The sequence below is a fragment of the Fringilla coelebs genome (assembly GCF_963513975.1).
Source record: "Fringilla coelebs genome assembly, chromosome: 18".
NCBI lineage: Eukaryota > Metazoa > Chordata > Aves > Passeriformes > Fringillidae > Fringilla > Fringilla coelebs.
Window position 1 is genome coordinate 3,568,370 of NC_140044.1, and position 288,358 is coordinate 3,856,727.

General features: G+C 41.5%; 4 protein-coding genes across 5 annotated transcripts; 2 read left to right on the plus strand and 2 right to left on the minus strand.

Moving 5' to 3' along the window:
* Positions 1-30,368: 30,368 nt before the first annotated feature.
* PHACTR3 (phosphatase and actin regulator 3) lies at positions 30,369-130,017 on the plus strand (the record flags this gene model as incomplete). The annotated part of the gene is made up of 13 exons (XM_084217808.1): positions 30,369-30,471; positions 82,604-82,765; positions 83,616-83,693; positions 87,726-87,908; positions 92,319-92,522; positions 96,215-96,479; positions 97,432-97,679; positions 101,236-101,389; positions 121,712-121,767; positions 125,706-125,767; positions 126,606-126,746; positions 127,965-128,041; positions 129,439-130,017. The coding sequence occupies 13 exons, from the start codon at positions 30,369-30,371 to the stop codon at positions 129,452-129,454; spliced, it is 1,749 nt and encodes a 582-aa protein (XP_084073934.1). The 3' UTR covers positions 129,455-130,017.
* Positions 130,018-131,121: 1,104 nt separating this feature from the next.
* SYCP2 (synaptonemal complex protein 2) lies at positions 131,122-155,723 on the minus strand. Its single transcript, XM_084217744.1, has 47 exons — positions 155,593-155,723; positions 154,798-154,842; positions 154,047-154,187; positions 153,668-153,800; positions 152,403-152,530; positions 151,814-151,838; positions 151,134-151,219; positions 150,217-150,305; positions 149,646-149,680; positions 148,893-149,035; positions 148,762-148,814; positions 148,504-148,549; positions 148,220-148,315; positions 147,795-147,849; positions 147,090-147,238; positions 146,207-146,281; positions 145,603-145,761; positions 144,795-144,894; positions 144,108-144,226; positions 143,370-143,462; positions 143,179-143,239; positions 143,027-143,084; positions 142,689-142,825; positions 142,285-142,382; positions 141,935-142,053; positions 141,667-141,697; positions 141,335-141,399; positions 141,174-141,231; positions 140,462-140,517; positions 139,877-139,925; positions 139,586-139,760; positions 139,136-139,203; positions 138,581-138,760; positions 137,657-137,840; positions 136,995-137,242; positions 136,709-136,879; positions 136,421-136,585; positions 135,951-136,041; positions 135,273-135,434; positions 134,859-134,986; positions 134,572-134,666; positions 134,391-134,490; positions 133,912-133,970; positions 133,517-133,595; positions 133,054-133,110; positions 132,627-132,728; positions 131,122-131,489 (listed from the first exon to the last, which is right to left on the minus strand). The coding sequence occupies exons 2-46, from the start codon at positions 154,819-154,821 to the stop codon at positions 132,660-132,662; spliced, it is 4,512 nt and encodes a 1,503-aa protein (XP_084073870.1). The 5' UTR covers positions 154,822-154,842; positions 155,593-155,723; the 3' UTR covers positions 131,122-131,489; positions 132,627-132,659.
* A 2,283-nt stretch (positions 155,724-158,006) lies between these two features.
* Positions 158,007-162,411, minus strand: PPP1R3D (protein phosphatase 1 regulatory subunit 3D). The gene is made up of 2 exons (XM_084217907.1): positions 162,316-162,411; positions 158,007-162,189 (listed from the first exon to the last, which is right to left on the minus strand). Exon 2 carries the CDS (start codon positions 162,181-162,183, stop codon positions 161,266-161,268), a length of 918 nt encoding a protein of 305 aa, XP_084074033.1. The 5' UTR covers positions 162,184-162,189; positions 162,316-162,411; the 3' UTR covers positions 158,007-161,265.
* Positions 162,412-164,074: 1,663 nt separating this feature from the next.
* FAM217B (family with sequence similarity 217 member B) lies at positions 164,075-171,417 on the plus strand. 2 transcript variants are annotated; one of them, XM_084217733.1, is made up of 4 exons: positions 164,075-164,322; positions 165,477-165,582; positions 165,668-165,753; positions 166,145-171,417. In XM_084217733.1, the coding sequence occupies exons 1-4, from the start codon at positions 164,222-164,224 to the stop codon at positions 167,583-167,585; spliced, it is 1,734 nt and encodes a 577-aa protein (XP_084073859.1). In that variant the 5' UTR covers positions 164,075-164,221; the 3' UTR covers positions 167,586-171,417. The 2 variants fall into 2 exon arrangements, with proteins under 2 accessions (XP_084073859.1, XP_084073860.1); XM_084217734.1 differs by having other exon boundaries at positions 164,156-164,317.
* Positions 171,418-288,358: the final 116,941 nt, after the last annotated feature.

Genomic DNA, 288,358 nt, shown 5'->3' on the forward strand with positions numbered 1-288,358 from the left:
GAACTTTTCTTTTCTTCAGAACTGGTTCCAAGGCAGAAGCTAAGAAGGATTTTATTTCTGTTCTTGAGTCTCTTGCTTCAAGGGTCACAAAACAATCAGATAGCAAAGTATAATTACCAGATGAGAAAAAATAAACAACAAATAATTTCATTATGACTGGATTCATACCATTGACTTCAGAGAGATTACTCATGAGCACAAGTAAATGTAAATAAGATTACAAAGCCAGATTGGAAACACGCAGTTTTCTGACTGGGCTGTAATCCTGGCATAGTAAAATTCAGACACCAAAATACAAATTTACCATGTAGTCCAATGCAAAATCCAAACCACTGCAGGTCAGCAGCTCTGTGCAGTGCAAGGCTTCTTGCTCTCTTCTTCCCTGAGAAGAAAACCTACTTCAAGTCACATTTTCATTACTGCAGCTGGGGAGAATGAACAGAGCAAAGGGCAATTTCTGAGCCTCCTGAAATTAAGCTGATGTAAAATGAATGGGAAACAGAAAATCATAAAATTGGACAAAGATATGATGTATATACATTTATATTTTGGAGCTCCAGGCCCCCTCTCTGAAATCTCAGCTCTCCCTCAACCCTTAATTTTATTTCCAAACTTTAAAAAGCAGCAGAACACCTTGCTTGACACTGAAAACTTTTCAGCTCTGTAAGTAAATTTCAGTATAAGATTTTCTTCAGATTGTAAAAAGAAGGGAGAAAAGAGCAGAGCCCCACCCTAGAACAAATCACTTCCTTGGCCATTACCTTGATTACCAAGGTCTGGATTAATTTGGGAACGTAGCGGAGCAAGAAGAACTTTGGGTATTCTCAGTTAAGCCTGAGAGCATCTGAATGCCAATAACAACAGCTCATGATAGACCTTTTCTGGCTTAGTCTGGCTTTTCCTCTGTCTGTGTTACAGACTGTAATTGCTGACTTTTTCACAGTAAGGCCACCACTGATCCTTATTTTTCAGCATTCCTGGAACTGTGTATCAACACACTGAAGACTTCTGCAAGCTTGAGTGTTACAGACAAGAATGTCTGCTAATGAATTTACATTTGTTCACAGTTCTTCAGCCCAAAAGGTATATCTAATCAAACACTATAGACTATTTTCTCCTTCTCTGAATACAACTCTCCATTCTCTGTGTGTGGAGTTTAAAAATCATTCCTAGAAACATTTTTAATAAGAAACCCAATAGTCTTGCATAACTATGAGGTCCTTCCTAATTCTTTACCATTTTACCATGGTAACACGCTGAAGTTGTGTAGAATATTCAAAAACATTTGTTTTTAAATGCCAACATAATATGTAAGATTGGCAAAAGATAACCATGTATTTTACCAAAATTATGGAAAAAAATTCTCAGGAATTCTTATGAAAGAATTTCTCACTGGCTAAGGAATAAACAAACTCATCTCTCCTTTTGGGCAGTGAGCCCGCAGTGGTCATGTCCCCCAAATAACTCAGTGCGCTCATTTCAGTTATTCACCTCTTTATGGCCTCAGAATGGAAGGCTTAACACTAAAGATGACAAATATATCAAAGATCATGAGGGCTTTGAACAAATGTGTACCAGGGTGCTTAAAATCGCATGCAAGCAGCCCCTTCTCTTGCTGGCTTTGCTTTGTCCAGTTATGAAATGCATTTTGTTCCACAAAGTCTGGAATTCTCCTCACTGATGGGTTCACCCCAAGGATAAACATGTATAAAACAAATATAAATAAACTCAGTCCAAAACCAGCAAAGGATTTTTTGCTGAGGACTGAACTTCTTACCAGAGAGAGAGAAAACTGCATTTTGGGAGCAAATGGAAAAATTAGAGGGGTTTTGTTTGTAGGGGTTTGTGTTTGGTTCTTCTTTTTTTTAAAAGAATGAAACACATGGACAAAGGGTTTCAACCACTTTTCAGCTCCTATAAATCTTCTGCTGGCTTGTATTTAAAAAATCAATATTTTTTCATGCATTTTTACAGCTCTTACAGTAAGATCCTAATTGCTTCAGAAGTATTGGTTTATGTTAATTTCTAAATAGATGAAGAGCGGATGCAATTAACACTTAGCAATTTTACCTAGTTAGCATCAACTGCATTACAATACTACTCAGGACTGTATATTTTGTAATCATTATTCTCCTGCTGGAGAACATTGGGGAGGTTATTTCACAGTTACTCCAGCCAAAATGGGAATGCTGATATGACAACGTGACAAAACACTTTGAGACCTATGTAGGACATAACTTCTTATTGGTGGGTCCTTTTATTTATTAAGGGTGGATTGAAGTTACATTAGCTGTACCTCAGACTAAAAAGCTATTTATCATATAAAAGATAATTATTCTCTTGTTTCTTGTGTGTATTCTTTGAAGTGATCCACTTGCTATTTCATTGTCAAATGACTTTTAAAATACTTAATGCACAGAGCCTGGACTCCATCTGTTAATAAACAGATTGGAGTTTCAGTTGTAAAAGCAAATATTAATATCCTATTAGCTTCAATTTTCCTGTTATTTCTAGTGCTTTAATATTCTTAATACAGCCCATAAAATGAAGAAAACTAAACACACACTAAACTTCATGGCCTTTGCACTAAAACCCCACATCCATTAGAAACAGCCTCTTTGCCTGAGTTTGAGAAAGCCATAACTCTAAAGATGATTTTGATTAGAGAGACTTGAAAGTAAAACAACTGTCTCAATGCTTGCACATTTTCTTGGCACAGCCCATAACACCAGAGCTGATATCCACAGGCTGGGCAGGGAAGGAACAAAGTCATTGTGCACATGACAAACTCTGGTTTTGCTGCTCCATCACCAGTAGCATGCCACGCTTGATGAATATTTGGCCCCAGTTATGGGGAATATCTTTTTCCAGCCGCTACTGACCTGCACCCCTCAACACTGATTTTACTGAGATGCAAATGCTGAGAGAGGACTGAGAGGGAATTTCAGAACTGCAGGAGCAGCTCAAGGACAGGCTGGGCACTGTTTGGCTGAGCAGCAGCTCTGCAGAGCAGTTTTGGTCCCAGTGGAACTGGGGGCAGCAGGAAGCCCTCTCACAGGGGCAAAGGACAGCTGCACCAGGGAAACCATTGCTCCCCTCTCATGGCACACTTGAGGCTCCTCTGGTTCTGGAATAGCATCTCCAGGCTTGGAACACCCATGAGGAGCCAGAGATCCTGAACCCAGCCAGGGCAGCAGAGGCCACCACACGGGGAGGGAACTGGAGCACACCAAGGCCCTGGAAGTGGCTTCAGGCAGCCTGGGACAAGGGAGGCTGAGGAACGATTGGCATCTTTCCCTGCCTGAAGTGGGATACAGAGAGAAGCTGGAGCTAAACTCCTTTTTTATAGGTCCATGAGGAAAGGACAGGACAAAGGTCACAGTAATGGAAATTTTGATTGGTTTCATGAAAAAAAAAAGTTCAGAAGTACAATGATTAAGCACTGAAGCAAGTTGCTCAGGAGACTGGAATCTCCATCTTCAGAGATTTTTGAATCATGACTGGACACAGTCCCGAGTAACCTGATTTAACTTACAAGAGGGCCCTGCTTTGAGCAGGAAGATCAAGGCCTGGATAACCTCCACAAATCCCTTCCAGCCTAAATGTTTTTAGGGTTCTGTGATTTCTAAAGAGAGATTAGATTTAAATTAAAAAAATATATACAAGAGATCCTTGAAATGCAATCGTAACATTGCTGCTTTTACATTTCAGACAACTAATGAGAGCCAATTAAAACACAGAGCCCTTCACTCTATGTGAACTTAGACTGACCAAGCATACTTCTTTATAGGTAAATAATCACCAAAATCCTTTCAAAACACAGTGTATTTTAAGAATAAGAAACTACAGGTCACCTCTTAACCTTTCCTTTACATAACTGATACTATTTTTTCAAAGCATTGGCTTATTGTCGTTTTAGGGATGGAGGATATTCTTGCAGTTCTATGTAGAGGTGGCAGCATTGTTTCAGCACAACAGATGCTGCTAGGATGGACAAACACTGATGTTCTTGGCCACATGCAAACAGCATTTATAATCTGGGCATAAAGAGAAGAGTATATTCCATTTCTTACCACCAGGACAAGAGAACTACTGCAAACACCAGGCATGCAGATTGTGTTGTGGATTCACTCTCCCTCTTTTATTTTGCACTAACAATGGAAAAATTGGATTGCAATTATTAGAAAACCTGCAGAACATTTATTTTCTTTATTCTTCCACGTGAGTTTTCAGGGCTAAAGGGCACAATGCATAAATAGAGAAAGCCCTACATGAGAGCAGAAGGCATCAGTGTTCTAGATTTCTTCATAATTAAAACTGACCTAAGTTCAGTCTCTGAGAGCAAATGCAGAGGATATTTTTTTCTTAACGTGCTAATGTGTCACTGTTTTCCACAGAAACTCTTAATTTGTCTAAAAGCCAAACTCGTTACTCATCAGTCCATTTACAATGTTTACATTCATCAGGTCAACGACTTGCTGAGACTGAGCCACACAAAGCTCATTAGTTCAACAGGTTTATTTTCATTACACTTTGGTTCCTAAACTGAAGTGTTTTCTCTGCATGAGGTAAGTAGCTGTGGTTAGGTAATCAGAATTTAAAGGGTTATTGCTGGTATGTAACACAGGAAATCAGTGAGATTTGGATGGTAACTGTGCCAAAAAACACTGCTAAAAGCACTGCTAATACAGATGTTTCTCCATTCCAGGACACCACAGTAACATGGTCATTTAGCACATGGTGTAGGAGGACATACATAATACTGAAAACTTTCTGTACCATTCGTCATAACCAAAAGACTGAAACAAAACAAAAACTCCTATTAAAAAAAAATGAAAATTAGTTCAACTTCACAGATAAACTTTTCCAGATAATTGTTCTGCAGGATATATAAACATGGTTAAGTGTCCCATGCTTTGAGAGAGTCACTAAATGTTAGTGTCAGTTTATTCCTGGACTGCTTTCCTACTGCCCAGATGGAAGCAAGGGAGCAGCACAGAAAAGAACACTGAGATGCCCTTCACAAAGCCACTGCCACCTCTCACTTCACAAAAGCCTCAAAGGCCGAACAAACTGGGGAAATCCCACTGTGTGAGCAGAGAAGGGGGAAAACACTCAACAGTAGAGAACACAGCAGGGAATGTCAGAGCTAAACAATGGAGCATTGGGAAGGCAAAGGAAGATAGATCATATTGTTAACTCAAAACAACCACAACACTGATAACATTCTTCATTAGAAGGAACTCATTGCCAGTCACTGTTGTAAAGTTTAAATATAAAAGAATGAAACAAACTCGAAGCTGCTTTTCAAAGTTACCCAATTCTGCCGTCCATACACATCACAAACAACCTTTGATTTTTCTGTCCAACTTCAGCCAAATGAATAAAGTGCTAGAGAAATCTTTTTTAATGTTAGTTTATAAAGGTTTGCAGAACTGATTATAGGTGCCAGAAACTGGTGCTGTCCTGGCCTGAAGTGGAACACTACAATATCTGCAGCTCAGCGAGACTGAAAGCAGTGTGGAATGCACGAGCGGTGAGTGCCTATTGCCCAACTGTTGGTTTGGGAATTTGAGAGGGAGTTGTGGATAGAGGGGGGATATTTTGTGGGTAAGCAAAGAAAACAGGAGGGGTTTGGTCACTGAAGCAAAAGGCTTTTAATAATGAGAGGTCAGAGACTGGGTAATGCCAAGAGTGCAGTTATGGGAATGGAGTGCAATTCTGCAAGACACTGGGCTGCAGCAATGCTGCTGTTCTGGGAGCAATTCACTGCTCGTGTTCACCCTCTGTGATGTGAGCTGCAGACTGAGCAAATGCCACCAGGGCAAGGAAAATCAGCTCTGCAGCAGGAGGTCTAATGCACAGAACTGGAGATGCCATAAAGAAATGAAGGCCACTGATTGATAAGGCCTTTCAGATCTCAGAGTGCAACTTTAGCAAAGAAATTCTGAGTTTTACAAAGAAGGTTTATTACTGTGCATGGCCCATTAAATTAAATCTTACCCTTTCCAATTTAGGTAAGACATCTGTATTTTCTTGCTTTACATTATGCAGGTTTGTAATTTGTGGGTTCTTTTTGTTGTTTGTCTTGCTTTTTAAAACAGACACTAAGGCCAGGCCTAGGCATTGAGAACAGAGATCCAAACAGTTCTGCATTTGCCAGTAAACAAAAAAACCCCCCAACTTATGCTGGATGCCCAATTTAGACAATGAAACACCCAACACTGAGAAGTAAGCAGAGTAATTGAAATGCTGTCATATCATTCATCACAAGGACATTAACCTTTCAACTAGAGGATTCACCTTGGCAATACTCTGCAGCCCCCCCAGGCTTTTCTGTGTACATGTAGGGGGTATTCTTTGATCTTTTCCTCAGTTCTATAGGAATGGCAATAGCCAACTAGCATTTTATGACTGAGTCACACCATTAAACCCAAGATAATGCTAGCAACATATTCCCCCTTGCATTATTGCTTTTAATACTATTTCTCATCTCTACCTTCTCTGATTCACTTCTATTGTTCATCTTTGTCTCCCCAGAAGAAAGTGAATTGCATTTTACCAGTGAGGAAAATGAGGTTTTTGGGAAATACTTGTGTTGATGGTAATGAGAACACTGGAATAAGATTCAACATAGATAAACTTCCTTTTTGAAGCTGCTTACTTATTTCTCAGTGCATATGGAAAAAAATCACCTCACAAAAGGGATGTGAGAACACAGGATATTTGCCACCTTCACTTCTTTCTAAAGACAAGAATAAAATCTTTAGCAGGCAAAGCAATATTAAGATAGAATCAAGAAGAGTTCTTTTGCCATGAGTGATAACAGCAGAAAATACAGAAACCTTTGATTTACAGGGAATGGATGAGTGGCCCCAGTCAGCCTGTGTGGTTGAAAGATGTGTTGGGGGAAAAGACTCCCGACAATTTCAATTCACTGTGTCCAAACATGCTGCAGCTCATTTGGCACCAAGGTTGTTTAACTGCCTTCAGCAATTTGGGGTCCTAATTTCTGTTCATTATCAGATCCATCACACATCCATCTGATTTCCTAGGCTACATATTAGGAACAAGCATTTCTAAATATTTTGTCAGCTTGTAGTGCAACTGGCATGGAGACAGTTTGGCTTTTCATTTCTCCCGTCTTAGTCTTAAGAGGGAGGATAGACTGAACAGGTCAGTAGATGTTTGCATTTTTTTTCTTACAGCACTTCTGTACTGAACCATAATTAGTTTACTGTAAAATTATATTTTATCCAAAACAACTACCACAAATGAAGCTTGGACTGCGGAAAGATGCCATTGCACACAAAGCCTTAATAAATACTGAATTATATATTATTGTATAGCGTGAACCAAATATAAAGGCAGCAACCCAGCCCCAAGAATAAGAGCTAGGGAAAACAATCTCTAACAGCTGTGCACAGCAACATAAAAAAAGAGTTGCTCAATTTCATGATTTAAAGTTGACCCTCCTGTGTTTTTGTTCTATGGGACCTGAACCCAAAAACCCTCTCTGTTTGCATATTTAGATCCTGTGACTGTGCCACAAAGATCAACTAAGCCAACATTACTTACCAGGATGTCATTTTCCCAAAAAAAGAAAAAAAAAAAGTAGTTACATAAGTATAGGATTTATGAGAAACTGATGCAAGGCAAAGATGTTTATTTAAATATCACAGCATGAGGTCTCAGCCTGTCAGCTACACATGGAACAGGACTAAATTCCATCCAAGGAACAGCTCATAGGGTTTTGCTGTCTTTCTAAAAAGGAGCAGAGCTGCAGATGATTGAGCAGATATTTTAAACAAGTCAAAAGCAGCAGCTGGAAAACAAGATAATTAATAAAACAGGTAAGAGCACACACTGTTCTGGTGAAGCACCAGTAATCACAGCACAGTGCACCAGGGTCTGCCATAACAAAAAGCAAGCTCCACTGGGATATATTTAGCAATAGTTTGCACTTGTCCTTACATTATTACTGAATAAACGAGAAGCACTCAAAGGCAGCAGTGCTTGTCTGGTGGCTTAAGGAAACCCCATCAACTTTAGATGCACAATTAGTAGCCAGGAATGTTGAGTAAACTTGTAACTTCCACCATGAAAGAAATTTGAATCAGCAGAATCATCCCTCTTGGAGACAGGACACTCACAAACCCACATTCAAGAAAAAAAAAAAACAACCTAACAAATTCAGCATGAGAAATACAGTTTCAAAAAAAAAAAAAATCATCTAAATATTTTAAATAACTCCCCCCGCCAAGAATAAAAGCAGATAGAAATTGCTCTGGTTCCAAGTAACTGCATGTGCCAGTCCTAATTCTGCTGGAAAGATAAGGGCATTCCATAAAGTCCTCTTAAAGGTAGGGCAAGTGCTATCAGGGAGCACAAAACCCCAACATCCCCATCCTAAAGGTGCCAGGCCAAGCAAACTTATCTGGTTTGGAATGCCTGGCAGGGCACCAGCAGGGCCTTCACTCAGGATGGGTTATTTGCTCTCATTTCCATTTCAGAAGCAGGATTATGGAATAGTTACATTGCTCTGGCCAAGAAGCCACAAATACTGAAAATCTACAATTTTTAGCACCCTGTGAGCCAACCAGGCAGGTTTCACTAATGATCTGTCAAAGTGAGCTGGAATTGGTAAAACTATTGCTTCATCTAGACAGAATTTTTCAAATAAAATCCCAGTCTTTGATTTAGACATTTCCAAGCTATCTACCCAGAATATCACAATCCTGCTTCCAACTCCCCAATAGAAAGGTTTCTGCAGTTTCCCATCAGCTCCCACTGAGCTGGGTTCCCAGTGAGAACTCAACTGGCCCAAAGAAACGGCACTGATACATTCACACATTCCAGATCCAAACCCAAATGTTACTTACAGGCAGGAAGTATTTCCTCCAGTGTCACAAAACAGAAGATGGCATCTCCTCACAAATGGGAACAGAAACTCTACAGAGGAATTTCCCAGTCGTCACCCTCAGCCCATTCTCTAATTTTGCCCACTTTGAGTGCTGTGCTCTGCCAGATGTTTGCTGCCTCCCTCACCTGTGAGGCTTCACTTGCATTTCAGAGACAACACCTTCCACCTGGAACAGGAACCCTCCAAAATTCCCAGCTGCCTTGCTCTCCATATTCCAGTCTGTCCTAAGGGTCTCATCATCTACTCTCCAAATCTAAACTCATCTCATGAGAGGAGATACCTGGCATAATATAGAAATTCCCTTGCCAATTCAGAAGCAATCTTCTTTCGGTTTACCATTCTCTACCCAGCAGCCTCTTAATTTTTAGATTTTTTTTTTGTTTTGAGGGTTCTTTCTTTGCTTTTATTTTCCCCATTCTTTAGCCAAATGAGTATGACTTTATTTAAAAGGTCATCCTGGAAGACTGTGCCCAATTAAAAAAAAAAAAATCAAATAAATCTTTAAAGAGTACAGTTCAGTCTTTCATATCTAGGGGTGATGGTTGAGAAAATCTTAAGGTAAGTTCCTGATATCCAGTATAAATTTGAATCTTCAGGTGTTCACATATTACTTTTGCCTGTCTCCTGAATCCAAAGTCCACAATCATGGCCCAGCATTCACACGTACCCACGGCTTACAGATAAATGTTGCCAGTGATTTTAAGATAAGACAGATTCTGACACACCCAGAGAGGACAAAACTTGGCTTTTTAATCTTTTGAGTTGAATAACTGTTCTTGGATGCTCCCTAAAAGTAAGGAATGCATGTTATAAAACCAATATTCTCACACAAGATCCATCCTGGTCCTCTGTAGCCCAGTGATGCAGCTGATTTTATCACCAGCCTCTTAAAAAAGCAAGAGGAAAAACCTCCCAAAGTGAGGCTCAGGTATGTTACTCCCAGTTCATGTTACTATCCCCTTTATACAGGCTTGCTTGTCAGAGGGAGCAGTGATTAAAGCACAAGAAGCAGCATGCTGGGCACGAAGCCCTTTCTCGGCTCGTTAAGGTGCTGCTGACATTGGTCTTTTAGCCCGTTGCCTCCGGGCTCCCCAGTCAGCCTCTCTCCCCCATCTCTCCCAGCACTAACTGGTCACACCAGTAACAGCATGTTTGAACCACTCTGCTGAGGTTTAATTATTGCATTTGATGACACCTGCATGATACAACTTCACACTGTTATGAAATATTAATTACTTTCTGTACTGTAGCATGTAATATATTCAAGGGCAAAAAATAATGCAGTTACTGGCTTTATAATTTTTTTTAACCAAGAATTTTAGATATTTTACCCATTATCAATAAATATGTCAAAAGATTCTGTGTTTCTTCTGAAAAAACATGCATTTTACCCCATAGCCCCTTTATCTCTTTGACTAAAGGGAAGTCCCATTATTACTTGAACAATATTTCTCTTTCACTGTCACCTTCTGCCACTCAAGGCAAAAGGACAGAACTCCTACTATTGTCTCACACAGAGAAAAATAATTTTTCTCTTATATAGGCACTATTCCTTTACCCCACATGCTCTGTCCATTCTCTCCAGAATGATTGTTATCTTATGTCCCTTCCCTGGAGAGCTGATAAATGAGAAATGATAAGAGATAGAGTTTTTGCTTTATGGAAGGAGATGTGCAATAATTTTCATTTTGTTAAAAAAAAGAAAAAATAGAGAAGAAAGTCTATGGTCTTAAGAGGAGACTATATCATACAAATGATTTCAGACAGCACCACTCCTGGCAAATATTTAAATCAGTATTGCAGGAGATTTGTTGTATGAATACAACACACATTTCAAGGCTAACTTTTAAGCTCAGCTGTTTACATTTCCTAGATTACTTTAATTAGGGACAGCCAACATGTCCAGGCTCAGCTACAAAGAGGGAACATTGCAGAACATGTAACATGCAAAGTGTTCCCTGAGGACACGGGGAAACCAGGATGAACTTCAGGCAGTGGCTCCAGCAGGGCCAGAATTTCAGGGCTCTCTTTGCAGCAGCTCAGCCTTCACTTCTTTCTCATTCACATAGAGGAGATCCAGCATCACACCAAATCATGGGAATCCTGATTGACTTTCTTCCTCTACAAACCAGAGGGAAGAGAATCCCCGAAGTGATGCACGCAATGTGCCCTGTTCCCCTGGCTCCCCTGTTTGGTGGGAGGAGTAGGAAAGCACAAACGGAGCCTCCTGGGTGAGTCTGCAGGAACCTGAACCTCAGAGATTCATGGAAATAATCTCAAAAGTAATTAAGACCAATCAATGATACTTACTGCAAATAAAGACCTCTCCATCCCTACCTAAAAGTGAAGAGGGAACACCCTTTTGAAAAATTTAACTACTAACACAATGAAAAAGAAGTATTTGCCAGTGCACTCGTACATATATGCATTTAAATAAGAAGACTATACAGTAATTGCCTCAAAATGAAGCATGTTTAATGTTCCAAGACTGAAAGGGAAAGAGCAGATTCACACCACACATTTGGGGATGGATCATTAGCCAGTACAGATCACTGCAGTATCACAATTCAAGAATTATTTTGATGCATTTTTTCTCCTCCAAGGCATTTATTTCTAAGATAAAGCAGATGAGCCACTGACAGGTGTACCTGGGAGGAAGTATCCAGAATATTTTCCTTGAGGGTTAAGATCCAATCTATATGGCTTTCATAGCCAGAAAAAAGAGAAAAAAAAAAAAAAAAAAAAAGAAAGAAGTCGCACTGGAGCACACATGAAAAATGTTGTGCTCTGAAAAAAAGAAAAAAAGATGCAGTGAAGTGGCTTAGGGTAGGCTGGAACGAAGCAGAATAACATTGCAAGTATAGAACTGAATAATAAATGAGAAAAAGGGCTGGGCAACTAAACCGAGGTTAAATAACCCACTTGGAATAATTCTTTAGTAATTCCCGTCATTTTGCCAAATTTAAAGTAATAGACAAAATGTTACTGACTTATCTTACTTTTCCAAGTGGGGAAAACATAATCCTACCACTAATTCCAGTACTATATTAAAAAAGTCTTGTTTCATTCAAAAATAATTAAGAACATCACCATTAATCTTGATATGGATTTTATTTTGTAGTTATTTTTCCTATAAGAATGAAAACCAAAAATATTTTCTTTCAAAACAAGAATTTAAATTTGGAAGGAGCAGACTGATTTTGAAACAAAAGCAGTTTAAAAGACTTAAAACCTTTGTAAAACAGATTTTCCATTCTTTTCCAAAGTGGATTAGTAATATCCTTGGAGACATGCAACAACTCCAGCCAGAGGCAAGCCATGTTGGAACACAGAGAGCAGACATTAAAAAGGAATGTTGCCATCCCACTTCAAATAGAAAGTTTTTCACAGTGAGAATTTTATTGTTTTAAGAAGAACATATAGAGACAGATGAGAACTATGAGGAACTAGACCTTACCAGCTGGGTAAGGGAATCTCATGGAACAAGCAAGAAAATACATCTTAAACAAAAAATACACTAAGAGAAGCAAGAACTTTAATAAACATTTTTTCTAAAAAATTCCCATCTAAGCTAAGGGTGGTAACCAAGTTCATAACCTTGACAACAGCAATTTAAAAAACAAGCTAAAATGCTGGTTTTGCTGTACAGTAAAATTAAATTAAAAAGTGATGAACAGAAGCCCTCCTCAGACAGTAATCTAAACAGTTTGTGGAGCTAAATGAAATGCCATGGTTATGTTGTCTAGACCAATAACCCCTTGCTGGCTTGTAACTCCATTCTATTTGAGACATTATCAAAGGTTTTCCAAATTAGTGTATTTTTTCAAACTTAATAATTACTTCCATTGCCTATAAACAGTACGGACTGCAGGAGATTTAATTATTAGTTGCCCTCAAAAGACAAACTAATTTAGGGATAACTTCTGCTGCTGTCTCAGTCATAGCAATGAAGACTTGATAACGTTGACAGGAACAAATATAAGGCTGGATTAAATGAAAAAAACAAAATATCCCATTTTTTTTCTTTTAACTTTAAGAGAAAATACCACAGTTTCTTTGGCAAAGAGACACCTTTTAGCAGTAAAAAATCAGATTCTCTCTCCAAACTCTGCTTCTGAACAGGCCGGTTGATTTCTGGGCAGTCAACCTTACTAAGCCAGAGCTTCCAAATTACAAAAAAGCACTGAAAATTTATAATAGAAAATAAAATTTCCTAAAGGAGCTGCACACATGGTAGCAGAAGGAAAAACTCTCCTTTTTGTGTTTTAAATCTTGCCCCAGTTATTTACAAGCATATAATTATTAATTTTCATTTGGTACAAATGGAAACCAAACCCAAACGAACAAAATAAACTTCAAATGGAACAAACAACCCACAAAGACAGTAAGCATTTAGGTGCTTAATCATGCAGAGAATCAAAAGGCAAGCACAAAACCACCAACCACAATGAAGTGAAAACATATTAAAAAAATAACTATACCTCAGAATCTCTTCCAAGCTTTGTGTGGAGCTTAGCTGGGCCTCACATCAACTCCCCCTGGAGCTGGGCTGCAGGGAAACGCTCTGTGGCAGGCACCAGCTAAACCTGGGGCCAGCAGAGCCATCTCTGCTGCTCAGGCAGGTTTTGGATTGGTCATTAAATCTTTCAGAGCTTTCTCCCAATGTGTTTCCAAGCTGGCTTTGCAGGACACTCTCTTCATCTGCTCCTCCTGTATTTTACACCAGCACCGTGTGCCAGGGGCTTGGTGGGAAGGTTTAATTGCTGGCCCCCGGTGCCACTGGAACCAAATCACTGAGCTGATCACAGAAGGAACGCAGCTGGTCCCATTCACAGGGCAGCTAACAAGCACTGGGATGGCTCCTCATCTAAAATCAGTGGCAAATAATCTTAACCCTGCCTTAAATTTAAGATTTCAGAACTTTCAGCATTTGGTGAAGCATTTCGATAGAACAATGGCATTCCTACTTCTATTTTCACAGGGATCACCCCAAACCCTTCACACAGTGACAACAGTTTCTAGCTTGGTGTAGAATTACTGCATTGAGATTATGATAAAGAAACTACTTGTGCTCCCTTGCCCTGCCTCAAGAATTAGGAGCAGCCCCACCATGGCTTAAATAAAACCTCTCCCTGCCAGCTTGGTTTTCTGCCACAGGTCTGCCAGCTCCTCACCGTTTACATGTGCACAATCCTCTTGCCAGGAGGGCTTTCAGTACAGGAGCATCATCTCCTGTCTGAGACACCAAAACAGGCCCTGCAAAGGACTGTCCCACCTCCCCTGGACCAGATTCCTGCAGAACCTGGGGGGCAACTTTTGTCACTGAGGAAGGGCTCCAAGCCTACTGGGGGCAGTGGCCAGGAGGCAGAAAAAAGGATAACCAACCTCTTCTTTCCCCCAGTTTCCTTCAGCACCCCAATTTACTCAGGTTGCCCCAGCAAGCTCCACCCTCCAGGATAATAAATTGTGCCCTCAGGCTTTGGATTGCAAAATTCACTTTTGCCTGACAGGTGAAATTGTTTTCTTGCTGCTCCACTAGAATGAGCACAAACAACAATGCCACTGTTTCGCCATGATACTCTTGAAAAATAGCAATAAATCTACTCGGTACATAGGATGTGGATGAAAAAACTGGGAGAAAAAAGAAAATGCAGGAACTAGGTTTTCTGTGAGATCCCTGGGTAAGCTGAAAATTTACATGTCTTTAAAATCAAGCCAGGCAATCAAGGAAGATTTATGCTTGTAGAAACGCCTTAGAAGTTTTCACCGATTTCCTGTTTTGCAGCTTCTCCGTTTTACAGAAATTAACCAATTAAGATCAGTTCAGAACAGAGTTCAGGCTCTGCCACTGAGCTCCTCAGGAACATAACCTTTTTTTCCTCCTGGAAAAGGCAGGGAGAAAGTTGTGTAGACCCAGCAGGGTACGATATGTTAGGCCAAGCAATCAGCGGTCAGGTGTACCATGAAATCTGAGCTGGTTGACAGTTTTATCCTGCTGAAAACATATTTTCTTCCCTTTCTATGTAAACTGAAAGGATTAAAATGATTAGCTAGAAACCAGGACACGTTATTTCACACAGAGGAAAAGATAACTTATTGCTGGTGGGACTATGCTGCATTTCCGTGGTATCCAAACCATACCTGATTACTTTAGATTTTATCTTCATTCACTTATCCTCATAATGTTTACTTGGTGCAGAAGAATATTTTAATGTAGCAGCAAATTTTGAAAGTGCCAGGCATGGAACTTGTGTGCAAAAGACACATTTCCATGGAGCAGACATGGGAGTGTTCCTGCTCCTGCTAATTCCCAGACCTCAAGGCTATAGAGCCCTGCCAGGCTCCAGGCCAGGGCCACTGAAGGGCAGTGGATTCCCCCTTGATATAAACAGAGATGATCCTGGGATCTTTCATTAACATTTTGTCCAGAAATTCACCCAAATGGCAGCACCAAACCACCAAAAGCTCTCTGAGGACATGAATAAAGGCACAGAGGTTGCTGGGCGCATGTGGCTGCACCAATTCCTGCACCAGGATGTTTTGCAAGCCTGCCTGGCATTTTAGCAGTTGGAGAAATAAGCACCAAATTTTATACAAAGCCTTGAATATTCAGCTTTCATACAAAATTTGAACCTCGAATGCTGAGGTCATGGTTTACACCTGTACTTATCTGTAAAGAGTGTCTGTGCCTGGGTTAGAATGAGCAGAAGGTATTCAGTCTACAAATATGCTTCATAAAAGGATTCTCAGATTTTAAATAATGCATTTTTTTCTCTTGAATGGAGAAACTGAATGTGCAGTTCTATGACACTGCTACATCAATTAACCCCCAGTTTCAGCCAAAAGAGCTAATCTTCACCTTCTGAAATAGAATAGAATGAGATAATAAAGTTCAGTTCACTGAATTATTGAAGAATCTGCACTCATTTGAGGAAATTATGTGAGGGGAAAAAATATTTTTTGAAGTGCTATTGAAACTAGTGTTTAGAAAAATTGCCTTCAGGAGTAAATTGGCACAGCAATTTATGGCAAAAAAAAAAAAATGAGGGTCTGTAATGTAAGTAAACTGGAAACAGTTTTGATTTCTGATCTTCCCATTCCCACAGCCTTAGTTTAAAAAAAACCCAAGCCCATAAATAAGCCAACATACTGTGCTGTTTTGATTCCTAATCCTTGGTCAAATAATTTATATCATATGTAAAATAAGAAGTATTACACTTTTATCTGGAGATCTTACACTACTCAACAGAGCTATTAAAAACATTATTTCTTCATTATGCCCACAAAAAAGATGCAGAGGATTGGAATACACAAAGAAATTTCTGCAGGGCAAGCAAGGGGATAAGCTGAAGAGCTCCAGTTATTTCATGAGAAACAGATACATGCACATCCTCATCCTAAAAAGCTGTTATTTCAAAAGGGGATAAATTCTTGTCTTACCTCAGGAGGTGGACTATCTTGTCCTGGGGTAAGAATGCATTTCAACTTCACACAATAGTTTGAACTATTTGTGGCCTGGAATAAATAACTTGTTTAGGTGTCCCTGACCAAAGAGAGTTATCCCAGCTCAGTGACAAAGCCAGGACAGATCTGTGTATCCACTCTGGAAGAGCTGAGGGTGCTCACCTGGAGAAGAGAAGGTTCCAGAGGGACCTCAGAGCCCCCTCCAGGGCCTAAAGGGGCTCCAGGAGAGCTGGAGAGGGACTGGGGCCAGGAATGCAGGGACAGGACACAGGGCATGGCTTCCCACTGCCATAGGGCAGGGATGGATGGGAGATTGGAAGGAGTTCCTCCCTCTGAGGGTGGTGAGGCCCTGGAGCAGGTTGCCCAGAGAAGCAAAGTTCTGAGCACAATTTTTATTCCTTTGGTGTTCAGGCACCTCATACCTGAGAGAGAACAAAAGTGCAACTCAAAGCAAAGCTCTTGGTCCAGGTACTGGGAAAAGCAAACAGCCACTGGTCATTCCTAAGTGAAAAAAATCCCTGTCCCAAAGAGCATTTTCCCAAGTGCATTGTGGAAACCATTTGTGTCAGCTTTGAAGACGAAAAATTCAATACTTGCAAGGAAAGTGATGCTGTAGCAGATACACAGAGCTGAGGGTAACAGCTGGACTGATCAGCTGCCCTCAGCTGCAATATGGAATTCCCAGCACCATTAGTGTTTGGTTAAAAATTCCACATCAAAAAGAGGAGAGGACTATCCAGTTTTAATATTTCCATCCTTTATAATATATACGGGCAGATATCTTTCTGTAGAGGTTTTGTTTGGCCTTTTAGTTTTACTTGTTTACTTCAGGACATGTCCAAACATCTCATGTAAAGCAAGAAAGAGAGTTCTAAAATCTTAATTGCCAGTTTGCTGGTAGATATTGCCTGATTGCAAGAAGTAAATGAGAAAACTAGATGAAAAAACAGGGAGAAAAAAACCCCAACTTTTTTTAATGTACTGTAACTTTCATATCTTAACCTACCCACAGAAGTTGGAAAAAGCTCCCATTTGAAAAGCACTCATTTGAAAAATCTACTTCAGCTAACATGTGCTTTTCTTGGGGAAAAATAAATAAAAAAAATTTAAATAAGATATCTGAGCTAAGGGAAACAGTTTGCTGACCCATGTCTTGGGGCCTTTTTTTTTTTTTTTGCCAGTAAAGATGCTGTTTTAAGGTTATAATTAGAGCTGATTTGAAAGAAGCAGTGAAAAGAAACGTGTTGGTAATTTGACTAAATTAACTCCCGTTTTGATGAAAGCCAGCCACTTTGAGTAACATCATCTACAGGCATTATAAAGTCAGTGGCATTTAGTTCTTAATTTTAAATTCCTCATGCTTCTGATTGTAGTAATTCTCTTGACACAGCAGCCATTCAGTGTAACATTACACCAGGAGGCACAAAAAAGTGGCTTCTCTAACTTGTCACGCCAGTTTTGCAGTTCAAGCTCTTCTCAAATGCTGCTTTTTGGCAACTCATATTGTGCAATGATTATGAAAGAGGCATTTTAGAGTTTCTAAAGGGTACTCCACAAAGGCAGCTGACTCCCTCATTCCTACAGTGCCTCAGTAATTATTTCTCATCCTACAGGGCTTCCAGAATGTAATTTTACTATCAGGATTAATCAAGGAGAATGATTCATGCTTAGTGGAAAGCAAGGTAAGCTCAACACAACATTAGGGCTGAAAAATGCAAAGTCTTACACTGAACTCACAACAGGATGAAGCTTTAACAACTGGCTCATGTAGACTGTTCTCTCTGCTGTCACTTCCAAAAATACAGCTCTATTCCAAGAGTGACAAAATAACAAATGGTTCCACACCTGCTTCATTTCAGTGATGGTACAGAAATGGGTGCTTTGGCTCATTTTCCTAAAGTGATGTAACACAAAGGGATGTGAAAAGGAAGGAAGGGAATGGAGAAACTACAACTTTTAATTTTGTTTCTGGATCCACAAAAATTTAAGGCTCAGATCATCTCTCTTTTGGGACATAGGATTATTTGTACTACTCTTTCCTTATAGCATCAGCTCTAATAAATATAACTTAAAGTGACACTTCAGAGCAGCTCAATGCCTTTTTTACTGGGCTCATAAGGGACTGGCACCTCCTTGTGTGGCTGGAGATCACTCTTTTCTTAGGGAGAGACCTGCAAGGAAGCATCTACATATTTATGATTTTTTTAAATTTTTTTTTTTTTTTGTGCTAGAAGAAAGCCAGCAAAATTTTTCAGGTAGCTCTGACAGATCAGAGTGCCTTGATCACACACCACCACACTGTCCCTGGGTTTCTCCTCCTCAGAGAAACAAAATCACCTTTGCAGACCATTCAACAGACCCTTCTGGGAAGACTGGATTTACTTTCACCTAGACCATGAAAATTTCCTCAGGACTGAGGACAACACCAGACAGCAGTTTAAAACTCCAGTGCCCTGAAGGAAAATATATAAGCATATTTTTCAAGGCCAATTAAGGCTTTGGCTCAGAGCATTTGGCAGAAGGAGAAGAGTAAACATTTTATGACATGCCTTTGCACGGATGGTGCTATGAGGAGTTCATGTATTCACTAACAAGGTCCCTCTGAGGGATTTTTGACTTTGTGAGAGGGACAGGGGAATCAGAGAGTGGAGGGAATGCAGATTGCACTCAAAGCTGTTTTATCATCCCTCCTGGGGGCAGCGTGTTCAGTAGCATGTTTTCAGAGAAAAAAAAAATTCCTTTTGTGGTAATTGATTTTAAAACAGGAATTCAAGCAGTTTCTTTGCAGGATGCCTCCAGCTCCTCAGCTCTGCACAGACTGATGCTTATCTCTGACAGCAGAAAATGAGAACAGCTATTTCCAGACCTTGAAACAAAATCAGGGCATTTGGGATTTGAGGAGCTACTGCAGTTCCTGTAAGGACTTTTGGAGGCAATTCCTGGAAAGAGTTTAGACCCAAGATTTCCTGGAAAACCTGGGAAAATTCTTAGGAAGGGCCTACATCTAGGATGGGAAATTCCTTGAACAGCACAAGAACTACTTCAGGTTCTAGATCCAGGAATCTCTGTAAAAAGTGAGAAAAGGTCAAGAAATGTTGTAGGTCCAGAAACTCTAAAATTAGTCTCTGTCCAGGAATTCCTGGAATGACCACACTTGCAAAGCCCAGGAAAACTAGAAAAATTTAGATCAATTAATTCCCAGAAAGTGAGAAGAAATTCTTTGAAAATTTCTCAGTACACTAAATCATAACAGAGGTATCAATCTAGAGATTCCTGGGAAGGATCTTGGTCCAGGATATCCAGGAGAACTCCTAAAAAATCCCAAATACTCCTAAAAAGCTTATAGACATCAGAATTTTTAAAAATACCATATCTTGAATGTTGTTTATTCCAAGTTGCTTAAACAAATTGTCTGAGTAGCTTTTACATTTCATCACTTGATTTAAAGCCAGTAACACTTTCCATATGGTCAAATCACTTCCCAGCTGAGCACTCTGGTACTGGAAAGGTGAATGGGATTGGAGTCCCTCTTATGAAGTTTCTTCATTATTTGTGAAGAAGAACTACAAGAAAAGCTTCAAACAAACCCAACAAATGTACAGTGACACCTGTGAGTTATTATTTTAGGCAGTTTGGTTCAACTGTCAGAGAAGCAACGTGGGCTATGTCACCAAGTACTTCAAACCAATCCTGCTAATTAGGATTTGAAGTTTAACACTGATATAAACAGATTGGCAAACTAATTTTGGGATCTGCAGCTCAAGGGAGGTTTTTTCCTAGGTCTATTTAGGATGATGTGATAAATACCACTGTTATGAGAGGGGTCTCTCACATCACCACATATTCCATTTGCACAGTTGGCCCAACATTGAATTTCACCAGAATCCAGTTTATTTCCCTCCAGCTCCTCTGACTCGATAATGCTGAGAGAAAAAATTCACTGCAGCAGACAAGTGGCTCTGCCCCTCAGCACCACTTTCTGCAGGAAGGAAGGAAACACCATTCTGTGACAATTCTTTTGCTGACCACAGCTGCACTCACCACTCACTGGAAGTACAGCTGCAGACCTGGGGAGGAAAACTTTGGAATTCTGGGCTCCTCATTATCTTCTGTGAATGTGTTTTCTTCACAGGCACTGCCAAGTTTTAAGCTACAACCTTCTGCTCATGAAATAAGCTGAAAGATACCAATGAGATTTCAATGAGAAAGTCCTCCCAAAAAACCCACAGGAGCTTTAAAAGGGCAAAGTGTAAACATTAAAGGTCCAGCTGATTTCAGAAGGATGTTTGAAAAGAGAAAAGAAAGTCTCAAGGCACACATACTTCAAAAGAAAATAATGCAATTTTTTTTCTGGGGGGATATGAGAGATAGGCCACGAGATACAAAAAAATGCAGTGCCAGTCAGATAAGTAAAGATCAAATATTTGGATCAGGAGAGACTAACAGGTTAATTCACACAGCATTTTCCCTTTAAATCACCATTGCTCTGAGTTTATGTATTTTACATAGAGACAATCCATTTATTGTTTGCTGATTTGAGAATGATTTGAGGCAGAAGTTTTTTCTAAGGATAAGCTAAAGCAGAACTAGATTCTCCCAAGGTTATCTGTGCAGCAGGCAGCAAAGCATCATCATTCAGCCTTACAGTAAAAATAGTCTGTACATTAAATACTACAGGGGACCCAGTGAAACCCTACTGAGGGAGAATTACATGTTGATGAAAAAAGCACCATGAATAATAATTGTCTAAAGCAAAATGCCAGAGGTGCTAAAATCTTGGTTTAATAGCCTCTATTTTGTACAGAACACAATAGGACTCTTCAGAAATGTGAAAAAAAAAAAGCCTTTCACACTGTAGCTCACCACGCCCTGCTTTGGAAAAGAGACAATCCCGTAGTGCTCTCTAGTGGCTGCCAGTCAAAAAACCTCGGCAGGCTGCACTGCCAAGTTTAAAAATACACGGAATTACCAAAATATTCGGTTGCCCCCGTAGTCAGCCATGACTGCCCAGGGAGAGAGCAATCAGTGTTGGCATCAGTGCTCTGCACTGCCCGGGCTTGCTCTTCCTGCAGGACTCAATTCCACAACAGAACTGCAAATATTGATGTGCCTGAAGTTACATAGAACAAATTTAACACATTTGATGATGATGATGAAGTGTAAGAGGTGTCTCACAAATTGGTATCGAAATGTGGCACCTTTTGGCTCTCTCACAAACTCCAGCTGGGCCTGATTTTTTCTTGAGCCTACAAATGGAAAAGGGAAATACATTCCCTTCTGTTTGATCTGGACTTTGCAGCTGAGACAGCCACGTTGCAAAATGGGTGCCTATTCTGGGCTGTTAAAACTCTCTCACTGTGCTTAAAACACAACTCATAAACCAAGGCTGAGCCATCAGTCCTGTATAAAACCATCTGAGCAGAGACAATTATCCTCTGCCCACAGTTAGTGACACATTTCATAACCATTGTCAGGCTGCACTGCTCTTGGAAATTGTCTTATTACTAATAAATTATACATTGATATTTATTACTTCAGGTGCCTAAATAAAGCCTAGATGTCAAAATTACCCTTTCAGATAATAAATTAATTCCTAGGGTTGGCATACCAAGAATTTCTGGTCCAAGAGCGTTTCCTCAGTGGATTCTCTCAGCTCCACCAGACATTTATTCAGCTAAATAAAGAACAAATTGCTGAGTGTAAAACCACTACCAAGGGTTTGCAGGATCATCCATTAGCTCCAGGATTTCCTTGACAGCACAAAGGATTGCAGGCTGCCAATTATAATTAAATAGAGCTCCCTATGGTCTTAAGGAGAGCTCCTCATTGCCCTGGATAGGAAAATGCAGGTTAAAACACAAGAGTAATAGAAAATGGATCTAAACCTGGTCCCAACAACTGCAATTTTCAGAACTGGAAATATCTCTGTAAACAGCATGTAGATGACACTTGCCCTGGGTAGAATGCACAGGCTGTGACATTCCTGTGGTGTCAGCTGAACTTCTACCCAGGAAATCCGGTCAGAGCCCATGGAATGAGAATTTCACAAGCACATACTGCACCTTCAGCTGCTCACACAGAACACCCTTACAAATGGAGACACAGATTGGTTTTGACACCTTTGGTTTGTAGTGCATTAATAAACAGAATTTTTGCAACAGCCACGAAGCCAAGGGAGAAAGAAGCCTAAATGTAAAAATAATTCATGACTTCTGAATGATTTGGAAGAAGTAAACCTACTTGCATCTTCTTGACTGATCTAATTGGATTAATTCCCACTTTCTAGAAGAGGGGAAAAAAAATCAGCAAAAAAACCTGTTTACTAGTTCATTAAGCAAGGGTATAATTACCTAATTACAAATACCACGGGTCATACAATCCTTAGCTGCATGAATCTCCCTCTCCATACACAGGCTTACAACTGACAAGCTCAGCAGTCATTCATGTACACAAGGAATTGCATATTTAGCAAAAATTTATGTTCCCATCTCTGTATTTCACATCAGGTTAGAATAAAACATTTTTAGACTACATATTAATAACAATAATTTAAAAAAAATCTAGTTTGGCAACTGAACCTTAAAACTTGAAGGATTTGGTCTTGCAGAATTATTTGTAGGAGAGCGAGGTTTAAATTTGCTATCTGGTCCACAGACTATATTAAACTGATGTTGGGAATTCCTTTGCAAAGCATTTTTTTGTGTCTAGACCTAAAAGGATACATTTGTATAACAACAAGAGGCACATTTCAGGGACAAATGAAAACAAAGGGACTCTTTGTGGGAACCACCTGATTTTTGACTTGACTGAAAGAATTTACCAGGCAAAGTCTGCACTTTACTGGTTGGATAAAGATGTTAAAGGATTTATTTTCAAAACAGTTGAGATCTGAGCTGCAGGGTCTGGAGGTGTTTCTCTCATTAGAGTCTAGGCTAGCTGGAAGCAAGGCTGCCAAAGAGAGTTTTTTACAACAGAACAGCACAGAAAATTCCATGATTCCATTTTTCTCACCTTGCTTATGGCAGCGTCTATCTCCAGCCTTGAAATCATGGAATAGAAGATCCACCTAATTCTGTCCTGGGCTAACTTTGCAGGTTAAAAGTTTGCTCTGAGGGCTGATCCTAGAAAAACAACCACTGCATCTGTCCATGAAGGGAGCTGTGATGGAGCTGCTGAGCAGCCTGGCCTTCCCAAGCTCACAGCAAGATGGCATTAAAAGAGCACACTGAGCTGCAGCCCCGAGGGGAGGGGATGGCCCAACCTCCTGCTGCCACGGCAACGTCCAGAGCTGTCAAAACCCCATATTTAAAAAGTAAACCAAGTTAGCTGGGTTTTGCTGAGGAATGGTTTCTCAGATGACTCACTGCATCTGCAAAGGAGCAAAGCACAACCTCCCCAGCAGTGATCTTGCTGCACATCCACATTCTGCCTAAATGAGGATGCAAAGTACTGCCTAATCCCTTCAGCTCTGAGGAAGCAGTAACTTCACTGTGTAGGAATGGTATGAAGTCCTAGTCTTCCTTAAAATTCAACTAGAAATTCTAAAAATTTATTGGTAGTTGTTCTGCTTCCCCTCTCAAGTCTTGCTTGAGTTGGTGAGCAGGAAATTGAATAGATGGAACCAGCCCAAAGATGAATCTATCCCAGCCAGATATAAACAAACCCAACCCATAGGAGCACTCAGAGAGGAATGGAGGGGCAGCATAAAGTCACCACAGTTCTTCTGCCTGGGAAAGCTCAAACCCTGAGCTTTAAATCAGTTCTCACACTGCAGCTCCCTGAGAGTGGGACCTGGAAGGGCTGGCTGTGACTTCGGGGCTCTCATGCAATGCACAGCTTCAGTCTCAGAACAGAAACTGCTCTGCTATCCTGGACCTTGCTCACTGGGAGTTCAATCAGTTTGAGCTTTCATTCTCTTGCCTTCAGCTGCTGATCAGCTGTAGACTTCCTGTATTTTCTTCCATGAATTGAAGCCCAGCTGAGGTTGTAGCTTCTGAGAGATGCTCATAAATCCTGATTATTATGGTCTCCACTGGATTTCAGGTCCCAAAGAACTGCAAGCTGTAACCTACTGAAGGAAGCTCTGCCACTTGTTTCATGTCTCACTGACCCCTAAAGTATTTTAGCTCTCCAACAGCTGAATTTCTTGTGTATTGGGGTCTGAGTGTGAAATACCAGCAGAAGTCCTGCATTACACAAGAAATGAAGCGACAATAACAAAATGCCATTGAAGTAAGTGTTGAAAGGTACTAACATGAGTGGAATCAGGATTTTGTCCTGCACTCTACATCAAAGACTCATCAGCTCTCATCTAATTAGCACAGAGCACCACTTTTCCCTTTCCACTTCTGACAACTGAATGATTTTCACTGTTGGAATTAATTTGAAAAATGTATACGTCAAAATTATTCCAGATTTGGCAACAAGATGAGATCTGAATCAGAATGTACTGTCTGAATACAATACATAATAAGAAGAAATGACATCTCTGATCAGGCTACAAGATATCCAAACTTATCTCCGAGGCAAAAATGAGCTGCTCTGCTTCTAAAATACAAAGACTTGCAATGCAGAAGCAAATCAGAGGTTCTTCTTTTTCAGAGGTATTTTGTTTCCAAATGGAATTTCAGTGCTCCAAATAGTTATTTAAAAAGTCTGGGATCTTACACTGTATTCTTTTATATTTACAACCAACACCAGTTTCTTGGAGCTATTTTTACTATCCTGAGTTGTTAGAACCTGCAGGACTGAAGTTACAAATGTAACAAGAAACAGTTCACTGGGTTTTTCTGTATTAATTCAAAGAGCTTACAGGGTCTCAATTACACCAAAAATGGCTTTCAGAGCCTCCAAATATTTGCAGTTTTTTTGTAGTTTTAGGTATTTGAGATAGTGGAATACTTTGAGGATGAAGTGAGAACAAGGAACTTCCAGCCATGTGCCTGCTTAAGAACACAATGCCTGTAAAAAACCAAGATATTCCATAGACAAGAATATTAATTCCCCAAAACGTGGGCAGGGAGCAGATTTGGTCCTGCAAGGGAATTTATATGTACACCCTTCTCCTCAGATATCCTGAGGGGCTAATGGGGACAAAGCAGAGAGGATGATGAGATTCATCCCTTCAAACAACATTTATGTGGCACATCAGCTGGAACCTCGCTGGCTTGGACAGCACCTCAGGAGCCCCCCAGAGCCCCCCACAGCCTTTTCCCTGCTCCTCCTGCACAATGACAGCTCAGCTGATCCTGCAGCTCTCTGCTGGCCTTAGCATGTTGCAGACACGAGTTCACTCCCCACACATGGGTCTGTTGCTGTTATAAGCTGCATAATTTGAAATAAGAGTAGATGTTCCCCTTCCCATCATCCCAGCATAGAAGGATGTGAGTAGAGCTGGGTGTCAGGGCAGGGAGTTGAGCTCAGGGTCCTCCTTTACATTTTTCCCAGCCTTTTTTCCCTGTTCCTTCACCTGTAAAATGGGAGTGAGCACTGGAGCTTGGAAGGAAAGCAAACATGAAAATCAGATGGGCCATTGCCAGAACAGCTCCTGAGTATCAGAAATTCTCAATGTGCCCATGAGGCCCCCAATAAACAAGCCCTTGATGCTTATTCATTTTTTATTTGCCTTCTGTAGTAGTGCTTTGGAGAAGATGTTTCATGCCTTTGTACTTACAAAGTTGTGACTGCCGACTGATATTTTATCTCTTCTTGGTGACATGCATTTATGGTCTTGACAAACAAAGGCTCAAAATAGGCTCTGTGTCCTCTTTACAAAGAAAGCATCTGAGGGGAAAAATCCCCCAACAAAGTAAATAGAGACAAGAGCTTTTTGAGCATGGGAATGCTCATCTCTGTTATGGTGAGCACGCTGAGCTACAACAAGCTGGCATAAAAATCTTAAAAACTAGGTTAAGACTCACAAGAAGCAGAACAAATGCTTTCTGTTGCTGCATCTAAGAAAACTGCTCCTAGTAAGGCTATTTGTGCCTTGGTCATCAGAACAATTTGAACATGAAAGCTGATTCTGTCAATCCAAATGTACCCTGAATTCATTTTTCTAAATAACAACACAAAGCCCCCACATCAGTGGTGCTCAGAGATCACATGTAGGCTTCAGATTAAGCAAAATGAGGTTGTTTAATATTCTGCTGATTCAAGAAAAACAGCACTGACATGACTCACCTCTTTTCTTTCTCCCCAGAGAATCATTCCTTTCTAACACAAGTTTGGATTTCTCTTTATATAACCAGCTCATACAACAGGCATTAAGCTGTCAGAGAGAAAACAAACTAATCAAATCATCCATACCATTTATATAGTTCCATTAAAAAAAAATCAAGGAAAGTCATATCAAATTGACATGCATTGCTTTGGCTGTGAACTATGCATCAAAATAAATAAATTATAAAAGATTTTATTTTCCTTTCTGTGTTTCTTCTGTGGATATTTAATTTCAAGAAGTGTTTTCCTGCAACTGAATGGATGCCAATTGCAGAGATATTTGCTACATAGCTAGAAAAATTTCATCATAACTTTTCATCATAAATATAAAAGGCTAGAAATCCTCTGAGAGATAACTAAACAGATCAGATCATTGAACTCTGGGAAAATGCTGAAAACTTGTTTACCACAAGACTCCTATAGTGAGAAAATAAACCAAACAAAAGGGGAGTCATGTTTCTACTAATAGCCATTCTGATCCTGCAAACAGTTTTGTTTGTGACTCCTGCAGAATCATATGAAGTAGTAAATGGAAAATTGAGGACAAGTTTTCAGGTGCTTTGTACCCACAGGCAGAACTGGGTTTATTTTCATTCCAATTTCAGAGAGATTTATAAATCAATATACTTGGAATATATTAGTTAGTGCCTGCCTCCATCAGCTTTATTTACCTCTGTGGAAAGGCTCCATTCCTGTTTGGTGTTGGTCTTTCAACACCAAGACAAGACCTTGCCTCACATTGATTCTTCCCTCTCTAAAGCCCTGCCCCAGAAGGAATGCAGAGCCTGTTTTAAGGTGAGGAAGCAGGAAGTGCCATAGATGCATCATCATCACCTCTGCCATTGGAAAGTAAAAGACATGCAGACAACCCTACTTTTAACCCAAGAGACATTATTTAGCAACCTAAGTTTGAATAATTCAACAGAATTCTTTTTTTTTTGGTACCTCCTCTCCCAACCATGATGATGGTTCATTTTGGAAAGAACAAGGTCCAGGGGCAGCTCCATCAGCTGGCACAAAGCACACCAGGGATTTGTCCCCAGACTGAGCCTCTTGATGCTTGGTTTGACAGGGATGAGAGAAAATGCACTTTAAATGAAAACAAGGCAGATTCCAGCCCTGTTTGACTGTTTTGTACCAGGCAATATTTTAAATCCAAAGGAATCCTATAAAATGTCCTTTACAAAGGCAACCAGTATGGGAGCTGGTTAAAAATACATCCCTCTCATCCTGTGTGCTTCTACAGCTACTAAAGATGTCTTGGAGATATTTTCTTGGGTTGAAAATATTTTAATATATTCGGTCTTATACAAATGCTTAAATCTGATATGAAACTTCTCAACCCTACATTTTAAACATGAAATCAGTATCATTCTTCATCTCAGAAGGCAGCTATTGATTAGTCCAAACAGACTTTCACAGAATTCACTAGAAACCATCATCATTTTCTAGCATGACCTAAAAGCTATATAGAGAAAAACCATTTAGAACTTGCTACTTCCTCTCCTTTTAGGACTAAAAATAGATTTGGCTCATTATCTCACTTGGCACCTTAATGTATTCCATGGCACAGCTTAGATTAAACCTCCACATGCTGCTTTTTCCTTAGGATCTACCTTATACACCCCCAGAAGGGGCAGTGCTCATTGAACCAGAAACTCTTTGACATTTTACTTTAAACCCTTTTTTGGGTTCTGTTCTCAGGACAATATTCTCTGTGGGATGGAGCAGCTCACCCCAGCCATGGGTGGATGTCACCCCAACAGCCACACTTGGGTCTCCCTCAAATAGAATCTTGGATGAATTTTCTCATCAAGCTCTACTGTTAAATCCATGCCCACAGACTTTTTTCTTTCCCCCAAAGATCAGTAGGATAATTGACTTTCAGGGACACACAGCCCAAAAGTGACTCCCAAATTAAATGTATACACATTTAACTTTGAAATTCCTGCTTACAGAAAAACTGCAAGCACGTCTTAGTGTGACAGAGGTGATAAATTTGAGTTAAATCCCCCCGAAACACCACAAAGACATAACCCAATGTAACTGCTTTGTTTGCCTCTGCTTTCAGAAATGGCCAAACCCCATTTTCATTATTTAAGAGTAGCAAAATGTTTTCCACATATTAATGTAAAAATAGAGCCAGGCTCTTCTCAGTGCCAAGTAATAGATTTAGAGGCAGTGGTGAAAAACTGATGCTTAGAAAGTTCCACCTGAACATGAGGAAGAACTTTGCTGTGCAGGTGAGGCTGTGGAGTTTCCCTCCTCTGGAAATATTCCAGACCTGTCTGGACCCAATGCAGTGCTCTCTATTCTGGGATGATCCTACCTGAGCAGGGAGGGGAGGTTGGACCAGGTAACACCACTGTGGTTCCTTCCAACCTCAACCTGTGCTTCTGTGTATGGGAATTAAGGACGGCATTGATGGGAAACTGTCTGATAAAGGCTCATCCCTAAAATTTTGCAAACTTGCACCTGTCTCACAACAGGAACTTAGCTGCATGTATATCCACTGCTCTTGAGTCAGAAAGAAATCTACTTGTAGGTGGGTGTATTCCCCAGCACTGATTCCACGCAGAGACAAAAGAAGAGTTTAAGGCAGACACGAGATGAGAACCTCCACAATCCCAGCAAGTGCTGAGCGAGCATTCCACAGGACTTTACTGGGAGAGTGATTGAAAAGCATCCTTGTTTTTTACACGTCAAAACTTCAAGAAGACCTGACCTGCATCACTGGCTACAGACCAGCAGCACCTCTGCCGCCACCCTGCGCTGCACGGGAGGAGAAAAAAAAAAAAATCCATAAAAGCAGTTATTCCTTTTATTCCTTTTAAACAAATCCCCAAACCAAACTGCTCAGCCGAGTCGGAACATCCCGTTCCTGCGGAGTCCCCGTGCGGCACCTTAGCCACTAGGCCCCCGCCCCAGCTCCGGGGGCGCGGAGCGGTTCTCCGCTCGTCCTGCCGAGGGAACCCCCGCGGGACACCTCTCCCGAGGGACACCCTCCCCCGCGGGACACCTCTCCCGAGGGACACCCTCCCCCGCGGGACACCTCTCCCGCCGGCTCCGGGGCGAGGCGAGCGGCGGACACCGAGCCCCGCGGCTGCCCGGAGCCGGGGGGTCGCGTCGATCCCTCCCGCGGGGCAAAGCGCCCGGACGGACGGGACGAGCCCCGGGACGGCTCCGGGGACACGGGCGGGTCCCGCGCAGCGAGGGCGGGGCGGGCGGTGCCTCCCCGCGGCCGTGACGCGCTCGGGCGGGGCGGTCCCCGCGCACCTGCGGAGCCCCCGCCTTTGTGCAGTGCAGGTGCGGCGCCCACCCCACCCCCGTGACGTCAGGCGGGCGCTCGCGGGGCACCATGGGAGAATCCCAATGTTTTCCAACGGATGCGCTCAGCAGCGCGGCGGCTTGAGGCGACTCCGGCAGCGGCGCTCGGGGGGGCGTCCCGGGAGGGGGCGGCGGCGGCGGGGGGCCGGGCCGGCGGCCCGCGCCCCGGCTCTTCCCCACCCCGCCAGGCGGCATGGCCCACCCCCCTGAGGCGCCCGGAGCTGCCCCCTGAGCGCCCGGAGCCGGCGGAGCGCCGCGCCGCAGCCGTGCCGACGGCGCCGGGGAAGATGCTGCCGCGGCTGGTCCTGCCCGGCTGACGCCCCGCCGCCGCCGCCGCCGCCGCCGCACCCCCGTCCCCATTGTCCCCCGGCCGCCTCCGGCTCCATGAGCGCCTCCTCCTCCCTCTTCCTCTGAGCTTCCCGCCCTCCACCTCATGGCTGCATCGGAAGAAGGGACCGGCTGCTTTCTCCCGCGAGGCAGGTCGCAGAGTGACCCCAGCATCCTCACCGACCCCGTGGGCCCCGGGGAGCATCCAGGTAACCGCCCCGCTCTCGCCGGCGGCTCTCTGGGAGCATCCGCCAGTTTGTAGGGAGCCCGTCCGCCACGGGCGGGCAGGAATTGGGAACACATTTCCTGCAGTAAGCGCCGAAATGGTGCAGCGGCTGAGCTGCACACGGGATCGGAGCGAGCGCGTCCCGCGGCTTTGGCAGCGCCGCTTTGCCCGCCCGCCGAGCGAGCGCGGGGGGCGCGTCCCGGCCGGGGCTCCCGGGGCCGCCGGCAGCGCTCGACCCCCGCTCCCGCAGAGCTCATTGATGACTTTGTGGGGAGGGGGAAATGACCGCTAATAAAGCAGGCTGTTTGCATGGGATCGCCATGGAGACAAGGGAAGCAGAGTCATAATTAAACGCTTTCTGCCCACAAGAAGGTAATTTTCACTTCATAGGGAGAAGCGTAATCTCCTTGTGAAGTGTGGGCACAGAGGGTGGTGCTGAGGGGACACAGCCCAGTCGTTAGTGTATAAATAGAATATTGTGATTAGATTTTTTTTTTTTTTAAACAATGGCAAATGGTGTTTTCGTCTTCACTTTGAGGAGTAATTCTAAATGTCTGTTGGTGGTGACTCAGTAATTTCAGGTCGTCAGAATCTAAGCAGTGTTGAGACCTTTAGAAAAAAAAAAAGAAACAAATAGCTACATCACTTTGATGTGATGTGATTGCACGGAAAGGCACAACAACAAGCTGCAAGCAAAGGGTAAAAGCCACTTTACTCTCAGTTTCCATGAATAGATGGTGGTCACACAAGAGCTGTCAGGTTTCTTTATGAGAAAAGAAGTAATCAAAACAGCGTAAAGACAATGAATGGGGTGTTGCTCATCACTACCCACTGCTGATTCCTAAGGCTAGAGACGGGTTTAGGTTTTGGGTCAGGCACTATCAGCCGGCAGGAGACAGTCCCTGGATGCAATTTCAGGTTGAACTTTGCTCCCCTTTCTCAGATTACTGAGTAAATAAAATATTCCAGGCCCTATTCATACACCTGCTGTATTGCTTCCTTCCGAGCCAATGAGGATATTAATATTTGTATCTAATTTAAGTTCTTCTATTTATTTGCCTTATCAAGCAATTGTGAGCACACTGGTCTGGAGTGAAGCACAAATTAAATTAAGGCAAACAGTGGATGATTTATCCCTGATTACCAACTGTTCTGATACCCTAAGTGAAGGGAACAAAGGACTCTTCTAACATGAACTGCTCGACTCACTCCCAAAGGGGCAATCTTGGCTGAAAGAGGAATGTGTGTTTCTGCCATTTGATTTCTGAAAGCAGAAGTGACTAATGAAAGGAAGGCGTGTGCAACCCCAGTTTTAATTCCTCTAGATTGTTTTCTGCTAATTAATTCTTTTGGCCTTCATGAGATACACAACAAAGAAAGTACACAACATGTCCGACAAACAGACAAAGATATAAACATTATTGTGCTTTTGTTAGGAGAAGGAACTGTCAATACTAAGGAGCATTTTTCCCCCTAATACAGACTCCATCAGATAAACCAGTGTCCCATTGCATGGCAGAAGCTCTACTAAAATGCAAGAGAAGGTGTCTTGTATGTATTCTGTTATTCATGCAGTATGTGGAGAGAAACAAAAGGTGTTAAATACATCTGGCTTTCGTCCGGGTAGGCATGAATAGTCAGTGGCAGGATTAGCATGTTTGGTAAGATGTTTGGGTTTTAAATTTGTTCATCAAATAGTATTGAACATCTGTATGCTTCTAGATGATAATAAAATGAACCTAAATTGTTTATTTTAGATAAAATTTTACCCTACAGTGTTGTGAGTAATCATTATGAGCAATTTCATACATTTGGCTATTGAAAAATATGGAATACAATTTATATTATTTTAAGAATTATGAATGCTAGTTTATATTATTTTGCTGTTCTGGAAAATAATTTTATCATTATCATTATACCAACATAATCATCTATGGACTCAAAGTCAAAAGACAGTCTTAGGAATGGGAAATGATATGTCCAAAGTTTGTGTTTACATCCCAACCTGGCTTGCAGACAAACCATGTAGAGAAGTGTGAACATGTAAGATTCTTCCTTAATCTAAAAATTCAATTGTTATTTTCATTTAAGTTACATGTTTAAATTACAAACAAACAGACCAAAATTATACCAAAATGTGGGTATAATAGGATGTGGGATCCCTACAAAAACCATTCCTGCTTTTACCTAGCTTTTGAGTGATGCCATGTCCCATCTTGTTTTGGAGCAGTTTTTTGGCTGTATGATGTGGTCAGGGATTATTCTGCACCAACTCATTTGGCTGTGCCTAATGAGGAAACTCTTGCTTGGGTGAAATGTCAAAGGGAGTTTCCTCACATGACAGCAGAGCTGAAGTTTGTTTGTTTGTTTGTGAGGTTTTTGTTGTGTTTTGTTCATTTTTAAAGAGGACTTTGTTTTCATCCAGCCAGAGCATGGGATAACTCAGTAACTGGCTGATTCAAGTACCATAGATGCTGATTTTTGAGAAGTCCTGCACACTCATAGTCCTGACTAATGCCAGCAGAAGCTGCAATTATTCCAAGCTTTGAACAATAAAGGCTTCATGATAAAGCCTCTTATCTAGGTTGCTTTTCCTCACAAAGCATTGACTGTAGAAATGAAAAGCTATTTTATAACCTTGATTTAGAAGAGCTGTAATCTTTACAGACTACAGTGAATTTTGTCACGTGTAGAAAACTTAGAAAATTACCACATGCCACTACAATCTTACAAATATTCCTATAATAAGACAGATAAACAAGATGTTCAGTAAACTAAACTAGGGACAGTTAATAGCTATTTATTCCAAAACAGAGATACAAATGCACTGATTTAGATCCTTCATGTGCAACTTTAATTAAAACAGCAGCTCCTTATGGTGATCAGAAAAGATGTCACAGTCATGGTCTAAGAAGAAAAGATAGACTTTAGTTCAGGCTCTGCTGACAAAAAGATGATTTTCTCCAGCATTTAAATAGTGCATAGAGGTCCTATTAGTAATGCAGAAATACTGGAAATAGTGTTCCTTTGCTTTAATTGGATCAGTTATTTATTTTCTCCTTTAAGATAAAATAATGAATTTCAGCCCATATTTAAGTGAACTATTTTATGGCCACTGAGCAGTATTTTATGAGAATTACTGTAGTACAGCAAACACTGGGCTTCATGTTTGAGTCTGTTTAAATTCACTGTCACACTGAGTGAGCAAGTCTTGCAATAGGAGAATGTCCTTAGTTTGGGAAGCAGACATCAAAATACTCATGTCTTGCTTAACTATAGACTGTCTCTAGGCCAGGCTGTTGTTAAGAAAGTGAATTTCATCTCATTCATTCTAGGATTCCTAGAATGATTTGGGTTGGAAGGGCCCTTCCAGATCATCTGGTTCCAGCTCCCTGCCACAGGCATGGCACCTTCCTAACCTGATTAGATCAGGTTGCTCCAAGCCCCATCCAACCTGGCCTTGAATACTTCCAGGGATGTCAGGAATCTCCTTATCTTAAATGTCTTTCCCCTCCTCCAGCTTTCCAGATAAGGATCAAGAAAGAAAGGAGAGTCTAAAGAGAACAGATTTCAGTATCACCATCTAATTGAGAGACAGTTGCAGGAAGCCAAAATATTGCTCTCATTATATCCTTCCAGCAGTCACAGGGCAGAGGGAAGATTGACAATCTCATTTGATTTGTATCAAAAAAGGGAGGGGTGCACAGACTGGAGAAGAACACACCATGTCAAAACTCTGTATCACTTGAGGAGATAGAGACAACCATGACAATGTGTGAAAATGTCACCCCCCTCCCCCCCTTAATTTTGGGATAATCCATTTGAATTTGTATAAGTGCCCATCGATGCCATCACGTTTTGCTCTCTGTGCTGCTGCCTTTCCTTCCTGGCACCACACAATTAAAACTTTTCAGGATGGGCATTGCTGAGCTCTCCAGCAGACCTTGCCAGTGGTCCACCATGTGTTCCTTGTCCTCCAGTGAAGGATCTGTGTTGAGGCAGGGAGCTGTTGTGCTGCAGGCAGTGGTGTTAGGTGTTGTTAACAGCTTTGTCATCATAATTTCTCACTGCTTGGTGAAGGGGGGGCTCCTCAGCCTCTCCTCTGGTGTGGTGTGCTTCAAGACCTGACAAGTTAAAGCTACTGCAGGGTAGCTGTTCAAGAGATACGTGATTATGTCTTCACCAGACACTAATTCCCTTTTTATTTCTATTGATACCATGTGTCATCATCAGCACTATGCTCTGAATTAACTCCAGGGGAGAACAACTCCATAAGACTTAAAAGGTCCTCCATTACTGTTTCTAGTTTTCATAATTCAAAAGTTCTGTAGTAGGCAGCATTCTTGTTAGTATTCTTCTAGGATGCTAAGAAGAGATGCTGAGATGAGAATTGAACTGTTATGTTCCTTTTACATCATCTTTGGGCTGAAGGCTGAGCTGAAACCCAGCAGGGCCTCCCAGGCAGTGTGGGGAAGGACATCAGCCATCCAAGTAACAGCCAGGGAAAGTTCTCATGCAATAAACAGCAGGTGTAGGAATACTCTCTAATATGGCTTTTTCTTTCTTGCCTTCTGTTTTGAAGCTGTGACCTCCCCTGGATGGACTGTGCCACTCCGTATCTGTCATTGTCTTCTCTTAACATTTTTGGCTTGATTTAGCATCTAAAGATTTTATTTGACTCCTGTTTCTGCTGTATTGGTTCCTTGGACAAGTTTGCTCAGTCTGAGTGTTGAGCAGTGCTAGGGAGCCTGTGAGCCACTGGAAAGCTGTGCTGCCCCCTTAACCAGGACACTGGTCACCTCAGAGATGTTGGAAGCTTCTGGCAGGGGATGTTTGGAAACTCAAAGGCAGATCGAAAGTGAAGTGTGGTAGGTTTGGGCTGCAGGGGCTGGCATGGAGCAAAGGGAAGGCAAAGACAATCAAGAATTCAGCTGGAGTGCACACAGATTGGTGCCAGCTCTCTGAATCTGCTCGAGTCATTCTTGCTGCAAATCTATTCATGCCAGGCCCATAATTCAGAAAACCTTCTAAGTGTGTGCTTAACTTGTAAAATTGATGGCAGAGGGAGGACAGAGAGATGCTGTGGGTGCCCTGCCTGTCAGCTGTGCTGCTCCATCCTCTACAGTCGTTTACATCACCACAACTTAATCAGGGACTTAAAGGCTTATCTGTGCTGTCTTTAGTTGTTGCATGAATTTTCAAATTTGATCCTAATGCTTGAGCCAAGACACCTTTAAAAAGTTATTTGGGTTTTGTTTTGTTTTGTTTTTTCACCAGAAAGATTTTGGTTTCCATTTCATCTTTCTCTATCAACAAGTCTGTTCTGTTAACAGAGTTTATTTTGCCTACATTATATTTCTTCTGAAATAGAATTTTACCAGGCCTCCTATATCCTTTCCTTTATTAATTTATGGACAAAATTATCTAATCAGTGCTTTTGCTCCAGTCTATAACTGAACCCTAAGTTTTATTTGTATGAAACTTAGTGATATTCTCTCACTCAGAAGTTCCTATTCCTAACCAAAGGGCTCCTTGCAGAAAGTTACTATTCCACACCTCATGGGGGCTGTACTCAGGAATACTCAGTACTGACTAGAAACATGCAGTTAATATCCCATTTTCCTTTCCATTGAAATCCAAATTGAATCCTGTAAAGCTTCCCAGAACATTTGCTATTTGTGTGAATGTAGAGTTAGAGTTTTTTCTGACATAGCACCTGAAAAATCATCACCATATTGCCAAGTACTACAATGGGAGTTTTATTTTAAGAAATGGTCTACTGTGCTTTTGAGAAGGCCTTTTTGTTTCTCATCAAATTGCCAGTCCCTTCTTGGTAGGATCTAACTGGACCCCAAGTCCCTGTGATGCAGAGAAACTCCACTGGAAGCACAAATCTCCCTTTTTTTCTGTGTCCTGCAGCAGAGAATCCCCTCTTTCCCCAGCAGCCCTTATCCTGGCACCTGACTCATCTCCCCTATGGCAGGTCTGCTCCAGCACTTTCCAGCAGGGGAGAAGGATCTCTCCATCTCTGGAGAAGGAGGATGGGCACTGTGTGCTGGGGAAGCTGCAGAGGTGGCACTTCCTGGGTGTGGATTCTCTCACTCCAAATGCGTAATTTTGGTCCTGCACATATAATTTGTGTCAGTGCTGGGGTATCATTACATTGCTCAACATGATGCACACTTAACACAAACTGCTTTTTGCTGTTGCTTGAGTATTTTACTTACTGATACTCAGTTTATTTTGGGAATCAAGAGCTTGGTAAAGTTATGTTTTAATGCTACTTTTGCAGGAATTAAATGAGGTCAGTTAATAAGTATGCTGTTCATGCCGAGGGTAGGATTTAGGCTTTTCCAGGGTTTGAGTGTTCCCAGTGTTTGGAGATTTGTATTTAGCCAAACTTTAGAGTTCTGTAAAGGAAATACAGAGCTTTGATGGGGAAAAAAGTGTTTTAAAGTTGTCTTTTCTTCTAAATCCCAAGTTGGCAGGTAGTCTGAATGCTGCTGAAAAGACACTTAAACCGTTAAAACCTCTTTATGCAAGAAGTGGAAATACTGATTATACACCATCAAAATCTAGACTGGATTTATGAGAATGAGGTCATCATATTGGAAATACCTGGTGGTTTTTTTATGTTTATCTTTGTCTCTTTAATTCAGGCCTTCTTTTTTATGTTTACCTTTGTCTCTAATTCAGGCTTTCTTCAAAAATAAAAGTAAACCCCAGATTTGATTGCATATCTTAAGCAAAAGAACTCAGACCTAATTTACACACCTAATAACTTGTGCACACAAGTAGATGCTTCTCTGTGCAAATAGCAGAAACTCCTGTCTGTTAAATTATAAAAGATCTTCTTCACACTTTAGCTATGAATGAAGGTGGTTGAAGATTATTCATTCAGTTAATGTTTGCACCACACTTTGAGAATGGAATGAGTTACATAATGCTGGGAGTCATGTTTATCTGGAAATGTAACTATATTTTAGTGAGTAGTTAAGTAAGAGTGTTAATTTTTCCCAAAATCTTTAGTTTGGGAATTCTCTTTCAAGATTGCCCAAGTTGTGCTGTAATGAATGGGCTACACAATTTATTTATTTATAAAATGGGGTTTTAAAATCAAATTTATGTCTTTGTATTTTTAAAATTTAATACTTAGAATTAATTGCCCTTGCTTCTCTAAGCAGGTCAAATCTATAAATACCAAGAGTAAGTAAAACTAAATATGATACCTTGATTTTACTTCAAAATGTAGCCAGTTTGGATGATAATACAATGGATGCTTTGTGCCCATTAAATTCCATGCTTTTGTTTGAAATTCAAGTTGATTTATGGCCTAACTACACACAATTTATACATGCCCCAGAGGGGACCTCATACAGCGACGTGAGGCAGGTCAATAGCTCCGTGCTTGAGCCTGCATGAATATTTCAGTGAGACGATCTGAATCAAAGAGGTCTTCTCTTGCTTTCTGTAGTTCACTGATATTCTGGGTCAGGAATGTGGACCTGTGGTTTCAGCTGAAGGAAGGCTTGTCCTTGTGCATAAAGCACTTCAGAATTGTTCTTATAATGAAGAGACAGTTTGTGTGTTAATTTCCTTAATCTAATTTTTAACATCCTCGAACTGTTCAGCTGCTGCATAACCAGCAAGTGGACATAGATCACTGCATTACATCAAACCAGTGAAGCCTTCACTGTTTTCTGAGGGCTGCTCCATCCCTCAGGCCACACAGCCTTCCCTGTGCCTTGTCCATATTGATTTGCTGGGAATGGCTGTCACTTCTCATTCAGTTGCTCTGAGAACTCTGCATCTCATCTCTCAAACAGCCTGCACCAAGACTTGGGCTTTTATCCTTAAAAGATCATAAGAAATTCTGCCCTGGTTTAGGACTGAGGTGTGTCCAGCCTAGGACTGTGCTCTTGATGGGGGCTGGAAGCTCAGGACAGGCTGGGAGCAAAGGAAAGGGTGGCTGGAAGAACACAGATAAATTCCACATGAAATCCTCAGGGTCAGTCTCCTGTGCTGCCTTCAGATAACAGCCACAGGGGTTGGTGCTTTGGGCAGCTTTGCTCATCATCTTGAAGCAGCCCTGCTGTCTTGGGGAGCTCAGACAGAACCTGAGTGGAAATCAGCCTCCAAGAGAGTTTCTTGGCTCTTGCAAGTTCATTTGTAGTTGTTCCATCATGAATGAGATGGATCTGTGTGGAATATTTAACTAGAGCGAACGTGATCGTGTATGCAACACTGACTTAATTGGGTTTCTCTGAAGTTTATGCTTTGCAGATGGGACTTCTGTAATTTTGTAAGCTCTGCATTTAGGATAGAATAAAAAAATGTAATTTCTTTTTTTTTTTTTTAATTTTAACAGCTCTGTAGACTGCGTAGCAGCTTTCTGGGATTGCAGAGGTTTCAAGGAGAAAAAACATCCTATTTTCAGATACAGCACTTCAACTTAACTTCAGCTTAAATCTTTCCTTCCATGACAGTTGCTCATTTGACTTTGCTCAATGTTACAGTGACTGGAAGGAGAGAATATGTACTCACATTAGACTACCAACTATACAGAGATAGCTCTAGAAGAAGGAAAATGGAGTCTTAGACTCATACAAATTCTCCACTTGTCCAACAGAAGTTTTAAATGCCTTGTTTCTTGTTTGACTCAGGAAAATTAATGGAAAAATCAGAACTGAGATAAACTGTGAGTATCACTTGAGATTTCACAGGAGATACTTAACTGCAGAGAACTTAATAACACATCTTCCTGCAAGGGAGGAACGAGTGAGCTCCTGCCACCTGGGAATGCCCTGCATTTAGGAACAAAACAGAGGTTCCTGAGAATGTGCTATTTTACTGTAAACTGCTGATGCCAATTCAGGATGGAATGGCGTGACACAAAAACTGTGTATCCTCACTAAACCCTTGATTCCGTTTGATTTATAGTGGGAGCAAATATCAGCCACTGCCCCAGGCTGGTGCCTTGAACCCTTGCAGCAGTGGTGAACATAACAGATGACATGATCAGATGTGGATTTTCTTAAGGCAAACATAGGGAATGTGAACTACAGCTGTCAGGATGGATAGCAGAGAGACTTCTTAGTGTTACGGTGTACATTTGCTGCTGCAATTCAACCAGAAGGATAAACTGAAAGGAAGCCAACTAAAAGATCATTTTAACATGTAGAAGTACAAAAGTGTGTCCTTCAAAAATCCAGAATATTGGGCATGAATGAAAATGTTTTAATAAGGAGCCCTAACTAATAGAAATTTACCCTGTATCTCTCTTTTTAGTCCAAGGAGGTATCACTGAAGGGCAGCACAGCCCGGTTTGGAAGAATGGCATTCCTTCTGTCTCACTGGGTTGGTGCTTCCTTACATTCTCTTGTTCTCACGTGACAGGGTAGAGCTTTGTTGCAACTCTTTTTACTTCTCAGTCTGTTTTCTCTACAGTTTTTTACCTTTCTGCCATCCAGTGTGAGTTCATTCTAGTAGCTAGCTCTCCTGCCTTAGCAAATTCAGCAGCTCCTGTTCCAGAGGCCTTTCTCCCAAATGGAGAAATAGAATGGGTGTTACTGCTGTACCAGCAGAGAAGCCAGCCAAGCCTGCCTCCCTCCAGATCCAGCATTTTCAGTCCTCAGTGTGATCTTAAACTGCTAAAAATCCCATTTGTGACTGAGGCCTTCAGTTTGGCTCCTCTGTTGTCTAATGAAGAGTCAGACTGGGCGAACCCTCTTCCCTTAAGGGCCTCCCAGCAGCAGCCCTCCTGTGGGTGCTTTGGTGTGGAACCAAACCTGACCTCACACCCAGGCTCTGCCTACAGGCAGCACTTTCCAGGGTCACTGGTGCCATTTTTCATCAACTCCATCCTTGGCTGAAGGTTGCCAGTGAGCTCCAAAGTCATTGTGGGTGGCAGAAGATGAAGGGGTTAAAGAACCCTTGTTTGTGAAAGAAGAACCCAGGAGCAAAAAAGCAGGAGAAGCTGTTTTCAATAACTTGTTCCATTTATATTTTTCTCACTCTTGCTCTCACAACAAAACTTCTAGGCTTTATTCCAACACATCAAGGGTCTCTAGTTCTACCAAGCTTTTTTAAAAAAGCTGCACTATGACCTGGGGCATTACTCATCTCTCTTATTTGGGAGATGATATTTTATATAATCAGCTATTTGTGTCCTGCACCTGCAGAAAATCTATTCTGCTTTGCGTCCTGGAATTTAATTTTCATTGATATTTCTACTTTTTTAGGATTTTAGACATATTTTGCAATAACTTTTAAAAAAACCCAACGGTAAAAAAAACCCAACCTCTCCAACTCAAACACTTGGCACTGCAATGAGCTTATGAATTTTCAGATCATGATTTGCTTGGCTGCTCTAATGAAATAATTATAAAAGAGTTAAATTACTGAATATACTTTTAGTGGCTTAGACATCATAAAATAGCAGCAGAGAAATAAACCCAAACTTTCTGAATATAAAGTATGGGATGGTGTTTTCCCTCTATCCAAAAGGACAGATCTCTCAGAAGGAGGATACACTTCATATATATTTTAAAATTTATTTTCTCATTCTATTAAAAGAAATGGAAAGCTAATTCTGGTGGGTTTATTTAATTAGTTTTTAATTCTAATTCCCCTCCCTCTCTCAAGAAATTCCCCTGCAATTTGCCAGCAGAGCATTGCAGAAATCTTTTTTAGATCTTGGTAGCTGCTATAAAGTTGTCTGGGAACAAAATCTACTTTTCAACAGATTAATCTAAATGTACATATCCAAGTAGGGAAAAAGTGGCAGTAGCTTTAAAGCTAACTTTCATTTTAAGTACTTTTTTCAAGAAAGAGGAGAACTTTGGGTATTACGTCATGGTTTTTCAGAAATACTAATTTTTTAAACACAAGGAAACTTCTTTTCCTGCTTTACAATAATAATCTGATTTTTAATCAGATACTGCCTGTTAAACTGAAATCACAGAGACTTAGAAATATCTTTTCTGACAGAAGGGGACAAGACTAAGCATATCAGAGCCGACGGGAATCGTGCAGTTTAGAGATTTTGTTGTTATAGATCATAATATTCTCATAATACAAGAGAGATTACAGAAATATGGCATAGTCTTATTTTGTCTGACATTGTAAAGAAAGAAAGACTTAAAGGATTAGTCTTGGTAACTTAGCTGTTCCTTTGCAATGCATTGTGATATAATAGGAAATAATGCAGTGCAGATCCTGAACATGAAATAAAGCCTCTGGTCAGAATCTCGTTAATGCCAGAAATGATTTAAAGCCAGCCAACAGCCCCAGTTTTCTGTCCCAGAAATGACAACACAAGATGTGATGCCTCTTATTCTAATGCTGGATAAGAGCACATCATGCATGTGATTAAGATATGATTGAACACGACTAATTCCTCAAGATTCACTTCTCTCCATTGTTAGAAACCCAAGGAGAGCACAAGAGAGCTGGCTTAGATTTTAGATGGAAGCTGCTACTTTGACAAGGAATCAAACTGCTTCCTTCTCCAGTGTCTGTCAGAGAGATGGGCCGGGGAAGCAAAGTTAAACGTTTTTCACTCAAGTGAGCTGAGCACCTCATTTACACATTCATGGGACACATCACTCACTGTGCTAACAAATCACCGTAATGAAGCATTTGCACACCCACACACATTGATACTCACGCTGTTGCTCAGCTTGCACCTGCAGTGGTAGTGAATAGAAGTGTAATTACATCTGGAGCTGTTGAAAGCAGGGCTGCAGGCAAGGTCTGTATAGCTGGAGTAAGTGGCTGCCTTTTCCCTTCACTTTGCTGGGCTCGGCAGCTTTTGGGAAGCTGTTTTATCGCATCAATCCTGCTTTTCTGTTATAACAGCTCTGAAAAGCTTTTCCAAGGAGCCCTACAGGTGTTGGCTTTGAGTCATGAACGTGTTGGGTGACTGCTCCAAGGGCTCATGTCTCTTGCAGCATCAGAGCACTGAGAGTCCCTCAGCTGATAACACTGGCACACTCTGATAAGCTCAGAGCAAGGGCAAGGGCTAGAGAGCCAAAGCTCAGGCATGCTCAGGTCTTGCAAGTAAAGGAATTTGTGAAGAAGCGGTCAAAAAACTGGTGCTGCAAGATTATCCTGATAATAACAGCTGTTAGATACTGAAACCTGCAAAATTCGTCATGGCAGTGCTGATTTCCTGCCTTACAGTTCAAGTCAGATCTTACAGTCCCTCGACACCAGAAATCAGCAATCCCATCTTCAGGAGGACCACTGAGATCCTTCCACTTCATTAAACATCCAAGACATGTTCCAAACTTTAGATTCATGTCTATTGCTGTGAAATTTTTAATTATACCTTCTAAAGTCCAAATCTTTGTTCCCCGATTTCTTTTGGAACATCCACCTGTGCACAAACCAAAACCATTGCTAGCTCTGATGTTTTGTAATCTCCAGAAAAAGCAGAGATTCCATTGCAGGCATTTCACCATTGCAGCAAGCCTGACTGACCCAGTGCTCCTGCTCTCATCTTGTCATTTGGGTGGCTTTCAGAAGCTATGACTTCAAAGTAAAAATAGTCTGTCTGGAGTGGTTTTAAGAAACTGTTTTATTTCATCCATTTTCTGCCCAACATGCACTCTGCCTTCTGAGATGTGAAGAAGGCTTTATCTATTCCACTGTCATCTAAGTCTGCTTGAGGTGAGAGCCTGGTTATTGAGGATGTTTTTTGTGACAGATGAGTTATTTACAGCAATTGTATCCCAAAGATGTAGAAAATATCATTTTCATAAATTGTCAGCAGCTTTGGGATCCCAAGTATCACATCCAAATCAGCAAATTCCAAGTAGCTCAGGAATCAGATTCCAATAACACTGATTTCTGAATAGCAATTGTATTTATTTTTAGGGTCTTGTCTAAAATTTGACAGTTTTAATGGATTTTTGCTGGGCATTTCACATCTGTGTTTGCTACCACTGACCGTCAGTTTGTTGGGCTGAGGATAATGGGAACTCACAGTTGCACATCTAAACCAATGCATCACTGTAAAACTATTTGCACAATTTAAATGCCTGGACACTAAACTGTGATTCCCTTTTAGATCCTGTGCTATCATATAATCCATATCCATTGAAAATTGATTTGACGTGCACAATCACTGTTTAATTGTCACACCTCCTAAGGAGGCTATTTAATAGAAGTGAAAATAATAGCCTAGGACAAGTGTATGGTTTTCTCTAATAAGCAAGTTATTCTGATTACCCTGCCCTAATAGCATAATTGCATTCTGGATGTTCTCTCCTCAGCAATAACTCTGGTAATTACAGTCTATGTGTGGTCCAGGTCCTGGCAGGGGGCAAGGAGGTGGGATTTGGGGATTTGCTGTTGTTGATGCTCTTGTTCAAATCTGAATTTTAAAAATATGTGCCCAGATTTTTCTGCACTGCAGCTATGGTCAGGCTCTAGAATAATCTCCAGGCTGAGAGAGAGTAGTTATCAGGTTTTAATTTTTCATTTTTCACCATTGTTGCTGAAAAAAAATATAAAACAATTGCAGCTTTCATTGGTGGAGGGAATTGAGAAAAGGAGAGGTAAGGAGGGGATGGCAGCTATCACCTGTTTGCCTTTGTATTTTGTGTGTTTTCCTGTCAACATATTGTGTGGAAAGCACAACCCAAGGGTATCTGGATTTCTGACATTTTCTTTCTCCATGGCTCATGCCACTACAAATCCATCAGGCCTGCAGCCACATCTCACAGTAGCCTGGAGAGAGCTTACAAGAGGCCAACCTCGAGCACCAATTCTGCCCCTAATATCCATATAGAAGAGGTTGCTCAAACTTCAGCTATATTTAGAACTGAATTTCAGCTGATGCAATACCACTATAAGAGCTCTTTTTCCCAGAAAATGTAGAGCCAAATATTAAGGCATTTAGTCATGAAAAGAGATGAGAACAAAGCTTTTAGATCCAAGAGGATTTAAGTGTGGAACAGTCCTGTAGGAGTGCTTGGACTAATGTACTCTGGTAGTCCTTAAGAAGTGCTACAGAACCATCCTCATTTTCCAAAAATGAATTTACAAAATAACATTTACAGCTGTAATATTCCAGTCCTTCTCTCCTTGAAAAAGACTCCAGAAAACCCAACCCCACCCAGTTTGGTCGCCTAAAAAAGAGAGAAGTCAGGCAATTATGTATGTCTGTAACCAAGTTATTGCTAATGGGTTTATGCAGAAAATGTTCAAATACTCAAATTACAGCATAAAAAAAGTGTTGAACAGCCCTAGCAGAACAGCCAAGGTTTGACAGGGCCCTAATAACCCACCCTGATGGTGTAGCTGAGTCCTGATGGGAGGAACAATTTCACTGCTGTTGCATGGGGAATTCTTGTTCTGTAAACAACAACCTCAGTTCTCCTGGGAATGCTGCAGTCACTTCAGAAAATAATACAGCTTGCAATTTGTTAGTTTGTGGTATGCACTTTGTTTACTAAACAAGAAGAAATTTAGTGAAATGGCTTGGGGTTTGAAATGGGATTTTTCAGCTATTCATAATTTTGAAGCTGATTTAACCATTCACCTGGAATTGTGATGCAGAGCAAGTAATTGCACAAGTTAATGGCAATTACAATAACTAACAGGCATAATGAAGTGTTTTGCATATGCACTCATGGGATTTTTGTGCATGCAAATCATTTGTAGATTTTGTACAAAGTTTCTTCATTGTATGTAAAAGAACTCTTTTATATGTTGTTGCCATGCCTATTTTATCTAGCACAGGATATTAAATTAGACATTCAAAGAATTCAAGCACACAGCTATCACTGATATGTGTGTTACAATTGACTGACTGCTTAACCAGGTTGCATGAATAATGCTTATTTTTTAATCAAAGGTTGATTCTTATGTGTGTGCTTAGTTCTCTGGTAGATCAAGGGCTGTATTTTTTACTAGAAATACAAAAATTTTAACTGAACTTTGAGAAAATCTCTTTGGGGATTTTCTTGAGAATCTACCAGTGGAAGAACTTTACGAGAATTGATAGCACAGAGGCCAGAATCTCCAGACTGCTCTTCTTCCTTTGGTTTTGTTTTATTACTTCAATGTTTCTTTTTTATTTTTTTGAAACTGAAAAAGTCATGCTACTACAAATCATTAAGGTTATTCACTTTTACTTGCTCCTGGTTTCTCCACACCCAGTTCCTTTCCAGGTGACCCAAGCAGCGTCCTCCAAGAGCCCAGGCTCCTTGCTTGGTAGAGTAAGGGTTTTTCTTTGTACATCTTTGCTTTTGGAAAATTATGATGAGATTAGCCCTGAGCTCTCTGCATAACCAATTTCATCGTGAAATGGAAAAAAAAGAAATGGGAAAGAATCCCTAAAGTTAGGGAACCAGCTTGCACAGGAGGACAATCCAGAAGGCTGTAGCTCTATCAGTGGAATGGTTTGGCAGTTCTGTTATGCAGCCCAGACTTCTTCCAGGGAGCAGAATGACTCAGTGCAGAGGAGACAGAGCTAATGATGGCTGAAGAGTCCTAATGATGCGTGTTGTGTACAAACAAAGTACAAATCCATTATATTCTGCCTGCATTTTATTAATTGGTCATTCATTACCCAATGCACTGTCAATTAAGTGGCTCTAAAGAAATTCATGGTATCCTCCTGTTCCTTTTCTTCATAATAAATATGTCAGTCTCTGATTAAATGCCTGAGTGGTTAGAACATGTTTAGAGGATATGACATTGTCTACCTCTTCACAGTATGACCCAAGGCTCTGATGACACAATTAAGGCATGCTCCAGCAGACAGAGCAGCTCCCCACAGTGAGCTTCCTCAGTGGGCTCGTCCAAAGTCATAAGGGTTATGATTCAACCTAAAATCAGTCTCCAGGAGTGTCTCAATGTACACCCTGCAGGAGAGTCTCAGTGTGCTTATGGCTCAGAACTCACAGTCTCAGCCTGTGCTGAAGTGAAGCTCAAAGTGAAACCCAGGAACAGCCACCCATGCTTAATAAAACCACCAATCCTTATTTCAGAGCATTTGAAACAGATAATGTTGAAATTCTGACAAGCAAGGTACCGAATAGTCATGTTAGTCTGGGAACACAGTCAAATGGTTCAATCTATTCTAATTTGTCTAGTTTCTCCTAAAAATTATAGTGGTCTCTCCCATTTAACAAAATTAGGCAGCATCTGTACAAAGCAAGGTTTGAATAGCCAAGCATATGTTTTGCACACATGCTAATAAACTTAATTAAGAGTTGCACTCGGTGACAGAGTGAACTGACATAAGGTATTGGACTAGGGCTGAGCAGTGCCACTTGTGTTTGGCTGCTGAGTGCAGACAATACACATTTCAAACACTGCAGAAATAAGCCAGCACGTACAGGCTGGTGATGGTGACAGGAAAACTGTGACACAATCAAGAGAATATGCAGATAGAAAGTATGGAGGTGCAAATACATTACTCATCAGGAACTATTTGCTCAGCTATAATGGATGTCATTGCATCTGACTAAATCAGTAAGGGCTGTGAAAGCAAATTTGGGTCATGCTACTACCTTAATTAGTAACTACCAATCTTACTAAGCTTATTGCCTTCTCAACCAGTCAAAAACCCCCAGACTTTTGCCTCCAGTTCCCCAGATGATTTGCAATAACTTTCAGATTGCATTTTATTTAACTGATTCTGACCTGAAACATGAACAGGTTTTGTCCTTCTCAAAAAATAGAGAAGTAGCTAAAAATGGGAATTGGAGAGAAAGTCCTTGCTTCTTTTTATAGTCACAGTTTGAATTTCATGCATGGCAGTAGCTCTAAGGCACTGAAGATATTAGATCACTTTTAGTTCTACCTATTATATGAGCTGCTTTAGAAGAGAGGAAAACCTACTCAAATATATTTAAAGATAAAAGCAAAACATGAAACACAGCATTTTGAACACATGCGGGCGTCTGCATCAATGGCATTCACGAGGCAAGTGCATTCTGCAACAATCACACAGAGCCTGGATTCACAGCCCAAACCATTACATAAACACTGGCAGCTTTAGTGGATGTGGCTGTTTCATCTCCAGTGTAGCACTGGGAGGTGGCAGTGACACGTCCTGGCCACTTCCTTTGTCACTGATTCACGCCAGTCCCAACAAACATGCCAAGGGTGGCTTTACACCCAAACTGGGGGACAGACCCTCGGTCCCTGCACTGGGACTGGTACCAAACATACTCAGCCCCTGAGATCTCTGGATTTCCAACTGGCAGAAGATGATTCTCCAGTGGAATTGGGAGAGTTAACTCAAGCTGGGGAACTGGAGTATTCCCTCTCCTTATCTTTCGCTTTCTCCCACATACACCCCCATTATCTTTAAAATGTTTTTACTGCTTCTACTGGGCAGAGGAGGAGAAGAGAGGCAGGGTAGGGTTTTGTTAGAGTAATTACCTTGTTCTCTCCATTTTAGTCAAGAGGGTAGGCTTATGTATCCTAACATTTGGGAAAGCAATCTTGAATGCTGTTGGAGAACCAGCCTGGAAAAGTCATCCAGATGTGTATAATGAAACATAAACTAAATGGGGTGCATAAAAATCTCTGTGGTATTGCCTTAGCAGAGGGCCATTCGTTCTTAGAACACAGTCATGAGTATTGGATCCTCACCTGAGGTTGCAAGCACTGCCATGTGCTGCCCTTTCTGTGCAGGTCTGGGGGAGTTGGACGTCCTCCTGCAAATAATGCTTGTTAGAACAAGCTCCTGGGCAGTGGGAAATACCCATGAAAGAGTTGTGTGGCTGCTTGTTTTTCCATATACTGGAGGTGAAAGGTTTCCTTAATGAAGAGATACAGAGACTACCTGGGATTTTGTCTGTATTGTGCACCTTTTTCTATTATGTTTGTCCTTCCTTTTCTTTCAAAGGGATTTGGGGGAGCTTGGTCCTTTGCAGTGCTTTGAACACAGTGAGTAAGGGGAGTGTGGAATTTAAACTTTGGGAGGACCTGTGAAAGTCAACAGGAGATGGGCTTAGAAATAAGCCCTGAGTGTTAACATTCTACTACAAGGACTGCTTGTAATCCAGTATGGTATTCAATTTCTTCTTATGCTTTCATAACCAGGGGTTTATTGGTTGTACATATTTTACAACCCATGAAATACTGGCAAGTACTTTTAGCCAAAGGTATTTTTGATTCCAGATGCTCCCAGAGGATTTGAATTGGCCTTTTCCTCTGGTCTGGTTCAACCTCTGGGCTGACTCAGCACAGTAATGATGTTTTCCTAAGATACATCCTTTACCTAAGTGACGCATTTGTGAGACAAGAAAGGGAAATGTACAGGGACTCTAGTGAAGATCAAAAGAATCCATATCTTAAATTTCATCTTTCATTACTACTATGTGAGAATAGAAAAATGCTTTTTCTCCATCCTCTGCATGACATGAATTTTTAGACACAAAGCCCTTCATTTTGTAGTAGAAAGATGCTAAAGCAGGTTTCTTGTTAAAAACTACTGTTCACTCTGTTTTTCTAATACAAGAACATCCGTGTTTTCCTGAGCAGAAGTTACGTGCTGAAGTAATAACTGAAAAGATCTTTCTGTTTCATTGAATGAAACAGCTGAACTTCCATCTACATCAAAGGATCTCTTTCTGTACTCCTGGCCATTTTAATGGTTTTCTCTAGTAAATCTGAAGGCTGGAAGAGCAGTTGTCATGGGAACTGGCAACAGATGACTCAAGAAAACAAAATTAAATGTTGGCTTGATGTCAACAGCTAATCTAGTGCCCTGCCAACTGCAATCACAGCTAACATGAGCCTTGCCCAGCAAGCTGTGATTTGAAAGGAGTTGCAGCCAAAGATAGAGTTTCTCACCCCATGAACAGGAGAACATTTTAAAAACTTAAACTAATGAGGGGACCCAAGAACTTTGGAAACAGTGAAACTTAGAAAACATGGTTTTTAATTGCTGAGTTAGAGCCTTTACAGCCATAAATCAGAGTTTCTTCTTTGACATCAGAATTGTGATGTCAAATTAATTACCATTTCAAGATCTGTCTTAGCATTTTCAGAATCCATATGATTGATTTATGCTGGGACAGAGTCCAAAAATTGTTTCAAATTGTGGTGTTAGTGCATCTGTTATCTAGAAAATCCAATTCCTATTCTATAATCTATTTTGCAAAGGAACGTCTTTAAGTATATAATTTTTAGACATGGAATTTAAAGACTTTTTTCTAAGAAATCATATGTAGCTTCTTTTGTTTGTCATCAGTAGAAATTAAGGCCTAAAGGGCTGCATTGAGGACCGTAATTCAGAGAATATATAAAAAATTGTCTTTTATATCCAGTGATGGAAAATACAGTCTTGGTTAAGAACAATCTGCTAATACTTGGCTCCTCCTAGTGACTGTTAATTTAGCCCATATGGAGTGTAACAGAAAATAGAACAGTCTTGAAATAAAATAAGAGCGTGTTTAGAGCTTGTTTACATAAACAAGCCTATGAAAATCCATGCAGGTTCATTTACGAAAGTACAGTGGATTAATTAACTATTAAAATCTGTGTGGACACTCATGTTGAGAATTAAAGTGAGCTCAATTTAATTTAGCTTTATTCTGTTCCAAAGTAAATGAACCTAAATTGAATTAAGATTACTTTAATTCTAGGAGAAAGTATTCATGCAAATAGACTGTGGTTTAATTAAGCTACTTCCAAGCACGTGCACTTAGGTAAATTGGATTAGATTTTGTAAGCATTTCCATGTAAAAAAGCCTGTAGGATTCATGGAAAGGACAATTTTTGGGCTGAAATGTCTTTGTGTGCAGTGATGTATCAGTCTGGCCACTTAAGTAAACATGCAGTGATTGATTTTTCTCTTTGTTCTGGGATCTCCCATGTGCATTTTTGCCATGTTCTCTCTAGTCTGTACACATTCCAGGTAACTTAATCAGGAAGATTTTCTAACCTTACTGCAGTTGGGGTTTTATAAAGTATATACCAAAATTGTCTACACCCACAACACTTGGAAGTTGTGGAAATTTTAGACTCCCAGGCCAGCTTTGTTGTTCAGTAGTAAATTGTCAAAGAACTTGTTCAGAACCCACGACAACCTCTTCACTAAATATGAAAGCTCTCATTAGCTTGATACATAATTAATCCAGTAGGACCTCATTTGCCTTTTTACATGTCTAAAATGTATTAAGATGCCTTCTGAATGAGCATGTCGCACACATCTAGATCAGCTTAAGTCAGGAATAGATTAACCTCAATCTACCCAATGCATCTCCAGGTTTTCCATACTTGGAGGGAATAAAAATTAGCTAAACCTACGCAGAACCAGTCTCTAGATCCATCCATCCACTGAAGGGACTGAAAATGTGTGTCTGTCTCAGTCTGCATGCATGGGGCACACATTTTGGGGGATGTAGCTGAGGAGCAGACAAGAAGTGGAGGGAGCAGTAGGTTTTTCAGGGGGCAGTGCCCTGCCCTGGTGGGTGAGCCTGTCCAGGACATGGCTCACATGCCAAAACCCCTCATTTGTGGCTGGCCTATCATGAAGCCAAGAGGGAGTTGTGCTACAATATTATGTCTTTGGAGATTGTTCAATTTATGATCTTTGTTCAAGCCTCTGCCTAAAGGCACAATTGAGCCCATATATTGTACATAAAGGGTTCAAAGAAAGTTACATGCAAGTGCAAGTGCTCGATTCATCTGGCTTTTCTTCCACTGCAGCTGCATTGTGCACGACTGAAAGTAAATTGTGTTACAAATAGTGATAACAATGTTTTATCTCACATCTATTTGCATTATATTCCTCGTTGAGTGGCCTATAAAGAATGCAGAATGAATAAAATGAGAGAATGCAGTTAATGAATAAAATATAAGGTCTAGATTTAAAAAAAACCCCTCTATTTCTGTTCAACAAGTGTTGAGATTTCTGTGTGGTTTCGATGGGAGTTCTGACTTTTTAGAGCATCAAGAGCCTTTTCTATTGGCTGTGCATAGTCCTGAGCTGACCTTGGTGCTGAACACTGGTGTGGCCCTCCCTGGTCCACATTCCCCCATCCCTGGAGCTCCCAGGGTGAGAGATAGCTGTGAGTTTATATAAATAACATGTTGGGATATCTTACTCTTATTAGCTGATTAATGTAGAGCCAGTCTCAAATTCTTACAGCAATTTTGGAGGGAGGCTGATGAAGAGAAGCCCAAAAACAACACTCCATGAAAGCATTACCAGACAGGAAAATCAACAATTCCTGACATGCTGATTTGGATCTGGGGATATGGATAAAAACTTTATTCCCTTTTAATCCTGCAAGGAATGGAAAATGTGGTTCTAAGGCCTGTTCCACCTACACTGTCCTCATGTTCAGTTGTTTCATGATTTATCCCATCTAGGAAGGACAGTCAGTGTTTTCAGCACTGACTAGAAACAAGCTATGTACTTTTATGCAGTGCAGAAAGTGCCTTCTCACTGATTATTCTCTGGAAAGACCATCACAACTTCAAGTGAAAAGGAAGGAGAGATTGTGAGGAATGCTCATAGAATGTGGGAAGTGATAAGAGAAAATCCTACAGGGATTGCTGTTGAGTGCTACTGCTTTTTCACATCACTCTTTTCACTTTATTTTATGTTGGCTGATGAAAAAGTGGTCATCCCTGTTTCAAATTATATGCTCTGTGTGACAAATGTTAGAAATTTCAATAATCTTATTTTAACAAGTGAGAAGAGAATTACATATTGTGTGTAATATTAGGTAATGTCTGTAAAGCTTCCCTTAAAAATTTATTTAGTGCTCAAACTAGGAATTTCAACTGCAAATAGATTAATTCATCCCAAGGAGTGTTGCTGGTTATCAACAACTGTTTCACTTTTGTGGGTTTTTTTGTACAAAATGAACCTGATTTACTGTTTCTTGCTTTACCAAAGTTACTCTTGCACTCTAGAGGATTGGATAATTTACAGGCTTTTGAGCTTTTTTAGCTTTGGCCAAGTGGAATTTTCTACTGTGCTTCAGTGTTTCTGCCTGAAGGTCAAAAACATATATTTGGGGCATCTGTAGAAATATTGGTAAATAATTGATGGATGTGGACGTGTATTTTATTTGTGGGGGTTACATAAGCAGATCACAGGATCACAGACTGATTCAGGCTGGCAGGGATCACAGAAGATCATCCAGTCCAATACAAAGGTTCTTTGCAAGGAAGAGTTTCTAGTTTCTCAGAGGATGCTGTGGTTGAGAAATAAACTGAATGGTGAAGTTCTATCTTGTTACTGCAGAAACAAGGGTACAGCCTGATGATATTCCTTTGTTCTGTCATATACCTTAAGAAGAGCTGTTATTCCTGTAGAAATCAGTGTTGGTGAAATAAAAACCCCAGTCCTGGGTCTTTCACTGCTTTTGGAGTAGTACTTAGGTGTAATCAGTTCAGGGTCCCATTATCCATCCCTCACTCCCAGGGCAGTGCTTTGCCCTGTGGCTAATCACACAATGGTCAACAGCAATAGAACTGATTTAGTGACCTGAGGAATCCTGGCAGGATCTGTAATTTGCATTAATTACACCTTGATCCTCACTCTGGAAATAGCTGTACCTGCTGTCAGGGGGGCTCAGAAACTGCCTCAGTGCCTCTTCACCTGCTGATAATATTTCCCATCCACTGTATTCATTTACAGGAGTACAAACATGTATTGATAGAAAGCTCTCAAGTCCTGACCCTGGTGCATTTGGAACGATGCATTTAATCATTCATCACCTGCACTGATAAATCCAGGCTTAATGATTTTAATCATAGCTCAGCATTGCACTGAGTGGATTCTGTTTGGAAAGCTCTGTGTTGGAATAATCACCTGAGAGCTCTGCAAAGCAGATATGGCACTGCTGACTCCCCTTGGCCACGTTATGCCCAGACTCTTGCCTGGGCAGCAGCTTTTTATCCCTGACATCCCAACATTAGGTAATTTCTTGCCTTTGCCCTCACAGGAGCTCTACAAACCCACTGACAAGAGACAGAAATACCAACAGAAAACAGATTTAAATGCTCAGCCCTTCACCATTTCAGTGTTTCCCCCTTACAATAATTTCTGGGCTTGGACAGGGTTTTATACAACTCAGTTGCATAACAACCTTTCAGTGAACCATTAAATTGCTTACACATACAACAAATTTCTGTGACAGATGATGAAAATAAAAATTGAAAAAAGGCCTTCTTGAGAAAACGAAAGGAACATATTGCCACATTTAAAACCCCAAAATATCCTAATTAAGATGGAGCAAGACACACAGTGATATTAGTATGTGAATTTTCTAGCTTTTAAGTATAATTGTTTGGACATTATAAAGATACTTCCAGGAATATATTGGAATCTCTGGTCTCTCTTTTTCTACTAAATGTAACATTAATTTCAAATCAGCAAAGGTTACAAATGTTAATTACTGCAGTAGTAACAAAGTACTCCAAACATGTTAAGTGTATTCAATTGCAAAAGACTTTAAAATAAGAGAGATTTCTTTGGGATCATGACAACAAGAGAACAAATGCCTCATTCTACAGTATTTCTAAATCTAATCTTAAAGTTTTTGCTTTAAAGAGTAGCTGTTTCCAATTTTTATGAGTGTGCCTCTTCTATAGGTATTCATTAAGTCTAATAGAAAAAAAGTCTCAAAACTGTATCCAGACAAAATTTATGAGTATTTAAGAAATACTGAATATTGTAGGCCTAATTTCACCTAATTTAAAACCTGTTAAGAAGGATTCCTCAAATGTCAATTTTTCTTCATTGTGAGTGTCTCTGAGAGTCTTCTGATTCTATTTGAAGAGTTCTAAAATTAGCACTGAGCATTCTGATACACAGACAGATTTTTCTCATTATCATTTTTTATCAGAAAACAGTAATCAAAAGAAATAGAAAATCCACCTTGGATTTTCAAGAGGTGACCTGCCCCATTTGCACCCAGTGACCCCTTCCTCAGTGAGGAAACAAGATTTTCAATAACCACGTATGCTCTGTGTGCCAGGTTTGTGCTCTGTCAACTGCCCAAGCCATTACCTGGGAACTTTGACAATTTAATCTCTTTTTACTGGAAGACTTTTAAAGAAGATGCACAGTAAGGTATTGGAAGATGGAATGTTGGCCAGCTTCAGTGAAAGGAGTCACAATTTATTACCAGCAAAGACTGTCTTATGTTTTAGCTACAATCCAAAGATCTATGAATCTCATAAATAAATGAATGTCTTCTAACACAGAAATACATTGGCAGCTGAAATGTAAACTATTATCCAAAGCTATTGCTACATGCACAGAATTTTACATGAGACATTTGGGATGCTTTATGAAATTCATGTATTTGAAGCATGCTTGCTAAGAAAATCTTGACTAAAACTTAGTTCCCCCAAAGAAGTGGAGAATTCCATTCCATGGAGAATGCAAAGTGTATGAATGAAGCGGAGATTCTAAAAGAGATACTTTAAAAGGGCCTGTATTCACTGTAGAGATGATTTATTCCTGCAGTGTAAGTACCCAGAGGTGCTTCATATCTGGAAGTGTAAAAATGAGAGTTCTGAGTGCAAAAAGAGAAGATTAGGTCTGAGTCCTGTTAAGGAGGCAAAATTTTATTTATGGCATTGAAAAATCTGAAGTTAAGCTGTTCTAGGCTTTTGGGGAATTTTGCCCATCAGCAAGAGTACAAAGCATCAGCTTCCTCAAGATGCTTATTCATTTGTTTTCCTGTATCCAAAGTTTCCTTGGCTGCTGCTGTGGCTGTGACACAGCTCCTGCATTGGGTAACTTCTCTAGGCCTGATGATTCATAGCAACTTCTGCACCAGGATAGATTTGTTTATTTTTCACTTGCATTTAAGAAGCTTTTCCCAGATTTTCAAACTTGCGTGCTTAAATTTCAAGTATTTAAAAGCTTAGCAAACATGGGTTTAAAACTCAAAGAGGCCTGTTTGGCATAAGGCATCTCCATGACAAATGAATCCTATTAACCTTGTAAAGATGAAGTTTTTGAATTTAAGCACATGTTTGGGGACTTTGCTTTAAGACTCTTTAATTTTTAATAGAGAATTTGCCTAATATTTTTATTTACATTTGAAGTTAGGTCTTTGTTTGTCATAGCTTTTTCCATAACTTCAGTAAGCAGAAGGGAATTGTTTTGTGCACAGAATGGTGAGGGATGGACATTGTATTTTTTTAAATTAAGTGCCACTGAAGTTAATTAAAAGACTCCCAATGATAATAAGTTGTTGAAACAGGACTTCATTAAACTTATTCCCTAAAGTATCCCTTAGGGAATAAAAAATGGGCTGTCCACTGAAGTCCTATTTATGACTGAAAACTCTGTTTTACATATGTTCATTGAATTAAACCAAATAAATTTTATATTACCCTCATGATTAGTGCACTTTTTTTCAGAAGAAGCAATTTACCTGAGCTGCAGTGGATCCTTTAGTCACTGCCTTAACTATTCTGGAAAATAAACGTGGGTGGTTGTAGATGATGCATAAGAAGACTCAATAAGAGAAAAAACTGTTAATATCTATTTCCTGGGGGAAAAAAAAAGACTGTGATTTACTTTAAATTTATGAGATTTTATTGAAAATGTGTTTAGATTTTCTCCCTGGGTTTTGGAAGTTCTCTAGTCTATGCTCAGGGCTCCAAAGTGAAATTGTTTGCCAGACTCTTTCAGGAATTGCAGGATTTAATATCTACAGAAACAGACAGTGCTCAGTTTACTTGAAAAATATTTTCTTTAAGAAAAGAATAAAATTGACTTTGGAACATGGGTTTAATTTCCAGCATTTCAATGTACTACAGATGTAATAAAATAGTGCTCATTAGTAAAAACAAGGTATTATTGAGAAGTCAGTGAGATTTCAACAAAGAGCTGTGAATATTGATTAAAGTGTACAAGAATTCCTGTACCAGTGGTTTTTGGCCAGTTCTGTACGGACACCTTGCAAGCAAAGACCTTCTAAACCACTTTGTTTTTCACTTGGATCTCATTTTCTGCATCATTGGCACAGAATACTTGCCCAGAACAGTCATTGTGGTTTTAAGTCTGCTGTTGTCTTCGTGCAGGAAAGCCAGCATTTTTAAATATAGATGGTAATAATATGTTCTCACTGACAAAATAATGTAGAAAACCATTCTGAAATATGGCTCTCTGGAAGCTGAGAGCAATGCAGCTGTTCACTGAGTCCTCTCCTGTTTCTTTTAAATCCAGAGCATCTGCCTTCCCAAACACTTCAACATTAAGTCTCCCTAATGAAGGCATTTAGGATTGCAGGAAGGAAGGACTGTTTTCCTGCATTCTGGGAACTATCACTAAGGCTGGGTGGGGAATAATATGAAATGTAAATATTCTAGAAAAAAAAAGTAAGGGAAGAGGCCAGAACAGGCTTTCACAACTGTAATTTGGGCTGGAATCTTTTCAAGCAGTGTTGGAGCAGTTTGCTGACAGTGCTACAAGACAAAATTGTCTTGGGAGAAAGGAATCACAGATTTGATGTGGTAGCTGACCGAAAGTTTCACTGGGGTTGGAGGCATTTTAATGGCCAGAACATCCCCACTGTGTTTGTTTCTGGTGTTACACCAAGTCTAGAGCTCTGCTCCAGAATTTCCAGTGAAATGTACTGGATAAACAGAGATTTTCTGCTGCGGGAGAGAAAAAGAGAAACTTTTGCAACAAAGAGAAGTTGAATTGCAGATTTTCCTCTGGTTCTGCATTTAGAGAGCTGAGCCCAGTTCTCAGCATTCCGTGGGCTTGCACTGTTGCACACAGTCACCATTAATGATCCCAGTGCCTGTCAGTGCAGACATGCTTTTTGTGGTTAAAGCAGGAAATGCATTCATCTGTTTTACATAATATACACAGACCTGGAGAGAGCCCAAAGGGTCCATCCTCGTGTTTCTGTGCAACTTGAAAGAGAAAGTGAAGGAGTTTCAAGGGAGAGCAGTAACAGAGGAAGGAAATAACCTTTTTTTTCCTCGGATTGAGCTGCTGCCTTCTGTGTGCTCCGAGCAACAGCAGCTCTTGGAGGTGAGTAGCAAGGGATAAAAGAAATGAATAGAAAGATGGATAAATATTTCCTTCCTGCTATAGATGCCTTGTTTTCCTTAACTGATCTGTTTGCTGGGAGTTTTAGCTGAGGTGAGTGGGCATTGAAGCTTCGGATGTTTTAAATGTATTTCTGGGGTTCTGTATTGAGGGAATGCTGTGGGCTTTTAACATGAAGGAATTAGGATTTCTTGGATCTTTTGCTTGTGATAAAATATGCAAGAATGTGTTATTTCTGTGATCATTAGGAATAGAAGAAAAAATTCCATTGGCTCTCTTTTACCTAAGGAAGCAGGATTCTTCTTTCATACTTTGGGCTCTAAAAATCCTCCGTTCCATAACCAGGAATGTTTTCCTCCCAAACTGGGAGCTGGGGATGGTGCTGGCAGATCAATTGCATAACTGTTACACGTGCTGATTTCAGGATCAATAGATACACTTTTCCAGTAGGGAGAGGGATTTATGTCTGCAGTTATGTTGCAGAGAAGCTGGAGGGAATGGTGGCAGGAAACAAGGAATTTTTCTTACTGCAAGTGCCATAGTAGTTTTGAGTTTAGGATGTGTTGGATAGCTCGTTTCTTTCTTCTTGGCACTGATGAGAAAAAGAGTTTTGCTAAAAAAAATCCTACAGTGCAAGAAAATTTCTGTCTGTGAAACCTCTAAATCTGGTCAGGTAATCTAACAGTTGTCCAGCAAGCCTCTGATTGCATTTTGCTGTATTATGAAGATGCAGAATGTTTTTATGTTTCCTGGTACTTTAGATATTGATGCATATTAATTTTCAAACAACAGTTGAAAAAATCAGGAAAGAAATGTATTCTTTCTAGAACATGAACTTTTTCAGTCATGTATATAAACCAACATATAGGAGCACTCGGGAGATTTTTATTGGTTTTCTCCCTGTAAATTTGGATCTGCATCATGATTAAAGTGCCTGGTGAAATTAAATTCACATACTTAAAAAGAAGCCATCAATTCCCTTCCTCTCTCACTCTTCCTACACATTATTCATCTGGTATGTGAAAAGCTGTTCTGTGGCTTCCACATAAAAGCAAAGGGAAAAGAAAGCCAGGGATGATTTTGTTAAATAACGATTATTTTCGGGATCCTTCTAAAGCACAAAACAAAATGTTCTCCAGATACTGTGAAAATATATATGTAATTTCAGATAATCACATGTTGTATACCAGAAAGCTGCTATGTTAAAAGCACATTGTGAAGATTTTAACAGCAGACACTAAAAACTTAGGAAGTGCCAGAATTATGGTTGCCTCTGCAATCTTCAGTTGGTTTCTTGTGCATGTGCATTGCGATGCAGCCTTAAAGTGCACATCACAAACATTTTTCTCCAGTAATCTGTGAGGGCAGAAGTTATTAATATATTGAGAAGCTTTTATGTAGTGCCTGTCATTGCAGTACCTGCTGCACAAAAGCTCTGAGCAGTGTGGGGCTGGAGTGTCCACCTCACAGATTTGAGGGGTGTGCAGAGCAGCAGAGAGAGATTTGAAGATGCTGATTTTGACTGCCTCACTTGAGACATGTACCTCTGATTTTCCAGACCCATTAAATAAGGCAGCTCTTTGCATGCTTAGAGAATAATGTCTTACTAAATTCTATTGTGGATTCTCAACAACCTGAAGATTTACATGTCAGCTGTGCTGTGAAGATGAGCACCTTGTTTAAATGATTTGCTTTTTCTCCCCAGCAGTCTGGCGGGAGAAAGAACCCAGATCTCCAGGGCCTTCTCCATTGTCCTTTTTCCACAGTTCCCTGACCCATCCACAACTTTTGCAGCCAAGCCATCATACAATTTCTCAGGGAATGACTGTAGAATATTGCATAAGACTATGTAGCTAACAGCAGGCATGTGAGAGCTCTAGTAAAGACTTCAGAATATCAATTCAAACAGCCCCAGACCTTCTGCCACAGAGTTCAACACCAGGGTTTTGTCAGCAGAGCTGCTGCAGGGAGTTACAGGTGGTAACTGACCCAAAGGTGGAGGCTTCACCAGCCCCCATCAGGTATTTCCCAAGAGAGAAAGTGTCTGAAATATTTGGTTCCATTTGAGCCTCTGGAGGACAGTGTGCTGTGAATTCAACTTGTTTCATTTCCTTCAGATCTCTCCAGCTGAATTTTGTCTTTCTTGATATTTTCTTCCTTTCTTTTGTATTTCCAATCCTACACTTTACCATTCCAAGGCATGATTTTATTTCTCCTAATTCTAAGTCTGGGACAGAGTTTTAGGACATGCTTTGAAGGCCAAGCCAATCAAGAAGTTGCTCTGCCTTAAGCTATTTCTTTCCCTTCCCACTTGTAGTCCATCATCCTGCACTCAGCTCCTTGTCCTCAGTTTTGCCCACTCAGTGGTTTTGAGGCAATACTGGGAAATGTAGCATTGAAATAACCCAGGTTACTTCTTTAAAGAAGAAGTTAAATAATGCACATTAAAGAGTTAAGGAGATTTTCAGTGTTTCTTTCTAAAGTGAGCCTAGAAAGAATGTTTTAATCTCCATTGAAATGAACAGTATGTTTTTTTTTGCCATTGGATTTTCAGTATTAGTCAATAGATTGAATCTGTAATGTATAAATTCTAGTAGTGGTAGTCTTCATAGCATAATAATCTATAATGGCTGTGCTGTAATAAGCAATAAGTGTTGGACATAAGAGCATGCTATGAGTGCTGTATGATTATTGATATTATGAGTGGCTAAATTATACTTGATTGATTTATGGAGCTCAAATCTTGTCCACCACCAAGCCCTTGTTTCTGCTGGAAATCTGGCACTATTTTGCAATTATAAAGCAGCCCTGAGCTAACAGAATGTGATTTGTGCAGCTTTTAATGGGTTGAAAAGGAGCTGATTTACAGTAGAGCTCATGGGGTAGCATTATGGTATTTATTTCAATATGGTCTTAGTAAAAAGTGTCCAGTACAACTTCAGACTTGTGTGACTGGGGCACTTTCCCTCGCTCTCCTGGTGGTGTTTGAGGTGAACAGACCTCAAATGAGATCAAGTAAAGGATTTCCAGTTCTGCGTTACTGTTTTCCTGCTCTGTGGTTTTGACCTGAACACTCAACAGACTCGTGTGGTAAAGAGAGAGTGGAGCACAAAGCTGTTGGGAGGAAGAAATCTGCTTACCTGGGGAAATGGGAATGTTTTCCTTAATGAATGGCCATCAAATGAAATCTGATTAAGCACAGGAGTTACAAAAATCCCAAAGGCCTGTGTGGTGAACAGAATCAGATTGCTGTTTGATTTTTAGCAGTCACTTAACCTTTGCATTGCAGTTTGATTTTTCTGTTTCTAATCTCAGAAAGGGATGTCTAGGAGAGGTAACTTTGCATGGTAGGATATTTTCCATCCTTTTTGGCGCTTTACAATAGAGGCTCTCACTAAAACAGCTGTAGGAAACCTTAGTGAATAGTGAAACTTCCTAAAATAAATTAGATGAATGACTGATCTGATTTACACATTTCCTACTGTGACCAGAGAACTTTCACATTGTTTCCAAGCATTGAAAAAAAATTATATTTAAACATAATTTTTTAAAGATTATGGATTTTTTCATGGCACAAGAATTTTTGTTAATATTTCTAGTGTTTATGAAAGCACTTTCCTTTGATTTATATTGTTTAACTTATTTTGTACTGGAGAGTCCTGTGGCAGATCCTCAGTTGATATAATCAGTAATAGATCAACTGATTTCATAAGAGCTGGAACAATTTATAGCACTGATAGTGGATCTGCCCTTGAAAAATTATATTCCAAAGTGCTTAGTTGTCTGTGGTAGGAAAAGATTTTGTGGTTAGAAAACTGGAGTAAGGAAAGGATATGTTCTTTATTCACTTCTTCAAAACTTCAGAAAATTCATTAAAATCTGTGCCATGCTCTGTCTTGTAAAGCTGGGTTAACCTCCTTTAGAATATTTAAATTGCAATCTCTTCAAAAATACAGTCTTGTTTATCAATTATTTTCTTGGTTGTTTTTCCATCTTATTTTTTTGATTGGTTATATGGCTCCAAAAATACTCTAAACCTGCCCTGCAGCTTTTATAACAACAGTTTTTGCATTCTAAGTTGCAAAAAATCCCGAAAAATTCTTATTTGGCAGGACTGTAGAGCCCATCACTGTGGGGGAGCCTGAGCAATTTACAAATAGGAGCTGGTTTGCTGTGAGCAGTGATCACACAATAATCATGTTATGACAGAGATCTAAAACAAGAATGAAGATGTCAGAGCTACCTAGCAGCAAATGTAAATTTAATCTTAAGATAAAAGGATATCAAATATACTCAAGTGGCTTTTTGCCAGAGATGCTAATTAGAAAAAGCTGGATTATGCAAAGCCATTTGTTCCAAATGGCTCTTCAGGGATCAGGTTAAGGAGGAGTTTCCCCTGTGTGGTTTGGTCTTGTTTACAGAGGTTGTTAATATTTGCAAAACCATCTCAGTGAACAGAAACATGTCAAGTGAATAAAAGAGACTTAAATGGGACTTTGGAATTTTCAATATTCAGTGAAAAAAAAGATTATAAGGAAAAGCTGTAAATTGCAGATAGTATCAGCGGTAGAAGGTTCCCCTCGTACAGCCTGGATCCTTTGCCCTTCAAGACAAGAGGGATGAATTATTTTGGACACAGTAAACAACCCAACAGCAGTTTTAAGACCTAAAGAAATGAATTCTGAATTTCATCTCGAGTGGTGCTCAGGGCTCAGTTCAAAGGGGTTGAAGGAGTAAGAGCCAAAATACAGTCTTATTTTTGGGGGGATAAGAGGCCCAGTGCATTCAGGTGCTTAATTTCTAGGAAAGGGCCCATGTAAAAATGGGGTGATCAGGAAAAAAAGAAAATACTAAAATAAACAGTCCAGAAAGCAAGATGCCTAGAAGATGACTTTAAGTTGATAAAAACATACTGTGTTTGAAACCCAGGTGAAAACTATGCCCATAACTCAAGACAAAACTGTCATAAAACACAATAAATGGCAGTAGAAAAATTAAGGAGATGCTGCAGGGAGAAGTTTGGTCTTCAAAAATTAAAGTTTGCCAGGATGGATGGAGTAGGATCACCTCAGAAACTCTGGGCATAATTCTCCTTCCCCCTTCTGAGCACTGAAATGGTGCTCCTGTCACAGGGGAAGGATCCTCCTGCCAAAGCCACTGCCAGGAATGTCCTCTCTATTAAACACTCATCCTTCCATTATCCCAAGACTTCAGAGGACATTGCAAGTGGTAATCATACCTTTCAAAGTAAATTAAATTCCTTGTATCCCTTTTACTCAAAGAGGATAAATGAAACCCAGAGGGAAAGGAAAGGTTGCTCAAGGCCGCCAGGCAAGTCAGTGGTAGGGCTGTACAAAGAAAAAAATCAACAGATCTTCCAGGTTTGGGGTATCTTGACTCATGCACAAGACATTCTTTATGAAAAGTCACACAAGAAATGTAAATATTATCCAATTTATCAATATCTGCCTGAAAAATACCACACTGAAGCATAAATACCATAAAACTTGGGTTGAATCCTGAGCTGACAACAGTGCCTGCGTGAGAAGCTCTGTAAAATAATATCTAATTAATCATGAATTTGCTATTGTGCAGCCAGTGGAAATGTATCAGTTTATAAATAGTGTACATAGATCTCCCTGGCTGGATGACAGGATTACTGCTGTGAAATTTTTGCAAATCTTTGAAATCCTGAAAAAGGAGGCATCATCAGGCAGCAGAGAAAGGGATGACAAAGAGAGGAGGAGCCTGGGAAGAGGCAGAAATACAAGACAGGCCCTGTTAGCAGAAAGCTGAATTTAAACCTGCAAATACAGGTTTAAAAACTGCAAACGTGATGCTCCATTATTTAAATATGTGGTAGTACAATCCCTCCTCTGACTGTGCTGCCTTCAAAGATGTTTCAGTTTTAATAGATTATGTGACATTTAAAAATCCAAGTGTGGAGAGAGTTGCTGATATATTTAGACTGGGGAGCTTCATTTTGGTCATCTCTGCCTCCAGCTTCCTCTTAAAACATTTAATGGACCTTCATTCCTCTTGGCTTCTCTGAAGTGGGGACTTTAATTTATTTATGCTGATGAGGAACTTTTCAATATCCTCTTCCCCTCCTGTCATTACAGAGAAGAGAGCAACCATTTTTAAAGGAAACTGTTTTTTATCTAGAACATGCAAAATTAAAAAGATACGGGAAAATGCAGCATAATTCAGGCTCACAGCACTCTTGAGACCTAGTTAAAGAATACCTGTTAATGGATTAATTTTTCATGCTCCACATATGCACAGAAATATATTTCAGGGACTATATAGCCTAAAATATAAAATCAATTTAAGAAGTAATGTGATGAAATGGTAGAAGCTGATGAAAGCACTGATTTATTTGAATATCCCATGATTTGTTAATTGTACAGCAAATTCCTGACCCTCGTGCAGTGGTTGAAGAGGAGAATGCCACACGTGACTGATCTGACACTTACTGGAATATTTAATTCAGCCAGCCCTCTCTCAACCTTCTGTTTCTGGTTAATCTATTTTATAGAATTTGGTTACCAAGTATCCCTTTAAAACTGAAGCAAAGGTTAGGATTATTACACATGAAGGATGGGTCTCTCCAATCTGCCTTCCATTGAGGCTGCTTGTGCTAACTTTGTGCACCAAATTCCTTCAGATTTATTCCCTGGTCTTTCCTTGTTCTTTAATTCTTTCTATAAAAAGTTCATCTCCCTCCCCCAAAAATCTCAAGATTTTCTTAGCAGTCATGTAACTTAAATTAAACCATGGGCTATTCAGCCCTTATGACTCACTTTACCAAGCTCTGCTGAATAACCATGTGGGCCAGAAAATTTAATTTATTTCTATTGTCTATCTGCAAAATCTATTAATGCTTTTCAAGAAGAAATAAGCTCTGTCACTCACACAAAACTGAGCTATCAGACCCTGATGTTATTTTTGCAGCACTATATTTTTTGCCAAAATTAGATCTCATTCTCTTGCAAGATTATCCAGACATGATCACCAGGCACCACTTCCTCAGCAGCATTTGGGAAGATGGACAAACACATCCAAGTATCAAGATTTCAGAATGTAAATTTCTGACTTTCACTTTTGGGGAATAAGCCTTGAAAATTTGATCCACATGAACTCTGCTGGTTCAAAAACCAGATGGCCAAGGAGATCCATCCCTTTCTCTTGCCCCCCTCCCACTGGTAAAATAAAAAAAGGGGAGGGGGGTATGCAATTTTCAAAGGGATGTAATTCACACCCCTGGCAATGGTAATAAAGCCAAAGGACTGTTTCTCTCCCTGTGTCTGCAAGTCAAAAATCTCCCTTGTTTTCAGGGCCAGACAAATAAAACTGAGCCTATTTTATGGCACAAGCACAGTGCCCTATGGAGACTTTCCCTGGTGTGTTACACCTGCACTGCTGCTGGAAGTCAGCTAAAAACACTGCCCAAATTAGAGAAAAGCAGCAGGATCCTCTCACCTCTCCCTTTACTCCAGATAATGAGAACTTTTCCCAGTTTTTCTTTTTCTTTTTTTTTTCTCATCTGGAAGATGAAAGATAGGTGATAATTCCTTTTCAATATAGGATTTAACAATCATCTGAAAGGTGATAAATGCAATAATCCAGAGAAATTAGCACAGTGAAACCCAATTAAAATGGGAGAGAACTGCGGTGTTCTGCAAATCCAGAGGAGGCAATTTATGCCAAATGACACATCAGATTATTTTCTTCTGGGCATAAAATTGCACAGCAGCTTCCGAAGTACCACTATCAATGCCAGTTACTGTTATTTGCACATGTATCAAGACACAAATATATCTTCCATATATATCATTCCATAACTGCTGAAACACTGTCTGATGCCTACCCTACTGGGCTCCATTTTTTGTGAGTAGTTAATGATTCCTTATTCAGAATTCATAATAGAAAGCAACACCCCCCTGAATGACTTTTAGATTTTTTTGGACCATCTAAAGATAGAGGGCTACTACAGAAAATTGCCCACAGTTCATCTGTATCCTGGTCTACAGAGTTCTCACTTCTCTCTCAGGTGGGAATGGAGCTGGATTCATAAGTAAACCATGAAACAGCTCTTCCCCCACTCTGAAAGACAGAGCCCAGTTTGAGAGGGGGGAAAATCCCAGGAAATTTGCATTAAACATTGCTGAAGATTCAAAATAGCATTTCAAAGATGCTTGTGAAATCCTTGGAATGAAATATTGAACAGGGGTTTAAAAATACTGAACTCTGGTTATTCAAAGTAAGCAGCATAGAAAGAAAACTGGTGTTGTAAGAAGAGAAAAGAACTGTTTACTTTTCATATTTCTGCTCATTAAAAATGTGATTAAATTGATAAGGAGAGATAAGGAGATAAGGAGACCAGGTTTCATGTATCTCACAGAAGAAAGCCAATCAGCATCAGATTTGACTTCAAACTAAATTCCCCTGTAGCTGTGCATCCTGGTAGAGCTTGGTTTTATTAAATGTCCTGCTAGAAATGGTTACTTTGCTGTGTTTGTAAGAAGTAACTGCTGGTGCCACCCATCTTTGCCTCAACCCTCATTAGCCCCTGCTCTCATTTTCTACAAAGAGTAATCTATTTTGGGAAGAATCATGGCAAGAGTTCTGCTGGTGCAGCAAGGTCTGGCTGTGGAGGTTGTGAGCCCTGTGAAGTTTTCCTCTGTTTGCACAGAATGCCAGGGCATGGTGTCCAGGAGGGGATGATGAACTGAGCCCACAGGAAGGTGTGGACTGGCAATCCCTGCCTCTGCTTGTGCAGCTGAGTGGATCCACATCAGATCAGCCCAAACCCACAGCCATTATGTGATTCATACCTCCAGCTGTGGCAGCTATATCTCAAATTAGGTCTAAATATGCACATCCTTCGTGTACAGCTGCACGCTGCAATCATTGAAAATATTTTTCGGTGGCAGTCAGTACAGTCATTCTGCACAGTACTCAGGTTTGGTAAAATAATCCAAAACAGTTACATTGTTCATTTGTGCACCCTCAGACCTCACAAACTCTGAATTCTACCATGTTCAGAGCTAGATAAGGTACCATATCACAGGACAGCTCTGGGGAACTTCCCCAGTCTGTGACCATTCAGAAATTGCTGGGCTCTAGGATTTAGCTCAAGAAGCTGACAGGCAGAGTTCTGGAGCAACATTCAGAGATGAAGTTTCTCTTTCCAGCACTGGATCAACCTGACTCAGGTCTCACTACACATTTTAGCTTTCTTCCTCTGTAAAGCACTTGGGTATATAATTACAAAACAGGATTATGTAAGACTCAGCTGTTATGTTGAAGTAACAACTGGAAAACATGACACTAATACATGATACTAAGCTACTTCATGTGGGCTTTTTATTCTTAATGACTGTAGAGTGCCCAGGTTAATTTGTAGAACAAGATGTCAAGGACCACTTTAATTTAAAATTTGTGTCTTCAAGCCCCAAATGGCTTTGCAGTTGCCATGATAAAATTTATTTACTGAGTGCCAAAGAGCATTATGGAAGAAGAGAGCTGTTTTCTTCTTAAATGGTCAAAACATAAGTTAAACCTGCCTTTAGGCTAGCTCAGCATAGCCTGAAGCCACCCTGGAATGCTTTCAACAAATAAGAAAAGTTGGCAATTTGGAACACGAACGTTTGGGTTTTCTCAGCCGGCTTTGCCAGTTTTGGCTTGGGAGATGTCAAAGCCTTTCACTTTTAATGTTGCCTAAATACAAAGTAGCACTGCCCTTCTCCCCTTGCCCTTCTGCCAGCTCTGGGGGCCAGGGGGTGGGGAAAAGGGAAAAAAAAAAAAAAAAGAGGAAACAAAAGAATCAGAGGAATGAAAAGCCAGGAGGGATGAGGAGACCCGAAGAACCCTTTATGGAGCTGCAGTTAACTCTTGTTTACAGCCGTTTCACTGTGCATTTAGGCACTGGAGCATTATAAATATGAACGTGTAAGACAGCTCTGTAATAGATGCCAAAATCTAACTTCTAACTCGTGCCTTATCTTGTTTTATTTGAAAGTCATCATGCATGCTACTCAGATGAATGAGATGCATTATTGAGGAGGAGTTAGGAGCAGCCTGGCTGAGAGAGGCAGGCTGAGCACTGGGGAGCTGGGTTGGGTTTGCAGGATCTCTGGTGCTGACTGTGCCACGCTAAAATCAAACTCCCAAACCCTCTCTCACTCTGACCTCCACGAGAAGCAGCTATTTTGTAATCAAATCCATATTATCAGCAGACTCCTTGATGGCTTTTTTTAGATTTTCAACATGTCGTTACGTAATATAATGTGTAATGCTGCCTGCATACAGTATAGATATATTATATAGATACAGACTAGAGAACACCTACTGAACTTGTGGTGCATAAGCCAAGAAGAGCAAACATGAGGGAAGGGTATCTGTTCTGCTCTGGAAACAGAGATGTTCTGCATCCCCCTTGCTGGCTGCAGCTGCCCAGCACAGGGTCACGCCCTGTGAAAATCCTTTCCTCACTGCTCTTGTGGCAGGAGCTGCTGGTGAGGGCTGAGGTCACTGAGCACAGTGAAGTGCACAGGGGCTGGAGCCACCATGGGGTGTCTCGTTTTTGCCACCCAAGCTCAGGGCTGGGGCACAGGCAGGGATGCTCCCTGAGTTTCCCATCACCCTCTGGCACTGCCAGGCTCTGCCGTCCTGTGAGAGGCTGATGTTGACACCAGGTCTGTGCATGAGGGCTTTTAACAGCAGGACAGGTTTCCTGCAGAGCAGGCATGGGCAAACGACCATATTTCTGTCAAATCAGCCAGAGCTGGGTTACACTTTATGCCAGCTCTGTGCTTTATGCCAGACTGATGCCAACTGGGGAATGACAGACAATTCTTGATACGGCACAAAGTGCAAGTGGTGCAGAGAAATGATACCTGATCCAGCAAAAAGCCTGCAGGAACAGTGTGGACTAATCAATGTATTTTAAACAATCTGAGAGGGCAGAATGAATTTCTATTGGATCTGCACTTTGTACCATTGGAATTGTGGTCATTTTGTTCTGTTACTGAATGCCCTAAAACTCAATTTATTGGATACCAGCCCAAGAGTCTGTAAACCAAGACCTGCTTGACATGTCTGTATGTTCTAAGGAAAGAAGATACATATTCTTGTGGAAGCAGAGTTGTGTTAGGGGGTCTGAGCTGCTGTATCTAATCCCATGCCATGCATACATCATGGAAATACATAATTCCTCCCATCCAGCAAATGGGGAATGCTGCTTAGCTCTCCATTTTAGAGCTCACAGCCATGCAGATGCTGCAGAGATAGAACTGGGTTTGGGTTACTCAGAGATCTCTAGCACAGTGTTCACTGTACAAATCCTTTGCCTCCATTTCCTTGTTAAAGCAAGAACAACATCCAGAGAAGTATTTGATTTTCAGCTTTAAGCCTTCTATTCAGGTTTCACTGTGTTTATTGTGAATCACATGTTTTGGGCAACACACCCCTGTGTTCATGTGAATGTGATCTCTGCATGATCCCACCAGGACTGCACAAGACACGTAACTCATAACTCTGGAGTGAATCCCTAGAATGGCACCTGGGTGCAGAGTCAGCATGTGAAGAAAATTACCAAGTCCTAGCACATGTCAAGGAAGTGAAGCCTAATGGATGAGGTGCCTGGAAGCAGGATATGAGCTATTGAGTATAAAATGTCCTTTTAAACTCCTGGGGAGGTGTTCTGTTTGCTGATTTATTGTGACAGGAATTCTCATCCTTTGCCCACATGAAATGTCATCCCAGTTCTGGTATCAATTTCATCCCTCTGCAGGGAGATCATGGGGACAGAGCAGCACCTGCTCTGCTCATCTTGGGACATCTGGGTTAGGCTCAGGCTTGGCTGAGCAGCACCTGGGGAGATTTTGCTGCTGCATTAGCTCTGCCTGGTTTTGGGCAGGAAGGAAAATCCGTGGATTTCAGGGCTGTCAGTCTGGGATCCCCCAGTTTCTTTCCCCCAGCACTGAGGGGCAAGATGGGTGGGATTCTAGCAGGGCTGTAGTAGCTATGGGATGCAAATGATACCTTGTCTATCATCCTGCCTTCTTTCCAAATAAATGTGTACATTCTAAAACCACTATCTGAACTCATCATCCAAAGGCTATACTGATAGCCAGATGGCAGAATCATAATTTTTTGTTCTTTCAAGCTTTTCCCCAGTAGCTTTAAATAGAAGAGTAAATTTTCCACAGAGAAAGAATCATCTATTAATAGCATTAGATCATTTCAGCACTTGAAAGGAAGAAATTAGTTGAGGGGTTTTATAAGGGTTTTTTTTTTAATACTTTCTAAAATATTATAAGTTCTTTTATTGTGCAGGCAAGAGTCTCCGCCTTCAGAGTTTTAATTACTAGGGGAAAAAAAATTCTCCTTCTCCGAGTTCAAAAAACAAATATAGTGAATAAGATTATGTGAAATGACTTAAAATAAACATCTTCAAACAATCTGGCCCTATGTGTCAGTTCTCTGTCATGCCTTGATAATCTCATTCTGTTGTTGAAATAGATTTACACAGATTGCAGAGGAGGCTTGGAGCCGATTGCAAAGATTTCTGCTTATCCAGTACACTGAATTGCCAATCAGAGGTGATGTTCTGGGGGGCAGACTCAATAAATTCCTCACTGTATTCTCTCATAACTGAGAAAACTCAGCCAGTTCCACTCCTGTGATCACACATTCTAAGATCTCTCCTCATTCATTAAAGAAAATGAGAGGAAAACAAGCTGCAGGCTTCGCTGCCTTTTCCAAATAAACTTCGTTATCCTCTTATGTAAAACACTGGGATATTCCAAGTGGCAAAGAGCTTTATACACAGCCTCACTTAAAAGCAAAACCATAAAACATGTTTTGTTCTGCAGTCACTGAAATTCCAGTCATTTATAGCAATGAATGGGCAATGTCAAAGGAACATATGGTATTTTTAGCTCTGCTTCATTACCCAAGGTTGTAAACGAACCCTGAATACTTGTAATGTCTAAAAGCTTTCTCAGAGAAGAAAGGCTATTCCTGCATAGTCTTGATTAAACTCAGCTTTCCTGTGCAGAGGCTCAGCAAACTGCACTGAGCAGGGAGGGGAGGCTGCAGGATGAGCAGTCAGAGCTGTGCAGAGGTGAAATGACAGCAAGAACAGGCTGTGAAAGTAGAATGGCTGTAGAGAAGGGGAAGGGTAGCCCAGTGAGAAAGGGAAGAGTCTCTGGTAGGGAGATGTGATTTCAGTGTGACCAACTCCTTGTCTGACCTCATGGGCAGGAATTTAGGACTGAATCTCTGTGTTAGAGGCAGATAAGCTCCAGCCAACAGGACTGAGCCAGGGCATGTTAAGGCACAATCACACAGGCCTATAAATGCTGTACAGCTGATGGGCACATTTGATACCAAGAGCTTCCCTTAATGTTTCACGACATCTTTTTACTCTTGTGTGTTTGCTCTTTGAATCCATTTGACCCCCCAGTGAATTTGGTTTATGATTAAGTTGACCTTTTTTTTCTTTTTCCTCTTACTGCACAAGATCCTTGACCTGGTTTGCTCTGCCTTGCTCAGTCCAGACATGAACCAAAGGAAGAGGGGTCTGGCTTCTTCTCAATAAGTTCTGGCATTTCAGAATGAAGGGTGGTTTTCCCCCATTGTTTCCAAATATTTCTTAGGCAGCTTCAAACAGATTTAGTTTGGATGTAACTTACACTGTACAGGAAGGGACATTGGATGAACTTATTATTTTGGAACAGTGTGGAGCAGTGTGGCAAGCTCTGAACACCCTCCCAGTTCTTATAAAAGCCTGAGTTTCTTGGAACATCACAGGATCAAATCCAAATTATGCCTAGACCAGTGAAATTCAATATTGTCATTACACAAAACAATCCACAAAGTCAACAGCTGTCTGAAATCTCTGTAAATGCTGGAGAACAATTACATGAATTTCAAGAGAGTTATATGGAAATCCTCAGGTATCTTTGTTATTATTACACTCATAAATAATCTCTTTTTGCAGCTAAGATATTGTCACTTCCTTTGTTGGTTCCCATGGAGGTTTCTGGTACAAGGAAGCTTTCAGGAGATTTTTGTGGCTTTTTAGCAGTATCCCCCAAAACACACAGAGGCTCCCTCCTGAGGAAGCAGTTATTACAATATTGTGGGGGGTTCTTGTTTCCAGCTCTCCATGACTCATGCAGGCAGCTGAGAACACAGTTAAAATATGAGTGCTGAAAAGAAACTGAGAAGAGGGAGTAGTTATTCCACTTCTCTTTCTCTTGGAAGACCTAAACCATACATAAATTTAAGTCAGACGGGGTAAAAATATTCCATGCTGGTTTTCTTCCAAGCTGTTTGGGCTTAGTGAGACATAAAAACAGGCCCAGGATATGGTTGAAATTAACAAGACTATTATTTACTTCTTTAATAAAAACCTCTTGCACTGAAACAGAAATTCAGTTCATATTCTGTGGAGGTTATAAAATGATAGTTTTGTCACAGAGCTGCTTATTCCTTTTGTGTAAAAAATAATAAATTAAGAACTAAAAAAATAGAAGAAGAAAGCAAGAAAAGAAAGTCAAATATTCCTGCTGATGAAAGGCAAATGTTAGAAAAACACTCATTAGAGGTTTCTGTCTTGAAAACATGTCCTGAACAAAAATCAAGAGCTGGAGGCCAAGGAGCTGTCTGGGATTGTTGGTTTAAAAAAAATTTGAATTTAAAACTTGTGGCCAGTAAAATGAACAAAATTTGCCTGCACAAACAGAGAGCCTCCTGTCATGCTTTGGTTTAGGAAATGGTTGTTACATTTTGTACTTTTGCATGAGCCCTGACCAGAAGAACAGAAGTGGAATCATGTGAACACTCTTTAAAATTGTAGATTCTCTACATTTTCTTTTTTTTTCTTTTTTTTTTTTTTTACACCATTATATTCTAAATTAAGTCTCTAAACACAGAACTGGAGTAATCTTATCTGTTCAGACAAAGTGCTCACAGCAGGACTTTGCAAATTCAAATTCAAATTTTCCAAAACATATTGTGCTTCACAATAAACAAACAGCAATGTCTGTTTGTGGGACATGGTGCAGAGAGGGTTTGGAATCCCAGGGCACACTGCTGGCCCCAACCCCCGAGGTTCCTTGACAGAGCCATGGGAAGATGCCGAGCAGGAAAATCTTGAGCAGCTCAGGAGTTTCTGCATCCTCTCCTGTTTGACCACAGGCTGGCCCAGAGGAGCAGGACAACACCTGACACATCAGCCACAGGTGACACTCAGCACTCCCAGCACTTTAAGGCACCTGTGGAGAATATTTACCAATAGACTTCTAAAATATATCTATAAAAAAGCCATTTCTCAGCAGTTACATGCACATTTTAGTTTAGCTCCTGGCATTCTTTGTCCATGCCTTGAATATGTTTCTTCCTCTGTGTGTTTCCATTTGAGGTGTAACCACTGCAGTCATTAAACATTCTACTTGTCCAGACTACTGCCTAATATTCCTGGAGATTTTGACCAGCTGCAGACATATTGCTGAGTTTTATTCTGTGGCTTTTGCAGTTGTTGGAAGCAGAACAACCTACCAACCCACAAGTCTTCTCCTTGAAAACAACTTGAATTTAAAATTACCTTTACAAGACATCGCTCCTGTTCTTTCAAATCTAACCATTTCAATAAATGGTGACAGGGTCTTTTCTAAAATGTTTTTAGCAGCAATTCTCTCTACATTGCATGGAAAGAATGTCTTATGAACTAAAAAATGAATACAAAGCCCAGCTGTTGCGCTGAGCAGCAAGAAGACTGACTCCAGTTAATAAAACCAGTACGACTCTTGTTAAATGCAGGGTCCTTTCTCCACTAAATTCAGTGCACTGTGAACATTAGAAGAAAAGCTGACAGAAACTCATCCATCTGTGCATTACAATTTTTTCTGTCACGACCTCAGCATCATTCTAGGAATTTTCAACTTGCCATTGTTAATTTATGCATAGCAATTTCATGAATGCTAAAATGTGTTGCTGGAAGGCCCTGGGAAGGTATCTCTCACTCTGGACACCTGTATTTATAATGGAAAAATGCAATATAAAGACATTTCAGATAAGCTCTAATATGAGGAAAAATGCAACACAAGAGAACTTCTACTTTACCAGAAATTTAGGAGTCAATGTCTTGTTGAACGTTGATGAATTTTGATACCAACAAGTCTTAAGAATTTACATGTGTGATTAGGGGCTTTTGAATCTTCCAATTTAGTAAGACAAATAATGATCTTAATTCATCCTCTGGGAAAAAAACACAGGCACTCTTAGTTTATTTTTGGAAGGCTGGTTGTTTAGTTTGGCTGGTATTTTTATTATCAAGAGGAATCTTGTTTCCTTTGCACTTTGTGAGGAAAGAGCTCGTTCACTGTTGAGTTGGAGTCACAAGATCACACCACTGCTGCTTAACAAATGCAGCCAGGAGGTGTTGAGTCCTCAGCACCAGCTGCTCACAGCCCCACTTCTAACACTGCATTTCTTGCTAATGCAGACACAGCCAATAAATCACATTAGCAAGAGGAATTGCTGTTACTTCCATAGTTCTCCCTGCTTGGCTGCTCAGTGACACAGAGAGTTAATGGACAGACATTGCTGTTCTCCTGCCAAAATTCTCATTTTGTTATGGCCATGTGGGACATTGTCTCTCTATTTTGCTGTTTCTTACACAGGCCAAGGATTACAACTCAGTAGCTTGTTTCTCCTAGTTCCTATAATAAAAGAAGGAAACAACCTGGAATGGAGTAATTCTAAGAGCTGCAGAGGAGATAGCTTCATATGTTTAGAGTAATTTCCATGTTTATTCTTGCTCTGAAGATCCTGCCATTTCCATTAGGAGTAGATTGTGGTCTTGGTTCAGGCAAACACTCATAATCACTACAGTAAATTTGATAAGCAATTATTTCTCTTGGCCCTCGACCAGTGAAGAATTGAATTTCAGAAGGCATGCTGCAGTTTGGTTAGACCCGTGCTTTAAAACCCTTATGTGAGCTTTGAGAAAGTTCCATGCTAAGGATGATGTTTAATGTAGGATTTAACAGGTGACAAGTGCCACCCCCCTTGGGGACTTGGTAGCAACTGACTCTGCTGTGTTTAAACACAGACGTGGCTTTTCAAAGGTGCTGGGAGTTTGTGGTACCTTGCTTCGGAGAACTGCTGAGTATTTAGTATAATTGCCTTGGTGAGAGGCACCAGTAGACAGTGGAATAAATGATTCTTTAAAATTAACATGTGCCTCATATTTACAAATGTTACATCCAGCAGAGCAAACCATCCCTAGAAAGTATTTAACATCCATTCAGGTGAAATGACCTCCCAAGAAGGGTTTAATTACAATTTCCATACCAACCAGGTGTATAAATCACTGGTAGCTTTAGAACAGTTTTACAAGGAGCCACACTGGTTGCACAGCCTAAGACAAAAGTTGAATTTGGTCACTGTGCCTGTTTTCTATCTACTTTTCCCTGCAGCTGTTCTGGTTTATGTCAGAGTTTTGTTGTCTAAGTATTCCTTCTCCCAAATCTCTGTCCTGTTCTCTAGAGCAGAACTGGAGTGAGCAGCAGACTGGAGACTGAGGTGTGTTTGTTGCCAGTGGGTGTGAGGAAAGCAAGAGTGTGAAGCAGCAGAAGTGATAAAGGAGAAAACAAAACAAAAGGAGATGCTCCTGCATTGCACAGAGCACAAAGAGTGTTTTCCATGGGCAGCAGTTGCACTGAACAGTGACAGCACCAACTGAGAGCTGTGATGTGTTCGAGCAAAGAGGGAAATTATGCATGGAATTACAAGGGCATGAAAGTGCCTAGGACATGAGGATTTGATTAATTCTTGAATAGACAAGTTTGGGATAGATGTAAAGTGAGAGCTGACTGTGTGTCTGACAGACACAGGCTCCCATAAACTGGAGAAACTCTAAACAGATCAGTCCTGGGCCATGAATCCCAGAAAAAGCAGTGGGTGAATCCCAGAAACGAATCCAGAATCCCAGAAAAGCAGTCCCTGCTGGCAAACACGGTGCCTTTACACCAATGGCTTCCCTGGGTGCTCCATGTCCCTCCAAAGGCAGCTGCTGTCAGGGATAACTGCAGTGGAAAGGATTTGAAGGTGCCTCTTGGAGACAGCCCAGGGTATGTTTCAGTCTGCAGACTCCCTGAGGATGCTATAAAAAACATCCTTTCAACAGGTTTGCAGCAAGGCTACAGCTAATTAAACAACTGCAGGTGATGAAAGGCTGGTCCTGCAGTGCAGACAGCAGCTTTACTGCTCTGAGGGCATCATCCAAAACATCCCTGTGCTCCCTGTGTCCTGCAGCACAGCATCCCTCTAGGAGCCTGGGGAAACTGCCCAGCCCTGGGGATTTGTTAGGTGTGTGGCACAAACCCCTGCAGCTGCAGAGGGACAGACTTGGCACAGGCCCCTGGCCTTCTGCAGAGGCAGTGCCCGTTTGAAAGGATTTTTATTTCATTTGAATGGATTTTTTGTAGGGAGATGCTGCTCTGCTGCCTGAGCCAGCTCTCACTGGGGGAGAGGCCTTGCCCTCTCCAAAGACATTGTACAGGCTCAGGTAACTGAATTAACAGTGATTACAGAGCAATCCCTCATCAGGCTCCTGTTCTTATTGTTACTGTGCTCTTTCTTACACAGGTAAGGCTGTTGTGGGTCCCTTTATGCAAACACTGACAAACCTATTTTGCTAATGAATTGCTAATGTCACACTGTGCATTGTAAATCACAGCAAGTGGTGTTGGAGCTCGACACAATGATCCAAAAGCATGAAAAGTTCCTGATTAATTTCTTTGCACCTTGGCTCACTTGGTGGTAATGTTGGTAGGTGATATGTCAGCTTTCCCAAGGAACGTTTTCTGGAGGAAATCACAAATCTCAAGCATACAAAGTATATTTTTATCTAAGAGATTTAGCTGGAGTTGCCACTTCCCTGCTCTCTTTCCTTTGATAAGCATAATCTGTTTCCCCATTCATGTCAGGGTAACCTGGTTTTAAAATCCAAATACTTTGAAGGAGGCTCAGCATGACAAAATGGAAATAAACTTCCCTGGCAAGAACAGCCCCCTCCTACCACCCACAAGTTATGCTTTAGGGTTTTTATTTTATTTCCTTCCATTAGAGGAAAATGTTAAATCATAATTTAACATACTAAAGAGCAGTGGAAATTATAGAACAAGGACAAATGGCAAACCTTTTGAATCTGAGTAAAAATGGAAGTTCAGACTTTGGAGACCACTTAGTAAACTTGCATTTTCATGCAGGGAAGTACAAAAACTTAATCAGGATTTATATCACTCAGCAAAAGGAAAAGTGATTGAGGCCAAGCATGGTCTTTACTGAGGGGAAACTGAACTCAGAGCTGTCTCTGTATTTCCCTGCTATTTATCTTTTATTTTCACCCTGCTTTCATGGATTTCTGTGAGTCTTCAGCCTGCACACATTTCCTGTGCCAGATTTTCCCCCCAAGGTAACTCAGGGGATGACGTGGATGCCATGTGGGTAAACCTGGCCCACTCTCCATCTGCTCCTTGGGAGGTTCAGCTCTCGGAGAGATGAAATCCACGGCGGGAAATCAGGAACACAAAGGCTTGCAATAAGAGAAGAATTCAAAGCCATTTTTTTTCCTTACACCATTGACCAGACAAAACCAAAAAATTTGGATCAATAAATGGCTGAATTGGCACCTCAAACCTGTAGTTTTTCCTACTTTATTTCAGTGGTTTTTTTTGCCTAATGAATATGATGTGTCAGAGCAGCAATCTATGCAACATAAGTAGCTGTGCACCCAAAATCAGCTCATGATTACATTCAATAATTGCTACAGGTACCTTGCCTTTCTAAATATCTAACTGTTGAGAACTACGTTTTCTCTTTTACAAAGATTTCTGTGTTTTTTCCAAACTAGTCCCAAACAATACTGCAACATTCACAGCTTCAAATACAAAGTCCTTCAAAAATTAAATAAATTTCAGGTTCATCAAAAACTTCTTTTCTCTTTTATAATTTTCAGTTCTAGTTTCTAACAGTCATTCAAAACTGCAAAAATAAAAATACTCTAGGTTCAAAAAACTGAAATGGAAACTTCAAACTGGAACATTCTGCTGTAGTTCTCTTTCAAAGAGAGTCAAGAAAGAGAGCATGTCTGCAGAAATGCAGGTGACAGAAAACATTTTTAGAACAAGGAAGAGCTCCATCACAGGAAACATCTAACTAGTGCAATAAAAAAACTCTTCAGTTTGAATTCTGCTTCTCTGGAACATATGACAGAAGCATTCAAAGGCTTCCAGACATGAGCAAATTACCCCTATCCTGCATGTTCAGTCACTGTGGACAGGTCTCTATTTTTCAGGATGCTAAACTAAGGAAAAGGGGGATTGCTCCAGCTGCTAATTCTCTTTCAGAATGCTCAGGATAATCTTTACTCTGAAACCAGCACCACCTTTCTGCCTTCTCTGCCCTGCAGGCTCCTCTCACTGACTAGGACCACCCCTAGGGAAGTGCTGGCTCAGTTTGGGAGTGACCAGGGGGACACAGGAACCCTTTAAAAGCTCAGCTCCCCCTGTGTCATCCTCCCTCACCTCTCTTCTACAGGAACTCATGAATTCCAAGCAGCACTGAAAGGTACTGGTGGTAAAGGCACCTCTATCCCAAAAGCCAGAAAGGTCATTTTGATTCCACTCACTGTCTCTGCCCTCTGCAGTGGACCAAAGGGAACCTTTATTTCCTTTTTTAGCTCAATAGAGGAGTTGCAGAGAGAGATGCAATGACAGTAAAGGGGAAAACATGCAGAGCTGCATCACAAACCAATTCATCAGCAAACAGAGCATGCCTGCTTTACAAATTTGCCTGCAGCTCTTGTCTGCTGTGTTATTTTTAAACTGCCTGCAGGTTGCAGATTTTTCAGTGGTCCTTCTCCTACTAATGTACACACAGGATTTAGCAAAGCACAACTTTCATTACTGTGAATTTAAGTTACCAGAATTCCCAGCACATTGAAATTCAGCATCCTTCATCTCCCCACAAACTTGCTGCATTCACAGGAGGACATCCCATGTCCCCTGCAGCCTGCCTGCATGACAAGGTCAGTGTGACTCAGCCCTGCATCCCTGATGTTCCCAGCTGCCCTTCCTCAGCCTGTGGAATGCATCCTGCAGTTGCTGTAATCAGCAGGCATCCAGCTCCACACTCTGCAAAAACCTGAGAAGATAAACCCAACTCACTGAGCCCAGTGCTCAATTTAACAGTGCTGTTATCCCCCAGACATGATCACCTCAGCATCAGCCCCAGCTGCTGCAGGAATGAGGGCTGTGGCAGCTCAGGGCACTCTCCCATCACACAATTCACAAATCTCCCAGCAAACCTGCCCCACTTCTGTGGGAGGCTGGCTGGGATGGAGGCAGGGTCTGACGTGTGCAAATGGGAGAGTTTCTATGAGCAGAAAACCTTCACAATGATTGCACAATTCCCACAGAGAGGGGAATTGCAGGAAGAGTACTCTATTTATGGCACCACAATGTTTTAAGGAAGAAAGCAAGGGGGTGTTTTCCACCACAACTGCTGCTGATGTAAACAGAAGCTGCAGATGCTCAGACTTTCTGAGGGGTCAGACCCTGGAGCCAAATGTAATGAATATTATGGTTTGTTTGCTTCTTCTTTGTTGCCTGGTTGATTCTGCAGCCCAGAGCTGCACTGCAGAGCAGTGCCCGTCACTTTGGAACCTCTCCCTCCTCTGACTGGGGATGTCTCAGACATTAACCCACTCACACTGCAGCACTGCTAGGAGCTCTGGAAATTACCCAGCTAGCACTGTAAGAACTTGCCCACATCAGCAGCAGGGGCACAGCCACATTGGTTTCCACCCCTTTGGCACACACGGAGCAGATGAGGAGTTTGTGATATGGGAGGGATTTGTTCTGGGGCTGAAGCTCCAGCACAGAAGTCTTAGCCCTCAAATGTGTACAGCAAGGAATTTAAAGGGATTTTGGCATAAACAGCCAATAAGCTTCGGCCAGAGCAAAATCCTGTGGCCCCACAGGGCTGAGGATTGCCTGCTTGTGGGGCAGTGAGGGCCAACAGGCTGGCCTGGCTGTGCCAGGCTTAAACTGGTGCCCTCTGGACCCTGATAGAGACTGTCCCTCATCCTTCCACATTACACAGAGAGTTAAGCTGCTGCTTGCTTCCCCCTGCTGATTTGGAGAGTCATGGTTTGGCTCTTGGCTGTTTGTATTTTGCAGACATCCCCTGTGTAATTGCATGGCCTGGCCCCAGGCTGTCAGGCTCTGGGAGAAATAACCACATTATTCCACAGAACAGTTAGCATAATTAAAATATTGACTGCAGATTAAAAAAATGTGCTGAATGTTTCACGGAGTGGTTGGAGGGTTGGCAAGCCTTGGCAGCTTGTTGGCTGCAGGAGCTGGCTGATATTTAGGAGTGCCTTCTCCTCCAGCAGTCACTGCTGTACGTGGGAACCGCTTTTTTGTGCTGTCAGCTTCTGATCTCCCAAGCAGCCAACCCACAACCAGGAGAAAATGAACTGACTGGAAATGAGGTGCTCCATGGGCTCTCTTGTGATTCTCACTGCCAGTGAGACCAGTTCCTTCTCATTTAGGACTTCAGGAGATCTATCTTGCTGTGTCTCTATCTATTTTTGTGTCCATCTCTCCCAATGCACAGGATAGAAACTGCATATGGTGAGAAGGACTGCTTGTACCATATGAGAAACATTAATGAAGTTAAAAAGCACACAAAAATCTCCACTGGAACATATGTTTTAGCTGCTATTCCTTCTTTGACATTGAATTTGTACCTGTGTTTCATCTGCAGTCAAAGTCTAAGGCACAAAGTCCTTGCATTTCCACAACCAAGAGGGCAGAAAGGGAGGGAAGAAATGCAGTTGGCAGGGCTGGTGTAAACCACAGAAATACTCAGGGAAGCCTCAGTGTCCTTGTGGTATCTCCCCATTCCCTTTATTAGGGGAATATCTGGGACCATGAGCATTGCTGGAGACTCACAGGTTCAGGTTCAAATGATTTCCTGGTTCTTTGTCTATCCCTTACTTGACAAAAACTTCAAATGGCCTCATGCTACCAGTATTAAACAAAACATGTGGGGGATGTCTGACCCACTTTGCAGACACCTCCATCCCAAAGGAAACACAACAGAGCCAGTAAATCAGCTTCTTGTTTAATCCTCACTTCCATGCTTGAGAAACTCCTGGCCTGGGAGGAGCAGCAGTGCAGGGTGACAAGGAGCAGGGACAGCTGAGCTGAGCTTGTCCTTCTCCTCTGCAGCTCCCAGGGACAGGCTCTGATTCACAGCCTCATCTACAGCTCTTTGGAGATGAGCTAATTTCATGAACATTTCTATTTCCACTCAAGAGGTGTCACAAGAAATGACCAAATGCTATTTCCTGAGGCTTCTATTACAGCTTTAAAGTGATCATAATAGCAAGTTAATAGGAGATCTACTCTGCCATTTTCCATTCTCATTGCTATTGCTGTAATCAAGTGCAGCTCTAATTCTTCAAAGCTTATTTCTGTGGTACTTCTCATTTTTGAATACACTCCTAGGAAAGGAGCAGAATATCTTGGCACTCCAGCTGTGGTCTGTAGGCTGCTGCTTTCCTTCTGTGCAAGGCTCATTGCTATTTTCTGCTCTCAACACTGACCTCCAAATTGTAAATTATAAATATCACCTTGGGTAGGCAACATGTGTTCAAAGGAAAAAAAAAAATTACTTTAAATCTCTTGTAAATTAAACCCCCAGATAAACTCAGTGGAATGAGAAAAAAGGTGCTCTAAATTCAATACAAAGAAAGAGAATTTCACTGGGCATGCATGATGTGTGTGGGGAATTGTCACAGCTTTTCTCTGCTCTAATAGTTCACATAGCCAAGTTTTTAGTTTGTCTCCACTGAGTGATTCATCTCTATTACCAGTATTTTCAAAATTAAATGGAAGAGGAGGAATGTGTTGATTCCCCTGCTGTGTTTAATAATCTTCCAAAAATTGTTTCCTGTTTACTTGGAAATCCCCACCTCCATGCTGTGATTTAGGCATTTTCACCCTGTTAACTTAAAAACAAAGCCTAGTAGATGCTGGATATGTATGATCTTGCAGTCATGAAGCAATTTATGATAAATGTTGCTGTTCCAGAGAAAAATTACTTGGAAATGTACATACGTTCATAGCTTCACATTCCCAATTTAAATCTTAACTGGTTGTTGGGAAAAAAAAATACAAATTGCTCCTCAGTTTTTATTTCTGTAACAGGTCTGATGGCAGCTTCTCTTTCAACAATTACTGCACTGGTGCTGGTAATACAGATCTCAGTAAAGACATCAATAACCCCATTTAGGGGACTGTCCCACTGTCCTCCATGGCACTGGCTGGCACACAGCTGTGAATACTCAGTGGGTATTGTTTCATGCAACACTTGTCTATAAGCAAAACTTGTAGTGCATTTTCAAGGAAAATTATTAAAAATACCTAAATTGATTTTCCAGCTGAAGCATTATCTCTGAATTCCTGTGGCTTGGCTGGACAAAAGGGAAAGAATTTTCCCCTTAGCTTTCTCAGGGAATAATTTTTCACAGTAGTTCTGAGATTTTACTTATATAGCACATATCAGACAAACTGTTCTTTTATATAAGATTTGCATTAGCTCACAAAAGTCAGCATGTTCTGTGTTAGCTCATGTGAAGAGTTCATTTAAAAGGCAGCAATATCCTGTGACCCAGGAACAGAACTGGAATCTGGGGATTCCAAAGGGATCTGAGCTCTCTCACGCTTCCTCTCAGCTTTTCATAAAGGTCTGCATTTTTTAAATGAGCATTACATTTATGTGATTAACTGGAGGCCACATGAGCCTGATTTACAGATGTGTTAAAGTTCCACTGCTCCTGTTAAAGCCATGAGGAGCTCTCAGCTCTCCAGGTTTCAGGAGGCTGTGGCAGCTCCCTGCAGCTTTTGGGGGGAGAGTGGCACCACTGCCTTGGGGAGCACCTTTGGCTGCCCTTTGCAAGTCACTGTGGGGTTTTGTCTAACAGGTTTTTCTCCTCTTCCCCTCTCAGATGAGATGGAGCAGTCCCCTGCAGTGCGTTCTGACTACTTGGTCTCAGGGATTAGAACTCCACCAGTGAGGAGGAACAGCAAACTGGCAACACTGGGCAGGATCTTCAAACCGTGGAAGTGGCGGAAAAAGAAAAATGAGAAGCTAAAGCAGACATCTGCAGGTAGGCTGAGAGCAGGAGAGGGATGCTGAACAGCAAAGCTTTCATGGGACATGTTAAAGGTGACCTGAGCCAAACCGAATTCAGAGGTTCCAGCACTCAACAGATTAATAACGTTTAAGGCTCAGAGGGGCCCATGTAGGTTGACTTCCTATTTAGTACATTTAGAAGGAAAGGTCAAAATATGAGAGTGAAGCACAAGCTTTGCTCCCAGACTGCTTTCCATGGGCTGTCCCTTCTCCACACAGGCTACATTTATGGCCCCAAGTATTGTCACCCCTTTTATTTGGGGTGAAGTTTATATAGGTCACAGTAACATGATGAGAAGTGACGGGAGGGAGCTGCAGCATGTGAAATGCCTTCCCTCAAGCAGCTGTCTCTGAGGGGAAGGAACCCAGCACACAGCACAGCTTCCTCTGACTGGTCTCCAGGCATGTCCCAGGAGATCAGTATGGAGAGAATCTCACTTGCATTTTCATAAGATGGGACAGTGCAGTTCCCTCCACTTGCTGCTGTATCCTGTGGAAGTGTCCCAGTGGAGGACACGGTCCAAGGCAGCTCCAAGGTGCCACCATAAACAGCCGGAAGCTCTGAAATCCCTGTGACTCTGCACTCAGAGTGAGCTGACAGCACCTCACACCATAAACCTCAGCTTTACATGGGGAGGATTTTTACAAAGAAAGAGGCAAAACCAGCTCATCAATCCATGCTCCCCCCCAAAAAAATCCTTGCAGTCCTTTCCAGGCACACAGAAGCTGAGACTAGGGGGAATTTCCACATTGCTTTTTTCTCACCCCGTTACATGACTGCTCTGTTGGTAACTGGTGCTGTGTTGTGCCACTGTTTTGTGCAGTGCTGGAGAAGAAGATGACAGCACGGCAAGGGAGGGATGAGCTCATTAAGAAAGGCCTTCTGGAGATGATGGAACAAGGTAAGTAAAAATTTGTAATTTTTTTTTTTTTTATCCGAGGCTATTTCAGGACAGTCGGAAACACGTATTTGCAAAAGCAGGATAAACAAGCAAATGAATAAAACCCTTCAAACAGAGAGAAAAACTCAATGTCTGAATTTAAGGCTTGCCATCCTTCCAGCTCTCCTTGCTGCAATCAATCCATGCAGTTTAGTGTTTGATGCTCTCCCATCTTGGGTACAGCTCTATATTCCCTTGGTTTACACGTGGTGCAGCCTGAGCTGGTACGTATGTTTTATGTAATTGCTCTAAACCCAGCTAAATCCTTCTGCCAAGAAATCCAGCTCAAGCTGGATAAATAGAAACTTCAACACACAGATGCAGTCAGCTAATGTGAACAACCTATGGATCCAGATCCCATCAAATGATCCCAATCTGATGTTTTCAGCTGTTTTTCCAGTACACCAAGTTTGTGATGTAGCGTGTTACCAGCCTGCCTGCTTTTCATTCCAATGGAAAAGTGAAGCATTTAGTGGAGTCATTTTAAAGCTTTCCTGAGTACAAACCAGAAGTGATGGAAGGACAGATGATAAAGTGTCAGAAACACTCACAAAGGCCGTGGTTCTAGGACTCCAAAGTCCTGACAGATGCTCAAGGGAGACACAGATCTGGGTGACTGTTCTATGAGATTAACTGAGCTCCCAGTGTTATGGACAACATCCCAACTGCCATTTCCACCTAAACAGAGATAAACCCCACAAATCCATCTTTACTTTGAAAACATCATAGCAGAAAGTACTGTCATGAAAGAGGACTGGCCTTTTGAGTTTGATTAATCCCACAGATAGAAGTTTGTTCTTGGAAAGTAGTAATTGAGTTTCTTTTGTATAAAACAAATGCAATGCCTATAAATAACCCCTGGGACAATACTCAGTGATGCCAAGCTTGAGCAACTGAAGAGTCAGAAAAAGAGCATTTTAAATAGGATTTCTTTTTCCATGGGAGTAAAGCAATTTTAATATTATTCTGTTGGATATATTTTAAATTTTATATTAAATAATCTATCAAACAATTCATTTATTCTAAAATGGAAGTTCTTAGAAAGTTCATTTTTAATTCCTGTCCATTGAAGTCTTTGTGTCTCTCATAATTCTAGATAATTAGTTGTCCTATTAGCATATTAGCATTACTGTATAACACAATCTCCACTAGGAGCAGGAAAGTTCCCTATAATCCATGAATTTGAAGTCATGCTCTGCAAAAAACCAGTAAAATAGTACTTCTGTAGAGCACATTAGGAGGCAAGAATGAGGAATAAATAAACCTCTTGCATGCATAAAGAACCATTGGGAGGAAAAGGTGATGCCAAGCAGCAAGATCATTTTAACAAAATTAAAGTAGTTCAAATAAATATAGTCCAGTGAGGTGTGAGGACAAGCTGTGCTTTTAACTAGACAGCTGCAAACAGACTGCTTACCTGTCTGCAGAAAAGTTGCCTGGAGCGCCTATGAACATCACACAAATTTCCAGTGCCTCCCTGTGTCCAGAAAGGGAAGAGTGGATCACAGTCAGCTGAAGGACATTGCAGCTGCCTGCAAGTTATTTTTCTTTACAGAGTGATGTGAATCTCCAGGGTTATCTTATTATATTAGCAGAAGCAGCTTATTAAGTGGAATAAAAACTGACCCAAATAATTCTCAGTAAATGATTAGTGCCCTACTTGGACTGAGCTGAAGTGGCAGCAGTTTCAAGGCTAAGTCCTTGTTTATGCAGTTAAGTTGCAATTGTCAAAGCAGCAATACTGTGCAAAAAGACTACAGTAAATCCTCAAATCCCTCTATTCCATCAGGCTCTACTCTACTTCCAGGGAGCTGATTCCTGCTCACTTTCAGAAACAGCCCAGCTGGGAGGATGCTGCAGCCTGAGAAGCTTCATGCATTTGCAGTAGGTGCCACTCAGATCCGTAGCACAAGGCCTGGCAGCAGTGTCTGGCAGTGGCCCTGGCAGTGGCCCGGGTGGCTCTGAGCTCTGTGCAGGGCTGGTGCAGGATCTGCAGTGCCCTGGGAGCAGCCCAGGGTGAGTTGCACTGTCCCTGTGTGGGTGGTCAGTCACCCTGGCAGGTTGTGTCACCCTTTCTCCTCACACAGCCCCAGTCCTGGCTGGCCATTCATTGCCTGGGCGACCTCTGTCCCCTGCTCCTCTGGGGCTCCGCTCACACAGGGCAGATGCCAGCTTGCCCCTGGAAAACTCCTGAAATGCAGCTTCCCTCTGGAGAACCAGCTGAACTCCCTGAGAGATGACATGGGTCTGGCACACAGCAGGGTTAATTCCCAGCCAAGTCCCAGCCCTGCTCCTGGTTACCTTGCAATGCTGAGGGCTGGGGTTCTCCTTCCCCCTGGAGCTTAGGTCTGTGCTTTGTCCTGTCCCCAGACCATCTCTAAAACTTGGTGTTGGGACCCACTGGCACCCAAAGCAGCACACCCACTTTGATGTAAGCACCACCTGATCCTTCCTGCCCAAGAACATGGCTGTTGTGAGTCTCAGAAATGCTCCAAGAGGAACATCATCTGCCTGCCATCCCTTCATTAGCCCCTGCCCTCCCAGGGGCTGTGACCTCAAGGAGTCTCTGGTGCAGTTCCATTGTGGCACAGCTGCCTTTCCCGAGGCTGTGAGGAATCTGCAGAGCAGAGTTACCTTGAGCACGTTTAGGGAGCTCCTCCCTGGATGTTTGTCCCCTTGGTGAGCAGGAAGCTGATCAGGTTTATCTGTGCTTACAGCTCTGGGCAGGGGCTGCCTGTCAAACCACGCGGGCAGTGGTTCACACACCCATGATTATGTACAGGCTGCCTTCACAAGGAGCTGAAATGTAGGCAATGAACTTTTTCCCCCCTCCCCTTCCCTGTATCATAGCAACTGTGCTACTGCAAGGGCTATTTTAAGAACAGTAACTTTTCACCAAACGTGATTATGAGGCAGACTGAGTGAGCTCAGCGTGCAAAAATACTGCATCCCTTCTGCAGCATCTCTGGGCCAAAATCTGATACCCTCACCCAAAAGCACAAGAAATTACCCTGCAGATGGTCCAAATAGCATCAAAAAGAAGTAACTGTGAATATTGCTGGTTTAAATTGATGTTCAAGGAACTTGTAATGCTAGCATTGCAAGAAAACACAGCCCTGGCAGGAGCTTCCAGAAAGGAGTGTCCAGGGATGAGAAATACAAGCTGGGAGGTGAAGGGTGGACAGCAAGAGCATCCATCAGCATGGAGAGCTGCCCAGGGAGGGAAGTGATTGCTTTCTGTGGTTTGCAACAGTGATGTAGATCTTGTAAATTCTGAGGGAGTAAAAGAGTAGTTTGTATTCTGAAGACTCTTGCCTGAATAAGAGAATACTAGAAAAGCTTCAGTCATCAAGATGCGTACAGCTGCAGGGATCACTGGCACAAAAATCTTTCAGAGTAAGCAAAGGGAGCAGTTTCTAGGTCTGCATGAGGAGGGATTTGAATTTCTGATCAGCTCAATCACACAGGATATACTTTTCAAAGCTGAGTAACTAAAACTGTGCTAAAAACCTGCAGGTTGGTAGGAATATGAGCAGCCTTTCCTTCCTCCAGCATTGCTGGATGGCAGCAAGTCGTGCACAGAGCCTGGCACAGCCCAGACATGTCAGACCCACCTGGGAATGTGCTGCACTGCGGGCTCTGCTCATGCAAGGAAGGAATTGCCTTCTCCCAGAGACCTCTGATTGCCCATTGCTCATCTCCCACGTGGCAGCTACTTCCAGAGCACAGTGGCCACTTGCTGAGGCAGATGGATGCCTACAGAAAGAGGTGTCTCCTTGAAAAACCTGAGTGGGTTTTTGTGCCCAGATGGGCTGGTGCCCACAGGATTTGCATCACAGGTTGTTAACACAGAGATCAGGTGCTGCTCTAGGAGAAGTCTCAGTCCCCTGAGTATGAGCAGCTTTAAGAGTCCCTCTTCTCAAGAGGATAGCAGGGGGGCCTCAGCTTTCACAGCTCGTGGTTTAGCTAAGATTAAGTGATGTGTTGTTTTAGATACTGAAGGCAAAGCCTGCACTGGTGACGATGGCACGAGGGTGACACAGAGCGAGGCTCCAGCAGCCGTGTGCCAGGCACTCACCTCAGAGGAGGAGCAGCAGGACACCACAACAGCAGCCACAACGAATGTGACTTCCTTTGGTGAGGAGCTGCACTTGGATGAGCTGAAAGAAGATGCAGGTATTGCATATAAAAGGTTTTCAAAAAACTATGGAGTGTCATAACAACGTTTCTGCTGAGGGGTTGAATATGTCAGTGCATTAAAGGGTCAAAGCACCTTGTTCAGCTCAGCCCCACACTAGGTTAGCAATTGGTGATTAATAGTAGTGATTTTTGAGACTTCTACCAAAGCTGAGGAACTACCCAAAGCTTGGCATGATGGGATTAGTTGAATTATGAGATGATCCAGTCTTGGCACAGTGCCCCTTTGGTAGCAGCAGCGGCTGCTGTGAAGATGAAATAAGCTTCTCTTAAAAGATTTCTTAAATTTCTGTGCCAAGCCTGAATTTATTAGTCCTGGCTCAGGAGAACAATGCCAATACACAGCCCACACTGTCCATGTTACCACTCTGTCCCCAGCATGCTGCAAACACCAGTGAATTTTGATTCCACAAGCAGAGATCCGCTAAGCCAGGCTCCTTTGGTGCAGCTCTGCTGAGCTCATCCATGGCAGCCCTGCCTAGGGACTGGAGCAGCCAGGCACAGCCCAGCAGCTGGAGGGCTCCATTCACCTTCTGACAACCAAGAAATGCAAAGCTGCAGAGATAATGCTTTATCCTGGTTTGTGAGGACTGTCATATGGTGATTATGGATTTTCCTGCCCTCTGGGCAATCTTTACACCTTCTCCATCTGCCCTGGCTGCCTTTTGTTCTCTGTCCCACTCCTTTAGGCCCTGCTTTCTTGGGGGTCCCAGCCTTGGCTGCTTCCACCCTCAGAATGGAAATCATTCCCTCCTCAGCTGAGGCCAAACCCACTCATCTCCCTGTCCTTACAGCAACCAGATCGAATCTTGACCAGATTACAGGTTTCTTTTCTTCTTTCTCTATTCTAGAGCATTTGATTCTGTATCACTAATGAAAATTCTTTCTGAAATTGTAATTCTTACCATTGGGACATACCATCATGGAAAGATAGCACTAATAAGGTGTCATGTGTTTAACCTTATGGCTCTGCATAAACTCATAGTGTGATTTAAAATTTACTTTACAGTGTGTTCAAAATCGTGTATTGAAGCTTTCAAAATCATCCCAATTTCTTAGGTCTCTTTCCCTAACCCTTGTTCCTTTTATTGTCTCCCTGAAACAATCTTTCCTGTTTTTTGTATTTCTTTTCTTCCATTTTTGAGGTGTCATTTTCCCAGGTTCCACAAAAATAACAGTGGGATGACATTCTCCTGTCTCTTCAGTCTGAGAGACTCCAGTTTATAGGAAGTCTTTCTGCCTCTCCTATTGGTGGCCTCTGGCTTTCAAAATAATCATTGCTGATCTTGTCTTTATGTGCTTATTTCTCCCTGTCTGTATATCCTAGCATTTCTGTCTCTAGTAAGTGCACCTGAAGGAATTAATTGGGTGGGAAAGCTCTTCAAAATTGTCAGCATGCTGCTAAATTTATTATAATGTTGAGTTTTTTATAACATTTGCCCTTGGGCTCAATCTAGGCCTAATGCTGTGGGTGTCTTTCCAGAGATTCACATGAATAAGTGACCAGCTAGAAACAAAATGAATGAATTTGCTTTATACCCAATGTGTTCTATGTCATCCTGAGGATGTGGGATAAAGGCCAAGGAGGGGAAGAGGAGAAAGCACAATTTGCAGACTTCATGTTCATGTTAATACACAGAAAAAGAACAGCCAGGGCACAAAGAGGGCAGTTTTCCCCACCTAACCTCGCCAGTGGGCTTGGGGACAGTCCCAAGGGGAGGATTCCTACCTGGTAATCAGATGGCATTTTGACAAGTGGCACTCCATGAATAATTCTAGTGCTGAGCGCTTGGAATACTTTCAACGGGATAATCACTCTGCAGTATGAAATCTGTTAATGGGTGTGAGAGCTCAGGACTCAGGTCTGCCTCCCAGAACAGGGTGGAGCTCAGGACCCAAAAAGTCTGGCTGGGGCTGAGAGGCTTTGGGATCCACCTGCTCTGTAGCAGAGGTCCCACTGTGGCTGTGCCAGGCAGCCCCTCCTGTCCCAGGCACAGCCACAGGGGAGCTACTGCCAGGGAAAGCATTGCTCCTCTCAGGGGAATGCACTCAAATCTGACTCATTTTCCTCTCCACTCCTAACATCTACTGGGGCTCTTGATCTTTCACTAATGTAACCCATTAGTGACTCTGTTTTTCCCTTCCTCTATTACACATTTTGTCTCCTGTGCAATAGGCACAAACACCCAAGTGATGTCACCCTGGAACAAGGCATTTCCCTAGAAGTACATTTTAAAAAAATATTTCCTTCTGTAATTCACATAACTATCCCATACGGCAGCTTTCCTGTCATGACAAATTTCACAAGAACTCCTGGTAATGATGCATATTTATTCTTTCCTGTCTCTTTTGAATGATAAATACTCATTCCTCCCCTTCTAGGCACACTCATTAATCCGTTTGTCAACAAATTAAATGCCATTATCTTGCCAATGCTATTGTGTCCAACTGCCTGAGTGCCTTGGTGCCTCCCCACGCACTCTGAGCACGAGGCTGCTGAATGTTCATTAATGCAGAGAGTTTGAATTCCCAACGAGACACAAAACTGAGCCAAGAAAGGATTTGTGATACAGCAGCTGTGGGTGCCACTGCAGTGAGATTTTAGGAGATGGCCTAGAATGGTTTGGAGGGAAAGGTGCTCTGGTCAGACAATCCAGAGTGCCCAAAGGAGCGGGATTTGCCCAGGAGTTTGGACCTCTCTCATGTTCTGCATGACCCCAGCTCTGGATCCTCAGCACAGCAAGACATGGAGCTGTTGGAGGTCTAGAGGGCCACCAAAAGGATCAGAGGGATGGAATGCCTCTCCTGAGAGGGCAGCCTGAGAGAGCTGGGGTCAGCCAGCCTGGAGAAAAGAAGGCTCCACGGAGATCTTATTGCAGACTTTCAGTACTTGAAAGGAGCTTATAAAAAAGATGGAGACAAAGTTTTTGATAGGACCTGTTGTGGTAGAACATGGGGCAATATTTTTAAACTGAAAGAAGGAAGATTCAGGCTAAATACAAGGAAGAATTGTTTTATAATGAGGGTGGTAAAACACTGGAACACACTGCCCAGAGAGGTCGTAGATGCTTCATCACTGGAAATGTTCAATGTCAGGTTGGATGGGTCTCTGAGCAATTTGATCTCATTGAAGATGTCCCTGCTCATTTTAAGGGATTGGACTAAATACCTTTAAAGGTCCCTTCCAAAACAAACTATCCGATGATTCTGTGCTTAGGAGAGATTTAAACACTGATCTCCCCATTTGGTTGAGTGCTTCCCTCCTCTGGGGTAGGAAAAATAATCCTTATGGTCACTGCTGAGCCCAGAGTGGCTGGAAATGCACTTTGGAGGGAGCCTGGCCATGGCTGGATCAGAGTCAGCCTCCAGGCTCCCTGTGGGTCCCTCACCTGCTCAGGCAGGGATCAGGACATGTGACAGTGAAAGCCCAGCAGTGAGGCTCTGTGTGAGTCTGGGCACTGCCAGGGCAGCTGTATCTGAGCAGAATTCAAGGATGCTAATTTTGGACTTCATCACTGAACTTCCACCTGTGTCCTGCTTCAGCTTCATGCCTTTCTGGATCTATTCCCCTGTGCCCTCATCACAGCCTGGTCAATTTGATGAACTGCTCAGTGATTCAGCCTGCACTAACTTTCACAGCTAAGTGCTTTTGCCATCCTTGCAGAGACAATCCTGAAATGAGCAGTGCTTCACCATCTCAAACCAAAGCTTTGGAGACTGATTTCTTTTTTTAAGTATTTCACCAATTCCTTCTTCCACTCTAACTGCTCAGATCCAATTGCAAATCTTTTTTTGTGGCAGGGGCTTTTTGGTTATCAACTTTAACCTCAGGAAATACTCAACATTTCCTGGAGTCAGATACAGTAAAAGAAGACGCAGGAAGCAAGTTGAAATAATGTATTAGATAAGATAAAAATCATATTGGGAAATTAAACACACATCAAACTATTGGAAGGTCAGTTTTTAGGTGATATTCTGAGTTTGATACTCCTTGCCCTTTGGCTGTGTATTCCTAGACAGAAGAGTACTCATCCAGGAACTGTGCCACCACAGCTGTGTGCTCTAAGAAAATTCATTGCAGTTCTAAAAAGTTGCTTTGCCTTGCTATCCTCATTATTTAAAAAAAGGAGAAAAAGGCTTTAGGGAAGTAAAGGAAGCTCAGCAGTTTTCTCAGGAACATCAAAATGAACATTTCCTCAGTATTCTTGTATGTTTTATTCTTCACCTGCCTTGGCTGCTTGGCTGTTTCACACAGTTGCTTTCACAGTGGAAAAGAAGTGTTTCTAGCTGTGTGCCATGTGTTCAGTTTTTCTGAATGTTCCTGGCATTGTCCCCTGGCCTATCATTATTAACTTCATGTTCCATTAATCTTACTCATCTTCCCACTAGCCAAGAAACCTTCAGCACCCACGGAAGAACTGGAAGATGCCAGCCTGCCAGCATCTGAAGACAGTCCACAAGCCTTACTTGTACCTGAATCCACAGACTCCCCCCAGAAGCAGACAGAAAGAAACCCAGCACAGCTTCCCAGCCCTCCATTGCTCCCAGCTCCACCACCTAAGGCAATCTCCAAAATCACCAAGAGCATAACAGGTCAGTCATCACTGCTCAGTAAAGATTTCACCATCCTTGATGTGTTGTTCACCTCCACAGCACTGTCAAATCCTTTTCTCATGCCTGTTTTGAAGCCCCAAACTGCTGAGAATCACTCAGTTATACTGAAAGAGCAGTCACCATGTCTGGCTGCCTGATAACAATGCAGTGGTCTTTGTACTTCACATATTTATCTGAACCTCTCAGGGGATTATTTGTTGTGAGTCTACAGCACTAAACACACATAAATCAAACCAACTGCAAACATCTGCTGAATCTCATGCTCATATTGATATGCCATAAAACACAAGGAAGATTTAAATGTTTTCATTACCTGGGCTCCCACTGGAGAGCAGGACAGCAGCCAAAATCTAGTTCAAGTCAAAGGTTCTGCAGAGGTTTCTGTCTGAAGGGTTTGCTCTCTAGGGCAGGTCGAAACTAGAGCTATGAAATCTGCTCTGAAGAGTGATACACCTGGCAATTCTCTGTGCCAGACTTTATTGAACGTTTCCAAAAGCAATTCCCCTGGGCCTGATTTTCTAATGTATTGCCAATGTTGTTACATTTCTCAACATTCTGGCACTGCAGAAAGGGTGCTAAAATGAGAATGATTTTAGTTGGTTCCAATTTCAGGGCCCTACATATGGTAAAAGCAGCTAAAAGGTCCTTATTGCAAATGAAAATCAAGTCTTGACATCTGAATGTCAGACCTGTTGGATATTTAGGCTTTTAAATGACAGCCATTATGTGAGCCCTGATTTGCATCCACACTCATCATCTGGCACAATGAGAAGGGTTTTCAAAGTCACCAGGAAACAAAATATCAGAGGGGTTCTGTGACCTGACCACTGGTGGCTTAGAGAAAATATTGGGGTTTTCAGTCTCTTTAAAGAAAATTACAAGTATTTGTTTCCCATGGAAACAATTAATACTTTGTCTGTGCATAAAAGCTGTAATAACTCCAGTGGGAGCTGGATTCAAAATAGTATTTTAGTGCTCCTCAGGAGGTGCTGTTCAGGTTATTTCACTGTCCTGTGCTGTGGGTGAGGCTCGAGCGCCTCTCCTTCCCCCCTGCAAGAGGAACAGGCAGCCCCAGGCCCCATCTGCCTTTGCTCAGCTGAGGAGAAGGCCATGCTTGGCATCAGATGTATTTGGAAACTTGACCCACGCAGGGTATAGAGATTACACCTCCACCAAGCACTTCAGAGCACTTAGAGTTCAGATATTTTGCTGCTTAACTCAAGTATTTCTTGTAGCATCTGAGATATTTTGAGTTTTGGTATTTAATTCTCATTTACATCTTCCATGAAGAACAACTTTTAATTTTCTCAATGACTCCAGTAACTCTAGATCCTTTTCCAGTAGTGATTATACATGCTTATTTTTGTGGGGATGTGGGGGCAGTGCTAAGTTAAAATTAAACAAATACCGTCACTGAGTGAGAGGAAATACAAAAGTGTGGGGAGAGAGAAAGGGCAATTATGAAAGAAAACAAAGATGAAGAGGTTGAAAAGCTCTTTTGTGTTTAGTTTTTCCCCTCCCTTAACAATTCTAGGGATGCTGTCAGCAGAGGAGTGAGGAGTAAGTCAATTAATCAGAGAGAGGAGGAACAGGGCAAGGTGCCAAAACACCACTTTGCAAGATTATTCACTGAACATCTGCCATTAGGACAAATAAGGTATGATCTCAGGAAATTCTCAATATTGTCCAAAGTTACAATAAGGATGAAATTGGCCCTTGACCTGTTCCAGGAACAAGTTGGTGTAAAGACAAAACAAAGTCTTCTCTTTCCCTGCTTTGGGGTTGAGCTGAGCCCTGGCTCTTGCTCTGAGGAAACACAGACACCCTCTCTGTGTGCAGAGGATAAAGTGGCTCAGGAGATGGTTTTGTCCATCCCCTCAGGCCATGATTCAGTGGGCAGCAATTGATCAGAAATCAATTTATGATTTATGATCTCCACAGTAGCACAGGATCAAACCCCCCTTGAGTATCAAACCCAGCTTTGCTCAGCAGAGCTTGGCTGTCCCCTGGCTGGAGCAGCACCTGAGCAGTGCAGGAGGAGCTCTGGGATGGGAAGGTGGCTCACACATTGCACATCAGGCACTGGCTCTTGGAGCAATGCCCCTGAGCCTTCAGACTTCCCAGATTTTATACTGGGTAAGTTCTGGGCTAGTTTGAATAGAAATGAACAAAGACATTGCTAAGGGTCCTGGGCTGGAGGGACCCAAGTGTGCACAAACACCTCCAGAGATGAAAAAAGTAGTGTTAGACCTTCTTTAGAAGATAGATTTTGTTGTGGATGCAGCTCTCCTCACTGAAGGATGCTCTCTTCCTCACCCCACAAACCCAAAAAGAAACCAGGCTTAGTGTTGCCACACTCAGATTTTCAGTGTTTGACTTTGGTTATGATTTCAGGAGCTCTTAAGCAAACTTCAGAAAATTCATGGCTTTGGTACTCCTTTTGCAGGATGTTGTTTCTGAGAGGAGATATTTAATAACTGAAGTTAGTATTTTTGCCCTCTCTGGTTTTCTAGCAAGTTACCCTGCTGACTGGAACCAAGTCCTGGTTACAGGACTACTTCAGGATAATCCTGGCCTGAGCAGAAGTTTTTCTTTGCTATGAATTGAAGGATTTCTCTCCAAAGTAAGAAGGAAAACAAAGGAAAAATTACCTGTGAAAGCGTGTTTGTACCAAAGCTGAGCAAGCTGTGCCAGTTTAAATTCCTGCGTGCAGCACTAGGTGGCAACAAGGGACAAGAAATACTCTGGGATGAGGAGCTCAAATTGCCTTTATCCACCCACATGGTGTAAACATCTGCATGTGCCAGAGGCGTGGGACACGGATACAGGGGAGGGGGAAAGGGGAAGAGGACTGAAGAATAGAAAAACTAATCAGCATCTTTTTCAGGGCAGATGTTCAGTTATCCTAGGGGTGTTGTGTGAAGCCACCAAATTTACACCCAGGGAAATGTCCACTGTGCTTCAGACTCAAATGCTAGGAAATGTATAAAACAGTCTCAATGTGTAACTGTAATTTCAGACAAAAGGTTTACATTGCATAGAAAATAGCTGAATCTGGGGCTAAAAAGAGATTAAATTGCCCCACCCTTCTTTTTTTCTTGTTAATGCTCAGTACCCCATCTTTCATTTGGATGTCATTTGGCAAGTTTTGTTATGCAAACATTATCCTCATATTATAATGATTTTGGCATTTTCTCCACGGGCATATGAAAGACAGAGGTCTGGGCTGTGCAGCAATCACAGAGGAGCAGCTAATAGACACTGGTACATTTTGTCCAGACTCAGAACCACAGGGCATAAATTTTAATACAGTCTGCCAGAGTCCAGCAGAGAAAATGCTAGATTGAAAAGCCACCACAGCCTAAAACTTTGGTGGTTAGGGGCAGCAGTGTGGGCAACAAAAATGCGGTGGTGGGCTGGGAAAAAGGAGAATCTGATCCTGTGAGAAAGAGGGGAAGTGAAGGGGCATCTGTTTTGCTAGATTAAAGATCTGGAGTGGTGCAGCAAGAGCCTTTTGAACTCAGTTACTCAGCCAGTTACCTCACAGCAAGAGCAAAACATCACCATTTATCCTCTGTTCAATACAACAAATTAAGTTCAGTGCAGACTGTGCAAAAAGAAGAAAACAGAAAAAGCATTGCACAACCTTTTCCCCTCTTGTGTTTTGACAGCAGGAAGCGAAACGGACGATCCAGCCATGAAATCTCCTCCTTCCACCATCCTGAAGAACTATGTCATTGTGGGTTCCTCCCAAATCTCAGGACAAGCTGCCCTCTTCCACCCCTCTGGCCAGAAAAGCTGCGAGCCCCATGGCAGAGGCCAGGTAACAACGCCCACCGGTTCCCCTCACCTGGCTGCCGTTCATCTGCCTTTACCTCCCAGCAGAGTCATTGAAGAACTCCACAGGGCTCTGGCCACCAAACACCGGCAGGACAGGTACCTACAGCCTGCAGGCACAGGGCTGCATGAGGACACTCATCCCACCACTTCATTTTTCTTGGAAACTGTTCCTATCCTGTTAGTGTTTTAATTGCTGCTACAGCTTGGGTTTGCCTTCCTTGTGGTGTCGCTGCTTGGAAAAACATCCCTGGTTAAAGTGCTTCATTTGGCAGCTATTTCATTGTATGTTCTTCCTTTATAAGGAGGCTGCTGTGGTGCAGGAGTAGGTTTTCAAACAGGTAGAATCAGGTGATAGTCCTTGATCTACTGCAAAAGAAAATCTTCCCCCCAAGATACCAAGTAAGAGTAACAAAGGCCCATCCTGCTCCAAGTACTCTACACATGAGAAATGCTGCAATTTCTGTGTCTCTTGGCTGAGCACATACAAGATCCATTTTCAATACAAATGTTTTTGTGGGAGTACACTGGATGCTGTATCTGGGTTTCATTATAAGCCCTCCTGTATATCAGAGGACAGAGATAACTTTGCCATCCCAGAGCTTTGGAGTGAAGTTGGTAGCATTTCTCAGTTCCCTTAGAACTGCTGCCCCAGGGAACAGATTCACATGATGTCATTTCCAGGCCCTGTTCAACCTTTGTCATGATCATACAATACCATACGAATGGTCATATTTCATGCCATGCATGTTTTACATTAGAAAGATGTGTTATTGTGGGGTTTTTAATCACTACAGTGTCTCTTGTGACCATATATAAAAGAAAAACATTATTCACCACCCCTCCATGTCTTATTTTAATGGCAGAGACAGGAAAATAGTTCCACATTAGCCATTCTCAACTTGAAATTGCCATCCTGTGTTGGTCCATGCTGAACTCCCTGCCCTGCCCTTTATGAGCTACAGGATGTTTTTCACATTCTCATGTAAATTCCTACTGCAGCAATGAAACAATCTTTGTAAAATCTGGGCTGTGCATCTTCCACCCATAGCTTCCATGGAAGAGAAAGCAAAGGCTCTCCAAAAAAAAGGGTGGATGTCCGTCCCTCGAGAACGTCGAGTATGGAGCGCAACAAAGAGAAGGAGAACTCGTTGAGTTATGGCAGTGACTCAGAAAACAAGAGGAACTCGGTTAAAGAGTCGGATGAGAACAAAGAAAACATGATCATGAACTCAGAGCTCAAGGAAGAGTCTGTTTTTTATCAGGATGAGGAAGTTCTGAACGACTCTGTTATTTCTGGTAAGCAAAGTCACTGCATTACAAAGACACACTCCCACAACCAAGGGAGTGCTCTAAAGGCAGCAGAAAATGTTGGGAAGGGCAAATTCCTCTACTGTCACATCAGCTTTTGAACGAACACTGGTGAAAAGATGAAGTTAGATTGGAGGCACAGTGACTGTGATTGTCCTCCAGGTGTTGCACACTGAGCTGTATCACTGTGCTCCCCTCTCAGTTACTGGTGCACCCTTGGGCTGCTCTGTATGAACAGCAGCACTCCCAGACATCCCCCTGGGAGCAGCTAGAGCTTTCTGTACATCCAGAGCCAATGCTGCTGTGTTCTGCAATTTCTCAACTATTTTTCCATTCAGTGATGGTACATGGAAAAGTGATAGAGACCAATCAATCCAGGAAGGACAAACACATAGAGAAAATATCTTAAAGAATGAAGTTTCTCTCCATTTGGTCTGTTTTACCTCTTCTTGAGACATATGGGGAATGCATTTTATAATCCTGTGCAATTATTTAAGTGAGCTTTGGCAAAATAATCAGCTCTCATTAGAAAATTTGTCATTCAAGGTTTTTAATGTTTTCCATGTTAGCATGACAGATTCAATCTGAAATGAATCCTTCACTCTCTTCATGAATGCATTAAAAGAAGTCAGGCAGAGAACAATTTATCAAAAAAAATTGTTATAGCAGATGAAAGATGAATTTTAAAAGGTGTCTTTGAAAGCATGAGCCAGCAGACAGGACATGAGTTCTGCTGCTGTGTCTTAAGACACCAAGTAACAGAACAGACTCCTGAGGTAAGGCAAAAGAAAAGGGTCCTTTGCCTAATTGCTGTGCATTTAGGGATAGCTTAAAACATGACAAACACCTTTTAAGTTCTGCTTTTTTTTCTGGCTATGTGTGTAAAAGTGGCCTCTTTTAATAAAAATTCTAAGAGTTAGAGGCAGCCAGGCAAAAAAAATACATTATCCCAAACAAGCAAATCCAAATCTGAATATTTAACTGCTGAAGGTGAATCTCTCTATATTTAACAGATAATTATTCCTTATTATGATGATAGGAGGGCACTGGTTATTGTACAAGTTTCAGTGATATCTAGAAGCAGCTCTGGGCTTTCCACAATAAGTGCTTGAGTTTTGGAAAATTCCTGCAGTTGGGAGGACAGTGCTGGTGTACTGGGGATGGCTGAAGCCACCTGAGATAAACAGCTGCTTTGAAGATATTTGGGCATCATTGTGGCTGCAACAACACTGCTGCTTGGCCTAGAGGATGCTGAGCCCTGACTGATGTCCCAGAGCAAGCTGGGACATTCCCAAGGCATTTCTGGTGTGGAGGCACTGCTGGTGCCAGCATTCCCAGGGACAGCACCAGAACAATTCCCTAAACATCTCCAGATTCCTTCTGGTTTGAAGAGATCTGGGCTGGTTTCCAAGTCAGGGAGTAAAACTATCCATTAATGCTGAGCTGCTTTACAATCCCTGTCCTGCCTTAGCACTGTCACCTGCTCTGCCACTGCCACCACCACAGGGCACAGTGCCACAGCCCTGGGGTTACAGGGAGGTACAGACAAGTCACATAACTGGAAAAAGTGAGGAATTATGTCTTGGTTTTCTATTCTTACTCAATAAATCATTATTTGAAACCTCTGAAAACACAAGGCAAGACGAGCTTAAAAAACAGCATTACCAGAACATAGCCCACAACTGATAACTGGTGCAATCAAGGTCTGAACAACGTCAGGCAGTATTAGGATTTGCTTTTTAATTTATAGAACAGTGACTATGATAAAAAGAATAGTAAACGTACAGGAAATCAAATGTAATGATTTGACTGAATTGAAACAGGGAATTTTTACAGGAACCTGCAGCCTGAATATGAAAAGGGTGTGAATTTCCCAAGCATTTCTTGTTGACTTAGCTGAGGTGTAATAAATCACAAAACAATCCAGCCTGAGATAGATGGTCAGGGGGCAGACTGGCTCTGAATGTGTCTGACTGACTAAGAAAAATAACCCTTAGAAAAGAATACTTAAATAAGGGTGTTTGCAGGTTCAGTTTCTACTGAGGTAGTGATCAGGAAGGAATTTGCCTCAGGATGCTGGAAATGGATGTGGAGAAGAACAGCTTGGGGCTTTATTTTCTCTCTGTTCTCTAATTTTGTTTTATTCACATGCACTTATTTTCTCTTAATATATAGATTTTGCATGTATACTTGCATTTTAACCTGTTCTGGTAAATGATGTTTCATTAGGAACTGTCCACCTTTGATTGACAGAGTGAGCTGGCACTGTTAATTAGGATTTTGACCCCACTTTCTTTAAAGTCAATGACATAAATCCTACTGATTATGTCACTTTCTCTGCCCTGGACTCTGCATGGCCAGTGCTGCAGCTCCTGTGGACACACAGAGCTCCATGTCACAGAAACCTCCTGACATGGCCAAACTCCTCTTATAACCTCTTTAAAACACTCAGGTGAAACTGGGAACGTGTGCAGGGATTCCCAGGAGTTTTCTAGCCCTGAATGTCCTTCAGGTTATTTCCAGCGGGAATTCTGTTGGTTCCTCTGCACCCACTCCCAGCGTGGTGAGAAACCCTGTCAGAGTCCCAAATCTGTGGTTTTGTGAGCCAAAGCTCCTGATGGAGTCAGATATTCAGTTAGCAGAAGGCTCTGTGTGGCAGCAGCCAAATCATTTCACTTCCCTACCCATCTGTTAAATGTATATCTGCTATTTCAGACAGGGCTGTGTAGTTTAATTTAATTAATGCTTGCAACAGACTGTGAGAGCATTTCAAGGAAGGTGCTAAATAAGGGCACAGCTTTTTAGGCTCAGAAAAGGGGGTTTGAGCTGATTATGGTTTCTGAAAAGTTTAACTTTAGATCAATGCAACTACCAAAAAAAAGAGAGATTTTTCACTGCTCACAAAGGGAGACGAAAATTACTCTGCTACACTCTTTCCAACAGGTAAATGTGGGAAGGAGGCTGTACAGACTCCATCCACTGCATAAAGAAGTTTGAGATCAGTAGTGATAATAAAAAAGGAGGTCCACAGATCCCTAGCAAATAAAACCCCAGTATTTGGGAATGAGAACCTATTTAGGATTTTGAATCTTGCCAACCTCCAGAGCATCCTTTAAAAAATAGACTTTAATCCTATCTCAAATGCCAAACAAAAATACCAATTAAATGTCATTTTCTTTAAAGATGAGGTGACCTTCTCTAGAAAAGGTGAAGCATTAAACTTAAAAAATCCCAAACCCTTTAAAGCAAAAAGGAACCAAAACAAATTAACCTCCTATTACACACCATGCTCCCAAGATGAAAGAAAGATTTAACTGCAGTTCCTGCATGCCCTGAGGAATATTTTCCCTCTGCATTTGCAGAGGCTTTGTGTCTGAGCCCTGCTCAGCTGCTGTGTTGCTTTCTGACATTAATGTGTACAAATGCTCCTTGCACAGCAGCACACAGATCACTGTCACTCTGTGCCATTCCTACTCTCCAGAAGTTCCTGTTCCATCCCCAGGAGCTGCCTTTCTAATAACTTTCCTTTCAATGCATGTCCCAGGTACTTTGCCAAGAAAATGCAAGAAAGAACTGCTGGCAGTAAAGCTACGGAACAGACCAAGTAAGCAGGAGCTGGAAGACAGGAATATTTTCCCAAGGAGAACGGATGAGGAAAGACAGGAAATCCGGCAGCAAATTGAAATGAAACTCTCAAAGTAAGTGTTGTGAATGAGAACAGGGAGGAACCTCCCTTTACAATGGAGCATCCTCTGAGCCCTGTCAGAGGCACTGCCACCCACCCCCAGCTCCATTGCCTGCAGGCAACCATCCACAAACCAATACAGCACATTTTCAGCTGTCAATCAGCCACCGGAGAAATGAAATCTTAACTCTCTCTTCAGTCAGGATTGCCTTGATTTCAAGGGAAAACAAGACAGAAATCAATTTGGGAGACAAAATCCTGCCAAATCTACCTGCAGCTCTGCTGCTGCAATCAAGATTTGGAGGTCCTCCAGAAAACCCAGTGATTTAACAAAAATAGTAGTATAATTATTTATCAACCAGATTTGGCTTTGTCAGCTCGAGCTGAATGTGAGCATAAAGGCAATTGTTAGAGCTGCACATTTACTTGCCCAAGGGAAAGCTGCTGCCCTGGTGGCTGCCCTGGTGCCTTAAGGCAGAAGCAGCATTGCCCTCACCTGGGGAAGGTGCCTGTGTGAGTCCAGCTGCAGGCACAGCAGGGATGATCTGGTTTGATCAGTAACCAGGGCAACAGGGGAGAGCTGTGAGAGAAACAGCACCACTGTGGTGTGCAACCTAAAGCAAAGACTGAAGGTAACTGGGAGGCTCAGACTGCACCATTTGGGTTTTGTGTGTGCTTTTTTAAGGGTTGCATTTGGATATCTGCAAACATGAATATTTTAGAGGAGACAAAGTGGATTGTTAAATAATCTGTGCTGTGCTGCCCACACAGGGACAGTGAGCGCTGCTCACTGCCAAAATGCTTGGAAACAAATTGGGAAACATGAACAGAAATTCATTTTCAAGGCGTATTAAATATTAAATATCTCAAGCCTCTCCTGAAAGAAACATTTATTGATATTTAGACTAACTCATTCATGTGCATGCTTTTGATTAAACTTTACCTCCGGGGACAGGGAATGAGAACAAATGTGTGGATCAGAGCACAAGTCCTAATGGACCAGAGTTTATGGAGAACATCTCTGCCTTCACCACTCCTGCCCTCAGCTAAGGAACAAGCTCCTGAGGGAGCACAGAGGAGGTTCTGGTGCCGCTCATGGTGTCTCTGCAACAGCAGAGATGGAGTTATGATCCCTCCAGTCTCAGTGACTGCACAGCAGCACTTTGCACCCAAAGGGGAGCAGTGCTTTGTGCCAGGGGCTGCACAACTCAGTGTGGGTGGCAGACCCTGCCACAGAAAACATGTACATCCAGACAAGCAGAAAATATCCCCCTACAATGTACATTGAGTTCCAGGAGTTACAGGCAGAGCAGATCAGAGGTGTGTCCCATTAATACCCATCACTTCAGGAAGCAGAGATGGGCCTTGATCACCCTGACCTTGCAAGCTTTGTCCATGTACTTCAGGGAAATACTTCACATTGCACCCAAATATCATTAATTCTATTATTCTCATATCATGAGGTCTCTTCATATATAAGAGCCCAATCTGATTGCTTTAAAATACACAAAAAATGGTTTCCACCCTACTGCATCCTTAAAACCAATTCAACCATCACAAACTATTCACTGAATGAGAAGATTGTCATACCCAGCCCTATCGCCTATTGCTGAAATGCTTACAAGGTCACATCTCTTTTCAGCCCTGCCTGACTTCTCTTAGTCTGAAAGGTCTGATGGAATTGCAGCTTCAGGTGCTGTACTACAGTCTTTATCCCTTTATTTTCATTTACCATTTGTCTTGCTTAATAATGAGCCTAAAGAAATGCTGTGAGGGATGCATCCCTAGAGTCAAATGTCAGTACAAGGACTTGCAGAGGACACTGCTGGACAGGTGACAGGGGCTGGCCACCACCAGGAGGCAGGAAATTTGCTGTGTGTAAGTGAATGCAGCTAAGGGAGCCTCCCCTGCCTCCCATGCAGCAATCTGGGGTGCAGCCCATCAGTGTCACTGGTGATGTCTAGAGGATGGCTAAAAGCCATCTTTGTTCCAAGTGTTGGAAGTCAGGCCTTAATTTGGTTCCTTCTTCCTGGAACGTGGATGATTGAGCGCATTTCGGGGAACAGACGGCGCAGAGATTGCTGGAATAGCCAGGAAAAAAGGCAAAACAGATTGGGAGCAGTCTCCCACACAACTTCCAGCACATATGTGCTGGCAGAGCTCAGCTCAGCTCTTAACTCATCCACCAGAATAGAACATGACCGTGCAAACAAGCTCAGGTGGTGGATGAATGCAGGAAAATATTTACAACACCAGGAAAAGCAAGTGGGTGTCCAAAAAACCCAACAGCCAACCAACAAAGTAAAAGTGAATTCTGGCAAAGGCCAAAGAGCCAAAGCCCTAGAGATATCCCTTTGGAGTTTCTGACTAGGACTCACCCCACGAAACCCAGGCCACCCCAGAGCCCACACTCAGAGCAGAGCCTGGCTGTGGTGTGGCAATGAAACCAAACTGGGAAGAGTGAAGTTCTTGGATGAGCTTTTGAGGTGTTAGCACTCATTCATGTCACTGGTACTTTTGCAGCACGGTCTCTGTGTGACAACTTGGAGGTTTACAGCTAGGGAATGTAGTGCTGGGGTGGGAAGTGCTGCCTGGGAGATGGGATCCAGTAGAAATGTAGGTAGGGCTTTGCCACTACCTGTGCAGAAAAGAGCAGCACTGCTGCTGCAATAGCAACACTTAGATAACAGCAAATCCACATGTACCATCAGGCTATAGATCTGTGTTTAGCACAAAGAATGATCTGTGGGCAGATCAGCTAGTAGTTATTCAATGGCTGACTGCATAAGAATGGCACATAACCAGGCAGTTGTTAACAGGGTCGATATTTTTCAGCACAGTTGCAGGGGTTTGATGGTCTGTATCTCTCTAGCAAATTGTCTCAGCCTCACACCAAACACAGCCTCACTCTGTACTCTGGAGGGAAAGATGTACTGACATAGATAATGTGCAAAATACACCAAATAACGGTGTTTATGTAGCTTTAAAAATGGGGAGACAAAAGAAGAGCATCGTCTCAAAACTGCTGTATTATTTAAGTGGTTCTGGTTGTAACACATTTCGACAGCAGCTGTGAACCTGCTGAGAAAAGCTACTCTGCTATCACTCTGATGGGTGTTTATGAAGTCAAAGCTAAAACCCCTATTTTCCTTCACTTTCCCACTCATTCCATCTCAAAAAAGAGATTGGGAAATTCTGTATTTTGAGACAAATTCTACTTTTACAGCAGTGCAAATCTACCGACTTCAGATTTATTATTGACTGACAGTGGCGTGAGGAGAGATTCCAGGATTCATTTATGTGCATCGTTGCTTTTGAAAAGTGTATTTCCTGTATTTCGTGCTCCCAGCCAATTTAATCTACCACTTGTTGCTGTGGAAACATGGACTTTTCTCTCCTCCTCTCTCCAAAATGGCAGTATTCCAGTTTTCCCTACGCTGTAGTGCTTCTCTTACTAATCCATGCATCTCCAGTGCCCCAGAGCATGGTGAACTCTTGGAATACTCTACTGTGCATCAGGCAAGAAGGCTCCCAACAGATCTTGGTTCCATTATTGTGTGTTCAGAGCACAGATAATAAGCCCTCGATGGAATTCAGTGAATTGAGAGCTCTTTGTGTCACGAGGCAGAAAAGACATTTGCAAGTAGGATTGTTTGCAATATCTGCTTCCTGTCTCACAGACACACTTTGTTCTAGAAGGGGTTTCAGCTGAAACCTGGGGGAGTGAAACTCTTGCTAGACTGAAGGGTGACTCAGGAAAATGTTGTTTAATTAAATTTGATATCTGGCTGTTTAGAAAGTTGATGTTTGAAGTGCCTGGGTGGCTTGTGCTTCTTGAGAATGCAACCAGAGTTAAGACACTCCAATATAACTTAATGTCTCAATGAAAATACAAATTCCTTGAAAAGATTATACTTGTAATATTCACTTCGTGTACTGCTTCACCAGTTCTGGTATTTGTACAAGTACACATGATGCGTAAAGTGGCACTTAGAAGATGATGGGGACAGGAATTAAATACAGAAACGTGGGCAGAGGAGTCAGACAGGAAGAACAAAGGGTTTTTGTACACAGAGAGGAACCAAAACCTGAGCACCTAAAGCTGATCTTTACCACATTGAAAACATTGGCTTGGGGAAGTGGATGATGCTGGACCAAGGTTTCCTGGCAACCAGAAGTGAAGAGGAGGCATCTTTATTCACTTGTTACCACATCTGGAATCTGTAGGTGTGGTGCTGCCCTGAGGTTCCTGGAGAAGCATTTTTGAGTTGACTCACCCAGGAACTGCAGATGTAGCCAAAAGCACACCCAGATGAGACCCTGGTTTGTCCCTCAGGTAACAGAGTGTGAAGTTCACAGTGCTGCTGGAGACAGAACAATGCCAAGCAAAAAGCACTTCAGACTGGCAGCCTAAAAGCAAAACAGCGCCACAGCTCAGCACAGAGCACTCACAAAGACAGTTTCACCTACTGACAGCACAAAAGCTGTGCCATGTTTCCCAAGGACAGCACATCCAGTGCCACTTCTCCACAGAAATGTCTCAGGGCAGCTTTGCTCACTGAAAATCCATCAGCCCTTCAAACTGAGATACTCAGCAGGGAACTGGGCTGAATGCACAGAACTTTGGGGAACATTTTGTTTAGATTGACCAAAAAGAAAAGTAAGTGGGTACATGTACAGACTACTGGCAGTCGAAATGCAGAAGTTTAGGAGATGCCAAGCCTAAGCTCACCTGGGGATTAGCAAGGTTTTTCTGATGAATTTCTAGCTGTGCTCCAACTCCCAGTGACTGGACTAAAAATCCAGGGAACTGCCCTAATTTCAGAAGGCTGGGAAGACTTGACACAGATTCATTCCAGAGACAGAAAGGCAGGGGGGGCAGGTACAAAAAACAGATCAGCTGTCAGCACTAATTGGCTCTGTACAATTTAATGTATTTCATTACTGGGCAGGAACCATCCAGGTAAGCATCTCACTGATGCTAAAAATAACCTCAGCAGGCTCAGAGTGGGTGTGTGTGCAAGGCTCAGCTCCTCACACCAGACAGGAGCTAAATATAGAACCACAATTGAATTCTGTGGGCGTGGGGAGCCAAGGGAGTCTCCTGTCTCCTCACTCTGCTCCAGCAAGATGTGCTGCAGCTGGGGGCTGCTGTCAGACCCGCTCATGGCTGCAGGATTTTATTAGGAGCATGCACAGCATCCATGTGCTCAGTGAGGATTTGGGATTTTTTTAATGGTTTGCCCCTTTTCAGTTATGGCCTCTGCTTTTCAGGCTTTTTTTTCAGGGAAAGAAAGGTGTTGTGAGGGATGGAGGGAGGAGCAGTAGGAAGAATGGAGGAGGTATAAGTGAAGCTGAGATTTTTTTTTTTTTGGGTGCTGCCTCCAGGATTAAGAAGTCCAGATTCCAAGGTCTGAATATTCCCTATGCTCTTCCTTGGTGTTAGGCAGTGACACACAGCTGGAAACCCTGCTGTGAACACAGTGACAGACAGCACTGGCCTGGTCAAGGGGCTGGGGGTTAGTGCCTGCTGCCAGAGTTCCTGAGACAGCTTTCAAGGGTAAAAATTAGCAGGGGAGGGACAACACTCAAGTGTCATTAAGGTCTCCAAGCAATGAGTAAGTTCAGCCTCCTGTTTATATGGCTTTTCAAGTCCAGGGGAGATGTAGTGCAGTTTAAATAAAGCATTAGAGAGGGTTCAAGTGCATCTGTACATGCTGTACCTTGACAACGCTGTCCTCTTGTCTAAAGGGCTGAGAAAGGTTTGTTCCCTTTCAGGTATTAAACTCCAAGAATAGAACCAAACTCACTAACACCAATCCCTGGTCAGCAAGTAGACCCGAGCTCCCTGAGTGTGTGATCATACCAGGCCCTCTAGACAGTAGCTCTTGAACAAGAGGTGCTTCCTTGCTTCAGCAGCACTTGTACAATTAATTATGGAGCACCCAGTCAGCTCTGGACAAGAGCCTTGGTCTGCAGCTGAACCAGAATGAGCAATTTGTTGTCTCAGACCAGCTCACAGCTCATCTGCAAGAATTTTTGAACCCACAAATTCACTTATAAAGGGTTGAACCATGGTTGCCTTTGTCCTGGGTAATTTCCTGGTTTGAGCCCAAGCGCACGACCCAGAGGTGCTCGCAGTGCAGGCCTGCATTGCTGAGGATTCAGCATTCACCTCCTGAAAATGGGGAGTATTTGTGCAAACAGGAGGCAGTGTCACTGCAGAGGCAGTAAATTCTGCCAGGCAACAACATGAAGTTCCAAATTCCCAGGGCACTGCTGATTAAAGATTGTCTTCTGAGAAGACACTATCTCCTTCCACTGCTCTGTTCTACTTCCCTGGCTCCAGTGCTGGGAATTCCTAATCAAACCTGTTTTCCACAGCACAGTGAAGGCAAGGGCAGCAGGTCAGAGCACAGCAGGCAAGAGAAGTGCAGAGCAGCAGGTGGAAACACAGATAGGAATATACAGGGCCTTTTCTGGGACACAGAGTCAATTCCTCGAATAGATCTGACATAAGTGGCACAAGTGAAACTAGATATAAAAAAATCAGAGTGCAGAAAGCTGTAAGTATCACAGGAGAGCATAATCATATAAATAAACTTGCAGAAAAACTGCTTAAGCAAGTGTCATTGAATAAGGAAAAAGCCTTTTTGGGAAGAAAATAGTGCACTTGTTTTGCCCTGCCAACCCACCCACAACCAGCAGCTCATGCTCAGCTGAGATCCCTTCCCAGAAATTGGGTAACTCCCCACGCCTGAAGATCTGGGCTCAACCCCTGTGGTGAGACAAGCAGTCATAAAGCAAAGAGGAAATGCATAAAATGCCAGTAATGCTCTGTAATGCTTCACCTTACACTGGATTATGATTCAGGTCCTTGAGCTTGTGTGGGTCTGCAGTAAAAGTAATTACAGAAAGAAATTACTTTAATTTAATTTGCAGAGCTTAATCGATGGAAACCAAAGTAAGCTGCTCTTGTTGTCACAGTGATTTGTGCTGTTGTGGGATGAAAAGCTGACCAGAACAAGGTGCTGTAACACTTGTGAGCCCCTGATAACCCAAGGATTGGGCAGGGAGGGATTCAGGCATTCACAGTGCCAGCCCTCACTTTGCATAGGCATGGTCACTGTGTCACTGAGAGGATTTAGGATTATGGTTTTTTGGGTTAGATCTATTAATGAAATTCAGGAAAAATGTTTTCTGCACTTAAAGCCAAGCACTCACTTCAGTTAGTTGGAACAGAAGCCAGATGGGATGGACAGTGTGTATCTGAAAGGCTGTGAACTGTATAAGCACAGTCTCTGCCAGAAAGAGGTTTGGCTGCTTTTTTTTTAACACATCCATTTCAGATGTGCCACTTCAAAGCATTTGAGGACAAAAGAGAGGGGTAAAGTTTGGATATTGTGTTGGTTCTCCTCCCACTTGCCTTTTCAACCTAATCAAATTAATAGGCAGACTGGATATCAATGAGTGTCACCATGATTGTTGCAGTGGACTGCCTCCAGAATACCTAAATGGTCAGTTCTCCCACAAAATCTGAAATGTGGCTTGGTTTGGAGAAGAAAAAGCTCCTTAATGTGCAGAGCCACAGCTGCACACACTGTCCCTGGGGCACAGCACTGAGCTATCCCTGCTTTATGAGGAGGGTTCTCAGATGAATCACCTGTGCTTTCCCATGAAGAACTTGATCATATTTTTGGGCTCTCCTCCAAGACAACTGTGTCTCAGCACATGTGATCCAAGGAAACTGTAATTCATACTCTGCAGTTTCTGGTTCACCAAATTCTGTGAGTTACTACAGTTCCCTCCTCCTGCTGCTCTGAGCACAACTTCTGTAGTCTGGTTCATTCAGGATCTCAATTCCTCGAGGAATCCCAGGCTTGGGCTTGCTGCTTTCATATGGAAAACTGGGTCAGTCTAGCACAGTTCCTGTGTTTTTGAAATAACTTCAGAGAAGGTGAGGGGGAGGGGGAGAAAAATGAAAGAAATAAATATTTAGAAAACAGGAAGTGGGGGAAGGAGAGAAAACAGGTCAGAACAGAAGGTCACTGATTTTCCTCAATAGATGATGTGCAATTGTATCAATTATTAAAATGTGGCTCTAGCTAAGTCTCTCTGACTCCATTGCCTGTGCCCAGCTGGAAAGATGCAGCTGTGTAACCAGGTCTTGGGAGCTTCTTGAGTCAGCCAGAGTATTGCAAGCTCCCTTCAGTATCTGTTTTTCAGGATAATTAACTCATCCAAGTAGGCAGCACACTTCCTTGACCCCCCCAGACTCTAGAGAGTGGTTTTTTTTTTTCTGGAAAACACTCTTATTTTCTGTCTTTTCCTTTAGCTCTCACATACAACACACCAGAAAACAAACAAACAAAACCAAGCACTCCCAGCTTTATCAATCCATGCTCATGGTTTTATCCAGTGAAATTAAGAAGAAATGGAGGTTGAGGGCCTCCTCCTGTTGAAAGTCCACTTATGCAGAGGACATCAAGGCCACTGGGAAACAAGAACCAGCCGGCTAACAAAATCTGAGTCTTAAATCACATTAGAAACAAATACTGCAATCTGGTTAGTCCATTGTTCTGCAAAGATGTGTCAGTAACTTTGCTTTCATAAAGCTATACAGAATACAGGCAAGAAACAAAGAACAGGATAAAACCTGAGTGCCTCACTGCAGGAAAAAACCTGTCAAAACCAAGACTATATGGCTCACAGATGAACCACCAGTGTCATTTGCTTGAGATGATCATATTCATTAAACAAATTAAATTCTGAATGAATTAATACTTCATTAGTTTCTCAGAAATTATGTTAAAAAAATTAAAGCCAGGCCCTCTCAGCAGTCTCTGCAGAAAGCAGCTGGCCTGTTGCACAGAGATCAGCCTAATTTGAGGGTGTCTGCAAAAGCCATATTCTGGCCAGGCTACACTGCAGCCTTGTTATAATCATCACCGGGAGTGGCTGCAGCACTTCCAAATACCACCCAGCTGGGGAAAAATCCTCCTTCTCGAGAGAAGGTTAAACAAACCAGCACTGATGTGGTAAGGGACGTTTTATTTAGGGGCGTTGGGCAGTTAAGCTTACAGAAATCCCTTTATCAGCCTGTTTACACCATGAAGGAAAAGGTAACAGGGAATGAATTATGTGTGTGGAAATGCCAAGCTCAGGTCCAGGGGTGATGGGAGCAGGAGGCTCGGGGTCAGCAGGGAGTTTTGGTGGGGGAGAGGCCCAGCACTGCAATGCTGGGACTTGCTGAGCACCAGCTGCAGGGACAGGAGCAGCTGCAAAAGGCAGGAAAATGGCTCTGAGGGAGGTGTGTGCACAGAGCCAGGACCTGTCTGAGCTCTGGGAGCCACTGCCAGTTCCCACAGCTCTGCCTGCCCTTCCCCACCTGCAGTCCATCCTCAGGCAGGGAACAATTCTGAGGACAATCACGGAGGTGCTACCAGGGGACCTTTCCTGAGAGCACTCCCAAAGGTTTTGCGTGGCAGCCTTGAGCTTTGGCAGTGACAGTTCGTGTTGTACCACAACAAATCACGGCTGTAACTTCCAAACATGATGTTACATAATTGAATTCTTACATTTTATTCAGTTTTCAGAAGATCAGAATATTCTGTTCTATGTGAAATTTGCCAGCAAATTCTATTTGGATTTTCGTGACCATAGCTAAACACAGTATCCTAAACATAGTTAAGGAGGATCCCAGAAGGCTCTGGGGAAGAGCAGGCAGAATATGAGGAAGACATTTTAAAACTCAAATCCTGCCTATATTTTCCTGTAAGTTAGCCTGTCTGCAGTGCTCAGTGTCACAGTGGCATCAAGTGACAAGTCATACTCCTCACTCTGTCCAATTTGAAAAACAAAAGAGAACAGAATTACTGAAATACCACTTGCACGGAAGTTAATAAATTCCCAGAGGGGCTGCAAATCTGGTTTTTCAGACAGGACAGTTTGCCACATTCTCCTAATCTGTACAACAGATATAACCACATAGACCAGCTTTGCAGAGCACTGTGAGAGCTGCTGGTGAAAGAACTACAAAATTGATGATTATTGAGACCAGGGGACACACACTCCTACAGACTTTTTGGTCCACATCTTTGAGCTGTCAGTGGAATTTCTCATTTCACTCTGCACTGAGAGCAGGAACACTTTGTCTTGAAAAACCAACAGTTAACCTCAAGAGACAATTTGAAAGAAGCGAAATTATTAAAAGCAAATAAGAGTGCAATAAAGAGCAGGATTCAGAGCCTGCTGCGGGCAAAGGCTGGTGTGGCTGTGGCCACAGTGACAGTGTGAGGCCAAGCTGCTGGTCTGACTGTCCTGGAAAATGCTGGGCCAGCAATAGTGTGCACGAGAGGAACAGAAACTAGTACAGCAGATGGTGAAATGCTGTCTGCAGGCAGGGATACCCCATCCTTGGAGAGGCTGTGTGGGTGAGTGACAGGCGAGAACTGGAAGGTGCTGCCTTGCCAGGGGAGCATTCCCAGCGAGGTTTCTGTAGCCTGGGAGCAGCTGTGCAGCCACACACAGCTCCCAGCAGGGTCTGGCTGTCCCAGCAGCAGCTGCAGCTCCTCAAACTGCTGTCATTTAGGCTTTTGCTTCAGGGATTACACAAAGCAGTAGGAGAGTGCTGCATTTGCCTTGATTTACTTCAGTAATTCAGAAAGCTGCTCCTTGGCATCAAGCCTGACACTACAAAGGGTTTGCAAAAAGTGCCACAGCATGCCCCCTCCTGCCTGGAGCTGCTGGGTTAGGAGTTTCACAGCTCCATACCCCCAGCTCTGGGGTAAATCTTCACTGCAAAGCCACCTTGCAGAGGTTTATTTGTCACCTCCCAGACTTTGCAGATTGCCAAAGGGTCCTTGGTATGCACCTCCAGGTGACAGGGAAGGATGTTCTTCAGACCTCACACCTCATGGGGAAATTCCCAGCAGCTCACACCCATGGCAAGAAGGGCCACTCTCAAATCCTTTTGCATCTGGTGGGGGGGGGGGGGGAGGAGAATTGACACACAGCTGCCAGCCCACACACACCAATACTTTGTCTGCTTTCTGCAAATCCAGCTGTGGTTTCTTCCAGTGACCCAAATCCCACAGCTGCACATTGCAGTGGCATCTGTTGTAGGGGAAAGGGAAACTGTTTATGGATTAAGTGCACAGTACTGCAGGATCTTAGTGCAGCCCTGAGCATCCCAGCTGAGGCCAGGACACACTGGGACACTTCCTTCCACAGACAATATCTCTGTTTGGTGCCCTGTGAAACAGAGCTGGAACTACAGACAGAACTGACATGACTCCCTGTCATCCTGTCCCTGTCCTCACTGGCTGCCATGGCTGGAATTGCACTCCTGGCTTCCCAGGAAATTGAGTCATGAGCCTACAGACATTTCATTTTGTACAGGGCACAAAGGTGGCTGACAAGCCAGCCCTAGCCTCCCTGGAAGAGAACAGGCACAAACATTGCATTAGGGATTGTTCAGACAGTGAAGTCAAAACCTAGCTTTTTTCTTTTCTTACCTTTTCCCCCTTTTCTTATTTTTTTATCATAACCCAGTAAGCACCCAGGAGTATGCAACTGTCACTAGAACAGGAAAGTCTCAGGTCAGTGGCAGTCCCCTCCACTGGGCTGAGATTTGCCTCTGTCTGCTGCTTATTTCAGACTCCCTCCTGCTGCTCATGCAGTTGCTATCAGAGTAGATTTTAGTATCACTTCAGCAGTAGATATGTAGCATTGCTTTTTTGTTCTGTAGGAACACAGAGCTCCATTCCTGTTTCAAGAGAGAAAAGAAAGGGGGGAAAAAAAGAAAGAAAATCGCCTGCTTTACAATGAAATGTTCTTAACTATTTTCAGTGACCTGCACAATGTGACCAGGTCATACTCAGCACTTGGTTTTCCCTGGAAGACCCTCCAGTACCCATTTTATACCCAGGCTGAGGCCTTCAGCAGAGGAGGGGCACTGGGAGCTGCACCACTCACTCTGTTATTTGAAGAGTATGTTCTTTCAGGACTTTGCCTTGCTGAGCTATTTTTAGCTTGAAAATATTCCCCAAACCAGCTCTTTGCCCAGCTGCAAGGCAGAGCAGAAGTGAGAACAAGCTGCTGTTGATGAGAACAGTGCTGCTCACACTAACATTGCTGCTGAACAAGACACTCATCAAACTACAGACAGGGAATATCTTTGGCTGAACAACCCATTGCACTTCTGTCACCCAAATAACTAGATATTGTAATTCTATCACAAACAGGACAGACCCACTCTCCAGAAGCTCTGTTAAACCACAGAGTGGGAAAGCAGGTGGAAGGGAGATGAGGAATCTGCTGCTCTGAAATAAGCAGTTATTACATTTAAACCCCATGCCAGCATGCTAGCTCTTGCATATTAACTAATAACTCAGATGAAATTTAAAGCTGTTATTTTACATTGGTCCCACAACGTGCAACAGCATCCTCCAAGAGTCCTCATCCGAGTGTGGAGAGAAGTATGAAAGCAAAAGCCTGATGAAGGTGGGGGGGAGGATGCTCAGCAGCTGCACTGAGCTTTGGGGCAGGGCTTTGGACTGGGCCCTGATCTGCTCCCAGCTGTGCCTGGCCCTTCTTCCTCACACCTTGGGAAATTAGACACCCAAAGGTCAAATGCAGCAGGGCTTTCACAGGTGGTGAGAACGGTGATTACCCTCAAACCTTCTCCACCTGAATCCTCTGACACAGTTAGATCCTGGCTGTGTTGTTGTTTCAGCCCACACAGTGCTCACAGCCCTGTGCAATAACAAACCTGTCACAGGGCAGGTCCGCCAGGGACATGGGTTGTGACACAAGGGTCATGCTGGGTAAGTGTGTGGTTTCTATTTCAGCTGAAATCTGAACCCTTTGCAGGCCTCCTATCACAGAAATGATAATGATGGACAACTGTAATTGCCTGGTAGATGAGTGACAACATAATTAACTGAACTCATGCTGATTTGCAGCTTTGAAAATCCAGACAGAACTAAGGGCCAAACAAATAAATAACACATGTAATTAAGGCAACATTTATAGCCTCTGTGTTTATCTGCAGTTTTCTTATTTGGATGAAAAAAATAGTACATGATGGCACAGAGACACAAATGTCAGGGAACTTTAAAGAATGCAACTCACAGCATTTACCAGACCAGCTGACCCTTTTCACACTGTTCTTAGCTCCCTACTACCAGAGAAGTTCAGCAACTGCTCTTAAGATGATACTACAAGGGCTGGAGAATCTCTACTTTGGGGTTGCTCAGCCTAGGGACAAGAAGCTTCTAAGGAGACAATGCTGGGGCCTTCCAGGGATTAAAGAGGGTTATATAAAAAGAGGCAGAGCCTCTTACATGGGCAGATAGTGATAGGTCGGGGGGAATGGTTTTAGACTGAAGAAAGGTTGGGTTAGATTAGATGAGAGAAAGAATATTTTTACAGTGAGGGTGGTAAAACACTAGAACAGGTTACTCAGAGAGGTGGTGGATGGCCCATTCCTAGAAACATTCAGTGTCAGGTTGGATGAGGCTCTGAACAACCTGATCTACTTGAAGATGTCCCTGCTCATCGCAGGGGCGTTGGACAAGATGCCTTTAAAGGTTCTTTCTACCTCAAACTATCCTGATTCTATGATATGTTTTCCTGTTACGGGAAATGCTGGCACATCAGTTCCCACTTTTTACATGATCCAGAATTACCTTGGGGTAAAAACAAGTTGTGTCTCAGTGTCTGCCTTCTAATTTTGTACAGACAGTAACAGAGAAGTCCCTCCCACCACAGATTTACTACTACCCATAATTGTACATTGCAAGCAGGCACAGAGCAGTGCGTGGGTGACTCAAAGCCCTGGCACACATCCTCTTCACAGCTACTTATAGGAAGGATGAAAATAAACTTCTTGTTGAATTGAACATGATGTTCTGGCAACAGAGCTGCCTATTTAAGAGGCAGAGCCTCTGCCTCCTGATGGGCAGCAGACACAAGAAGCTTTATGAGAAGCAAAACCAGGGCACTCCCATTTCTCCTCCCTTTGCCTGGGCTGTGAGAGGGATCCTTCCCACCACCTCCCTTCCCAATTCATCTGCAAAACCACCTGACATGAGGAACAATCAATGCAGTTGCTGCTGGCTACAGCTCATTTACTGATGGCTGGATTGATTGCTCCCTTGTCAGCGCAGGGTCCACAGGCACATGCACGTGTCCAAGTCTACCCAGTTCACTCCTCCCTTTGGAGAGGATCATCAGAATCACATGGATCTTACTAACACCAGCAACAGGATTCCAAAGTGGAACTTTTGGCTTCAGCTACAAATCCAAAAGAAATTCAGTTTTGTGGCAATCATATACACAGCTACTGTGCAACAGAGTCTATGAAAAAAATATATTTGGGAAACAGGAACACATTTTGGGGACAGATAAGGAACCACAGAAACCTGAGCTGTTTTTTACTGGATTCTGCTTGAATGCTTCCTTGAGTCTGCCAGGGAGGTGAGATGCAGACTAATCAGAGGAGAGGAGAGGACTAGAAAGGAAGAGTGTCTGAGGTGTGGAAAGTCAGCACAGCCCCATATGCACATAGGGGGGCTGTACCTGTCCCAAATTTGCCTCTCATCAGCCATCCTGTGCCCACAGCTGCAAGCCCTCAGCCTGCTGTGGCTTTGCTGGGATGCAGCTCCCACAAAGGACAATGCAGACCCTGCTGAGGGTAACTGTGAGGGCAGAGGATGGGGCAGCAGCTCCTCCTCCCAGGACACATTGATGCATTGATGTCTGACAGCAGCCCTGGGTGCTGGTGACATGCTGATCCTCAGCCTGCTGAGCACTCAGTCACCTGTAACTGTCCAATATGATCATTCCTTGTGTAACAGTGCTCCCAAGGCATTCACCCCCTTCAATGAGAAGGAGACAATCTGGCAGTGTGAAGCAAATATTGATCTCTGATCAGCAGTCAGAGGCACATGTGCGAGTAGCTGCCTTCACAAACGTGACCTTGCTCCAGAGGGGATGAGCCATTTGTGGCTTTCCCCACACTCCAAATCCACATCTGCACTTGTGCTCGTGTCCAGCAGGATCCTGGCAGGAACTCTGATGGGAAGAGGGAAGCCTGTTTTGCTGCAATTATATACCACACATGTTCACCAAGGGAATAAGCCAGACACCACAGCTCCCCTGCCCCTCTTGAGAGCAGAGGGAGCTCATGGATGTCCCAGGATTCCCATGTGCACCTTGGGAAAACAAATACCTCGAGGCCATGTGCAAACTGAGCACTGAGCTGCCTTGAGACCCAGCTGGCTGTACCTGCAGGGTGTTCTGGGGAGAGCCACAGGTAACTGAGCTAACTTGCAATGACCTGCTCCTCTCACCCACAGGAGGAACACTGGGAGAACATGGGAACAAGCAAAGTCTTTGGCTTTTTAGAGATTATAATAAATACATACGTGTTATCTCTCTGAACCCAAATTACTGGAGAAAACATTCTAAAGGTAGCCTAAAAATATACCCAGAACATTTCCAAGCTTCAAACTACTGAAGAATACCTGCTGCTTGAAGGTTTATGCTCGCTTTGCGCAGAACAATGGTAACACAAAATCTTTGCAATTTTTCTGAACATAAGAAAGAGCTGCACATAAAATACTATGTGTCCATTCTCTTTTGCCCCCACACACTTAGGGTGACTAGTATTATGAGGAAATGTTGGTGTCTGTCCAAACTTGGAGCATCTCTGACAGATGTGCAGCAATCTTTGAACTGTACCCAGACACCACTTACAGCACAATGACTCTGGTGCCTCCAGTTGTGCTCAGTTTCCCAGAGGCAGCTGCAGTCACCTCTGAGATGCTGCCAGTCCAGCTCACTGCTGCTCTTGGCATCCCTTGGTTTAACTAACAGGGAAGCAAAATCCTGAACTGAGCAATCCTCATATGAGACCATGGCAATTCCACTGACGCTGGGGGAAGCTGGACAGAGGTAGGAGCAGCCTGCAAGTAACTGCAGCATTTTCAAGAAAGGTTCAAGATCTTCCCCAAAGGAGCCGGCCCCAGTGGTGCTCAGAGGGAGGCTCTGCCTCACCAGGCAGCACAGAAATACCCAAACCTAGGTTTTCATAACACCCTAGACCAGAAGAGCATTAATTGGCTGTTTTTCCCAGAGGCAAGAAATAGATACCCAAATCAGCTGAAAGGAAATCGTTACTGTCACACAACAGAAGTGGTGGACTATGTGAGTGCTCCCCATGGAGCTCACAGTCACCTTGCTGAGGTGAGTCCACGTGGGGCTGTGAGTCCCTGAGTGAAAAAAAAGAACAGAAATGAAAAGCACAAGACTCACCCAGCCACGACCATGCTGTGTTGCAGTAGTGCTGGAGCCTCCTGTCCACCTCAGGCCTTCGGATGGCACCTCCAGCCATGGCTGCTGGGCAGCACAGGAGCCAGGCTGGCCCCGGGTGAGCCCTCCTCAGCCAGGGGCAGGGACTTCACTGGATCCACAGGAAATGAGTCAGGAGACTGATTCAAAAATCACCTGCACCTGCCTCATACAAAATCCTCTCTCTGCAAAGCCCGTAGGGACCATCCATAATTACTGAGGGCTCAGCCTTCGCAAGGGCTCCTTCATGGCAGGTGTGTGCTTCATCCTCCAGAGCCTCACACCAGAGTGATTCTCCCCTGCTCTGCAGTCTGCTGGTAATTGTTATTCAGCTGGAGTTTGTTTCCTTTAAATATGAGATTTGAGCATCCTGTCTGGCTCCTCAGTCTCTCCGTGCCCAGTTGTGGCTGTGCTCCCCATGGTGTGAGGGGAGCGGGGCCATGGTGTCCCCAGGCCTGGCGTCCCTGATGTGTGGCAGCATTCCCGAGGCCGTGGCTCCCCCAGGGATGGACAGTCCCTTCTGAGGAAACTCACTGAGCCCTGCACACAGGGGGTGCTTCTGCTTCTGCCAGAGACAGGATTTCACAGCTACCAGCTTCAGGGAAAACAAAATAAACATCCAGAACAGAGCACCTGTTGCTCGGAGCCTGCAGCGCGCACAGGCCCGCTCACCTGAGCGGAGACACAAACTCACCCAAGATGGTTTCTCACATTAAAGCTCCTTCAGGAGGGGTGTGGGTTTTGCCAGGGGTGACCTGTGCTCTGCCAGGAGCCCTCAGAAGATGTGTGCTCGTCTCCCTCTGGCTGGCGGCAGGTGGGCCCTGCAGGCGTTCCTGGGGCCGCCGGACCCCGCTGAGGGGCCCTCACAGAGCAGCTCGGGCAGGGCGGGCTCTGCCCTGCAGCAGCCACGGGGGTCTCGCTCCGAGGGGTGACCAGACCAGGCAGCGGAGTCACCTCACGAGGGGTAAAGCATCACAGTTGAGATGGCCACAATACCCAGAGCATCCCCACAAAATTTCAGAGGACCTCAACCTGTACAGAGCAACACCATACCACATCAGAAGGCTGCAAGTATCTGCCCTTCTTATGCTTTAGCCCACCCTTTTATACCCCTCATGTTAATGCATGGCACCTGTGTGCCCTCTGCTCCCTTTGTGGTTGGCCAGTGCCCCTGGGCACTCCATGGCTCGTTGCTGTCAATGCTGCTCACCTGTTTTTCACAGCTGTGTCCATTGGTGATGGGGCTCTGCCACAGCCCCATCCTAGTGACTAAAAACTGTGTGCCACACACATCCCCATCCCAGTGCCCACAAACTGTCTGCCACACACATCCCAATGCCCACAAGCTGTGTCACACACAGCCCCGTGTCAATGAATAAAACTGTGTCACACACAGCCCCATCCCAATGCCCACAGACTGTGTGCCGTGCACATCCCAGTGCCCACAAACTGTGTCACACACAGCCCCATGCCAATCCCCACAAACTGTCTGCCACACACATCCCAATGCCCACAAGCTGCGTGCCTGCAGTACAGTCCTGCAGAAAGGGGGTCTGGAGCCCCGAGTCACCCTGAGCTCAGCTGAGCTGTGTGACTCCAGGCTCTGCTCCAGCCCCATCGCTGTCAGGGCACCTGGAGCCCTTCACCTTCAGCAGCTCCCCAGGCCCAGCCACCCCACAGCAGCTCAGGAAGGAAGTGAAAGTTGTTTCTGGGCACAGAGAGGCTTCTCTTGAACAGCAGAAATAACAAATAGACCTGAAATGTCCCCAGACCTTGATAACAACATTGTCAGAGGTTTTTGCCACTTCTCCTTTGATTGTGACTCTCCCTGTACTTGGTGTTTTCACTCTATCCCCACCTTCCTGAAACCCTGTCAGAAATTTATTTTTAACCAAAGTCCGTGTCTTGTGACTGTGACGCAAACTTTGGAAGTGTGGTCTGTATCTCTGAAAAGCCCAGGATAAACCCCTGCAATGCTCTCATGTGTACATAGTCCTGTGTCTGTCTGCACCTTTTCCTTCTGCTGGGGGTGAAGCTGAGGGTGTGCACAGAAAAATGGGCACTTACATGTATTTATCAAAGCCAAAAGGGAAATGGGGTTTAAATAATCAACTGTCATACATATTATATATAAATACAAAGCATTCACACAGAATCACAGAATGTTCATATACATTTTCATACTCATGCTGCTCAAATTATCCTGTTAGGCTTTAAATCTCCCAGTTTAAAAGGGGCCTCTGAAATCTAATGTAAAGATTTGGGAGAATCTATCAATCTCACATGGCAGGGCTGTAATTGAGAACGGCTAAGAGAAGCAAATGAGCAGCAGGTCGGGTGGACCTTTCCTTTGCAGAGGAGCTCTCCAAGTAAGGCATTCTTCCCTGATTTATATTACAAAATGCACTTTATCTGTTTCAAATAAAACCTAGCCAGACTTGTGTAATTTCCGAGACATGCAAGGAGGAGTCCAAGGGTAGCAGGAAATAAAAATACATGTTTAATGCCTTTAGTTTCAGCATCATTCCTGTTTCAGTTGGGATTATTGCAACTTCTCCTACTGGAGTATCTGACCCAGAGGTCAGGAGAAAAGCCTTAGGTGATAGAAAGCATTAGGAGGGGAGAATGAGAGTTAGGCTGTAGGTGTTTCTGCATAAGAGCTCATCTATCTAAGTTTTCTGTTGGTATGAATTTGGTGCAGTAGTTGTGGTGCTTCCCGTTGCCAAAGATGAGAGTTTTTCCAGAGACTTTTAATTTAAAAAGGGTGAGGAGTTGTTGGTCTGATAACATGACCACAGAGATTTGGAAGGTATATTGGGTGGGGCTTACAAAACGAGGAAAAATTAGAATTAGGTGATTTTACTGGGTTTGTTTTTTTTGCAGTGTGTTAATAATTACTTCATTTTCCCATATTTGATAAAATGTAGATCCTGCTACAGCATGGCTTTATAATTATTCATTTATATACCCAGCAGAGGAACAACTGCAGTGTGGTCCCTGCTCTGAGTGTTTCTTTGTGTCTGTAACTTCATCTCTGGCTTGGCAACATCTGCTGGGGGCAGGCGATGAGAATCCTCAGCGCTGCCAGAACGCAGGCCAGGAAGCATCGGGAGCTCTTTCCGATCTGCTGGCTGCATTCTGACATGAAAGCCAGCAGATGCAGCCTGTGTGTGTGTCTGTGTCTGTGTGTGTGTGTGTGTGTCTGTGAGTGTCTCTGTGTGTGTGTGTGTGTGCCTGCCTAGGGGAGGGCTCCGATTACCTGAGATCCTCTGCAGATATCCCCGTGCCTCGTGGGGGAGTCTCATTTAGTATGCGCAATAAAATCGCTGTGGCACCGATCATATGATTGGAAGAGTCAATCCTGAGGCAGCACTACTGAAAAGGGGAGGTGGAACCAAGACACTCCGTGCAGACAGCCGGGCTGTGAGCAGCACACGAATTGCACTCAGCAGGCAGGAGCAGAGCTGGGGCATCGGGCTGCTGGATGAAAATCACAGGGAAGCTTTATTTCTGCCCAGTCTGCCCCTTGTCAGGACGCTGGTGTGAGTAGAGAAGGAAATGCGCTGCTGTGTGTGATTAAAAGGTGAAGGCAGTAAAGGTGAAGCAGTGATAGAGGCAGAAGATCTCTGTGAAACTCCTTTGATAACCACCTTGAGAGTGATTTTTACCTCTGGAGAGTGCTGGTTCCAGCTGACTGTCTGGAAGTGTGATGAAAAGGATGCAGGTTCCGAGGAAGCATTTCACTGACAGCAGAGAAAACTAGAGGAGAACTTTTACCTGCGTTCCTGGCATTTGGGAAAAATAATATAAGAAAGAATTCTCTGCCAGGATTCTTTTTTTTTTTTTTTTCTTCTTTACAAGTCCTGCAGAGAGATTTTCTAGTCCCCTCCTGAGGAAAACACCAACCAGAAGTCAGAATTCGACAGACTTTCCAAAGAACAGGCATGGTACAAAATGTGATTTTGGTGTTTTTCCGCAGGCGACTCAGCCAAAGACCCGCTGTTGAGGAGCTAGAAAGAAGGAATATACTGAAACGTGAGTACTTTTTTTTCCTAAAGTATTTTATAGATGTCTGTTGAAATTAGTGTTTGCATTTCCAGAACATATTATTTTGAATTATTTTGAACATATTGTTTCACTGGGAGCATTTTAAAAGTTTTAATTTTTCACAAAGACTTGCTATTTGAGGACAAAAAGAACCATTCAGGTTCAGGCTTTCAAATAATTTTCATTCTGATTCTACTGTTACTGGTGTCCAAGAGGGGAATACAATCCAAGTGTCACAGTGCCATGAGAATTGGAGTGACATTTTTCAAGACATGGATTTTCAGGGCAAACACTGAATAGCACTGTCAATAGAGTGGCTGGGGGAAGCATCCTTGCAGGGATGTGATTCTGTCCAGGTCTATTTGCTCATGTCACTGGAGATCTTCCAAGTCCAAGATCAGATACCAGAGATCCCAGAATTATTAGAGGGACAGTCCCAGGCTTGTTACAGGCGCTGCCACAGGGGAGTGTTCTCAGCATCTCTCAAATTCACAAGGCAAAACTTGCAATTCTTTTCCTAAGTGTTTCCAAGGGATCAAACAAGTGATGAACATAATCCCTTCCCTTACACCTGCTGAATTAGGGGAAGGTGAGAGACAGCTTTGAAATTGTCTCCACTATGGATCTCAAAAGGGGAAATCCATCTGCTATTTAGTCTCTTTAATGCCGAGAGGCAAAACCCAGAGTGATGTGAACTATAGGTTCTCATTAAACAAGCATAAAACAAAAAGCCACAGAAATCGATCACACAAGCAGTGCTGGCCACACTGTTAGATTTGTATTTAATCATGAGATTGTAATTCACTAGGAAAAAGTCATCAGCATTGCATTACCTAAAATTTTGTATCTCAAAACTTTCTTAGTGATTTCTAGGGAAAAACCTTATGCTCTTGCCATTGAAGTTATTTGGGATTTCATTTCAGTTTTTACACAAAGGGGTTCCACAGTGTTTTCTGTACAGTTAGCAGTGTTTAACAGTGTTTTCTGTACAGTTCCAATGCACAGATCACACACAGTAAAATGAGCTCTATTTTGCATGTGCACAGCTTGAGGAGAAAAGGAAACCCTCTTTTCAACATGGGTGGGTGAACTTGGCCAACTTCCCCTGTCATTTACCAGAGAGGCAGAAAAATGTTGTAACCCAAGATTCTGAACTATGTGGAGACAGATTTTCAAGAGTCAGTAACCAAAATCTCTGAAAATCTGTTTCTTTGGGTTTTTTTCCTGGCTGAGGGAAAGCTGATCTCCACTGAAAAAATCTGTTCCTTTATGTTTACTTTTTTGAAGTGTGCTGGTTACATCCTTAATCTGGGTTAGCTGACCAGTTTTAATAATAAAAAAGTTTGAATACATTCATATAATGAGCTTAGAGAGAGATGAAGCAGAAAGAAGATAAAGCAGAATTAAGATACTTCCTGAATACCAGCTAAACATACTGGTCTAGATTTGTATCTCATTTAAAGAGATCCCAGCATGGAGCAAATTTATTGACTTCTGTTGAGTTGCTCAGGCTTTATACAGGTTCAGCTGGGATCAGAACCACTTCCATTTTATTCACCTCTGCCATTATAATAAAAGCTGAGTATCCTGTATAGCTGTAGCAGTATAAAAGCCCTTCAGTGAAATCCCCACAACCTCCTCCAGGTGTAATAAGGGTTTGTGCAATTTTAAATTGTGCATTTCCCACCATCTTCAATGTTCATAATTGGTACTGCTGACAGAAGTTCTTTTATGGACTCAGAATTCACATTTGTACAACTCTGGTAAAAAAAAAGTAAAGCATATTGCAAAGTACAACTACTGTCAATTTAAAGCAAATCTCAGCAAAATTTCAAAAAGTAATTTCTTATCTCCTTCAGGGAGTTGTTTCTAAGATAAAAGTAATACTTAAAAAGCTAACTTAAAGCCAGCACTTTCTTACAATTTTGTTGATTTTCCAAGTCCTTTAACTATAGAAAGTCTGCTGGCTTCCCACCAAGCATGAAAAGCAAATGAACTAAAATCAGAGCCCAGGTGTCAGATGTGTCCTTGCTGAACAGAAAGATGAACTCAGAGCCAAGAAGGCATCTCTTGAACCCCACTGTGCAGTCCCTGCTTCACTGTGAGCCCGAGGAGATGCTCAGAATGAGTTCCAGCTCTGCACAGGCCCCTCAGCACTGGGAGCATCTCTGCTGAGATTTACAGAGCCAGCCCTCAGCAATGAATGGAGCTGTGTGGGCAGAAGGATGGTGATGGGAAAAGCCTCTTTGGGCTGGCTGAGTAAATATGCCTGAGTTCTAGAATTCCTTTGCCAGCATTTCATACCAAATCTCAGGTTTGGTTGTTTGTGTTTTTTTTTGTAAAAGAACTATTTCTTGTATTTCTTGAAGCTGGAAATAAGCACTGAACCCAAGTGAATAGAAATAAGTTACTACACATTTATATTTGGAAAAGTATTTTTTGATCAGAAAGGTGTATTTTTGGCTTTTCTTTGCGAATTAGAATCATAGAATCACAGAAGGGTTTGGGTTGGAAGGGACCTTAAAAATCATCTTGTTCCAACCTCTGCCTTGGGCAGGGATCCTTTCCACTGGACCAATCTGCCTTGAAGGCTTCCAGGGATGGAGCAGCCACAGCCTCTCTGGGCAGTTCTTTCACTGCATATCACATCATATCTTTAAAAGGCACTACACCACAGAAAATTATCTATTTTTAATTTAAAAAAAATACAAAATAAGAATATCTACTGTAAAATGGATGAATTAAATCTGAATGAATAGCTTCTTGCAGGTGTCTTTATATCTCAGAATACCCTCTACTTTTGAAAGCCTGTTCTCTTTTTTACACGTTGCAGACTGAAATAGCTGCTCATCCCTGACACAGCACTAATTTTAGCTGACCTGTTCTCTTTACATTTTGTGCCTTGCCACTGAACTATAATGCAGCACATTATAGCATTTTAAATTCATTTGATTCACATTTCTAGCTTAGCCAGGTGGAGCTGTGCACTTCTATGTTATTTTAAATAGATTTGATTGCATCTCAGTGTCATCTAATGAGTGCAAAAATCAGGGAGAAAAATGCTCCATTGTTAAAAATATCTTGGAAATCCATCTGCAGTGCTAGTGGATTTTGGAGGCATAGTAGAAATCACGTGTGTGCTTCAACACTGGAAATATCTAATGCAAGAGGTATAATAAACCTCAGAGTAGTACCCAGAGAATCCCTGAATGGTTAAACCTTTTTCTCTGGCTCTGCAGCTTTGTTCAGGTCACGGGCTCACGCCTTAATTTAGTAACAGCTAGTACTGGGAATAGAAACGCCATTAACTCCTTTCCTAAGGCAGGGGATCTATTTCTCAGTGTTACAGCACTCCAGGCTATTTTTAGAACCAGTGTGTAGGAGTTCTCACGGCTGGAATGTTAATAGGCACAACACACAAAGACAGGGGCTGAGCTCAGAGCTCTGCACAGGAACCCTGGCAGGAGGAAGGGGTCTCATGTCAGGGAAAGCCAAGGTGCCAGCCAGTGCCAGGAGTGATGCAGCCTGAGGGAGCAGGGCTGAGGACAGAATGGGCTCTCCCTGGAGCTGCTGCAGGGACTCCTGAGCATCTGACAGCATGAATGGCTCCAGCAATATGGAGAGTAAAAAAGGATGATTGATCAGCTATGGAGTGTGTTGATTTTCCTTCTGAAGTTTATCCGAGTGGAGCGTTGGTGGGGCTGTCTCATTAAATCCCCGTGGAGTTCAGAGCTGACATTGGCACCAGCACGGTGTCCTCACAGAGAGGTGACTCCGTGCTCCAGCTCACACCAGAGATGCACTGAATTACCAAAACACACAACTACCAGCTGCTCGTTGGGCTGTGCTCAGTATTGCCTGGAACCTGGGAAAACACCAAACTTCCTCATGAGGAAAGTCATCTTTTTTTTTTATATTCTCTGCAGAACGAAATGATCAAACGGAACAGGAGGAGAGGAGGGAAATCAAGCAAAGACTGACAAGAAAGGTAAAATCTTGCAATACCTGCTATTAGCTTTTAGAAATTTAGCAAAATTACTATAATATCACCCAGCCATAGAGGTTGTTATTACACAGAATCTCCCTTAACATGCATCCTCATCAGCAGTGTCTGGTAGCAGTGTCTGGTAATATCAATTATAGATATACCTACCTTATCTCAGCTAGATGAGATTTAGTAGAATATTTACATATAAATTTACTCAGAAAATGGATACTGTGGCATATTTGTCAGCTCCATTGCTGGTAAAGGACTTTTTCACTCTTTGTAGCAGAGCTGACTCCCTGATGAACACCAGGTCTCCTCCCATAGTACGTTTCTTTTTGCATTTAAAATATTCTCAGAATAAGAACGAGATCTTGTTGTTCTGTTCTTAGAAATCCCTAATGGAATTACAGACCAAATATGCTGATAACTTGTTCAGGCTAGACTGACATTCTTACAGTGGGTCTGGTACTGAGAATCTCACACAGACAATCTGCCTCTGCCTGTAGTAGAACATCCTCCAGCATCAAGAATTATCCAGAGATCATAAAAAACTCATCATGATTCCTTTGCATTTTGAAAATATATTTTATCAATATCTGGGTTAAAATATTTTCTTCTTATGTCCATGAAAAAGGCACTGTGCTGTAGCTCCATTTAAACCATCCTTACTCTCCTAGCTGTTCTCCAAATAGTGAAATATTTCCCTGGAGTTTCCAAGGCTTGGGTGGTTTTCCATATTTGTAAATGCACACTGAGCCAAGATAAAGAGAAGCAAATATTGCATTTTTTCTGATTTGTTATTAACCCTGGTTTTATTTCACAAAACTTCTGAATACAGCTTAACCAGAGACCTACAGTTGATGAACTGAGAGACAGAAAGATCCTGATTCGATTCAGTGATTATGTGGAAGTGGCAAAAGCACAGGACTACGACAGGAGAGCAGATAAACCATGGACACGACTGTCAGCAGCAGACAAGGTACTGACAAACCACAAAGTTCTGTTTTCTCCTTGCTTTGTAATGATACATCACATTCTCAACAGACTTGAACCTCTGCAACATTTCAGCTCTGTAAACTTTACCATGATTTTTTATGTTGAAATCATACTAATGTCATAAAAAAGCCTATTTAGTACTTGAAAGGCTTCTACCCACCCACCCAAAAAGGTGGATACACTATTTGGGCTCCAAATCAAAACCATTTCCAGCCAAGAGAGTATTAACCTTTATTCTCAGACTGGAAGTTTTGTCCCACACATGCAAAAATTTCCTCTCCTGTTTCCTGTGAATGCTCGAGGAGGCACTGGACCCACATTCTCCCCAGCCTGAACTCTCATTCTGTCTCATCACATACGTGCCATGAAGCTGATTCACAGCCCAATTTAAGTGTCACATTTAGATGCTTGAGTAGCAAGAACAGTTCACCATGATTCCAGCCAGAACATTGGGAAGTTTCAGGGCTGCAGGGAGCAGAAGGATGCTGAGACAATTACTGGAAAATGGCGAACACAGAACTGTTAACATGGCTTTGTGCTGAGATATCAAACACTTTGGTTTCCATCCCAGTGTCTCCCCAGTAAGGGACAAATGGGATTAGAGGATTCATAGAAAAGGAACAGAGCACTTCTACTCCTGTAGCTGCTCTCCCAAGCTCTCTAAAATGGTGAATAAGCTATTCCATAGTAATCAAAGGAATAAGGGTTTTATCTTTTCCTTGTATGTACCTTTACTACAATTAGACTTTTTCTGGTTTTACTGTGTCAATGTTCATGTTTCAGTTAACAAGGCAGCTTTAAGAAAGTGACAGCTCTGCTCATACTGGTGGCACACATCAGGAAGTCAGGGTCAGAGCTGCACCTCTGTGTTTGTGACTGAAAAATGGATCAATTTCTTGGCAGCTTCTCCGAATCTTTAATAAATTTTAACTGGAATCTTATTAAATGTGAGACAACCAGCTCTGAGGTGTTATTCTGTCAGAATTGCTTCTAGACCCTGTCAGCAATCAGTAACAAATGAGAAGTATTGTGTCACCAATCCATACAAGCCAAATATTCAGCATTTCTACCAGCACAGACTGCACTGCTATATCCAATACTTGGTTTTTCTACTCCAGAAAACTGTTCTGCTCTGCAGGTCTGGGATTTTGTTCACAAACACAACATTATTTGTTCATGTTTTTCTCTTTTCAATTCCTAGGCAGCAATTCGGAAGGAGCTGAATGAATACAAAAGTAATGAAATGGAGGTTCATGCATCGAGCAAACATTTGACAAGGTCAGTTTTCCAGCTGTTTATTTCTGCTGCCTGCTAAAAACTCTGACTCCTTGACTCCTGAACCTGTGGATTTCACTCTTACATGCTGGATGTAGGAGAATATGCAAAGGGAGGTTAATGTTAAAAGAAAATTGGAGCATTTCTCTTCCTGAAGAGAACCCAATTTTTTGATTTTTTGGGGGTCTTTTATTAGCACATGCCAAGAAACCTGCAGACATTCTCCAGAGCATCCCTCAGCCGGCCTTCCTTGCACCAAAGATAGGACAAAAAAAATAAAGTATATAGCACAGAAACAATAAAACAATAGGATTTTTTAAAGTAGAACAACATAATACACTGTTTAAAGATCTCTGAATTAAATGTACTTGAGTCTGCAGCCTTATCACAAACACTGAAAATTCCCTGCTCAGAAATACAGACCTGCACTGACCATAACAGGCCAGCGCCCAGGGGTAATGCCTTTGTTCTAATTGGATTTGTTCTAAAGGATTCAGCCTGGGGATTTCAGTATTCCCTATCAGTGCCCCTGCTATTGGAAGGAGCCCCAGGTAACTTAATGACACTTAACTCCCTGTCAGGAGGAGGTCAGGAGAGAGAACAGGGCTGGGTTGTTGTCACTCTGCACGTGATTGGAGATTCCACTGGGATCCTGGTCAGGGCAGTGCCTGCTCCATGTCCAGCACTGGTGACAGGGACTGTGTTTAAACACAGATCAAAACATTCATTTCCCTTCTTCAAGAGGAGGAACAATAAGAGAAGCTGATTCCACAGGCAGTGGTACTTGCAAAAAGGCATCATTAAGGGCAAAGCAGCTTCACTGCATTGATGGAATGAACGTGGGAAGGGAAAAGGGATGGCTGCAGTCTCAGTCTGGCAGTGAGCTATACATTCCCTAATTGGAGCTACCTGGGGAGTTTGAGTAGATGATAATGAGAGATTTTGAAATTTGTTCAGGATATTAGGAGTAAACAGGCTTCCAATTTACAATTAGTGCTAGGGCATTACATGTGATTGGGGCTTTAATTATGGATCTCAGCCAAAAGAACAAGCCTACAGAGCAAGAAGAATCTAAGACTATCAAACATGGCCTCATTTACTAAAAGAAAAAGCCCACATTAACTACATACCTGGATTTGCAATTGCATTCCCAAAGAAATATAAAGGTGCACTGGCCTTGAGGACTGTACCTGCACTGCAGTCGTGGCACAGGGCTAGGAATGTGCTAGGGAAAATTAAGAGTTGCTAAAATTCTTCAGCACTGTCACTGTACCTTTAAACAGAATGAATCCTTCTGTGAGCTTTTAAAAATTTTGTTAATCTAACATAAAACAATTGAATAAAAAAATAATTGAATTCTATTGCAAAGTGGTTTGAAAAATATCTCTCATTTCTCCTAGATTTCACAGGCCATAGAAATTTTCTTCTGAGAAGAATCTGTCTTTACTTTTTGATATTGCTGCTGAACACACATCAGGGAACACTGAAGCCTTTCCCTGGGTTCAGTGCAGGCTCCCTGGACGTTGATGTGACAGAAGGACTCTGCAGTGAAGCCTCTGCAGCACTTGGGGACAGGACGCCAGCCCCGAGCTCTGGAGGCAGAAGAGTCTGGCCTGTGGAGTGGGACAAGCTGCTGAAAAAGACTGAAGTGAAGCTACTTGGAAGAGCCTCCTCCTCTCCTTTCCCACCTGAGTGGAACTGGTTTGCAGGCTGCCTTGGAAAAGGAGATGTTGTGCATGTACAGGCTTTACCATTCCAAGGCCTCTGACATAAATGGACATGACACTCTGTCATCCAGTATAACGCTGACAAGACATTTTGAACTTACCACAATTAGTTTGTAAAACACCTAAGTTCATGTTCTAAAAACTAATTTAATGTATTATAATTTCATTCTTTTTTATATACTGTCTAACAGAATCACAGCTGCAAGCATTTTTGATTCCTGTTACTTTTGTTCTTTAATTAAATGACTACTTATTGCAGGAAATGAACGTGTTTCCTAAAGCTCTTTTTTTCCCAGGGATAATTGGGAAGAGATTATAATTATTATGCACCAAACCATTTGACTTCTTCATCAACACAGGGTCTGCAAAAGGATGATCTCAACTAAGGTTTTCCATCTGGTAGAATAGCATAAGCTGGGTGTCACTCTGCACCAATTGAGGCTCTGACCCTCTAAAAATGATAATTTGGTTCACTGTTATTCCAAATTACTAAACTGGACAACCAGAGGCAGAAATGTAACAATGTACTTTGATGTTTAGCAAACAAATGGTTTTAATGCTTTCTTGACAGAAAGAAGAAAAATGTTACTAAATGCTAATAACAGAGCAAATAGAACTGGTTGAGAAAAATGTAAAGCCAGACATTTTAATAATGCCTGACATGGAGAAGCACTTGAGGATTTACTCAATGCTACTAAAAAATAATTGTGAGAAAAATAACACATTGATAGCTGGGAATCACATGTGATGAGACAGAAGAAAATGGTGAATCCACTCACAAGATCAACATTGCTCTGCAAGACTCTGAGGTGCTGCCATTCTAGGGAGTGATGCAATGTTAAAAGCTTGCAAAAGGCATTCTTGGTCCTATAGCTTCATTGAGATGATCTCCATGAAGTGTGAAAATAATAAAATTCAGTCTGTCAAAGTGCTTGTATAGACTACTACTGAATTGCTGTGAGGTGGGGAACAGCCCCCACACAGTGACAGTTCTGTCCCAGGTGGGGATGGAATCACAGGAACTGGAGCTGCTCCTGGAGAAACTGCCAGGCAGGAATGGAAGGTAAGGACACACAGTGCACCACAAAGTCTGTGTCAGTGCAATGGGAGAAGGAACTAAGGACTCTTGGGAGAGGTGGTGTCAACATTTTAATGTTTGTCCTACTTGACTACCAGCTGAAGGCTTGAATGACCCCATCACTTGATCCAAAGATGTGTTTTTTCCTCTTTATTGTAATTTTTTAACTTGCTGACTTTTCACAGAAATACGTAACATCATAACTAGCCTTTTAACATACATCTAGCTATAATTTTATTATTAATAATATAGGAGTAATTAACAACAATACAGTGATAGTCCAGGTGCAATATACAAAAAGGCTAAAGAGAAAGGAGAGCAAAGTTTCTTCAGCAGAAGAAGGATTTTCAGTTTGACATGAGCCACTGTTAACTATAAACAAAACTTGCTAATAACCCATGTACAGTATGTCCTGTTTAGCAGGGATGCACACTTCCACTGGCAATAAATATGACACAAAACACATTAAAATGATGTTGAAAAACATAATAAAAATATAGTAAGGCTAAGTTAGAGCAGGTTTTAAATGCCAAACACCGCCCCTGAGCTGTGTCACTGCTGCACCTGAAGCCTGGGGTAGCTCTGAGTGGCTCCGTCCTCGCCGTGCTCTGATCCTTCCTCAGCCAGCCCGGCCTCTGCTCTGCTCCTGGGGAGGCACAACCTGTGACAATTCCAGAGCCACTGAGCCCTGGCACTCAGCACTGCCTGCCTGCTCTGGGGGGGCTGTGGAGGTGTCTGGACACTCCCTGGGCCATGGATTCCTGCTGGAATTTGGGATCCCACCTCTGAGGGTGCATTCAGCTCAGGGATTCTGTTCTTCCTCCCATGGGAAAGGGAAACGGGCCTGCAGTGCTTAATTCCTGTCCATAACTAAAAACAAGCAGGAGTATTATTTTTCCCACGTGGCCTCGTTTTAAGAGAGAATTTGGGCCTTGTAGTGCACTTTTAAACCTTGTACAGTTTAGAGACAAGTCCTGTTTCATTCAGATGAAATTCAATCACAGCAGTGAAAGAAAAGTTTAACATCTCAAGGAGTCCATCTAGTGGAGATCACAGTGAGCACAGGCTCAAAAAAAAGCCCCAAACCACACAAAAACCAGAAGCTCAGAAAACATTTGTACACTGATGTAAATGGGATGAGTGGACCAAATCACTTACTGGAAATTTCGCTGTAATTATTTCCAGAGAGACAACACAGCCTTGTGGCTTTAAAATTCATACTCAAAATATTTGCACAGCAGCTTTTTCTGACTTCTTACTGATTTAAAGCAAAACAACAATGACATTGAGTAAAAAACCCAACAGACAGCATCTGTTTTTCTTGACTTGTTTAACAGAATTACTTGCAACACAGTTCCAACACAAGTGTTAAGAGTGTTCTCTCAGAAAGTCCTACTGAAGTCTAACACCACAGACAAACAGGACTGAGATCAAACCAGGTGGTTTAGTCCCTAAATAATTCCTGGCTTGTATTCTGGATCAGACCCAGAACATTGATTCAAAGTGAAATTCAAAGTGATTTCTCTGAAAGTCAGTTAAGTGACCTATAAAAATTGTTAAAGAATTATTTAGAAGTAGCATGTGCTAAAGATAAAATGGCATATTACATTTTAGCAGACTCAGTAAAATAATTCCAAATCTCACAGGTGAGTGGGTAAGTCTTATCCACACAGATTTTAATATTATTAAGGAAAATATGCTTTCATTACAGTAGTGTCTTTGAGTGTGAAAAAAAAAAAGAAAAAGTTACCATATTTGCCATTACAAAACTGTTTATATTCACCTTCAATTTAAGGAAGGAATCTGAAAAATCACTTCAGAATTCTGCCTTTGATTGAAAAAAGTTCTGCAATCCCCTGCGAACGTTACACAGCTCCTCTTCTTGCTGTACAAAAACAAATTACATTTATCACTTTTATCATATGCTTTTGAAAAAAAGGCAGATTTTATTTCATGTATTGCAATTCTGGTGCACTGTACATGCTGTGTAGTCTATCAAAGATGATAGTTTTCACCGTTAAGTCAAAACTAAACAAGACCATTCACATCTCCCTGTGGCTCCCATCCCTCAGTAAGGTTTTAAATATAGTAAAGTCAGTGACATTTGCATTCTGACTAATTATTTTTGATAGGGGACTAGAAATCAAAATTTTAGTAATTTAGTGTTCAAACTGCAAAAATTAATAAAGATAGGGACAAGATAAATTTACCATTTCTTTTAGAAATTTCTCTTGGAGTCCTTTTATGTCTTCTTTCAACAGATGCATCTACAAAAAGACACTGAATGCATTTCCTCTGCTGACAACTGCCACCACATTTTCAAACAAACAATGATATCCTAAATGGATCAAAAGCAAGAGATGCACGTGCAGCCACCTGCCTATGGAAAGTGATGTTTAAATTTTTTCTTTCTTGGATGAGTAACACCAGTAAACAAAGTCACAGAATCCAGAATAAGTCCTGAGAACTGCACACACCTTGCAATGGGTGAAATCAAGGCATAAACACTGGATATTGTGAAATTAGGGGAAATTTTATGGCAAAAGTTAAAAAATTATTATGTATCATTAATATAATGCTGAGGATAAAATTTTCAGGAAAAAAAGTCAATACTGGTATCTGTGGGTACAACTGAGGAACTACTACAATGGGCAAAGCAAAAGTTCACCATACCTCTGAAGTAAAAACATTTTCTTCACAGCCAACAGAATGGTAGATATTCTTTTCAAATGAAGTTTTAAGAATCTGAATTCTAAAGAAATAAAGGCAGTTTAAACAGCTTTGCTACATAAGAACTTCATACAAAGAGCACAAATACATCCCATTGTTGGGAGTCTATATGCATTTAAAGCATGGATAAATATTCCTGTCATTGTTACTGCTGGAACAGTCCCTCAGCTATGTGGAGAAGTTTAACTGGAGAATAATTACATGAATATTTTAATCTCATTTTCTCCTCAACCATCTCTCTTTTATGGAAGAAGCTGCAGAGAGAAGAGAAGTTGTGCTGATCTCCCTCAAGTGAACAGAACACAAATCTCATCTCAGGATTAGTGAACCCTACTGACCTCTGCTGCTCATTTTTCATGTACGTACTAAAAGTGTGGGAATGCTTTTTCCAAAAGGTCTGGAAAGAAAAATATTAAGAAACATTAATCAATGGAAACTGATTTTTAAAACTGAAAGTTATTAATTTCTAGTGTGAACAAAATTACAAGACTGAACACAGAAGGGGCAGGAGTTACACAGCCCCCACAGGAGCTGGAAAAACCCAGCCCATGAAAGCACTTGTAGAAGTTTATTGCAGGAGGAAAAACAGACAGGAGTTCATACAGTGGATACATGTAGGAAAACACAGAGTGACCTCGGGATTCTAAGAGCATCCTGACACCCCAAATGCATTATTTGAAATTTGATCCAACTAGAAGCAAAAAGGTAAAGGCTTTGAAAATCAACATTACTGATATTAAGTTAAAGATGATGTGAATGATCTAGAGATTTCACAAGAATTCTCTTTTACCAATGATCAAACAACTAAAATACAAACCGAGAATTCTTTTTCCATGATTTTCAGGGACTGAGAGTCCTTTTCAAATTTCTCAAGTTCCTCAGTGAGAGTAAAATGAAATTTGTCCAGCTGCCTGATCCTACCAAAACAAACCAGGTTACTTGCAGAAGGCATTTACTGCATTTTAAGGATGGTGTGACAGAAATCTGCCATTACTGACCTGCATTCATGGAGTTGGTGACTCATTGTGGCCAAATGCTGATGGGCAGCTCTCAGTGTTTGCTTATTAAAATTGTCCATTTTCCGGGAGCGGTTCTAAGAGGGTGTTTTAGCATGAAATTCAGATTATTTGCACTTCAGGAAAAAAAACCAACCCTGTAATATTCAGTACTGTAACTGCTTAATATCACAACAAACCCCCTTTAAAAAATGTAATGGTGTGGTGCAAGCCAAGCTGTCACCCATGTGCTCATGTACTCCCCAAAAGATGCACATGAAGGGTCTTGCCTCCATTTTCTTGGTAAATTCTTTCTGGAGCTGCTGACAAATGCTGATGGTTGAGCAATCAGGCTTCCAGAATTCTGCATCCAAACCAGACAGATCATTTACAGATTGAGTGGAGACACTTTCAGACACTGAAGAGAACAAAAAAAAGTAAAATTCAGTATTATAAAGCCCCAGTCTGAAGTTCGCACATAGCTTTTGTTCTATGAAAATTAATGTCACCAATTAGATTAGAAACTGTTTCTATTTGCATATCAATTTTCTGACTTTTCATATGGATCCAGTCTCTAAATATTTAGCATTTTTTATTCTTTGCTTTAACACGTAAAATGCCTTTTTATAGATATTCTATTTCCTTGTTAAACCTTGAATTTGCTACATTATTTTAAAACTTGGCACTGTCAGTCCATGACCAACCTCTGCAAGTAGCAGCATCATCTGTTTTAAATAATTTTTTGGGCTGTAAACTTATTCTTCTCCTTCCTTTCCTTTCCTCCTCCTTGCTTGTTTCTGCCTCATCAGAGCTGCCTTCTGTGGCACTGTGGTAAGTTCGTTTGAGGAATGTTGGTACACTTGGTCCTTCAACAAACACAGAAACAATGCTGAATTTTAGCATTATTTAGAACAATAAGATGGCAGGATAAACAAGATTTTATTGACACATTGGATGCAAACTCTAGGAGGATGTATCGTGGCTTTAAAACATGAGAATTATATAGAAATTAACAACCATTACATTTATAGAGGGCATGTTCAACTGAACTCTGACTGATGAGCAAGTCTGGGATTTTTTCTGATAAAACCATTATCCACATTTTTTTTCCCAGTATCAGTAGGAATGACTCTAACTTTTTATCTGGAGCACAACTAACTCTTTACTAAAGCTGCATTTTGGAGCCTGATTTTCAGGTTATTTTGGGATATTTAAAACAGCAGAGAAAATGAGAAAAGGAGTAAAAAATTAATAATACTGAAAATATATAAAATATAAGAAGATTTAAAACTTTGGCCATATTATTATGCCAAATAAAACATTTTTCTTAGCCCTTATGGAGACACATATGAAGACTTTTGTGTTAAATTAAATGTCTGTACCTGACTCATTCATGGGGCAATAAGGTTCTCTAATCCAAGACTGTACTCTACTCCTGCTGGAAGCAGACAATGGGGATGGTGCTACACAATCCTAAAAGAAAAGTCACTGATTTATTTATTAGCTTCAAAATTAAATTGCTTTTAGAAGTGTCTATCAGAGACTCACATTTATGTTGGGACAAGTAATTTATTTTTTATTGGAAGTCACTAAGGAAACACTGACTCCCTGTTATTTTTTTTTTAAATATGAATTGTAACTGATCTTGTTGGGATATAATTCTCTCACTGCATCCAGATTATAAACAATTATCTAATTTATCTCCAATATTTAAAAATTAACTATTAGCAGGTCCCAAAATCTGTGTTAAACACTGAGATGCATTTCCCTTAAAGCTCAGCACCTGGAGAGAAGATAACAGAGATGCTGAGCTGCAGTTCTCTTCTGGAGAGCAAGGAATGCACTAACTCACCTCTTTACTTTTAGTGAGAGGTTTGGTGGGATCCTGGAGTTTGCCTTTAGCACAGATGTCTGAAAAGCAAGACTGGGGACTTGAATCCTCGTTGTTACTCCCTGGTTCCAGCACAGCTCCCTTTGCACGTTTTCCACTGTCAGCTTTATACACTGCTAAACTGAGCTACACATTGAGGGAAAAAAAGTCATTATTGACAGGAGACGTCCCTTAAGCATCATCACTTGTAAGCTGATAAAGCAAAAAGCTGCAGGTCTCTTCTGAAGAGCAAAGAATTCAGGAACATACCTCTTCCTTGTTTTTGGGGATAGGTTTGGTGATATCCTGAAGCTTTCCTTTAACAGAATATGTATCTGAAATGCAATGCTGGAAACTTGAATCTTCATTAATATTACAGATTTCTGCTACAGCTCCCTTGGAATTTTTGCCACCAACAGTTTTATGAGTGGTTAAGCTGAGCTGCACATGAACAAAAAACCCCAAACATTTTTGAGAGAAGAAGCAAGAAACAGTTGGCAGCCAAATGGGAACAATTTCAGTTAAAACAACTCGAGAGAAAGGTTACTGCTCTTACCAAAGATGCTTCAGTTAAAACTGGTGAGAAGCTTTTCCTTCCAAATGTCAACTTTGTAACTGCTGTCTCAGGGGATTCAGTTACACCCAGACTTTCCACACTCTTGTTTTGCGGACAGAAATTACTGGGAGAGGATCCTTTCTCAGAGTTTAGCATTTCCCTGTCGTCTGGTGATGACTCCTGCAGACCAAGTGACCTCTCACTGGAGCTGGGCTCTGGACTGGCATCTCCTGACACTCTCTCAGCACCTGGGGAACAGTTCCTGCACTGTCAGCACCACCAGTGGGAGATTCACAAGGGCAACAAAGCCCCACACTGCTCCCTGCTCCAGCCCTGGCAATTTCCAAGTCTCAGATGTGTGGAACTTGGCACAGGCCTTGCCACCCTTCCCCTTTCTCCCTCTACCAATTTCAGCAGTACCAAATTTTTTCTAACACTGACATAATGTGTTTCTGTATTACCCTGATGTCCAATAACTGCACCAACCTACAGAAGTGTTAATGACATACTAATACAACTCCTTAAATTATGTGGAACAACTGGAATTATTGGATATCTCAGTTTAAAAGCATGAAATAAATGGTAAATTCTACTGCTGTGATAACCCTCAATTAACCTCCATCTCTGCTTTCAGTACTGCTAGAAGTTAAAAGTGGAAACACCTCTCATTGTCTCAAGGGAGGCAGGGCTCTCAGCTGAAGGCACTTCCAGCTCCTCCTGCTCTGCAGAATTCCTGGATTCAGCCAGTGCCTTCTGCACATAGCTATCCACTCTCTTTGGTTCCACAGGTACAGTCTGCAGTACCTTTGGCTGATTGTAATCCTTGTTTGGCCCATACATATGTTTCTATTAAAATACAAAAGTTATATAAACATCTTTGTAACCACAGTGTCCATGAAAGCTGATAAAGAGAGATAGAGGTTTATTATCTATATACCATTGATCAAGCAGAAGGACCATCAACAGAAGTGCTTAAATCCATAAGCAGATCAGGTTTTCCAACATTAATAAACACTGAATTTCTTTAACTCAAAAAAAAAATTTCTATTCTTATGAACTACTTAACTACTGGCGGCAATAACTGATGTTTCAGGATTTAATGAATAAAGTTTATAAACTTTTCCACATATATTGACATGTTATGCTAAAACTATGAAAATGTTTTAGCAACCAGTGTTTCTTTGCTAAAAATCCCTTTGGATATTCAGCAAATGTATTGACACAGCATTACCAGCACCACATCAACTCAACAAGATTTGGCTCACTAAACCCTCCCAATTTAAGGACATTTTCAAAATATTGTCACATTTTCAAAATACAGCACACAGTAGTTCTCTGCAGCAGAATAAATCTCATAAATAGAAACCAAAATCCATTATGACTAAGAAGATTATTCAGGACTGATTTTCTTAGCAGCTCAATACTCATCATTAAAAAAGGGGCAATATTAAAAGAAAATTAAATTAACTTCAATTTGCTTATGTTGGGCACTTAAAATTCAGGAGTACCAAATACAAAGCAGGACAGAGTTTACTTTGAAATACATGGCAGGAATGGATTTTTAATAATCAAGTGGAACTGCACACCTGTATGTTGGATTTCTCCTCCTTGGAGGTGCATGTTGGAATCCTTTCTTCACTCTCAGACTCAGAACTGGAAGGCTCTTTGTAATTTTTTGTTGCTGCTGCTCTCCGAGGGAGTTTTTCTCTGGTGGATTTTACCATCATTTCATCCATTTTTGAATTCTGGGCTTTACATTTGTTTATCTTTGGAAGAATAAAATAATCTTCAGTTAACAAGAATGATTAATAAATGCATAAGATAAAACAACAGATAACTTGGCTTAATTACTTGAAACTAAAAAAGGTTTAAAAAGCTTTTAACCAAAGCTCAGAGAATCCAACCATCAGTCCACTAAAAACAGCACCCAATGTACAAAACCATTCTAACTCACTCCTGACTGAAAAACCAGCTAAATATTATATGAAAAGAATACAGTATATGAGAGGAATAAACTGTATTGAACAAAGGATCTGGGAGAAATGCCACATATTTATGAAAAATTATTTTAAAACAGTTTCTGGGGGGAACAAAGAGATTTTTAATCAATATTAAAATTCTAGTTACAGATTTACATTTACCTTTTTCTTATATGTATTTTTGCCTTCGGCTTTTTCCATGTGGTAAGCAGGTTCCAAGGATTTTTTTGCTGCTACAATACAAGAAGCTTGAAAAACCAGGAAAATACTCAAATGTTTGACATTAGTTTCAGCTGTAAAATAACAGAATCACTTTCATGCCCTCAAATGGATTCAGTAACTGCTTTCAGCCCATTATTTTGAAAAATACATTTTTTAAATTGACAATAACTTTGTACCTGTCTCATCCTTCCAGTTTTCCACATTAAAGTACAGAATTTATGTAAATTGATCTTCATAAATTAATAGAACTAACTTGAAAATTCCTTATGCTTGGAACCAAGGCAACAAAAACATATGACATTTGCAGCACAGCACATGCCATGCTGTGCACTTCATATCTATGGACAAATTACTGCAGCATTCTTCAGAAATATGAAAAAAATGTCTTACTTTTGTCTGTCCTCATTGGTTTCCCTGATTTTTTACTTCTACTGTAATCAATTATCTGGGCTTTAGGCTTCCTCTTGGATTCCTGCAGCCAACTAATCTCTGTCTTGCTGTCATCCCCTCTGTTTTCTGTGTCTGAGTCACTAAAGAGATGCTTCTTGTCTCGATTGTTTCTCTTCTACAAAACCCAAAAAAGTTCCTAAGTTATTAATTTTTACACACAGCCTGCTTACATAACTGGAATTTAAAGGCAGAAGGACAAGCTGTGCTGATCCATAAAAATCTGAGCCTTACCTTTTTTCCTCCCTTCCCTTCTGTGCTGGATTTATTGATGGTTCTGCTCCTTAATCAGAGAAATAAAACCCATCTTTAAACGATGTAAACAAATGTAAACAAAATGTAAACAATCCATTTTAAAATAGTTGTTCTAAAGCTTTTTTACTATTCCCATGATATCTGGATTAAGGATTCAAAGACAGGTACCTACTTTTGCTTCCACATAATTTTGGGATTACCTGTTCACCTTAAATCCTAAAGGTTGTGTTTATTTCCCAATTATCAGTAAAAGTACACAGCAACAACAAAGCCCTTTCCAGGAGGATCATTAACAAAAAATATCCCCTTCTATTCAGCACTTTCTCTCCCTGTAGGATTCCATGAGGAGAACTATTTCCTTCATGAAACACATCCTTTCCTTTTTCTCACCTTCCCAAAGGACCATCAAGGAACAGCCTAGGAGAACACAGCAATGTTTATTGCTTAAAAAACCAACACAGCCAAGATATTTTTGTCATGCAGCACTCCCTGGAATATTGTGACTGCCTGCTGGAGAGTGCAGGCTGTACTAGGATAATCAGCCACCAAAACAGAACATCCTACCCTTTTTTGTTTGTCTCTGTATGAACACTCAGTTCAGTCACACGCAATTCTTGGATCTAAAAATGCAAATAGAGAAGAAACAAAGGAAGATTTTTGATGGGTACAGAATCTGTACAAAATTAAACAGGCCACCAGCCAGTAACTGCTAAGAAGTTTTTTTTTTCCTTAGTTATTACACTCAGCAATTAAGAGTCATTAATTTCTATCTTAAAATTTATTTAAGAGAGCTGACAGTTAAAACCAACAGCAACTGACTGAAGCTTTCAGGATCTCAGAGCAATACAAGAGTTCCCACCCACCTGTTTCACAACCTTCCCCAGTTCACTCCTGAGCCACAAGAAGCAAAACTATCTTTTATCATCATTAGATTTTCTTTTTGCTCAAATATCTAGACAAAGATGTCTTTCAAATGGGGATTAGAAAGATGCCAATAACGTTTTCAGGATAATTTAAAATAATGATACTCCTAACACACTGTTTAATTTTTAATTCAGGAAAAACATCATCATAGCCTGAAGTGGCCAGAATCTTAAGACAGAGTATATTGTTCAATATTTGAACAATATACTGGAGGTATTTACAAGGCAAACTTTCTCCCCCACTTAATTCACTGATATAATTTGAATTTTCAGATCTTAATTATACTTTAAGTACATTTTACTGATTTCCTTTCTATTTTATTCATAACAAATAAACTTCAGTTATTACTTACTCCAAGCTTGATGGTAGGCTCATCAAACCCGCTGATGTTAAAGTTGTAGACATCATCCCTGTCAAACAGAGAGATCAATTTTGTGACTGAATTAATGAAAATTTCACAGAGTCAGGTGTGGGTAATCAGAAACTGTGTTTGAAAATGTTGGAACTACTTACAGAACATGACCAGCAGTTATATTAAGAAAAGAAGCAGTTTTTAGGCTCCTGTTCTGAACTTCTTCCTATCCATAAATGAAAAGTTAGCTCCTCTGTCAAATTTGGACTCTGCATTCATAGACACTGTCATCTCAAAAAGCAACTTCATCATGAAGATAATCAGGTTGATTAGCAACAGTTCAATATGGAAAAACATCTGTAGTCAATGCATAATTAACATCTACAGATACTTAATATTCAATGGTATTTATGAACTTTCCCTTTACACCTATTGACTTCCACCATGTATGTACATATTAAAAACAATTCCAACAAAAGCACTAATGTGTTACCTTGGAGATCCAGGATTTATTTAAATGTGTCCTAAAAATAAAGATACATTTTGTTAAATGCTAATTAGAATATTTGCATTAGAATTCTGCCTATATAAAAAAAAAAAAATCTCATCAAACCCATAAATTTATTCATGCATTTAAATGCAACATCAATTAAAAGATGGATTAAAAGAGTCCAGCCCCTTTCATTTATCAGCATTCATGGGTACATCACAGAGACAGCCAGAGGCACACAAAAACTCAGCACAAAAGGTTCACATTGTACCTGTTAAAGCCCAGGGAATCTCTTGCTTTGCTCTTCTCATCACTCCTGTCTCTGTATCTGTCACTGATTTTACTGATCAGTGATTTGGCTGCATCTGCCATTTCTTTAGACTTTGGTTTCTATAAAAACAGATTAACACTCAACATTCAACAGAAGAACAAAGCTGCAGACAGAACTTCAGGTTCCTAAGGCTCCCCTAAACTTCATTAAATGTCTCTTAATGGATTAAATTACATTCATTTGAAAACCATTTTCCCTTGCATGACAGTAAACCCACCAATTTTGAAACACTGAAAATTGGACAATTCTCTTAAATGCTAGAGGAAGAAACAAAGGTAAGAAATTCTCACTGTCTTTGATTGTTTTGGATTTGCAGTCTCTTTTCTGAGGAGAACATCAAGGTCCTCTTGTGCAAGGTCAGAATGCAAAGATATGTCAGACACTCTGGCTGAAAGAAAGGTTTTAAACCATGGCTCAGTAGCAGTTTCAGTATTTTTCCCTTCTGTATTTAACAGTTTCTGTTCCAAATTATTAACACACTCACTCTCTACCGAGGATGGTATAAATTTAATTTTCTCGGTTCTGTTTTTTTCATTTGTTTATATCAAGAGGTACTTCAAAAAGTTGAATAAATGCTTTTTGTTTCACAGCTCTTTCACTACCAATAGTAATAAATGGAAAAACAATCATCATTGCAAGTTAATTTCTCTGAACCTATTTTTGAGAGTAACAGTTGACCAAGTGTGATTATCACCTGGATGGGATGCATGTGCCAGTGACAGATTTGCCTTTTGCTTGTCCCCAGTTGTTACATTCTTCTCAGGAAGAGGCAAAGTTCTTTTTTTCCATGTTTCAGTTTTATCAAAAGAAGTCTCCGAAAGACCAGGCAGCCTAACAAAGACAACACCACCCTACCATCACAACTTGAGTCTTAATTATAATAGAAGTGTATCATAGAATAGGAAAATGATTACATCTTAGAGATAGCAAAGCATTTTACATTGCAACAAAATAATAATTCTGGTAATGCTTGAAAATTCTCCCTTCAAAGTGAGTGACAACAATGACTTGGAATTCTTTTCCAGTACTTACAAAGGTTTGTTGCTTCTCCCAACTGGCTGAGAATCAGGAACAATATCTAACACTTCATCTAAATGAGACATTAATTTGGTGTCAATTATTATGGCAAAAGAAAAAATTAAAGTAATTTTAAAAGGACTGACAGTGCTTGTAAAATTACTTGCCTAAAGTTTGCTTTTCTGTGGCCTCTTGTACCATTTTTATGACTTCTTCAGAACGCATTTGCTACAGTGGAATGACACCCAAAAGGAAATGTTAGTGTAGGACTAGAAGCAGTACAACCTCATAAACTTTTGCTTTCTGTAATAAAACATGACTTTCTTGTTCTCATTTCATGGAAGTGCTGTTCCAGTACCTTCCCATGTATTTTTGCCTCATTCCTGGTATCTGACTTCCTGATCTGGTTGGTTTCACAGAATTCATCGTGTGCTCTGCATCTCTGCCCACTCTAAAAAGCACCGTAAGTAACACTGCCACTTATGGCCCATAAAAACCAAAGCAATGCTCTAAACAAAACATTCTGTACATGACAGCCCTTTCCAAAGCATGGCTGTATCAAAAAATCCTTCAGAGTCCCATAGTCTGGGGCTTGACCTGAATCTGAGCAAGGCACACATTTACAACATTTATGTATTTTTGCTTTAAAGTAGTGAATGCCTGATCAAAACTGCACTAAAAAACCAATGCTTTAAATGGTGCAAGCTGAAGACATGAACATTTCACAAGCACAGTGTGTTCTGTGTTTTATGACTATTTCACTACTGCACAATCAATTAGAAGTTATTATAGTTTATGCTATTATACACAAAGGAAGAACTGAGGTTCCAGAAATAGGAAGTTAATTCTGGGGTCAAGACTGATGAGTGAATGCAAATTGGGCCTAATTTTGTTAGAGTTCAGTCTGACTTTAAACATGTTAAACCTGAATTTCAGAGGGCAAGAAATTATAATGCAATAAAGTAAAACATACTATTTTCTAAAAGTGACTTGCTTCCCGTAAAACTCTAGCTCTTTAAAATATGAATTGGGAGCAAACAGAATAGAAATGAATGCTATTCTAAGAAAAAGACTTAGCTACAGAGGACATGCATACTCCAGGAGGTTCCTGATAGAAATTCTTTATTCTGCTCTCATTTATTGTATCATTGTCAGACCTCTTAGTAGAGCTGGTCATTTCCAAAGGCAATTTACATCTCCCTTTAAAAGGGGTGGCTGAAACAAAACAGAGATGTGTTAGAATTCCATCAGTTCTCCCATTACAACAGGAAGAGTTTTGCCCACTATCACAGCTATTCCACAAACCCCAACAAAAGCTGGTTAGTTTTGATACCAGCCCCTTCTTGACCTTTAATAACTCCATTTATTCCAACTCTGTTATTGGAGATTAAGAGCTCACTGATTATGGATGTCTGGAGGCAGAAGCAAAGCTTGTTACAGGCTGGCTCTGGTAGAAAATAGCTGGTTTCTATTTAAAGACTTCAGTGTAATATATTCTTTCTGAGTTCTCAGCTGGCTCCAGCACCAGCAGCTGCCTGACAGCTGCAGGAGAAGTGCCAGGTGACCCTGGGCTGTTGGGAAGGCAGTGCAGCTCCTGTCCCACACCCTGTCTATGGACCAGGAGCAAGTGCCCCTTAAACACTTCAAGTTTTAAGCATCTGATCAGGAGATTTTATCATCTTTCTCCTTTTCATTTCCAGCTGTGCCAAGGATCACAGTTCATGCCTGAGTTTCAAAGACCATTCACAGTGTATTTTTACCCTGAAAGAACTTATAAACTTACATGTGTTGACAAAAAAGAGTGAACTCCTCGTGGACACACTTGTAGTTCCAGGAACAAGCACAGATGCTTCAGACACTTTCCTTTTACGGGATGGAGTTGTCTTGAGGAACAGAAAGAACTTGACCATAATACACGGATTTAAGGATGACAGCACAAGAATTCAGAAAATTTATTGCCAAGAGTTTCTTGTCCATTACTGGAGTGCCAATTGCTGCTGCTGCAGGCATCAAGGTAACGTGATTTTTATGCAGTTATATTTCAACAAAATATTTTTAAACTGAGATTCATGGTTTTTGTTTTCTAAACTAATTCAATGAAGTATGGGCAAATCCTGTCCCTTGTTCACCAAGGGATTTCCTGGAGATTCTGCAAAGCTACAAACTAAGCAGAAACTGGTTTATCAACACCCACTACCGCATCAGGAAGACACGGTAACTGTTTCAGTTTGTAGCCCCTCTCCAGCAGTCCCTGAGGCCATGCTTGACTTTTCCATACTGGGACATCTGAGCATATCCTCAAACACTTCTCTTTAAAGAGAATTCTCAGAGCACCATGGTCTAAAGATCATTAACAATTCCTTTTTATTTCTGTCACGTTACTGTAGTTTCAAAATACTAACAAATTTTTTAGCAACAGGATTTTTCTAGCTTAGTGTCAAGTCATGAGAAAAACAATCAAACTTTTATTACAGTACTAACTATACACCAACTGTCAAATAAGAAGTGGTTTAGACTATTAAACACTACAAATATTTAAACTGACGTGCATTTTCTCCCGACTCCTCTTTTTTTTTGACAACCCTACTTACCTTGGAGGAATCACCTCCAAGTTTTTCTTGACTGTTACTTTTACTCTGAGGCCTCAAACTTCCAGGAGATTGCTGAGCTTTGAATTTACTGAGTTTCTCCTTCTCCTCTCCATATTTTTCTTTTAATACTGGTGACAACTGACTTTCTGGTACCAGAACCTATAGAATATTTTAATTTCTTTTAATTTGTATTCAATATTTGGATTTTATAATATTTTATTTTTATACAAACACACAGAGCAAATTCTTTACCCCAAGTAACACATCCCCCACTGGAGAGTCTGATAAACTTCAGAGGTTACAGACTTTTAGTTTGAAAAACTTCAACGTTAATTGCTATTTTTGTCACAAGGATGGTTTTTAAAGTAACAATGCACATAAAAGAACTTGCCCTGTGCATATTTGTCTGTTTTATTCTATGATTTAGATATTGACATCTCCCCAAAAACCCAGTACATACATACTAGACATCACTTGCCTAGCTTTAGACCTATCTATACTTAATCATATTTTCAAGTCCTTGTTTTTACTGTTTATAAATTATGAATAATCAGACTAATTAAACAAACTCAAGAAACCATCTCAGCACTATGAGGCAGAATACCTGTGATCCACTTTCATCAAAGACAATGTGGACAGTTGTTTTGGCTACTGATGCAGACTCCTTCTGGCTGAAATCCTGCAAAGGGATATGTCAAAATAGACACTTTGCTCTTTTTTTAAACAAGAAACAAAATATTCAACTGAGAGATCATAGGTGTCTGAAATCAGATTACAGAGGAAAACAGACTGTACAAATTCACAGCAGTTTCATCCCTCAGGAGTTCCTCAGTCAGACTTCAGGACAAAGCAGTTTGTTAGAAGCAGAAAGGAGTAAGGTGTGGCTTGCTAGAAATGTTTTACTAAATGAGTAAATTCATGAGTGTTAATTGCACTGCAAAACAAGACAGCTCATGAATCATTTCTGGAAGTATTTGTAAACAGCCAGGCTGCATTTCTGGAAAATTAAATATGCACAATTTGACATTAACATAGGGTGTTCTCTTTCCAGCCTGGAAATTTTTGTTGCAATTTATTTTCAATCTTAGAATGAAAGAACCACTTCAGGTATCTAGTCCAGCACTGCTGAGCCCAGCACTAACCCACGTCCCCAAGTGCCACATCCTCGTATGTCTTAAATAATCCCAGTGAAGGGGACTCCACCACTGCTCTGGCAGCCTGTGCCAGGGCTTGACAACCCTTCCAGGGGAAAGATTTTCCTAAAATCCAACCAAAGCCTCCCCTGGGGCAACTTGAGGCCATTTCCTCTTGTCCTTATTAAGCATCTTTCCCAAAGCTTAGCATATGAGGAGTTCTGCAGCAATGATGTTAATGAGAAGCTCTTGGTATGGAGAGATTCCAATAATCACAGCTGCAACATTCAAATGGCAACGAGACATCGAGTTTGAATCAATTTAAAACTACTCAAAAAGGTGTTTAAATCTTACCTTACATTTATGAAATCCATAAATCTTTATGATCACATCTTTGATTTCCAAGATAGAATCAAAACAAAAAAGAAATTTCTCTCCTTCAAGAGTGCCCACATGCATTGGGCTTTTTAGATCTATTGTTAATAATTTCTTTGAATCTTTTTCTGGACAAAAACAAAATTTGAAAAGCAGCTTTATTTCAGTTAAACAGCATCTCACATAATCTTTGTCAACACATGACACATTCTTCAGTTCAGGTGCTAAGATTAATATTTTATTTATTTCCCTCTAATCTATAATAATTTTATTAGTAAAACAATTCAAATTTTCATACTTTAGAAATACTTATTCTGTATATTATTCCACAGAATTGGCTTTGAAGGTTACTTACTATAGCTGCAGACAAATTACAGGTATTTACTGTTCTAACAAGTTCAAAAGGAATATTGTTACCTGTCATTGTCTTATACCTTATGTTGTATTGAAATTAAGTCTAAGACATGATTATTAAATTATTTTCCTAAAATCACACCAGCATGCCCAAAGTGCAGATGTGACTGCAGGGCAATTTTGTCCTTGATAAAAAGAGTTCCTAAGAGTTTTAAATGAGAATTCAGCTTTGCTAGAATTAAGTCAGTACTTTAAGATTAGTCAAATTGAAATTAGATTGAGAATCCAAGTTAGAACACAACAAAAGGCCCCATTTTTGAGTTCAAATACCTTCCACGCTGTACATGTTGACATCTTCTTCTTGTATAATGACCGTTTCCCACTGCTGATCATTATATGAAAAACACATTTTGAAAGATAGAAAAGTATTATATCACAATTAAAAGAAATCCAGTGATCAAAGTCACTCAGTGACAAATTTCCGACTTTTTAAACCTCTGCTACAGAGTGACAGGAACTTTTGCTTCGCTATTGCTCACTATGTACATGTTAAATTATTCCCAAACAGCACTAGGAAGTCATTACTGTGAGATTATTTGATCTAAATATCAAGAAAACTAGATATTTTTTAGCCCCATCAACACTGGAACACACATGTTCAACATGTTGAGCATGGGGAAATAAAATCGGACACACTCCAAGGAATGTGGATTTGCTGACTCAGAGAACCCAGTGGGAGACAAAACTCAGCTTACTGCATCCTCTGCTGCCACATAGAAGGAAATACTTCTGCTGCCAATGTTGAAATCAATCCAAAAGTCTTCCAGGTTTTCATCCACTGGTATCTGGAGCTAAAACAAAAAGAATAAGATAAAACAGTAAGAGCAGAGAGCACTGATTACTACCAGCTAAGAAGCCTCATGTTGGTCCGAACCCTTGACAAACTTTCAGTGCATGTGCCTATTTTATACTTCTGAAAAAAGGCAATTTTCTTATTTTTATCTCTATTTTTTCTTAACTAGAAGGCAGAAAACCTTACCTCATACTCATCAAGAGCTGCTGATAAACAGGGGAATGTAAAAACCCTGTAAGAAAAGGATATTTTTTCAAGTATTCTATAATGCTGTAAATAAATTTTGCAGATCTGAACATAGCAAATGGATTGTGTTTTCACAAACTTTAGAGACTTAAGAGATCCCAGCAAAGCGATTTTTACCCCAAGGAGGTAACATGGAATCTAATCACAACATAAAATACTAAAAAAGAAAATATATTAGCATAAAAAAATCAGTTTTACCTTCTTTTGTCTCCAAGCATGCCATTCACCTGGTTAAGAAATTTTCTGCAATCCTATTAAAACACAGAAATTTCTTAAAGAATTGTAAAATGGAAGTTTCCCTCCCTGGAAATATTCCTCATGTGACTTACTGTTTCAAACTCTGAATCTTTAATTCCTTTAAATGCAGTGGACACAAACTCCATGGGAAACCACTGGGAGGCCAGAACTTTCCTTTGCTTCTCTGGCACCATTCTGCACAGAGCTTCTGTGATGGCCACTTGTGTGTCATAGTCTGCAGCACAACATAATTCACAGCAGGAGCAGATTTAAATAACTACTGAGGTGGAAAATGTTATCAGGAATCTGGGGTAAGCAGTGCTGAACATAATCTAGATCCCACTAGATCCAAACATGTAACCCATGAAGGATAATTAAAAAAAGAAGAATGGGAATAACAATGGCTAAACAAGTTATTTTTCAAAATGAAACCAACCAAACTTTCCAGGACTTTGTCAGAGCCACACCAGGTGTCTAAACAAGAGAGAGAAGTTTTCAACTTTCATCTCTCTGAGCTGGGAAATTGCTGGATACCAAAATGGTCCCTGAGGGAGGTTACAGTACTACTACCCAGGCCCACAGCTCCCAGCCTCAAAGACTGATTTATTATTTCTCCTATTTGAAAATTTTTATTCTAGAAAACCAAAAACGTCCACGAGTTTTCCATACACTGAATAGACAGAAATATTCCAGGTTGCAGTATTCATATTTTTCATGCAGTATTCATATTTTTCAGATAACCCTAACAATAACCATTCATAACATGCACCTTCCAAATGCCATCTCTGGTTCCTTAATGGGTCTAATTTTATGAAGCTCAATACTTAATTAAGTCCCATGCTCACCTCCAGCATTCAAAATTGTCTTCCCCATTTCACTCCTGCCAAACAAAGGAACAGTTCATCACAATATGACAGCAAGGCAAGGACCAGAGGAAAGGTTTGTTATAAACTTTCAATGTATGAGACAAACCCCTGATTCCTTGGAAGTGTTAAGACTTCCAAGGGGTAAATACCTCTGGGAGCACTGCTTGGGGACCTGAATCACCTGTCAGATACAATTTTGACTCCATTTGCTTTTCTGAAGTGCTGTGAAATGATTTCCAGTGCAAACAGCCCAACCTTCCAGTGACTGATTCACTGTGCTTAAAGCACATCCTTACAAATAGGACTTTAATTTTTGTATGACAACTGGGATGGGGAGAAGCCTGATTCAGACTGGGAAAGAGGAAAATTCAGGCTTCTAATGGAGAACAAGCCATGAGAATACCTGTCCACAGCCACTACCACTGAGAATTCACAGCAAGGGCAGAAGTTGAGTTAAACAGGGAGCAATCTGCACAACAGCTTAGTAAAAACCACCCCCCAACTCTGCAAATGATGGGATGATATAAAAATTATACTGAAGATCATTTACATGACAAGTAACATCTCCTTTGCAGAAAGTATCTTTTTCCGGGAATCTCGAGGGATCTTGTCAAGCAATAAATTCAGTTTTTTTATTACCTGAGAAGAGTGGAAAAAAGGAAACTAAGTTTGTTAAACTTTGAGTTATTCTTATTTTGAACCCTTGTAATGTATTTCATACCACTGAAGAAAGCAATAGGCTTAAGTAACTGCAAAACAAGAAAAGACGAGTTCTACATTACTTTAAATTGTATTTATCTTACTAAAACCACCTCAATTTCAATAAATTACATGAGTTTCAACGAGAACACTAGTTGTTCAACAGTTGTTTCTTATTTGCAGGTTTAAATACAGAAAATCTTCCAAAGCCAGAATTCTGTCTGCAGTTTATTGCTGAGCTAAAGTGTACCTTAAATTAGCATAAAAAGCCTTTCCTTTGGGGATGTAGCCTTTAAAAAAGACTTTTTTGTAACTTTCCTTTTCTTTAGAGGGAAAATGTCCTGACAACCTGAGGTTACTACAACAAACAGGAAAAATTTTAAGTGTACTGGAAGGAATGCAAATTTCCTGTAAGTGACTAAAGAATTTACAACCAACAACCTTAATCCTATTTCTAGCACTTGTAGAGCTCAGTTTTTCCTGTGCTTTTATACAGCTTCCTCACCAGAACTTTAATATCACTGTTTTAGAATTTACTCCTAAAAAAACCCCAACAAACAAACAAAAAGCCCCACAACCCCAGGTCAGTAATCTGAAACACCCCAACATATAAACAACAAACATTCCCAGAAAAACATTATACAACCCTTCTAACCCTAGAGCACTACAATATTCTCTTTTTTGTAGCATCTGCACAGTTAAAGAACTCTCTCCACAAAGTCTAACACACTAACCAGGAAACTGCTGCTTAGAAAGAAGGATGTTTACCTCCTGCTGAACATAAATATTAATTCTTGCATCAGTAATCAGGGAACATGTTCTCAGAACAAAGTTTTCTAGTATTTGCCTTTTACCTAACAAACAGGAAAGAAAGAAATCAAAGAGTTGTCAAGAGTCTGTTAGGGTATCCCTCATAAACATTTGGGAAAGGTTACTTCAATTTATAGTAACCATGTTTTTATTCCTGTGCATCACTGTGTAATTCCCCTGGGTAGGAGATTATTAATTTTTTACATGGAATTGGTGAATTCTATGACTCAGCTCTCTGAGACACAACTCAGGTGCTGGAATTTATCTCCCCAGGGCCAAGGAAATGAATTGTTCACTTTGATCATGACACCAAACAGTCTGTAGGGACTTCCCCCAAGTGCCACAATGAAAGGTGACAGCACGGTGACATTCACAAAGACAAGGTCAATCAGGAAGGATCACTGGGCTGTGCTCAGCTGTGACAGGACCTTAGAAGCAACTTTTTTCAGGAATAACTCAGTTCATCTGCCATCTCTGAGACTTATTGTGCTTTTTTATTACTGACAACAGAAAGTTACAAGGAAATCTGTCCATAGAGAAACCCCGAACTAAAGCTGATGCCACAGGAATGAGAAAAGTGGTCCTTTGTGTGTCCTGAAAGAGACATTTTAAACTCTCATTTCTGCTTTTAAGCTCACCTTCAGGTCTGTTATCACACACAACCTGCAATAAAAAAAACCAAACAAATCATTTTGATAAAGAAAATATTACAACATTAAAAAAAAAAACAAACCAGACAATATGTACCCAAAGGAAGTAATCAAAAAGTATTTAAGATTTTGAAATTATTTTGTCCTTAACAAAGAGTCTAAGAGATTATCCATGCTGACAAGTCTGTTCTCCCAAAATTATATTTCAGTTAAATTTACTGAAATTACTTCACCAATGACAACAATTTTTATGAAGAGAAGAAAACTCACACATCTTATAAACTGGATTAGCATACCAACAATGGGTGTAATCAAAATTTCATCAAGATGAATTTTTTTTTTGTTCATTCAGCATTTACTGTTAATGTTTGTTTAAACTTTATTTCATTATGCCAGCCATGAACAGAAATTAGTATGACTACAGCAAAGTGTTTAGCCAAAATGATTTATCATCTATTTCAGAAGTCATTGTAATGTTAACTTGAGGAAAATATTAAACAGAAACATATTTAAGGTCCTTTTATTGCTAAACTAGTAACAATTACTTTGACAAATTTTATTATCAATGTATTTTTACCAACAACATGATGAAGAAATCCTCAGCCAGACTTGTAATCATTTCATTCTTTTCATTTCCTCTGAGGATCAAAATTCCTTTTAACTTTTCAAACCAATTGACCATGTAAAGGGAAAAGAAAGGTAAATCTATTTTAATAGCCTGGAACAGGGCAATGGTTTGCATTATAATTCAGTACACCATACAAATTTTACAATGATTAAAAGAGTAACAGCAGCCCCACTCTGCTGAGCAGATGTTAGCCCCAGACTGAAATTCTTCACCCAGGCCAAACAAAATTAATGATTTTAAGGACTTTTTAGCACGAAAACTGGAGATCCACTTTGACAACTGCTACCACAGACAAAACTATTGAAAATTGATAATGGCTGAATGGAAGTGTGTTGTTTGATGGTGTGAATACAAGCATAAAGTTATCACCCTGGTTTTTTTTATTATTAAATTTTGTATATTATTTTGGGCCCTTGTAATGTAAACCTTGTAAAGCAACAGGCTTCAGTAACTGCAAAACAAGAAAAGATGAGTTCTACATGACTTTAAATGGTATTTATGTTACTAAAAGAACATCAATTTCAATATATTACATGAGTTTTAATGGGATCAGTAGTTGTTCAACAGTTGTTTCATATTTGCAGGCTTATTATTATTATTTTGCTTATTTAGTATTTGTTTATTATTAAAGCAGTTGAGAAGTCAATTGAGTAACTCTCATCTGATATTTCCATTAATTTTCTCCAGTGAAATCTCTGGGGAAAGCAGAAAGGAAGTGGTGTCTGTTGTTCAGTTTTTGCTGATTTAAAAGTTATTAATGCATCTAACGTGCAGGTCAAAATAATACCAAATAATTAGAAAATCCCTAAAATCTTTTGAAAGAGCAGGTACAAAATCACTGCTGTGGGAATTAACCAAAAAAAAAAAAAAATTAAATAGCACCAGGAAATTCTAATTCCTGAGTCAAAAGCAATATAACAAAGCACATGAAAATACATTATCTTGTTTCAACTGCTGTAAAATCTAAGTTAATTGTATACTGCATGATTTGCAAAACCCTCACTGGGATAGAGCAGCATCTCTTTACAAGGGGTCACATGACAAAAACCATTTAAATATGAGCAATCTTTGTTGCAAAGTTATGGGAATCTCTCAATTCTGACTCAGTCAAGGATCAAATCAAACACTGAGCTGCTCAGCACTAAGCATTGCTTATGCACTCCATTCAAGTTTATCTATTTATTGAGAAGTTCACAGATGCTTTATGGTTTTACTCATCCTTCCAAAGAGGTCATGTTTTATCATTGCTGTGAGGCCATCTTCTCCTGCTATGGTCATTTTCTTCCCACATTTCTGAACAGCAGTTAGTAAAGTAGAAATGCTTTTCACTTCTTGTTTGTCAAGTGCCTGAAATTGAAATTACAACATAAGCTTTACTGTGAAGGCCCCCAAGAACCTTTATTTAATTAAACAGATGCATTTTTTGTTCTCAAAAGCCACCTTAACTGCAGCTTGAAGGAGAGATTTCATTCATAAAATTTATTTTGGGTTCTTAAATCAACTGCTGGTATCAATCAATCCAAATGAAATAAATCTTTTTCACCCTCTTCCAAAGATGGTGTAGATGATTTTTTGATGCAATGATTACATTACCCAACACAGAAGCTTATCCAATTTGTTGACAAACTGTTTGCTGCATTTGTGAGAGACGTTTTCACATTCTTCTGTGGCCAGAAATTGTTCTAAGGATTGGAAATCCTTTTTTCCTGCAGCTTCATCAATTAACTTTTCAAGCTGTAAGCAATATACCAAAGCAACTCTATTACTGTATGCTTAACACATATAACACGTCTGATTAACACAGATTTGATGTAAGTTTTACACAATCACCTGCTGCATTTGAAGCAAATATTCTGAATTAAGCATAAAACCTTAAGTACAGAGCACCCTAACTAATACATTAATTTGCAAATACTTATGCACTGAGATTTTAATTATTTGCTTTAACTGGTTTTAGTTTCCTCATATTACAACTAAATTCCTACAGAAGTGTTTGTTGTATCAATGCTCCTTACTTGGAATACTCAGTATGTTACACTTCTGAGTTACTTTTATCCATTTTACCCTTTATTCTTTCTAAATTTCTTTCAATTACAACTGGATTTCAACACTGTCATCTTAAGTATCACCTCAGTTGATTAACCTCTGCCAAATGCATATGATTTATTTTCATCAGTAGCAATTTCCAGTTCCTCTTGCTTTCCACCCAGCTGCTTTGCACTAAGCCACGCCAAAAGAAAATTTCTTCCTACCACACTGCATTGCCACACTAAAGACTTTCCTTACAATTAAATGCTACTAATTAAAACAATCAATACTCATATCCTGCTCCATCAGGACATACCTGCATCTCACTCCTGGCTGGCATTTTTGCAATTCACCAACTCAGCTGCATAAAAGGGAAAAATCATCACACTTTAAAGAGGTTTTGCAAACCCATTGGGAATCAGTCAATATACATTACAAACTCCAAAGTTTGCCAGTGTATAAGTGCTATATAAATGCTGTTTAAAGAGCTGTGGATATAAGGAAACTTTATGGCATGGATAAACACTTGCTTAAAGCAAAGGAGAGGGAGGAATGATCAGTTTCATGGCTGGAGGCATAGAGGGGCCTGAGAGAGCCCTCAGGAGCTCTCAGCAAGGAGAGAGCACAGAAGGTCAGTGCCAGGTTATTCAGGACAGGTGAGTCAACAGCAAAACTGCACACAGGCCTCACCATAAAATGGTAAATTTAATAATTTAACACAAATATGATAAATGACACAAAAAGACTTCCTGATTATACATACAGTAATGGGATAAAAAGTGATTGTCACCAGCTAAAAGCAACATCTGGGTAACAGGTTTCTGAAAATAGTGTATTAATACTCAAGGGCAGAAAAAATATTTGTTTTGTGGAACAATTAAGAAAAGCAACGAATCTGTACACGCTTTCTATGAATTATTTTACACCAACAAAACCATGTGCAGTCAACAAAGGGCAGCTCTGGTCTCCCCATCCCAGACATTATATAGACAAAACAAATGGAGATTAAAGACAGGGAATATTTTCTGTAGAACATCAACTGGGAACACAGCCTGGCTACTCCTGCACTAAATAACACGGAAATAACAAATAGAGGGTGATTGTAAATTACTTTTTCCAACACAAGGGCACAGCGGGGCTCCTCTGAGGCCCGTGCTGGCAGCTCACAGCTCTGCTGTCTCCGGCCCGCTCAGACAGCCCTGAGGAGCAATCGGAATTCCCGTCTCCTCACCGGAGGCCCGCAGGCCCCGCCGCCAGCCCGAGCCGGATCCGCGGCCTCACCGCCCGCCCTCAGCCGCGCGCCCTCAGCGCGGGCCGCGCCCCGCGGACCCCGCCGGCCAATCAGCGCTCGGCAGCGCGGGCGCGGGCCAATGGCGAGCGGCGGGGGGCGGGCCCTGCGGGCCCTCGGTGCGGCCGGCGGCAGCGCCCTCAGCGCGGTGGGCGATGTCGGGGCAGCTCGAGCTGCCCTTGTGTACCGCCGCTCTTTAGGGCTGATTTCCGCGCACACACAGAAATTACTGGGCATGACTGGATAAACCAATGTAATCCATTCCTGTGCTAAATTTAGAAGCGCTTTCACTGCCCGAGTAGGTGCCAAGACACGCTCGGTTACAGAGCTGCTGTGGACCAAGGGCTTCCACTGACGTCTGTGGTGTTTATTATGAAGAGGGAACTGGATAATGTGCTTAAGTGGAACCCAGCAGTGCACTGGATAATGTGCTTAAATGGCATCCAGCAGTACTGGATAATGTGTTTAAATGGAATCTGACAGTGCCAAAAGGGGGGCTTTACCTGCACTGGTGTGCTACTGGTGTATCTGTGGCCATATGACAAATACAGATGATAAAATTTATCATGAAGCTCACATGCACCAGAAGGGTATCGAGAAGTGTCTCCATTCATACCTAGAATAAGCAGCAATGGTGGAGCATCTAAGAGAGAACTGACTTTCCACAGCAGGTAAACCTGCAGCAATTGTAAATAAAAATAATACTGCTGATTCCCTGAAATGAGAACGATAGATAAAAACTCAATACTATAAAAGAAAAAAAAAAACTGCACAGAAAGTATTTAAAATACCACGAGATGTCACTGTAATGCAAGAAAATGACAAGTGGTGTGAGAAGTGGAGTGTCTGCACTGAGGAGCTGGGAGTGAGCAGTGCTGAAGCACATTTGTAAAACAGCTTTATTGAGAAACCTCCTAGGGACAAAACTTTGCCTGAGGAACTTGGAGCATCAGAAGTTTTCTATGAAAAGTGAATCCTGAATTGTGCTTTCACCATATGAAGCAGAAATAATCAAAGCATGTTTGAAGTTGGAAGTTTCCCTTACCATGAGCAAACACAGAGGCTGAGCCTGTCCAGCCTTACTCATTCTACAGCAAAAGAGAAGGGAGACAGTCCAGAAGTGGATCACACACCTTCCTTCCTGCAATCCACACTGAGATTACTTCAGCTCATTTCTCATTCTGTAACATTAGTCTGTTTTGTTTTGTTTTGTTTAGCAGAAGGAAAGTCAGAAGTTTCATCGAGTTACGCATTAAACACACCAGAACCAACAGTGAAATTACTTGGCCACAGACATTTCAGACACATGTAAAAACACCAGAGAAAATGGAAAAACTCTTTAGGGTAGGGTAGCACTATTTACAGGTACTCTTATTCACTACAGTAGCAGAAATATTTATCCTTATTACAGTTAAAAGAAGACATTGTGCTGGCCAAGGTATTTTCAATCTTTGGCACAGCTGCTGTTGTGTGTGAGGGGTCAGAAGTGTTGATACCAACAGTTTGAATATCAAGTGTCAAATGAAATACCTGCAGGTCTGAGATCACAGGGAGAGAGAAGTTGGGAAAGAAGTCATTACTAATGTTACACTCCTGTTGCCAAATGAATAATCATTCACTGCAGTTCTAAGTCTTTACCAGCTGTAAAGTACTGAGCACTGATGATACACCACTTTAAGTGCTGTAGTTAGTGACTATACATGCATATTACTGTGATTACAAATTGCAATTTAATTTACAAATAAACTATGAATTTGAAATTAAATGTAAAAATATCACTTATATTAAAATAGCACCAGCAACATATGAGACAAATTTGATAGTTGGATGTTTGCAGAAAAAAACGATCATTTTCTTAAATAATCTTAATTTTTGAACAACTTAATACAGACATGCCCATGTATTTAAATTGATTTGCAGTAATTAGCACTGATTAAAAAGTAACTGGTAATGTATATTTTTATTAGGTCTGCTAGTTAAATGTCTTCATTTTGCCTTAGGAGAAACCTGGCAACAGATAATTCAAAACCTCAGCTCTATCAAGACCGACCCCAATGGAGCTGCATTCCTATGGAGGATAAATCAGGCACTGCATAGGGACACTCTTAACACGGCACAGGTAGATTCTCATGAAACCTCTCAGGGGAAAGAACCTGGTTTGGGAGGAAAGGCAAAGGCTGCAGCAAGAACTGAAAGAAAAGAAATACAACAATTAATAACACAATTGTGAGGCCCAGAAATGAATGTGTTAAGTCTAGCACAGGTTTGGAAAGTGCAATCTGAGGAAAACCCCCTTCTCTTCCATGAAGCTGTATTAGAATCAGGTGGCAGCAAGTCTTTTTCCAAAATTAGATCTCAATCTTCCAGTTCCTGCAGGCAGAGAATTCTGAGGTAAAAGGACAAGAGGTTCCATCAGGAAGGGGCAGCCAAATCATCTTTGAGATACATATAATGATCACTGCATCTTTATCAGGTGCTGTTCATTGTTTAGCAACTCAAACCCACCTTACTTTCCAAAGTACGTTACTCTTTCAAGATTCAACTCAAAATTAAGTTTCTTCATGAGCTTTCTTGACAGAAACAACAGAAAATTGTGAAAAGCTTTTATTTCAATCTTCTGTATTACAATAGGCATAGTTTTATTATTGCTTTTTAAAATTAATTATGCACTTTGCAATTTTACAACTGATGGACCTTTTTGTCCAGCATATGTGCTTCATTGATATACTGTGTAATGTACAACCCCTTTTTATTTACATGGATTTCATGTTTCTTTAAAAAACATGCTTGGAAGAACCTTGAAACTGTGGACTTCTAGACATTCATTTACTGTATGACAATAATAAATACATGTTTTTAAAAGTGCATTATATGGTGATAATCCTTGTAAAGAATTCACTTTTACAAAATCCTCATTATAAGGGAAGTGCTCAATTTGAACACAGTGCAAGCAGTCAGGTTGTCCTGAGAAGATAAAAATGTGCTGTAAGTTTACCTTCACAACAGGTGCATATTAGCACTAAATGGCTTAATCCCATTTTTGTCAACTAGAAGCCATTTGATGTTCATTACTGAGTGTGGCAATAAAATCTAAGTGCAAATATCATCTCTGCTGTGACAGGTGTCAGTACTGGTGTGAAGCTTTAGCAGCTTAACCCGGAGATGGCTCGCAGCTCCACTGCTCCACTGAGCCAGCAGTGCCAGAACTGCACTGTCAGCCTTTCTCCAGCAGTGTAGACCAGCACAGAGCAAAAGGAAACCTGGAATAATGTTTCAGTATTTAGTATTCAAGACCTTGCACATGCCAAAACCCTGAGAGGTTGTGGAAGGAAGACAATAGAAGCCCAAGTGAGACTGCTGAGACATTCATTTCTCCACCCCTCTCGCATTGTGCTACATCTGGCATGAACCTTTCTCGTGACAGCCTCAGCTTTACAAAATCTGACCTGGCCAAGGGAACACTCAGCTCTGACATTTGCTAGCACATGACAGTCTGTCCCAGAAGACAGCAACATCCTTCTGGCATGAAAGCAAGTATTGCTCTGAGCTCCAGCAGCACCCACTGTGAACTGGTGTCTGGTAAGAGAGGGGTTTTTATGGTGTGCTGTGTTTGCTGGTGGAAGAACAACAGTAAATTTGAGAAGGAAGAAGAGGGGGGAAACAATGCTTGAAAATAGTGCCTTTTATTCAGCACAAGTACTTCTGTGCATGTGTGTGCATGTTCAGATAGGACTCAGCTTTCTGAGCACTCTGCAAAAGGTGCTCAGCAGCTCACAGAATCCTCATTCCTGACTTCGGTTCCTCTGAAAGCCAAAGACCAATGGAATGAGGCAGCTTCCTCACTTGAAAGCCCAGCTTTGCTAAATGAGTATCACAACAAAGAAGCACCATTAACTTGCCGGACAAATTAATTTTCTTGGGGTTTCTGCCCTTCCAGAATTACCCAACGGACTTTTCAGACTAATATATAACTGGCCATGGGTTGCTTACAACTGTGACTTTACAAACAACTTGTGATTTTGATAAGCACCAATCCAAAATAAGATGCCCAAGTAAGTGGCCTGATTTTCATAGCATAGTTTTAAAACACAGCTCTTCTAATATCTCCAGGCAGCCAGCTCTGAAAGTGTGTGTTACACATATAAAGCTAAACTTTCCATGCAGTAATGATTATGTATGGGAACAATTATGGACAAACTTTTACTTCATAAATTTAAGCCTGTAGCAAATCTTAAACCACACTAAAGCCACAGAACAAATATAGTAAAACAAGAAGCACAGGAAGGTGGTCTGTGTTCCTGCGCTCTCCTTGCAGCAGAAGGGATTCTGTCTATGAGTCTGTGTAATTAAGTGCTTTTGAGCTCCTGCTTGTGTTGCAAGGCTGCAAGTCTTGGGAGTTCAACTGTTTTACAATGGCAAGCAGTTAAATAAAGAAGTCAAAGCTACTTCTGCAGTAGTTCTGGAACACTGGGGAACAACTGTGATTCAGGGTTCTGGAATGCTATTCCAAGCCTCTGTACCCTGCTCCCTATACTATTTCTTTTCCTTTATATATTTATTTATATCACATCCATTTCTTGATCTATAATTTTACCAATAACAGTGATAACATAATGAGCAGCCATACAGTGCTTTGAGACCTTCAACTGCATTTGCAACCCAAGTCCAATATTGGCCTTGTTTCCCTTATTAAAAGCAGGTGCACCAGAAAAAGACAGTTCCTCTACCACCACCTTGAGAAAAACCTACTTGGGCATCACTTGACAAAGGTGAGAATTTCCTCAGGCAGATCTGATTTACACACACTTTGGTAACAATCACTCCTGCTGCAAGGAGGAGATAGGAAAAGGCACCTTTTGCTTTTTTCCCAAGGGAAACAGAGGGGCTGATGGCACATTTTCATGTATGTTTTGCTCATAGTAGCATTGACTATCCAACTCAGATATTAATGGAAATATTTAACGTGACTACAGCCTTAATAACATAGGTATATAAATACAAGTACTCCCTACAGTGTCTGTCATCCAAATTATGCATAAATGGAATAGTGCCCTGACTTGGTGAAGTAATATGAACAAAATTAGAAACAAAACCAGTTAAGCCACACTGTTCACTTAGAAAAGAAACAGTAGAAAATGGTAAGAGAGATCAGTTCGAAACATTCTATGCAACCAAGAGTATCACTAGCAACAAGAAATGTGTTGTTTTGCTCTCTGGTAGCCTCACAGCATTCCTGGGAACCATTCTGCAATGACTCATGCACCCAAAAAACCCACATGGCTTGTCTATGATGGTATCTCACTACAGATTCTGGCCCTTTTCACTTTCCCAGAGGTTTAGGGCAGTTTGTACAGGCCACTGGTTGCCTCCCAGCCCTGGGACACTCGGCCAGGTTTGGCAGATTTCAAAAAGAAGGCTGTTGCCATAGGAGCAGAGTGCCATGCCAAGGGTCAGTGCCACCAGACCATTGACACTGCTCGGCACCGCTCCCTCTGCTCAGATGAAGTGGATCCAGCTCTCCTCACACTCCCTCGGCAGCTTCAGGGGGTGAGTCCGGCACCTGAGGGTGTAATTCTTGCCTCTGTTGTTATCCCAGTACTCCTGGCCGTTGACTTGGTACCTTGCTGCAAACTGGACGAGAGTGCTCAGCTGAAGGAGGAATGGAGGCACAGGAAGAAAGAAAGTGAACACATCAACCTGATCCTGCCCGTTTTCCTCTGGGATGCTGCAGTTCCAACGAGCACACACCTCATGGATGCTTTCCCACTGGTTGAAGGTGTAGCGCACGGACACCTGCTTCTCAAAAGCAACATTCCGAACCTGGATGGTGCCACTGAGCCCCAGATCTGAGCTGCTCACCCGCTCCAGACACACCTGCTGCTCCTGGAGTCGGGATGAGAAATCCAGACAGTCTGCAGGCTGCTGGAAGTCAGGCACCAAGCACTGCATAGTAAATTCCAAGTTCAAGCTGCTGTACCAGAGGTCTGAGTTTATGGAGAGCCTGGAAAGGACGTGCAAAGGGATGGATGGATCCTCCCCAGTCTGGAAGACTTTCACTTGAGTGAGCTCCAAGCCTAAAGCATCAGCAAACCTGACCCTGTTCATGCGGCAGCCGGGCTCCTGACACTGCACTGCTGCTCTCTTCCTCCTCTCGGGTGATGTCGGCAGGGACCTCGCTCTGCGACGCATGATGGGCCGCAGGGCTGGGTCACAGCTGGAGGAGGTGCTGCTCGCATGATTATTTGGCTGGGGGCTCTCCTTGGCTGGGGCACTACTCCGAAAAGTCTTGCTGCTGCTTGTATGGACTGCTGGGGGCTGCTGCTGCCTTCGTGCCACTGCTCCTTCAGCCCTTAACATGTTCTCATAGAGATCTGAGAGGTAGCTGGGATTCCTCTGAGGACCACGCACTTCCATTCTTAACTGGTGGCAAAAAATCAGCGTTAACAGTGCAGGTAATAATGAGCACTACCCCTCTGAAGCACTTAATTTGGGAATGGCAGCCAAAGTAAAGTCTGAGGTTATTGCACTGGATACAGCAAAGATCACCTGGAATAATGTCACCTTCGAACGAAAGGCAGAAGCGTGGCAGGTCTCAGGGCAGCTGGCAGAGAGCCAGCAGTAAGGCGTTGTGCGGGAAGCTGAAGGCAGACTCACTGGCCGATGAACTCGAGATCGCTGTGCTGGCTGGTGGCCCCCAGGCTCAGGCTGGAAAGGGATTCAAGGCTATCACCGCTGATACTGGAGGAGCTCACACCCAGGCTGGAGAGCGACTGGAGGCTGTCGTGCTGGATGAAGGACTCCAGGCTGTCGGAGAGGTCGCTGGAGGAGCGGTGCGCGCCGAAGCACCGTGCGCCGGGGCCGCGGGCGAGAGGGCCCTGCAGGCTGTCCTCGCTGGCTGCGGCCGAGCCCGCGCTCCGGCGGCAGCAGCAGCACGAGCAGAGGGGACACTCCAGGCTGTCACACTGGATGCTGGGCGAGTCGAGGCCGGGGAAGGCTTGGAGGCTGTCGGGCAGGAGGGAGCCGGGGCTGCTGCAGAGGCTGGAGGGCGGCCGAGAGCTGTCGGCCGCGGGCGCGGCGCCAGGCTCGGTGTCGTGGCTGGCGGGGGACGGATCCGCGTTCGGGGCCGCCACAGCGCCCATGGGCGGCCCCGCTGCAGCCCCACCGCCGGAGCAGCCCCGGGCACCCGCCAGACACCGTGGCCGGTCTGCTCCGCACCCGTAGCGCAGGCGCCGGGCCGCTTCCCCCGCCCCGCCCGGCCCGGCCCCTCCCGGCCCGGCCCGGCCCCCGCGCTCTGCGCTCCGGCGGCGCCGCCGCTGGCGACGGACACACAGTAAGGGCAGGTACCGGGCCGGGGTGAGGATCGCCGGGGAGTGCGGGGCGGCCCCTGAGTGAAGGAGCGGCCCTTTGCGGAGCGCGGTGATAGCGGCGGCGGGAGGGAGCGGAGCGGGCCCGGCTCGGCGGGCGCTGCGGGCACAGTCTGCGCCTGCTGGCACTGCTGCCATCCACCGCGGGCACTGCTGCCATAGCCGAGGAACGGGCACTGCCACCATCCCGGCGCTGCCCGGCCGGCGCTGGCCTCTCGCCGCCGCTGCTCTGCCCCGTCCGGTGCGGGACTGCGGCGCTCCGGGGCTCGGCTCTGCTGAGCGCGGCCGGGACAGGATGCGGAGAGGCGTGTGAGGGATAGGACGGGATCAAGTATCAATAGATACGGACATTAATGTGACTGTAAATACATAAACAGCCCTGCAGTAGAAGTAAAAGTGCATCAGGAGAGCTGTTTGTCACCTGTCACATTTGCAGACCATTGTGACCCCCTGGAACCGTGCAGTTCCCTGGTGCGGGGATGCGGTTCCTCTGAAGTAAAAGAAAGCAATGGATCCTGCTCTGAGTATTTTTAGTAGGAGCTGATGAGACATTTGTTTTGGAAAAAGAAAAAAGATGAAGTATTGGATACAAGATTTGCATATATGCATATTGAAGAGCGTATTTTGTGACACAAACAGCACGCTCAGCTCGCTCGGCAGCAGGGGTTGCTGTCTGCTCTCCGTGCCCTGGAGCAGGAGCTCCCACCCCCAGGGCTGGGACGCGCAGCTCCGGCAGCGCAGGCTGAGCAGGGGTGGGGGTGAGCACATGACACTGCACGGCGGCTCTGGGAGCACGGCCGTACCCGCAGGTATTCCTTATTTTGGGAATAGTAAACTGAACGATGCTGCTTCCCACTAAACGAGTGCTGGGGGAGGGGACTGTTTTCCTGTACAGTTTGGTAGCTGATTATGTTTATCTTCCTGCTTTAAAAATAGAATCGCATCGGGAGGATTTTGTTTGTCGCCAGCATCTCTGGGACGTGAGGATGTCTGCATTGGTTATACTGTGTCTTGCAAAGCCAAAAGACTGGAGCCGTTTGAAGATTATGTAACACCAAAGGTGCAGATTCCCTTTGGAAAGAGGAATAATGGGACCAGGCATTCAGGAATATCCCTTATTACTACACAGAGAGACACAGCAGAAGGAAAGCCACAGCCACACCAATGAAAACCACAAAGGAATGGTAAAGTAAGGAAATTAATTTCGCTTTTTATAGTTACTGGAATGTCAACATACTGGGCTTAGTTAATAAGTGCCTGGCTGTCCTGTTCCCACTGCCTTCCTCTCCCCCGGTCCCAGTGACAGAAATGATTGTGCAGGATGATCGTGCAGGTCACAAGGTCACAGAGGTGACTGCAGCAATGCTGGAGGCACAGGACTTAGTTTCAGTCTTTTATAAGCTCTTGAATTTGTGAAATCATGTGTTTTTAAAAAATCTGACTATAGCGACATAAAAACTGAGAACAAGATGTACAGCCTGGCAAATCAACTGAACTGCAGTAATGCTAGATTAGATAGAAGGGCACAGTTTGATTATTCCTGTTCTGAAATAATTTTCATTTGGAAATCAGTAATGCTTCTTGTTTCTAGAGCAAACACTATTCTTATTGTGCAGAATATGCTGATTTATTTATTCTGGGTGCTTACTCAGACATGTAGCTAGTTTAATTATGGAAGCATGTTTTAGTTCTAAGCTGCCAAGATCAGTAATGCCGTTCCTTTTCCTTTCATATGATCTTTTTCTCTTAATAATATTTTCACAACCCTATTATAATATGAAATAAGGAATTTTCTTATGCCTTCATTGTGAAATAGTTTGTATTAACAGCAGAAGAGACCTTATGCTCCCTGTTCATTTCCACTCCTTATCTTCAAAGGAATAATCCTTTAAATTTTGTTGAGAATATGCAAATGGGAAAGACAAGATTTGGCTTCCTATGTGACTTTCATATTGTACTTTATGATTAATTTTGGTAAATTGCAATTGGAGCACCTACCAGGTACTATAAAAATCGTTAAATATCTGTAATATTTATTATGTCCAAAGAAGCTTTGGGATCCTCTGACAGAGGATTCTGTATAAGGGCTACATTCTATTATTATATAATCTGGTAGAATTATTCACTTTTGCATTAATAATATTAAAAACACAGCAGTGCATTTGTAGTATAAAAAGTAAAAAGTGGCCATAGTGGCATAGTCTTGATGAACTTTAAGAATAACTGCAATCAGCTCTTTTTTAAACTCAGTTGTACTCTTAAGTTTTTATTGTACTTCTATTCTGACACTCATAAATGCTGCTATTTATATCTGATATTCTGTTTAATCCTTTGTGGTTACAGTAATGGAAAAAGCCATCCAAGCACCAAAGGACTAAATAAACCAATTTCTTATGCGAAATCTCCTCCTGGAAGATCAGGCAAAAATGTATCAAGTGCCATTGAAAAGGTAAATAATCCCCTTTTCTAACATAAGAATGGTACCTACCTAAGTCTGCTTCTTAAAAGCATCACAAACTTTCATATCCCTTCAGATTTCCCATGACACTCAAGATGGTCACCAACCAAATGTTTATAAGAAGGGAAGGAACCAGCTGGATGGCAATAATCAGTCAAAAAGGTAAATTTTATGTTAAGATTATCTGTTTAATTTGTAGTCATTTCAAACTGGTTGACAAAATGCTTGTGATGAAACTGGAGCTGCATTTGACTTCCCTGGCTCAGAGTTCACCATTTATGAGAAAAACAAATTTAAGTTATCAAAATGTAAACTTGCTATCCTGCTTTAGTGAGTTCTCAGGCAAAACCATAAAAAAACCCAACAACAAATCAGTAGTAGGCAGTGCTACCTCTACCAGCAATTATTGATTTGGCCTTATTACCAAGTTTCTGTGCCAGTTTTAGCTTCAGGCGTGGAGATCCCCATCCTTGAAGGGGTGGCAAGACCTTTGTAAGCTGCTGTTCAAAGGCACTGACCATTCTAACAGGACATGAACTTCCTTTTCCTTTAGGATCCCAAGTGTTTGCAGCTCACTGCACAGTGCACAAGGACCAAAGAGGAGTCCCCCAGAAAGAAGGCAAAATGAATCCTTCCTGCACAGGAGTCCCCCAGAAAGAATGAAAAATGAATCCTTCCTGCACAGGAGTCCCCCAGAAAGAATGAAAAATGAATCTTTCCTGCACAGGAGTCCCCCAGAAAGAAGGCAAAATGAATCTTTCCTGCACAGGAGTCCCCCAGAAAAAATGAAAAATGAATCCTTCCTGCACAGGAGTCCCCCAGAAAGAAGGCAAAATGAATCTTTCCTGCACAGGAGTCCCCCAGAAAGAATGAAAAGCGAATCCTTCCTGCACAGGATCCCCCCTGGCACAAGGGGCAGCACACAAGAAAACTTCTGTAGGGCTAAGGATGTCCCAGTGCAGCATTTTTACTGCAGTAAAAAAGAACAGTTGGGGAAGAATCACGAAGAATACATTGCTGAAGCCAGCCCAGGCTCTTCGAAATGGCAAGCATCTGTAGGTGAAATGTTTCTTGATTTTGAATCGGTGCAAATTATTAAAGAAGATGCTGAAGATGACAGTGCCAGTGACCTCTCTGACTCAGAAAGGATTCCCATTCCCCCCTCTCCCTGCACACCGCCAGAACTCATCCTCAGAGCTGAAGAAATCGACCCAGTTTGTTTGGAACACATCCCTGAAATGGGATTTAAAGAATCCGAATATTACTACCCCGACTTCCTGCCACCCCCTTTCAACTCGTGGGACCTGAAGCAGCTGGCCACCTTTGCCCACCAGGAAGGGAAGGCTGAATTCCAGCCCAAGCCCACGGGGTCCCTGGAGAAGTTCCTGGAGCGCCTGCTGCAGCTGGAGTGGCTGCAGATGCAGACGGTGCAGAGCGAGAGGGGCAGGGCCACCAAAGGCCGGCCCCAGACTGCCCCGGGCCCCAGCCGTGCCCTCAAGAGCCCCGGGAAAGGCAAAGCCTTGCTCAGCCCGGTGCCCCCCCGGCAGGCAATGCCCCAGGAAGGCGCTGCCAGGCTGCCCAGGAGCTGTTTGGGTCACAGGGCAGAGCCCTGCTCTGAGGAGACTCGCCAGGCGCGCTCCCATCCAGGGCACCTGAAGGTTCCTGAGAGAATGGGGTGTGCAGCACCTCCTCAGAGGCAAAGTGGTGATGGAAGGAGTGAACTGAGAAAGAAACCAGCTGCAAAGCAGCAGCTTCTCAGTCTGCAGCCCTCCGAGAGCAGCCCTAAAATCCAAAGTGTTGGTAACATCAGACCCCCTAAGCAAACCCCAGCATTCCACGGTGCAGCTGCTCCCATCAAAGGCTTAAAAACATACACGTGTACAAATCCAAAGAAAAATGGCAATGCCAGCAATTATGTTCCTCCTAAAAAAACAACAGTGGACAGGAAAATAAAAACAAATGGCACAAAGCAAACACCACGCAAATTTCAGTGAGGGAAAATTAGCGAATGTTGATGCTTCCTGACTGCTAGAAAGCATCTGGCCAGTGCAGAAGAATCTGTTTTTCCTTCATAGGAAGATCCTGAGAAAAATGTTCCTGGCACGTGGTTCTGAGTCAGCACTGTTCATTTCTATAGATTTGATCTTAAGCCAGCAGGAAATGTTTTCTCTGAAGGCAAATGTCTTCCATTGGTCTTTTCCTCAAAAATATTTATAATTGCTCAATGAGGATAACAATAGCACAGTGTGAAGTTTAGAGAAGTGTGGAACATCGTGTCTGCACCAGCTGAGTGTTCCTTGTATTTACCCTGCTGGGTGTGAGGGAATAGGGTCCATGCTCTTTCTCCTTGCCCAGATGTGCTTTTTGTAAGACAGGTTTGATTTTGGTGTTTTTATAAAATAATGGAGCCTGTTATCTATGCAAAGTCAACTCTAATTCTTCACAGAAGATGATGAATTGGATTTTTTGGATGAAATGGGTACTATTTTTTTGAGAAGAAGAAGAATGGAGATAATGTTTTGAAATATTTTAATGCAGAAAGAATTCTTTTTAAGACAAAGTATTAGGGACCAGACAGCTTCAATAATGACAGATTAAGAAAATGGAATGTGTATTTTTATACCCTGGAATCTTCACTGTGTTTACAGACAGCTTTCCTGGAAGTTCATTTTGTAGGCCTTGATGCTTTTTGTCATGTAGGGGAAATGACCAGATTTCAAATTGCACATGGATATATTTGAGTCATGCAAACTAAGGCTTTCAGCAGAGACTGTATGGCCTAGTTTTCAGAACTGGTGGCCCCTCAAAACATAAGAAACAGAGTCTTAAGGGAAGAATTTAAAGGGTGTTGTAAGTTCAAGTAAAGATATATTTTGATACAGAAGATACCTATTTTTAGTCATCTGAGATGACTCCTATTTATCCTGTGGTCCAGTCTAGCTTGGCTTCTTAAGGTTGAGGGAGCTGAGATGGGGAAATGTCCTGCAGTAGAAAATTGTACAATCAGGACTGGGTCCTGTGCTTGGGCCCTCTGTCTTCTCTTGTGTCTGTGAGATACAGGAGAATTCAAAGGACAGTTCTGAGAATATTCAAGTGTCACTTGATCTATTACAATTTCAAATCAATCACAGCAGCTGGGGACAGGATCTTGTTAAGATGAAATTCTAAAGAATGTTTTTTACTTTCACTTTAAAATCCTGGTCAGTGTGTTTTCCTCCTCAGCCACCAGTCCCAATCTTCATGAGAAGTGAGCTGAGGTCTGATGGACCACATTTTGCAAGAGGATCCTTCACATTGTGATAGAAAATGAAAAAGTAGCAAATACTAAAGAGTACATTATGTATATAGCTAAATTGCACTTCTCTTGGTGAGCTCATCTTGGTTTTAAGATGCTTAGCTGTTTCTATCTTTCATTGTGCCTACCAGATCTTCAGCTTTGTAAAATTTCAAAGCATGAATTTATATGTAGTTTGAAAAGTGAGAATATTAAGAAATGTAGTAATAAAGTAGAGTATTTTACAGTACATAAAAACATTGCTCAGGAATAGTCTAAGAAATATTTTTAGTGTTTTTTTCCTAGTCTACTGGAGACCAAATGTGAAATTTTGAATTGGTAAAGGAAATGAATGTAATAGACAGTATTACATGTCCAGAATCAGTATTTGTAAAGTTACACTTAATATGAATTGTAGTTGCATGTACATTCAGCTCTATGCAATTCAAGTGAAACTGAATCTGAGATGCTCAAAGACCAGAGGAGGTGGCTGTGTCAGAGGTGTGGTGGCACTCAGGATGAGACTGAACACCAGCAGTGCAGAGGACCAGCACATCCCAGTGTTGCTGTTTCACCCTTTTGTTTTGGTCCAGCCTCATGTATTTCAGCTTTTTTAGATGAAAGGTTCCTGCACTCAGTGCTAGTATTTCAAGCTCTGGCCAAATTCTGCAAGCCTGCCTTAGCCAAGTGTTCCTGATTCACATGAGCAGTAGTGAAAAATAGGAGAGCTGCTTTGCCAATAATCAGGATTTTAATGCACTGTTCTAGTTCACTGTTACAAGCTCCTGAGGTGAGCAGGATCCAGGCAATATTTAGAATAACAGTTAAAAAAAAAAAATCTGTTAGATGCAGTAAGTAATTTAGCATGTTGTTATAGCATTGAATATTGCTGGATGCTAAAATTGCTAAATTGAAGCTTTCCTGGGTTGTAAGGAGGGCATGTAGATACTGGCACATTTTTCATGATCCCTTCTCTAAGAATAAATAAACCCCATTTCAGCCAGCTGGGACCAGAGCAAAGGTGATTGGCAAAGACTGGGAAAAGTCTTTTGTCACAGAGGTAGGAGAGTTTGAATGTTTGTCATCTTATGGACACCAGTCTGTCGTTGGAGACTAAAAAGGGAAGCAGGTGGAGGTGGTGATGGCACTTTACAGAAGTCTGAAAACTTGTTCATCACTGGGCTCCACCTGGCATCTGGCCAAGTAGGTTTGTCTCTTAATAATCACATCAGTCTAATTTCTGTCATTGATTTGATTCTTCTGACATGCTTGTCTTTGTATAGACACAGAAATTCCATGTTTGCCTCAACAAACAGCTCTTGGCTGAGCAGACCTCCAAGGGCTGGGTTTTATCCTGTTTCTGTTTTAACTTCACTGTGTTCTGGGCCTACAGATGAAAAGAGCTCCTTTTATGAAGAAGACTGTGGTTTATATTTATTTCATTTTGTATTGCTGGATATTGTCTTTAGGAGCACTTCTGAACAGAGCAGAAAAATTTATTCCATCAAACACATTCAGTTTAAAGTGAATTACTTAAGATGCTTCCCCAGCACTGTGTTTGTGTGACCATTAGCCTTTTTTTACAAGGTTTAGCAATATGATCATGTGGATCTAAGCCTAGCACTGGTGATGCTTCTTGAAGAACAGATTACTGTGATAGGAGATATTTAAACAGAGTGATCTATTTTTTTGCTTAAGAATGTAAAGGTTTAGTGTTCTGCAGTATTACCTACAGAACAAATATGCTCAGGTTGTATTTCAAATAAACAGCCAGACTGCTTCAAGTTGCATGAATATAAACTTTGAACAACTCAGTTATTTTCAGTGAAATGACCCTGTTAGAAGATGTGAAGAAACAGAATTTCACTCTAATATGTATAAATTGTTTTCCTTTAAAATTGAAATATTTAATATTTCAAGCAATATTGTTTTTCTCTTGCCATGTTCCTTTTTTTCTCCATTGTTTGCATCTCATGCTGAGGGCAGTAATTTTCCCACCTCGTTTTCAGTTGGATACAGCAGGACAATGCTGCAGGGAGGGAAGTGCTGATTCCATTGGGCTGAGCTGTCCTGTTTGACTCCAGACTCTGAGATCTGCCCTCATCCTGTCACTGTTCCTGTCCTTTCTGTGTTTCATTCATTGTTTCAGGCAACTTTGACCTTGTATTTGCTATTTAAAGGATCTTGTTAGAATTCTGAGAGAATTTTGACAAATTTTTCAGCCAGTATGTGCTTTTTTGGAGCTGATACATTAAATTTCTACAGTATGAAATTGCCTAGAATGCACTATTTTTTGCCTTATTTTAAAGGTATTGAGCCTTTGTTGCTCCCATTGCATTAGTGGGTTTTCATCTGAAAAATAAACAGATCATGCTGGAAGGACTGAACTTGATTAACTGAGGATTTGCAGACCAGCTTTTGATGTTGGTATTCATGTATTCTTATTTATTTGAACTTTTTGTGGATATTTTTGCTAGTAATTCCTTGGGAAAGTGAACTTGTCATTCAAAGGTCCCATATATTTGCTACAATAAAAGTGAGATACTGCCCTGTTTGTTGCTGAGTTGTACTTTTTTTCTCAAGATGGCACCACTGAATTTTCCTGGAGAGAGTTCCAGTGTTGTGCTGTTGGGTGGAGGGGGTGGCTCAGCACATCCCAGATCCTGCTGGCCAAGGGAAGCCAGAAAAATAGGGAATTTTCCTTCATCTTTGGGCAATTCCATCTGGGATCCAGGGTGCGGGAAAACCCGGACCGGATTCCGGCCGGAGTCCGGAATGGAGTCGGCAAAAGGGAAAACCCGGACCGGATTCCGGCCGGAGTCCGGAATGGAGTCGGCAAAAGGGAAAACCCGGACCGGATTCCGGCCGGAGTCCGGAATGGAGTCGGCAAAAGGGAAAACCCGGACCGGATTCCGGCCGGAGACCGGAATGGAGTCGGCAAAAGGGAAAACCCGGACCGGATTCCGGCCGGAGTCCGGAATGGAGTCGGCAAAAGGGAAAACCCGGACCGGATTCCGGCCGGAGTCCGGAATGGAGTCGGCAAAAGGGAAAACCCGGACCGGATTCCGGCCGGAGTCCGGAATGGAGTCGGCAAAAGGGAAAACCCGGACCGGATTCCGGCCGGAGTCCGGAATGGAGTCGGCAAAAGGGAAAACCCGGACCGGATTCCGGCCGGAGTCCGGAATGGAGTCGGCAAAAGGGAAAACCCGGACCGGATTCCGGCCGGAGTCCGGAATGGAGTCGGCAAAAGGGAAAACCCGGACCGGATTCCGGCCGGAGACCGGAATGGAGTCGGCAAAAGGGAAAACCCGGACCGGATTCCGGCCGGAGTCCGGAATGGAGTCGGCAAAAGGGAAAACCCGGACCGGATTCCGGCCGGAGTCCGGAATGGAGTCGGCAAAAGGGAAAACCCGGACCGGATTCCGGCCGGAGTCCGGAATGGAGTCGGCAAAAGGGAAAACCCGGACCGGATTCCGGCCGGAGTCCGGAATGGAGTCGGCAAAAGGGAAAACCCGGACCGGATTCCGGCCGGAGTCCGGAATGGAGTCGGCAAAAGGGAAAACCCGGACCGGATTCCGGCCGGAGTCCGGAATGGAGTCGGCAAAAGGGAAAACCCGGACCGGATTCCGGCCGGAGTCCGGAATGGAGTCGGCAAAAGGGAAAACCCGGACCGGATTCCGGCCGGAGTCCGGAATGGAGTCGGCAAAAGGGAAAACCCGGACCGGATTCCGGCCGGAGTCCGGAATGGAGTCGGCAAAAGGGAAAACCCGGACCGGATTCCGGCCGGAGACCGGAATGGAGTCGGCAAAAGGGAAAACCCGGACCGGATTCCGGCCGGAGACCGGAATGGAGTCGGCAAAAGGGAAAACCCGGACCGGATTCCGGCCGGAGACCGGAATGGAGTCGGCAAAAGGGAAAACCCGGACCGGATTCCGGCCGGAGTCCGGAATGGAGTCGGCAAAAGGGAAAACCCGGACCGGATTCCGGCCGGAGTCCGGAATGGAGTCGGCAAAAGGGAAAACCCGGACCGGATTCCGGCCGGAGTCCGGAATGGAGTCGGCAAAAGGGAAAACCCGGACCGGATTCCGGCCGGAGTCCGGAATGGAGTCGGCAAAAGGGAAAACCCGGACCGGATTCCGGCCGGAGTCCGGAATGGAGTCGGCAAAAGGGAAAACCCGGACCGGATTCCGGCCGGAGTCCGGAATGGAGTCGGCAAAAGGGAAAACCCGGACCGGATTCCGGCCGGAGTCCGGAATGGAGTCGGCAAAAGGGAAAACCCGGACCGGATTCCGGCCGGAGTCCGGAATGGAGTCGGCAAAAGGGAAAACCCGGACCGGATTCCGGCCGGAGTCCGGAATGGAGTCGGCAAAAGGGAAAACCCGGACCGGATTCCGGCCGGAGTCCGGAATGGAGTCGGCAAAAGGGAAAACCCGGACCGGATTCCGGCCGGAGTCCGGAATGGAGTCGGCAAAAGGGAAAACCCGGACCGGATTCCGGCCGGAGTCCGGAATGGAGTCGGCAAAAGGGAAAACCCGGACCGGATTCCGGCCGGAGTCCGGAATGGAGTCGGCAAAAGGGAAAACCCGGACCGGATTCCGGCCGGAGTCCGGAATGGAGTCGGCAAAAGGGAAAACCCGGACCGGATTCCGGCCGGAGTCCGGAATGGAGTCGGCAAAAGGGAAAACCCGGACCGGATTCCGGCCGGAGTCCGGAATGGAGTCGGCAAAAGGGAAAACCCGGACCGGATTCCGGCCGGAGTCCGGAATGGAGTCGGCAAAAGGGAAAACCCGGACCGGATTCCGGCCGGAGTCCGGAATGGAGTCGGCAAAAGGGAAAACCCGGACCGGATTCCGGCCGGAGTCCGGAATGGAGTCGGCAAAAGGGAAAACCCGGACCGGATTCCGGCCGGAGTCCGGAATGGAGTCGGCAAAAGGGAAAACCCGGACCGGATTCCGGCCGGAGTCCGGAATGGAGTCGGCAAAAGGGAAAACCCGGACCGGATTCCGGCCGGAGTCCGGAATGGAGTCGGCAAAAGGGAAAACCCGGACCGGATTCCGGCCGGAGTCCGGAATGGAGTCGGCAAAAGGGAAAACCCGGACCGGATTCCGGCCGGAGACCGGAATGGAGTCGGCAAAAGGGAAAACCCGGACCGGATTCCGGCCGGAGACCGGAATGGAGTCGGCAAAAGGGAAAACCCGGACCGGATTCCGGCCGGAGACCGGAATGGAGTCGGCAAAAGGGAAAACCCGGACCGGATTCCGGCCGGAGTCCGGAATGGAGTCGGCAAAAGGGAAAACCCGGACCGGATTCCGGCCGGAGTCCGGAATGGAGTCGGCAAAAGGGAAAACCCGGACCGGATTCCGGCCGGAGTCCGGAATGGAGTCGGCAAAAGGGAAAACCCGGACCGGATTCCGGCCGGAGTCCGGAATGGAGTCGGCAAAAGGGAAAACCCGGACCGGATTCCGGCCGGAGTCCGGAATGGAGTCGGCAAAAGGGAAAACCCGGACCGGATTCCGGCCGGAGTCCGGAATGGAGTCGGCAAAAGGGAAAACCCGGACCGGATTCCGGCCGGAGTCCGGAATGGAGTCGGCAAAAGGGAAAACCCGGACCGGATTCCGGCCGGAGTCCGGAATGGAGTCGGCAAAAGGGAAAACCCGGACCGGATTCCGGCCGGAGTCCGGAATGGAGTCGGCAAAAGGGAAAACCCGGACCGGATTCCGGCCGGAGTCCGGAATGGAGTCGGCAAAAGGGAAAACCCGGACCGGATTCCGGCCGGAGTCCGGAATGGAGTCGGCAAAAGGGAAAACCCGGACCGGATTCCGGCCGGAGTCCGGAATGGAGTCGGCAAAAGGGAAAACCCGGACCGGATTCCGGCCGGAGTCCGGAATGGAGTCGGCAAAAGGGAAAACCCGGACCGGATTCCGGCCGGAGTCCGGAATGGAGTCGGCAAAAGGGAAAACCCGGACCGGATTCCGGCCGGAGTCCGGAATGGAGTCGGCAAAAGGGAAAACCCGGACCGGATTCCGGCCGGAGTCCGGAATGGAGTCGGCAAAAGGGAAAACCCGGACCGGATTCCGGCCGGAGTCCGGAATGGAGTCGGCAAAAGGGAAAACCCGGACCGGATTCCGGCCGGAGACCGGAATGGAGTCGGCAAAAGGGAAAACCCGGACCGGATTCCGGCCGGAGACCGGAATGGAGTCGGCAAAAGGGAAAACCCGGACCGGATTCCGGCCGGAGTCCGGAATGGAGTCGGCAAAAGGGAAAACCCGGACCGGATTCCGGCCGGAGTCCGGAATGGAGTCGGCAAAAGGGAAAACCCGGACCGGATTCCGGCCGGAGTCCGGAATGGAGTCGGCAAAAGGGAAAACCCGGACCGGATTCCGGCCGGAGTCCGGAATGGAGTCGGCAAAAGGGAAAACCCGGACCGGATTCCGGCCGGAGTCCGGAATGGAGTCGGCAAAAGGGAAAACCCGGACCGGATTCCGGCCGGAGTCCGGAATGGAGTCGGCAAAAGGGAAAACCCGGACCGGATTCCGGCCGGAGTCCGGAATGGAGTCGGCAAAAGGGAAAACCCGGACCGGATTCCGGCCGGAGTCCGGAATGGAGTCGGCAAAAGGGAAAACCCGGACCGGATTCCGGCCGGAGTCCGGAATGGAGTCGGCAAAAGGGAAAACCCGGACCGGATTCCGGCCGGAGTCCGGAATGGAGTCGGCAAAAGGGAAAACCCGGACCGGATTCCGGCCGGAGTCCGGAATGGAGTCGGCAAAAGGGAAAACCCGGACCGGATTCCGGCCGGAGTCCGGAATGGAGTCGGCAAAAGGGAAAACCCGGACCGGATTCCGGCCGGAGTCCGGAATGGAGTCGGCAAAAGGGAAAACCCGGACCGGATTCCGGCCGGAGTCCGGAATGGAGTCGGCAAAAGGGAAAACCCGGACCGGATTCCGGCCGGAGACCGGAATGGAGTCGGCAAAAGGGAAAACCCGGACCGGATTCCGGCCGGAGACCGGAATGGAGTCGGCAAAAGGGAAAACCCGGACCGGATTCCGGCCGGAGACCGGAATGGAGTCGGCAAAAGGGAAAACCCGGACCGGATTCCGGCCGGAGACCGGAATGGAGTCGGCAAAAGGGAAAACCCGGACCGGATTCCGGCCGGAGTCCGGAATGGAGTCGGCAAAAGGGAAAACCCGGACCGGATTCCGGCCGGAGTCCGGAATGGAGTCGGCAAAAGGGAAAACCCGGACCGGATTCCGGCCGGAGTCCGGAATGGAGTCGGCAAAAGGGAAAACCCGGACCGGATTCCGGCCGGAGTCCGGAATGGAGTCGGCAAAAGGGAAAACCCGGACCGGATTCCGGCCGGAGTCCGGAATGGAGTCGGCAAAAGGGAAAACCCGGACCGGATTCCGGCCGGAGTCCGGAATGGAGTCGGCAAAAGGGAAAACCCGGACCGGATTCCGGCCGGAGACCGGAATGGAGTCGGCAAAAGGGAAAACCCGGACCGGATTCCGGCCGGAGTCCGGAATGGAGTCGGCAAAAGGGAAAACCCGGACCGGATTCCGGCCGGAGTCCGGAATGGAGTCGGCAAAAGGGAAAACCCGGACCGGATTCCGGCCGGAGTCCGGAATGGAGTCGGCAAAAGGGAAAACCCGGACCGGATTCCGGCCGGAGTCCGGAATGGAGTCGGCAAAAGGGAAAACCCGGACCGGATTCCGGCCGGAGTCCGGAATGGAGTCGGCAAAAGGGAAAACCCGGACCGGATTCCGGCCGGAGTCCGGAATGGAGTCGGCAAAAGGGAAAACCCGGACCGGATTCCGGCCGGAGTCCGGAATGGAGTCGGCAAAAGGGAAAACCCGGACCGGATTCCGGCCGGAGTCCGGAATGGAGTCGGCAAAAGGGAAAACCCGGACCGGATTCCTGCTGGAGTCTGGAATGGACTTGGCTAACTTTACTGGATTCTGGGTAAGAGAAGCTGAGCGTGCAATGTGTCACATGGCCTTTCAGATTGTGAGAATCAGCATCAGCTGACTTGGGTGAGCTCAACTCACTTGTGTTCCAGGTAATGATCATAACTGCTAATTAACTGCTAATAAACTGCTAAAAGGGCAGATCTGCTATTAAACTGCTTCTGTCTGGAGTTTTCAGCCAAAGGGCAGTAGGAGCTTTTGTGTGGACTTGCATTGTTTCTTCCTATCTTTAGAAAGTGTGTCACCCAAGCACGCTGGAAGATTATGGAGGAAGAAGAGTTAGAGCCCAGAAACTCTCATTGGCAGTGAGGACTTGCCTGATGATTTTTTTGAACACTGGGCCCGATGTTTTCTGCTCTGGAAGAGGTCTGTCAGAAGTGATCTCCATCACTCACTTGATGTCAGAAGACTGGGACTTTGTTGCTGCAAGGGCTTTTGGTGGGAGCAGTGACAATTTTAGAAAAAAGAACTATCTGTACTTGAAGGGATTGCAGTGTTTGCAGCATGAGCACCTGGCCTTTCACTCTTCCTGCCTGCACTGTTTCATGTGGGCAGCCAAAAACCTGGCGTTTCTCAAGGTTTCACTGTGCAGAGGTGATGGGGGGATTTTGACACTGACACAAATAATAGATCTGATCTTAAGGATCCTCAATTCAGTATGCAAAGGAAAAATCCTAGATCAACCAGCCCTGAAATTCCAGGCAGAGTTCCATATGGAAATAAGTCAGTTTTGAAGAGAAAAGGCAGTTATTTGCTAGACCAGTGTATAGTCCTTTCTCCAGTGAGTGGCCTCTTTAAATCCAAGATTAAGTTTAATACAGTGCCACGTTTTATATCCTTTATATATGACAATGAAACACTGAAGAGGAAGTTCACTTCTCCAGGTTCACACACTTGGGACAGCTCTGCACTGTTACTATCTGCTATGGAACAGTTTGCTCTCACTATTATAAATTTGCTTTTGCAAATTATTATAACTGTCAAAAAAAGTAACTGCTTTTGTAGATACAGTGCAAATTGTAATTGCTTTTGTGAACAGTTAACTAAAATTGTGCATGAAGCAAGGCTATCACAAGATAGCTTGCAAAAGATGGATCACAAGACATGACTGCTCTTGTAAAATGTTTTGATGCCTCAGGTTTTAACTTTCATATTTTTCAGATTCTGTGCTGCTTAAGTCCAAAACAGCCCAGGCAGAGAACAGAATGCCATAAAAGCAGAAAACCAATCTGAAGTGGAATCAGAAGAGCACCCTGGACTGCCTGAGACTGTAGCTGTGGACTTAGGCAATGCTGTGACAACCCGAGGCAGAGCTGTGGTAAACAGGCTCAGAAGAAGTGCAGTCATTTGGGGAAGTAATGCAATTCAGTGGTATCAAGGACTGCCTGCTAAAGAAATGGGGGTGCCTCTGGCTGTTGCCATGCACCCAGAACTGCTACTGTTGCATTATTGATCTGTTCCTTATTAGCCCTTATTTAACTCCTAAAATTTCGAGGGCTGGGCTTTGTTTCTCACATGCACCATCCCTCCTTTAGCATGAAAGAGGCACTTTTGGTGCTCGTGTGTGTGCTGGCATCTGCTGGCTGTTGGTATCATGGCACTGCTGTAAATAATACCCTAAAAGCTAAAGAAACGTTGTCAGACGAGGTTATTCCTTTCAATGAAAGAACTTCCTGCCCTAAATTAGCCACAAGTGCCTCTGAGGAGGAAACTCGTGGGTTTCCTCAAGCCCTGCTGATAAAACAGATGAAATGATAAAAAGGGATGGTATCAAATTTCCTTATCAGGAAACCACAGATGTGTTACTTTTAAATTTTGAGGTTTGGACATGTCTGGCTGTGTGTGATTGACCTCTGCTCATGAAGGCTGTTGGTCTTACAATGCAGAAATGAGGGAAGAACAACTCAGGAGATTGTGTTCTGCCATTAGGTAAATTATACATGCAGGAAGGGTTGGAATTAGTTACAAATCTTACCCCTGTCCTATTACAATTTTGTGCTGAAAGAAAAATGCCTTGCCTAAGGCAAGCACTAAGTCTGGGAGCTAAGACACTGTTTTTATGTTTCAAAGTTTACTCAAACAATAAATTATGCTTTCACTTGGATATTATTAACTAATAATTCAAGGCTGGGAACTTCAGTCAAGTGTGATAAAAGAATTTGGCTGAGTGGCAGGCAGCCACATTCTCCTAAATGCCAGCAGCAAGATCTGTTTACACAATAAATCACTCCTGTGATAAACTGTCCTTAACTTACAACTCCAGATGGAAGACTTCAAGTCAGGCCAGTGATTTAGCAGTGCTGCTAATACCTGAGGTGACATTTTTATTGCAGATGATAATAACCATATTGGTAAGATTGGAGTTATGCTGTTCTTTGCTGTTTCTTCTGAAAGTTAGGCAGTGCTGAAAATAATCATGTTAGTGTTCTGTGTGTTCATTGCTTGTGTAAACTCCTGTTGGGTTTGGAGCACACTGTGCTTGCAGTCACCCAAACCTGAGATGTGATCAGACCCCTGGTTGGTAATGTTGGTAAAGTTCTCTCTGCATGGGACAAAAACCTGTTTTAATGAAACTCTATTTCTTGGAAAATGAGAATGCTGCCTGGAGGTTCTCACAATAGCACAGCCTGTGCCCACACAGGTGTAACATTCAGTGTTTCAGCTTCTTCAGGGATTTGAAGAGTTGCACAGACTAAGCTGACGCAGCTTCCCAGCACCATTGTGAGATAAAGATGCAATGTTTACACATTAAAGGGCAGAAATTTAGGCTGAAGGAGCTGCTCAGTTGAGCACAGTCACACAGAGAGCTGTGGCAAGCTAAGGAGGAGCACTTAGCAATGGTGCTGCACAAATATCTTGCCTTTCACCAACAATGTTGACCTTTGCAGCAGCTTTTAGCCCGTTCCTTTTGGACAGACCTGAGGGAAATGTGCTCTGCTGTGGTCACATCAAACCAGAGCAAAATCCCTGGGAACAAACAGTGATGGAAGCAGCAAATAATGAAAACCTTCATTTTACAGATAAGGGACAGATGCACAGCAATTCTAAGTCAGGTCCTGTAATTAAAAAGAGACCTGTAGAATGGATTTACGTATTCAAAATCCCCTTTTGTCACTGTAATAACTGAAGTATCATTATATTCATAATTCCCACCAAGCCCTGTCATTTATGCAACTACCTGGCCAAAAATATTCCTCTTTTTTCTCCCTCAGCACTTGCAGTCAGTAATTTGATGATGTGACACTTGAACTCCTGTTAATGATCACTGAATACTTTTATGTAGGAATGACAAAACATGGTACAAACACCCAAATAACCACTCAAACTGCTGAAAGCTGTTATGAATCCTGTTGCCAACACAGGGACAGGAAATCTGTCATACATCAGCTGGGGGGATCTGGAGCACAGCAAAACTCCAGCACTGAGTCTGGGTTGTAGGTATGTGTGGCAGCTCCATGTGACAATTACTTCTTTCTCCATCAGTGCATTAGGTTTGAGTTGACATTTTTCCTCAAAGGGGAGTGAAGGAAACCTAAATTAGATTATTAATCTGCCATTGTTTTAAAAACTAGAAACTTCTGCTTGAGACGCCAGTAAGATTTTAGAGGAGTTTGGCAGAAGGGAGGCCTAGACTGATGAGGAACAGCTTCACTAACAAACTACCACAATCAAAAAGTTTTATTTAGAGGCTTTCATGAGGAGCAGTGATTACTAAGAAGTGAAAATGAGGCATAAACCAGCACTTTTCTCCCCTACATCACACATTGGCAGCAATCACACTTTTAAGGCACTATTGCAGGCAGCTGCTCAGTGAGTGGCTCTCAACCATGGGAGGCAATCCAGGAGACAAACAGGGAAGAGTTGGAGGCAGCAGGTTCCCCCATGCCACACCTGACAGTGAATATTGCCATGCCACCCCAAGCTGCCCCAGTGTGGCTCTCACAGCTGCTGCTGCCCTGTCTCTATGGCTGAGGAGAACCATCAGTGTCCCAACTTTCAGAGGTTCTCCTGGAGGATGCTCTGTCCCTGCTGGGCCCACACCACCCCTGCAGTGCCCCACAGCAAACCTGGGTTGTGCATTTCACCTTTAGCACAGGCAGATGCCTGTTCTTCCCAAGGTTCCTTCCCAAGGTCCCTCTGCTGGTGCTTTATCCCCAAGCCAGGCAGAGAACTTGAGCAGAGCCCGCAGGATGAGCCAGGAGCAGCCCTGAGCGCTCTCTGTGGGTTATCCATGGCCCCAGCCCAGGTTTGGCTCATTCCCACTGGCACAGGGAGTGTGTGAAGCCTCTGGCTCGTTCAGGGTCTACTTTAAACTAAGTACCTCCATGGCTTGCTGTTTTCCCACTGCTGTAGTGTTTCAATTACCTGTTCACAGTGAGAGGTCTAATCAGGGCTCCTGTGAACCCCCATTACTTCTGGCCCCTGCTGTGCCCAAGCCAGTGGGAGTCCCAGCAGCACAAATGTTTATCTCTGCACAATCTTCATCTCTGTCTTTGTTTTGCCTCGTTTATAAAGATCTTACTTAAAAGCAAATGACACACAATCAGTAAAGGGGAAATTAATCAGGCTGGAACCAAAGTTCTGACACTGAGTTTTAAAGGAAACAAGAGACACTGATCACAGGCTGGTCCTGCAGAAAGGGGATGTCAGCACATCAGTGATAAAGTCTTTTTGTCTCAGGCAGAAAGCTCTTCCCTGTCTGCTGTTTCCTCCACTCTGCTGAGCAATGGGAACCCCTGGGATCTTTGGGCTGCCACAGAAGGACTATGAGTTTTAATCAAACCTTCCTGTGCCAGTTTGGGGTCATTTTCTTCCCTCTGAAAGATCCATTTGTCCTGATTAAGGTTTTCCAAGAAGTCACTTAAAGGACAGATAAATGACAAGAGATTTTATAAGTGAAGAGGAGACCACATGCTGCGAGGGTTATAATTAATTCCTTCTATTAATGCCTTAGGTGTTGTTGTATTTCACAATCCCAATAATTAAACACTTAGTAGCAGAGTGTTGGATGAGTGTTTTAAAAAACCCCACAGACCAAGGTGGAGGCTTCTCTCAGGGTTTTCTGAGAGTGAGCAGGGAGCAGCCATTTGGTAGTGGCAAAGTTTCCCAGCTGAGTCCAAAGGCCGTGATCACCTTCAAAGAAACTGGAAATAGGCTTTTCCTTTTTTAACATGAGCTGATGCTGACAGCTGAGAACAATGAGAGATTTATGGCATTCCAATGGCTTTCCTTTTCAGCCTGTAATAGCACTTGGACAGAAAACTGGTGCTTGGGGGAAATTGAGGGAAGGCACATGCAAAGCTCAGTCGAGCAGGTGCTGAACGTCCCTTCCTCGTGCTGCTTCTGCTCTTTGCACTCCCATTATTCCATACTTTTCAAAAGTGGTGAGAAACCTTCACAATGGAAACATCTGCTCCTGTCAGAGAAACGTGGCCTGCTGACCTGGGCCTGCCCAGGATCCCTCCTTGGTGCCTGGAATAACAGAACTCTCAATGCCTACTGTAATTACTAAATTCTATCCTGAATGCACAATTCTTAGGGACTGGACATTTCTCAAAAAACAGAAGGCACTGGAAAAATGTGAATATTTTGTATTTCAGATGCTCACTTTGTTTTCCCTAACACTTGTAGAAATCTGCTATTCCCAGTTACTCTGTGAGGTGTGAACTGAAACTCAAATTCACAAAGTTTTTACTCTGGAGGACAAGTCCCACCATTTTCTCTGCTCTGCCTATGCCACCTCTCCCACTGAGGATGCTGCAGGCAAACCCAGTTTGCAAGAAAACCATTCTGTTCTATGGAAAATGAAGAAAAATGAGGTGCCAGAAAACAGTGAAGCCCTTCAGCCTTTTCCCTGTCCCCTGGACAGGTGTAATTACCCAAGGTGAGACTTGGCTGGAGTGATGGAATGAATGAATGGAGCAGCAAAGCTAAAATTTCCAGAAGCTCATACAACATCATCTCCTCTTTGTAGGTTTTTCTACTGCTTGCATCAGAAATGGAGAGTCCCACAGCATAGTTATGTCCAGTAAAATATTTTGTGACATAGTAAACATCTGCTCCTTCTTTCTGATCATACCCAAAAGATTAAACCCCAGTCTTTTGTGCAAATGGATCTCCTATTAGCAAAATATCAGTACAAAAAAGTTTTTTTTTTATAAAACAGAAGTTCACTAAATATATCAGTATTGTGGGGACTGCAGTCACAAAGATCTTTTTGGTGCAATCTACTGATTATTTATAATAGTTGAACATGATATGTTATTAATAATCCTGTAGTTTTTGAATTGTTCTAAATTCTATAAAATAAGAAAAAAAATTGCTTCAAGGATTCAATTAGCAAATGATTTCAAGGCCCTGATAATTATTAATGCTGCTCAATAGAGGCTTTGCCTGTGCAGAGACAGTTCTGTAATTACCCAGGAGATGGCATAAGTAGGCCAGTTATCGACCTCCCAGTACCAAGCAGTTACACCAAGGAAGGATTATTAATACCCTATTTCAAAACAAATCTGCTTACAAAATGTACATTTTGATATGGTCAGAGGAGGATTTTTCTCAAGAAAAAGCCCTTTCCTCATCAGCATCACACAAGGAAAGGGTCACTTAATGGCTACACAGCAGCACTGAGGAAAAGGGATGTGAGGAGTCCAATATGAAAATCTTAAGCAGATATTCTGATTTTTTCCCTTAAGCTATGTTCTTTATATAGATAACTTTTTATTTTTCCACTGTTTTTTATGAAGAAGATAAAGCAGCAATGACTGATAAGAAATATATCTGCATTGTCCTCTGTCTACCTCATTCCCTTTCCATCCTGGTTGCTTTTCCAAAGGGTTTTATTCAAAGAATTTCTAAAAGTATAGATGACATGGTAGAACCCATTTATAGAAACAAATGAACACTTTCAAGCACAGAGAAGAAATTCATCTGGCCTTCAATATGTAACTTTCTATATCAGCATTTTGCATATTCTGATAAATATTTCCACTATTCAAACCTATCAATCCCATAAACAGAATGGATGCTCTGGTAATGGATACTTCAAAAAGGAAACAAAAATCTGAGATCAGTTTCCCTCTCTCCATTCAGTGCTTCAAAATGCCTAATTTATGGCTCAGGGAGACAAACTGCAGCTCCTGATGATACAAAGCTACTTTGGGTTAGTGTGAAATCTCCCAACTTGAAATCTGCTGCCTGTCACACTGAGGTTATTGTCCAGAAGTGAAACCACAGAGAAATGCAATTCAACAAGAAACCCTTCCTTGGACCTGGGGTCAAACCCTGAATATGCAGATGCTGGAAGTGATCTCCATACACTCTGCATTCACTTTTTTTGTTCCCCAGGCATTTGCAAGGTGCCCCAGAATGTCACAGTTGAAACCTCCCCTGATGAAAGGGCAAGAGCTGAGTTAGAGGAGTTATTGCAAATCAGCTCAGTGATGCAGCAGCTCAGCCATGCAGGGGGATTTGTAAACAGCTGGCAAGGCAAGCACCACAGTTCTAAGTTCTGACTTAATTACAAGGAAGTGATAAAGGTACCATGTCTAGGATTAGGGGGGATGAGCATATTAATATAAAAGAGAAGAGAAAATACTAAAATTGCCTATTTCTTTCAGAACTGTAGATCACCAGTTCATCATCCTTCCTGATCTCCATCAAACATCAGTGAATCTTATCCATGGATTGTGTGGGCAGGTGGCATCTTTTAGTCCTTGACAGAGCCTGAAAAAAGATATTTTAGTGCTTAATTAGGGCTTCAAGATGCTTCTGCAGGAAAAGCAGTAACAGACAGAACTACTGTTTGTGCTTTTGAATTTTTTGGACATATTTTGCAGGATATCTGTGAAAGGGTGGTTTGGTTTTTTTATCCTGTAATATTTGCTTCTTGCCCAGAATAGCTTCTACATAGCCAGAGATAGCAATCTCATGTTTAAAAGCATCCATGTTTTTGTTTTCAGACGTTTTGCTGCAAAACCATCAGCTGTAGCCAGGACTATCATAAACCCAAAAAATCTCAGTCCAGTACAGCTTGTCACCTTGCCAAGAATGCTGCTTAGATTAATACAAACACCCTCAAACTACTTAATTGAATTGCATTTGGGAGAGATAAGGAAAAGAATACAAGGTGATTGTGGAAGCTGCACCAAGAAATCTTGTAAAGAACATGGTACAGAATTTTATATGGAAAAATAATAGCAAACATATTACAAGGCACTGGCACTCACAGTTGCTCCTAGCAGAAAGGCAACATAAAGAAATGGCTTTTAGTGTAGAAACTGGAGTGTATCCTGGATCCTGCAAAGCTGCTGACACAGGCTGTAACTGATGGAAAACCAACAGAACCTGTCATCCCCATGTTTCAGTACTGACAGTGTAAAAGGCTTTTTTTCATTTAAAAATTCATTTGAAAGCAGTGGTGACAAGTGAAGTCCTATTTCCATCTACAGTGGAAAGAATTTCCCACTCCAATGGCTGATTTTTCTTTTTGTTATTTTAGGGAAAATCAGGGATGATTCTGGCAAAGCCAGAGTGATGGAATAAAGCAAAGGGAGAGGATGGGGCCCCACACATTTCTTGGTCAGAGCATCCCTGACTGTGACCAGGACATTCTGCTCGCTGGTGCCAGCAGGACACAGTAGGAACCACATCTTGTTGAAGAGAAGATGTTTTGAAAAGTTTGTATTCAGAAGGAGACACATGAATTGGGAAAAAACAAGCTTAACTTTCCCAATTGTCTTGGAGGAGGAGAAAGTCTGGACTGTAGAATCTGGGCAACTCCTTACTCAGAGATGCTCAGAAAACACAGTAGAAAGGAGTGTCTCTTCAAATCCAAACTGGCATAAACAAGGAAAAAGAGCTGTGGAGTGACTCAACACCAAAGCTGGAGAGGTTTGATATTAATTGTTAGCAGAGCCCTGTCATGGGCAGGGTGTAACTGCAAACACAGACATCACTGCCTGATGCAGGGAGGAGTAAAACTGCAGAATCCCTCTCCAGACACAGCACTGGCTCCTCCCAAGAAAACCAGGATCTCAGCTGCAGGAGGCAGTTTGTGTTTGTATCTCGTTCCAAGAGAACAGGAAAAGGTAACTGGAGCCTGCATCCATCACAGGAGCTGGGAAGCACTGCCAAGGCCAGTAATTAAGGAATGATTTCAGTTTTCTTGCTTGAAGATCCAGGTGGCTCCAAAGCAGAGTGAGAGAGCAAATACCACTGTGGTATGATGGATAATGGGGAAAGTTTGGCTCAGGCTGAACTGAAAACCAAAGCTAATGCTGCTGTATACACCTGGTCATGGTATTTAGAATAAAGTGCCCTCAGCATGAGGGGAAAATCAGGAAGGTTTGTGTTCCAGCAGCTTCACTGCTGATCCACAGCTCTGAAAATCACACTTGGTGAGACTCCTCTGTGACCCTGGGCAAGTGACATGCAGCCAGATTTTAATAAACTATTCAGCAGCTACCTGCACTGGAATAAGTGGAAATTAAATGTCATAAATCTGTCTGTTACATCTCTCCAGCTGTGAAATGGGAACTGTCCTTCCTGTCTCAAAGAAATACTTCCAGAGATTCTGAAGTGTTTTGACAGGGAAGTAATAGGAAGTGTGCACGTATCCTAAACAGAAATATGAAGTTTCCTCAGCTGATGCTGAGCTGATGTGCTGAATAAATATTGTCTTTAGTTTTTTCGCAATATTCAGGTTTACAAGCCAAATGAAAGCCAGGCATGGATGGTATTTTTAATGTGCTGAATAAATATTCATCAGGATATTCATCAGGATATGCATTTTTTAAGCTAAAGAGCCAATATTATTTATAGTCTGTGCTTTCATGTAGAGAAGCCAGTTATATGAGAAATGAGGAGGAAAAGTGACACCCTGCTATGAGGTTGCTGGATATTTGCTAACAAGACCATGATGAGAGTGAAACAATCCTGTGCTTGACTTGAATGGGGAGTGTGGGAGATGAAAAATCGAGGTTTATTTCAGTATCTTGTTGGACTTGGATGGTAGCTTTAGGCATTCAAATAGTTGGTGCAGGATACTTGGCAAACATCAGAGTGAGACATTCACAGAAACAGGTGAAAAACCCAAACACACACATCTACTGATTCAGAGTCCCAAGATCTTTCAATGTAGGTGGTTTTGACACGGCACAGGAGCATCATTATTGGGATTTTTTTTTTTTTTAATGCTCAAGAAAAGCTTATGCAAAACCTGTAGCAACAGTGTCTCTCCTTCCCCCAGGACAACTCAGGGACCGTTTTCAGTTTGTGTACTGTATACATTCCATCATTACCTGCCTCTAAAAATGAAAAATAGGTCAAGAAATTGCCAGGTGAAGGAGTTAATGCATAAACCATTATCATATTCAAGGGCCATACAAGTGAATACCTTCCATTTAATGACAAAGCAGTGGAGTCAGCGCAGTGTGGTGACATTAATCACTACAATCATGAAATTTTGTTGCCATGGTGTGTCTTTTAAGAGGAAACTATTTTAAGATGTAAATTAACTTTGCCTTAGAATTTCCCTCCTCACACCCTCAGACAAGCAGTAATCACTGTTTGTGGGCATTGTGTTGCAAGAGCAGCTCAGAGATGTTATTAAGTGCTCTCATCAGAGCTTCATCCATCCTTGTTTTGGCCCCATTGCAAAGCCTTCCCATTTCCCTGCTGTCTCTTTGCACTTTATAACAGATATTTTAGCAGTCAGGGGATGTTATGCAGTGACAGCTATGAACTTTAATATCCTTTATCTAACATGAAGAATCATAAACCAGGCATTATTTCCCTCCCCATGGCCAGCCCAACTCTCAGGGCAGCAGGATGTGTCTCTCAGCCCTGTTTGCTCTCCAGACAAGTGAGCTCCCTTGCAAAAGGACACAGCTTTTTGTGCACATGCAGATATTTACTAGAATTTACTCCTGCAACATCTGCCTTTAAAGCCCACAAATCAAACTGAATCTTCACTCAGCCCTGCAGATCCATCCACATCACAGCCAACTCTTGGGTTTATGCCCTAAGGTGTAATTTGGGCTCTCCCAGCTGGACAGCAGCACTGAGATCATGGACTGGGGCGATTTCTGGAACCAAACCAACTCCTGGGGAGAGAGAGCTGGGAATAAAGCCTTGGATCAGGACCAGGTCAGGGATGCTGAGGAAGCATTTCTGGCCTGGGCTGAAGGTCTGCTGAAGAGATGTGGTCAGGGAGCAGACAAGAATAAAAAGGTTTTTTGGGTGTTAGAAGCTGGAGGAGGTGACATTATCTTTTAGGTAGAAACTTCTGATTGCAAATCTGTATTAAAGTCATCATTCCCATATCCACAGAGCTGAATTTTCCATTGAGATGCATTTTGTCATCCTGATTGTGACTGCAAAACAGTCCCTGGAAGTCAAACTAGATTATTGTTATGGCTATGAAGCAAATATTCTGTTACTGTAAAGGGCAACCATTTTGTGCTTCCTGAGCTGAAAAACTATTGTCAATAAGTCACAAATTCAGACCAGAGCCTGAGGGAGTCAGACACTCAAATGCCATTGAACTTCATAAACAGCTGAGTGCTTACATCCTTTAGGCTCCTAAATCCTTCCCTTAAATTACGAATCTGGTCTATAAACACAAAAATCTAATAGTTTGAAAGAAAGGTTTGCAATAAAGTATAGATCCAGCCTAAATCCTTTGTTCATGAGATGCTGATCAATATACATAACTCCAGTGTCAGCTCATCACTTGCAAAATCTTTTGACCTTGAACTGTTTTTACCTAATTTCACTTTCTTAATTTTTTGTAGCCAGCTATCTGAATTGGAGCTCTCTGAAGCAAGGAAAGTAATGTTATTAATTCTATGTCCACTGGCTCTAAGCAAGGTGAGCAAATCTGTATCTTTTTGCTTACAGGCAAATCCCTCTTGCAGAAGAGTTGCAAAGTTTTCTGTGTAGTCATTTGAAGCACATTTTCAGCCTCTAATCTCCTGCTGCAGCGAAATTCAAAGCACAACGAACCGAGTGGGATTCCTTTCTTGAATTTGTTTTGCTTTTAGTGGAACTTCAGCATTTCTGCCTTTTGACTGGAATCCCTTTGTCCTGTCCCACCCATCAGAGAGGTCATGCCTGGCTCCTTTTGGCACAGAGATGCCATTTTGCTGGGAAAAAAAAGGAGCTGCAAGCAGCACACTGTGCATTTGCATAACCTCTTTGGTAGCAGTTTGTCAAGAATCCCTCTCACTGTTATTTCTGTATTGTTCTCTGTCTCGCTGCGAGAACAGTGCAGTTTCTAAGGATGCAAAATGATAGCTCTGTCTGGTGTATGATAGAATATTAAATACATTATTAAATCCAGCTACTTCTGACAGTGCTCTTCTAGTATTTGTCACTTAAGGGCTTGTTGATCCCCCACAAAGCACATTTTCAGAGAAAAGAGCCCAAGTTTCTCTTGGTAAGGAAATTTTGAGGTGCCTTTTCTTTTTTTCTTGCTTTGCTTAACTGAGATGATTATCAGACATGTAAACAGGTTTTATTTTGCTAAATATCAACACATTCAACTGCTTCACTACTTTTAGCTTCTGATCTTAATCAAGATTTGACCAGAACATACCTCTGGAACATTTAGCAAAATACCTGAACCTCTATTTATTAAAGCACTTCCACAACCATGCAGAACAGCTGAGGGAATAACCACAACTTAACCAAACATCCCTACACTTCCACAGAGATTTCAGTCTATTTTCTGAGTCTATTTTCTTCCTCTTCTGAGAGGTGTTCTGTATATTTTAGGTCAGAACTGAGACTGTCTGCACCGGTTGTGCCTGTTGAGGTGCATCCACGTTAAGGTTGGGATTCTGGCAGCTCCTGGGCTGTGGGTGCTCAGCAGGTGGCACTCGGTGTCTGGAGCAGACAGACAGACTGATGGTGCCTCTCTAAGCAGGAACAGGAGGCAGCCAATCTCCCCAGGTGCAGAATTAACCACTCAGGATCTGTGGTCACTGACTGCAGATCAATTTCATCAGTGTCCTGTCAGTGTGTGCACCCCCTTCGGATCTCCATCCCTGCACACATCTCCCATGCTCTGTCCCAAACTGGGAGCTAAAGAAGAGGAGTCAGAGGCTGTGAGAGGAGCCCTGGCTGTGCTGGGAGCAGGGCTCACCACCAAACACAGCTGACATCCACGTGTCATTGCCCCAACACTGGGGCCCTTCTCTGTTATTTCTCCCTGCCACAGATACTTGCAATAAATTTAGACAACACCAGAACATAAAAGAATAAAAGCCCTTTGTTCCACCTAAAGTAGGTGCTGATAAGCAATCACCATTAACAACATGCTGTTGGAAACCTGCTGTACAGACAACATTCAGCAGTGTGTAAAACACTTCCCACTTTCAACCACTTCAGATTTCAGACACAAATGCCCCTGTATCTTAGCAATCATTGCCTGACAACTCCTAGATTGTTGGGAAAACATATCAGAGTCCAGCAACAAACTCCAGTTGCTCTCACTTAGCTTGACTTTCCAGGAACTTAATGGAAAAAATAAATTGTATTTTGTTTGATAGATTAGCTGATAAGTCCAGTGTGAAAGGGGTTGCACGCAGTTGTTTTGTTCAAAGGCATGAGAGAAACTGATTTTAGAAATGTTACATACATAGGTAGATTAAATACAAGGTTACATTCAAGGTTAGATTAAAAAAAAAAAGAAAATAGAGAAGAAAATAAAGATTAAATCACTAGGCATAGTTTAAGAGCAATGCACATGAAGATACTGTGATTTTTTTTTTTAATAAATCTGTATTAAAGAATGTCTTAATGAAAATGTGGATTTCAAAAGGATTCAATTACTCTATGTATTGAAATTAGTAGGAGCTGAGTTTCCCAAGCTGTGTTTCAGAGTTCTACCAGAGCAGCTGGACCTGCAGCATCCTTGTCTTGTCAGTGATGAGAATATTTGTCCTGCCCTGGAAATACCAAACCCAATAACAGGCCAACAAACATCCTTTAAAATCCACACTAAACTGGGGGAAAACTGCTTGCAGTATAATTTGGCCACAGGAATTATTTTAGCTTCTATTTTGTACTGAGAAGTAAAACAGTGGTACAAACAAATGAGTTCTCAGGAAACTCTGCAGCAATTTGCCCACAAGTCCTTGTGCTCCTGGCTACTCACCAGCCTGAGAGCAGAGGAGGGACGTGGGCTGCTGGAGCCGCCTCCTCTCCCTACTCCTCTCCTTATTCACCACATGGATTTGGAAACTGAAAGGTGGACCAAGGGTACAGGATGGAGAAGGGGATGAGAGGAAGGAGCTGCAGCCTGGCTGTGTCACAGCACTTGTGTTCCCCACAGAGCATCATTCTCTGACATAAAAACAAACCACAAAAAGCCCCAAACCAAAACAGCTGCACTGGTAGATGGGGAAACGAATCCCATTTGGAAAATATACAGGTTCTGATGTTTTATACAAACCTGATTATACTGGCTGACATTATTGATGCTGACAGCAATTGTAAAGTGAATTTGGAGAGATTAAGTGTATAGGGGCATTGTCTGTAATTTTTAATAATCCTCTTCTCTTAGATCCTGAAGAAAAGGAACATTATTGTTGTGGATGTATTAATGGAATCTGCCTGTCAAAATAATGAAATTGAAAAAGCTTTTATTGGGTATGTATATCATAGAAATGTTAGCATTATATATGTCCCTTGTGCCAAATGTATTACCACAGCAATAAGTGGAGAAGCATCAACAGGAATACAGTATATAATGATGCTTAAAAATCCCTCACATATTGACATTGCTATAAATCTAGCCAGATCTAGGAGCCACATTCCCCCCAAATAATTTGCAACACATTCTATTAGCATTTAACATTTATTGTTTCCTTCATTTTGAGTATTATTCTAATAGGAAACTACTTAGAGGTCTGGAATGCAAATCCAGAGCCATCCATGTCAGGTGCAGCATTACAGAACCCATTTCCTCTCCTTAGCAAACCCAATCATGTGAAATGTTATCTATCCTACCCCTTTCCATCATGAGGCTGAGGTTTTCCATGAATGACTGGCCAACCAGATACAAGACAAATTCAAGATGAAATCCAATGGAATAATTGCTGAGTCCTGTAGTCAGAAAACAACATGCATCACCATGCAGAAGTTTTGTGGGAGCTTTGGGATTCTCTCTGTGTATTGACCATAAGCTCTGTGGCAGCCAATAAGGCCATGTTATTGCAGAAAAAAAAGTAAAATAAATGCAGTCTTGGTAAAATACAGACAGTAATTATTTGTTTGCTTCAGCAGAAGTAAATTATCTCTGGATGTAAAATTCATGTTTTGGGAAAGTTGTTGAAAAAAATGAAGTCAGAGAAGAGGGACTAAAATGGCAGATGTGAACAAAAGACCTTGACTGCTCTGCTGAAGCAAAGACAACAGTGAGGGTAAATGAGGACTACAAGATATTTCAAATATGTCACCATCAAATTGCTCTCCCTGGGTATAGAGACCATGAGAAGAAATGTAGCATTTCACCTTTATGAAGGGAAAATGAAAAGCATCAGTTTTCTAATGTTGGTAAGGGATCAGATTGCCTGTGGGTACAGTGGAATCATCACTGAATAATTTAAAACACATGGCAAGAATGGTAAAAATATCCCCAATAATCAAGAGGAGAATGGATTAGATAAAGGTACCCAGACTGTCACCCACCTGTGATCTGCAAGGCCACTGCAAGTGGCTTAAAGAAAATGTGGAATCCCAGAGTGAAGAGGACTTTTTGATGTCCTTTAATGCTAAGATTTTTTTTTTTCATGGGTAGTAGACTTCAAACTGGTATAACTACAACGTTATATACTGGAACACAGCTTCAAATATACATTTAAAACACTGTACTGTAACACAGGTTTAAATGAACATCAGGAATCAGAAATGTTTGTTAGGACAGGAAACTGGCAGTGGGGATTAAGTTTTTTTTAACTTTTGGAATGGATTTTTGAAGCAATGGCTCAACAATTTTGTGTGGTTTTAGTATGCACACACATAAACTGCATCACATATCTGCAGGAGATTTGCATTCCTGAAGATGAAGGATTTTGTGTCAGTGTTAAACAGCGTGTGATGTACAACACCACCACCCCATCTCCAGAATTTATGTTCTAGTTAGGGAGTCTATGATCAGGAAATTCTAAACAATGCAGGAAGAAATGAATGTGTCAGCCCTTAATATCAGGTTGGAGAGTCAAAGTCAGTCTTGGTAAGGTAGGAGACACTTTTTTCTCATCCAACACTTGTGAGAAAATGAAATCTAAAGTTGGTGCTGCAGCTGCAAATTGACAAGTTAAAACTGCTGTGGAGCTGCAGCAGCAGCAGGAACAGGGAGGGAAATCTTTGTGGCAGAGGCTGCTTGGAAGGAGAACCTGTGTGAGGCACTTGGCAGTGTCTGCAGGTGGGGTTCTGCAGAGACACTCCTGTTTTCCCATCCTTCCAAGAATGATAAATTCCTGCCTCTCAAACACAGCCCAGCTGTCTCCCCTCTTTTGCAATGACTCCATGGCAGGGCTGGGGCTGGGCTGGCAGTGCCAGCTCCTCCTGGTCCATGGTGCTGGTCCTGAGGAGCTGGGAAGGGCTGGGCTGACTCTGCTTTCCAGGTGGGAGAGGGTGCACAGGGGAGTGCCAAAAAGCCTTCCATCCAGCTAGTGAACATCACTGCCTCTAGCAGCAGGGATGAGCTACAGCTGCTACCAAAGAGGGACACTCAGATGTCGCTTTGCCGCCCGTGATCATGTGCAGTGATTTGTTCTTGTATGAGTGAATATTTCAGAAATGCCTAAAACACTTGAAAGAGCCACTCTGCCCCAGCCTCACTCCAGCTGCTGGCAAGCATTAGGCTGCTTGTCTCCTCTTTGTTGAACTGGCATTGCTGGGAGCAACACCCCTGGCACGGCAGTGACTGACAGGAGATGCTGAAGGAGAGGAACTAATTGGGGGAAGCAGAGCAGCAGCCCAGGGCAGCTCAGGGAGGGAAGGCACTTGCAAAGTGACCTGGACTGCTGCTGGTGGGGAAAGGGCAAGGCAGGAGGGCTGAACAAGGGAGAAAGGACAAGCCTGTGAGAGTGTGTGACCCTGAGCAGCAGCACAAGGTCGTGTCATCAAGTCAGCTTTTTGCCACGGAAGGAAATGATGTAACAATTCTTTTTGGATTAAAAAATGAGAATTACTGTAGTGCCTACAAGCATGAGAAACTTATTTGCATGCCCTGCCATCTGGAACATTACCTCCCTTTCCATCCTGGGTGCTGTCACATTTTTCATACCATGGCTCAGTTCTTGCCAGAAAACCTTCTGATGGACCACTTCTTTCTTTCTTTATCCCATCATGGACTACATTGTGCCCTCCTCGTGGGAAGATATTTTCCAGATCTCTCTGGCAATTAAAAAGCAGCCCAGAAGGTCCCTCCTCTAATCCACTTATGTCAGTTAAAAAAATGGACTCTTCACTGCCATGACAAATACAAAAGTACAGAAACAAATCAAATAACGCCATCACCAAGAACAAGGCTTTAAGAACCTCTATAACAACTCATTGTAAACACAAACCTCAATGCTGGGCATTGAACCCCTGATCTCCTCCCTGAGCTCATTATGGGAACGTGGGCAGGAAGGTTACCCTTGCTGTGGGGAGAGAGATGCACGGCTCAGGAGAAACACTGGCACTCCCTGTGCTCACAACCTGATTTTCCTTATGTGTGGACAAACCTCTCCCACAATATCAGCATCATTTCTTTATTCACTTCAGATGGTAAATGTTTCTCAGCAGATATTGCATCTTTGTATTTGCTAACAAGGTAGCAGGACAGATGGCACACCTAAAGTGTACCACGAGGCATATGGTTTTGTGTAAGTACTTGAGGGTTTTCAGTATGCAGGAATGTGTATTTATTTTTGTTACTAGAATCTATATATCTGTATTGGTCAGCTGATGATCTGGCATGGCATCCATATCAGTTCATGAGACAAAATTTCTAAATTCCATATGTCCACTTGATCTTTAAAGGCTGAAATTAAAATTAGTTCTGCTACTCAGCTACAGGAGGTTAATGTGGTGTTTGAGATCTTGTCTTAAAACTCAGAGCCACGTGATATGACTTGAAGAATGGAAGATTCCTTTAAATAATTGGTCTATAGACAAGAGTGGAAGATATTTAGCCTTGCCACCTCATGGCAGCTGAAAAACATGCAGGGCAGAAATTCTGTAAAATGCATTTGTGGCTGTGGAATGGGTTGCAAGAGAAAGGGAAAAAAAAATAAAATACAAAACAAACCCACAACATGCTTTTGGTTGGGGAAAAGATCAAAGGTAAGGCAGTGCAATTGCTTTTGGAAATCTCTCCAGGAGCAGGATTTCATGCAGACACCTGCTGGTGCCTTCTGCTGTGTTTGTGTGGCCTGTGCCAAGGAGACTTTTGGGGAGCATCTGCAAGAATGTGCAAGTTGCTGATGGAACATTGCAGAAAGTGGTAAATTTTGTTATTTAATTTACACCAACCCTTTTTTTTTTTTGTATGGATCACGTTTCCCTGTGTACTCACAGCACATGGGAGGCTGAGCACTGGCAGAGCCTTGGAGCTCTGCAGGACAAGGAAGGACAGGCTATAGGGGCTTCTTCACACTGATTAAAACTGAGCCAATGCCTTTCAAAATGGCCTCAGTGATCTCTCAGCTCTAGGCTGGAATCACTGCATTTCTCAAAACATGAATCTGGGCTGGATTTAGGTACCTGTCTTCCAAGCAGAAAACAGAAGCGTCTGTGAAAAATTTTACTTCCTTCTCACATCATGTGAAATATTTCACCTGGAGGACTTGCAGTAAAAGTGGCAAAATTAATTTGTCTTCTATTTTCCATGTGCTTGGTTTATCCTACTACTGAAATAGTTTTAAACTACAAATGGTCAATATGAAATAGATTTTTAATTATTCTTCATCAGTGTCCCGACTGTGATTATTACACAGTATTTTAAAGAAAATGTGGGATCTGGGAACTATAAATTTTTCCAGCTTCTGGATGAAATAGGGACACTGAAACAGAGATGCTATGCATGAATACAAAAACTCTTTTAAATTATAAAACAAAAGCTGGCCACACAACCAAGCCTCCTTTTCATCTTCTTGTCAGTCCAGCTCAAGATGCAAATACCCTGAGTGAGTAATACATCCTTAGAGTGACAGCACTGGGCCATCACTCACTTGGAAAAGCCACACCAGCTGCAGCTCTGACAGAGGAGATGGAAGCTCTGCAGTTCTGCTGAAGGCAAAGCAGTGAAAAGTCATCTGAAGTGCAGAGGGCTGGATGTTCTAAGCAGTGTGAGGGGATTCAAGTCTTCATGTAGAGTGCTGGGAGAAGGTGTGGGAGATGCCCAAGCCCCCCAAAAGGACACCAGGAGCTCATGGTCTCTTTGGCCTGAGCACAGGAGGACTCTGCTACTCAAGGGTAGCACAGAGGGGAAAAAGGACCTTGAATGAGGGGTCCCTAGTGCAATGTATCAGGGTTCAGTAGGGGATATCAAACTGTACTTTTTAAAATACTATTTATTACACAAACACACTGGAGACCTAATTCACCTATCCATAGCCATAGGACCTGTCTGATCACAGAACATAGCACTGAGCACTCAGTCTGGTGCTCAAGGAACCTCTGGCACGAGGGATGGTGGATTTTCCCAGCTGCTCTTTGTTAGAAAGTGGTGACACGGCATCTCCCTGTAACAGAAATGTCAGTTTTTGCCATGTGGCTTATGCCAGGCCTTTTCAAACATTCCAAGATTCATTCTTTGGTGACTGACACTCACAAAAGTTGTCAGGGCCTAAAGGAACCCTTCCAAACAGAAGAGAGCTGGGATTGTTCTGCAGGATCAGGCTCTGCTTGGCCCACAGCCATTAGCTCCTAACACCTGATGCAGGGATCATCAAAAGGTTGAAAGGCATTTGCAGCCACACAGATTTCTTGTACACAACTTTGGCATCTCAGATATTTTGCTGGTTTTTTTCTCTCTGAAAGGAGTGTTATAGCTCTTCCAGCAATTTCAGAAGAATTATCTAAACAGCCACCTACAAACCTGTGATAACTCCCATTCCTTTTGCACAGGGCCAGCACAGCTCCTCTGTCTCTCACACTTTGGGGGTTTATAACCCTTCTTTCTGCCTCTGTGCCCCTTTGCCAGCCTCATGCTCCCATTTGTCTTGCCCATCCTGAGCTCCTCACCAGAGCAGGCTGAGCAGAGCAGCTGCCTCTCCACAAGTCAGATTGATGCACATGATTACATGGACTGTTAACTTGGCTTTAAAAAAATTATTTACCTGCCAGCACTCACAGACACCTTCACAAACCACTTGCTGATGACACTGGTGTTCACCTTGGGAAGGACATGGAGGGAAGAGCAGGGTGTGACATCCTTAATGGATTGCCTGGAATTGCTGCAGTGTCTGACTCATGTCATGTCTGAGAAATACAACTCCTCCAAGAGCCCCAAAGATTTACTGAGGAAATAATGTCTGTGTGTCTGTATTATTGAAGACATTACGTATCTCAATTTTATAGTGCTTCTCTCAGTTCCATGTTCAAAACACATTTTAAAAAAGTAGCAAAACATCTACTCTGGAGCACAAAACCACTTATGGCTCTGCTTTTCCATGCTTTGTAGGCTTGTTGAAAAAGGAAAATTTTGGCAACGATGGGGAACTTTATGTTATTATTTTATTCTCATCTGTCTGTGACCACTTGCATAAGTGGTAAAGAACTCTCAGGAAACTCAGCAAAGAGCATAGCTGCACACAGAAATTTTCCATTTTCACTAGAGAAAGTTCTCAGAAGTCTCCAAAATGGTTGAATTTTTCTCAACCAAGACAGAATCCACTGCCTGGCATTGGTGGTGTTCCCTGACTGGAACCAGTTATTTGATTCCTTCCCTCCTGCTAATTCTTAGGGGATTTCTGTGGACTTCATGACTATTGTTTATCCCAAATATTCCATCAGGAAGTAAAAATGAGCTTTAAATTATGAACTGCAGCTTCTCCTTTTTTTGACCATCTGGACCAGATTCTGAAACTGTGAAGACCTGAATTTTCTGGTGAAAATTGATGAATTCCTGTTCACTTGACTCATACTAATTTGATTTACTTGACACTATAAAAAAAACCACAGAAACAAAATGCTGAGTCTCAGTCTTTGAGAGAGTCGGTAGCCCTGGCTCCTCTTTTGAAGAGGAAGTGTAATTACTCACAGGGCACTCACTTTGCATAATAAATAAATAAAGACATGTAAATTAATAGATACTCTGTAAGACAATGGAGGGAAGTGCAGCAGTGGCCACCTCATACACTTTGTTCTAATAAATAACTTAACAGAGGCTCAAAGAAATCACACCCTAAAATGGGAGCTTCTGTAGAGAACAGTTTCTACAAAGCTGGAGTCTAATATTCTGAAAAGGTGGATTTGATGCTTTTCAAATGCACTCCATTTTTATCACTATTTTATTTTGATCTTTTAAGGTACAGCTCTATTTGTGGAAACTTACTGATATTCTAAAAATGGGATGTGTTCCTGTGCTATCTCAGATAAAATGTGCCATGTTGGAAGATAAATGTCTAGGATCTCTCTAAGAGAAAACAAACAAACAATTGTTTTGCCTTTTGAGAACAACATTTCTTTGTCACAAAGAGATTGAACTCTGTGGATCTTTTTAATCCCCATGAAGAATTTTGTGAATATTTGCAAGATGTCAAAAATAATTAGACAAAAACAGTTTCTCCACCTCTGGTATAAATAGTACATACATTGTAGAGATCAAAGGCATTCAGTTTCTCTCTTGTAAATATAAAAATGAGGGTTTCTTTGAAGAAAAAATAGGAAACAATGGTAAAGAAAAAAAGAATGCATCACATTCTTCTATTAGAGTAACTGCTGCTATTAAAACTGTGTCAGAAATAGGTCTGGATTAAAGGCAGCTGATCTCCAACAGAATGAAGAGCTGAGCTCCTGCAGTGCTACTGTGTGCACTCAGAGTTGCTGATTTTTAGCAAATATTTAGAATCACTCAAGGTTTTTCCACTGATTCATTTGTTCAGGTTAATTTTTTTGAATTTTTGAATATTTTTGAATTTGAATATTTTTTGAAATTATCCTTGCCAATATGAAGTATTTCAAAAGAAACAGAAATTATTAAAATTACAATTATTAAAAAAATATGGTAACAAAGAGTATCTACCCTAAATGAAATAGAAAAAGGGGAAACTCTGCTTGTGCTGTCTCCTGCTGGTCTGTCCTGCCACATCCCCTCTGCTGGCACAGGCACAGCAGCACAGACACAACCTCACTTCACACCAACAGCATCACATCCCCCAGGGGTGTTCAGGTTAAAACACAATGAAAATCCAAGGGGAGGCAAGGGATTTGAAATCCCTTTTACACTCTCACTTTTTCTGCTTTCTCTCCTTATCTCTTGCCTGGTCTATCAGTTTGTATTCATATTTGCCATTTAAATTTACCAAAATTTTGTTTCTCCTCACCATGGCATGGCTGCTGCAAAACCTGACAGAACACTTGTAGTCTCATAGATCAAAAAACTGGGTGAGACCACATGAAGAAATGATTAAGAAATGCACATTTTGGAAAGAAAAAGCCCTAATCAAACAAACTCAAACAATTACAACAGAGCATACCAAAGAAAATAGAGATTAGGTGAAAAATTATTAACAGACTCTGTTAGGGCTAGCTGCATGTGTCACATTTAGGCACATGCAAAGGGAAATGAAAACCCACATCTTTTTCTTCCTCTGATCCATGTTCATATTTGTGGGAATCAAGGGGAAGTAGTCCTCTGCTTAAAGTTAAGCCAGGTACAAACCTAAATGTTTGCAGGAACAAGTCCTTGGACTTGACAGAATAAGCAGCTCTTCCTTCAGCTCACTCAAGTTCTTAGCCAGGCAACTCTTAGGTAAAAATATTAATGATGAGAAATATCTTGTGATAAAATATGGAACTGCAGTGTCTTTCTGGCAGCTCTGCCACTGCCACTTCCATGCTCATGGTCACATTGGGCATTTTCTCTGTCTCTCGTGTAAAGAAAACCTATCCCTGCTTCTAATGGAACATAATCTCTCATGTTCTGAGCACTTTGATGGTGTAAAGTGCAATTTAATTGCTAAGTATTGCTGCAAAATATAGAAGCTTCCAGTGCCTACAGCAGAAAATGCTAATTCAGACTCCACCCATTTAATCACCACCCAACATTAATCATACATACATCTCTCAACTCATCTTCAGTACCTGGGTGGAGACATGTCAAATCTATCAAGGTAGTAATTTATTACTACATCTGCTCTGCTTATTTGGTATTAACTCACCCATCAGAGCCACCTTATCAAGGCAGAACAGAATCAAAATACCCACTGCTTCCCTTTTTATTATCAATAGCAAGTGAAGGACCCTTTACAAGTTGTGGATGTTTGAGTAGCACAGGTCTAAAGTTTCTGCTCTAAAATACAACAAAAGATAAGAGAAGTGAAGGGCAGAAGAGCAACACCAAATAAAAATTGCACAGATCTCTAAAGCCTTAATAGGAGAGCTCCATTTTACAGTAGAGGTGATGGAGGCACAAGATGGTCTGGTGGTGGAGCTACCTGGCAAACCACCAGGACCTCAAGGTTCTAACTCATCTTCTCTCAAATGTTCACTTCCCCAAAATCTTCAAATCCACTATATTTGATCATTATTCTTCCCTGCACAACTGAGATAGGAAGCTAATTAACTCTATACAGAAAATACCCAACTCACAAGGAGGAATATAATCATTATATTCTACCAGCAAGTCAAAGAAATGTCAATTTAATGACATAACAATATCTTTAGAACACAACAGGATTGAACAAAAGGGCCACAACTGGAAACTACACACAACAGCTTAGCAACATTTATAAACAATTATGGAAAATGCTCACCAGGTGCATGTATGCTCATTTCAAGTCTATTTATCCACACCAGGTTATGGCTCCTGCTGCTCTACTGAGTGTGGGTTTGGCTTGGGCAGGACTGGAAGGAGGACAATAGCAGCAATTATCAGGACACACTGCTGCCTTTAGCTCTGGCATCTTAATTACCTCTACCTAGTGACTTTTGAAATAGTCATGGGCATACTGATTTCCTATCCTGGCACAACATTAAAGCTGTGATAGTTTAAAATAGTTGAAAATTCTAACCTGTTTTTCCTCTTTTTTCCTCCTTCTCCACCCTTTCCTACTCCCATTCCAGTGAAATGCCCTTTCCATTTATGAATGACATTTAAATTTGGATTGAGGATGTGACCCTGCCCCCAGGAAGGCTTTGCTGATTCCTGCAGCATAAATACAAACAAGGCTGAAGTGCAGGTCAGCAAGTAGATGGTTCTGCCCAGGAGAAAAGGAGAATGCATTAAATGATTGTCTTATAATTTGTTCCACTTTTCTTTCTCCTGGGGAAAAAGTAAACTCTTATTTCTTCAGCAAGTAGAGGCTGCCAGGGTGTTCTACCCTTTAGATATAAAGCAGAATCAGAGAAGTTTATTTTAGAGGCAGTCTGGCACTAATTTTGAGAAAAACTTCTGGAATATCTTTCCTCTCTAATTATCTTTTGAACAATCATGATTTTGTTTCATTTGAAACGTTACATTATTTTTACATATGGTGTAAAAATGGTCAATTCCATTTGTTGATTCTATTGCTGATTTATGCATTTTCACAGTGGGAAGTAGGCAAACATGGGAAGTAATTGGGGGCTTTCCTAGGCTTTATTTTGCTAATTTCAACATCTGACAAAAGATGTTTCTGCAGTATATGTTTTTGTTAGGAGCAATGTTTTTTTCCCTGAAATAAATGGACCAACTCTAATTATACATTTTCTATTAATGAGACGCTTTTCTAGGTGTTCATCCTGCTGGCACTGTTTTGCATATCAGGCAGAGACAGCCCTGCACTTGTCTCACAGAAGAACATCAAGATCCATTTTTCTTTTTGCTTTTCTCACAGTACCCCAGGTCTGTAATGATGAATGCATTAATAAAACAATCCAGCTGAAAACTCTGAACATTTGCCTGTTACGGTTTCTGTGCAATTGGGCATCGCTGTACAGCAACACCTGGCAGGACACTTGTCATGGTTTAACCTACAGACAGCTGAACAGCACACAGCTCCCTCCCTGCCTCATGGGAGGGCAGAGAATTAGGGAAAAAAGGAAAATTCATGGCTTGAGATAGAGACAGTTTGGATGGAAAAGAAAGTGATAATAACAACAACAACCACCACAACTCAGCCATCAGGGTGTTATCAACACTGTTGCTACCCCAAATCCAAATCACAGTTCCTGGGAGGAAAAGTGATTCCATCTCAGCAGAAACCAGGACAACGTTTTAACAAAGTAAGTTCCTATTTTTAAATTATAGCAGTAATTTATTTTTTAGTTAAAATTATGAGGAACTGAGTTGATGAGCAGGTGCTTTATTAAGCACTCACCAACCACCTGTAGCCTAGACAGGTATCAAAAAAATCACTAGAGACTTAGCAACTGCTTTTTGAAGTCACTTTAAATTAATAACAGCTTGATTTTTTTTTCCCTTTCCTTTGCTTCACTGATTTTAATCACTTGTCACCAAGTTGTATATGTGTCACTGTTTTTTCTGAACAGCTGAACTCCCCATTTCAAGCAAACTCTTTGTGGGTACTTGTTTGAGAATTTGGGGCAGCAGCTTACCCTGATCTGCTCTGAGTGCTGGTGATGCTCAGTCTCATGCCCCAGGAGCACATGAGATAAGGAACAACAGCTTGGAAGAGATGCAGCTGCACCACCAGGAAAATTGCTTGTTATTCATAAGGATCAGTCTCAAGTGACTTCCCTGTCTGAATGAGTGTGCTGTTACTGTTTTTTTTTTTTTTTTCAGGAGCTCTGGAGTTTTTTGGCAATGCTGAGTGAACTGATAACAGCTCCAGCTCCTGCTTTGGTTCCCAGCTAACACAACCTGCCTGAGCCTGAGTGCCTGTGACTCTCATTGATTGACCCAAGGTGGGTTTATGAACCAGAGCCTCATTAAACACAAGTTCCCAGCTCTCACACAGCACAGAGCAGAGCAGAGCTGGCCTGGCTCCTTCCAGGGCAGCTGAGCTCCTTCCCAGGACCTTGCACAAAGCCAGAAGCAGAAGGAACAGCCCCACCTGTCCTGACACACGGGAATTGAAGTAGAATCTCCAAGCTTTGTACTCCAGGTCACACAATGTTTTATCATACATTACAAAGAGGGCACTGTTTAACAAACTCAAAGGTAATACTTTTAAAAAGTGGCTACAAAATTCTTATCTTTTTCCATAGCAACACAGAACAGCGAGGAGGTTTATTTGTAAAAATTAATAAATACATAGCCCAGAAAGTGCTTTCCAAGAGTTACACCAACTTTCCAAGCAGAGTCTTTCTCGAGAAGGATGACATGATAAATAACATGATAAATAGCATTACTAGAACGAGCATGGGGCAACACAAACATGCTTTGGAAGTGGATATTGGATTCTTGGCCCCTGGCACTAAGAGAATGATACCTGTGGAGCGAGGGGCATAAATCTTTCAGGTAGCAGCTGCCAGAGGCTCTCTGTCCTCTGTGCTGACCATCTGCCTGAGGGAGTGCAATCCCCTTTCTCAGTATAAGTTTTCAGGATATTTTTCCTGCACCATCCATTAACTTGTAATTTTTTTTTTCTCTTTTGCCTTTTGAACTGGTTGTTTTGTATCAACTTCAACCCCTTACCAATAGTAACTCACTTTAAAAAAAATTATCATTATTACTTTAAACAATCTGAAAATTTAGCTAGAAACAACATTCTTTAGTGCTCTTTTTCACTGATGTCCTGTTTGGAGCTTGTCCTGCTCTGTGAGGTTATGGCAGTACTGAATCCTATATTTTCACTGACACTAAAGGGGATTTCCAGCCCAGACTTGTAAATCCTGACTGTGTGAGGGAAGATGGTGCTTTGTTAAAGCAGCAGTTTCTAAAACATGTTTCCATAGTGACATTACTGGTGTTCTCTATTAAACCTTTTAAAGGTGTCCTTTGGCTACTTGGGTAAGCAAAGAGAGAACTGGAAGTGTGTCATGGTCACAATCTGTTCAGACTGGGGACATTCAGCTCTGCTGAATACATCAGTGATATAATTGGAGAGCTTTAATCAGAACTCCTAAAGAGGTGCCTATGTAAATGTTATGCAACGTCAAACTAATCACAGAGTCAGATATGAACTCACACCAGGGTGTCTGATCCTCCAGGGCACGCTGCCCTTCCAGTGTGATTTCATCTCCTAGAAAGGAGCTCTGGTGTGAAAACAAGCTCCCTGGATCCCTTCCAATCCTCCCCTGCATGTCACACTTGCTGTAGAACAACTGTAATTTAGCCAAGTCTTTGTAGACTTCAAATGTCTTCAGAAACCATCTTGATTTTTGGCAATGAAGGAAAAACCCTGAAATTATTTAACCATCTAGTGATTGCAGCCTTTGGAGCTGGCTTTAGTTCTCATGATTCAGTTGATATCTTAGCTGAGGCAAACACAAAATCCAGCTGCCTGTGCTTTGTTGGAATTGGCAGCACAGGATTTGTCTTGTGCAGGGGTCTCTGGCAGTGTGTGATTAACTGGGAGCAGCTCCTGAGTTAACCTGTCACCCTGGCACCTTTAAACTGCACCTCAGGCCAAAGTGGGAGGCTACAGAACTCATCAGCATCAGAGCAGGATGGAAGAAAGTTTGTACTGTAATTAATACAGATTGTGTAATTGTTAGGGCTTATCACCAAAATTTCTAAAGATAGGGACGCTAATGGCACAAATAATTAAGCTGTGCTGTCTGCAGTATCTTCTACCAGCAAGTATCACTTACTGTAGAATTAATTATTTAAATAAACCTCACAAGAACCTCAGTGAAAGCAGGGCAATGTGTTCAAGACCTGCAACTCTTCAGAACAGCAGAGCTCTTTGTCCATTTCCATCACAGAGCATGGGGAAATATTCTAAATAACCAAGTTCATTCACAGGCATAATCAAATTCCTGCCACAGTTTTATATAAGCAATGCCCTCTGAACACTTCCAATGTTAGGTAAACTCTCAGGAGTTAGTAACACATTTGAATTTATTATTAAAAAAATAGCCAGCTTCCCAATTTGACCATTTTAAAGTAACATTTTTAGTGATATCTCTATTTGCTGTCCTCCCATGAATAGTTACCATATGTTGGAGTTAATAGAAACATTGCATCATCTTTTATGAGTGCATCAACTCATCTGCAATTAACTTTAGATTGTCTAATAAAGTCCTGTGACATTTTAGCCTACATTTTATCTCTCAGTAAAAGACTCCTCTGAATGTTATTGCCATTTGAATCCTGGTAATGAGGAAAGATAAACCATTTCATCTGAGGCTGGCCAGATGAGTATGTCAGCAGAAAACACAGCAGGTGATGGATGAATATACAGTGAGTGAGGCAGCTGAGGTGAGGAGCTCTCTGAATGAGGTGCAGCCAAAACTGCACCATCCAAGCTCCAGAAATGTTTAACAACAAAGGAGAGGATTCCATGGAGTTGGCACTTTCAGCTCTGTGCTGCTCCTGCTCTCTGAAGAAGTACTTACACATATGAGAGGGAAAGACAATGAAGGACAAAATATTTGCTGAAGAAAGATCCAAATGCTCCTGGCAATTTACTAACTGTTCTTTCCACGCCTTTATTTGCAGGAAATGGCTGACTGAGGCACTTGGAGCTTGAGCTGAATTCCACAAACTTGGAAGTTTGTTGCTGCCCAATATCTCATTTCTTGGGAAGTCCCACCACAAACTACCAGATCCAGCCCACCCTGAACTGAAGGCCCACTGAGGACTGTAATTTTTTTGGGATCCTGTCCAGCTCAATAAAAAGTGTGGATATTGTGTTTTCTTTCCCCAAACAGAGTCCTTCATGGGAAGGGATAAATTCAGTGTTCCAGTCAATCCTCAGCCTTGTTGAAAGCATCACCAAAGTTGCTAATTAATGCTTGTACAAACAAAATTGTATTTCTGGATATGGATATCTAACATGGCAAGGCTCCAAATTTCCCTGAGGATATTTAGACTGAAAGCACAGAGTGCTCTAACAGACCATTCCTCAGCACTCTTCACTTTCCAATTAAAAAATTCTCCCTCTTTGCTGTAAAATTTACATTACTCTACCTTTTCCTGAATGTCATGCATTATTTATTTAATTTTAAACCCTTGTCTTCCAAAAGAAAAGGATAAGAGTTGAGGCAACTGGAGTTCTGGAAAGGTTGATAGACAAGGATGGATTGCAGCCAAAACCTAATTGAAGAAAAAGTGTCAATTCTCCATTTAAAACTGAAAGCAACTTTCCAGCTGAGGATTCATCTTCAAACACAAGCCTGGTTCTTTAATGAAAAAGAGAGCAAAACACACTTTAAAGAACCGTCCTGAGAGACTTTCAAACACTTTGAATTTGTCACACCAGCCTAGGTTAACAAATGTTATGGATGAACCTTTTGTTATAAAACAGAATATGTGCAAAATCCTCCATGATTTGGGGTTTTTGAAGATCTCTGAGACTGTTTATGAAGCAATTTCTTATATAAAAGATCTTCCTGGCCCTCACCCAGTGGCATTTATATTTTTACCCTAGATACCAATGTCTAGTTTGGAGGGAAGGTAAAAAAGGACAATTCATTACAAACACTGTAGGATCAGTTTTACTGTGGCACATTCATTTAGATCTCAATTAAAGTGAAAATAAATCATTCTGCCTTAAAAAAAAAAAAAAAAAAGGAAAAAGCAGGTAAGTCACCTTTCTATTCCAAATGCATAAAGACACTACTGCATGGAGAAGAGTTAAGGCAACTCAAAATTATCAGAATAAGAGTAAGTAGAGGAAACAAAACAACAGCACAAAGAATTTGATCCTTAGTGTTTTGGGAGAAAATTTTTCTATCACATAATTTCTGATCATTTTGTGACTCCTCTCAAGATACTTTTCCACTTGACTTAAACTTCAAAAAGATGGGAAAAAATTTGCTGTAATTAAACTTCCCCAATCCTCTCTCTCTGCTTTTCCATAATATGGCAGAAGAAAAACTTCCCTGGACACTGCTCATGGATGCTTTTTTGTGCCTTCAAAAATGAAATCCCACCTAAAAATTTGGAGGAATGTAACATTCCCAAGTATTCTTTAAATGGGAACAGAATGTAATTTTTAAAACAGCCATTACTTGACTGAAATGATGTACTATGTTACTATGTACTCTAACAGGTAATTTAGTGTATTTACTTTAATAAAGCATAATAGGTGCTTGAATCAGATATGCAATTTAATAATATTTGTTTACAGAAATGCTTACAAGGTGTAGCCATTTAGAGGGAAGATATATTAGCCCTAAAATCAAGACTGTCCCCTTTGCTTTATTCAATACAAGAGGACAAAGGGAGTCTTCCTTTGGTTCTTAATCTGAAATACTCTGTTATTCAACTTGGAATAATGTATCCAAATGATTTTTACACAACAAAGAGCTGCATAAGCCCAGCTCTAATATTTAAAAGTGATGGATATAAACAACCTGTCCATATTTCATCCTCTTGCAATATTTATTTTCAGCAGAAAAGAGATGCGGGGTGGGAAATGAACTTTACAAAGTAATTACTTTGGATCTTGACAAAATCTATCCACAGGCCTTCAGGTAAACATCAGCTTGATGGGTGCACTGTGGTTTGCTACAATTATGTGTCCTGCTCAATGGAAATGGGATGAAACTTAAACCCAATAGCTGCTCCAGGGAGGAAAAGAAAATATTTAGGAAAAAATGTAAATAATAAGAGAGAAGAAATGTAGGAATTAAAAAGACAACTGATGGTAGGATTGGATTCCACACCACAGCAGCTACCACAGCCAACATGCACCTGAATCTAGCCCCATTTTTTCAAAGGACAGTTTATAGGCTTGTATATGACAAATATTTTGTGTATTCAAATATTTTGAAAGGCAGCTGGGAGAAATCCTCTAGAATTGTAGATATAATATTTTTATAAACAATAAGGAAACAATATAACTATTTTTTCTCACAAAACAAACAAAAAAATGCTGTTGATATTTAGAGTATGATCAGGAGTCTACTTTTCTTGGGAATGACTTGTGGGAGTTCAGACCTTGCTGTGAAGTCCCAACCTCAGTGCCACCACCACTAAAGATTTGTTATCAAGATTTGCTATGGGAATGTGGCTGCATTCTGCATTTCTTGGCATAAAAGCCTGGAAAGCACTTTTGGACCACTCAGAATGAAAGTCATTCTGTACATGTGATTATAAATGGATGCTGCTGAATTGGAATAAAATTTACAGCGAACAACAACAGACTTTACATCTCCTTCAGAAATGCAAAGAAAACTGAGCATAATGGAACATTCTAAGGGGAATAATCAGTGTCAAACAGCACCATAAGAAACTGAAGGCTCCATATTACAGTAAGCAACTCTGCAGAAGATGGTAGAAAATGTTTTATATTCATGTTTTCCTTATTATACTTTAAGCACACAGAAAAAGGAAATTTTTTTACAACAGTACACTTAGTATGGAAGTTGTTTTACTACTCTACTGATTTTATCTTCTCACTTCTTCACAGATAAGCAGCAATAAAGAAAAAATGGTCAATAAAACATCACTTTTTAATTTTTTGCATATTGCTCCTACTCTAGGTTTCATTCTCAGTGTTCCTAAATAAAAATCTTATTTAATGATCTCTGTTATTGGTTGTTATGTGAGGAAACAGAGCTGAGAATTTGAGAATGAAGAGTCTTCCAGATGGAGCTTACACATTAACATTTAATATTTATGACATGGAAAGGCCACCATGCAAAACTTTATACCAGCTGAACAAAAAGTAAATTTAGAAATTAGGACTGGCTGATGCTCAGTTCCTGCTGTGGATGTTACAGCCTGGGAAGTGATAAGGAAAATTCGGGTTTCAAGGAAATGAAAAGGGAATCCCACATGGGGTAAAAATTTTGGTGAAAATACTGTTTAACCATCTGTGCTGTGCTGGGGGAGGACTTTTAAGGGAGCTGCTGTGTGAGTCTAGAAAAACCACCCATGTGCAAAGAGTCTGAGCCTAAACAGGCTGGGTTTGCCTTTGTCTCTCCCTTCCCTCCACTCTCTCTTGATATTTGCTTTTCTTGGGCAGCCACAAGAATGTTGTAACATTTACTTTGGGCTGGTTGGGAAAAAAAGGATGGCAGCTAACAAACTTAGACTCTGGTCTAAATTCCAGCTCCTATTTCCATTCTCAGCTACATCTTTCCCTCCAGTTTATTTGTTTTTTTATGTTATATTTAGCTCTAGTTTTGCACAAGTGACATCTTGTAAGAGAAGAAAAAGTGATTGTTTTATAGATAACTTGCAAAGAGTCCTTTCCTTTGTGCCCAGAGAGGTTTGGGAGCAGGAGTGGGGATCCTCTCTGCAAGTGCATGAAGTTATCAGGACTGTAAGAGTCAACTCTGGGAGGTAAGAAGGGGGAGAGGGAGACAGGCAGGAAGTTCTGTACTGTAAAATCCCATAACAGGCTTGATAGTAATTTATAACTCCCTAACTATGCAAATATTATTAGGTAAACATTGCAAGGGAGTGAGCAGCAAGTCAGGTTTATGACTTGGATCAAACCAGGCCAGCTTGATAATCTGCCTTTCTCTGTTTGCTGCCTCAGAAATGTGCATTTTTCCACCTAATGTTCTCTCGAAGCTGGCGTTAAAAAGGAAGGGCAGAGATGTTTTGCCTTTCAGCTAGTCTTAGAACTCCTCAAACAAGAAGGTAGAGTTTTCCCCACAGAGTCACTTTTTCAGAAGATCAAGACTTTGAAGGATAAAGAGGTTTTCTCTCTGCTGGGAACAGAAGAGCCTTGCAGGTAGGAGCTGCCACGTGTCTCTGATCAATCAGAGCCCCAAACCAGTGCCACTTTCACCTCCCTCTGGTCACCTCTGTGTCTCTGCTTTGTTCCAGTACCATCAAAATGAGAATATGGCCATGAGGACCTGCAGTCCTCTGATAGAGGTGATGATGGTTATTACCATTTTCACAATCTACACCAAAGGCCATGAATTTCTGATCACCTGGTTAAAAGAAACTGTCTGAGAGCAAATTTTATATCATGAAGCTACCCTAGTAAATGGAGATATCCTCTTAATGCCATCATTTCTGCTGTTTAGACACCCCTAGAAAACAGCTTGTCATTGTAATGGGCTACCTTGAGTGCTCAATAGAGGAGTTTTCAGAAATCAATCACATCTAGACCTGTTTGATACTCTTGTCATAGTTTGTACCTGAAATAATGAACTGAGCAAATCTATTCAGAATTGGCTTCAAAATTATACAGCAAATTAATCAATAACTTGATTGCAGTCCTCTTTTCCACAGCAATGTTGCATTGACATTTTCAGGTTATAATAAGTGCCTATAGCTCTGAGTACACAAAAAACATCACTTTTGGCAGTGACAACACTTTGTGGTTGGAGTGTTAGAGCCAGGGATCAGCTCAGGTCCAGGATCAATAATGCAGCAAGCATTAGTCAGTTAATATTGAGAACAAACTGCTACAACATCCAAACATGAATTACCTTCTTTTGAAGGTAATTCCTGCTTTTCAAAATATAAAAATAATACCAAAGTACAGAAGATAATAGTGAATTATTAAGCTGCTCCTCTGTGCAGCTCAGTCTAAGCCTGTCTGTAGGCTCACAGGTCACCTGCTCCCATTTTCCTGCCTACACTCACATTTCTCATCATTCCAAAATCCTCTTGACACGGTTCTTATCCCCTTCTTGTCCACTTTTCAGTGTCCTGCCCCATGCTCAGCTCTGGAGGCAGAGGAGAGATTAAAGCACTGAAAATCTGGACCCAAGTAGTCTTGAACAAACATTCATGAATGGAAATAAAACTTTTTTTTTTTTCAGTGTTCAATGTGAACAAAAAAAAAATTTTATTTAGGCTCAATTCAAGCAGAATTTATTTTCCCCTCAGTTTGGCAGCTGAACCAAAAGAAATATCAATTATTCAGAGAGCCCTAAGAGCCTTACTGAAGCCACCAGGGACCAGTGCTCCACTAAGGATTTTTTGTGAGTTATTTTGGTTTAACAGCAAAAAGGCTGTGTCTGAGTTGAGCCAAGAGCCTTTTGTAATGTTTGTGTGTCAGCATTACACAGCCTTTATTTTCTCTTCTCTAAAGTCAGATTGTTTGAAGCCTAATACTGTGATCATTTATTTACACATAGCCCAGGAGGAAGCAGTTGGGCTTGGTTAATATTCAGCACAGATTTCTGCAGTGATTGTCCCTGGCTTGCAGCTTCCACATCAGACACATGGTTGTGCACAAAAGGGTGTCCTTTCCACCGTGACATTGTAACTTTGCAATGGACTGATTTTCATTTTAATCTACTCCTGGGTGGTCTCTTGGTGGGGAATACAACTGTCAGGTCCTTCTGGGCTTTTCCAGAGCTAGCACAAGAGCACTCTACAAGTACCAGACCGCTGTTTTCATCCAAGCACAGGAGCAGCAGAATGAATATTGGAGGAGGAATAATGCACATGTACCTTCCAATGGGAAAAAACAGCTTTCTAAGAAACAGAATCATTTGTAGATAAGAAGCTGTAATGAAACACATTAAAGATAAATGACCAATATTTTATCCAGTACATGCTAAAGCCTATGTAAGGTTAACAAAGAATTTTTTGTCTCTTCAAACACAACGTCAGCAGGTTCTCTTATAAAACCTTGCCTTTTGAATGCTCCCCTCCATGAGTGTAAAGGCATGTTTGAAAAGGCCAGTGTGTTTTGAGAGAGATCCCAGTAGGAAATTACAGAACTTCTTCCTTTGCAGCAGGGACCCTATGAAAGCAGCTGTGATAATTAAATTTATTAAGATTGTAAAGTAAATTGAAACCATGCACTGATCTATTCCTTTACATTGCATATGTAAACCCCAGAAAATAAGGATTTGACCAGAAAGTTAGCATCTGTACCTGATAAATTGGTTTTAACTGCTTGTGCTGTGGGTTAGTGCCTCAAAGCAGATTTTATTGCAGTGCCATTGGTAAGAGGTGCTACCTTAGCTTGGATCTCTTATCCAATGTACTTGTGACATTTCCAAACACAAAACCTGTGCAGCTGATGCTTGCTAAATGCAAATTCCAGACAAGCTGTTAGAAGAGAGCCTTGAGGCACGTGTCAGGGTGCTGAGGGGTGTGCATGTTATGTTTGTTTGAAAGGAGGGAGCAATTATGTAAGGGAATTATTCAATTTAGACACTGCAGCTAATACAGCATTAACTGATCTTTTATCAGCTATTCCAAGAGTGCACCTCACTGGTGGAAACAATGCAAATTTTAATCCCAAATCTGGAGTACTGAGTAAATCCTCTGAAGAAGATTGTAAACTCCCTTTTCTCTTGGTGCAGCTCAGCAGCCTCCTGCAAACCAGGACTCAGAGAATTTGTCTGAAGAACCTCCTACCATAGAGAGAGACCATAGAGAGAATGGAATATTTTACATTAAAAAAAACCCCCAAAACCAACTTTGTTGTCTGCAGGAAGAAAGTGGAATTAATTAACTATTGCAGTCAAACAGAACTCTGCAGTTTTTTGTTACTTTCAGCTTGTGTCTATAAGCACACTGGTCATGGCATGGCCCATATAAGCTGCATATTAAAATTAATAATTAATAAAAATATTAAAAATAATTAAATGTACATAATTATGCTATTTCTTGGGAAATGATAGCCTTCACAAACCATGAGATTTATGCTTTGACTCAGGGATGAGTCAGCTCCTTGCTAGACGTTACCAAATAATGTGTTTTCTAGAACAGCAATTCTGGAAAAATCGAACACAGTGTTATGGTGGAGGACTGAGATCACAAACCAGAAATCAAACGTTGGGACTTATTTTAAAATCTGTGAGGACTTTGGTAAAATGCAGGGGTTCTGAGGTGGAGGTTTAGGTTGTTATGAAGCCCTCTCTTGAGTAATCTTTTGCTGGTTCTGCTGCAAACTCATTACTCAGTTTGTTTAACTTTTTAAATCCCATTTTAACTTTGCTAAAAATGCTGTTTTCCCCACTTTAATGGCCAAGCCACGTCACCCCTTCTCTCTCTCTTCTGCTCATCCCAAACTATTATTTTGACATATATCTGCTGAGGATCTGGTTCATTATCTCCTGAAGAACATATTTTTCTCAAGTGTCAAAACAAAAGTATGCTCAGCTGTTCTGCAGAAATTTGCAAACTAATGGACCTTTCACTCTAGAAATAAAGGACTTTAATTGAGTATTTTAATGTGTTTGGGAGGATGTGGAAGATGGATGAATGAAAATGATATGTCTTTTACCAACAAGGACTAATGTTGCAAGAATGTAGGGGGAAGTGCATAATTAGTTTCCATTTTCATCAGAGCAGACGATCAGCTTCCAGAAGGCCTGGACTGAAACAATTTGGATATGTAACCTTTTCAAAAGAAGTTTTTAATGCTCATCTACTGCAAAAATATAGTGAAAGTTGGTTTCCACAACTGATATTAAAAGTACAACAAGTTGGATGTTTTTTGCTAAACTTTTATCTAAAGTATTTCTCTTTTCTTCTAAAGGTAAATTATTTAAAATTATATTTAAGTGCATTCTTATGCTAATGGCTTTCAGGAACAGCATCTCTCTAATTTCCTGCTCTGATAAGTCTTTGCCATGGGATCTCCTGTCCATGAAATGAATCCTGTTGCTACCAGAGGGTTTGATGTATCGTAGCAACAACCACCAATGTGGAAAATTCAAACAGAAGAAAGATACTTGACAAGCACTCAAGTGATATTCTAGAAGACCTTGCAGGAAGTTCCTCAACTGATTAAATTTTTAAAAAAAAATAAAATTTCAAAAACCACTTTCTGCTCCTACTTTGATAGAAATCTTACAGCTAAATTCTAAGGCAAACATCACTCTCTCAGTATACCAAAATCTGATCATCAGGGATTTCACCTCAGTGCAGAATAGGGGTGTGAGAAAGGAGTTTTCCCATAGTTGCAAGCTGCATGTAGGATCCCCTACAACAAATATCAAATAATCCATTTAATTTGGGGGAAAGGAGAGCAGATAACTCATTAAATTTTCCTCAGTCCTTTTCACTGTTCTAAAAACAATGCCTGAACTCTATGGAATTGAAACAGTTCCTGAGTGTTAAAACCTTAATCTGTGCTCTTTCCTTTTGCCTATCTTTATACTTCATTCTGAGATGAATTTGAGCACAGGTGTGCTGATGTACAGCCAAGAAAAAGCTTTTTAATGTTACTCCTCATCTAAGAGTCTAGAAGTATTTTCTTTAAAATTGAAATGTGATTTCTGCTACATATTTCTTTAAAAAAACCAAAACAATTATTTGAACCCACCAGCCCTCCGGTGACTTATCTTAACTAGTGGTAAGAAACTGAAAGAGGCAGAAATGGGAAACTTGTCTCCTGTAGTGAAAAATTCCAACCATTAAACCCTATGCCAAGCCATTTGGTTTTAAAATTTATTTTGAATGCTTTATATTCCTGACAATTCTGCAGCAATTCTGAATCCATCCAGCCATGGGATGGGAGAAAAGAAGGGGATTTGGGACTGATGCTGTCAAGTAAGACAGCAAACAGAGAGAAGCTCAGGCTTTTCCCCAAAATCTTGCAGCCATGCCCCATGCCCTAAATGCTCCTGTGAGTGACTCACAGCAGTGCAGCAATAACCAGGCAGGCCACAGCCCAGTGCTGCAAAATCCAGAGAAATGGAACAAGAGACCCTTCTCACCAGTGCACCATCTGTTCTTTCCCTGCAAGGATATCAAATTGTTTTGTTATTTACATAAAAAAAAAAAAAATAGCTAAGATCCAAATTGTGGTGATTTGAGTTTATTATGAGCTGATGTATCACCAGGGGGATTTTGAACGTAACTACAATGCAGATGCTCCAAATGTACTTTAGAAAAAGACAGCCCTAGATGGGTCAGGGCTGCCCTGCATGGAGTGGAAGGAGTCATTAATAGATTTGGCTGCTTTTTCACTGCAGTGTGCTGCTTAAATAAACCCATTCATGCTTCATTCCCTTTTGGTTTAGCAGGATTTCTTTCCCAGTCATAAAAATGCTTTCAGCTATCTACCACAGGTCTATATGGTCAAGTACAACATGGGCATACTGGGACTCCTGTATACTTGGACTGTTTTATCTAATTTTTACTGTCTGTAAGGGCCTAAGTCCTGGAAATGCCCTGAATAATAATGGAAAAGCTACAGCTCTATCCCTTGGTTTAGGAATACTGCATTTCTCCCTCATCCCATAGCAAAGTTCAATTTCTCAAGTTACTGTCATTTTGATAAAGTAAAATTTTAGTGTTTAAATCACGTCTCAGGAAAGTGGTGGCAAATTGAAAGTGAATGCAATTTGTTCGTTAACACCTCATGTTTTGGAATAATTTATCATACAAACATTTCCTGGAAAACAAAAGCCACTTATGTGCAGGCAACTTATAAAATGTTACTTGTTTATCTAATAAACTACCCTGGGGCCAACAACTACATTAGCATTGCACAAACTTTCTAACTTATTCATCATCACTATTTATTATTAAAACTTTATCTGTTTCAAGTTAGTGAATAGCTGCCTTGGGATACACTGCTCAGAGCAGAGGCAACTGAATAAAGTTTACACAATTTGCATAATATTGTACAGCAGATATTAGCTTAGAACAATATGAATCCCCTGGATCATTTGCACAGCCCCTTTGGTGTTTAATGTTGGTAAATATTTAAATAACAGCAAGCCTATATAATTATGAAGATTCCTCTTCCTAATCCGCACAGATTGTGTAAAATGTCGTAAATCATGTCTGCTACACAGCCATAGCCAGACTGAGCATGAGGAGATGATTTAGAGATGCTCAATGCCTTTTCTGGGAACTTTGTGGCCCATCATTCAGCTCCACTTGGCTGCCAGGCAGGGGGAACACGGATATCAGCTCAGAACAATGCAGAACAGTGCGAGCACTGCCCAGCGTGGGACTGCCTGGGAGCAAGGTGGATGCTTGGAAAGCTGACATAGATTTCATTGCTCTGCTGTGTTTTTGTTTTTACTACAAATCAGCTCCAGATCATCTGCCTGAGAGGTTTACATTGCTCTGTGTTATTTTGTGCTGATGTAGTGCTGGATAAAACAGAATAGGATGAATTTTTTTCCACAGGACTGGTAACGCTCCTGAAGGAGATGTCACCTCACAGTGCAGATTAAATTGTTTAATGCTGGTAAAATATTCCCAGCTTGTGGATGCACATTTAAGGGCCTGATTCCCCAAACTGCAGAATACCTTGGCATTTATGATGTACTGTGTAACAGCAGAATTCCTTAAGATATTGAGATCTCTCCTGAGAGTCTGGTTATGAAACTCATGGCCTTCATAAATCACTTCTTCTTTGCACATTCAATTTTTTCAATTTTTATTTTAACTTTTTTTTTCTCTGTTTTTTTTCAATTAAAGATCAGTTTCAACCACTACTGAGCAAAGGCAACTTCTACTAATGTCAAAGCTGGAGCATGTTCTACATTATGTAGAATTTCTAACATCTGCAAGGATCAAGTTCAGTCTTAAGGTCTAAAAGTGTAGCCTGGTGGGTGATGTCCTGGATGAAGACACATGAGACCTGAGATCTATTTCTGACTCTGACACCAATACACACCCATCAATCAAATGTTCTTTACATTCCCTGTCTGTAGAATGACATTTAAAATTATCATCTAAACTCTTCAGTGCAGTAAGGTCAGGGATCTTTTTGAGTCTACAGACAGTTGAATGCCCCCTTATTATTGTAAAAAACAAAATTAAAATCAAGCCAAGATAAAACCAAATCAATTGTAAATTTATCAGTGCTCCTGAATTTATCTAGACCAACTAATAGCTAATTTCTAACCCATCTCAGAAAGTAGCCCAATACCTCCCTTACATTTTCATGACTGGTACAAGGTACAGAGAGCTATTTTTAAAACACAGCTCCTCTTTTCTGTGTCACTCAGTGGTCCTTCCCAGGCTTTTAGCAGTTCAGTAGAGAAGCACAGTTAATCCACTCTTTCCATCATGGTGTTCAGGAAACTGAAAATTAAATAAAGGGACCAAGAGATATTTTGATGACTCTAACGTGTTTTTTTCACCTTTCCCCCTTAGGACACACATTGGGATTTAAATAGATATGATTTTTGATGTTTTTTAAAGAGACTAAAATGGATATCTGTGGAGTTAATAAAATATCTCATCCCTGAAGAGTGATTACATTTCTTTCACTCATGAGAAAGTCCTTCATAATTCATTTATACCTGAGGGTCTTTTGAGTTATGGGTCCTTCACACTTTTGAAAGACACGTAATACCCTTCATGGGTGACGTCTCTTCTGTGTATTGAAATTGTAAAATTAAAGTGTAGAGGTTTTCAAGGCATATTCTACATGTAAAATATAAATGCAAGTGCAAAATGCTTCCCTCTCCTTTTTGAAGGGCCTGCAAGACCTTAGAAGAACTTGACAACATGAAATATTATAGTGGAATCCAATGTAGGATGTGCTGCATGCAAGACAAGGAGTAAGAAATTGAGTTTTGAATTCATCTATGTCAGCAGAATGCACTGGTATAGCTTTATTTGCAATGCTTTAGATGTATTTCTTTTATACTTTCAAATTACTAACAGAATATGAGTATTTCACCTGAAAGTATCAGCATTATGTCAGCAGAACATCCTGATATCAAAGAAATATTTTATACACTAAAACCCCATAAATTCCTGTGTAGAAGAGACTGAGTGGACACAGCAGGGTGATAAGCACTACATAGATTTGCAAATGTAATACTGTAAATATCACACAGGTGCCACAAAGAGATTGGAACACAGTTCACCAAGTTTCCTCTGTGTTCTGCTTAACATTTATAGGTAATTTTTAATTAACTGTCCCATGACACTATTTAGAAGCTTAAATTTGTGCACTGTCCTTCAAACCAATACCTGGAAGCCCTGGAGAAGAGGCAGATAATGAAAATACAGATTTTAGAAGGCTCATCCCACAGAAGCTATACAAATATGTCACAGTAACTGTCTTTCCTGAGGTTCAAGACAAGGTGGATGACCAAAATATTTAAAAATCATTGTTCATTTCTCCAGTCATTGCAACAGTGCCAGAAAGGACCTACACCATCCTGTGCCCCAAATCCTTGTAAGACCTGTGTCCCTCCAGAGCCGGCTGACAGCAGAAATAAAATTCTCAAGGCAATTAAGCACAAATATATTTGAAGAGCTGTCCAAACAGCGTTTTGCCATCAATGACATGGACAAATGTTTCCTGCAGGTACAACCTGACTGCTCCTGCCTCTGCATGCCTCACTAATCATTGTGATGCATATGAAAACACGGCACGTAAGAGAGTGACAAACGAGCACTTGGTTTGGAGTAAAAGATGAAGGAAAAAACGGGGACAGATGTTGTGCAGAAACATTTTAAATAAATGGACAGAGTGTCACAGTAGAAGCAGAACTGTCAGCTTGGGAGGATATGAGATTACAGACAGAGATCAACCACGAGGCTGCCAGAGACACACATTGGTCAGCACGGGGCTGTAAGCAAAGTCATGGAAGAGTGGTGAAGTCTGGAAGGAACTCCAGCTCAGAAATAAGACAATTAGAAGAACAATCAACTCATCCATTTTGTGGACAAGTCTTGTCAGCACATAGCCTGAGTAACAGTAAAATGGTGGTTAGGAGTGATTCTAATACATTAATGCAGCATAGAATAATTTTGTTTTATTTGGCTCATTGTGGCACATCTGTATTCCCAACACTTTAATCTGTTACTGGCAGAAGATATTGATGTAATCCTCAGGCAGAGGAAATCAGCATGGTCCTTTTCTAATTCCTGAAATCCTCCAAGCTCTCCAGATCCACAATAAACTCCTGGCCCTGTGTCAAGGTCTGGCTGAAGGCACAAGACCGGATTTTTCTGGGTAGTTCAACTCTGTCACACAGAGCTGTGGTGGTAACTCACCATACCAGAAACCAGAACTCCCTACAACAAAATAATACTGAATTATCTTTCCCTACCTCCTTTAGATCAGGCAGAAGATCCAAGATTAAAGACTGCACTTTTCCTGCCTTTTCTTTAATTTATGGTGGTTTTAAACAAGAGATGAGTTAATAAGGTGCTTCAGCTCTCTGATCCAACAACCTGGCATTGGTACTGACCAGGAACAAAATGTATTCCCTTTGGGTTGTATGGGAAAAAAGTAAAAGAAAGAAATAAAAAAAGAAAAGAGAAGGTAGTGTGCAATCATCTCAGTTTTCTGGAACACCCAAGGGTGGATCCCACCCAGCCCCATCACCTGTTCCTGGACAGATCCCACAAGGAAGGGGAGTGAGTCTGTCCTAGAGATGGCACTGTTGCATTTCTGTCATTACTGGGGGATTGGCAGTGGAAAGCTCCTGACTGGGGAAAAAAGAAATCAATCTCTATGCATCAGCTGTCATCTTACAGCATTTTTAATGTTAACTTGCTCCCAAAGATCAAAATCCTCTCACCCTTTTTCCTGTCGAACTCAGACAACTCTGTTGGTCTACCTAAACCAAGATAAAAGCAAAAGATTCTATTTGTCTGTATAACAAACTATGGCACTTTGCTCTTTGAAAACCAAATTTCTTCGAATAACTATCTTAATTTTTATATGGAAGAAAAACTTAGAAAGATGACTTTGAATACCAAGACTCCAGTTACGTTTGTTCTACTGCTTTAGACATTCCATTTTATTTTTGTGCATGTGTGGGAGTGGACATGCAAGTGTTACATTCTGGGAGCAATACCAACTGAGCACACCAAGGATGAGACACCCAGGAGCACCAGGAGCTGAAGCTTCCCACCTTGGTGGTGTCATTTAGTGCCTGACAGAAGAAGATGGAAAGCAATGCAGAAATAAAACTTGGAACTTTAGCTCTTAAAACCCCTAAATCCCCAAGTCAGCAGAGTGGGTTCTTGTTCTGAGAGCTGCCCCAAAGTGGGAAACTCTCCTTTGGGAACGAGGCATCTCCTCAGGTGGTTGCAGAGCAAAGTTCTTGCTCCAAGTGAGGTGGGAGCAAGGCATTCCCAGGCAGTGCCCTGCTCATTCCCAGATCTCCTTCACAGGCTCTTTGCTGACTGAGGCAAGGGAAGGTGCCAGAGCTGGATAATAAAATGGTGGAGAAAGTCCCCAAACCCAAACTGCTTCCTCAGAAAGAGGAAGGCTCAAACCCAGCCCTGTGCCTTGTGGCTTGCAGGAATAAAAGTGGCACAGCAAACAAACAGAGCAGATCTGGGAAATCTTGCCTTTCTCTGCTACTTCACAAGGCAACACTGACCTTGTCCCTTGTCTGGAAGTTACCTTGATAAAGCTGAGTTTGTTTGCCAAGAAGAAAAGATGAATTGTGGGCGTGAATTGATCAGCACAACTGCCTCATCTCAGCCAAGCTGCCTGAACAGGTACAGCTATTGCAACACCTTTAAATAAAGGTACCATTGGAGGCCTATATTTAAAGTGGAATTCAGTGATGAGGTGACCTTGTACAGCCAAGTCAAGCACATAAATCTGTTAGAGTCTTGAAATCCTTGGAGGACACACTTGCTCCTTCTCATATATTCTTACTTTTTTCCTAAATGTGATTTAATGGGGCATTTACAGACTGAGAGCAGCTCTTTGTTGTAACTCAGTGTACAAAAATTAAATACCTGATCAAGTGCTCTGCAGGACCAGATCCTCATTTCATACTATTTTAAAGACGTAGCTCCCATGGAGTAAAAAGATTAATTCAAAGGTTTATAAAATTAAAGTTATTAAACATTTGTTTATAAAATTTCTATGCTAGAATTATACATGATTGGTTTGGATAATTTTAACATTTACCTAAGACATTAAATAGAGTGTTGTAAAAGTGATGGCTTTGCCAATTAACAATGTTTTTTTAAGAACTTAGAAGAATGAGTATATAAAAAAAAATTTTTTTTTGAGAGTGAACTTCTGTCATTAAAGCTGAAATGCATCATGAAGTGGGCAGATGAGGGAAAACAATCTGTGTTTTCTGGCAGACAGAAGTGATCCTTCTATGCTCTTTATGCTGCATTTGGTATCAAATGAGCACCCCTAAAACATCATTGAGCCTTAAAGCCGAACTCTAGCATGTTTTTGAATGTGTTGTAAGCGCCATTATAACAAAATTTGGAATATTGTGTTCACAAGATCTACCTGAGCAGTGTGTCCTGTCATGAGTACATGAAAGAACACATCTGCAGGAACAGCAATTCCATGTGCCAGGAAATACAGAGCCTTCCCTCTCTCCTTGAGGGTGGAGCAGGGACCACAGCAATAACATCTATATTAGAAAGGTTTGTGCCCTTTCCTTCATACCTGCAGATCAATGGTGCAATGCTCTCATTTTAGCAGAGCTTACAGCCAAGGTTTCATAATGAATTGTGTAAGGCACTGCAGCTGGCAGACATTCTCTTTAAAGGCAAAGGAGGGGAATGGCTTCGAGGCATTCTGCCCTTCTAACCCTTGTGCCCCTGCTCCCCTCACTGCTGAAGGCTGCTTTGGCCATAACAAATAAACACAAGTCACTTGTTAGTCCCAGGAAGGGAGCACAATTCAATATTGCACCTGTAAACAGTTACACATTTCTATAGCAACTAATGTTTGCCAGTGTGGCCAAAGAATTCCCTTTATCATAAAAACCCAAGGAGAACAGTAGGGGGAAAATCCATTACTGAAGAAATACCCAGTTCCAGGCAGAAAGGTCAGAATTGCTCCTGGATTCTCAACATTGGATGCACATACCTCTGGGCACTTCAGCAATTCACTCAAGTGCTCAAACTGCACTTTTTTTTATACCACCCACATGCTGCTCCTTGAAGAACAAAAATTTTAACAGTCTTAAAAAGAATGAAGTTAGAGTGAAATCCAATGGACTGTAGTGACCATGTAATTTTTTCTCTCCTCTCAGTTTTGAAGAGATTCTTGAAAGTGGTAAAACTAGAGCTGTCCCTGAGTAGCCTGGGATGTAAAATTTTGAAAAATACTTCTCTGAGAACCCCTGAGGTAAATCCCTGAGTGCCTGCTTTGGATACAGGGTAAACTATTCTAGTTTGGTAGCACAAGTAATTAATTGTTAGCCCCAGGATTTCAGGTGCTATCCATATGGTTTCCATGGAGTTTACCACACTACTCCATATCAAATCCACAGAGGATACCACGGGTATTTTGATTAGGAGTAGTGCAAACAAAAAAAAAATAATAGGGGATGTTTTCAAGCTGGGTTCCAAAGTGGTGCAAATCCAGTAATGATGCCATAATAGGAGACCCAGTGTCTCCTTGCCCCAACTGCATCCAGGAAAAAATTTAAATTGTATAAAAAACAATGCAAAGGTCCTGCCAGTTCATGTTAATGATCTGTATTGGCACTCCTTGCAGGGCAGGAAACAGCAATTCTATTTCCCACTCTTCTTTTACTTAGAAATAGTTTTAACTACTCTGGTTTCCTTCTTGCTCCACACCTGTTAGAAAAATTGCTGGGCAGAGTTAAAATCACATTACAAGTGTCTGTCTAGGGACTATTATTTAGAGGGTATTGCGTGTAATGGAGGTGAAACATTTTCAGCACTTTTTGTGTTCAGGACTCAGGTTAAAATGGTTTTTGTTAGGGGAAAAATAAAAAGGACAAAAGTGTCTGCATTGTCATAATCAGGCAAAGAAGTGTTGATAAATTGGCTGGGCAGCACTTGTCAGGACTGAGTGACCCCTGGAGATCTGGGCACTGCTTGTGCCACTCAGTGCCAGCAGCCTGGAGTGGGGGCAGAGGTCAGGACAGGTGCTGGGTGTTTGAGCTGAAATAGATTCATTGCTGAGCTAATGAAGGGTTGTTATAACATGCTTTGTGCTGGCAAAACCACCATCTTGTGCAAGATCCCACAAAGCCTCACCTGATTTTATTAGGATTGAGAACAAACCTCTGCCCTGCAGAATATTATGGTGTAGCTACAAAAAGCAGTGCAGTTCAGCCAGATGGTGTCAGAAGTGGGATAATTTGTCTTATCAAAGCCTCCATCAAGTACCAGGCTCCTGGTGCTTGAGTTAATTTGGAGAACTGTGAGACAGAAAGGCTTTGCAGAGTATTGACAAATCCTACACTCCACAGTTCCCATTCTGGAGAGAGGAATCCAGGGGACACAAGTGACATGAATTTGTTCAGTAATCTCACCAGTGTGCAGACAAATATTCCAGAGACACAATGGCCCTGCAGCCATGCTCAGCTCTCAGGGAATGTTCAGGGCACACTGGGAAAGGCAAAGCCTGGAATTTCTGGAGTTGAGGATTTACCTCTGGAATTCAGGTACAAAACTGTAGAATGGGAATAAAAATCCAATCTACTTCTTGTCCTCCAATATTGTCTTGTCTAAAAAGTGGTGATAAAGATAAATTTTTCCATGTGGACAAAGGTGTATAAAGTACTCTCAATTAACTAAGGTGAAGGATGAAATGCTGGATGTTGCAGTGGAAATAGATGGGCTTTTTCCAATGCAGTCTGCAAGTGCTTCAGCAGGAAATACTTTGCCCCAGATTTTCAGTGGTGCACATCACTTTAAAAATCCAGAGAAAAGTATGCTTTGCTGAAAATTGAAATTTTTATCAGTCTTAGCATATGAAACCTCTGCTAATGAATTTTGTTTGAAATCTAGAAATAATTCCAATCTAATGGGAAATGAGTTCAGGATTCCCTAACTTTATGACGAGAAACCAAAAAACAAACACAAATTTGTTTTGACAAAGAGACAAAGAGAAGATTTGTTAAGACAAATAGAACCCCCCAAATCCTCCAGTGAAAAAAACAGAGAAGTTTTGCTCTTAAAAGGTGTTGCCATGAGGAACTGCTTTGTCCCTCATGCTGTGCAAATCCCCAGCAGCTGGATCTATATAAATGGCTGTGGAGATTCATCATCCTCCCCTGCAAGGTCCCTGTAAGGAGCTGCAGTTGTACGAGGTGTCTGCCCTGAGATAGTGCCACGAATAAATTTGACAGGCAAACAGCTCCAGCCAAATGGATTGCAGCTGATGGAGTGTCAGCTGGCTCAGTGAGCCGGGCTCTTTTATGGCTGCAAGGAATGAAAGACCAATTTTTGTGGAAAATTCGGGTGGCTGATGGAGTCAGCGCTTGGGCACAGCTGTTTCAGAACACGCCAAGAATTCAGAATATTCCCGACTGCCTGGTCACACAGGGTGATCAGAGAATCCCAATAACACTGAGGTGTGAGAGCAAATCTGACAATTCCAGGTCTAAGTGTGCGTATCTTGGACACAGTTTTGGAGATGCAACTTCCCACTTCATTGTGCAAAGATGATTTCTGGTCTTTTATTTGTAATCACTTCCCAGGAATGGAAATCTAAGAATATTTATTGAAGTGCTAAATGATCTCTGATCCCTGGATAGTCTCTCTTTTGGAAGGACTAACCACAGTCATATGTATAGTTAATTGTATGTGTACAATTTTCAACCTTTTCTCCCCTTTTCCCTAAAGAAAACTTAAATATTTACTGTAATAAGTGAATTTAAATTATTTTGGTCGGACTCATTTCCATATCAGATATTGAAATTAGTAATTTTTAAAGTTATTTTAGGCTTTAAGAAAACCAGTGCACATTAAAGTTTCTTAAAACATATGAAAAAAAATGTCAAAAATGGTCATTTCTATGAAGAAAATATGCTTCCAATAATAAAAGTATGAAATAGGCTACTAGAATATAGTGGATGTTTATGCAACTATTCTTACATCATGACTGTGCATTTGTTCCTTTGATTACTGCAAATTATTTAAATATTTAAATATTGATCTAACATAAATATATATTAGATCAATACAAAATGTTTGAAGAAAGATAAAAAAAATTAAAAAATCAGAACCACTCTTTAAAAAGCCTGGAAATATATGTATCCTCACAGAAGATTAAGCACTTAAAAATACAGTCTACAAACCCGAGATAAATTCATAGCACAAGATTAAAAGCTTCCAGTATATGTAATTCTAACTAGATCATACACTAAATATTTCCTCATTGTGTTCTAGCAAGCAGGTATTAATTCAATGTATGCACATCTGCAAGATTATTTAACAAGAGGAGGCAGAAAAATAATTCAAATGACAGACAGTGTGTTTTCCTGGCTATTTGTGTGTATAGTGTAACTGCAGGAAATGAACAACTATTTCTGCTTTTTGGGAAAATAGAGGTCCCAATTTTCAGCCCCTGAAATTAATTCTGCACACAATAATCTGGTCTTTTTTTGCTTTGCTACACAAACAGAAGTCTCTTGCACATAGTGCACTCTAAAGGCAAAATGTACTGTTCTCAAGTGTTAGAAAATAACATTATTTCAGGGGCAGAACATCACTCACAAATATTGGCTATTTAACAAGGAGTCTTAAACATAAACCTGCTGAGCTACTGTGTGCCATTTTTCCAGAGAAAATGCACACTTGCCAGTAAACTGCATAAATCAGATTAAAGGAAATGTAGGAAGGAAAAAAAATACAGTTCAATTTTATACCATTACATAGCTTTTTATATGACAACATATATGTCAGAAGGCACTGCAGAGAGGAACATTTTCATCTCAGCAGTAAAGGAGAAAACTCCCCTGCCTCCCTTTTACTGCCCTGGAATCAGAGGGATCCCCTGAGCTTTTAGGGGGGGTGACATTTTTTCAGCTGCAGGACTCTGCAGACCAGGCTGCTTATCCAAATTTCCTGCAGCAATTCCTCATTCCCTCCCCTCTACCACCACTAAAGGTTATTTGCTTCCAAGGGTCTGAACAACAAAGACTGCTTGCAAAAGGAAATGATCAGCAGAATGAAGGCAGAAGTGTCTAGGTTGATTTGTTGAAATTTTCTGTAATTTGGGGCTTTCCTTTGAACTGGATTAATCTGGATTTAGGATCCTGCCCATCACACACAGACAAAGCTGCCTAAAGGAGCAGGTGCTGGTTTGGACTCACTGCTGGGTGGCCTGAGAACACTTCAGGGGTGGAGATTCTGGCTGATTTTTCTCAGGAGAGAATCTCCTCTGAACTTAGCAGAACCCTTCTGCAACTGAACCAACATGTGGCAAGTGGGGACAACAGAATTCATTTATGAACTGCAGCTCTGAACAGATTTGTGGCTGTGGCCCATTAGTGTGAAACACATCAGATTTTGGAGGCTGGGAAAATTCCAAACCTATCTCAAATTCCATATGATATTATCAGCAGCAGGCAGTTCAATGGAGCAACTTCATGGTGCAAGGACTGAAACCACTGGGGCAATTCCAGTCTGGGGAAGTGACAAGAGAGAAGATGAAAGCTGAAAGCAAAGCCCTCATGTGGAAAGGCTCATTCCACTGGCAGGAAATAGGAGATCCTTGGTGATTGAACAGTGAGACAAACATTGGGAAGCAGGTGAGGGAGAAGGCTTTAAAATAGAATAAAAAACAGCTGGGAAAGCATTTCTGAAAGAAGTTACACATAAATACTATAGTAGTATACTGATGTGAAGCACTCCCTGTTTTTTATGCAATAAATCAAATTGGTGAATTTTTTATTCATTCCTGTTTGTTGGATTCCACATGCATACCACACATCCACCAGTATCAACATTGTCTTTGTTTCTCTGGTGCTGATGCAACAGGTTTTCCATTTCCAAGGTTAAATTTCCCCCTGTACAGTGGAACAGGAATATAAAAGTCTCAAAAATGTTAAGATTGCACTGAACTATGACAGCTGTTCTTGCTAACTTTGCTGCTTACCAGTGCTGAGGCTTCTAGTGAGCAGAGAATTAACATCTGCTGTCACAAGCTGATTCCAGAAGTGACAGTAACTTGCAAACTGAGAAACGTTGGCACAATTTCTCTATATCCCTTACACTGAAAGCAACTTATGGAATTCACTGACTGTGTGCAAGGAGGCAGTGTGCAGTAATTAATGGCATATTTAAAATCTGTGACACATTTGCATTTGTCTCTAGAGAAAGAGGAAGATGACAGCATCTAGGTAAATACTCAGCAGAATTTCACACTCAGGATTCTTCTGTCTCAGTAATCTGTAAGCTTGCTTTAACTAGTTAAAGATTATGTTTACCCCACTGGGAAAAAATTCTTATTAGTTCTCTGACTGTTTGTGCAATCTATTTTTTTTTTCCTCTCTCTCTCCTCCCCCCAACCCTTTAAACAAATAAATTTTAAATTCAGGGAAAGAATCTAAAAGAAGATTGGAAGAAGAGCCTAAAAGAATAACAAGAATCTGAAAGAAGATTGGAAGATCAGCTTCCAGGGGATGGCATGAGGGAGAGAACAGCTGGTTCATCTCTGTCACTTGTTTTGAAATCAGCTGGCGGTGAGCAAGCACTCCCATCTCCCTGTGAGCCTGTCAAGTTTGCAGTGGGCAGTAAAGCCCTCGTGTTATTCCAGGTGAAAAACTGTTAGAGAATGAGCAGTGGCTCAGATGATCAATGCCCAGTTTGAAGACTGGGATTTTCGTCTTGCTGAGTTTGGTGCCACATTTAGGATCTGAGCTGACATTAATGACGGAGAGCACAGAGCCATCTGCTCAGCTCTCTGTCCGAAGGGACTCAGTAGAGAATCCCAGCTCCAACAGCTCTGAACACCTACAGAAAGCTTCTAGGAAGGAAAATGAGGCAGTTGTAACCACAAAAGGCTTCCTGGCTGCCAGGAATCCACAGGTACCTCACACCACTCGGATGACTTGGACATGCTGCAGCAACACCAGAGAAAAACCCAACTTAGACTAAATCCTGTCTCCTCTGCCAGGGTGGCTTTTCTCTTTGCTGCAGCTGTTTTAAAAAAAAGATTTGGAGAAACATCCCAGTCCCTCTCTTGGAAAGAAGAGGGAAGTTCATCTGTTTGCTCTCGGGAGACATGGCGAAGCTGTCACTGCAAATCATATTTGAAATAAGTGTGTGGGAGTACGTGTGAGACGGAGGGAAGATGAGAGAGCTTACACTTAGATAAGACAAAGACAAGCTCTTCATACACAAAAGCTATTCTTTTGTTGCTCCTACCAGTCCCACTTCCTCCTCCCTGAAATTTCCACTTCCTTTCACTGGGTAACATTTCTTACAGCCTCAGGTAATGCGCTCTGGCAAAATGCTGTGCTAACTGAGATCTAACTTTTAAGGCAACAGAACACATCGGTAATTTCACACAGGAAAAACATCTTCAGCAGGCAGCCTTCAACAATAAGGAGCATGAAGTAACAGCTTTTGAAACATTTCTGGTAGAATAAAAAACCCCCTGACTGACAATTCATTCCTCATAATATGGTAAGATTGATTGCCTTAGAAAGCCTATGAAATCACATTCCCAGTGATGTTATTTGAAGGCTGTGTATAATTCATCGACCACTCTGTCATGCATTGTGCATGTGATGTTATATTTTGGACACACTGGGAAGTATTAGATATAAAATTACTTTGTATGATGCAGCCCAGACGTAAAAAAGTGCATTGCTTGGGACTATATGATTCACTGAGAAAATATAAATGGGAAATTACTGGAGCTGAAATTTTATTGCAAAGTTATTTATCTTTGTTATTACTTTCTGGGTCCTTTTGTGCTTATGGGTTGCTACAACAGATAGAAAAACTCTTATTTACACTTTATACTGAGGATTATGAAGGTTGAAATAGTCACTGCATACAAGAAAAAAAAATAGAATAATGTGTGGTCCAATTTTGTGTTTATTCTCCTAATGTCTAAAACTGAATTTTATGTATATTGATGTGTTTATACATACACAGATACACATATTCAGTCTGAACAAACAGTACTAGAATTAATATGAATGTTAATGTGATGTATTATTTTAACAGAGAAATATGTGAAGATGATTTTAAAGAAAAGGGAGGCTCTTACCATGGTGAGAAGAAGGAAGTATACATATATAAAAATGCCTTGGCTGCATATAGATTTCACAGGTAGAAAAACAAGGAAAACACATCTATTCATAAAGGTGACTATTTCAATCTATAGCTTCTCATTCTGTAAAGCAGAGAATGCTTCCAGTTCCCATCTCTGCAGTGGCAGCCTGGCTCAGGACTTCAGTCCAGGTGCATTTAGTTTGTCAAATTAATTTCCTGTTCTTGTATGCTGTTCTTAAAGCACTGCTGTTCCAAGAATGGGCTTTCATTGGCACTCAGGCTGCAGCCACTGCTGTGACTGGGCAAATCAGTCATGTCCTGCACTACAGCACCAAGCGTGCCCTGGGTGGGGGAGGATTTAACTTTGGCCTCTGCCAGCTTCACTTACTGAGCATTTAAACTTCTGAACTTTCCTTTCAGAAGACTCTGACAGGTGACACACAAAGGGCTGGAAGAGAACGAGTTCTGAGACAAACTCACACAGTTTGCCAGTGACTGCATCATGCTACCAAATCCCATCTTGGCATCACTAACCCTTACTTCTCTTTTATAAAGGTTCCCACCATGCGATCCATCCCTCTGGAAGAAGATGGAAAGGAAAATAAAGGACTGCATTCCAATATCACTGGATCTCTGTATGGCTAAGAGCAAAGGGAATTAGGGATTTCCAGAGGAGGCTTCAGCCCCACAGACATCTCCAAAGCCGTGCCCTTTGCTCGAGCTCCTTCCCCTGTGGAAGCTGAGCAGGCTGGAACTCCTGCTGCTTTAAAAGCATCTTCAACAAAGACAAGAAAATGAATCAAAATCAGGCTGAGAATCCCAGATGATGCAGCCAGCTGAGCTCTTTGCATCATTTCTTATTCTCTGTAGCCTGAAAGGATTACAATAATGCTAATTTTTGTAAATTCCACTTGCTCATCGTGGCAAGTTGAGGGGGAAGCATATCCTACATTGGTTTGTGGGGCCATAATAGAACTTTCTGTAACTCATAAAAAGAATCTAAAGATTCCATGACCTGCACAACTGTTCATATACAGGATATCAGCAAAAATCCTAAAATACACAAAGAACCAGATTTACCAGAAAATGGTACGTATTCTGGTCAAGACAGGATATGATAAACATGTAAAATAGAGATACAGTTAAACAGGAAATCTTATGTTGTAGCAAGACATTTGCAGAGCTGCTCATGCTCATAATCTCAAGGATTGGAAACTACCAGATGAAAATGTTGTGTATTAAAATCTTTGCTCTTAATTGTGGTTGTCTGATAATAATGTTAATTAAATGATCTTGTAATCATCTCATATAGGTATCTCTAATGATCTACATTCTGCCATGAAAGTGCAATTGCATTCCTGATAATGATGTCTTGGAAATAAATCTAAAAATTAAAATAAATCCTTACAGAGGCATCTCATAGCTTCAAAGAGAAAAAGTTTGAGATGAATTTTTTTTTCCAGTGGAGACATCCAACGTGCTGATTCAGAGTAGTTAATGAACAAATAAACTGATTCTGCTTGTAATTAGGAAACACATATTTGGTGTGAGAGGGTATTTTGAAGGTAAAGAGCAGAGGAGAAAATTTTTCATTTGAAGAAAGTAGTACCATTTAGTGATTAGTAGCAAAAAATAAAAAAAAAAATTTTTAGCTTTTCCCTTGCCTGTCATTTTCCTGTGCATGTCAGGTTGTGTGCAAGCAACCATAAATCAGCTATAATAAAATCCAACTCATAGAAATGATATCAGGTTATTTAGCATGCCCAAAAAGAAGACACGGGAATGACAATTAATACTTTTACAAGGTAACAACTTCACATTGACAATTAATGGCTGCATTTAATTTGTGTTTTAATTTAAAAGGCAGATTCATAAGTGCATTTTCATTGTCCCCAAATCAAGGGATATATAAAAAGAGAGAAATGCCTATGTTTGGTTAAGGCATATAATTTGCTCAGCTCCTTAATAAAGTACTAAAGTGCTATTTCTTACAATTCAGTGCATATTAATTTTTGCTCAAACTCTCATCTGCTAAGTTTTAGTCCTGCATACATCTGCTGCAAAAATGCATTAGCACACTGCTTAATAAAAGGGAAATATTTTACCCTTTTGTAAATCTAAACCCATTTTCCAAAGGTTAATATTGAACATGGAATGAGCACTGAACAAACAGAGATTTTACCCCAGGTGCCGTTAGCCAAGTGTTTGAAAATCACCTTTTCTGCATGAAAGGGTGATTCCAAGTGACTAAACCCCAGACACTCAGCTGGTGAAGTAAATTCTTCCATCTATCTTGGCTGAGCTAAGACTGAAACCTGCTCACCCCAAAGCCCTGCAGGCTGCTCACAGGGCTGGGCTGCTGACCTGGGGCTTTTCCCACTCATCCCAAACTACCCCTTCAAGCTCTCACTGATACCATTTTTATTGGAGCTGAAAGGAAATACCTTTCCAGAACAACTTCACTGTTTATTTTGTTACAGCAAACTATGCTTCAGTCTCCACAGGAAACCAAAGCTGGGCCCTGCACTGAATTCCCAATACTGTAAATATTCATTTCCAGGTAAGATTAATTTCTTGCTCTGCACACAGAGCCCTTCAAAGCACATTCAAGCATCATGCAGCTAAAAAAATTAATTTCTCTTTATTCTTCCTCTTTTGCCTTGGATTTATAATTTTTTCCCCTCTTCACTAAATATAAGACAATTTTTAATTGAACTATCTCAGCATGGTGGGTTTTTTCTGTATCACTGCAGCCCTGCAAGTGGTAGCCTTGTGAAAAATTGTCCTACACTGATCTAACCTGAGTTTGCACTGCCTCCCTCTGTATCACGAGCCAGACTGGCACTGTAACCTGAAGAGACATGTCCTCTAAATGTGCTCTGACTGTGGATTTTTTAAGATTTTTGTCCTGTACAGAGAGCTGGGTAACATGTCCTCAAATTCCATCTAGCTCAGACAGACAGACTCACAAACTTTGACAGTTTTAGGAAAGAGCCACAACTTTCATTGCCTATCCACCTCTCCATTAAAGCAAACCCTTCAGCTATTTATTTATAAATGTTTTTGCATTCATAGCATCTTGTATCAGTATTATGAAGTAAACAGCATTTGGAAAATGCAACTTTTGAGTTTTAAAAAATGCTCTTTTGCAGCATTATAAACTTTCTTAATTTTGTCTTTCCTGGTACTGAAGGGCCGGGAAATTGGGCTGTAGGCTGAGTTCCTTGAGTTCACAGCCTTGTTTGTGGCTCTGTCCTGATGCAGCAGCTGACCAGGAAAAAACAATTTCTTCTGCCCCCAACTCTGTTTTCCCAATTCTGAAACCCTGAGCCAGCAAAAAGCTTTAATTAAAGCTTCAGCAAAAGTACCAGTAACCACAGGCCAACCTACCTGCACATCTCCCACTACAGACAGCCTGTGACTCACAGTCGAGACATCATGATTTTATGCATGAAAAGCAATAGTTGCTCTAATTATCCTCTAATTAGTTCTCTATTGACTGCAAAGGAAAATGCATGCGCTCCTCTGACAGGTGTGTGAAACACAAAAGAGAAGAGGAAAAGTACAATACTGTCAGATGTTCCCAGACATGCTAACCAATACATCATTCCAGTAAATTTCAGTTTTGAGATGAATATAAAAGCTGAACACATTCTATAGAATAGCTCTAGACAAACTGCCAGGAAGAAGAAGGTCTTGAATTCACAGTGTTTAATATATGATCACATCTCCAAGTGCAGTAACTCAGAAGTGGGAGGGTACTGAGGGAATGTTAAATGTAGGGTATTATATATTAATATAATTTCTTTCTTTCTCCAAGATAAAGAATATTTTTGCTCACGCAGCCTTAATTTAGATGGTCTGTCAAGTCCTCCTTTCTGCAGTGTCATGATGAAAGACACTGATGTGGACCAGCAGAGGCAGTGCTGGGGCTTTTCAACAATTGTTGCAGAAATGCTAATGCATCTCCTCCAGTGAAAGGCCCCAGCCAGCTTCCTCAGCTAGACCCTCCATCACAGCACCCAGAAATTATCCAGTTGTTTGCTTGTGCTGAATCTCAGAACACTTTGGGATCTGCTGAAATCAGCACAAGTTCTCACAGTGATTTCAGAGGGTGCTGTAGCAGTCCTTAACACCTGGATCATCCTGCTGTGAGTCCATGCTCGTGTCTGGTCCTGCAGTTAAGGCTCATGGGCTCTACAGCAGCTCAGGGCTTGTGCAGACCCTAAGCAATGACAGAGGATCTGTCATTGGGAAATGGAGATGGTAACTCAGCTTGGACTGTGCAAACCTAGCCTAACACAGCTGCAGGGCCATCCCCAGGCTTAGGGCAAGAGCTGGATGTTGGGAGGCAGCAAAATTCCTGGGATGCTGCTGCCTTTTTTACCTGTTAGAGCCCCACAGAGCCAGGCAATCCCAAATGGATTTGGGCATAGTCCAGATGGACTGTGCGGCAACCACCTGTACTGGGAACCAGTTCACCAGAAATCTTTCCATTTCCATACAAGAAAACAAAGCAGCTTCCCATGGGGCTCCCCTCTCCCTGTCACTCCTGTCCCATGCTCCATTCTCCCATGGGACACTCATGCTGGGGCCCTGGCTCCTCTGGGGACTCATAATCCAATTTTGCCTACAGCGTTGACAAAACCTGAGCCTGTGCAGGCACACTGAAAATTCTGCCTTCATCTTCACTTGTCATTACACAACTGTATTATCAGAGCATGCTAGAGACAAAACTTTTTTTTTCAGGGCAGGCACTTCTTGCTGTTTTTCCTGTTTTTCAAATTACAGGAGACATTTGCTGGTCTGACCATCCTCATTAAGCAGCTCCTTTATAGCCATGTATTGCCACGGTACAAAGCAGTTTTAAGCTCTTACAAATAAAACAGTTTATCATAATTAACTGCATGATGGGATAGAACTCCTTAAAGACAACTATAAATATTGCTTCCTTGCTCCTGACAGCCTGGCAATGAGGATTTGCCACGAGGTGAAAGAAGCATCTATTTTACTACCTCAAGTAGCAGAGTGGGCTAACCAGAGCAGTAATTGCAATGATCACAGTCTTTACCCCTCATGACTGTGCAGAGAAATATGCAGTGACATCACTGGAGAGTGGTCATTGCTGAGCAGGATCAGTGGGGATGCAGCCAGCCCTGGAATGTTAATGACGTGCAGTAAAATCAGCCAATTTACCTTCTCATCCATCACCATGCCCACAGATAGCAGAAATGCACTGAAAGGATGTCCATTGAAAGAGTGGCTTTAATTAACTCACTCAGCACAGAAGAGCTGGGCCTGATTCAGGCTGCTCTAACCCTGCTTTGCCACATCTGCAGGGTGGTTTGATGGAGCAACACCTTGCAGATGGCTCCTGCAGACCAGCATTTCCCAGCTGGGAGAGCCACTAGAAGGAATCAAAAGGGTCAGGAAGCTTTGAAATATTCACTGTAATCTAAATCAAAGTGAACCATGTTCATCCACTCCCTTTACATGCTCCTATCTCAAGGTTAAGTATTTTCTGTAAACTTTCCCAGGTGCATGCAGAGAAGCCGACACCAGCTCAGCCTTGCCACAGAGGCACTCGAGCCCTGCCAGGGTAAACAGAGAGAGTGCAGTGAAAAATGCAAGGAGGGAAATGGACAGTCACTGGGGCCTGGGCTGCTCAGTTAATATGTGGAAAAGAACCATTTTCAGTGTGGAAAAATTTAAACTAGATATCTCTGGCTGTCAGCACCTTCCTTTGCAAAAGAAGCTCTGATGCCTCGCTCCTCCAGGATGTGGACGCAATGAAAATGTCATCCAGTGTGCTCAGGCTGAGAGGCAGCTCAGAATGGTAGCTTTGAAAGAGTAAGAAATCTCAAGATGCAGAATTGTGAACTCAGCCCCAGACAACCAGGGAAATGGACTGACAGACAGCAATAGGCTCAGCAGGCTAAGCCTGGCCACAAACCACAGTTGTGTTGTGCCTTCAAGACAGAGAGTACTAAAAACCAAATAAAATCTTAAGAACAGAAAGTCATCGGCTCTAGCTACAACACGTGTTCACTGATTCAGATCCTTTCCTTATTTTTATGCCACAACCCTTAATCCCTGGTGTCAAGAATCTCATCTAATTCTTTCAGCTTCTTGACTGTATTCTCTCACATTGTTACGCAGGGGTGCAGGCTCATTACTTGCTACATGAAGCAGCTCTGCAGAGTTTGTATTTGACTCCTGATTTTCTAAGCCTTCAGATTAAGTCCTCTTATTGTTAGGCTCTTTTGGATCAACTTTATCAAAATTTTTATTTCTTCCTTGACTTATTACTTTATTAAATTTAAATCTTTAATAAAGTCTCCTTTCCCCCATGACAATAAACTTAGCATGAATAAACTTTTCTCACAACTTTTGCAATTTCCCAAGCCTTTATTTTCTTACTCAAATCTGAAAGACTTCTACATAAGGTGTGTTATTTCTCTAGTGTTCAAAAGAAATAATAATTTTAAAAAACCCACTAAAATATGAGTTGAGGGTGAAACTCCTACCTGCAGCTTACCATGGATTCTAGGATTTACACCTGATATCTGGTCTGTCACAGGAATGCTTGTGCTAGGCTAGAGGTAACTGCATCTGTGGCGAGGCCATTCCAATTTCTATTGAATATATACACTGGTATAAGCTAAACCCAGCTCCTCAGTTATGTTTTACCTGTGTGTGCTCATTGCAGAATTCTGCCACCCATTCCAAGTTTGTGCTAATTGATGAAGGCTTGGCTTTGATTGTGAGAGAACACGGCCAAATAGCACATCTGCCTTTCCTACTAGATCATGAACCAGGGCTTTGTTTTGTCCTATTCCTCTTCTTTAACAGCATCTACTTGTGCACTGTCCCTGCCCAGCTGCTGTGTCTGGAGCAGATCAATCCAGGGGAGCAGGCAGAGGCATCCTTCTCTAACTGGCAGGCTGCACTTCTTCAGGAGCATAAAATCCATGCAGGGTCAGAAAAGCAACACTTGTGGCGCTGCACACTCCATTATCCTTTGGCTGGTTTCTCACCAGCCCTGCAAGTCAACCTCTCAGGGATGTGCTAATTAGAAAATGGCCCACGAAATTATTGAGACTCCCGCCGCACAGCTCTGTATTGCTCCTCCAAGCTCTCTCCAGAGGGTGTTGTCTGGATCTAGTGGTTTGTCACTCGGAGCTCAGGGCTCAGTGCCTTTAATTAGGGATGTGCCAAAGCTCCTGGGTGTAGTGGAGATGTTGTGGACAGCTCTCTCCATCCCACTCCTGGGCTGCGATGTCGTTGCAGGGGGAGGCTGTGCACACACTCTGGAGCAGCTGATCCCCTGGAGTGCTGGGGGTTGATCTCTGTCCCTGTTGTGCTGCACCACGTTCCTACACTTCAAACTCCCCATTTAGCTGGGCCACACAGAGAGCTGCCTGAGAGAATGTGGCATGACACTGAATAATCACATTAATAACCTAATAAAGTGACACCTGGTGTCCACAATTACAGTGGCCACTGCTCAGGAGTGTGGCTCCTGGAAAAGGGAGGGATAATGAATTATTCATCAGCTGCTCTGATCATCAGAATATTCACACCTCCTCTGTCTTCAATAAACCTTTTCACTCTTATTTATAATGACCCTTTTACTTTGCAAGGATAGATGCTAAGTACCTGTTAAATATCTCTGCCATTTTCTGAATAAATGAGAGACTGAAAAATACTTACTAATTTATTTGCATTATAGTAAATTTTAATGTTAGATTTAAACTACAAAAAAAAAAAAAAAAGGAGAGAATATAATTAAGGTCAACCAAGAGGCCTGATCAGTATAAAATGAATACCTTGATAAACAAGAATAATGATTTGTTGACATCAATATTTTTTACAAGTCAGTAATGGTATTATTTCATTCTAAATAAGAATGAAAAATGCAGTGGCTCATAGCCACAGATTAGATGAAATGTTGGTGCCATCTGCTTTAAACTTCTGAAAGTATTATTTGGTTATTTAAACCAATACATCAGACTGAGATAAAATCAGTAACTGCTGCATATACAGCTCTCACAGTGAATTTTCAGGAACAGTTTTGCTCTGTGTATTAACCCAAAATATACTAATAAAAAGTCTGAGTAACGGAATATTGTGTGGAGAGTCTCATAAAAGTTGGAGAAAATTTTATTCCAGCTCAGAGTAGCTGTTTCTATGCTAATCTTTGATGCTATTGTGCTTCTTCCTGTACACTGTAAGCACACACACACTGCAGTGGAGGCCTTGGGTAACAACAGGGATTGAACCATTCCCTGCTGTGCTGAAAACCTGTTTTGGCCTTTTGTAAATCATATTCCTGCTGCCCTCGGTCTGCAGAGATCACAGACAAGCCAGTTACAATGCCTTAGAAAATGCACTTTTTCAGCTTGTTTCTGGCGTCTTTAAATTCCACATTTAAGCAGCTACTTAAACCTCACTGTTTTCAAAGTCACTGCCTGCCTAGAGCCTCCTCTATCTTGCTGTGAATATTTCATTCTTTGATACTGTGTTTGACTCAATACTCTGACTTCCAGCACCAAGTTTCTAAGTATTTGTCCAGTTGTACTGGTCATGACCTTTCTGCATCTAACCTGCTGAAATAAACCTTCAGTCCAAGTTACAGAAGTCTAAGATAATATTTTGATTGAGTTCACTGAGCTTTGGATTAGGGTTATGTGTAAAATAATTTAAGGTTAAAATTATTTAGGTAACTTAACAAGTCATAACTTTCAACCCATGTGAACTTTGATCAATTCAGCCCTGACTGTAAGAAGTTCTGAGCAATTCTTGCTTACTTCAAAATCAATAAGTGGCACAGCAGCTCTCAATCTCTCTTTATTTGATCCACAAGTAAGAGCTTAAGAATTTGACCCCATAAGGCAAAATGTTTCTACATAATCAATATGTGAGACCACAGCCATATCCAAGGCAGCTCTGCTGCCCTAAACCCTGCTTAAAAATGGTATCAGTGTCTGTGTTGTAGATAACCTGGGGCTCTGTGGAATTTCAGGAAAACAGCTGGGATTATCAACTCTATAGAAATGGTTTTCAGAAATGATACAATGGAGTCTGTAATAAATAGAAACTTTCTGCAGTACTGAACTATAAATTACTGTATGATAACATCTTCCCAAAGACAAAACCTCTCAGCACTCTGTGTTTGGGGTTGCTTTATTCTGGTACCAGAATCAATAATGTCCTATCAAGCCTAGGAGAGAATGAAGGGAATTTCCAGGACCCACAGCTGAACTCTTTTCAGGATGACTTAGACTTCCATACACAAAGTAAGAAGGTTCTCTACATTGATGCAAATGCATTCCTAAAGGTCACCTTAAGTTTAAAGAAAGTGAGGAAAATCTGATTTCTCAGTGCTGATTCAATAGCACAATGTGTTAGCACTTTCACAATGTGCTAGCACTTTTCAGGAGACTTTGCCACTGGCACTTGCTATTTTTATCTACCCACCAGGCAGCTCAGCAAAACCCAAGAAACAATTTAACTTTGTTCATTCTTCCCCCTTGTGTATATAATAATACAGGAAGAAGAAATAAGGTGAAAACATAAAATGATCATTAAAAATGAATGAGAAGAATGTGGATAGAAGACTTTTGGGCAAATGGACTGTATCCTCATTGGCATGTGGATTTTTTTTTTTTTTAACTTTGCTGTAGGTTAAACAGAATATTAACTATTTGCTCTGATTGAAGTGCTTAGTGTTGTAGCACTGGAGAAACAACAGGGGAATAAATTCTGAACAGGAGATCAATACTGTCACTGCTGCTTCTCCCTTGCTCCAGGGGAAGGGAATTTTGTATCTTTTGGTCTGCAAGCCAGTTCCACTCTGTGCTCAGTTGTTATCTGGCACTTTAGGTGGAGCTGCAACTCTGTCCTCCTTCACTGCCTGCCTGCCTCTTTCCCTCCATGGAAACTGGACATGAGAACAGCATGGGGCTGGCAATATTTTCCCACATATGTAAGTGTTCAATAATTTATCAATCTGATCTGAAACCAGTGCATGAAAAGATCCCTGTTTTGCAACTGAGCTCTATATTCCATGTACCAGTGGTAATTTTGGTAGTACTGTAATGGTAATCCTATAGCAGTAGTTCTGCTGCCATCTTTGGGAGTCTTTTCAATGGTTTGTTGAACTGCACACTAAGGTTATAAAAACTAATCTAAAAAGGAATAGAGAGCTGGGATAGCCATCCTCCACTACATAATTAACAGCCTAAAGGCTCTCCTCCTTGAAGGAGGAGAAAGGACATCCACAGCAAGGCTTAGTGTGCAATATTTTGTCCAAGTTCACACCCGAGCTCATTTCACAACTTTCTCACACAGGTAAGCAAAATTCATTTTGAATAATGTAACTAAACAGCCTTTCCATAGCTTTGTCAAAAAGGGGGAATTAAGGAAGCTTGTGTCTGCTGAAAATATGAGTAGTTATACAACATAGGAGGGTGTTGGTAAGGTGTTAGATCAGTCTGCACTCCAAGCACTCTGAAAGGGACAGTCCCCAAACAGGGGCTGTTTGGATTTCTTGTTTGCTGTGAGACCCTTGACTACAACTGCTACACCTTTCCTAAGCTGATGCACACAGGAGTCCAGGCACAAACTGCAAGCAGGAGCATTTCTGGTTCAATCTGTTCTACAACTGCATGACCATATTTAACACTTAGCCAGCACTTAGTTCTACAAAGTGACCTTGCTGCAGCAGTTTCTCTGGTGTTCACACAACACTGATATTACAAAATGAAATTATAATTCATGGAATACACAGGTAGCTTTCGAAGAGCACTGAGACAACAGAGCAGCACCACAGAAAACAAACAAAACCCCACACTTAAGGCTGTTGAACTGTGGAGTTTTAAAACTGCTTTAAGTCCAGGATGATTCTGAAATAGCAGATGGTTTGACAACCATTTTCCAGAAGTGCAGTTAGCTGACAGAGCACAATTCTTCCCTCTCCACAATGTTACTGTCTTCTGATCAACATGAAAACATCAGAGCTTGCAGTGACACTCCCCAAGGAGACCCTAAACAATACACAGCATTTTAGCAACCCACTAAAAAGCCTCCCTTCTGCCCCTGCAGTGGGGTCCATTGCCTGTCCTGCGGATCCTGTGCCACTGTCGTCTCAGATCATCCTTATCTGCTCATGGCCAACAGCACAGAAGCTCCCAAAATGTTCTGTGTGGCAGAATTTCTGCCAAGCAGGGATCCCAGCAGGAATTTTCAGGAGTGCAGCAGCAGGATGCAGACCATTACTGCTTTAGTCAGTAAGCAGATGGCAGCAGTAGTTTGTCTCAGAAATAAGTGACCAGAGCTGCTCAGTGCTGAGCCTCTCACTGCATTATTCCACAGGGAGGAAAGCACCCTGCTTTTTACACATTTGTTATCCTTATTTTCCACAGAACAGCAAGAAGGTACGTGGGAGGGAAGAATACATTGTTGCTTAGCAATGAGATGCTCATAGCACAGTTGGTTTTTTTAAAGCTTTTGCTAAACATACACATACAAAACTAAGATAAAACCACCCTGAGTACAATGGAGAAGTAAAATTGCATTCCTAAGAATGGAATTACTGAGGCCAAAGATTCCATTTCTCTCTGTTTTAGGTACCCAACCAAATGAATATTCTGGAAAAGATTGTAAGAAATGTGGCAAGCATGAAAAGTGATAATTTCCCTGGTATTCTCTCAACTGTGTCAGCAAGCTCAGAACTTGCTGAGCCCCAGAGCGCATCCATGTCATTCCTGTATCCTCATGGAAGCATCCCCCACTGATTCACAGTGTCATTGTGGAATGTGTTAGAAATACTGCCACAGTTTCTGTTGAAGCTGCATCCTGGTGATCTCACTGTCCCTGTCTCTCATTGTTTCTTATTCCCCTTCTCCTAACTGGTGTTTCAGGCAAAAGATCTCCTCTGAACCCCTCTGTGGACAAGAATTTGGCATTGACCCCCAGCAGGGTGTGGGGAGAGAAAGGAAGCACAGGATCATCTGTGCACATCCCAGAATCACAAAGGTTGGAAACGACCTCCAGATCATCAAGCCCAGCCTTTGACTGAGGACAACCATGACCACCAAACCATATCATGGAATACTGCATCTACTAATTTTTTGAACACTTCTAGGGATGGTGATTCCACCTCTTCTCCACAGAGAGGGGGGATCCTTGCCTGGGGCCTCCAGCACCACTGGGAAATGGGGACTCCAAAACTCCCCAGACTCCCCCCAAAAAGGAAGGTACAAAATTTTTTCCCAACCAGGTCTTGAAAGCATATATTCAAATATTTAGAAAATACAGAGCTGTAACATCTATAAGCTGCTAAAAGACCAAAAGATCCCAAAAAAGATCCTGTCTGCTGCAAAGTATGGAATGTCAGATTTGGCAAAGGAATAGGAAAGGCATCTTAATGCAGATACACTTAAATGTACAATCTACTCCCCAGAAATTTATATTGAGGCACCAATGAAGTTTTGGTTCCAGTTTGTACTTTTTGCAAAATTTTTTTAAACCTAAAAGTCCATAGAACTAAAAAACCTCTAAGTTTATGACTTGTAATATGTTTCATAAGTTTCTTTTCTGCTATGATTCACTAATATTCATGCTGATGAAAGAAAATCTTATCTACTTTTTCTGCCTAATTAAAATGTGAAGAATGCACAAAAAAGTGAAGAAATAATCAAGCATATTTTTCTAGTTCTTTTTTGCTGGAATAACATTTTGAGAAGAGGTCCTTCTTGTTTTTATGCTATTAATAATCCTCCATTTGCAAAATCATCAATGTCTGCACAATTATAAAACTGTAATTTCAATTACTGGAGTATGAACAAGTGGGATGAAAGCATGAGTTATGAGGGAGAAACACTGCTTTTTCTTCAACATCTCACTATTAAATCAGGAAACTAACAATCTGTGAGTGGTAAATGGACTTATTTCTAAACAGAACATTGGGTAAAATTAGATTACACAGGCAAGTAATTTCTGAAGCTAAGCAGATTTGAAGTGCTATCAGCTGGGTGGACAAGTTGCACAGCTGGTGTTCTTGTGGGAGACTCAGCCCTGGCAAAGAGAGATACTCAAGTGAATACACAGCAGTCCAAGTATTTTGGCTGCTCCTGTGCTGTGATTTTCTCCATCATCTTCTGGCCTCTCTGATGGGAAGATGGGATGAACATTCTCACTCAGGTTAGCAAAAGGCTTTGGTACAAGGGCTTTCCCTTGGACACTTCAATATCCCTTCTGCAAACAGCAATTGTACACAAGTTTCACCTGAAACCATCTAAAACACAATGGCACACCAGCCTTTGGAGCTGGTTGCCGTGGAATTGGAGGGCTTTCTGAAAAAATTACAGAAGTCTGTCTTTTGGGAGAAATAGGAGAAAATCTCCAGAAACAGTTAAAACCAAACACACTGCCCAGATCGCCCTTGTTTTCTTCAGAGCTGTCTGTGGACTGGAACAAGCAGAACTTTGAGAAACTGCACTTAAATAATACTGAAATGTTAAGGGAAACATAGATTTAATCACATTTGGAAAAGCACAAACTGTGGCATCTGTGAGACCCCAGTTCCACCTCTGCCAACAGAAGTTTTGTCTGTGGTCTGTAAGGGAAGGGAATTACAAATCTCCAGAACTGTAGAAGCTCAGGATGAAATAAGAAGTGATAAAATTTCAATTGTCTTGTGTAACTCAATTTTATTTTGTGAATATATCAAATATAGTCAAGCTCCAGCACATGGTTTGTTGCTACTTGCATTTGTGCAGCAGCTTCTGAAAGAGAGGACAAATTTTACTTTGGGGTGTGATGAGCTACATATTCTCATAGTCAACCTCTCTTCAAGGCAAACCTTGGTTTGAAGGTATTTATTATCATTTATTCCTGGTGTGGTTCAAGAAAATATAGTTCTAAATAGGCTGAGTGATTTTTGTACAAGCTTCTATTTCCAAAATATCAAGAACTTGATAAAGTTATGAGAGGGAAACTACTGTAAATTTGTTTTAAAAAGAAACATCACTATTTTTAGTCCTTCATCTTAACCCCAAAACTTTGCATTTTGAAAATGAAAACTGCAGCTTTGCAAAACTGAGCTTAAAACCTCCAGCCTTCTAAATTCTGCTGCTTCTCCTTGCAGCGTTAATAACCAGAGAGAAGACAGATAATTAAACCATAGAAATCACTGCATTTCCACCTCCCATCCCTCCTTGGTTAAAAATGTAAGAAAAACATAGCAAATGAGATTTTGTCTCAAGTGTTTTCCCCCTGCTATTAAAGATGCTTCTCTGAAAGGAGCACTTGCTGTTTTTTTGCTATTAATAATCCTCAATTTGTGACATCAGCCCATCCCCACAGCAACACGCTGTGCTCAGCTACTGCCTCAGATCCTCTGGCTGCTTCCAACCAGAAGATGCACTAAAACCAGGGAAAGCTGGATGGCTTTTCTGTGTAAGGTTGGAAATTTGGCTCCTGGTTGTTTTTCCTCGGTAGGTCACTTTTTCATTACCAAGAGCAATGTTCACCTATTTAATGCAGCAGATCTGCATCAAAGCTTGGTAATTTGGGCCCATTGGCCCTCAGATAAGTAGAGGTGAGTTGGACCATCCCTGTAATTAATTAGGAAATGCTGTAAACAGTCTGGTAATAGCAATGGAGGAGATTGATGCACCTGAGTGGAAATTTGGAGAGCTTCTCACTGCAAACCTACTGTGTTCTGCACAAAACAAAAAATAAAGGAAGAATGAAAACCAACAAGCCCCTATGTGATATTTAGACTATTGTAGTGCTGCCACTGTTTAAATCTCTGAAATACTGTGTTCAGGAGTTCTCATTAACATGGATTTTAATGGGAGATATTTGTCTGAGCAGCTAAGTCATTTATGCTTACATAAGGCTGCCATTTACAACAAGAAGTATAATAGCATCTTTGAGCTTTTTAATTAAAAATTAATTAGGAGATTTAAGAACAAAATCATTGGGGGTTACTGTACAATAACATGTTTACAAAATTAGGTCTGGGCTTTTTGTTTTTGTTAAGTGTTTCAATCAATTCTGTGTCTATTAAATATAATTACGTATGATGCTTCCTCAAAATTATAATGTAGCATTTAAAGAGCAGCTGGGAAAAGTCTGTAATTTTAACTTCAGAACTAGGGTAACCATTAAAATGCAAATAGGTGCAAACAGCAGTTTGTTGATGAAGAGACCCCTCAGCATAAACATTTTATCCATTAATCTTGAGATTACAAAGATTCCTTCTGTTTTATTACTACTTATTACTTTTGCCAGTCAGGTTTCCTAGAAGATGTCGGGTTCCTTCAAGAATAATTCACTGTTAGGAATAAAAGAATCCTGCTCATTCTTACTGAGCAGGGTTACACAGATACAAACATTCACTTCTGTACATATACCTGTGCTAAAAATATATTATGTAGAAATGTCTACAGTGAATTAAGAAGGAAAAAGAAGGAAGAAAAAGCTTTTGTTCCCTTTTCTAATAGAGTTATCAGTTTGAAAAGGAAGCTGTGTTCCACTTCTACCCCAGCTTAAGGAAGTAGCTTAAATGGATCAGACTTCAATCTTCTCCCCTGATTTAGAAAGGCATTCAACCATTTGCTTAATTTTACTTTGAACAAGGGAAAGAAAGAATGAGCTCAGGTTTCACAGATGTATTTCTGGCCTAGGGATTTATTTATGTTAAATTTATTTATTCCTAAGCTTTAAATAGAGTTATTCTAATTTGCTACTGCTTCCCTAAGAAGATAATTTGATCCACTATTCTTCAATGAAACTATATGGATGAGTAAGTAAGTAATGTATATCTGATTGAAATACCCTATTTTACAAATTTAAATAAATTCAGTTTAACAGCAGTTTATCCACCAGAACCTAATCAATACAGCATTCTGAGTAAGATTGCAGCTATGGCTGTCAACTGTGGTGGGAGAGAGGGGTTTCCTAAAGGTGAAGTGCACACAGGTAAACACCAAACCATGCACACTCTTTACTCATGGCTCAGCTGAATGTAGAGGCAGAAAGTGCCACCTAAATCAAACGTGCCACTTGTGAGAAGGACAGCAGCATGAGCAGCAGTGGCTGTGACAGCAGCGTGGGCGAGCAGAGCCTCACCCAGTGCAGCTCTACAGCTTTCCCTCCCAACAGGATCAGGGAACCTGTCATCTTGGGGTTCCAGTCATCACTATTGCTGTGCCAGAAAGCTTCCCTGCCATTCACACAGCCCTTGCCATGCAGAGAGGATCACACGGGTGGGGTTTGATTGTTTTCCAAGCACACTCTTTGTTTGTTTTCATTGCATCATGGTCTCCTGCCCCCTTACACCCATTTCTGGCTAATCTGTTGAAACCCCAACAAAGGATTCTACCCTGTTGCTACCAAAACATCCAAACCTCTGCTCTTACAGGGGATTGAAGGAGGAGTCCTAAAAACTGTCTATAAAGAGATCATGGTAATACTTTGTATTGCTGCAATCCAGATCACACAGTGGCTTCCACCATGGAAAAGAACAGGTCACTCACCTCATCCTCACTGCCCCAAGCATGTACCAATCAATCAACTCCTCAAACTGTCCTTTCCTGCTTTTATTTTATGGAAATGTTTTCTCTAATTATTTAATTTCTCTTTCTGTGAATATTAGGTAGGGTTCAACAAATCCTGCCCACTGCCATCTCGTACCAGGCTACTCATTCTCTGAGAGGTCATTTCTTTGCAGCAATTTCTTAGACTTGGGATGTGAAAAAACAAAGTGAGGGACGGGCAGTGAACAAAGGAATTAATTACTCAGCTAACCACAAAAGGCTTCGCATCATTGTGGCTCAGCCAAATAATTCATTAACAGACAGATGTTTGTATTAGAGGTTTCTGAGGAATGATGAGCCATTATTGCACTTGCAATCACAATGGTTGGCTGAATGCAAGCAGCATTAACATTTCTCCAGTTCTGGATTCAGAACAATGTTCCCCAAAAAGATGAGGAAAGAAAAGAGATTTTGATGTCAAAATCCAAATTTAGACTAACACGAGACAAAAACTTGTTCAGGGAGAGAATGAATTTTCCTGAAATTCAAAACTATGATTTCAAAGTGAAGATCAAGAGGCTGCCTGATTACAGAGGATGAGTACCCAGAGTGCCAGAGGGCTTTAATCAATCAGGAGAAATTATCTCAAACTGAAGCTGGCTGCCGATACAAAGGAGAGAAGACAGAACTCTGGAGATGAGGGGAGAAAGCAAGAAATACAAGGAGAAGGATCAGAGGGACAACTGGCCAGTCACCCTCACCTCCTCAAGGACAAGAGCACAACTGAAATGCAGGGAATTTCATTTCAACATAGGAAACCCCTTTTTTCCCTAGACAGGTTGTGAAATCTCCATCCTGGATATTGAATCTCTGGTTCTGAGTGAACTTAATTGACCCTGCTTTGGGCAGGATGGTTGCATGAGCTGCTTTCTAGAAAGAAATCAGATTTGTGAAATAAATTGTAGCTGTCTGTTAGATTTCTTTATTTATGAGCTCTTCACATACTTATGAAGAGATTGCTTTTCCCACTGACTTTAGTATATAAGACAGTTCCATATAATCAGCATTTTCACTAAAGTAACAATTAGTGAATGATATATTATTGTCCAAGTATGAGCCTTCTGTCTGTCTCAACAGCTTTATTGAGCTTTAAATGAGGCAGAAATGAAAGGACTATTAAATAAAACTAATTAGAAGAATATGAAGATAAATCTAATTTTTTAAACTTTCTTTGAAAATATTACATTTTGCCATTTTTATCAATTTTGCTGTCCACACAGAAGTGACCTGTCAACACCATCAGAATGTCTGTAAAGAAAACAGATGAAAATCTGATGTTGTTCACATATGGAAATGATATTTTTGTCCTAATTAACAGTAATTTTCATGTGGCTGTCACCTTCTCAGTACACTAAACCTTTGAGATTAGAACTCATGGTTGTGCCTTCAAAAGAGCTGCAAGACATTAGTGTGAAAGATTTACAAAACCTTCATCAAGATGCAGAACAGGGAAGGTGAGAAGAGCAGAGACGAGGCAGAGGTGATGTGCAGGCCCTGTGCTGTGTGAAGTACTGATTTTTTTAGTCACAGTTTAAGCAGGGGATGGAGATTGTTGTTAAACATTCAATTTTCAGAGCATATATTGAAATCAAGACTGGTCTTCTCAAGGACAGTGAGTGAATTTGCCACAGAATCAACTTAATTTGTCACACAACTGCTTATGTTGTGACTGGGATAACTTTAGGTGCTGAACTTCTGCTGTGGTGCAGTTTCCATGGTGTTCAGTGAGGAGAAGTTGTATGGTAAGATATATTGAGTCAGAAGCATTTGATTGTATTATTCACCAGAAATTACAGATAACTTAAAGAGTCTGACTGCACCTCCTTCTACCTCCCCACCAAGCAGCTGTAGGCAGCAATAACATTTCATTCTTCTTACTTTTCCACCTATTTCTGTTTAGATTCAATTTGTGGGATAAAAATGGGTATAGTATGTAATAATTTATGAGTCTCATTAGGGAATCTTGGAGTGAAGTCCTATAGAGATCTGAAAATGGAAGCTCAGTCAAACTCAGCCCTTGATTCTCTGTAGAAACACTTCTGAAAACCAAAACCACTGAACACAAAAATAGGAGCTTCACTGAAGAGCAGTAAACACAGACAAAAGCTTTCAATGACTATTCAGAGATTCAGTCCACAGTCAGTGCTCTGTGTGTGCAGAGCATTTACTCCAGAAATGACTGTAAGAGTGCCAGGAGATGGGAGCATTCAGGAAAATGTGGCTCTACTTGGAAGATTTTGATGTTTTCTTCCCAAAAGTATCATGTAAGGTGCGGTGGTTTCCAAGTTCACCTGTTACAGTCTCTGAGACTTCACTATTTGATCCACTGCCTTTTCTTTGCAGAGAAATAATGTTAACAGGCAAATAATTATATTTCCAGCATGCCAAAAGTGATGTGCTCTGCTGTCTGCTTTAGCAAGGTCAGATATTAAATCAACAGAATCAAATTAAGATGTGATTTTGGAGTGGCTTAGACATCAAATCAAATTCGCCTAGATGAGTCTTGGAATTTTTAATAAACCTATCAAAAAAGTTGAGGAATTAATAGAAAGAAATAATTCAGATGATGAACAGATCACTACTAGTGAAGTTTGTAAGGTAAAATAATTCTGGAAGCATTAATAAAATCTCCTATTTGTTTACTGTGGACTACATTCTGGGGTTTGAGGGTCATATTTTTAGTTTGTTTTCCTTTGCTTTTTCTTTTAATAAATGTCTAGAATGCTATGATTTTACTCATTTTTTACACTGGATATCATCAATCAGAATAAGTAAGAAACCTGAGGGAAAAAATATCATTTATGTCAACCACTATTAGGCTGCTTTATTGAAAGTAATTACAAAGAAAGCAAACAAAGAAAATAATTTGCTTGCCAAAATAGCTTCTGGCAGTGGTCTACTTGAGAATTAAGAGATTAACTGTGAGTAAAAATAAAAAAGAAAAGCTGTGTATATTGGTCTAGTAATTTTGAATTAGGGTTTTTATATGACATTTGCAGAGGAAAAATGTTTACTTTAGCCTAAAACTCACTGTCACTGGGATGGAGCTTTTTCTCCAGGAGATTTATGCATGAAATTCAAACATAGTTAAAATTTTGCTTTTATGGTTTATGTAAGCCATGTGCAGAAACCTACATTTTCAGGTGTTAACTTATTCATAGGTATTTTTAGCTTTCATTGGATGTAAGGGAACATTTTCAGAGCTACAAGTGAGGTTTGTTTTAAAATCCACCCAAGAAGTATCAGTATGTACTTTTTTGGGGTTGATGAAAAAGAGACATGCCAGTATCTTTGTGTAAAAGCATTTTAGTTTGAAATATTGCAGAGAATTTCCAAAAGCCAGGAAGATTTTACTTCTTTATATGTGACAGAGAATCTACCCTTGAAGATGCAATAAGAGGAGAAAGGAAAAGCAACTTCCTACACAGGAAATGAGATGAAAACCTTGCAAGATTCTACCCAAAAAATGCCACAGACATAAGGCAGATGGCAAAGGTGAGGCACCTTCCCTTTCCTCTGCAGAACCATCCTGAAACTGTGGAATTCACAATTTGACACTGATAGATCCTGCACACATTGCTAAATCTCTAAAGGAAGAAATGGAGAAGCCCATCAGGCAACAGAGTTTTCTTTTGGGGTCTTCCTTTCCCAAGCCCAAGTGTGGAGAGCACCTCTGTTCACAAGAGGTCAGAACAGGAGGTTTCTCAAGGAGGGAGCCCAGCCTGCCAGTCAGGGAGCAAACTCCTCTGTGCCTGCTTCCCCCTTTATTAGAGTGGAGAAAAATGACAAGAAAATGGGACGTGAAGTAACTGCAAAACATGAACAGACATTGTCCTTCCTCACAGACGAGGGGAGGCACACACAGCATTTCCAAGAGACACTTGTACAGCGTATTTTTGAAAAATAACAGCCAGAGACAGAGCATTTGTAACCTCCCTACTGAGGCCACTGCTTATCTGTTCTCACCACTGAAAAAGTTTTTCCTAATGTCTGTTCTGTGCTACAATTTAAACCCATTATTTCTTGCCATTTCCAACATGCCTTTGGAAAACAATTTACTTATCTCCTGTTTGCATCATGCTAAGGTTAAAACTTCACTTTTTAGACTAAACCTTTCAGTTTTTCCTGTACACTTCTGGTTTTTCTTGCTCGTCTCTGGCCTGTCTACGTTTTGAAGTGATGTGGCCAAGTTAAACACATTGCCCCAGGTGAGGCTTTGTTAAAGTAAAAGCTGCTGAAGTGCTGCACCAATGTGTGAAATCAGCTGGGTTTTCCATCAAAACACATATGGAGCATACAAACAATTTTTTTCCACTCTCTAAGTAGAGGCTTGAGGATGCAGCAGACAAGGGCAAACCCTGCATTTCTCCACAGCAGAACAGGATGTCTCTACATCAGAAGCACAGGGTAGGCTGGAACACTTTCTGTCCCTATAATTTTTGTTAAAAAAGCAGCAAACAGCAACATGCAACTCCATAGCCACAAAGATCCTTCATTCACCTCCTGCTAAAGGTTTACCTGCAGCAACTTAGCAATTAGGAACAAGGACTACAGGAGACTCAGTCTTCATCTAGACAAAAATCTATTTATACTAAAATGAAGCATTTATTTAGGACAAAATTACATGAATTTAGGTATGAGTTTAGGCACTGTGCTTCACAGAAACAGAAAAGCAAACAATGCCCCATTATTTTAGTTTCAGTAATAAAAAGTCAGCTAGCCTTTACTTTTCCTATAGCTACAATTAAGTTGATAGCAGTCAGGGTGAAAGATATCTATCCCTCTATTGCTACAAATTAAACAAAAATCACTTATAGAAAATTGTGAATAGAGCCCTGGAGAGCCAAAGAGCAGCTTAGCACATTTCAGAAAGTAATTTTCTGCAAGAATATTGCATGGGATAATAAAAGTGCAGATAAGAACCTCATTTTAGTGCATATCTTTTGCTTCTGCCGTGTTGTTACCTCAGGATTATGGTAGTGTTTTGGGAAGATAGGAGACAAAAAAGAAACCCCAAAGAAGATATGTGTCCTCATTACTCAGCCATTGTGATGAGAGGTGACATAAAAATGCCTCTCCACCATGAATGAGATACCCAGTGGAACCCTTGTGCCAGGTGTTGTCAGGTTCAGTTACCCACAGGCTCCAGCTGGGAAAATTAAACAATTTTGGCATAACCCCCACCCAGTGAACCTGAGAAAACGAATTTACCTCCCCCAGGTACCCTTGACAAGGAATAGTTCTGAAAGCTCCAGCTTTACAGATTTAAAACAAATCATGCTGGATTGAGAACAAATGAAATTTCATATAAACTACAGATAAAAATTAGCAATTTCCTCTAGGGAAGGCCAACATTCATTTGAGGATCCTGCCTGCAATTTTAACCCCCACCCTTCTCACACACTGGAGGGGACAATTAAGTGATATTTATCACGTTTGTCCTGCAGAGCTGTGGGTTACCTGCACTGCTGGAAGCTTGTAGGGCTGGAGCAGCTCTGAAGTGTGACCTGCAGTAAATCCACAAGGTCCCTGTGAGGAGCAGCTTTAACCCCTCCTGCCCCAGCTGGAGAGGGCTGGGCTTGATTCACTCCTATTGAGGCTCCAGTAAAAGCTGCAGCTGTGCCAGGTGTTGGGCATTACTCATGGTCTGCCCACTCAAGAGACTCCAAGGGCAGGGACACACATGAAGACACTCAGAGCAGGAGGGAAGGTACCACGAGTATCAAAACCACAGCACAGGAAAGGGGGGGAGGAAGAGCAGCTTCCCCTCTTCTTCCTCCACCTGACCTCTGGATTTTGCTGCAGCTGCTGGACCATGCACAACATGGGGGGTGCAGAACCAGCCTGAGCTGGGCTGGAACCCTCCTTGCTCCACCTCATCCTTCCAACTTCTCTTTCCATCTCAATGAATCAATGCAGCACGTTCCCAGGACAGGACTGGCAAATAAATCCTTTGAGCAGTGAGATTGCTGGCAGAGCCAGGCCAATATTATTTTAACCTCTTTATTGTGAATTTCCATAATGGCACTGGGCAAATTGGCAGCAGCAAAGCAGCAGAACACTTCTCTGAAAAGCTGACAGGAATTTATCTCACAAAACCCACTACCTTTCTTCCTGGTGACTTGAGCCTTGGTTCAATTGTTACAGTGAGTGAACTATTTAAGCTGTAGTGAAATACAGGGTGTAGATAAAGTATATGTGTCCAAAATGATACAGAGAAAAGGAAATGTTTGCTTTCAGCTCCTGCCCAGAGTGCCCCAACAGTAAGACTTTTCTTATTTTCTTCCTTTTTGGCTCTCTCACTGGTGTGTGTAAAGTTCCTACACAGAGGGGCAGGAGAGTTGTGCTGTGCTTAATCATGCACAATATTTAGGAGGTGAATAGTAAGAAAACTTGTCCTGGACAAGAATTCAGGATTTCATTTTTGGGCAATGAAAAGAATTCACATTTAATGAGCAGCCAGATTATGCAATGAACAAAGGGTTATATTACAGATACAAGAATACTTTTTAGAAAAAGCCTGAAAATAATATCCCATATATTAATTGACATCTGCTATAATTTTTGTTAAATTAAACACATGCTGAATTTCACTGACTTGATCTCCTGTTTGCTTTGAGAGCTGCTCCACTGATAAGAAAACAGTCACTTTTTGCATGTCTTATCATGGGAGTAACTTATTATGTCAGGTTACATTCTAACACATCTATTGTGTGATTCTGTACAACAGATTGCAGCTTAATAAGCTAAGTCAGGAAATTCAAGATATACGTGAGGTCTTTTGTGATTTGGCAATGTCTTATCTGTCAAGCTGCTGGATATCTGAGCTAAAATAGAAATGACATGGAAAAGAGGAGGATAGGACAAAGATATGGGTTCCATAATGCTGGTTTAGTAAATACCAACCTGCAGATTGCTCAGGCAAAGGCAGTGGGAGTGCAGGTTAAGTCTGCCAAAGCACAGAGGAAAACCTGTGCTGCTCCTGTTGCTGTCAGGAGCCGACAGACAGCATCAGGGGCTGCGTCTGGAATCAAGGTACAGACACACATAGAGAGGAAAGGAAAGGAAAAGGAAAAGGAAAACAAAAGGAAAAAACCCTGACCTGCTGTTTTCTCCCCTTTTCTCCCACCTAGGGATGCATCCCATTCTCTCACACACAGTGAATGCTGTTCCTCGCAGAACAGGAGTATTAGGGGTGGGATGTGTTAAAAATAGGTTAGAAACTGTTGTAAAATAATTGATAGATCGTTAAACATGTGCTGTTAGTTTGGTTATTATGTTGTAGAAGGGGTTAAAAGGGTAGTTCTAGGAAATACAGTACTCACTGTACCATAATACACCTAAGTAAAATGCACGGCGCCTCAAGCGAACGGAGCCAGCCTGGGCAAAACTGTAATGGGCCAATCAAGCGCCTTAAACCTTCATGCAAATGAAGGATCCAAAAAGAAACCAATCCAAAGAGACAAAAAACAAGATAAAAAGGGGCTTCTGACCCACTGAAGGCGCCCAGCTCCATCTGGGATATCAGGGACCTCGCTGCCGAGCAGCAGCCTGGAGGGAACGCTCCTGCTAGGCCGCGGCCCCTTGCTTTGGGCCTTTCTTTTTATTATAATAAATGCTGAAATCACTTCAGTCCAGAAGCTTGCTCTCGTTTTCATGAGGATGTCCCCGTGTGCCCATGCAGCAGGAGGCTCCCAGCCTGCCCAGGCAGAGCAGAAATCTCCCCAGAATGGGTTTTCTGTCGTGTGACAGAGATGGAGCTTCTGAGGCAGCGAAACCCCTGCGGTGTCTCCCTGCCTGCGCCACGGTGAGCTGTTCTACCCACCCCACATGGGTCCTCCCAGCCGTTTAACATCCTTTACAGCTGCAAAGAACAGGAAGAGTGTGCCAGCCTTAGCAGGAGAAATGGCTGGGAGAGAAATTCCCTCTCTCCTGCCTCATCTGCAGGCCCTGTCCCTGCTGCCTGTGGGGAGAGGGGCTGGCACTGGTACCTGAGGGTCCCTTTGGGTCAGCACCCTCCTAAATTACAGCCTCAGTTTTATCCCCTGGCTCAGAGAGATGTGGTCTCTTGTGTCCTGAGCCAGGGGATAAAATTGAGGCTGTACACAGAAGAGATGTGGCAAGGAAGGAATGTGGTCAATAAACAGACAGATGCATCAGGAGGACTACAAAAAACCCCCTTAAACTGCGCTATAAGCTTCTGAGAAGGAAAATATTGGTTATATATTAGGAGGTTATCTGTGGCTTGTGGCTGGGTGTGTGCTGCTTGTTGATGCAGCAGATTTCTGCAGTCAAAGCTGTGAATGACACTCCTGCTTTTCCAGCACTGTCCTGGAAACTGGGAGTAAAAGGAGTAATGCAAATGAGACTTGGATGATCAGGTTCCTGCAGGAATCTATTATGGGAGGACAGATTGCTGAAGAAGTGTTTTATAACTGATCCAGTGAGGATCTGTAGAATACCTATTTAAAGAAGGTTGCACCATTAGCAGAGAGAAATCTTACATGAAAAATGCATTTGCAGTTACTAAACAAACTTTAAAAATTAGTTCTTAACAAAAGGGTGACAAGAAACCAACAGTACAAGACCTAAGAGCAAACTTTGTATTTTGTTCTTTGATGGACTTTTAAAACACAGACCTGAAAGCTACTGATCAGCTGAATTAATAGTACACACCTACTCTGCCTGTTAAGTCCTGATCATTGTGTGTCAATTGATAGATATCAAAAGCAGGATATATACACTGAACATCTTTCTGATACTCTGTAGCTTGAGTCCATAGGTTTCCTAAAAATTCCTTATCTATATTTGTCTCACACAATTTTAAAAGATAACATGATCTCTCTGTTTCCTACAGTTGAGGAATATTTTCCCTAACAGGGACTAATTCTTTGTTTATATTTATAAAATGAATGTATTCTTTGTGTGACGCATCCTCATAATGAAATAAATAAGACAGCTCCAGCACATATAACTGTCTTAATAGAATTGTTTATTACACATGAGAAAACCCTTCCAGAATATGTTCTAATGATACCTAAATAGCATTTTACTTTCAATCTGAGAAACACAGTTGTTCCCGGTATAAATTCAAATCAAGATTAGTGACCAGAATTGCCAATAAAATAAATGAATAGTTGGGGAATATTTAGATCTATCAGTGGAGTGCATGCTGCACTGAAACAGCATTATGTCCTTGCAGGTAGAGAATTTTAAATCAAAGTAACATTATTATCAGTGTCTGCCTTCATGCACTTTGCTTCACAGACACTATTCTGCATTGAGCAGCAATTAGTGAGTCACCAGGGATACTTTCCTAGACTCTTCAGGTCAGAAAAGCTAATTAACCTTCCTCCTGTATTCTGAACAGACTTACAGTTATCAGTGCCAAATCTTATCCTTCTTTTTTCTTTTTATTTTTTTAACAACTTTTAAAATATTGGTGGCAAATTAGGAAAAATGTAAAGAAGCTCTCTAGATAAAACCAGAAAATCCACTGAAGAGGTCAAAGAGCTGAAGCTGTGACCCAGGTTTGTTTGTTTATAGCAGCAATTCTTTGTTTAATAGATTTCTTACAAAGCTCTGGGATTCGATTTAATTAACTGCCCATTTACACCCCAGGTGACTGCAGACACTCGGTGCTGAGTGAAAACAGCTGTGTTTGCTCAGGACTGGGCTGCAAATGAGTGACATTTGCCATTGCTGGCCTTGGGCAGGGGTGAGCAGTGACCAGCAGGGTCAAAGGCACAGCAGGATGTCACTGAGCAGAATGCCATGGCAGGGCAGTGGGGTGACAGTTCTGGAGGAGATCTGGGCCCAGGGTCAGGGATCTGAGCTGATCTCTCAGGCTGGACCTGCTGCTTTACAGGAGACTTTGGGGAGGGATTTATCAACAGCTCCACTGCAGTGCCAGTGCCACCAAAAGGTGGCCAGGTCACTTTGAAGCCATGGAAGTACTGGTTACCTATGTTGGAGTCGAGTGGGACATACATAATTTTAATGAGTTTGGTTCTAGGTTTGGTACCTTGTGAGAGGACAGAAGGTTCTTGCTCAGAAATAAACTCCAGAGAAGTAAGCTGACAGCCTAAGCCTTCCCAGTAATTCCTGTCTGATTCTTCGTGGCCTCTTCCCTTGCAGTTTGTTCTGAAAATAATGACACGTTTATTTCTTCTACAGCTGCTGTTCTGGCCTCCCTGTAGCTCATTCAGTTAATCCACAACCATGACACAATGATTTTCCTGGTGCAAGAAAGGGAAAATTTCCAGCATTTCAACAGCATTACTATGGCCCCCTGAAAACAGACTAGCAAAAGGATCTCATTCTGAGATAATTCCAGCACCTTTTGCACAAACTGCTCTTTGCATTTTATTCTCCTTTAAAAAAAGCAGAGGAAATGTTAAAGCAAATCTGGGAACGTTTCTCTTGGCAAGGCACTTTGTGACAATGGCCTGCATGCAGGTGAGCCCATGAAAGAGGGAAGGAGCTGCAGCTTTCCCTTTTTTCCCAGGATGTGAGAGGCTCATGCAAGACCCTGCTGCATACACTGCAATCACAGAAATCAAACCTCAGCCACAGGGGGTGTTCAGAAGGATGAAGTACCTCATACCTTGAGCAGGTCAGAGGCTGTTGTCAAGAATTTGACAAAAAATAGGAAGGAAGAAGTAATATGTGTAAGGGGAGAAGGTTAGAACAGTTTTTCTGCAGCATTTAAATGTAGGAAAAGATCTTCAGATCCTTGTGTCAGGTGTACTTAGGAAAAAATTCAATTTAATGTTTCCAGTGTTTTGCCACGCATTGAGTAGTGTGAGTCTTAGGACTTGAACTGTACAAGAGCACCCTGGCATATCTGTAAAAGTAATGTTTCAAACTGCTGTGTGATAAATTAAAATAATTCCACTCGTCACACTGCAAAAAACTGGCTGCTCAGAAGCCTTTGAAAAAGTACTTTCAAGATAAAATATGTACTTGTTGTTTCTGTGTCTTTTAAAAAAGATGTTGTATCTTCTTCACAGCTTCAGTGGTTAAAAAAAAAAATCATGTAAGATGTGTTTTCTCTGACATTTAGGTGTCTTGCAAAGTGGTTTATTATAGATCTTCTGGACGTTTGGATATTTAATTAAATGTCAGAACATATTCTCTGTCCTCATGTGAATGAATACCAAGAGTTTATTTATTCATACTCTATTTGTTATTCTTTTTCTGTTTCTCACACAAAATTATCATTTGGAAAGTCAGTCATCAGAGACACTTAAAATTTTTAGGGGTCATAAATCTAATTAACCTCAGCAACTGTGCCTAAAGTGGTGAATAATCTTAGACAAGTTCTTACAGGAATCTACACAACACTCAGACTTGGAGATAGGTGTGCACCTGGTTTTTCAAGTGACCTTTAATGTAATTCTCGAAACATGCATGGAAGGCATGATGTGAGAGGCTGAGAGCACAGAAACCAGGCTTGTGTGAATTTCAGTGCTCAGCAAACCCATCCAGCAGCTCCCACTGCAGGCCCTGGACTGACCTGGGTTCATTCCAGGAGCAATCCTGGGGAAGGTGAGGATCAACATTGTGAGACCTGAGAGCTGCCAGGGACCTCTAGTCAGATCTTTGGGTGGTTTTTTTTTTTTTTTTTTTTTTTTAAATATTTTTTATTTAGTAAATGAATGGAGAAGAAGCAATAAGATGTAGAAGATTGGAAGTTAACAATCTGGAAAGAATTCATTTTTAATTAGGTTAGGTAGATATGAAGCAAATTTTCTGACTGTCTTTTACTTGGATAAATCCTAAATTCTCCTGCATTGCAGGATGTAGAGTAGGAATGCATTCCTTTTATTTTTTGTTTTCATCACAATTGATCACTCTGTAAGGATGACAAGGGAGAATATCTGTATTTTTTGCCTATCAGCATCAAGAGTGGTCTCTGGTTAGTGCTGCCTGGTACCACACTGTGGGGAAGAACACCTCAGACCTGAGAAGCTGCAAACCATGAAATATTGAACAAAGTGAACTGTAAGAGACCATGTGATTGTAGATTTCCAAGTAGAACAGCAAAAGTGTGTTTCCTACTATTCAAGGGGAAAATGTGCAGGTGGAAAATTGAGCAAAGCAGACAAATGGTTTTGATTCAGGAGAAATGGGTAAAGCTATGGACAAGTGCTTGCTTTGTTTCTAAATATCTGACATTTGATTGAGGTAACACATTCTCATGAAAATTAATAATGCTGCATGAGAGAGTTCCAGCAGTTTATTCCTTGTTCCCTCCAGGGAAATGCTCTGGTCCTGCAGGAATGAGTCCCCTCAGACACAACCTGCACTTCAAAGCCATCAGTTCTGTATCTTATCTAAGGGAGCTCTGCTGCTTACAGAGCTCCTGCCTCACCAGAAGCTGGGAAATGGGATTAATCCTAAGGAGAGAAACACATCAATTTCAGGCCTGAAAAGCTATTCTGATGAAACATTCCATGAGCAGAGGTTTCCACAATTTACATCAAAAAAAGATAAAAATATCAGCTGGTATCTCTGCATTGATTGCTCTGGATCAAGTAGGAGGATGGTTGAAAAATAGTATCAATAATACAAAACTTCTGTCTGAGGTCCTGAAAAGAAAACCCAGTGTTTCCAAAACTGTCAAAACCCAAGAGGTTCTTTGGATTATCTGCTCAACATTGAACTGTGTTTGCTATATTCCTGATATAAATTTTCACCAAAATATTTCCACATTAATCCTCCTTTTTAGTGCCTCTAATAAAAAAAAAAAAAAAAAAAAAAATTCTAATTTATGCAGCTACACACACAAAAAGCACCCAAAATCTGCCTGGAATAGTTGACTAACTATTGCGTTATTTTGCCACAGCATATTCAGTGAGCACAGCAGAATGCTTGATTGTATTGAACATTAAACTCTTGTATATGTTATGCTATAATCTGCATTGTATTTTAAGTGAAGATAGTCCTTCACTATTTGTTTTTGTGTGAGGGTGTTTTTTTTGTTCTCTGCAGTGCAGCAATTGTTGAAGACAATTTTTAGTACTTATTATTGTTATTGCAAAAGTACTGAACAAAACCCAACAGAGCTAGATATTGTTGGGTATAATTTTATTAATTTTTTTTCCCACAGCAGCAGAAGAAACTATGAAAAGGAAAATTCTAACCAAGCATCTCCTTGAGGCACCTGAAGTGTGTATTTGTGAGGAGACAGAAATGTAGTGCCTGAATTCTGCTCAGATGGGAATGATCTATTTTGTGTGCTTTGAGTTCCTTTATCTTTCCAGGAGTAGTTAAACCTAGGAAGTTTCAGGCATGTAGGACCTGTGATCTGAGTAGAGCTGAGGATCAAAGGCTGAATCAAAAAAGCTTTCTGCAAATTTTCCTTCAAGTCTTCTTGAAGCTGGATCCGTTACAATTTTGCATGTGGGAATTAGATTGATGGCGCTGCATTGCCTTTCGCTGCATATTTCAGATAAAAATGTTCATTATTAAACAATTAGCAAAAGCTGTAATATTGGATGTCACTGAGAAATTCTGTTCACTTTTCCCAACTAATTTCTGATGTGGGGAATACAAAAAATCCCCATTTTTGTGAATTATGGGAAGCAGAATTAAATAATATTGGTCTGAGTGTTCAAAAATCAGAAGTGATGCCCACATTCCTATCATTGTGTCTGTTCTGAAAGCAGCAGCTGATCTTTGCCACTGGACCAGAGCTGGTACAGGTTGCTCTGGCAACAGGATGCACAGGCAACAAGATTCCACTCCAGGCAAAAAGTTTAAGAGGGAAATTTCCCCTCTGATATTTATAGCTCAAAAGTTGAGCACATACTTAACTTTAAGCACCTCAGGAGTCACCATTGATTTTAGCTGTCCCTTCTCACATTTACTTTGACTACAACAGACTAAAAATTACCAATAAGAAAAATGTGTTCCTCTGACTCCAAAATGAGTCTCTCTGCTGAGGTTAAAGGGAGGAAAATTGCTGGTGGAATTTTTTATGGATAAGTGCAAAGGCCCATTTTATTTAATATTTTAATTAATAAGCTGACACAAAAGTTTGGGACAATGCTGATGACATTTGGTTCTGAAAGGTGGTTGGGAGACATCATCAATGTAAAGGGAGAGTGGAATACCCTACAGGACAATTTGGATGACATTTAGAACTGGAGTAATGGAAATGGGCTGAAATGTAAGAGCACAAAATGCACAACCATTCACTCAGGAATGAGTAACAAGAATTTCTGGTACAACCAGGGAGCTCATTAGCTTGGAAGTGACAGAGGGTGAGAAGGACCTGGCTCTATTACCTGATCACAGAACAGCTGTGAACCACCAGTATGACTGAGACCATGAAATGGCAAAGGTTATGTCAAGACATAGCAGGAAAAAAATCCCTGCTGGAGTTTGAAAATGGAACTTTTTATGAATAAAATATTAACCGTAGTGAGGAGATCTACCAGAACCTGCTCTTTTGTCCACACTGTTTTGTTATTTTTCATCATTTAAAGATACTTTTCTTTGTCATAGGCACAGATATTTATAAAAGCATTATACTGGAGTAAAGCTACAAGAAAACCAAGAAGTTTTACACATGGATCTCAGAGCAATGGAAAATCTGAAATAAATGCTGGTTACTATTGACCATTCTCAGGGTTGCTGTGATGTGAGAGAGCATCCAGTCAGTCATTCCTTCAATCACAGCTGGTTGTTTGAAAATAAGATGAGGATTACAGGTTAGCACATGGCAAATTAGACATTCCAATACCTTCCCTGCCTTCCAGAAGGAGCAAAGATGATACTAATGCATGGCTGGGCCTTGAGTTCCCTGGTTAAATTGCTTTATCAGAGCCCCCCTGCACACACATCATTCCACACTTCCAACAGGACTTGCATTTTGAGGACAGAAATTTCAAAGCAGATTTCATCACCACAGGAAAAGTGATACTGGAGTTGGTCCAACCTTGCCAGAAAAAGCTGTATTCCCACATGTTTCCCAGAGACACACTGAGCATAAATAAGAAGTGCTGAGTACATGAGCCAAGCAAATGATTGCACCTCTGCAAACGAAAATTGTCTCTGAGAGCTGCTTTTTCCAACCCTGGGCTTCCAATTCTTGCCTGTTTCAGGCTTTTATTGACACAGAAAAATGATGAAATAGAGGTTTTTTCTGTGCAATGTTCATGCACTTTGAAACACAGCCCTGATGATTATTCATTCTTAGTTTTCAGTCACAGTATGAATTTCTTTCTTTAACCCCTGTAGTCTATGGAGTGAACTAAACAGAAAACAACCATAATAGCTGAAAACTGCATACTCTAGGACATGTCCTGGGAAAATAAGGCCACAATGAAAATAATGAAGGGAGAGCTACAAGGTTTAGTGATACAGATTATGGGTTAGACTTCTGGAACATTAGAAGATTTCCCTACATGTGAATGCATGTAGCACTTAATTAAAGAAATGCCAGTAGATGGCACTCAGAAGTGTGTTCCATGCTTCAATTTTGTCACTAAAACCTGCTATTGCTGCTCATGGCCAATCTCTTCTTTATGCATTTCTTAGCACCAGAGTTAATAAAAGATTTGCTATTTAGGTTCATTCCATCTAGCCAGAGAGCAATCAAGCATTCAGAGTGTGCTACTCAGTATCTCCATAATGGCATTACAGTTCACATTAGAAACATTAAGGGCTACACATACAAACAAATTATCTATATTTTCTTTACTCTGCTCCCTCAATTCTCACCTAGTGGCCCAACAAGTTAATGTGATTTGCCATTTCTCTAGGCTGGGTTAATCTTGATGGATGTGTTATGGTTATATCAAGTATAACATAAACCAAATTACCAAAGTCTTCAGATCTCCTTCAGTAACTCAGTTTTCTGTAAGAAGGCATTTTATTTCCTTTGTGCATGCCATTTTTCTCAATCTCTCTCCTTTTTTTGAAAAAATAAATAACATTGGCAATGCAGCAAGTGCAGACTTTGATCACTAAATTGCATTACATGCTTGTTCCCATGTATTAAGTAGCAAGATTCAAGATTGGAAACTGCTTTAAATGATGTAGAGCCACATCCAGGGGTGGATAATCCCATTGTTCCTAACCATGATTAGGGCTACAGATCCAGCTGCCAGGTAACTGGAGGCATGGAAATCTTTACAGGGCACTGCAATAACTTTGCTACTGGATTCAGAGGAGAGGCACTGCAGAGAGTGCAGCCCCAGGGTTCTATTTTCATGGCTACTGCTGCACTGGAAGAGGATTAGGGGATAAAATCCACCTTCAGAAAGATAGATCATGTAGAATACCAAATTAAATAAAGTAATTTTGGGACACCACCACCACCATGACCCCTAACACAAAAATCTACTGTAGAATTAAAAGATAAACGCTGAAGAAAAATGAAAATAATGCACTAATAGATATTAACAGATGATAATGCCTACATGCTGAACTGAAGAAGGATTTAAAGCTTACATATTGTTCTCCTAAAAGCTGCTTGGAATGTTAACTAAACATTTTATCACAACAACACCTATAAAAATGTTTTACCCCTTAAAAAATGCAGCATGAAAAGAATTTTGCTTCCTTTTCACAAGTGGGGGTGTAATACAATAGGCAAAGGAAAGCCACAATATGTTCTGAATTTTTGTTGAAGAGGATCTGGGTTTTCAAAAGCTGGATCCAGCATTCTGTGTGTAATGGGATCCTGCATTTCCTGGGGCTTCACCTTGTCCCAGAATTGCAAAGGCTGGAGCTGCACCCAGATCTTTGTGTAGATTGCTGACAAAACACATCAGATCCAGCTTTAATCCAGGGCAGCCAGAGCACAGCAGTTCAAATATTTGGGAAGTAAATAAATAAACATCCAGGGTGTTGTGTGCTGAAGCCCACATCTCCCTCAGCAGTGAATGAGGACAATTTTTATATTTGCTACACACAAACCCCATACCCCTAACACTAACATAAAAAGGGGGAAAAAAGCCATTCTTAGGGTATCTGGTGATTACAGTCTTGTAAACCATGCAGTACTCAGCTGCAAAAGAGGTTTAAAAATTATGTGTCAAACAGGTATTTGAATTTGGAGGTCTCAGTAATGGCTTTCACCTTTACATGAATATAATTATGAAATATCTTTATTGATTTGGATGAGTCTACAAACCCCCTCATCCTGCCCTCATGGAAGGAATCTAAAGGATGGATGGGTCCAAGAGCTCTGTGCCTGGGCTGCTGCACTGGTGGGGCTTTGTGTCCTTGCCTTGGAGGGAGCAGGAATGGGAATTACAGCACCAGTGCCATGGAGGGAACACCCAACGTGATTTTCCCTGACTGCTTCCAAAAGAGCTCTGTTCTGCACAGGGCTGTGTGCTCTGATTCCATTTCTCCTTGAATAGGTATTAAATAATAAACCTGAGCCCTCAGAGCCTGTAGTATCATGCAGATATATAATATTTGAAAACATTGGTCAATAGTTCTTCTTTTAGTCGAACTTTTGCACAAAATTTAAAGCAATTTTGCATAATTGTTTTCAGCCACGGTTTGATTTCTGCAGGTTTCAATCAAGTAAAATATTTAGCTCCTCCCTCCTCAGTTAACAAAGGAGTGAAGCCAAAATAGCTTCTATTCCACAACAGAACAAACCCATCAGCTGTTCTCAGCTCAGCTCTTAATGTGACTTTGAAGATCATTTGTGTTATGCTGTGCTAGGATGTTGTTTCCTGATCTTGAATTGGGACCTCCCCTTGCTCCTACTGCACAGACACTGCAAAAAAGACTTTGTCTTTATCCCAGATGATGCCAGCATAAATTAACCTTCCATAAAAACCCTTTTCCTGTAATTTTATGAGCTTCAGCTCTACTTGTTCTCTTCATCATGATCATCTCAGGGTGTCTAGAATGGAGAAATGACATCAATATGTCAGCTTATGTTTTGGAAGAATGCACTGAGAGGTTGTACTGGGGTTGAGGATATGAAAGAATGAGTGGGGGAGATAACTTTAAATTTTAGAGACAAGAACTGATCATATTTGTAGACAAATAATGGAATAAATGTGAGTGAATATCTCAAGTACTCCATCCTAGTCATTTTAACTCAGAGAAATTGACTGGAAAATCAGCTCGTGTAGGAAATTGGGTTAGCAGATAATAACAATGCAGATTTTAAATTTGTTTCATCATTCTGAACATGTCTAGATTACAGCAATTCTGGTTTCTCTGTAATTATAAATCTGCATTTTACCATGTTGCATATTGTATTCTGGATTCTGCACTCAGAATTCAATTTCCCTCAGAACCCTGCCCATTGAAGGTGGTGTGCAAATTTGTTTTCCTCTCTTCCTGATTACTGCTGATAGTGCTAAATTTGGGGGTTGAAGCTCTGCCTTCCCCACAGCCTGGGAGGCAATGCTGTAAATATTCAGAGGGCATCAGATCTGGCGAGACAAAATTTAATCCCAAATCCAAAATTTAGTCCAAATCACAGATTTGCACACAAATGACAGAAATGCACACAAAGAAATAGAACCACATAATATAAAAGAACCATTACTGAATGATACATCTTTTCTTATGAATAGCTCCTTATTTCAGCAACTTTTTCTTTCAAATATTCCTTTTATAGTGGAATATTTTTACATTCAGCAGTAATCTTTATGAATTCACTTGGTATTCATGTAGATGTCACATGTATTTGCACTGATTTTCCACCACTGTTTAGGATTAGTAAATGGGCACTTCAAATAGAGTGTTGCCCCTATGGGAGTAAAATAATTTCAGTCTTGGTGCACACATTTCCAAGTCAAAATACAAATGATGAAATTATATTGAGAACAGATCAGGCAGTTGTTGGCTTTTCAAATAACCTACCAACAGGCTGTTTAAAAAAATCTGAGGAGGGCAAGTAGAAAAATAGCCTTTTGTCTCTGAGAAAAAAAAGTGCTTAGGAATAAAATAATTGCTTAGTCTCTAAGTACAGAGAGACAGATGCTGCTGTAAATCTGGCTGGCTGCACTGTGGGCAATGAGGCTCTGTTAATTTACAGCTCTTTGTGAGGAGATGTTTGCTCAGTCACTTTCTGATGGGGATGGCTGGTCTACAAGCTATTCTATTTTGTGGAGGGTTCAGTCATTTCCCTTGTTTTCTACCTTTCTGATTGGTGTGCATTACAGTGGTAGCAAATATACTTTGCAGCCAAGGAAAATGCTCTCTCTTGTGATTCACTGATTGCTTGCTATAATCTGAATTCAAGTGTGATGAAAAATTCTTTTCAGGCAATGCAAAATAACTAAGGAACACAAATTTGTCTCCCACATTTTCTTAATAAATACTGTACATGACTAATAACTACCTCAAGATTTTTGCTCTTCTATTGAATGGTACAGCAGAAAATTCATACAAAAAGTGAAACAATTCTAATGTTCTTTTGTAAAAGATTTTAAAGCTAATTGCTTTAAGCACTGCAGATGCAGTCTTTAAATAGGTTGTCATTAGTTTTGTCAAGTACCATTTGAGACATCAATATGAATTCTGAAATAACCTTTTCAATTTACAGATTGAATTCCCTGGTGAGTAGCCCAGCACTCATGATATTAAAGGGGGAAGATGCTGTAACCCCACCATGCTGGGCACTGAGACCTGCCTGGAGGCGCTTCCATGTGTTGCTGTGGGAAAGGTTCCCCCTTGCCAAGCTCAGGAAATGCTCCAGAAAAAGGGATCAGCTTCTACTCAAATTTCCATTCCCAGCAAAGGGAAAGGAATGACGCCATGATTAGAGTACACAAGTTGCTCATGGCACAGGAAGGCATCCCCAGAAGTCTCCTGGGCACTCCCTGTACCCTCCCTTTGACCAGATTCCGGGTTTAGTTTCCACATCAGGAGTCCCCACTGACGTGAATAAGGACAGGGGGAATACAAGCATTTGTTAATGCTTTGTGCTGAATCTCAGACCATCCCAAGGAATCTGGCTGCTAGATGCCCATTAAAATTAATAGGAACTGGCATCCAGCAGGTCCCTGTGGTTTTGATATCTCAGCTGTAACACTGTGTTTGTTTGTTGGCTGTTTGAAGTGTGCAGACCCTGAGCTGCAGACACTGCTGAGATCTGACATTGTTTTCACTGAGACACGAGAGCTGTTTCTGTATTTGCACTAATCTTTTCTTTATTATCACCCTGCACACCTTGGGTCAATCCTACTGCCAGAGTTCATTTCAGACCACAGATCTTTTAAGCTGACTCTTGTTTTTTTCCCCTTAATAGAGCAGCCTGGGGATGTCATTGTCCCAGTGTTTTGTTACTCAGGTCCTGTCATCACTTTAAACATTTGATAGATTAAGCTATGGAGAATTGAAATATTATTTATATTCACACCCCTGAGAGTTACAAACTGTAAATTGAGAAAGGAAACTATGAAAGCTCTCCCAAGAGGCAAAATCACTTCTTTTTACTGCTGATTATAAAGAAGATTGGCTGGCAGATGTTAATATTGGCAGTTACTCTCTGACAAATTTTCTCTAGGTATGGCTAATCAATTTTTGCTGCATGGAATGAGAAATGGAGCTTGAATATTCAGATGTCTAGACATGTAAATATATTACCTTTATAAATAGGTTTAAATGATTAATATCTTTGAAAAAAAAACAAACATGAAAAATGGATAAACTAGAAGTGTAGGGTGAAGATTGATAGATTATTTAGATAACAAACTTTTGATAATGATAGATAATAAAATGATAGATAGATAACAAATTTTTTCAATACATTAGGAGGATGAAATTACCTGTGCTGTTACCATATAGGCATTTATAGACAACACAGGTCTTTCTGTAAAATCTCTCTGAACTCAAAAACTCTTTATCCCTTAAGACAGTTTAGTGCTGTTATTTGAAACTGACCTGTTCTAGACAGAGGTATTATCAATGTAATGATCCATTAACACTGCAGAAAGATGCTTTCTCTGTGCAGGGTCCTGCAAACACTCCAGGTAATTTAATAGACCCCAAAGGGATGCTCTGAAGGTGAAGGTTTCAGGAAGTGACAGGAGTGAACCCATAATTACAACATGATTATTTAATTAATAAATGTTCTTACTTCATGGCGATTGAATACAGATCTCTGGAGGAAAAGGATGACATTTCCTCCCTGGAGACGAGCTGTGACCATTCCCTGGGGTGTTCTCAGCTCCTTTGCTCTGCCCAAGGGAGCAGCTTACAGCTCTGTGATGCATCCCCAGCCCAGCTGCCCTGGTAGTTTCACACAGCAAATCCCAGCAGCTCTGCAAGTGCCTCTGACAATCCCTGGAGAGCTGCCACGGAGCAGTTGTATTATCCAGGTACCACAGAAGACACTCCCTGCTTTCCCAGCATATCTGCTCACTTAGCTATGGTAATATGATTAACCTGATTATTTCTGAATCAATCCACTGTGGCAAATGATGAAGTGCCATATGGCTTTTGGAGAATGAAAGCAACGTGTCTGTGTGGTGCAAGAAATGTTTCTGGATGGGTGAGTGAATTATGTATCATGATTCATAGTTAAATACCAACCTAAAAGAAAATTCTTTCTATGGAGACTATTTAGACTGTTTCTATATTTTATAAAAGGCAATGGATCAAAGAAGAAGTCTAAAGCAGCAATGCGTACTTAATGACCTGTTCCAGGGAGTAAATTATGGCTGGAATTGTCAGGGTATTAAACTTACTAGAGCAGAGCTTAAGCAACAGGGATGGAAATTTTCAAAATATAGTTCATTCTTTTACAGTGACACAATAGCAAAATAAAGGAACCTCTGTCAATATGATTTATTGAAGAAACTAAACAAAATATGTTGGAGTTACTGCGTCCCAAAGTCATTTAGCTGTTCTATTACTTTTAATGAATAGCCAAGATCAGGGAATATATTCAGTGAGATAAGGCTCAGTGCATTTCTGATAAGGGGAGAAAGGTAAAAAAAGAAAACCTGCATCAATTTTTCATTCAGAGGTTTATTTACTGGAGGTTTATATATATAAAATCCCAAACATGCACCAAAATGAAACATCCTATTTTCTTTCTGGTCCTTTTATCCATTTAAAACCAAGGCTTGACTGGAGAAATATATTTGTGTGATAATGTTTCAGGAAAAGGTCAGATAAAAATCAGATGAGAGTTTCAGAAATTCACAGGTGTTTGTGATACATTTCTCTGTTCTCAACGGGACATGAGGCTGAGACAAATCATGGCCTCTGCTTGTAGCAAATGGCCAAGAAAGACAATTTAAACAGCTTTACCTGAGCAATGACCTATGGGTTAATCAGGAAAGGACCATCAGTTTTTTTGGGCTAAGCCTTCAGTGCCTGAACAAGCCTGACTAAGTGGCCTTGCTGCCCCCAGGTTGTGCTGTAGACAGAGACCACGACAACATTCACAATCTGGGTTTATTCTGCCAGTTTAATCACTTGTAGCTTTCCCAGTGCTAATGAGGGTGAGGACATGGCTTTACTTTTTCCCAGTGATGAAGGACTCTACAATTTTTTGTCACTCTACTTGAAAGTGGAAAATTCCTTTCATTGTGGTGTATTCCTTGTTTCTCTGTGTCCCAGGGAAAGGTTTTTTGCAGGGAGAGTGTCAGAAATGAAGCATTCCTGTTGCTCTCAGGTGCATAGGTGTACTAGGAATTATTAACAGTGAGGTTTATGATGATAAAATACAGCTGTTAGCACTCATTTGGGTCTCCTTAAAAATACATGTGTGAATAAACACAGTACACCAATAACTGCTTTAAAACTGTTCAAAGATAGGGAATAGCACATTGATGACTAGCTTAATAAACTATGACGTACAATTAATTTGAAGACTAAAATCAGCACTGATCACAGTTTTAGGAAGGTGTTATGGTTCCCCTTCAGACTGAAACCACCCAGTCCCTCAGGTACTTTTATGTAATGACAAGTTGGTCTAGGCACAAAGAGTGATGGGTTTAGTAACAGCAATGGCAGCATGGTTGAGCTCTTTAGGTGGAATCAGAGTAGATGGAAGTTATGAGGAACACTTGGAAAAGGGCATTATAGAAATTTCATTCACTTCCACAGGGATCACATTCCAGGCATGCAAGGAACCAAGACACTTCTGGAAAATTCTGCTAAAAATCTCTTCAAGCTGGCATTGTTGGTAAAAAGGGAGAATATGATGACAACATGACGATCTAAATAGACTTTATTAATAATCCATTTTAAAGCCTCATAAATATATAAAGAGCTCTGTAAGATCTAGATTAATAGACTTCTTCCTCCAAAGAGATCATTCAAGTACCTCAATTCTTCTCCTGATGGCAGCAAATGGCAAAGCTCTCTTGAGTTCATGCCCACTCTGAGACATAAAAGCCAAAGCAAAAAATGATGTTTTAGAAGAAGAAAATCCTTTCTTACCAAGGAAAAAAAAAAGAGGGGAAGAAAAGAATTCTTGGAAGTCAGAATACTTCAAAAAATATCTGATGCAAGAAAAGAGAGCATGAGGAAGAGTTTCTGAATCACAGGCTGACATGAAAGACAGATCGAAGGGGTAATGTGAAAGAGTTTAGGAAGCTACATAGTTTAGAAATTCCAAGTACCCTGATGCCTTTCAAGTTCACCGTTACAATCTTGGCTAACATTTGTACTGGCAGAGTTTTTTCCTGTCACTGTGAGACCCAAGGTCACATGTTGACCAGTGTGATACAGGCTCTGACTGTATTAATGCTGTCTACTTAGAGCAGTTCATCTCCTTCAGCCCTGCAAGCCCCAGGGAGCAGACACTGTGATTATTCCAGCAGAGCTGGGACCCTGAGGCTCTTTTGCTATTGATCCAGAGCTCTCACTGTCATTAATGGGAGCTTCTGTTCATCATGGATGGACTGCAGCACTTGTCTTTGGAAAATCTTGCCAATGACTGTAAAACCTTTTAAAAACTACAATCAAGTAACAATAAATAATGTATTTAAGAAGCTATAAAATAAAGAAACATGACCTAAGTAGGTGAATCTTTGATCATTTATATTTCTGTGTAATGGATTACCTGTAACTTTACAATTAATTTAATTCTGCATTGAGAATTGACACTGTCAGTTTGAGTCAGTCAAATGGAAGAACAGAGTATCCTGTTTAGGAAAGGGCTGGTACAGACAGTGAGGAAGAAAAGGTGTAAAAGATGTGCAGTGGATAGCAACTAACTGAGGTAATGACCTTGTAACAATGCAAGGCAGAGGCTTGAAGGGTCCTTCACTTTTCAGACACTGAAAGTTCAGTGCCTGTGCTCTTGTCCTCAGAAGTCAGGGGTTCAGCAGTGACAATTTTGGAATCAAGGGACTTGTCTGAGTCTGTCCTGTTTGAGTGTGACTCCGTGACACTGAACAGGAGACTCCACTTCTCAGTGAAGAGCCTCCCTGCTCTGGGGCCAGCTGGGAACACACAAACTGAGAACTCAACAAACAAGGAACATGCAGTTCCTTGTCACCTTTCCTTTAGAAAAGGCTGATTTGACTCAAATGTCTGGTGATATCTTTGGGAGAATTTGGGGGATTTTTGCAATCGGACCAGGCAGATCCAGTGCTCTGACTGATGCTGTGATTCTTCAACTTTTGGCCCCTGCAATGTCCTCTCAGCTCATCTGTCTTTGTACAACTGCCTGAACTGTTGCCACCAATTAATGATAGCTAATAGGTCCCTGACTACTGAGAACACTTGAAGCCAGTAATTACAGCCTGTTCACACTCCTCTGCCCTGTAGGAGCAGAGCTGCTGCTGACTCTGCTGAATAACATTTTATGACCCCTTTTAGAGACTTGGAAAGGCTGATTGAGTATCTGGGAAAATATTGATCCAGTATTTATAAAAAGTAATTGGTAGGAGTGTGTAAAACATGTTTTGTGTCCATTTATACTCCGGCATAGTGCGCAGGCTTACCAAGATTTTACAGTTTTATTTTTAAGAAAAAGTCTGGCATATCTTTTCTTCCCTCTCTGAATGCATCAAGACCAAGCAGTGGTGTCAAACTGCACCACGAAGAAGGAGAGAAGAGGAAGCTCTGTCTTTTTCACTGGGTTCCATATGTTCTATCTCCTTTCTCAGGTCAGAAAGAAACATTTCAATTTTACCTTTGGTGGCATGGTATATTTTGGATTATGGATTTTGCATTATGGATCTGAAATACACAAAATAGAATTGCTTCATAATTTCTCTGTTGGCTTGAAGGTCAGGGAACTTGGTGAAAAAGGAATTCATATACAAATTCTCCCTCTGCTCTTGGTTTTACAAAACTTTCCTGTTTGCCCAGCACAATGGCAGTCAGTTTTCTCTCCAACCAGAGGGAACAAAGAGACCAGAATGTACTGACATTACTCCACTGCTGGTTTTCTTTCCTTTTCCCTGCCACCACTTATCCTCTCTGGAACTTCAAAACAGCATTGCCCAGCTTCATCCTCTGAATATTACACACTTTCATTCTCAGTTGCACCATTATTATATCCACAGTTTTAAGTACATTGTACAAATTATAACATGTAGCCTTTGTTTTACATTCCTCTGGAGATCAGAACTTTGTGGGCATAAGGAAAATACTGCCAATAAGCATTTATTTTACATAGGTACACTCAGCCTAATGAAAGCAGTAGGTGTTCCTTTTCCAATTACCCAAACATGTTCTGCCACAGAGGGCTTTACTTCCCAACAACAGACAGAGAATTAGGAGTCCTGAGGCTTTGACAACCTTTCACTGCATGCTCTTTTCCCCTCCATGTAATTACATGCTCCAGCAGCCCCAGTCACAGTGGCTGTGGAGGGAAGCTCTTTCCTTCAGGGTTATTTTCTCCTGCCTCTGGGTTCTATGAGAAGAGGCAAAAGGAAAAACACCTTTTATCCTGTGGTACATCCCTGGTTTCCACCTCCACGTTGCTTATAAACTCTGGTGTCCAACACCACAGCTGTTCTCAGAGAAAACAAATTCTTTCTCACCTTCTGCACTGGGAATTTTTTTAAACCCTGGGTACAAAATTTTCAGGAGACTATAGGCAGTAGTTTTCTACTCAGTAAGTACTCTTGTAGAAGGAGAAAGTTCACAAAAGTCACTTCCAGTTAACCAGAAGAATTAACAAGTGACTCAAAGATTTTCACTATAAAAAAGGGATCTGCACTGAGGATACATTCCTTACTGCCTCAGTGCACATATTTCATTTTCTTGATTTTCTTGAACTTGGGGTAATTCTATGTACAGACCAGGCTGCTTCTGATTCAAACAATTTTGGCAGATATATGCTGACTTGTAGAGATGTAAACTTAAGAGAGTGGTTCATAGGTGAAAAGGCTTTTAGAAGGTCAGGATGTTCTTGGAATGGGCTAGAAAAATAGATAAAACCTGGAAATGATTTTCCAGGAAGGCTGAATGGAAAGGTGCCTCGAGGTGAGCAGGCTAAGGATACTTCTCCTGTCCAGAGGGAAAAGCTATCCCCCACCAGGCTGTGACCCTATTTTTAACAGAGACAACTTTATTAAGAAATCACTAACAACTTAATTACCACTTGATCACCTCTGCTTTGCACTCCCAGGAAGGATGATCAAATTGTGCTCTAGTCTGAACTACACAAGCTCTCTCAAAGCAACAATTTATGGTGGGGTTGGACACCACTTAGGAAGCAGCTGTAGCAGCCCAAATTGCAGCATCACCAAAGCTAAAATTTCACCCTTGTCCAGGAATCCACCCTGGCTTAGAACAGGGTGCATCACTGAGCCATTCTGAATCCATCCAGGGGAAGGCAGAGTTCCACACATACAAATGATTTTCCTGCCTTCTGTCTAACTGTGCTGGAGCTCCTAAAGGCCAGCTGGGACATGAGGGACTGGGAGAACCCAGCCTGAAGCCTTGCCCAAAATTCAGTATTTCTCAAAACCAGGCAAGAACAATGTCTACAAGCCAAAGCACAAACCAGCTGTTGTACACTGCTGAAATATTTTATTTGACCTAGAAATGTGTCTTGAGTGAGGAAGAAAGAAAAGCCTCGTCTGGATTATTATTTCTATTCCTTAACAAAAAAGAAAGAAAAAAGTGAGTAATGAGTGCCCCAAAATCCCCATCAGTGTAGTAAAATGAAGCATGAAATGGTGTTCAGAGATGAAATCCATCTCATGAAAGGCTGTTGATGGATGTGAATTAACTGTTTAAGTTAAAAAGGATAAAACTTTGGAAGTAGCTTCTATCATTGGAGTGCTCAGTTTACCAGGTTTACCATTAAGTGGTTTTCTATTTTTTTAAATTCTCTGAGGATCTGGGTCACAACAAAGCAAGAATGAAATGCCTTGTTACCATTTTATTTCTTCCAAAGAACAGACAGACGTCACCAACTACTTTGTTTTACTGTCTAGAAGCCTAGTGCCAAATCAGAAGCATGTCTTTCCAAGTCACCACCAGCTGAACTTTCTCTGCAAAATTCATATTTTTCACTGGGAGGTTATTTTGAGATCATATTTTCCAAAATAGCTTTATCAGCTTTCCTGCCCTTCCCTCCTTTGCACACTTGTGTTGCTGAATTGGTGCCACAGAACCCATTAGCACCTGAAGTGTCAGGATTTTTCCCTCACATTCCACATTTATCCAAATCCTTGGTTTTGCTAAAACACTTCTACACCCAGCATCTATTCTGGGGAAACTGTTTCTTTCCTACTACTATTAATAACCTTTCTATGCTGCTTATTCTAGAAATATCTGTAATATTATAAGTAGAGTGTAAGAACTGCTCTCTGAACCTGCCAATTTAGAGCTTTTAAAGTGTCTCCATAATTCCATGGAGCTGTGTGTGCCTCTGGCTGGTGCTGAGAGCAGAGGGAGAGGCAGTGGCTCCACAAGGGCAGCAACTGAAATCATCTTTACATCTTCAACTTGTTTAAGCCAAAAGCATCAAATTCTGCTTTACAATGCATTTCCTTTAACAAGCCTTTTGATTAGTACTTTGCAATTAATTTCAAGCATGTACTAAAACCTCAAGGAAGGATAGTTTTACATCATTTAGCCCACAGAGAAGGCACAATACAAATATTTTACACAGCTCTCCTCCCAGTCCTTACTGCTAGATTTTTATAAATGCAACATGTAGGATTCTTCTATGGAACCTGTGAGAACAGACAGACAAGATGAATCACAAGTATTTTCCTGTGATATTAAAATGTGTGTATCTTTCTGAAACTCATTTAATAAATGATGTGAAAAACATCAGCTTGACTTGCTAAATGCAAATGAAAGTGGGTCTCAAGTTGTCTCTTATCTAACAGTTACTTATTTCAATGATGTGCAAATGAGTAGTTCCCATATACAAAAATTATGGATTGGCAGAAAAACTTAATAAATCAAACTACTCCAATAAGATGTCTAGGTAGTGTCATTTGTGATAAAACTGTTGATCTGATTTACCCTTTTTAGTAAAGATTTTATGCTAATGAAATGGTAACTAAATTTGAGAAGTTTATATCTTTCCCACAAACAGATCCCACTTTCTTGGGTGGATTCAAATTCATTCACTCAGTAACCCCAATGTAAAGCAGCTGGAGAATCAATCCTATGAACATATTTTGAAATCCCTTTCTAGTTTATTCCCATATTAAAGTCTATACCTTACCCTGAGGAGGTGTTTTCAGAGAGGAAAAAAAAAAATCTTCAATGATTAAAGAATTATTTACTGTGCAGCACAAATTCTGAGCAGGACCCCAGAATAACCTATGGAAGAAAGTAGCTCAGTCCATGACAAAGTTTTAATCCTCTTGCATTGGCAGCAAGTAATTTTTTCTTACACTTGTCCAAATTCACCTGTCACTGAAGGCCATTATGCTCTGCAATGGGACAAGGCTCCCCCTGTTCCTCATTGGTCCAAACCAGGGACTGGTGCCTGGAAAAGCCAAAATCTGCATGACAGGATTGCCACACAGCTTGTACTGGGAAAACCACAATGGGACTTTTTTGTTTCAGTAAGGAATTGGGTAAGTTTGAAGCCCTCTGTTTTATTTTGTTTGAAAACCAGAACATCAGCACTTTCTAATAAGCAAGGCTTTTATCTGGACATTCTTTATTTCATCCCAGGAGGAATATAAAAATCCTGATTTGAAGTTCCACAAGGTAATCTTGCCTGCAATAAAAGCCTCATTAGGGCAGTGTGGGTACCCAGCAGACACAGGAACACACAGCTCCCCAGGCTGGCTGTCTGCCACAGCACCAGCCACTGCCTGGTGAAGGATGTGTCACAGAGGGTCATCCAGAATCTCCCTCCATTTCTGTGCTGCAGTTTTTCCACAGGGTCGATTGTGATCTCTTACTTTGTTTTAGAAAGAAAACCCCTCTCTGAAATATTGCTTGCTGTGGGAGCTCATGTCACCCTGTCAATGCATTAATCACCATTATCATATTCTACTAGAAGATTGGCAAATTTGTTCAGCTGTGTAAGACAGATGTTATGGCATTTGACAGATGATTTCAGCACTGAGATGAATTTTTTTGCATGTGCTGTATGCTTTGGCACTCCATTATGCTGCACAAGAGTGAATTTTCTCATTGTTATCAGCCAAACAAGCCTTGAAAAGTGGGAATCATCAGGGAAGAATTATTCCTAAAGCCTGAAAACGGATTTTCCAAACACTGTGGTTTCAGTTCTAATTCCCTAATTATGATAGGGCTTTGGTCACTGATTGGTCACATTCCTATTCTGACTGGCTGAATTGGGTTTAAGATGATATCTTTCCCTCTCTAGCTCTCCAGAGAAGATGGTGTTTGGGGAGGATGTCTCCTAGATCACAGCTCATTTCCATAATGGGATTAGGATGCCTAATGCAGCTAATGAGGAGCAAGGAGAGAAGCAGAACAGCAGAGAGAAAAGCTTTTGAAGGATTCCTGCTCACAAGGAAATACCTTTCCACTGTCTCTTCTGTCTACAGAGACCTGAGAGAGAAACCCAGCTTTCAATTAACTAAAACAGTTTTTATTATTAAAACCTCAGCAGTGGAGCCTCAGGTTCTGCAGGTTGATCCAGTGATTGGGGTGACAGCTGTGAGACCTCAGAAATCCAACTTTGATCCAGTGCAGGATTTTTTTAAACCTCAGTTACCTCTGCACTGCATTCAGCACTGCTCCCCTGCCCCACTAGGGATGTGTGATGGTGAACACATCCAGCACTGGGTGCTGCACAGACACTGTGATGAGCTGCATGGACAAAAGATGGCAAAAGGACTGAAAATCTTCCCAGCAGTCCTGTGAGGAAAGCTGATTTGATGGTTCCTGTAAATTTGATAATCACTGTGGTGTGAAAACCAGACTCTCTGGCACTGAGAAATGACTGTCAGCTTTAGGAACTTGAAATTTGGCATTCATAAGCTTTCCATGGCTTCACAAAAACTGCTGGAGTGGGGAGAGGAAACACCTCCTCACGTTTTGGCTTTAGCTGAGAAAAATGAAAGTGCTAAATATTCCTGTTTGGGGCTGGATGATGGAGGGTGAACTCAGTTTTAGGACACCAGCTTTGGGGAAAATAGGATGTACATGAAAGAAAGGTCCATGTGGCTGAGCCACCTCCTCACAGAAACCACCTCTCTTAATGACACAGCTCATTATTACAATTTCACAACTAGAAACCTCAATAATTTTTACTGAGAAGTACCATTTTTCAGAAGCAGGATGGATTTAGAAGTAGGCAGGCCCTATAATATCTGCTCATTGCCATGTTTTTTATAGAAGGTTGTCACACTGATGGCAGATGCTCAGCCTGCTTGTTTGTACCTTACATTTTCCAGTGCAGGGTGCTCTGGCTCAAGTGATTCTTCAATTATTTTCAAGTCTGAGTGTTTTGTTTTGTTTGGTGTTTTCAGAGTTCCAGTAATTAACAAACGTGGCAGAACGTTTGCCTTAATTGCACAATGAAAGCCCCTCACAATAGTAATTACTCTAGAAAAGTCCCATTAAAAAAAATCTACTTGGCTTGTGAAAAAACACTTTTCAATTTAAAAATTGTTAAAAAAACCCAAAGCCCCATGTCCATATCAGAAAATTTCTGTGTGTGCACAACCAACTCTGTCAAAGCACACCAATAAAAATTGATCATGAAAAAGTGTGGGTAGAAGGTCACAACCTGAATCATAATTGGGATTCATTTAAAAAAGCTTTTTGGGATGTTCCCAAATCACAGTTTTGTAGCCAGGAAATGAGTATGCAGATGGAGAAAATGTGAAAACTGATCACAAACTACATTCCAAAAAGGCAACATTACCTCAAATGTATCTGGAAGTCAAAAATTATTCCAAAAAATGTTATCATTTGCTGTAAGGAATGATGCCTATCACAGAGTCAGTGAGGCCTCAGCCCAGAATCCTGATCTGTACTGGGGAGCCCCTGTGCTCTCCCTTATCTTGCTGAATTTTTTATCGAGAAAAATGCTAGGGTTGAACTGATAAAATAACATAATCTGTCCTGTTTACAGAAGAAATGAGGGTATTTTAATGGATTAACTGCAAGTCTACCAGGCCTATGTGGCCTTCATATTTTCAGGGAAAAGAATTTCTTTAGGTGCTGAAAAATCTTATTCTTGATTAGGTAGCTGCAAGGCCTGTAGCCTGAGCTGGGTTAGAAGTATTTTCCAGAATACTGTTTCTCATTATTAGATGTGATTTCAAAACAATTATTTAACATAATCTGTACATAGATCTATGATGCAATTGTACCTGATTATGATAATACCTAACTATATATTATCAAGTGTCATGAGTCATGATTAAGATGTTTGACACAGAATTGAAGGCTCATAACAGATTTCACCTATTTATCAAGTCAATTTTCCACTTCCAGAAGGCACTGTGTATTATGCACTGAGATTATAGAGGGGGGAGATGGAATGAACAAAACTTATTTTGAGCATGAATTATATGTGTGAGTAATTTATTCAAAGTCTTTAATTCCTAGAATTTCAGCTAAAAGCCTCAGAAAGCTTCTGCAAAAGTTTTCTCTGTTGTTTCAGAGGAGTTACCCAGGAATATTGTCTGGGAGGGGGAGAGGTGGTCACTGAGCACTCACAGCTCTCAGCATCCTGTGAAAAATGAACCTGCAAATTGCTGCCTGCTGACTGCACTGGTAGAACTCAATGGAGGTGCCATCAAAATTCATGGAACAATTCTGTTACATTCAGTGAGCGCCAGATGAGACTGACAAGGTGGTTAAAAACTCACTGAAATTTGTTGGGCTAACAGCTACAATTTTGCATTTTTTAATATTTTAAAAAATGAAAATGTTGACCTGCTTGCCATGATTTTACCTCAATGTCTGGTTTTAGCAACAGAACGGTAATTACATTTTCTCTTTCTCTCAGAGACTGATTTTTTTTCTATTAAATAATCCAAATTAACAGGTTATTCTGCATGCTCTGCTTTAACTAGCCAAGATTTGGTTCTTTTGAATGTCATGTAAACAACATAATTAACAAATCCAATATCCAAGCCCCACTAAATTGTGTTTATTATTATGTATTATGGTATTAGAGTATTGTTCATGGGCTTCCAGTCACTAAGTACACCCAAAATCACAAAGTTTAATGCATGTACCTGGAGGCTAACTGGTTAAAGAGGATGGCTGTAGGTATAAATAAAAGAAGGGTTTGCCTGGGTCACACTGGCACTGGGTTTATTTGGAGCTGAGACAGAACACAGCAGAATTCAGAGACCCTGAAGGAGGAAGAGAGAAGAACTGACACAAAACCACTCCACACTGGGTAGACTTCAGCTGTGCAGGAAAAGCCCAGGAAACAGCACCAGCAGAGATATTGGGAACCAGCAATAAACATGAAAATGGGCAAGAAATAGAAGGGATGCTGGGTGCTGGGAATCTGCACAGCAACCTCTTGCTAACAGCTGCATTACAAACACAAATTTCACAGCAAATCCCACTTCCAGCAGGATGGATCCCAGAGTGTCACAGTCTATAAGGCACAGGAAGATGAAGTTTGCAATCATGTTGATTTGTTCAGTTTGGGAGTTGCAGGGGAATGGGAAACTGCATCAGCTACTGTCATGTTAATGTGGGTTTTTTCTTCTCTATAATGAACTATTAGAATTTGTCTTTTAAACAGACCTACTCTTATCAAGTGAGCACATCTGTGTTGGCTTGCAGTTGATTGCTGGCCCTTTATTACTTCTTTCATTGTAAAGTTCTGTTCTTCACAAGCTAATCCCCAGGATGACAATATTCCAGGAGTGATGTCTCTTATGTGAGTGTGGATGTTGACTCCAACTCTCCTTGTGAGCCCTGCTTTGAGCATTTGCAGGCCTTAATGATCCATATGGTGCTGTAAAGTAGGAGGCAGTAGGATAAAATACCCTGTTTTTACCAATAACTTTGCCTGAAAAGAAAACTGATTTCCAAGGGAGACAGGTGAGGAAAATGGGTAAATGATTTTAAAAGCGTTTGTCACATTGTTGAGAAACAGCAATCACAAACCCAGCTTTGGGCCACAGAGCTGTAGTTAAAATTTGTTTATGTTCCTAGCAGACCTCAAAACTAGCTGCGAGAGACAACATATTTCAGTGTGCAGAAATCACAATTACAGCCCCATCCAGCAATAAAGACAAGTTCTCCTGCCTCTGTTCCATACCTCACAACTATTCACAGCCTTAGCCAAACTCCAAACCAACAACTATTCACACATTAGGTCTTGCATTATTTTTCAGGCATAACTCACAGTTTTGAAGGAGACAGAAGTAAAATTTCAGCACCTTAAGCTATGAAAGCAAAGCATTTCAATATTAGAGAAAAATATCTGCAGAACACAGGCTGTAAATCGATATTTTGTGGTGGAAGTTAACACCTGCCCACGTTCTGTACCCAGACATTTGTTCTGCTTTGTGACACGCTCTATCATCTCAACAGCAATTCTGACTGTTCCTCTCCTCCTTTGTGACTCTTGCATCCCTGCTATCACAGATCCCATCTCTGTGCAAGAAAACCCTGCCAAATTCCTGCTGTTGCTTCTGTGCTGCTGTATTTCCAGCCTGCCTGTAAACAGTGCATGGTCTGGCCAGGAAGGATCAAAGTCTGCTGACAATGGTAGCACCAGTTTCAGAGAGGAAACCCAAAATATCTGATGGCACCCTCAAACTGGGAGTCCTTCTCCACACCCCATGGGGGAGCAGAGCTCAGATCTCAGAGTTCAACACCTCAGCTGAAATGGAGCATGGAAAACAATTCAGAGTCATGGCAACCTTCCACCACAAAGTCAGAAACCAAACAAATCTGGTTGATTTCTGAAGATTAAAATTAAAGTAGGTTACATTGATTTAAATGTCTCGGCATGTTGGCTCTTCAGAAACGTCAAATTCGTTAAAAGGTGACAGAGGATAAGAATAAAACACAATTCTATAGCTATTTTAGCTGTTGTAAGCATGTCCTGAAGTATAGTTTTCTTTAAAAAAAACCTTTTTTTAATATTTATAGAGATGTGTATTCAGCACTGTAATCCTTCCTAGACCATCAGCAAATTATTCATACTTAAAAGCCTTGCAGCTTTTTCATGGCTGATTTTCTTTCTTTTTTTTTTTTTTTGCTGTGACAGAAGGAATTAATCATGGCTCTAATGGCTCTCTGGCAAGTGCCACTTAAAAGCAACAAATGCATTTGAAAAATCATTAGTTTTGCCTGTCCCATTTAGAGTTCAGAAAAAAAGAAATAGAAGTAAATAAAGCTCTTTGTCCTAAAGTGTTTGGGAGCTGGAAAACAAAAACATGGGGGGAAAAAAAGTAACTAAATTGTTCCCAACAAAAAACTCCCAGCAACTTTAGCTGTCTCTTTAGGATTATCAGGTTCTGCTGCAGGGACAGAAAAGTTGCCTGGTTGGGGAACAGACTGACAGTGAGGTCTCAAAACAAGGTGAAACTGTCCCTACCTAAATACCAGCAATATTTGCATTGGCAGTGCTTCAGCTTCTGGTCTGTAAAATGGGACTGATGGTATTTTCTGTATGAGATGTGCTGATAAAAATCTCAGTATAAGGGGCAAGCTTCAGTGGTTTTGCTTGTGCTTTTTGTGCTTATTTGCTTGTGTTGCAAAAAATAACAATCAATGTCTATGTACTTTTCTTCTAACTCTGTACCTAAACTCCTTCAGTATTCACCAGCATTAATACAGGCAAAAGTTTTTAAATAAAGCTCCTTTTCTTAAAGTCTAATTCTGATGCTCCTAAATAATTCTATTCCAATAAAAGGAATATGAGGTACCAGATTTTATTTGATTAATATGGTTCTTAGAAGCCTTTACACTAACATGCCACATGAGGGAAGTGTAGATACTCTAGAGTGCTCCCTCTGAAAATCAGCACCCAATTTTATTTTTATGTTGTTAATGGATTATGAATGACATGTAATTATTTTCCCTCTGAAAATCATGTTAATTTTCGAGAGAAAAGGCCCAGCGATGGAATTAGCTATTGAAATGTGATAATGTAACACTGTTTATTGGTAAAACAGAACAAGATTTCCTCTGTGAATCATTTCCATCAATCCAGTCCTGGGTGACACTGCTGGATTAATGAGGATGTGCTCTGTCCTCCAGGCACCACGAGCACACAGGAGCACTGAGGTTTCTGTGTGGGCAGCTTCAATCAGGGGGTTCACAAATGACTCATTTTGGATGAGGCCTTTGACTTGAGACTGGCTTCAGGAGTGCCACAACCATCTCCCCAAACTGGTTTTGCTTCTTATGATCTGCACCTGCCCCTGAAAGGCTCTGGCTCAACAGAACAAGGATGTGCAAATCATGACTCAATCTTCCTACCCTGCAAATCCACACACAACAGCCAATAATAATTATAATTACAGCTGTCATCATCATCATCATCTATATGTAAATCCTGCTGTACTTCTGGGTGTTTTTCTGAAACAATTTTAATTTCTGTTCAAATTTCTTTATTTGAGCACAATGACCTGTCCAGCCCCTCACCAGAAGATTTTGACAGAAAGGTTTTCATGTTCTATCTTCAGTTACACTTGTTCATTGCCACCTTGGTGTGTGGAAATCTCCACTGATCTTCATTTAATGTTTTGGATAATGCATTGAAGACACATTTTGGAAACTATTCCTTCCAAATGATTACATGCAGTAACATTTCACAATAGCACAAATAGTTAGAAAACTAATTTCCTGTGAAGTACAGTATGTTTTCTTTATTAATAATGGTTAGTTAGACAGACTAGTGTTCTGTTTCTTTATTTTTAGATTTCAATAAACTTGACATTATTGAAGAGGATTCATAAATTTTCCTGAAATTCAATTACTATAACAATTGGTTCTTGCACAGTGTCCTGACTGAGCCACTGGTAGAAGTATGAGGATTATATATTCTCACCTCATTTCACAGGCAGTAATGAAAGAAGATGAGACTAAATTCCTCCTATCTAGGTCTTTATTTAAAAAAATAACTAGGGCTCGTGAAGATTTCCTTCCCACCCACAGTTGTTTCAGAACAATGAAAACAATTACAAGAGTTGATTAAGTAGGAAAACAAATCTCAAAGGCAATTTCTTCCTATAGGAATTTTAGCTCATTTTAAAAAACTTGAAAAAATGAAAATCACAAGCAGATGGTTCAAGATGTGAATTTCTACCTTCAAGAGGTAGGAAACACCTTAAAAAAACAATAATTGTTTTATGCTAAATCTAGAAATGAATATCTCCACATCTCTTTTTGTTGTTCCCCCACAGCCCAAGCCCTGAGGTCAGGCTGAGCCTCCTGACTGCAGTGGGATTCCCAGCACTGCCCCCTGAAAAGGACCCCAAATTTGTCTGCAAATTTGAGAATCAGTCATTGAGCTACTCCCAGCTTGGGATGGTCACTCAATTCCCTTAAATTGAGTTAATGGTGTGCTGAGCAAGGGTGAGCCTGAGCCTTGGCAAGAGCAGTGCCTGGTGAGCACCCAACCCAGGGCAGTGGGAGACTGGAGGCAGAACAGGGCCCTGACTTCTCCCCTTGGTAATTTGTCTCTTATTTATTTGTTCAGAGCAGAGTTTATAATCATGAACGTGCTTGTTCAGTCTAGGGGGATTATTCCAAGAAAAATGTTACTCAGTACACAGAAAAATATGCCCTGAGCATAATAGGAAGAAGGAAAAGTTAAAAAAGAGTAAAATAAAATCATATTACAGTTCATCCCTAGGTATAGAAAATTCAGGCCATTATAAAGTAACTATAGAGAACAGCAGCTAAATTTGCTGATTATGACCCATTTTGTCAAGGAAGAATGAGAGTCTCAGCTTTTTACCAGAAATAACTGTGGGCACTCTTAAGAAAGCCCTAAACCAAAATCTTTTGGGGTTATCTTACCCTGAACTTCACCTTTACTTATTCTTATCATACAGACTAAATAAAATCAAGCAAAACTCTAGAATTACTAAGTGAGAGAATATTGCCTACTCTCAGCTATTGAATTAAATATTAATTTACTGTTCTGATTTTTGACATTAGATTTCATTTTCCAGGACATGTAGGTCACAGGACAATTGTATTAATCTGTCTGTCCCCAGATGATAACTTCCCAATATAATCACAGGGCACAATAGAGCTCAGGATTTAAAAAAAAAAAGTCATTGTATTTATTATTAGGATACCCAGTATAATTTTTTTTAGAAGAACTTAAAATCTATGAGACACTCTGTGGTACCAAAACTCTAAGGGAAGTTCATCTTTAACAACACATCTGTGGGAGACATCATTTTCTGTTTTATTAAATAACATCTATTAACTTAGCTTTATTTTATTTGATATGGCAAAGAAGGTCTGACCTTTCAAAGCTTTTCATTTGCTGCAGTTTAAGAGAAACATTAGAAATGCCATAAGATACTGCTGCATGGGAAACACCAAGGATTCAAAGAAATTAAACTTGGATGTGAATAGAAAAGACAACTCCAAATGCCCCTGCTCCTTGCCATGGTATTCGTTTCCTATCAGAAAGCTGACATTCAGAACATTCAAGAAATATGACTGCCCTTTCAGACTTGAAATTCAGATTTATTTCCTTCCCATGCAATGTTTATTTGACCCTGTATTAATGTCAGACGCAAAACTCGTGTTGTGATGAAAATGAAATATGTTGTTTGACTTTTTGATTCACATATACAGCACAAATGTCATTAGAAGGAAATGATATTCCAGGTGAGCTGATTTTCTACAGCTGTTCTAAATATTCTGGGAGTCCTTTGGAATCTAAAGTTTAGTAGCCATAGCAGTTTGGAGGAGATGCTTAGGGAGATAAATGCCACCAAACAATAAATAAAGAATAAAATAAAGAATAAATTAATTTCCTTCAGAGACCTCCAAATACTTTAGGACAGAATGTTATATCCCTGCTGGGGAAGATCCCACCAGACACAGAGAGGAGCTCAAGTGTGGCCCATTCTGGATGCTTTGCTTGAAATTTTCTCCTTTAAAACTCCTTGAGATTTTGAAAAATCTCCCAGAGATTTTAAATCCAATTTATTATTAGAATTCCAGTTTCAGGTGTTCAGTGCTCTAAATGCTCTGCTATTATGGAGCTGGATTTTTCATATCCTACTAACCCAGGGAGAAGCATTTCAGTGAAAATATTTATTGCAAGCATCACCTTAACTCAGAAGGCTTTCAGTTCTTCATTCTGCTTTTCATTTATTATTGCTCAATAATTTATGTTACAACATTCCATTGGCATTTTTCACTATATTAATGTTCTCATCCCAAATACATGTACTGAAATTTCTGTTAAGGCTACTACATTGTGGCATAATTGTTAACCACCAGCAACTAAATTCTGACCGAATAAATAAAATTACAATTTCCACAATTGCCATGGAGGGAAAAAATCCTCCTAGAAACTAGATTAAGTGTTGAATTTGCCAATTTCATCACAGTGGGAAATAAAATGCTATTCCAGCATTCCTGCTGGTATAGGAACTCTACATTTAGATGGCTGGAACATAAAATTCCAACTCATCTGGAATTTATAATTTCTCCATGAACGGTAATACACTGAATTTTTTTCTGCATGCAACCTGAATTTTGAACAGTTTTAAATGCAGGATGTGCCACTTTAAAATAATTTCTTGCTGCTGCATTTGTTGGTTTGTCAGCTGATTCTTCTTCACCTCTTAGCCAGGTATTTCAGCTGCCCGAATCCCAGAAATTCCACAGAAAGCATTTGAGGTGCATAGCACAAGAGCTTATTAATTGAAATCTCCTATTTTGGTATTGTGAAATGGATAATTTACAAATGGAAGCTGATGTGAATTGCACATGTTTAAAAGTGTTAATTATCACACTCTGCAGTGCAGGCAGTGCTCAGATGTTGTGTGAGCCATTCTTTCCTTACTTGAAATTAAAAATACCAATAAATAATTAAATTATAATAAATTATTATGACAAACAAAAATAGTATAAATGCCATTGTGATGTCACAGTTGGCATCAAAATTAACAGCAGATAACACAAGTCATTTGTTCTGCTGCTGGAAGGGCACCAGGACTTCCCTGAGCCTTGGTGCCCCACTCTGAGGAATTTCATTAAAGCCCTGCAGCAGCTGCTGCTCTGTGCTCTGCTCATCACCCACCATTCCTCCCAGCAAACTCCTCAGTTATTTATGGGTGAGGGTGTGCATGGCACACACAAATTCCTGCCTGACACCTGACAGCAACCCTCAGCACAGGAGACTGCTGGCAGGGAGCTCGAGCACAGCTCAGACCTCAGAGCAAACCTGTGCAGGGCAGCTCCTCCAAACCTCAGCTCATTACTTGATCCTGTGTGGCACTTTAAAGTTCTGAGTTTTGGAGCTAAATGGGCATCTCCTGCCTCCCCTCTGCCTTCACAACACATCAAATATTGGTCCAGGCTGCTGGACAGGGCAGGCAGATAATATTGTGCAAAAAACAGAGAAGGCAGAAGAGGCGCGGAGCTGAGATCTGCCCTTGCCTCCATGTCTGACAAAACCAGCAGATCCATCCTGCCCTTCTATTTCAGCTGAGCCCCACTTTCCCAGAGCTCCTGAGACAGGCTAGAAAACTCAAAATTGTCCATCAAACTCAGGGCCAGCACCTGCCCCCAATCTCCCCAAGCACTCATGTCTGGGAGCTCTTTCCTTCCACATCCACAAAGGTCCCTGGCAGAGCTCTGCACTTTGGGATTTGGCACCTCAGCTGAGATATTTGCTTTGCTGTGGTTTGCTTAGCTAATCCCAGGGTATAGAAATAACATTTATGCAAAAAACCCATGTCCCTGAGACTGAAAACTTGAAGTGGAAATCTCCAGGAATGCTGTGGGAAAGAGATGAAGCTTTTGGTTTGCTTCAGTCCTGAGTTCTAGTGCTGGTCCCTTCATCTTCAGGCATTCTGATTTACAACTAATAATTACTCCATCATTAGTTTTGAACTGAGAGAATAAAGAAAAGGTAATTAAAAAAATCTCTGGAGAAGAATAAAATAAAGAGACAGAGTGACGTTAACTGAGTAGGAGGCAGAGATACTGAGCTGCTGCAAATTAATATATCCTGAACAACTGTCTGCTCTCCCTTCCTGGCCTGCAGTTAATAGACAGTTAATCTTCCCTACAGAAAGTTCATTTTCCTTCTGTAATGAACAATTCACTTTGTTTATGGCAATTTCTCCAGCCAATCTTTTCTTCTATCCTTTTATAAAATAACTCCAACCTTGCTGATTTTCCAGTCTTGTGTTCATAGATAAAACACTACAGAAGGCTGCACCAGGGCTGTGACAGCTGCAGGAAACCTCCCAACAGCTTCAGAATAAATCCAGATACAGACAAAATCCACCTTATAACTTCAGGTGCTCAACTTCAGCATGGCTATCTAAAATCTCATGCTGACAAGCTTTAGCAAAAGTGAGTCCAACATGACAAAATCTTCCGGCTTTGCCCCAAAAGGATGGATAGAATAGAAAGTACTGCAGGAAAAAAACCCCTCATCAACCAGCAGATAAAGGAACCTGAAACTGCAAACACATTTTTTTTCTCATTGTAAACCACCATTTCCCTGAAAGATAAGTTCAAAAAGAAATGTATAATAAAAGAGTAACAGATAAATTATTTAAATGAATGTCTTTGAAAGAAGATTACTTCTAACCTTAAGAGCTTCAGGATAAATTAGAATGGCTCGAGGACCTTAGAACAATGACATCAATTTAATTATAAATATAAGAAAAAAGCCCTTTACTTACAAAGTTATTCTTTGAGCCACTAACTGCTCAGTAGTGCAATGTTTATTTAAGAAAAAGGGCAATGATCATGTAGTGAGAGAAACAGTGTGATACACAAAGAACTAACAGGATGGGATATCATAATCAGCCCCAGCATTCTTGGCCAGTTCTTACAACACAGGCAATTATTCACTGAAGCCAAATTAGGCCCAGTCTGCTGTTCAGCTGGGGGTGCTGATGGAGACAGACTGGAGCCTGGGGCCAGCCCTGAGTTCAGGGTGCTGGGGAGAGCAGCCTCCAGGAGGAGAAGGTGACTCAGAGGGAAAGGAGCAGCAGCAAACGGGGAAAAGCCCAGCTCCTGCCTGACACAGCTCTGGAGGGGACAATTCCTGCACAAGACAGGGATCTTACAGCAGAACTGAGTCCTCCCATCCAAACCAATCTTTCCTTGGCACTTCTGCCCTATTAGAGCTGGCATTTCACCTTGAGCAGGAGCAGTGCCATGGAAACAGATGGGAGCAGCGCAGCCTCGCAAAGCAAAGGCTGAGCATCAACTGTTTGTTGGAGAAAGATCCCCAGCCAGCACTGTCAAACACTGAGACTCAGAATCCCCCTGTGATGGAGCAAAAACAGCCTCCAGCCATGAGCCACTTCAGCAGAGTGTGACTCCAGTGACTCACATTAAGTCACACTACTCATGAAGGGAGCCCAGTGCCTTCCTTTAGTTCCCACTGTAAAAAAATTCTTTAAATAAACTCAGAACTATGCTGCAGAGAGAGAAAGAAAGGAATTTTCTTCTTCGAAAAGGAGGTAAGAATTTCAATGGGAAAAATCCCTTAACCTCCCCCAAACTATTCCTTCATTTCTGCCCCTAACAGAAAGAACCCATCAAAACCCAAGCAATCAAAAACCAAGCAAATAAAGTTATATGAATGGACACACAAACGGGACAAAACTTCCTAGACTGGTGGAATAAGGAAACAAAGGGACACAAAATGTCAAATAAAAAGGATTTTAAAGTTTTTTGCTACCAGAGCTGTACAAAGTTAGATCCAACTCAATCTTACTGGTGGACAAGAAATTCCCCAGTGTTGGACATAATCTGGTGCAATTCAGCTTTGAAAGGCAAATGCACACCTCTGCAGTGCAATACTGCTGCATTCCCTGGGACAGAAGTTATTGATATTCCAGATATTTTTGAATTATTTCTGCAGAAGAACAGTGACAAGCCAATACTCCTGGCAGGTATTGCTCTCTGGTTTGTGCAGGAGAGGTTGAGACAGTTTTAAAGAAGAAGAAACTGAGGAACAGTTTCCAACCCACAAATACTTGGCAGGTCTGGAAGCAAACATCTTCCTTTGAACAGCTGGGGAGCCCTCAGACCCCCAACCTGCACAGCCTGATCTTTTCACTGCTAAGAACAAGGCTCTTAGAACCAACAGGAGTTGAGACATCCAGGGAGCTTTCATGGGAGTGAATTTTCCTCCAGCATCTTGCAGGAAAGCAGCCAGCAATGCAGTTTATATCCACTGCAGTCCCATGGAGGATGCTGGCTGGTTTTGTGCAGAAGTTGGAGAGATGTGACATCTTTCCAGAATGAGGGCCTGGGTTTGCACATCATCTTCCCAGTGCCAGTGGGAATCATGCAGTCCTTGACAGGGTGATGACTGAATAATTTCTACTCTACTCAT

What these genes read in the sequence shown, in the direction of transcription:
- SYCP2 (XM_084217744.1), bottom strand. Translation starts at nt 154,821, where the DNA reads ATGCCAGCCAGGAGTGAGATGCAG. An exon ending in ATATTTATGTTCAGCAGGAG is followed by an intron (nt 150,306 to 151,133) that starts GTAAACATCCTT and finishes CACTCTTCTCAG; the next exon opens with GTAATAAAAAAACTGAATTT. An exon ending in ACAGAGACAAACAAAAAAGG is followed by an intron (nt 139,926 to 140,461) that starts GTAGGATGTTCT and finishes TCTCTGATTAAG; the next exon opens with GAGCAGAACCATCAATAAAT.
- PPP1R3D (XM_084217907.1), bottom strand. Translation starts at nt 162,183, where the DNA reads ATGGAAGTGCGTGGTCCTCAGAGGAATCCCAGCTACCTCTCAGATCTC.
- FAM217B (XM_084217733.1), top strand. Translation starts at nt 164,222, where the DNA reads ATGGGACCAGGCATTCAGGAATATCCCTTATTACTACACAGAGAGACA. An exon ending in AACCACAAAGGAATGGTAAA is followed by an intron (nt 164,323 to 165,476) that starts GTAAGGAAATTA and finishes TTGTGGTTACAG; the next exon opens with TAATGGAAAAAGCCATCCAA. An exon ending in GGCAATAATCAGTCAAAAAG is followed by an intron (nt 165,754 to 166,144) that starts GTAAATTTTATG and finishes CTTTTCCTTTAG; the next exon opens with GATCCCAAGTGTTTGCAGCT.